Below are 288,358 nucleotides of genomic sequence, written 5' to 3'. Positions count from 1 at the left end.
ATACCTGTCTCTATATCCTCTACCAGTTCACTGATGTCTTCCCTAATTAGTACTATCATTCCTCCTGGTGCGCGTCCCTTAGTCCTCCCCTTTCTTCTACATTTATATTTAATCACAAACCCCTTCCATGAGCTGTCTCTCCCTGTTTCTAGCCAGGTCTCCAAGAGTGCCACTACATCGAAACTTTCTATTTCCCGAACTTTCTTATTTCGTAATTTGTTCATTAGTCCCCTCAATATTCACACATCCTATTTTCCAATATAGTTATAACTTTCCCCCCTCCCTTCTAAGTTTCCTCCTCTAATCTTAGTCCTTGTAGTTCTCGCCCCCTCATCCCCTGTCTCCATTCCTCCTTTTTTACCAACCTATTCCGTTCCATGCCCTCCGTATCCTCCATCCCTTTACATACTTTACCCCAGAGGTCTTTAAACTCCTACTTCTTCCTTTGCTCATAACTGCTTTACCTTCCTGTCGAATCAGTCTTCTCATGTCCTTTCTTGCTTACTAAACCACTGCACTCTGATCTCACCGTTTCTTGCTGCTCACCCTCACTCAACCCTTCACTGTTCTGATCTTCTGTATCCACACTGCACTGTCCGTTCTCACCTGAGTTGATCTCCTCTCCTTTCTCGTCTCAACTCCTCGTTGTTACTTCTTTCTTCCTTCCATCTTGCCTTGTCATCTCTCCTCCCTCGGAACTAACGCATTCGTCCATCTCCTTTAGCTTCGCCACTGAGTGCTCCCTAATCCATCTTCCGTTTGTCACCACCAACTTCTGACTTCTTATTCGGGCCTTTAACCAATGATTTCTCGCTCTCCATAGGTGTCTGTTCAAATCTTCATATTTTCACTTCCTTCCTTTCCCATGTCTCTTTTCGCCCCTACTTTCTGGCCCTGTAAATTATTACTGTTTCTTATCACAATTTCTGCCATTAGGGTGAGAAAAAATTTACCCTAATTGGCCTCCGTCCTTTAGTTTTCCCACTCTATCCACATCGTCTATGTCCACTTCACTGAAATTTATCTTCATCCTATCCCGTATGACCTCTACCACCTTGGATATCAGGCCAATCTTGCCTTCCCTCCCACCTTCCTCCACACCATATATAAATATGGCTTTCTTCATTCTCTCCTGCCTGTACCCTTCCGCTTATCTCTTCATCCTCATCACCTCCTCTTCCAGATGTTTAACTTTCCCTCTTAATAACTCTATTTCCTTCTCATTGTTGTCCACTCTCCTGTTCGATTCCTCAGTCTTCGTTTCCAGCCATTTCTTCATGTTCCCTATCTCTTTTCTCTGCTCTTCCACCATGTCCTTTATTTCCTGTACCTTATTCCATTGACACTTTTCCTGTATTACCTCACTCACTACCACCTTGAGTGCTGCCAAGTCCCCCATGCTGAATTTTCCGCTGGTATTTGGGCCTGGGTTTACTTTCCCCCCCCCCCAATAACAAGTAGCACCGCTATCACTGACACTACCAGCACCGTTTCACCCATTTTTACTCCTTCATTTCTTAACACCCGTCCATTCTTGGTCTCCTTTCTCAGCTTCACCTGCCATTTCCCAATCGCGCCCCGGTACTGCTCAATACCGACCATGTTCTCGGCACGCACTGCACCACGCGACTTCACTCCACGGTTGCCCAAGCCAGACTGATGTTTTCTTATATATATATCAACGATATGTGTAAAGAAGTGGAATCAGGGACATGTCTTTTCGCAGATGATGTTATTCTGTACAGAGTAATAAATAAGTTACAAGATTGTGAGCAACTGCAAAATGACCTCGATAATGTTGTGAGATGGATAGTAGGCAATGGTATGATGATAAATGGGGATAAAAGTCAGGTTGTGAGTTTCACAAATAGGAAAAGTCCTCTGAGTTTTAATTACTGCGTTGATGGGGTGAAAGTTCCCTTTGGGGATCGTTGTAAATACCTAGGTATTAATATAAGGAAAGATCTTCATTGGCGTAATCACATAAATATGATTGTAAATAAAGGGTACAGATCTCTGCAAATGGTTATGAGGGTATTTAGGGGTTGTAGTAAGGATGTAAAGGAGAGAGCATATTTGTCTCTGGTGAGACCCCACCTAGGGTATGGTTCCAGTGTATGGGACCATCACCAGGAGTACTTGATTCAGGAACTGGAAAAATCCAAGGAAAAGCAGCTCGATTTGTTCTGAGCGATTTCCGACAAAAGAGTAGCGTTACAAAAATGTTGCAGAGTTTGGGCTGGGAAGACTTGGGATAAAGGAGACGAGCTGATCGACTAATTGGTATGTTCCGAGCTGTCAGTGGAGTGATGGCGGGGGAGTACATCAGTATACACATACGTTTGGGTGTTGTCTTTAAAAGTAGGAAAGATCACGATATGAAGATAAAGTTGGAATTCAAGAGGACAAATTGGGGCAAATATTCGTTTATAGGAAGAGGCGTTAGGGATTGGAATAACTTACCAAGAGAGATGTTCAATAAATTTCCAATTTCTAAGCAATCATTTAAGAAAAGGCTAGGATAACAACAGATAGGGAATCTGCCACCTGGGCGACTGCCCTAAATGCAGATCGGGTGATTGTTTGCATTACACGGGTCGGACGGAGGAAACAGTTCCCCTCTTTTAGTGACGTCATCGGAGCTACAGTACGACCTCTATGTCAGGAAGGTAGTGGCACTGTTAACCACAGAGTCCGTAATGTTGCCTAAATCCCAGAGTTGTCTTTTTTCCTTCACCATTTGGTTGATACACGCCAGCGCCTTCTTTACTGTTACATGAGAAAATCCTTCGTTCACTACGGCACTGAGTAGTGTTTAAGATGCTTGACTACGGCATACAAGTCCTTTAACTTATAGGTTGTGTTGTTACACTCTGGTAAAGTTTGCCGTAACGATCTATTTCTTTCAGTGCTTATGTCAGATTTTTTTTTTGAAAATTTGTGTATACAACGCGTTTAAAACCAGCTGTTTTTCACCACCTTTCAGAGACTTGTAAGACCAATGCTCCCTCCCTCTCTCTCTCTCTCTCTCTCTCTCTCTTTGCTCATTCTCTTTGGACTAATGTTTCACAACTTCTGCCATCGTTATACAACGAACTATTCTTATTTAAATGTAAGTGTAGGCGAAATTGGACATAGTGTTGTATTTGCCATACGAAATAATACCTCCCCTCAAAATTTACTAATTAGTGTTACAATACAAATATAATACACTGGAATGAATTTAATTTAGTAACAATATGCCATAAATTGTCTAAAAATACGATATATTAGTTTTAAAACATTGCAGAGCCGGCTGCCAATCGGAATAGATCTTCCCACGTCTATTTATTTACACCGGGAAGCAGTTTACACCAAACAGTTTATAGTACGCTTACAAGATTTGTATAGGTCAGTTTACTTAATTTATTTTTCAGGTCAGTAGCGTAGCCAGGATCGGCTTGGGTAGGAGTGGGTGTTTATAGTTACAAAATTATGATGTAACACAATGAAGGTGAATGTGTTGTGCGCGCATGCATGACTTGTCGTTATAAGTATAAGTTTACTTAATTTATTTTTCAGGTCAGTAGCGTAGCCAGGATCGGCTTGGGTAGGAGTGGGTGTTTATAGTTACAAAATTATGATGTAACACAATGAAGGTGATTGTGTTGTGCGCGCATGCATGACTTGTCGTTATAAGTATGCTGATATAAGTGAATTTTATTGATGTTGCAAGCGCACTACAAAATCATACTTTAAAAGTTAAAATACAGACAAGAATAATACGGTCAAGGACAACAGTTTTACAGCGAATGGTATTTTCAGTTTGCAATCTAACATCCAACGTTTGAGGGTTCTTAGAAAATAGATTCAGTAGATCTGTTGATTCTACAAGTATGTCTCTGAATGTTTACTCAGTTTATTGTTTATTGCTAGTTTCTTTTTTGTAAAATTGCCATGGGGGCGTTTCTATCCCTGTACGCCCTGTCTACGCCCCTGCTTCAGATTATAATTTACGTCAGTACTGATTTGTGTACATGTATAAATCACTGGGCTTAATATTGGGTAGAAAAAGTCTTCCCACGTACCTCAGCGTTATCTTGTATTTAGTGAGCGGTATCATGATATGAAAAATCCCTAAGATGAGTGAGATTGGGAGGATTAGTAGTCCTACACCAAGCAGGACATTACTCTTTTGAAAAAAGTCCAACAAGCCATGAACTCACAATGACAGGTCCGGACATAAAACCTTAAACAGGGCGGGAAAATATACTCTTCACTTCTTGGGCGACTGGGTAGAACGAGAACGATAATACCGGTACTGGATTACATACAATTCTGTACCTACTTTCTTTTGCTAGACAAAGAGAAAAATTTCATACTTAGAGTATTGGTTATGGGTTCACGTGACTGCTGCACCAAACGTCTCAGGAATATAAAACTCAAAATCTGATAAATACTTCCATCTCATTATAGACTGCCTTACATGTGAACATTTCACTCTTATGGCTGTGTGAAAGAAACCGGCCCTCACACGAAGCGGTGTGACCAGGACGGCTGCGATCGACGCGAGATCTTGCGGTGAACTTTTCTTGTCTTCTGCTGCATAATGGTAGAAAGGGTCCGGCCAAATACTTTAAAATGATAATACCGGACAGCTTGCTGTTTTCAGCGAGAAAGCCGATAGTGCTGCTACCTACATGGCTTGGTGTGACCAACTCTTCAAAAACATATTGCCATCTGCATGATTCTTGGCGCACTGCCGTGTTGTTTATAATGTATCAGTGTTATAATCTTACATTGCAGTTATATTCCAAGAAAAGTGTTATGCGCTGAAAAAATTACCCAGCAAGATAATGGGCGTGAGAAATGATAAGGACCGCAAGTATTACAAGAAGTAACGACCTCGCATCTGTGTTGAGGTTACATTCTATGCCCCTTATATTAAGAAATTCAATCAAATACCCTACTGAAATGTTAGTAAGACGTAAAACCAATAATATTAACAAATATGCAAATCTAGTATACTCAAGCTTGAGGGTCCATATTGTTAAACAGTGGCATAAATTTCACAATCGAAAACTTGTGGATCTGTAGCGTAATGGTTATCGTGGTAGTCTTGAAATTGAAAATTCAAAGCCATGAGTTTCGAATCCAGTCACCTTTTCTTTTACTGTAAGAAAATAATAATAATTTTCTTTACGTCCCACTATGTACTTTTACGGTTTTCGGAGACCCCGAGGTGCCGGAATATAATCCCGCAGTAAATCTACCTACACGAGGCTGACGTATTTGAGCACCTTCAAATACCACCGGACTGAGCCAGGATCGAACCTGCCAAATTGGATCAGAAGGCCATCGCATCAACCGTCTGAGCCACTCAGCCCGGCGTAAGAAAATTATTTCAGTGCATTATTGGCATAGGCTTGAGCACCAGTCCAATTAATTTAATACATGTGTATGGTAATTCTTCATGCATTAATTTGTGAAAGAGACTTTAGGAAATTCTGGACCCTTCATCTTTGTCAGGAACATCGTAGTTCACTCACGTAACCCCAATATGTGTTATATATTATGTATCTTTGTCTTCAGAGGTAAAACAGAAAATTCAAAGAACGGCAAAAGCGAGATAGCAGCGTGAGGTTGAGTTGCTCTGTAGAGTTCGGGAAGATCGGCCGTACCGAAGAAGGAGAAGAAGAAGAAGAAGAAAGAAGTCAACATAATGGACCAAACTACTGTTTCTTAATTACAGCTTCTTCTCTTTCCCAAAATCATAATAAATCATGGATGTTGTTAGGTTATCTGTCCCCGTTGGCTCTTTGGCTGATTGCTTAGCTCTTCGTGCCCCCCCCCCATTTATGATACCTTCATTTTTTGGAGTGTTGGACTTCTTCGTGTGGTCAGCACGACGAATCCTCTCGGCCGTTATTCTTGGCTTTCTAGACCGGGGCCGCTATCTCACCGTCTGATAGCTCCTCAGTTCTAATCACGTAGGCTGAGTGGACTTCGAACCAGCCCTCAGGTCCAGGCAAAAATCCCTGACCTGGTCGGGAATCGAACTCGGGGCTTCCGGGTAAGAGGCAGGCACGCTACCCCTACACCACGGGGCCGGCCCATTTCCCTTCTGATTAGTGTTAATAGAGGATGGCTGGCCAGTTGTACTTCCTTTTAAAATAATCACCACCACGGAGTGGTCAGCGTAATGACCTTCGGTTCAGAGAGCCCTGGTACGATTCCCGGCTAAGTCGGAGATTTTAATCGCGTCTGTTAATTCCTGTAGATCGAGGGCTACGGGTTTGTGTTCGTATTCATACGCATCTTCAAGTATATACAACACATCATGCAAAAAACAACCACAAAAACACTAGTGAGTACGGTATATATCCCTCCAAATATGATTGCTGTTATGAAAGGCATCCGGCCGGAAAACTAGGCTAAGTCCATACAAAATCCTGCGCTAGGTAATTGAGAAAAGGTTAGAAAGAAGAGGAGAGTGCAGTTATTAAATATTTCCCCACAGGATGGGTGGATCCTCAAACAGATTCTGCTTTATAATTTTTAAGACATAGCGAAAGGCACGGCTAACATAATGCTCGTTTGGAGGTTTATGAAGGAGGAACTTCATATTTTAAAATTTCATTCTTAATTATTGTGATTATTCAATTATTTTAACAAAAATATTTCCAATGAGTGTGGTGCATTCCTCTCAGCTGTAGCACAGACAAGTATGCAGTTCACACCAACACGCTAGATGTCACCACCGTCGCTGTTCGCACTCCACTCAATGCTGTTGAAATACAGCTGTCCGGTATTGGTGTATTAAAGTATTTGGTCCGGCTCCATGGCTAAATGGTTAGCGTGAACGCCTTTGGTCAGAGGGGTCCCGGGCTCGATTACTGGCAGGGTCGGCAATTTTAACCATAAGTCGTTGATTTATCTGGCACGGGGACTGGGTGTATGTGTAGTCTTCATCATCATTTCATCCTCATCAAGTCGCGCAGGTTGCGTACGGGAATCAATTCAAAAGGCCTGCATCTGGCAGGCCGAACTTGTCCTCGGACATACCCGGCACTAAAAGCCATACGCCATTTCATTTTTTCACGGTGGTAAGGGGCGTGTCTTTGAACATCTCTTTTCCGGCAGCGTAATTATAGGGTATACGGTAATAAAATTGTATAAAAATCGTGTACGGAACACTTGATAGTACAAAATATATAGTTTAAACATTCGTTTTAATTAGTGCAGGTATTTTGTGTGAGGGAAGGAGATTAGGTAAATGGGATACAACTAATGTTACTTTCTTTGTACCAACAGAGCATGTAGAGTACCGTATTTAATAACACAGTTAATTGAAATAAATAAATAAATAAATAAATAAATAAATAAATAAATAAATAAATAAATAAATAAATAAATAAATAAATAAATAAATACAGTTCGGTCCAAAATAATATCCCCGTCTACAAATTTCATTTAATGCATGTCAAAACAACAACAAGGGGGCTATATTTAATTGGTTTACTAAACTTTTTTGCTTAAAGGTTAAATTAAGTTGTATAGAACAATCAAAATCAGCTTGCATTAATATGTTGTGTTGATGGGTCATTTTTTGACATGAAATATACATCAGTTAGTTACAAAAATTGATACTAGATAGCACTTACATACTTAGAAGTTTCATTTCACTCCACCAGTTGTCTTTAGTTTGTCTTCCCTCCAATTTTCTGTTAGCTGTTGCTTGTTAAGCTGAACTGTGTGCATTTTATGAAGAAGTGTGTGAAAACCTAATTCTGTTAGTGTCCATGCAGTTTTTATATTTATCTATCGTGCTATTTAAAACATAAATAATAATGCCTTTGTGTTTCCGTGGTTATTCATATAAATATTTGGTTTCACAGGTTATGGGAAACAGAAAATTCCTTTCTCCAAGGAAGCAAGGGATGGTTTTGGGACACAGTGCAAAAGGATTAACGAATAGGAAAGTTGCTAGAAAAATATCAATTGACATCAAGCCGAGGAGGCCTTCTTTTGAGGCAGTTTTGGAGTCGATATTTCAACATTCACTGTCGGAAGTAATTGTGTCAAATCATCTTGTGTGACAGTTTGACCGGGTTCAACACGAATTCTTCGTTTGCATCCCTGAACAAGGGAAGACTGTCCAAATCTGGCATCCTTCAACACACTCACAAAAGTGTCAGACCATGAGTCAGAAGCATCGTTTTTACAATCTTCTGAGTCGTCAGGGATTTTCGTAAGCTTCTGATCAGGACTAAATGGATAAATACCTGTTGGTCGAAACCCCAAACGCAAGTTTTCCGTAATCTTCTCCATATTGTTTATGGCTTTTTTCAGGAGACCTGGAAATATGGCCTTTTGAATGGTGCCTGAAACTTGCTTTGTACTGCATAAGGACTTCTCTCCATTTGATTTCTAGAGTACGAAAAAATGCAACGTCTAGGGGATGGCAAAGGTGTGTGCTGTTTTTCGGCAGAAAAACAAACCGGATGTTGTGCTTTTGACATGCTTCAATCACTGCAGCAGACAGGTGACTTGTCAGGTTGTCCCCAAGTAGGATCTTTGGAGGTATTTCATCTCCAGTATCAGCATCTGAGAAAAATGTCAGAGCAACATTGAAGAACCACTGCTCGAATAATTTACTGTCAAACCACCCACTTTTTAAGCAGCCATAAACGGGCCCTCTTGGTCCCACACTTGTCCATGTGTCATATAAAAACTGACTCTTGTAAACCACAAAGGGAGGCAACATAATTCCGGACGCTGTGCCCGAAAACACGACTGTAGTGCTTATCTTTGAATCCATGATGCGTTCGGCATGTTTTGCACCTCATCGAACGACCACTTAGTTGCCTCGGGGATCATCCGTCAAGTTTGTTTCATCGAAGTTTACGATCAGGTCTGGTGTGATATCTTTCAGTGATATTTCGACATTGTCAAATATTTCTTTACTGTTTCTTTGGAAACACTTGCTCTTGCCCTCTTTATATTCTCAGAAAAGCGGACTGTCAGCTCCCTGTGACTGCTAAGAAATGAGGTGCACCAGTCATCCTCTGGGTAATTTTCCCTGAAACGACTTTCCTTTATCCCTTGTCGATCTAGAAAGCCTTTGACTAAATACTTAATGTCCCTGCGGTCATATGGCATGCCCCATTCAGCGGCAAACAGAATCCCATGCACTTGGTTTTCTTCTTCGTCCTTAGAAAGTACAGGTTGTCTTTCATAGGTCGGCTCCATGTAGCTTTCTCTTTTAACATTGCAGCTGATTGTTGAAGTACAAAGGCTGTATTTCTTGGCGGATTCTCTTATTGACAGCTTCTTATTTTGTACCTCGTCAATTGCCATTTTCATTGTTTCGCGTGAAAAATCAGCATATTGACGACTGCCAACTTTTCTAACATACGTTCGCGGCATGGTAGTTGATTGCCAGCAGATCTGCAAATGAATGCAGCTGATTAGTGTAAGATACTGTACTAATTGGATAAAAACAGAGCCGAATGCAAAGCTCCTAAATTAAGGACATCTATGTTGCAAGTTACCCCATAAGGGCACTGCCAAACAATAAAAAGATATTTCAGTATGAAGTTTCAAAAATGTTTACATTTTTAACGTCATTTTGTCAACAACTAAATGGTATAGGACACTACCCAGAAAAGTTTGATAAGCAACCGATTGACTACGATAGATGACGATAATCAGCTTAGTTTTATCACTAAAACTAAAGAACAACTTACCAGTAGTAGAAAGACAAAGAAGAACAACGTAAGACATCCATTAATAGCACCAACACATGGTGTAACAGGCCAACAACAATGTTTTCAACACTTCTTAATGAAGTGTAAACACACAGCCTTGCCAATTTAAAAAACTAAAATGGCGCGCAAATGTTGCAACTAATACCGCTCAAGATCAACTCCAATACTCAGACCTCAAGGCAGGTTTCGATTGTTGGCAAGATGGCGGCGAGCGCGAGCCATAAATGAATTCATTGTGATCTTGAATGCCAGTTTAAAGTAATCGTTGCGACTGAAGTATTTCGTGTCTGTTTTTGTGGCTGCGTTTAATAGCTTTCAATAGTGACAAGAAAGTATAGGAGTCGTCCTGTTATTTTTTTCTGGAAGTTTCTGATACTAAGTATTGTTTATCTCCTGTTTACACATGGTCACGTATAGGTTATGTGTTGGTTTATCTTTGTGTTCGTGTGTTATTGTTAATATTATTAGTGTCGTTTTAGAATGTAATGTACATATTTTAGATTAACATAGGTTATTGAGAAGCTTAAGAAGTATAACAACTGTGCTGATTGTGTTGAGATGCTACAGTCCGAAGAAGAAAAGGTGATACACTGTGATGTTGACAAAATGCTCTCATATTTTAGGCAGTTAAACAGATGTGGCTTGAAGTGTTCATCACCGATCATGGTTTCTATGTGTTGTAAAATATTCATGCTCTTTCAGGTCCTCATAAGTAGTGGTTATGAAGCAGAATTTTCAAAATTAGAAAACCAAAGGGATGCAATAGTTGCTTTAGGAGTTGAAGCCTTTGAAAGTAGTGTTGATAATGCGAGTGATGTATGCAAGTGTGGTCTTCTTTTGACCAAATTATGAAGAAGTGTGTGAAAACACTGACCAATATTTTTATTAACAATTACACAAAAGTCTTAAATGAAAATAAGATCTCCGAAGAAATTGCCAAGAAGCTTGAAAAGCAGCGTGCCAAGAGAAAGCTGATGAAACAATCCTCAGGCAGAAACAGCACATTAGGAAATAATTGGAACTCAGCGGCAAGTAACTTAAAAGTAGGCCCCTAATAAATTAATTAATTTTGAGTAATTAACTAATGTTTATTTTTTGTGTAGAAACATTCTTTAAAATTGTATGCTAGTGCTAGTTTTGTTCGACTGCAATATTTTGGTAAAGGGTGTACAATGAGCTAATGGATATGTTGTGTCAGTGTTATTAAGTTAGAAAATTAGGAGGAAAACTGATTTTTTTCTTTGCTTGGTGTTATGTTGCTTAGTCTGTAGGACTAATTTGTATGTTGGATGTGTGCACTACTAGTTTTGTTCGACTGCTGGAACTCATAAGCATATGGGCAGTGGAATGTTCGTAAGAAAAAATAGGCACTACATAAAATATAACGAAAGTAGGGTTCTCTATAATGTGAGAGGAATGCACTAATATAATTAAATCAGAAGAACCTTTGTTGAAAATATTTGCTAAATATTTTATTATACTGATAAAATCACTCGGTATGTACACGAGATGATACCATATTACAACACATATTACAAAGAAATAATCAAGATTGAAGCAATAATTATATATCGTATGCCTTAACGTCCTTTTAATTTATTCACAGTTGTAGTTGTTGCATGGCATACCTTAAATCATTTGATTAATACGCACTGACACGTGGATTTATTTATCTATGTGATAATAAATGGCATCTATTACTTTAATAGGCTGATCAAAAGTGGCACCATCTTGTTGAATCATATCGTTTAATAACTATCATGGTTGTGGAGTGTATGCATTCCACTAGTACATTGTCTTTCACACACGAGATTGCACCACCGTATATCAAACACATGGTCTATTTGACCACGACAATTACATATTACACTGAACACATACGCGTATCCTGGGTTTACCTAACAAATTATATTCAAAGTAAAATCAAGCATCGCTGGTATCGAATCCATCACCATAAAGCACTTTGGGAGTAATAAAACACGTAAACACATTACATAGGAAAATATCAAACATATAGCACACAATACATCTTGAAGATATGGCTTAATTAAGCCATAGTATCAGGTGAAATCCATGGTACCAACCTGAGTCGAACCCAAGTACTTCAGCTTCCGAGGTAAAAATCTGAAACTCCTATCACGAGCTAATTTAATGCATAAAAATGTGGAGGAATCTATCCTTCGCAAAATCATAAAATTATCCACGTTACTCATAACGTATCATTAGCATGGAATCGATACTGCACTGGCAAATGAAAGAAGGCTTGCAGGTAGACGTTAAGAATCTTGGAAACAACACAATCTCCCTTCAGACCGTGCAAATCCTTACATCGTAAATCCGTCATTCTATGACAATAGCTGTGTGCCCTGCTCTGCGGTTACAATGATATCTTGTATTCCTTCTTTCTTTCTTTCTTTCTGTCACCTTGGCTCGTTCTCAAGTACGCATTCATTTGAGAGCCACCACTTCTTATTATTTATTTTCTGGCCATATATTCAGCCTAATTCAATATAACATGACAGACATAATTATTATAATCGTTTATCATTCCAACATCTCAGACATCTTACAATCTTCACCTTCATACATCATACCACTGCATCTCAAATCCGTTCTATTAATTTACAGAGAAGACTCCATTCTCACAGGTTATTTAACTAATTCAATTTTACACGCTTCTCTATATAATTCACATATTACCTCGGTTTGAACATCTTCAATGACCATTTATTATTATATGGGATTTATAAATACCTGAATCGCCTTGAAGAAAACATGCAGTCTATATTCAAATTACTACGAAAATCTTTACCAGATAGTAACATTACGAAGAAATTATAAATTTAGCTAAAGCGCTATTCTTCTCAAAATATGTGCTTCATATGCATTAAGAATTTATGGGATCCATATAGTTATTCATGCTAATAAGCCCACTAAATATCAATGATTATTCTTAAATCATCAAGAAAGCCTAATATAAAAAAAAATAATCTTTTCCCAGTCACACGCGTACAGTGTTTCCTACATTTAATATTATTAATTATAACATTTTAATATTTACAAAATAAACATTGCTACTGGCGTGCAAATCACGTGGTTTTATATATTCATATTAAATGTACTCATCGAATGCTGTGTATGGTTTGCTGTCATCGCGAGCATTAAGCATTTAACCAAACGCAGTGTAGTGTAGTGTAGTGTAGATACATTGTAGTATAGATACAGTACATTTAGATACACAGTACATTTAGATAGTGCCGATCTTGCCTGCTATATTCGTGTGTATCTATTAGACCGTAATACTAATAATAATTTGTCTAAGCATTTAGCTTCGTTGGTAATCTTTGAGTACAGTAGTTCTTGCAAATTTCATTTTTGTTGTGCTTAGTTTAGTGACATACGGTACGGTACCGGTATCGTAATTAGGATACGTCTGAAAGTAGTTTAAAATTACTGTAGTGTACTGTACAGTAGTATACGAGTAATATCCTATTAGAATTTAGTGTGATTATTTTATTATTGTAAAATATTTGTGTAGTACTGGTGTAGTAGAGGTATCCGTAGAAACTCTTACTAAAATACTGTTGTTGTAATTAGAATAGGCTTAATTGCAGTTTGGAATTGTGTAGTTCTTGTGAAGGCTACTACTTTCGATATTCAGTAATTAACAGCAGTTTTTTTCCTGTCAGGGGTTGTAGGAAAAAAAATAGAGCACGACTAAGTAGTATTGTAGTGTAGTCGTATATTAATTACCTTACTGTTGTGTACTATCCCAGACAATATATCCCTCCGTTCATTTATTTTTTGCAAATAAGTTATTTTATTTTTAATTTCATTTTTTACCCATAAAGAATGGCTAAGGAGCGCGAGTGTACTTACTGTGGATGTGGCGAGGCATTGAGGAGTATGAGGGAGGAGTTGGAAAGTTTGAGGGAGATAATTAGGATTCTCACAGGAGACAGGAAGGAAGATAGAACTCCCTCAAACAATGTACAGGTTACAGTAGGTGTACAAGAGGGAGGGGAAGGAAAGGGAGGAGTTGTAGAAGACAGGTGGTCTAATGTTCTAAGGGGAAGGAGATTGCAGGCTAAGGGCTCTATTCAGGATCAGAATTCAGGACAGGTGTCTGTGCGAAATCGGTACGAGTCACTCCAGGTAGAACAACAGAGGGAAGATGAGGGACAGGGAACTGTTGCTGAGATGTGTGGAAGTAGGAGGAAGGGAAAAGGTAGGAAAGGAAAATGTAGAGTAGAGGATAGGAAAAGACAGGTGGAGGGTCATGGGAAGGATAAAAGGGAGGAGGAAGTAGCTTCTGCAGCTATCAGGAAAGATAGGGCTGACCAGGAGGGGAGGGGATGAAATGAGGTAGGTAGGGTTGAGGCTCTGGTCATGGGGGATTCCATCGTTAGACACGTGGGGAAAGTGTGTGGAGGAAAGGGTACCAGGGTAGAGTGTTATCCAGGAATTAGGTTGAGGCAGATGTTGAGGAAAGTAGAAGAGAGGGAGGAGGGGAAGGAGAAGGTGTTTGGAAGGGTAATAGGGAGGTACATTCAGGGAAACGGGATGGCCTAGGGAGCGGTGATAAGGGAACAGGGAACTGGAAATCAAGTAGGGATGACATAAAATTGTTAGTGTTGAACTGTAGAAGTATTGTAAGGAAAGGAATAGAATTAAGTAATTAATAGATATATATTTACCAGATATTGTAATAGGAGTTGAATCATGGCTGAGAAATGATATAATGGATGCAGAAAATTTCTCACGGCACTGGAGTGTGTATCGTAGAGATAGGATAGGAAGGGTGGGAGGGGGAGTGTTCATTCTAGTGAAAGAAGAATTTGTAAGCTACGAAAAAGTTAAAGATGAGACACATGAAATTCTAGGTGTAAGGCTCATTTCTAAAGGTAATAGGCAACTTGATATATTTGGAGTGTACCGGTACAGATCGGGAAGGGGTAGCACTGACGCGGATTCGGAATTATTTGATAGGATAGTCAGCTATGTGGGAAACGACATGGAAAGAAATGTGATTGTAGCGGGAGATCTGAATTTGCCAGATGTCAATTGGGAAGGAAATGCGAACGACAGGAAACATGACCAAGAAATAGAAAATAAGTTAATATGGGAAGGACAGCTGATTCAGAAAGTGATGGAACCAACCAGAGGGAAAAATATCCTGGATGTCGTGCTGATAAAACCAGATGAGCTCTATAGGAAAACTGAAGTAATAGATGGTATTAGTGATCATGAAGCTGTTTTTGTGGTAGTTAAAAATAAATGTGATAGAAAGGAAGGTCTTAAAAGTAGGACTGTTAGGCAGTACCATATGGCTGATAAAGTAGGCATGAGGCAGTTTCTAAAAAGTAGCTATGATCGGTGGAAAACGGTAAATAAAAATGTAAACAGACTCTGGTATGGGTTTAAAGAAATTGTTGAGGAATGCGAAAACAGGTTTGTACCATTAAGGGTGGTAAGGAATGGTAAAGACCCACCTTATTATAATAGAGAAATAGAGAGACTAAGAAGGAGATGCAGACTGGAAAGAAATAGAGTTAGAAATGGCTGTGGAAGTAAGGAGAAATTGGAGGAACTTACTAGAAAATTGAATCTAGCAAAGAAGGCAGCTAAGGATAACATGATTGCAAGCATAATTGGCAGTCATACGAATTTTATTGAAAAATGGAAGGGTATGTATAGGTATTTTAAGGCAGAAACAGGTTCCAAGAAGGACATTCCAGGAATAATTAATGAACAAGGGGAGTGTGTATGTGATGATCTTCAAAAGGCAGAAGTATTCAGTCAGCAGCATGTAAAGATTGTTGGTTACAAGGATGATGTCCAGATAGAGGAGGAGACTAAGGCCAAAGAAGTAATAAAATTTACGTATGATAACAATGACATTTACAATAAGATACAAAAGTTGAAAACTAGAAAAGCGGCTGGAATTGATCAGATTTCCGGGGATATACTAAAGACAATGGGTTGGGATATAGTACCATATCTGAAGTACTTATTTGATTATTGTTTGGTCGGAGGAGCTATACCAGATGAATGGAGAGTTGCTATTGTAGCCCCGGTGTATAAAGGAAAGGGTGATAGACATAAAGCTGAAAATTACAGGCCAGTAAGTTTGACATGCATTGTATGTAACCTTTGGGAAGGCATTCTTTCTGATTATATTAGACATGTTTGTGAAATTAATAACTGGTTCGATAGAAGGCAATTCGGTTTTAGGAAGGGTTATTCCACTGAAGCTCAACTTGTAGGATTCCAGCAAGATATAGCAGATATATTGGATTCTGGAGGTCAAATGGACTGTATCGCGATTGATCTGTCTAAAGCATTTGATAGGGTGGATCATGGGAGACTACTGGCAAAAGTGAGTGCAATTGGACTTGACAAAAGAGTGACTGAATGGGTTGCTATATTTCTAGAAAATAGATCTCAGAGAATTAGAGTAGGCAAAGCTTTATCTGACCCTGTAATAATTAAGAGGGGAATTCCTCAAGGCAGTATTATTGGACCTTTATGTTTTCTTATATATATAAATGATATGAGTAAAGAAGTGGAATCGGAGGTAAGGCTTTTTGCGGATGATGTTATTCTCTATAGAGTGATAAATAAGTTACAAGATTGTGAGCAACTGCAACGTGTTGTGAGATGGACAGCAGGCAATGGTATGTTGATAAACGGGGTTAAAAGTCAGGTTGTGAGTTTCACAAATAGGAAAAGTCCTCTCAGTTTTAATTACTGCGTTGATGGGGTGAAAGTTCCTTTTGGAGATCATTGTAAGTATCTAGGTGTTAATATAAGGAAAGATCTTCATTGGGTTAATCATATAAATGAGATTGTAAATAAAGGGTACAGATCTCTGCACATGGTTATGAGGGTGTTTAGGGGTTGTAGTAAGGATGTAAAGGAGAGTGCATATAATTCTCTGGTAAGACCCCAACTAGAGTATGGTTCCAGTGTATGGGACCCTCACCAGGATTACCTGATTCAAGAACGGGAAAAAATTCAAAGAAAAGCAACTCGATTTGTTCTGGGTGATTTCCGTCAAAAGAGTAGCGTTACAAAAATGTTGCAATGTTTGGGTTGGGAAGAATTGAGAGAAAGAAGAAGAGCTGCTCGACTAAGTGGTATGTTCCGAGCTGTCAGCGGAGAGATGGCGTGGAATGACATTAGTAGACGAATAAGTTTGAATGGCGTTTATAAAAGTAGGAAAGATCACAATATGAAGATAAAGTTGGAATTCAAGAGGACAAACTGGGGCAAATATTCATTGATAGGAAGGGGAGTTAGGTATTGGAATAACTTACCAAGGGAGATGTTCAATAAATTTCCAATTTCTTTGAAATCATTTAGGAAAAGGCTAGGAAAGCAACAGATAGGGAATCTGCCACCTGGGCGACTGCCCTAAATGCAGATCAGTATTGATTGATTGATAGGTACACTTGAGATTTTACACCATCATGATGACTGCTCCTCTCTTTGTTAGCCCTTGGTTCCTCTTCATCCTAACACGATCCATGTCTCGAAATGTGGTCTTCTTAGTGGAGACTCTAGACGTTCCCTGTAGGAATGACTGCAGGCACTTAGGCGCAATTCTCGTAGGCCCCAGTTCTCGGGGTTCGATCATCACTCACAAACATACAGGCAAAAATGGGAAAATCAGTTTCTAAACACTGTTTATGTGCTTTCAAAGAATCTACTGGTGATTAGATCCACTAATAACTTTAAGTGGACCGAGCACGATAGCTGCAGTCGCTTAAGTGCGGCCAGTATCCAGTTTTCGGGAGATTCGTCGCCATGTCAGCTTTGCCCCGGTACGACCTATGCAAACTTTTGCCGCTAGGTGGCATGAGTGTACTACTCGGAATAGAACGAGTTCGTTTTCAATACAGGTAGTACGTGACTGTGACTAGGCCTACGTTATGCATAGTAAAATTATGAATGAGAATATAGATGATGCCAATAGTGCCGTATTTAATATTTATCCGAACATAGATATAATTAATATGATCACTTTAAAAGAAGAGTTGAGGAAGCTAGGTGGGAGAGTTCGTGGTAATAAACAAGTGATTTGTCAAAGGTACGATAGAGATGTTTTACGCGCTGGCACCGCGAAAGTAGACCTATTTTAAATAATAAATACAGGGATATAATCAATGCCGTACTTACTGGTACTATAATTATCTATGAATGTTTGTTCTTTTTAGATTGCGGGCTTATATGAAAATGGGAATTCATATGACAACGGAGACACCGACAGAAAGTAGGGTTACCAGTATATTTCCAAGTGACATGGACTTTGAAGATTTATCAATCTCCTTTCTGCCTCATGTGAAATTATCACATATTCACTTGATGGACTACTTCGTTTTCAGAAAATCGATGGAACTCCAGTGAAGAACATATTTGATTTGAAGTACTTATTTGATTATTGTTTGGTCGGAGGAGCGATACCAGACGAATGGAGAGTTGCTATAGTAGCCCCTGAGTATAAAGGAAAGGGTGATGGACATAAAGCTGAAAATTACAGACCAGTAAGTTTGACATGCATTGTATGTAAGCTTTGGGAAGGCATTTTTTCTGATTATATTAGACATGTTTGTGAAATTAATAACTGGTTCGATAGAAGGCAATTCGGTTTTAGGAAATGTTATTCCACTGAAGCTCAACTTGTAGGATTCCAGCAAGATATAGCAGATATATTGGATTCTGGAGGTCAAATGGACTGTATCACGATTGACCTGTCTAAAGCATTTGATAGGGTGGATCATGGGAAACCACTGGAAAAAATGAGTGCAATTGGACTAGACAAAAGAGTGACTGAATGGGTTGCTATATTTCTAGAAAATAGATCTCAGAGAATTAGAGTAGGTGAAGCTTTATCTGACCCTGTAATAATTAAGAGGGGAATTCCTCAAGGCAGTATTATCGGACCTCTATGTTTTCTTATATATATAAATGTTATGAGTAAAGCAGTGGAATCAGGGATAAGGCTTTTTGCGGATGATGCTATTCTCTATAGAGTGATAAATAAGTTACAAGATTGTGAGCAACTGCAACGTGACCTCGAAAATATTATGAGATGGACAGCAGGCAATGGTATGTTGATAAACGGGGTTAAAAGTCAGGTTGTGAGTTTCACAAATAGGAAAAGTCCTCTCAGTTTTAATTACTGCGTTGATGGGGTGAATGTCCCTTTTGAGGATCATTGTAAGTATCTAGGTGTTAATATAAGGAAAGATCTTCATTGGGGTAATCACATAAATATGGTTGTAAATAAAGGGTACAGATCTCTGCACATGGTTATGAGGGTGTTTAGGGGTTGTAGTAAGGATGTAAAGGAGAGGGAATATAAGTATCTGGTAAGGCCCCAACTAGAGTATGGTTCCAGTGTATGGGACCCTCACCAGGATTACCTGATTCAAGAACTGGAAAAAATCCAAAGAAAAGCAGCTCGATTCGTTTTGGGTGATTTCCGACAAAAGAGTAGCGTTACAAAAATGTTGCAATGATTGGGTTGGGAAGAATTGAGAGAAAGAAGAAGAGCTGCTCGACTAAGTGGTATGTTCCGAGCTGTCAGCGGAGAGATGGCGTCGAATGACATTAGTAGACGAATAAGTTTGAATGGCGTTTATGAAAGTAGGAAAGATCACAATATGAAGATTAAGTTGGAATTCAAGAGGACAATCTGGGGCAAATATTCATTTATAGGGAGGGGAGTTAGAGATTGGAATAACTTACCAAGGGAGACGTTCAATAAATTTCCAATTTCTTTGAAATCATTTAGGAAAAGGCTAGGAAAATAACAGATAGGGAATCTGCCACCTGGGCGACTGCCCTAAATGCAGATCAGTATTGATTGATTGATTGATTGATTGATTGATTGATTGATTGATTGATTGATTGATTGATTGATTGATTGATTGATTGATTGATTGATTGATTGATTGATTGATTGATACAAGTCATTATGTGATGCCGGATATCATTTATTTAATGAAAGGTTCATTGAAATCATTAAGTGTGTGTTTGAGAGTGATAGAGTATTTGTACTATCTTCTGTGAGATCACAATTCACCAAAAACAAACAGTGCACTGTTAAGTTGATACTAGATCGCTTTGGTTCTGGCATTCTAGCAGCAAGCTCTGAGTGTGTCGTAGGTATTGGACCCAAAGCCTGTTTTAGTATACTGCTGCACTTTGTTATGCCCTTGAATACTTCAGCAAAACGGGTTTGATAAAATGTTCAGAAACACCAACTGACGTTTCACAAACATTTCGCCAGACTGCGCGAAAAAAGAAAGTACATGGAAGTCCCGTAAGTGTGTCAAATCTGCCTATAGCAACAGGTTCACGGTTATGAATATATCGTGTTACTGTTAATAAGTTAGGAGGGAAACTGATTTTTTCTGTGCTTGGTGTTATGTTGCTTTGTCTGTAATTCGTTTGTTGGAAGTGTGCTTCTAGCTTTGTTCGAATGCAAAATGTTGATGAAGGTTGAATAATGACCTAATAGGTATGTTGTGCTAGTGTTAATAGAAGGAAAACTGATTTTTTTGTTGGTCCAAGACCAGCCTCAGTCAGAAACGAGGAAGGTTATGTGTCATATGTGACACATTTAATTGAAAATTCAGGAATAAAACTGCCTTATTTGTCATCACTTTACAAATCAAATGTTAACATATTGTCTGTTGCACATGATCACTTTTATGGAAAGGCACCAACTCAAATTATTTATCTGAGTTAGTGTCTGTTTCTTAGGATTCCATAAAAGATATAGAAAGGGAAACAAGAGGACATCAAATTATTTATCTGAGTTATTGTCTGTCTCTGAGGATTCCATAAAAGATATAGAAAGGGAAACAAGAGGACAATCCAGATGTGCACTATAGTACAAGGAAAGGAAGTACAGGCTATCTGCAAGGTATTTTGGTAGAATATGCCACACTACAGATGCCAAAACTTTGCCCCATACAATAATTGCAGGTAGCCAATACCAAAATAAATTTATGAAGTGGGGTTTGGATAAGGAATGTCTGGCAAGGAGGAGGTATGAAGAAATTACAGACCATACTGTATCCAAATGTGGGTTGATTATTCATCGCACCAAAAACTATCAAGCAGCAAGTTGTGATGGACTCATTGGGTATAACAGAGTGTTGGAACTGAAAGGTGTGGCAAGCCATGAATATGACAAAGTATCTGCCAGTATTGCAGCTTTAATTGAGGAAAAAGATGGCATACATTTAAAGCAGTCACACAACTATTAATTTCAAGTGCAAGGACACTTGTTTATCATTGATACACAGTTCTGTAGTTTTGCAGTCTACACAGTTGTTGATATGGTAATAATAAACATTGAGAGTAACGAGGAGTTTATTGAAGAAATGCTACCACAGCTTGAGAGATTTCACTATGAGTACTTTATTCCAATTTTAATGGAGAACTAACTCCATCGGTCTTTTGTGTAAATGAACAATTAAAATTGTTTTATGCCATGCTTCCAGCAACCGCTCACTTGTAACTTGATATAGTCTACCTACTATGTTTTGCTTTAGTAGGCTTAATTTAATTGTAAATACGAGGATTGGGGCAAAAGTCATGGAAATTATTTTTTCTTGTAGATATGTGAACAGATCACAAACGTATATGTGTCGTGGGGAAGTTCTGCATGCATACTGTGTATGCAGAACAACAGATGGCTCTGTGATAGCTGGTAGTAGCGCAGCGAGTGCTTGAAATCAGTCAGTTGGTGAGTGTCATGCGAGATGGACGTAACCCGTGTTGAGCAGCGCGCTTACATCAAAATAGCCGTTCTCCGAGGGATAAATGCGATGGAATGTCACAGCGAATTATTGGAAGCCCTTGGGAATAATGCCCTACCATACCGTACAGTAGCACGGTGGGTAGGAAAGTTTCAGCAAGGACGTGTGTCAACCAGTGATGAGCAGCGTTCGGGACGACCTGTCATTGTGTGGACCGACGTGGCACGTGCGGTCATCGAGCAGCTCCTGTATGAAGACACACGATGGACGCTACTGGAGTTAGAGAGGGCAAGTGGCATCGAGAAACGCACCGTCCACAGGATATTGCGTAATAAGCGGCAACTGCGGATAATCGCTTCGCGGTGGGTACCGAATGCACTGACGGAAGTTCAAAGTTAAGTGCGCTATGCAATATGCTCCGACCACCTAGCACGCTGGCAACAAGACGGTGTTCAATTCTTGTTACGAATAATCGCCATCGATGAATTTTGGGCCAGGTTATACGAACCAGAACTGAAACGTCAGTCCGCGGAGTGGCAACATGCTGGATCACCAAGGAGACAGAAGGTCCGTCAGAATCTTTACCCAGTCAAATTAATGGTGATCGTCGCGTATGACGTCAGGGGTGTCATTGTTTTCCACTTTGTTCCACATGGCAGAACAGTGACCGCACAGTACTACGGGGACTTCCTGGTGCGACAGGTACGACGTGGCGTTCGGGAGAAACGTCCGGATCTTGTGGACAGTGCAATAATCCTACACGACAATGCAAAACCACATAAAGCAGAGTGTGTAGGGCAGCTACTGCGACGTTGGGGATTGGAAGAATTGGAGCACCCACCGTACTCTCCCGATATTTCGCCCTGTGACTTTGATCTCACTACGTGGTAGGCGGTTTGAAACACGAGAGGATATTGCTAATGCTGTGCGCCAACAGGCGACCCGATTCACACATGGTGCGGCAAATGCAGATGCAGATAGTATTCAGCGCCTCCCAAACCGTTGGCAGCGTGTGGTGTCAGTAGCAGGGGACTACTTTGAGGGTCTTTAGGCCCAGGTTTGTCATTTCAACTTTAAGTGTACTGTGTTGTCATTCTTTTGCACCTCGAAGGCCATATTGCCCTGTATACTACAGTAATAAATTAGTGTGTTACGGTATTTCAGTGCTATTCATTGTCCGCACATGTAGTTAATACCTTGTCCTTTCGTCTTTATATGTCATATTTTCCAACCGGACTGGTATCTTCAAGGAAAAAATTGTTGCAATGACTTTTGCCCCAACCCTCGTATATACATACTAGCTATCACATGATCGATCTCCTGAAATTGCACCACATGTAACATACAAAAATAATCCTACCTGACAGAGGAACTTTGCTTATGAAAAGTTTTGTTTTAAGAATTTTGTATGTTTTCCCTAAACCTATAGCCGATTTAATGCGTATTCTTTTGGAAGCAATTCTCCTTGTCATGGTATTTTCCACAGTGGAGAACTGCCTTTTCCCTTTCAAGAACGGTGGAATATTTACACTTACTCCCTTTGAGCAAAGTAGGTCTTGAATTTGAAATCCTCGGTCAACCATTACTGAACCACCTTCTTCCAGCAAGTCAATAATATTAGATTTTATAAACAACTGCCTGTCTGAAACTGATCCACCATAAGCACCTGATATAAAACACACATATCCTGGTGGATTTATTCCAATCAATACCTTCACAGCGTTACGGTTTAGTATGTAGAAAATGTTTCCTGTTGAGCACTAGAACTCTTAGACTTCATGATTGGAATTTCAGTACTCTTGTGTTAGGAAATTGCTGCTTAAATTCCAGAGGGGAGTTTTCTCTCACACTCTTCTTATCAACCGAAACATTTAATTCTTTGAACTGGCAGTACATAAAACTTATCCATACAGAAAAATTAATCCTACTGTTGTTACATTTAAACCAAAATACAAGCTCTTTATCTGTTTTGGCCATTCTCAATTTCGTCATTGTTAAAAAAAACAGTATTCTGGTGAAACTGGAAACCCCAGCAGACAAAATGTACCCCTTCCAAGGGTTTGGAACACTAAATTAAAATGAGCTCAGTTGTTAAAACGTGTTAAGAGCTGCACTGCACCAGATATTGTTGGAAGTCTTTCAATGTCAAGTACACCCTCACTGTCATTGGTTTGGCATGCAACACCCCTAAATAAGTTACCAGTACAGCTTGATAATGGAAGGTTCATATTTTCCTTAACAGTAGATGACTGACACTCTTCAAATGCCGCTATAGGTGGGTCATTAGTGTCCAGAATCACAGCTGTGTCTTGACTTGTTATCAAATCATCTTTCTTCTTTCCACTGTTACGTGCCCTAACCTCTCTCATCTTTGCATCTGAGCCGGTGTCCGGAGTCCAGCGAAATACAGATTGCACTGCATGTAATTTCAACCGCGACCTTTCACCTCCAAAATCAAAATATTCATAGTCATTCGAACGATAGTATTACAATTACAAATTCAATTGCAAGTGGCATCTACCTCTCTTCTGTACCTCTACACACAGTTCAACACACTTAATATTAAATAGCCTAGAGGCGTACTAGTAATCATTTATATACTTATCTACGTACCAAATAATGTCATTATGTAATCATCGCTCCTAAAAATGTGCTGAACAGACTCTTAACATTCTTCGTATATTGCTCATTTTCAGATTCTTCCTTCTGATTGAATGTATCCACTCTTTTCTAAGTTTCACATCTTTCGGAAACTGATGGAACGAAAATGGCATGCCTCGGTTTTTGCACAATGGCACAAAACAGTAATCCGTTATTTTTACTGAATCTCAGGATACCACAATAATACTTATGGGTCATCCAATGCATTAAATGACATCGATATTCTAACTTTCAAGCCCTGAAACAAATGAAGGTGGAATGGTTTAGTCCGAGTAGTACACGCACGCTAGCTATTGGTACTAGTTCAGGATAACCCTATTGGAGTCGGTCTTGCCCTGCTATTGCAAGAAACCCCGTTCGACGATACTCAACTAACCGAATATAGAAGAAATCCAATATCCAATTCAATGGCATTTACCAGCGAAATTATACGACTTTCCAAATTTACTTACTATCACGTTAGCATATATATTTCAATCATCTTTTATGAGCACAAACATACTCCTCCGCTCCATCCTCAACATAAATGGATTAATGGGTAAAGAGTACAGGGTGCTACACTGTGGCTATCGCTTGAAGCCAACGGCAACGCCTCCCAAGGTTAGCAAAACATTTTTGGATGCGCCAGTGAGTGGTTGGCTGTTGCAACAGCTCTGTGTTATCTCAGTGATAAAGTAGCTAGTAATTTTAGAAATTTACCAAATTGTGTGTTTGATACATTTAGCTCCACAAATAATTGCGTTCAGTGTTTGTTTGTAGTAATCTGGGATTAGTGGTATTTATTTACAGTTTTCACACTGAGTAGTTCCGTAGGAGTTCGCTAGATTACAATATATATATATAATTTAGGACAGCGTGAAAGAAGAACTATCTCTTTCTTTTTAATAGTATTATTAAAATATCAATAGGTTTGTTGATAAAATACTTACAAAGACGGGATATTAAAAAGAGTCGTAACTTCGGCAGCGGTTATAGTTTATTAGTGCAGGCATTTGACAGGGTATTTCAAATAGCAATTCTACGGTCCCACCTATCGATATCACGAAGGTAATAACTTTTTTAAGTAACGCGATACTGTTGTAAATTTTGTTTAAAGGAAGGATTTCAACAGAACCGACAGTATTTCACTGGCGAAATAGTTAACAGTTGTAATTGTTACTGATTATTGTCGCTCTTCGTATTCAAATATTGGCATTGTGCGCTACAGTCGTGAACAAAGTGTGTAGTGTATCAAGAAAATATAAAAAAATCAGCTGATTCTTGAATTCCGATCATTTGTAGTTCTGAGTAAGCAGTTAAACTATCCGTAATTAATATTTCACACCCTCGACATTTCAGGATTTATGAGCAGTTAGCTAATAATCAAGTTCCTACATTCCAATAATTGCAATTTAAGTCCCTGGCGTAGTTTAGACAGAAATACTTTTGAGAAATTATTGAAAACAACCTCATATTTTTCAGCATTTTAGGACGGTTTTATTCTCCGTCCCGCGGAGTTGGGAAAATAATAGCAATCCACCATCTGTAAAGATCACATAACCACATTTCAGTTGAAAGTTGTAGTGTAGATACGGTATATAAGATAGTATCTTGCCTGTTATATTCGTGTGTATTTTTGTGCAAATGACAGGTTTCATTTCTATTAAAGCATAGTAGGACAAAGTAGTACTAATATTAATCTGTCTACGTGTTTAACTTTGTTGGTAATCTTTGAATACCTACCGGTAGTTCTTGCGAATATCTTATTTAGGCCTAATTGGAATCTTCATTTCTATTTGTGCTTAGTAATACGCTAGGATACGTCTGAACGTAGTTTAAAGGTTATTGTAGTGTAGTATAGTAACTGATTAGAAATTAGAGTGCATATTCTATAATCATGAGTAGTTTTGCGAATTTCGAACTTTAATGGTAATTTCCTTTTCCGTTTGTGCTTGGTAATAACTTGTTGTAATTAGAATACGTCTGAACGTAATTTAAAATTATTGTAGTGTATTGTAGTATCTGTACTTAATCCGAACGTAGTTTAAAATTATAGCAGTGTATTATAGAATCTTATTATAAAAGACTGTGTTTATTCTATTACTGTGAAATATTTGTGAAGTATAGTACCATTTCTTTGGTATCTGTAGTAACCCTCTTACTAGACTTCTGTTGTTGTAATTAGGGTAGACTTAACAGCGTTAAGAATTGTGAAATTCTTGTGTATTATTCTCTGTTTCCAGTAATTAACAGCAATTTTCATCCTGTTAGCGTGTTGTAGGAATAAAAAAATCGTACAATTAAGTAGTATTGTAGTGTACTAGTAGGCTGTATTAACTTACTGTCGTGTGATTTTGTGAACTAACCTAGACAATATTTTTTTCCATTAATTTTATTTTGCACAGAATAAGTTATCTTATTTTTCCTTTTCTTTTCATTATTTAGTAAAGAATGCATAAGGGGCTCGAATGTAGGAACTGTGGGTGTGGCCAGGCATTAAGGAGTATGAGGGAGAAGCTGAAGAGCTTGAGGGAGATAATTAGGAATCTCTCAGAGGACAGCAAAGAAAGTAGGCCTGCCGCAAACAATGTACATGATTCAGTAGTTGTAATAGAGGGATGGGAAGGAAAGGGGGGAATTGTAGAAGGCAGGTGGTCTAATGCTTTGAGGGGAAGGATATTGCATGCTAAGGGCTCCATTCAGGATCAGAATTCGGTACGAGTCATTGCAGGTAGAACAACCGAGGGAAGATGAGGAGCAGGGAACTTTTGCCGAGAAGTTTGGAAGTAGGAGAAAGGGAAGAGGTAGGAAAGGGAAATGTGGAGCAGTGAATAGGAAAATACAGGTGGAATAGGGTCATGGGATGGAGAAAATGGAGGAAGAAGTAGCTTCTGCAGCTGTCAGGAAAGATAGGACTGAGCAGGAGGGGAGGGGATCAAATGAGATGGGTAGGTTTGAGGCTCTGGTCATGGGGGATTCTATCGTTAGACATGTCGGGACAGTTTGTGGAGGAAAGTGAACCAGAGTAGAGTGTTATCCAGGAATTAGGTTAAGGTAGATGTTGAAGAAAGTAGAAGGGAAGGAGGAGGGAAATGAGAAGGTGGTAGTGTTTCACGTTGGTACCAACAACGTAAGACAAGCAGGTATAAGTACCAACATAGTTGGGATGTGTGGGATCTGATAAATGCAGCACGGGTGAAGTATAAGGAAGCGGACTGGAATACTGTGTAGGAGGGATACTGACTGGAAGGTGATTTGGGATTTAAATGAGACTATGGAGTGGGTAGGTGGGAAACAGGGAGTGAGATTTCTAGATCCTAATGGGTGGGTAGGAGATAGGGGTCTGCGCTCAGATGGCCTTCACTTAAACCGCAGTGGTACATATGAGTTGGGAAATTTGTTTAAATGGGTTATAGGGAGGTACATTCGGGGAAACAGGATGGCCTAGGGAGCGGTGTTAAGGAAACTGGGAACTGGAAATCAAGTAGGGATGACATAAAACTGTTAGTGCTCAACTGTAGAAGTATAAAGAAAGGAATAGAATTAAGTAATTTAATAGATATATGCTTACCAGATATTGTAATAGGAGTTGAACCATGGCTGAGAAATGATATAATTCTTCTTGATGGGGCCTTCTCCTAGCGGAGGTTGGCGGTCCACATAGCCAGCTCTGGACGTGATATTGCAGCATGGAAAGAATCTTCTGAAGTGCAGTTGTGCCATCTTCGTATGTCCTTCAGCCATGAATTCTTCCTCCTGCCAACAGACCTTTTACCCTGTATTTTACCTTCAATGATGAGTTGTAATAGCTGGTACTTCTCGCCTCTCATAATGTGACCTAGATATTTGGTTTTTCTTTTTTTAACAGTAAGTAATAGTTCTTTTTATTTCTTCATGCGATGAAGGACTTCGTCATTTGAAATTTTCAGCACCCACGGTATTCGGGATAGGCGGCGATATAGATACATTTCAAAAGCATCATTTTTTTCTAGATTTTGGTCAAGGGTCCAGCTTTCACAACCAAAGAGAAAAATGGAGAATACATAGCACCGAATCATTCGCATTTTTAATTGCACACTTAGGACCGATTTTGTAAATAGCTGTTTCATGCTAAAAAAATTGCCTCCTGGCCTGTTCTATTCTAGATTTTATCTCCCTCTTGGAATCACATTCCTCATCTAGCACACTACCCAAGTATTTGAAGGAGGATACTTGTTCAATCTTACTGCCGTTTATTGACAGGGTTGCTGGAATTTTTCTTTTAGAGAAGACTACAACTTTGGTCTTGGAAGCGTTGACAAACAGGCCAAACTCTTCACTGCGCTGGACTAATTTGTCTATCATGCGTTGGAGCACAGGTAATTCATTTGCTATGACAAGAGTATCATCTGCGTACCTGATACTGTTAATTGCCTGTCCATTTATAACTATCCCGCTGTTTTCCTCCGACAATACCTTCTTAAATATTGCCTCAGAATGAATGTTGAATAAGAGAGGTGACATCACACACCCTGACGAACACCTTTTCTGATTGTAGACGCTTCTGATTTTCTTTGGCCGATTTTGACATCTGCGGTTTGATTCCAGTACAGTGCGCTGATAATGCGTAAATCGCATTGGTCAATACCAGTCGATCTTAATATCTCTATCATATTTTCATGTTTCACAGAGTCGAAGGCCTTTCTGTAGTCAATAAAACAAGTATATACATCGACATTCGTGTCCCTAAACCTCTGTACTAGTACATCTAAGGAGAAGAGTGCTTCACGTGTGCCGACCCCATTTCGGAAGCCAAACTGGGTCTGATCCATATAAGATTCACATTTTTTGTAAATCCGTGTGTGTATGATTCGCAGAAATATTTTGAGGACATGGGACATCAAACTAATCATACGGTAATCATCACACTGGGAGGAGTTCTGCTTCTTCGGTATTGGTATGAAAGTTGATCTCAGCCAGTCAAAAGGTATCTTTCCTGTTGAACAACGATGTTAGTAGACTGAGGCCGGTTGAGTCCTGTTCAGCTATAACTTTAACAACTTCGGCATAAATTCTGTCTGAACCAGTGGCTTTACCATTCTTCTGAAGTTTAATGGCATTCAATACTTCACTCTTTGTTATTTTAGGACTGGCTTCATTGATTCTTTCGTCAGGTGGTGGAGGATCATCTCTGTCATCATTGAAGAGATATTCGACGTATTCCTTCCATCTTTTAAGTTTTTCTTCAACTCCTAAAATAATCTCATTGTTGTGTTCCTTAATATTTGTCCGCAACGCTTCTTTTGTAGACCATTCAGCTCTTTCACCTTTTTATATAGGTTAAAGTGATCATGCTTCTCCTGAAGTTCCTCGATTTCCTTGCATTTGTCAGACATCGAGGATTCCTTTGCTTCTCTGCATTTTCTACGTATCTGTTTGTGTAGATTTTTGTATTTAACGGGGTCTTTACCTTTATATTTCCTCCTTTCATTCATAAGCTCCAGGATTTCATCAGTCATGCAGAAATTTTCTCACGGAACTGGAGGGTGTATCGTAGAGATAGGATAGGAATGGTGGGAGGGGGAGTATTCATTCTGGTGAAAGAATAATTTGTAAGCTACGGAAAAGTTAAAGATGAAAAAACACGAACTTCTAGGGGTAAGGCTCATTTCTAAAGATAATAGGCAACTTGATGTCTTTGGAGTGCACAGACCAGGAAAAAGTAGCGCAGATGCTGATTCAGAATTATTTGATAAGTTAATCAGCTGTGTCGGAAATTATAAGGAAAGGTACGTGATTATAGCGGGTGATTTCAATTTACCAAATGTCAATTGCGAAGGTAATGCGAACGACAGGAAGCATGACCAAAAAATGGCAAACAAGTTAATATGGGAAGGGCACCTGATTCAGAAAGTGATGGAACCAACCAGAGGAAAGAATATTCTGGATGTGGTGCTGGTAAAACCAGATGAGCTCTATAGAGAAACCGAAGTAATAGATGGTATTGGTAATCACGAAGTGGTTTTTGTCGCAGTTAAAAATAATAAATGTGAAAGAAAGGAAGAGATTAAAATTAGGACTGTTAGGCAGTACCATATGGCTGATAAAACAGATATGAAAGAGTTTTTAATAAATAACTATGAACGGTGAAAACGGTAAATAAACATGTAAACAGACTCTGGGATGTGTTTAAAGCAGCTGATGAGGAATGTGAAAATAGGTTTGTACTTTTAAAGGTGATAAGGAATGGTAAAGTTCCACTATATTACAACAGGGCAGTAAAGAGACTAAGAAGGAGGTGCAGGTTGGAAAGAGATAGAGTTCGAAATGGCTGTGGCAGTAAGGAGAAATTGAAGGAACTTACTAGGAAATTGAATGTAGCAAAGACGTCAGCCAAGGATAACATGATAGCAAGCATAACGGGCGGCCATACAAATTTTAGTGAAAAATGGAAGGATATGTATAGGTACTTTAAGGCAGAAACGGGTTCCAAGGAGGATGTTCCAGGAATCATTAATGAACAAGGGGAGTGTGTAAGCGAGGATCTTCAAAAGGCAGAAGTATTCAGTGAGCAGTATGTAAAGATTGTTGGTTACAAGGATAATGTCCAGATAGAGGAGGTGACTATTACTAAAAAGGAATTAAAATTTACCTATGGCAACAATGACATTTACAGTAAGATACAAAAATTGAAAACTAGAAAAGCAGCTGGAATTGATAAGGTTTCGGAGGATATACTAAAGACAGTGGGTTGGGATATAGTACCATATCTAAAGTACGTGTTTGATTATAGTTTTCATGAAGTAACTTTACCAAATGAATGGAAAGTTGCTATAGTAGCCCCTGTTTATAAAGGGTGATAGACATAAAGCTCAAAATCACAGGCCAGTCAGTTTGACCTGCATTGTATGTAAGCTTTTGGAAACCATTCTTTCTGATAATATTGGACATGATTGCGAAATTGATGACTGGTTTGATAGAAGGCAGTTTGTGTTTGGGAAAGGTTATTCCACTGAAGCCCAACTTGTAGGATTCCAGCAAGGTATAGCAGATATCCTGGATTCAGGTGGTCAATTGGACTGTATCGCGATTGACCTGTCTAAGGCATTTGATAGGGTAGATCATGGGAGACTACTGGCAAAAATGAGTGCAGTTGCACTTGACAAAGGAGTGACTGAATGGGTGGCTCTGTTTCTAGGAAATGGAACACAGAGAATTAAAGTAGGTGAAGCTTTATCTCTCCCTGTAATAATTAAGAGGGGAATTCCTCAAGGCAGTATTATTGGACCTTTATGTTTTCTTATATATATATCAATGATATGTGTAAAGAAGTGGAATCAGAGATAAGGCTTTTCGCAGAAGATGTTATTCTGTACAGAATAATAAATAGGTTATAAGATTGTGAGCAACTGCAAAATGGCCTCGATAATGTTGTTTGATGGACAGTAGGCAATGGTTTGATAATAAACGGGGATAAATGTCAGGTTGTGAGTTTCACAAATAGGAAAAGTCCTCTCAGTTTTAATTACTGCGTTGATGGGATGAAAGTTCTTTTGGGGGATCATTGTAAATAGCTAGGTATTATTATAAGGAAAGATCTTCATTGGGATAATCACATAAATATGGTTGTAAATAAAGGGTACCGATCTCTGCACATGTGTATGAGTGTATTTGGGGATTGTACTAAGGATGCAAAGGAGAGAGCATATTTGTCTCTGGTGAGCCCCCAACTAGAGTATGCTTCCAGTGCATGGGACCCTCACCAGGATTACTTGATTCAAGAACTGAAAAAATCCAAAGAAAAGCAGCTCGATTTGTTCTGAGCGATTTACGGCAAAAGAGTAGCGTTACAAAAATGTTGTAAAGTTTGGGCTTGTAGAACTTGGGAGAAAAGAGACGAGCTGCTCGACTAAGTGGTATGTTCCGAGCTATTACAAGTAATGAAAATCATTTTATTTTCCGTATTGAAAGAATCTCAATAATAATATAAGAGAATTTATTGGACTCCAACCTATTCAATACATTACAGGATGATAACATTTTTAGTTAAACATCGTTAAAATGGAGACATGTTTCGCCCTCCATGTGGGGCATCATCAGTCATATCAAAGCACCTCAAAATTAAACCAGACGTCTGGTTGGAAATTATGAACATAATATGTAAGAAAGAATACATTAAAAATCACGTACAAGGTTCTATCCTAAACGAAATAACAATAGACTAGTTACACATAGTAAAATACGCTAGTGGTTTCTTAATATAAAAATGAGGCCATCATATGTACAGTATAACAATGAAAGTAATCAAAGTCTATATGATGTGTAGTTCGATGGTAGTTCTACGTAGTATATACAAATGTTGGCAAAATAAAATACAATTTATAATTACTGTACACTTATTTATAATTGTTAAAATTGATGAGGTAAAACATTCCAATTTGTCTATTTGTAATTTGGCTCCAACCAAAATAATTCGCCCTAGAATTCATGAGGTAGTCAACTCTGTTGGTCACTCTATATGAATGGAGTGCACAGTGCAAGTTAACAGCTTTTGTTGATTATAAAATGAGGCTGTGCTAAGACAGAGTTAAAAACAACACCGGCTTCAAATGAAGATAGTTAAAAACATCATTAGATTCTTCCTAGTTGACTAGAGGTTTGCGTATATTTTGTTGTTGAAGTGTGGGAAAGTCAGTTGTTGGTTAAACGGGCAACGGTCGAAAATGTTATGCAGTGCAATCGGCGTTTGAGCTGTCCTACATGTGAGGGAATCTGAAAATGGAGGATTTGTCTTAATTAGTTAAATGAAATGACGGAAAAAGAGAAAAAAGGGGGGAAATCATTGAGAAATGAAAGATGTGAAAGTTAAAACTTACCTTGAAAGCTGTTGAGCTGTTACCTAATTGCTAGGAGGTTTGTGGAGCACTTTCTGCCGCTAATGTCCTGCTCCTCGTGTTGTACGTGTGACGTCTTAGAGGAGGGGAGTGGATTTGAGAAGGCGGGGCTGTGGGTATGTGATTGGTGCTTGGGGAGGAGTTGTGTGTATTGGAGGGAGAATAGGGGCGCGACGAGTTAAGCGGCTTAGTGGGGGTGCTTGGAGAGCTTGTTTTGAGGACGTTAACAAGTCTTTTGTCTTTCAGATTTAAACTATTGAGCGAAAATATTAATTGTTCGTAAAGAGGGCTTCGGTTGTCTATTGGATCATTTAAATTTTTATTCTTATTACATTTTTGGTCCAAAAAATGTATAAATTTTCGAACTCGGCCATGAGCCTGCCTTTATCTAGTCTTTTTTTAAATTTGGAGATCCTGTTCGATTGTGGTAAAACTATGTCCGGTGTCTTTCATGTGGATGCTCATGGCTGAGTGTTTATTGTGCTTTTGGGCATGAAATGTTCTGCATATCTATTTGCAAAGCTTCTACCAGTTTGACCGTTATATGAACTGTTACATTCAGCATATTTCAGTCTATAAATGCCAGAGCCCGAAAATTTATTGTTGTCCGAGTTTACCTTATTGTGGTTGAAAAATAGCTTTTGATTAGAATCATGCGTCTTATGGGCTACCCTAATATCATGTTTTTTTAAAGGGGTAGCGATTTGATGTATAATGGGGTTAATGTAGGTGAAAGATGCATATTTAGGCTTATTAATTTTTATTGGGGAGAGGTTCGTGGCCAATTTCAATTTCACTTTACTGATTATTTTCTGTATGATTGAGGGATTGTATCCATTGAAAACAGCTATTTCTTTTATGGTACTTATTTCTTTTTTTTAAATTGACGGTTGACATGGGAATTTTTAACGCTCTGTACACTAAACTGTAAAACGAGGCTTGTTTGTGCGATTGTGGGTGAAGAGAATTTTGTTTTATGGTGGTGGGAGTGAATCAAGGTTTTCTGTGAATCTGGAAATCGAAATTGTTTAAGGTCCTGTGATTGTAATGTCTAAAAAATTGATGAAATTATTGTCCTCATCTTCTTTAGTAAACTTGATGCAATTATCAAGGCTGTTTAAGTAAGTTAGTATGTCTTCATTATTGTTGCAGCCTTTGTCTATTATTGCTAGTGTGTCATCGACATAGCGTAGCCAAAGACACAAACCATTAATGCTGTTTGTTATTTTACTATTTTCGAGGTTGTCCATATAAATTTCGGCGAGTATTCCCGAAATGGGATCACCCATGGCTAGACCTTCTTGTTTGTATATCTTATTATTGAACGTAAAATAATTGTTATGAAGGACGAAAGTTAGTAATTTTAAGCATACTTCTATTTCTAACTGACTTAAGGTGCTGTGTTTAGAAAGATTAGTTCGTATGATTTCGATAGTTTTCTTAGCGGGAATGTTCGAGAACGTATTGGTAATGTCAAATGAGCACATTATGTGGTTAGGCTGCAAATTAAATTTATTTAAAGTTTCGCATAATTCTATTGAATTTTTAATATGGTGTTTATTGTGAAATGTGAAATGTTTCTTAAGGAATTTTTGGAGGAACTGAGAAGTTTTGTACGTTGGGCTGTTTCGGCTATTTATGATGGGTCGAATGGGAACGTCATTTTTATGTATTTTTGGCAGTGATCTGACGGTGGGTAATTTGGGATTCATGTTGATGAGTTTTTGATGTTCGTGTTCATTAAATAAAAAAGGTGAATTTTTTAGGAGTGTTTTTAAATTACGCTGAGTTTTTAAGGATCTTTTGAAATTATTGAGTAAGAATTATCGGAAAAGAAATCCTCCGTTTTTTGGATGTAGTCGTGTTTATTCATTAGGACTACGGTATTGCCTTTGTCGGCTTTCGTTACTATAACATTATTGGTGTCTACCTTTTTTCTTAATTCGTGGGTTTGTTTGAGAACGGTGAAATTATTGATGTTGGAAACTTCTTTTACAAGGGTAGGTAATTTCTTTTTTATCTCATATCTCACGTCATTTTGTCTGTCGAAGGGAATTTGTTTATTTATGTTGGATTCAACTTCGGCTATTGTGGTAATTATGTCCTCGGCTTTATGTTGACTAGGCCAATTATATTTTAGGCCTTGGTCAAAGAAATTGATTTCATTATCCGAAAATGTGGTGTTAGATAAATTGATAGTGGTTGGAGTGTTTTTCCATGAGGGGGTGAAAGTTTCTCTATTTTTGTTTTGGTTTATGAATTTAGGTTCCTCTTCTAATAGACATGTCAACTTGTGGTCTAAGGTTTTTTGTTTTTTGTCTAATATGTTCTGCAATTTACGTGCAATGTGTCTTTGGTATGAGCTCCATTCGAGAGGTGATAATGATTGAGCAGTGATCAAATGTTCCCGGTAAAGCTGCAGGTTTAGTAGGGATTTTTTCTATAAATTAGTTTAATTTCATTTCTAAGCCAGATGGTGTTGACTTTATTTTGGACGTCTTTAGATTTGAGTGTTGGAATGTTTTTCCTTTGAGTTGATTTTAAGAAATTCGGCACCAGATCTAATCTTAAACAGTTCATACACCAGTCTCGAAGAGGTGAATTTCGACAAACATAGTGCTCTCTTTAAAAATGTTGCTTTTATCTTCTCCACACCTTTTAAGTTTCTTACTGACAAATGCTGCCAGATACTGGACATGCCGCAGGTTATTACAGGTGCTATTTTCACTCTGAATAACTTCAACGCTGTCTGAAAGGTTATTTCATATGAACATTTGATGTCATTAAAAGCTATAACTGCTGCTGTTAATCTTTGTTTGATATGCGCTGTGAAATTTGTTCCTGGTATATGCAGTGTTATTCCGAGGTATTTAAATGTTTTCACACTGGTTAATGTTTCTCCGGCGAAATATATCACATCATTTGCTGCATGTCTGCCTTCTTTCCTAAAGGTCATAGTCATGGTTTTACTTCTCTTTACATGAAGGTCATTTGTTTTAGCCCACTCTACGAGCCGATCAAATGCCAACTGCAGAGCAGGTATTGATCTGGACACTAAAACCATATCATCTGCATACATATAAATGTTTGTGCCTTCTGTCTTCGTAGCCTGAATCATATCATCTGTTGCAATGTTAAAATTGAGGCAGCTTAAAGGATCACCCTGTCGTCTGGTCTATTGGATCGGATATTGTGATCGAATCGTCTATTTACACCTCGTTTTTTGCCAGGATGTTTTTATTAGTTGCAGTATGGGGTAATTTTCTCCAATGAGATCCTCAATCTTTGATATGACTTGTGTTCGACTAATTGTAACAAAAGCTTTCGACTGATCCACAAATATAACATGTAGCTTCCCCTTCGTGAATCTAAAGGCTTCATGAATATTATTCTGAAGGCATTCTATGGACTGTATTGTGGACCGATTTTTCCTAAACCCAAGTTGCTCTTCTGTGAGATACTGAACTATTAAATCATTCAGCCTTTGCGTTAATAATTTAGTCAACATCTTCAATAATATGCATTCGAGTGCTATACCTCGATATGAATTAGGATCGCTTAAGTTTCCCTTCCCTTTATAAAGGGTCTTTATCGTTGAAGTCTGCCATAGATCTGGTATTCTTCCGTGTTTATCACATTCGTTGAATAAGCTGGTAAGGAGTTCAATGATAACGGGAGCCAAACTCTTCAAATGTTCATTACAGATCATGTCTGGCCCATGAGCTTTGTTATTTTTCAAATTTAAGAGTACCTCTTCTATCTCCTGTGCGCTGAACATATCTATTGGTCCGTCATTTTCGGTGCTATCGTTGATTATGCGTGGTCTCGTGTCCTTGAATGTCAAAACCTGTGTGTAATGAGCCGTCCACGAGCTCATGGGAATATTCCGAATAAATGTTTTATTTATTTATTTATTATGCCTTTGAAGGTGGTGAAGTTAGGGCTCTTGGCCCTCTCTTACACTTAACCACTGTAATGATACATCATTGAGAGCAGAGTTTGAGAACATAATATTATATAGTAAATAATAATCTACACAAAAATACATTGCACTTTTCCAACTCAGATTCATTCGATCTTCCAGTCATACAAGTTAGTCAGCTGCATTCAGCAGGTAGTCTCGGCAAGCAGTCTTAAATTTAAGTAATGAGGTGGAATTTCTCATACTGACAGGCAGGGAATTGCAAAGTCTAGAACCCGCCACAACAAAGGAATTGTTGTACATAGAGGATCGGTGAACAGGAATAGAAAGGGAGGGACCAGAGCGGGTATTACTGCTGTGAAAGGAGGACAAATACTGTCCCAGTCTTACGATCTCCCCAAATCGCCCAGACCGGTCAGCCAATAAATAAAACAAGGGTGGAAGCGCATATCACCAATACAGCACACCAAAAGGAAAAGAATATTTCAGTGAAAAGGAACGACTTTAATCATTTACCTTTATATTTTCTTCTCATAAATTGTTTTTCTTCGCAAGAAGCATTCTCGGCGGTACTCATCTGTCATGCCATTAGCGTAGTTAGTGGCAGAGGGGCGCAGAAACTTCTGCAGTATTATTTTGCTTAGTTCCTCAGGATGATCACTTTTTCCACTCTGTAGAATAGGACTTTTGGCAACATGTGGCAACAGTATTTCAGTTAATGTTTGTGCTATTTTTGGACTGCCCAGCGTTACCGATATCATTTCGTCCGTTACTTGCCCCAGTTTCATCAGCAGTGAAATAAAACTTGGCTTTGGATACCTGAGACCACTTCTGTCTTTGATTTTTATTAATGACGTTAGTGGAGATGGACTCTGGATGCTACTAATTTTATCAACACATTCTTGACATGGCATGTGGTCTTCGACAACTCTTACCAAATACCCTCCAATGTATACCATTGCAGCACTCGACATAGAAACGCCTTGTGCTCCTTCGGCTTCCTTTTCGATGCTTTCCATTTGTGTTTGAAAATTTCTTTCTAACTCAAGATTCGTTTCTGTCGGTTCATTCGCGTGTGCGATTTGTTCACTTACTAAAGGTTGCAAAAGATGGAAAACATTTTATTTATTTTGTTCCGATAAATAAGAAGAAAACCATTTAGAAGCTTATAGGAGGCCATTTATTCCTTTTCTGGTTATTTTTCACGATAGACTGAATGGAAAAACGGAACTACTTATATATTATGACACTTAACGTTCCACAACTATTCCTCCTGCATAGACGAACACATTAACTTACGCTCAATGATAAGAATGGACAGCTGCACTCTTCGAACATTCCAAGGTTCAAATCACAGTTTCGACACTGGCAATTCTCACTATGAGTTCCATGTAGAGTATACCATGGAAATAATGAAAGTATGAGAGAGCCTTCAAGTCCTGGGGTACCCACTCCAATATTTGTGCCAAATACGATTGCCATGATACCTTCCCAAATAATATGTTAATGTTGACGGATCATGTAACTACCAAATATTTTAATTCCTCCCCTGAAGAGGGAGGCGGGCTTCCTAGACGGTGACACCGTCTCTCGGGCCAGGAGATTTTTATTGAAGATAATATTACTACCAACAGAACAGGAGCAATAATAATAAGTAACCTAATTTTTGCCGTCACATGATCTGTGTATTTACTGTACCATACTTTGTCTGCTTATTGCTTTAATCCATAATTCCCTAGCTGCCTCTTGGCAAGGGAATTCAAGGAAACTACTTCCAGGAACTTTATTTCTAGAGCCTTGTTTACAAAACGGTACGCAGCAGTACACCATTGTAATATCATTGACGTATTTTAACAATACGACGTCACGAGTAAGCATACAGCGTGTAGAAATTCCGCCGACCGAGGTGTTCATGTGAGGTTGAATTGCAGCGCCTCAAGCGGCAAATATAGCATCCACAGGGCGGACAGCTATGAGCGGGTATTGGGCAGGCCTTGTATTCTTTGTAGGCTAAGGTCTGAGTTGGTCTTGCCTAAGCCCAAATACAGTAGAGACAATAAGCGTTACTTCCGGATTTAGCCTTGTTAAAATGGGAGATCAAAGTCTTTCTAGGGAGGTCTGGTCACGCTACCACAATCCTTTGCGGTGGCGGCCATACTGGTCTCAAATATCGTTATTACGTGGGCGTGCTCGATGTAATGATGTGAGTTATTACTTGTGTTTTGATGGAAAACGGGATACTGCGCCTCACCAAATTGTCAAAATAAGACAACTGACGGAATTAGAGTGTTTCGTTTCCCGAGAGATAAGCAAAGGAGAGCTCACTGGTTACAAAACTGTAGGCGTGACAAATGGCAACCTACAGATAATTGCTTCTTATGCGAGGTTAGTGAAGTTATACATTCGTATTATTCCTGAATAACAGTATGTTTATATGAACGATGATTTATATTTATAGGTGTTATTATGTTTTTTTGCTAGTGGCTTTACGTCGCACCAACACAGATAGGTCTTATGGCGACGATGGGAGAGGAAAGGCCTAGGAGTTGGAAGGAAGCGGCCGTGGCCTTTATTAAAGAACAGCCCCAGCATTTGCCTGGTGTGAAAATGGGAACCACGGGAAATCATCTTCAGGGTTGCCGACAGTGGGGTTCGAACCCACTATCTCCCGGATGCAAGCTCACAGCCGCGCGCGCGGCCAACTCGCCCGGTGTATTTTCTTCTAGCATCATTTTGAAGTATCGCAATTGAAGTAAAGAGGGCAGATGGACGGAAACTACTCAAGAGGAATTCCATCCCAACAATTTTCAAAGTCCCTAATCCACCTAAGTCTTTGACATATAACAGGAAACCTCCGAAAGAAAGAGAATTGTCTTTCAAAACAAGCAAGAAAAGTAACAGGAAATGTGTAATACTAGTATTGAAGTTTATGAAAATTTCCTTTTCATGTGTCCGGCTCCATGGCTAAATGGTTAGTGTGCTGGTCTTTGATCACAGGGGTTCCAGGTTCGATTCTCGGCAGGTTCAGGAATTTTAACCATAATTGGTCAATTTCGCTGGCACGGGAGCTGGGTGTATGTGTCGTCTTCATCCTCATTTCATCCTCATCACCACGCGCAGATCGCCTACGGGAGTCAGATCAAAAGACCTGCACCTGGCAAGCCGAACTTGATCTTAGACGCAACTGGCACTAAAAGCCAAACGCCATTTCATTCCATTCCTTTTCATGTAAACTACAGACAGTATCATTCTAACCCTACATGCAACGTAGAAATGTTTCACAGATATTTGAAATGCTTGTTCCTGTTCAGTTACCAATTATAATCACAACAAACAATAGGCCTATCACTTCAAACCAACAATTTATGTCCTGCTGGCCATCATTACAACAATTGTACTGATAATAGCACTCTTATACTGTACTGTAGTTATTAATTACAGCTAAATTTCATTCATCTTAAATGCTCTATAGAGTACATTATATGGCTGGACAAATACTTAAGGATCACAACACTCGCACTAACCAACTACTGTAATTTAATGTACCGTAGCCTAACATAATATCCTAATGTTATCCCTAAAATAGTCTAACCTAGGTTAACTCAACTTAATAGTGACTGAATGTCTATTTCTTATGAAATCGTGTCTACCAATGGCTTTAATTTTCTTTATTATTATTATTATTATTATTATTATTATTATTATTATTATTATTATTATTATTATTATTATTATTATTATTATTATGTGCGTATGGACCCAATGGATCACGCAAAGCTCTAACGATTCTGTTTTCTGAGTTGCCAAACAGCTCTCATCCTTTCTCCGTGGATCCTTTTTCGTTCTTCTGTCCACTTTGCTCCAGTCTTCTTTTTCACTTCGTTCTCTGGTTGCACTTTCCATCCATTAATTTTTTTCCTATAAAGGTTTCTGTCCGCGGTGTCATTTGGGTTTATCTGGGCTTTTTCCAGATCCTTCTTCACTTCTAATACCCATGGAATATTTTTTAGATGTTCTATGTAGGTGAGAATCTTGTGTGTCAGTCTACTTGCCGGCAATCTGTGGACGTGCCCATAGAATTTCAGACGTCTTTTACGGATGTCTGCTGCAATGTTGGAATGCTCTTCTGTCTCTCTGCGTAACCTCAGTCTATATCCATCTTCTGTTTTTCGGGGGCCGAGAATTTTCCTCAGGATTCTCCTTTCTTCTTTTAAAATATTTTCTAGGTCACCTTTCCCGTTTAGTGTAAGGGTCTCACTGGCATATAAGACTTCGGGCTTTATTACTGTATTATAGTGTCTGATCTTTGCATGGCGGGACAAGCACTTTTTATTGTATATGTTGTGAACCCTACCGTAGGCTTTCCGAAATTTTTGTAGGCGAATTTTCTGGGCAACCTTCTCGCTTCCCGTTGGTTCAAGTATTTCTCCCAAGTACTTGAAGTGTGGTACTCGGTTGATTTGCCCATGTGTCGTGTTCAAAGTTTGGATGTCAAGTTTTGAGCAGAAGAACTTGGTCTTTTCAAAGGAAATTTGTAGGCCAACCTTTCCAGCACATTCGCTAAGGGTTTCAATTTGTTTAACGGCTGTGAATACATCATCTGTAAGTATGGCCAGGTCATCTGCAAAAGCGAGGCATGATATCTCAATACCGTCTTTGGGTCGTCCTAGTCGTATGGGGCGCCAGTATCCCATGTCTTTCAATACCTTTTCCCACTCACGGATGACTTTGTCTAGGACGAGGTTGAAAAGAAGCGGAGATAAGCCGTCACCTTGTCGGACGCCAGTTTTAATCGGGAATGGTTCAGAGATCTCGCCCATGAATTTAACTTTGGAGATAGTGTCAGTGAGTGTTGCCTTGATGAGGTTGAGGGTCTTGGAATCAAGCCCCAGTTCCTCAAGAATAACGAAGAGAGACTGTCGATCAACCGAGTCGTACGCTTTCCTGAAGTCAACAAAAATGCAGATGACCGGTTTGTTCCTCAATGCTTTGTATTTAAGTGTTGCCTTCAAGTTGAATATTTGTTCTGCACACGAGCGACCAGGGCGGAAGCCTGCTTGATATTCGCCAATACTTTGTTCAAGTTGTTCTTGCGTTCTCTTCAAAAGGCAAGCTGAAAGAATTTTGTAAGTCACTTGGAGAAGAGAAATGCCCCTGTAATTGTTTACGTCGGTCTTATCTCCCTTTTTGTGTAATGGGTGGATGAGGGCACACTTCCAGTCCTGAGGTAATTCTTCCGATTGCCAGATATCTGTGATGATTTGAGTGAGCTCCTTGAGGGAGTTAGGTCCAAGATTTTTCAGAAGTTCCGCAATGATGCCATCTTCTCCGGAGGTCCTATTGTTTTTAAGTTTGAGGATGTGGCCGCGGATTTCTTCCTCTGTCGGTGGTGGAGATTCTGGGAAAGTGTACCTTGGGGGTTCTTGAGGGAATCTTGTGAGGGGCTCTGGACAGTTGAGGAGATCAGCGAAGTAAAGTGCTAATTCCTGACAATTATCCTGATTACTGAATGCAAGTTTTCCATCTGATCTTTTGAAAGCCAGGTTTTGAGGAGCATACCCACGGACTTGTCCCCCGAATTCCCTGTAGAAATCTCGTACATTGTAGTTACGAAAGTTGTCTTCAATCGAGTCCAGTTGTTGCTTCAAGTGTTTTCTCTTGACCTGCCTGATGATTTTGGCTACTCGTTTTCTAGTTTCATTGAAATATGTTTGGTTTTCTGGTGATTTCTTGCTGTTGTATTTCTGGAATGCTTCTTTTCGTTCCTTCAAGGCACGTTCACATTCAGAGTTCCACCAAGGGTGTTTAGTATTCTTTTTCAGGGGAATTTGCTCTCGAGCTTTCTGGATGATTTTGTTGCGGAATTTCTCCCAGGTGCCTGCATGTTCCCTTTCCCACACTTCTTGCAGATTAGTATTTCCAATCTGTGTCGTATCAAACTTCGGTATTTGTGACCTCTTATGATGAATTTTCTTCGGGGTGAATTTTACTTTTATTCTCACTAGGTAGTGATCGGAATCGACGTTTGCTCCTCGGCGTACCTGTATTATTATTATTATTATTATTATTATTTTTTGCTAGGGGCTTTACGTCGCACCGACACAGATAGGTCTTATGGCGACGATGGGATAGGAAAGGCCTAGGAGTTGGAAGGAAGCGGCCGTGGCCTTAATTAAGGTACAGCCCCAGCATTTGCCTGGTGTGAAAATGGGAAACCACGGATAATCATTTTCAGGGCTGCCGATAGTGGGATTCGAACCTACTATCTCCCGGATGCAAGCTCACAGCCGCGCGCCTCTACGCGCACGGCCAACTCGCCCGGTATTATTATTATTATTATTATTATTATTATTATTATTATTATTATTATTATATGCATGAATATTAGGGCTCAGCTAAGAGCCCCGTGGTCGCCAACTCACGCTCCCTGGTTAGGAGAGCCTGACGCCCCTTTCAGTCGCGTCTTATGACAGGCAGGGAATACCGTGGTTGATGTTCTATAGCCCCTACCCACGGGGAGATATCTATTTTGGGTTGTGACTACGAGGCCCTTAGCTGAGTCGTGACATTGCTCACTATTCTAGCCCATCCGACCTCCCTTGGTCAACACTTGTTCTTTTCCGACCTCGACGGCATTAGCGCATTCGAGGCCTAGGAAGTTTTTCATTTCAACGCCCTATGCGACCTTCTTTCTTCGAAGTTTTGGTCCCCTTCCATTTGTTTTCTTCTGATTAGTGTTTATAGAGGATGGTTGTCCAGTTGTACTTCCTCTTAAAACAATAATCACCACCACCACTTTGTACTATATAGCTGCATGGGTTATCAATAAACTAGTTAAGAGTAGCTAAGAACATCACTCTTGTTGTTTACGTACAGAATATTTTTGCCTTAGAACCGAAAGAAATACCGCACGAATGGATAACAACAGTTAGCATACAAATTTAATGCACTCAACTCAAGAGGCATTCATAGTTTGTCAACATACTGGGGTAACCTTTCAGAAACGCAGAATCGGAAATTACTCTCTTAATAAAGAAAACGCTGAAGGTCATTTATTACAACCGTCGTTTAGTACTTTAAATACAGTACTTCAAGTTCAGTATTTCATGTACCGGTAATCATAATATGACACAGGTGCTGTATAGATTTCTATGTTTCTGTCAATAAGATTACGTATTTGACAGATGATATTAATAAGAAACACCGTAAGACCAAGTTGTAAGGAAGTAAAACAGAAGAACATGAGCTTTTCTGTTGATTCTTGTTTCTAAAAAAAAAAAAAAAAAAAAAAAAAGGAATTTCAGGCTCTGTTAATTATCTTCCTATTTAAATAGCTGTGAATATATTCATACCATTTAAGTGTTATACAGTTATATATACATGGCCAGGAGATGCCCAATTAAATTCTTTATCAAAATTTTGTTTTTATTTCAATGTACGGTACCGAAATCCTCTAAATTCGAATACACTTGCCTTTGGTTACGCTCGCTTAAAGACCCAATTTGGCGGCTCCATAAGTAGCATTCGTGATCTGACCTCCCTAGACAGACCATGTGGGAGACAAGTCGCAAGTGGCGCTTCTAGTGGCTTGATCTGAAAATTCGCGCTAAATTCAAATATCAATGGAAATGTATATACGGATATGGATAAATAAATTACGCCTAGAAAGAAAGTGTTACTAAGATATTAACTTCAAAGTTACTAAAGCAATTCTGCATAAATGAATGAAGAATTATTTAACAGGTTATTATTCAAAGACTGAAATTAGACATATAATCAAGACATGAAATGGACTGCTGTGAAAGGGCTTTTTTAGCTTTAGAATTCCTGCCTGAACGTTCACGGCTAGCTTTTTCTTTTTTCTCATTTAAAAGCATTGCATCATCATATTAAAACACTTTTCAACAAAAACATCGGCATATTCCTTACACACATGATCCAATGAATTTACCTTTAAGAGTTGGACAATTTTCCTTTTAACTTGAAGCCTACTAACAGAAAGAAATCTATAAATTTAGCCTCAAAATCATTCAAACTTTCCCTATAAGCAATACTTGTCATAATGCCATTACAATAGGGTAAAGCAAATTTGCATTATATTATTTCAACCAAATATGTACATTTCTTAAATCACTCATATTTTCTTCAGTGCTTGACAACGCATTATGGCATTCCAACTGGGGTAACTTGGAACACAACCAGCCACACTCATATGGATTTTCTTGAATTAAGTCAAACCCACAGATCAGACCTACAACAACACATCGGTATTGAAGGTTAACTACTACGCTATACAATAAAATATGCGTATTATATTTTAAGCCAGTTAAAATATGGGTCGAGCAGATCAGAAGGTTATGAAGTACTATAAAAATCTCTTTGTCACTGGCAGAATATATATGCAAACATAATATTACCGTACTTACATTTTCTTGTCACGAGGTAACGGAAGAAAGACCGCGCATTCTTCTTTACTTTATAGTTACTGCAGCCAAACACAGCATATACCTTTCCTCTCATGTTGAGAGAAGATATCTAGGAATGGCACACGCTACTATTTAATTATGTCAGCTCACTGAAAACGCATAAATAACACCAAAAACTTCACACTCAAACACACGTGCTCTTATGACAGAATCAGTAGTTCTCAGGTCAATCCGCTAGAGTGTGCTCTAATAGCTGTCCCTCGATATATCGCTGAGTGGCGCGTATTGTCTCTACTGTATTTGCTAAGACCATTGCCAGAAGAAGAACAACTTTAAATTCCTTTCCGTACTACCGGCTGGTAATTGGAATTGTATAGCGTTGCCTACACTGACGGAGGTTGTTTTTGTTATGAGGAGCTGAAAAGCTCTGTTTTGCCATGAGCGAGAGTAGGGATTTTAAAAGGTTGTTTACAGTTGTATTACAAATGAAGTAGTGTGTTACAAGAAATAAATTGTGATTGACAAGAAAGTTTTTGTGTTTTTTGCAATGAGCCGAATGATTTAGTACTTATGTCCTGGAAATACGATAGTGATAGGAGTAATGGCCAGTGTTGGTTGTTCTTCGGACTTCAATGAACTGTGCCGTCTCTGTGCAGCAAAGACTAGTATTCTTCTAGGGCTTCATATCTTTGAACGAGAAGGAGACGTGCGGCAAATATTTAAGAAGATTACTGAATGTTTGCCTGTACAGGTAATGCGTAAAATTGTATCCCTTTGCAGAATAGGTTTTTTTCTTATTTCCTAACCTCACTTTTCTACTTTATAATAATAAATTCATACTCCAAGGTAGCCTACTTTGGCTCTATATGTTATGATTCACACTGTGTGATGTAGCTCATTTTGAAGAGGGTGAAATGTATTTGTGAGGGGTATTTCTGCACAACGGTAGGCCTATACACTTATTACATGATGTAGGAAGAGATAGACGAGAAATGGTTAGAGTACCATGCTTATCACGTTAGTACAGTAGGTACCTGTACTTGTGATGTTTAGGATTTGACAAAAGAAGAATAGGAGAGGGTAGCCTATGGAATCTTGACTCATATTAGTATTTTACTTCAGTGATCATTCCTCTGACTCTTGAATATGATGATTTTTAATTAAACCTTATGTATGACTCAAGTTCTGCTATGTTATGACTTAAAACACTTGGAGCATCTGTTCTTGTTTCCTGGTAGGATTTTTGAACAAGAACGCTATGAACTGAAAGAGTCTTTATGTATTTTTCTACTTCTTTCCATAGATCTTTCTAAAATTCAGAATTGAGCAGCATTCTAGAATGGGGGCATGTAAAATATTACTTGTCAAGATGAGTTTTGTATGTATGCATGTATGTTGGATATTCAGCCCAAAGGCTGGTTTGATCCTCCACAGCTGTGCCAACAGCTGTCATAGATGACCTGGGCGACACTGAAGAGGCATAAGAGGGAAATGAGGAGTAAGGTAGTTTCCTGTTGCTTTCCTCCCCGAGCCAGATTTTGCTCACATATCAGTCTGCCAAGCCCACTGAAATGCATGCACCAGCTGACTGTATTAGTGATATTTTCATATCATTCATACCAGGGACTGCCTGCATAAGGAGTGGTACTAGCATCGCTCATACCTCAGTCACTTTCATTTTGTCAAAGCCAAGGATGAGACTGAGACAGGTCAATGAAAGTGACAAATTTATTCTAGCCCATACAAGAAGACATAGTGCACTGTAAACACACATGTCACCAGCACGTAGAAGTACTGTCCATGTTCACCAACCTTAGTCGAGGTAGAAGTTCAGTATGACTTACATTACTTTCATAGCATGATAAGGATGTAATATGTTCAAAGATCAGTATGACTTACATTACTTTCATAGCATGATAAGGATGTAATATGTTCCAAGACCCTACCCTAACGTATCAAAGCCAATGGAGGTGACACACGTGATACTAGAAGCCTAGGGCCACTTCGCGGCTTCTAACCTGGTGGCTTACGCCCCCAGACCCCCTTTGCTTGATCCAGACCAATGGCTTTGTCACTAACCTACCCTAACGAATCCAGACCTATTGTTTTGTCACTAACCTACCCTAATGTACCCAGACCAATGGAAGTGTCACGCAGGATACTAGAGGCCTAGGGCTGCTTTGCGGCTTCTAACGTGGGGGCTTACGCCCGCAGACCCCCTTTGCTTAATCCAGACCAATGAGTTTGTCATTATCCTACCTTAACCAATCCAGACCAATGGCTTTGTCAGTAACCTATCCTAACCAATGCAGACAAATGGCTTTGTCACTAACCTACCCTAACGTATCCAGACCAGTTGTTTTGTCACTAACCTACCCTAACGTATCCAGACCAATGGCTTTGTCACCGTACAAGATTCGTAAATTCAAAGGTAGCGCCGCTGCACTAGGACTAGTTGTTTAGATGAACAGTTGGCAGCCCTGTCCACCGCAAATCACGACCATCGCGGGAAGTGAGCGAGAGAGAAACAAGTGACAGTGCAATTGTGCCTAGATGCGTAGAATTTAAGGAAGTAGAATTTAAGTAAATCTTTCTTGGAATTCCTTTCAGAGGAGAGATGTGTTCATTGCAATGTCCTGGAACCCACCATCCCGCGCCAAAAACTACATTTACTTTTATAACCTAAGGAAGAGTAGCATTTGCCATTGTCCATTGCTAAACTATAAATGTGCATTCCTATTGGCCAATGTAAAGTTGCATGTGACGTTATTCACGTCAATCATAATAACTAGATTGTATTACCAACCCTGGCAGAATGAAAACACAAAGAAACAGGACATATAAAGGAAACAGTGCTGAATACAGGATAGGAAAGATTTTATATCAAACCTTAATGCAGGGGAGAGTACAGTGCCACAGTGGCAGCAAGGAATTCGTTCACTCTCTTTTCTAGGGGGAAGGAGCTTTTGAACAAGGAAAGAGGCCTAATGTTGCTTTGTAGCGGCTCTAAACTGGAGGCTTACACCCCCAGACCCCATTTGCTTGTCCCCAAATTACTGGTCTTGTCCACCCACTACCCCAACCTATCCAGAGCAGTGGTCTTGTCCATCCCTACCCTAACCTCTCCAGACCAATGGTTTTGTACACCCCTACCCCGACCAATCCAGACAAGTGATCTTGTCCGGGGCAATGGTGTTTACACAGGAAAGTAGAGGCCTAATGCTGCTTTGCGGCAGCTCTAGCCTGGGGGCTTACACCCCCAAACCCCCTGTATTGTAGTTCTTAACTAGAGAGGTTGACAGCCTTGTCGACTGCCCCGACCATGTCCTCCGCAGGAAAGCAGTGAGAAGTAAACAAAAGACAGTCTCTTCGCGTGGAGCCGAGGCACTAATATTGGTGAGCACGAAGAGTGGTATTGATGATGTATGTACAGTAGATTACCTGAAAATGCTTGTAGAGTAAGGATGTGTTCTTTACCAATGCTAGAATCCCATCCCCAGAAGGAACTTACTTTTATAACCAAACACAGAAAAATGTTCCAGCATTACCCATAAAGGTCTGTTGTACATTCAGTACTACTGGATGATTTCTGTAAACATCATGACGCTTTCATAATTAAATTGAATTAGACGTAATAGCCAACTTCGTGTCGCTAATGAATCATAAGAAAACATTTTGTAACCTCAAATGCATTGCAGGCACCAACAGTGTGGTCCAGTGGCTAACACAAAACAGAGAACCCGCTTAACACCCCTGACCTGTTAGTCCAATGGGCTTTTCTCAGTAGCCAGGACATGTGCAAACCAATGAAGGAAACTACAAATGTATTTCCTTTAGCAGTTGATAGCATATAACGGCACTCCCTATCAGCACTCTGCAGTTGGTAGCATCTAATGACACTCCCTTTGAGCTCTCTGGTAACTAACAACACTCCTATGGGCACTCTTGTGAACTAACAACAAAAGAGCATTACCCTGCGCAGAGCCTCCATCTTTACTCTTCTGTGTTCCTGTGCTAGAATTATTGTACCCAGAATTGTTCTTTGGTCGTGTTTACCATCAAGTTCTACTAGTAAAATGGAAAATGTAATGACTGGAAAACGGATTTTTCCATTAAGTTATCGTGCGAGTTAACAGTAAGATTTTGGTTATGCTGTAGGCCTACTCCAAATGAGAAAAAAATCGGGAGCCAGAAAATTTGTTAGGAAACATGCATAAAAATGTTGTATGAAGTATTAGACCTAACTGGTTTAATTTCTTCACCTTCAGCCATCACCATTGTTTCCTTGTTATTCGTGCCTCCTAACAAGTATATCTCCTTCTATGAGAAATACCAGTGCTCTGCTGGTTTTGTGATTTAAGTATCACAAGTACTGCGTTTCATTGTAATTACTCTTAAATCGCATTCACTGTTATAGGCACTGTGCTTAATGGGCGTAAATCTGGTCTTGGCACCAACAAATGTATTAAATCTCAAACAATGCTTACTACGTACTAGTACTGCACAGAAATAATGTAATAGAGAAAAGTCTGGCTTATTAGTGCAGGAGTGGGAAAACTTCTCAAATAACTGAGTTGCCTTCAAATTTGGATTTATAAATTACAATTAGAATATCCTTCCCTGTGAACCGTGTGACTTCGCTGTGGTGGGGAGGCTTGGGCCATAGCTGAGCTGTAGGTACAGACATATTGTATGAGTATCTGTTGAGAGACCAGACTAACAAATGGTTCATCAAAAGGAGGGTAGCAGCCTTTTGGAAGTTACAAAGTCGACAGTCTGAATGACTGATATGGCCATGTAATAATATTTAAGTTAACATGGTTTAGCTATGGTGATACTGCTACATGCCTGAAAGAAACGGGAAACTACAGCTGTAACTGACTCCCGAGGACATGCAGCTCTCTCTGTATGAATGAATGATGTACTGATATTGGCTTTCTTTCCCAGGTAAAATATATCGGAGGTAAAATAGTCCCCCATTCGGATCTCCAGTTGGGGGACTTCACGAGAGGGGGCAATCATCAGGAAGATTTAATACTGATGTTCTGCAAGTTGGAGTGTGGAATGTTAGAAGTTTGAATCATTGAGGTGTCGTAGAAAATCATAAAAGAGAAATGGATAGACTAAAGTTAGATGTAGTTGTTAGAAGTGACGTACGTTGGCAGGTAGAGAAGCATTTTTGGTCAGGCGACTACAGAATTGTCACCACAAAATCAAAGAGGAGAAATGCAAGATTTGGTTTAATAATGAATAAGAAAATAGGGTGGAGGGTAAGCTACTACTACCAGCATAGTGAACGGATTATTATTGTCAAGATAGACACCAAGCCAGTGCCCATTACAATAGTACAGGTCTAAGAAATCAAAAGAATACCCCCTCTAAGGACACCCTGACCTTGACGTCGGTGTGGGGGCTTGTGTACTTGTTGATCCTGAGGGCTGTGCCAGCTCAGGGTTACCCATGCTGGATTGGCCTCATTGTAGGGCCAGACTAACAAGGTGTCCCCCGAGTTGCCTGAGAGGTGTCTTTGCTCTTTATTCTTCATCACTATTCTACCCTTCTATTCTCATCTTCTTAAATTTCATTCCTCTTCCTGTCTGGCCACCCTCTCTGCCTTGGGTAGAATAGGTTAGTACGGAAGTTTTATCCTCCCCTAGTCACAAGTTTCGGGTCGTGGCGAGGTGATGCATGGCTACTGGGTGAGTAGTTCCTAGTGACCCCCTCCAGATACCGGGCGCCCTCTGGAGTATATAGCCTTGCCTTCGGTACATCTCCTTGGCTCTGCCGAAGGTCGACTTCATGTTTCTGGAGTATTCGTGAGACCAAAAAATGGAACCTCTCTCTTCTCTTTCAACTAATCCAAAGGGTGGCACCCTTCAAAAAACGGCATCAAAAATAGGTAAGAAACGTAAGCGGTATACTCCAGTTCCAGTGGATTATGTAAGTATCTGTATAGTATGTAAGTGACGTCTTCCTCGATTCCTGGTTGCTTACAGGGTCGATGGTAAGAGTTTTGTTGATGAATGTCCTTTCATGATCAGCAATTCCATCGAAGAAATTGTTGCTGGTGAAGTTGACGAGATGCGCAAGCTCCGTGATGGATCCGTACTTATCAAGACATCTACGGCTGAATAGTCCAGATGGCTACTTAAAGCCAAGTTATTCGGAAAGGTAGAGGTGAAAATCAAGAAGCACCAAACCCTTAACTCTTGCAAGAGAGTTATATTCCACAGGGATTTGGTTAAGTCTTCCGATGATACAATGATCCGGTACCTAGCATGTCAGGGTGTAACCGACTTGAAGAGGTGTGTGCGTGATAAGCTACTCGATACGGGTGCTTTCATCCTTACCTTCGACGCCGAGACCATACCTGAACAGATAAAAGTGGCAGTGTATCGTCTGACCGTTTGTCCGTATATTTCGGCACCTATGAGGTGCTATAACTGTCAAAAGTTTGGCCGCACCTCATTGCAATGTACAGGTTCGACGAGCTGAAAAGTGTGTGGGGAGTGTGAGCATGCTGGGGTTGACTGCACACCATCACCGGTGTGCGTCAACTGCCCAGGTGCGCATGCTCCAATCTCCAAGGAGTGCCCCAAATTCAAGCGGAAGAAGAAGATCCAGGAGATAAAAACGCTGGACAGGCTATCTTATCCAGACGCCCGGAGGAAGTTCAAATCCATGGCTGCTCTGGAGTTCTACATCTCCTTCGCTGAAAAGGTCGCAAATGTGCGTATCACTCCACAGAGTTTTGTACAGAACACCAGTACTGAAAATTCATTGAAAAGTCAAAGCCAGCAACAAAATGCAATAACTAAAGAAACTGGAGAATCAATACGTGAAGCATCGAAAAGTGCGTTACTGTCGACGTTGCCTGGGAAGGGTCCTTCCCAGGAACGTTCGGCTGGGAAGTCCTCCCCCAACTGAGCGGGGGGGAAAGACTTCCCCAAATAGGGCTGGAAAGTTCAGCCCTCCTTCCAATGTCCAGACTAAAAAGGAGGAGAAGGTGTAGCCACAAAGCTCCCTTAAGAAATTGGAGAAGAAGCCTTCTCCAACTCAATCGGGGTTCACAGGATCCCCGAAGAAATCCGGCAAGCCATCTGCCGGCTCTCCTCTGAAAAAGACAGAACCGGTGGGCAAGAGCGAGAGGGCCCGATGCCCTCTTGTTCGATCACTTTCTGGAGAACCTAGTTCTCCCAGGAAGAAAGCCCACTGTTCCCGATCAATGAGATCACTGTCCGCTGAGTGTCCAGTCACTGCGCCTCCTCCTTCTGAGGAGACAATGGAGACTGAACCACTCATTGTCGTGGATGGTGATTGTGACAAAAACGATACCGACAAAGACGGCAGAACCTGGCAGGTAGTGGACCGAACGAAGGGCAAGAAATTGCTCTGAATTCGAAGCTTTACCTATCCACACAATGGCACTATTGCAGTGGAACTGCAGTAGTTACCACTGTCGCCTAGCTGAGTTACGTCAGTTGATATCCGTCTATGCGGCCTCCATAGTCTGTCTACAGGAATCTCATTTGATACCTGGACACGACACGACTATGAGAGAGTATCGTTTTTATTCCAAAGACAGAGTAGCTGTGAATGACCCTGTACCCTAGTTCGCTCCGACGTCTTCAGTGAAGAAGTACCGCTCCGTACTCGGCTAGATGCAGTTGCAGTTCGCACTCCATTGCCAGTAATGACAACGGTTTGCAATGTGTACATTCCACCAGATTATAACCTTGAAATGGATGCACTACAAAATTTGATCATTCAGTTGCCTCTTCCTTTCCTTATGCTGGGGGACGTGAACGCCCATAACATACTATGGGGTTCTCCGTCTTCCTGTTCTGGAGGGAGGATGCTCGAGCGAATGATCAACCTGTTTGATCTTTGCGTACTTAATACAGGGGAACCGACACATTTCAGCAGCGCACATGGCACATTCTCACACCTGGATGTCACTTTGTGCAGCCGTGCGCTAGTTTCCCTGCTACTGTGGCAAGTACACGACGACCTGTGTGATAGTGACCACTTCTCGATAATTCTATCTCTCTTGAATCAAAGACAGTCCGAAGTACCCAAGTGCTGGTTATTTCGGCGGGCAAATTGGCCAGAATTTACGAAACATGCAGTGATGGCTGATGATATGCTAGAGGTCTGTTGACGACCACATTTTTTCCATTACTACTGGAATTTTGGCTGATACAGAGGAAACAATTCCTTCCTCGTCCGGTAATCGTCGCTGGAAACAGGTCCCATGGTGGACGGACGAAATTGCAGCAGCCATTCATGATCGCCGACAGGCTTTTAAGCATTATCGTTGGAATCCTACGATGGCCAATCATATCACATTTACTGATAATTCTATCTCTCTTGAATCAAAGACAGTCCAAAGTACCCAAGCGCTGGTTAGTTCGGTGGGCAAATTGGCCAGAATTTACAAAACGCACAGTGATGGCTGATGATATGCTAGAGTATGTTGACGACCACATTTTTTCCATTACTACTGGAATTTTGGCTGCTGCAGAGGAAACAATTCCTTCCTCGTCCGGTAATCGTCGCCGGAAACAGGTCCCATGGTGGGCGGACGAAATTGCAGCAGCCGTACGTGATCGCCGACGGGCTTTTAGGCATTATCAGTGGAATCCTACGATGGCCAATCATATCACATTTAAGCGTCTGCACGCGAAGGCCCGTTTTTTGATTCGAGAAAGTAAGAAAGCTACGTGGGAAAAGTATGTCATCCATCACGGCACATACTCTGTCATCACAAGTGTGGACAAAACTCCGCTGTATTGTCGGAGTTGGATATTATAAATTTTCCAGCTAACTCGGAATGTGCCCTCAGTACCCGGAATCTCCATTAATTGAGATATAGTTACGATTCCTTCAGTCATTGCCGACCACATCGCGTCACAGTTTGCAGATACGTCCAGCTCTAGGAGATACGATTCTGCATTTCTTCCAATTATGCGCGAAACAGATGCGCACCATCTCTCTTTTGCCTCTAGTGCTTAGCATCCCCACAACGTGCCCTTCATGGAGTGGGAGTTGCAGAGTGCACTCGCGCTATGCAGAGATACGGCTCCTGGACCGGACAAAATCCAAAATCAAATGATTAAGCATTTGAGTGACAGGTCTCAACGATATCCTCACCCTATTCAACAGAATATGGTGTGTGTTTTTCCATCTCAATGGCGTGAGGGAATTGTGATACAAATTCCCAATCCAGATAAAGATCCAAAACTTCGGGATAGTTATAGGCCAATATGCCTTACAAATGGCCTCTGTAAGCTATTTGAAAGGATGGTTAACCGGCGTCTTGTGTGGGCCATGGAAAAGGAGGGTCTCTTGTCTAACTACCAGTGTGGTTTCCGCTCTCATCGGTCTGCCACTGATCATCTGGTCAGACTGGAGAGCGCCATTCAGGAGGCCTTTTTCCGGAAGGAACACCTAGTCGCCGGGTTTTTTGACCTGGAGAAAGCTTATGACACTACCTGGCGATATGGGATTCTCTCCACACTACACCAGTGGGGATTTCAGGGAAATTTGCCAACGTTTATTGAGAACTTCATGTCCCTCCGTCTCTTTCGAGTCCGAGTAGGGAATGCATTTTCTCAATATTACGTTCATGAAAATGGAGTACCTCAGGGATCGGTACTGTCACGCTGTTCGCTATCGCCATCAACGGCATAGTTGCCGCTGCTGGGCTCACAGTCATTCCATCACTGTATGTAGACGACTTAGCTCTACATTACAGCTCTGGAAGGCTGGTGTTTGCTGAGAGACAGCTACAGCAAGCTATTAACCGAGTCGACAGATGGGCCCTGCAACATGGCTTTTCATTTTCAGCAACGAAAACCTCAGTTGTACACTTCTGTCGACGTCGGCCTGTGCATCCCGAACCAGAGCTCTGCTTGCGAAACAGTGTCTTACCAGTGGTTGACACCTGCAGATTCCTGGGTCTCCATTTTGATAAGAGACTTGCGTGGCAGCCCCACATCCGTCAGTTGAAGGTTGCCTGCATGAAGAGACTTAACATCTTAAGTTTCTCAGCGGCACTTCATGGGGGGCTGACCGTGGGGTACGATTTTACACAGCGACCGTTCTCTCCTGAATTGACTATGGAAGTGCAGCTTATGGCTCAGCATCAAAATCTACGCTGAGCCTTTTACACAGTATTCACCATAGTGGAGTAAGGCTAGCAACGGGAGCTTTCCGTACTAGCCCCATTCCCAGCCTACCTGCAGAAGCGGGAGTTCCACCTTTACGGATAAGGAGGCAACAGTTACTCCTCACTTACGCTGCCAAAATTCGTGAAATGCCGCTACATCCAAGCTATCAATGCATCTATCGTACCCAATACCACCTGAGGTGCCAAGACTGACCGAGTAGGTAGAGATTCAGAAACGTGTTGGATTGTAAGATCTTTCCGGGATCAGATGTGAACTCTATGACAACAACTTGCCAGGCTGAGTGGCTCAGACAGTTGAAGCGCTGGTTTTCTGACCCCAGCTTGGCAGGTTCGATCGATTAAAAAAACTCCAGCGGGACTAAATTCTGGCACCTTGGTGTCTCTGAAAACCGTAAAAGTAGTTAGTGGGATGTAAAGCAAATATTATTATTATTATTATTATTATTATTATTATTATTATTATTATTATTATTATTATTATTATTATTATTATTATTATTGATTGCAACTTGTTGGTCATTAAATCCCATCTGAAGTTGAAGAATTTGAAGAAGGGAAGGAATGCAAGAAGATAAGATCTAGATAAATTGAAAGAAAAGAGTGTGAGGGAGTGTTTCAAGGAACATGTTAAGCTAGAGCTAAATCAAAAGGCTAAAGGAAACTCAATAGAGGAAGAGTGGAGAATGTTGGGAAGAAAGGCAAGATCAAGAAACAATCAGTGGGTAACTCAGGAGATACTAGACCTGATTGATGAATGGCAAATCTACAAGAATGCAAAAATTGAGGAGGGCAGAAAAAAATACAGGTGATTAAAGAATGAAGTAGATAGAAAATGCAGGACAGTTAAGAAAAAATGGCTGAAAGAGAAATGCAAGGATGTTGAAGGTTGTATGGTTGTACGAAAGATAGCGGGTAGGGACCCTTTTCGAAGACAGCCTTATCCAGGGAGCGGTGCCACTGCCTATGTGAGTCTCGGAGCACACTGACATGGTGTGTAACATTTGGTAAGAGTCCCAGCTCAGGGATACGAGTGAAGACCTCAGTGGCATCTGTGGCAGAGAAAGTGGACTTGAGTATGGTGGAGATGCCGGAAGAGCCAGCACTGGACTCAGGGATAAGTACAATTTAAAGAGGCCAGTGGCTTCGGGCAGATGATTCTCTGTAGGAGGGCTGATGGTCCTTTGGTAGAGTTAATACAACAAAAATTCATCTAGCAGCATCTGCACTCCATATTAGGGGTGTCTGCAAAAGGTGTCCGTTTCTTCATGTTAGGGGCAGCCTGAAATAATTCTGGCAGTTGGTATAAAATGCATTGGGTGTGGTGAGCCCATTATAAATATAGCCTATAAAATGATAGTGAGTCAAGGCCTTAGGGCGTCCTGCAAATGCGACGTGCAGTTCCTGGTGTTCTCGTTCTGGGGGAACTGTGAAAAATAGAAAACTCTGTAGGTCCTTGATTCACAACCCTATCCAGAAGACTGGAAATGGGAAATGAAGAAGAGGAGGAAGGAGGAAAGGTAGATTGTGCATATGGGAAAATTAAGGAAATATTTGGTGTATAAATATTGGGAGCTCACTTGGAAGACCACTTCTAGGAAAAGAAGACAAGGCAGAAAGATGGCAGGAACAATTGTATCTTATTTTTTTGCTAGTGGTTTTACGTCACACCGACACAAATAGGTCTTATGGCGACGATGGGATAGGAAAGGCCTGGGAGTTGGAAGGAAGTGGCCTTAATTAAGGTACAGCTCCAGCATTTGCCTGGTGTGAAAATGGGAAACCACGGAAAACCATCTTCAGGGCTGCCGACAGTGGGATTCGAACCCACTATCTCCCGGATGCAAGCTTACAGCTGCACGCCTCTAACCACATGGCCAACTTGCCCGGTAAACTATTGTATCAAGAGGAGGAAGTAGATGATAAGGTTCTGGAACAAGAAGGGGCTGTTGATGCTTATGAAATGGGAGACCTACTTTTGAGGTCAGAATTCGACAGAGCTTTGAGAGGACAATTGAATTATTTATTTGGTATTAAACAACAAGTGCAATAGCCTTTTAAACCCATTAATATATGTAGGTATTCTCCTTATAAACTAAACGAGCTTACTCTAGTAAATACACCTCAAAATATTTTATATGCCCATGGATACACTTCTGTATCAGTATAAATTTATGCTCTGTAAAAAGTACACAGTTACAGTATACTCAAGTAAATTGACAGATATGCGAGTAACAAGAAATTAATTATAATATTGTAGGAAAAAAAGAGTCCATCAGCGGTGCAGTGGTGCTGTTGTCTATCCATGCTCAATCCTGGTAACATCTGGCAGAAGATGCTCATCCAGCTCAATGCGTAATGGTCATTCAAATGAAATCAGAACAAACAAAAACAAATATTGTTTAAGATATTGTCGATGAACCCAGTTATACATAGTGCATTTAATTAAATAGATATACATTATACCTCAGCGAGTATGATGGCAGACCATACCCCTTCTGAAGATATAGAAACCTAACACCATATGACATTTTTGAGTGTTCTTTAACGTACAGTACACCATGGAATATGGAGATGATGAGATGACCTGGTACCATAGATGTATAGTGTTCTGACATCCTGGCAGATCATTACTGGGCCTACCCTTCATATACATTAGAAAATTATCTATCTATATAAAAGCAAGTTGGTCTGGAGTGATCAATATATATGTATATACAAGTATAAAAATAGACATGAATTAATGAGGCACTTCCAGGCATCTCAAAAACTTCCACTTGGTATCAGAGAAGCTGATGACCTCAGGATCCCTAGAAAAATAGAAAATTCTCAAAAATGCCTGAGGGGGGCACGCTGGGGGCTTCAAATTTTGGGCTCAGCATAAAAATGCAGTCATATATATATTTATCCAAAGTGATAACCTATAGGTTTCGCGGGCTTAAATATTTCCAGAAATTCCTAATTTTTACTCCCTCCCCCCTCCCAAATCAAGATTGTGGCACAATCTGCCAGACGAGCTAGAAAATTGAAATTTGGCGACTTTATAGTTTTTAGCCTGTAACGGATGAAAAAATTCCAAGATGTTAAATTTTAACCCCTGAAAAATATCGAAACATGGAGGCAATTTTAATGACGGTAGCAGGTAGCGACCCTCTTCAAAGACAGTCCTACCCAGGGAGCGGTGCAGTCCTTTGTTTTGATGTATTTGGTGGCTAAACGGTAAGTCGTATCACAAAACGGGTGGCACAATCTCCATTCAATTTGGAGTGACCTACAACATTGGTCCTATGACCTTTTGTCGTCGTATCACTTTCCCTTATACTTTATATTTGGTTGTATTTCTCAATTGTACACAAATTTTATGCTTTTTACACATATATCTCATAGTTTGACACTCTTATAGGAAAGAAAGAGACATCAAATTTGGCTTGCACAAACACGACCGATGGTCATATGCGAGCCAAATTTCATAATTCTAGCTTCCACATAAGTTTGAGGAAAATAATGTAGTGTTAAAAATGTACCCAAATATCACAGTCTGCAACGTTTCAATTTAACCCATGGATATGGCAGATAGGTGAAAATGTTCAGTCAATCAAAAAATCAATTAGTCACTACTGATGTGCATTTAGGGCAGTCGCCCAGCTGGCAGATTCCCTATCTGTTGTTTTCCCAGCTTTCTTAAATTATTTCAAAGAAATTGGAAATTTATTGAACATCTCCCTTGGCAAGTTATTTCAATCCTTAACTCCCCTCCCTATAAACGAATATTTGCCCCTTGTCCTCTTGAATTCCAACTTTATTTTCATATTGTGATCTTTCCTACTTTTAAAAAACACCACTCAAATTTTGTTGCCAAAGCTTTCACTCAAATTTATTTGACTACTAATGTCATTCCACGCCATCTGTCCACTGACAGCTTGGAACATATGACCTGTAACATATCACTTAGTTGAACAGCTCGTCTCCTTTCTCCCAAGTCTTTCCAGCCCAAACTTTGCAACATTTTTGTAACACTACTCTTTTGTCAGGAATCACCCATAAAAAATTGAGCTCCTTTTCTTTGGATTTTTGCCAGTTCTTGAATCAAGTAATCCTAGTGAGGTTGCCATACTCTGGAACCATACTCTATTTGGGGTCTTATCAGAGACTTGTATGCCCTCTCCTTTACATAGTAATTAAAACTGAGAGGACTTTTCGTATTATTTTGTGAAACTCACAATCTGACTTTTACTATTGCCTGCTGTCCATCTCACAACATTGTCAAGGTCATTTTGCAGTTGCTCACAAACTTGTCACTTATTTATTACTCCATACAGAATATCATCATCCGCAAAAAGCCTTATCTCTGATTCCACTTCTTTACTTATATCATTTATATGTATTATCACCGTCCATAATCCGTGGATGTTGAAGGTTCGTAGGTTTTGTGAATAAGCCTTGGCCGGAGTCAATGGTGATACATAAGTTTCCACTCAGGGCATGGACATTTGATGAGTATCGATGCAGTTCTACTGACATTTAACGCAAGGCCCTTATTATCGTAACAAATAATTGTTCAGCTGACTATGCAAGGCTAAAATATATCTCATTTGAATAAAGAAGATATCAAAATGTTAGTTCCTTGGAAAGATTTTCCCAATTTAATGAAATCATAATAAGTAACTAACAAAAATAATATTTACATCGCAGTGTGATTGGAGAATAATATGATAAAATGAAATCAAACTCTTTGTTAGCTAATATCATTATAATTCACCATCATTAAAATTTTAATTTAAATTGAAAATTCTACCTTGATGAAATCAAACATGGAACTTGCTGAAGGCTTAGTGTCATTCATAAAATTTTTTTTTTTGCTAGGGGCTTTACGTCGCACCGACACAGATAGGTCTTATGGCGACGATGGGATAGGAAAGGCTTAGGAGTTGGAAGGAATCGGCCGTGGCCTTAATTAAGGTACAGCCCCAGCATTTGCCTGGTGTGAAAATGGGAAACCACGGAAAACCATTTTCAGGGCTGCCGATAGTGGGATTCGAACCTACTATCTCCCGGATGCAAGCTCACAGCCGCACGCCTCTACGCGCACGGCCAACTCGCCCGGTATTCATAAAATTATTTCATTATTATTAATTGTCCGCCCGTTATGAATAATAAAATGAAAATCTCAAATGTCTCACTTATTTTTATCGTTCATTTATCCAAGATTTCATCTTTCAATGCCCTATCATTCTATCATTCTCATAAATTGCCTAAGTGCTATTCAACTTGAGTTTCCTAATAATGACCCGTCATCAACATGGCCATCCTTAAATGAGCGATCGTACAGTATTTAAAGACATTATAATTGGATTTAGCAATAACTCAATCTAATAAGAACAAGATGTGCCAGGAACTCACGTCCGCCACCTAAAAAAAAAAAAAAAGTATGTACAATATCTAGCTGATACTATCATAATCAACAAGATCTAGAAATGATTAACAGCATCTGGTCTCGCCGGAACTATCCTCCTGAAAGAAAGTCGTGAAGGTCTACTATCTACAAAGATTCATGCTACAAGCAACTACACAAAGAACACAACTTACACTACATGAGGTGATAATAATTTGCTTAATATGACATTCCACTACATCCATATTATGTTTATTTAATGTTGAAGACCTCTTGTCAATGATCATTCATTCAAAATATTTGGTATGCGTACCGCATCCTGCCGCAAAATAATGTCTCGATGATCATACACCAATCTCCACTTTTGACCTTCGGACATTTTACACAACAAAATTAATGACAACCTTACTGCTTGCCTATCTTTGTATTCTCTTAATTTGTATGATGAACGCTTAAATCCACTTCTCAATCCTAAGTTCATTGAAAATCTCGAAAATTACTTATTATGCTTCCATAATACCTGTTCTCAACGAACCATTTATTATAATAACTTCATTTCACCATTTAAACACTTTATCGACGACCCTATCCATATATTATTCACCATACTTCAAGTGCACTGTACTTATTTGCAGTTACTTACCCTAAGAAATTCACAAGCATTTATCCAAAGAACTATTACCATCATTACAAGACATGTCACAATCATCACGGCACCAATCTCACGAAATATTCGCAACTGTACAATGTACGCACATGATATTATCACACAAGAAGGCCTTTTTAAAATAGATATTAAATCACATCACCTCATGAAAATATTTATGCAGTGCTAGTATGATTCAAATTATAAAGACAACGCCTCTTTACATTCATAGTAATCATAAAGAAATTCTGGGTAATTCATGACAAAATGCGTATCCCACGAACCTACTACACTGGCATAGCAGAGGAAGAGGTGATACTCCCACATGGCGCGTCCCAGGTGGTGGATAGGGAGGTCCTAACCGGCTTGCCGGTGGACTTGAGGGAAATAAAATACCTCTCGCGGACCAAACACACTACCCCCTGCGGGTGGGGGACTCACATGTAGAAAACACCTGCGGTATGCCCTGCCTGTCGTATGAGGCGACAAAAAGGGCCGACCTAGGCGCGGGCATGGATTGCGGTTTGGTAACATGTGTTGGACCTCCTGTGGATGGGAGGGGTTGAATACATTCATAGGTAATCCCTGCCTGTCATAGAAGGCGACTTAAAGGGTCATGTGGCCATGGTCCCCTCTTTATTTTTTATTGTTTTTTTGAGGGTTAGATGTAGACCACCGTATTTTTGATGTGCGTGCTGCTCAGCGATGGAGCTCCTACGTGTGTGACTACGCTTGAAAGCCCATGCCAACAACCACCCAGGAAGCGGCGGGTGGGAGTGTCGTACCCGGGCAGTAGTATCCGCCTGACAACGCAGGTCCCCGCACAGCCGAATGCCAGTAGGACATATTCTTATTAATTATTTTTATTTATTTTTTCCTATAGTTAGTGCTCTGTATACGCTATGAGGTACATGCTATTGCGGGTGACTAGAGGAAGGGAGTCCTAGTGCTCATTGCCTCAGTCATCCCGTGTTAGGCATCGTCCAACATCGGACCCCGGGCAGTACCTGCTACGACCAGGTGGGTATTGCCTTGGCTGCTTGGTTTGGCTACAGAGACCCCTGATCGGAGTGGGTGGCATTCGGAGAGGATGATTTCGCGCATGGCGCTGAAACAACTTCCGCCTGCACCTCGGGTAGTTCGCTACCCAAGTCTTTAACTTTTGATTCCCTAAGGGGGGCAACCCCTTGGGAACAAGCGCAGCGAATTAGTCTGGGTTCCAGCTTCCCTAGGTTCCTGGTTGCACCAGAACCGATGGGCAGGATTTCAAGCTAGTTAAATCGATCCTTTTCTGTCGATACATCGAAGATGTATATGGTGAACTTGAGGACCTGAAAAAAATGCGCAATGGTGGTTTGCTTCTGTAGACGAGCACTGCGCTTCAAGCCGATCAATTGCTTAAGTGCGACCACTTTGCCGACATCCCCATCAAAGTGGAAGAGCGCAAAACCTTGAATCTGGTTCGTGGAGTTATTTTCCACCGTGATCTCATTCTGAACACTGATGATGAATTAATGGAAGACATGAAGCACCGTGGCGTGACCCACGTCCGGCGTATCACATGCAAAGTCAACGGTTAAGACGTCGCCACGGGTGCGTTCATAGTCTCCTTCAAATTGTCAGTGTTGCCTGAGAAAGTCAAGGTAACAACCTATCGTTGCGATGTGAGGCCGTACATCCCGCCTCCTGTGCGATGCTATCGATGCCAGAGATTTGGACACATGGTATCTCGTTGTTCGAATCAGTCTGTGTGTGGTACATATGGGAAAGTAGCTCATGGCGCGGAGGAGTGCACACCTCCGTACAAGTGCACTAACTGCTCTGGTCTTCATTCTCCTCGGGATCGGAACTGTCTGACCTATCTGAGTGAGAAGAAGATCCAGGAAATCAAGACCCTGGATAGTCTTTCGTACCAGGAAGTGCGCCGTAAGTTTAATTCTCTAAATGCACCGGCCAAGACACTAGACTTCAGCTTGATAGCACAGTCGCTGCCAGGTTCCTCATTTTCACCTGGAACACCTTTCCAGAAGATCGCGAGCAATGCCGCAAAGAGAACAGCTCGAAGGCGGGTCTATCCCGGCCTTCGACCACCAATAAGTCTGTGCCGGCAATAAAACCTATGCCGGCACAGAAGGGGAAGAAGACAACGTCTCCTTCCCCTACGAGGTCGGCGAAAGCCGCGTCTAAGCCGGCTGAGGTGGCATCGTCGTTCACGGCTGGGAAATCCCCTCCCAGCCCGTCTAAACAAGAATCGATGGCGGGGAAGAAGAGCGCCCTTACCAGGCGTTCTTCCACATCTCCTACAAATGGGGCCTCACTCCCTCCACCTGGAGGGCCTGATTCTGCTCCAGCAGGTCTTCCTTCTGGGAAACCTGCGCGCTCCCCTCGTAGGCAGAAACCCCGCCCCCAGACTACGTCGAAGATATTGAAGGCCTGCATCACCTCGGCTAGTGACGAGGCGCTGCACATGGAGCATGGATCTTCATCTTTGGATGGGGATGTGAGTGTAGGTTAGGTTAGATAGCATTATGCTGCTCCTATCCTAAACCTCAGAAGTCCACACTTATAATATGGCACTGTTATAATGGAATTGTAATGGTTATGATAGGCATCTTGCTGAGCTGCACCAGCTCGTTAGCGAGTATTCGGCAAGTATAGTCTGTATTCAGGAAACAAATTTCCAACCAGGTCATCATACGGTATTGAGAAATTTTCGACTATACTCGACAGAATGACATTAGGCTCACCGGGCTTCCGGTGGCGTTGGCATTTTTGTCCGTTCGGATACCTACAGCGAGGAGGTTCCAATAAGAACCCCGCTGGAGGCCGTAAATGTTCACGTTCCGTTGCCTGTCATAACAACAGTGTGTAATGTTTATTTTCCACCAGGCCAGGCTCTTAACATCAATGATGTCACTGATCTTCTAGATCAGCTTCCACCTCCCTTCCTCTTGCTGGGTGACTTCAACGCCCATCACCCCATCTGGGGCTCTGAGACACCTTGCCCCCGGGGAAGAGAGCTGGAAACATTTGTAACAGAGCTTGATTTATGTATTTTGAACACAGGGGGACCAACACACTTCAGTGTGCGTTATGGCCCATATTCTCGCATAGACGTAAGTCTATGCAGCCGAACGTTGGTTCCGCTCTTTCAGTGGAACACACACGACGATCTTTGTGACAGTGACCATTTTTCCATCATTCTTACTTTAAGGAAGCCTCGATGGATTTTTAAACATGCAGATTGGCCAAAGTACACATCACTAGCTGTCCTTAACGACGATATCAGGCGGACCGTTGGCGAGGAAATAACTTACATCACCCAAGTTATTCTTGCTGCTGCTGAGGAGTCTATTCCGTTCTTCTTGGGGACTCCTCGCCAAAACCTCGTTCCTTGGTGGAACAAAGAAATACCAGCAGCTATCAAAGAACGCCGTCACACTCACAAACGTTACCGCAGGCAGCCTACTGCGGCCAATTTGGTAACATTTAAGAAACTCCGTGCTAAGGCGTGAGTTCTTATTCGCCAAAGTAAGAAGGCTTCCTGGGAGAGATATATGTCGTCTATGACGTCACATACTCCATCATCTCAAGTGTGGACTAAGCTTCGACGGATTTCAGGTATCCAAGGATCATCTCCTGTACCGGGAATTTCCATTGCAGGCAGTGTCGCCACTGACCCTCTCACGATTGCTAACCATCTAGCTAGTCATTTCGCGGATGTATCTGGCTCCGGGAATTACCATCCTGATTTCCTTGCTCTGAAGCGGGAGGTAGAAAGTCATCACCTTAGTTTTGCCACCCAAGCTTCAGAGGACTACAACGTGCCCTTTTCAGAGTGGGAACTCCGCAGCGCCGTAGCGCTTTGCAAGGACATGGCTCCCGGACCGGACAACATCCATAACCAGATGTTGAAACACCTTAGTGATGATAATATATAAGTAATAATAACAACGTAAACGTTTCCACCTTTTCAATACTAAAATATATTCACAAAATTGTAAATTACATGGTAGTAGTTTCAACCCATCTAGGGGTCATCATCAGCCGTATTGGAGCAAAGATCACTTTTGGCGAAATCCTAAGAAAATGTTATTTTAAAGAATAACAAGTGAAATGAGATGTTATTATGGTAATAGTTAATAATACAAGGAATATACATACTAAGAGGTTTTTAACAAAGAATAAAGTATAAATGGGGTGTTGTAAAAATTATAATCATGGAAATCAGTAAGTTCTTGTATTGAAATGACATATATAAAATTATATATGGCTTAGGAAGAGGGCTTAAGGTGGGGCTGAATGGTGCGGGAGAAAGTGTAATTGTCTTGGAAAAGTACCTTTGATTAAATTTAGGATTGTGTTTAGGTTGGCTGCATTATTGTTTCTGAGGAAAGTGATAAATAGATCAAAGAGTATGTTGGGTTTCTCTGAGATTTCATTGAGATTGTGACTGGCATTAAAGTATTGGTCTAGGTGTATGTAGTAATTTTCCATTATGTTGAGTAAAGGGCCCTTGTTTGCTAATACGAGGATGTCCATGTCTTGTTCAATATTGGTGAAATTATGGTTATAATCTTGCATGTGTTGGCCGATGGCTGAAAACCTGTTGTATTTTATTGCGTTAGTGTGCTCGTGGTATCTTATAATGAAGTTTCTCCCGGTTTGCCGATGTAGGTTTTTTTTTACAGGTGGTACATTTAAAAAAAAATGTTATTATGTTATTATGGTAAAAAAAAAAACTGCTGGTCTTGTTGATGTGTGAAGTATTGTATAAAACGTTCATGTTCTTATTGTTGGTTTTGAAGGCTATTTTAACGCCTTGTTTCTTAAAGATGTTGGTTAACTTGTAGATATCATTGTTGAACGTGAAGGTGGAAAATGTTAGAGGTTTGGTTATTTCTTTTTTGAGGGTAGTTTTTGGGCGATGTTTGTGTTTATTGATTATCCTTTCTATAAAATGATTGCTGAAGCCGTTGAATTTTGCGATTCCGCGGATTGTGTTGAGTTCGTTTTTTAGATCTTTATTGGACATAGGTATGCTGAAGGCTCGGTGAACTAGGCTGTTGTATGTGGCTCGTTTGTGGGACAGCCTCCACCATTCGCCAAGATTCAGTGCACCCCCTACGATTCTATAGGGCACATATTTTATCCCAGTTAGACTACGGCAGTGCAGCATATGGCTCAGCAAGACCAAATGTCCTGTCAAAGCTGAACAGCATCCACCACAGCGGGGTTTGGTTAGCGACGGGAGTCTTTCGAACAAGCCTTACAGCTAGCCTGCTCGCTGAGTCTGGTGTGCCGCCTTTACATCTGAGGTGCCAGCAAATGATTCTTTCCTATGCTGCAAATTTGCAACAGATGCCACTTCATCCAAGCTATCCTTGCATGTTCAACAATGGCAACCGTTTGCTGTACGCTGCTTGTCCTCGAGCAACGCGGCCTGTTGGAATACGCTTGGAAAGCAGTTACAGATTGTTTGACGTACCTTCGGTTCCTTGCCTCGTCAGACAACCAAGTGGGGTACCTCTGTGGGTCGTTCGACGACCTGAAATAATCCTGGATCTGCACACTGGCCCGAAGGAAAACACGGACCCTTCGATTTATCGGAGGCTCTTCCTGTCCGTTGTTGGCCGCTATCCAGGTTCAGTCGTCGTCTACACGGATGGTTCAAGGACAGATACGAAGGTGGGCTGAGCGTTCGTTGTCGACAATGATAGGTTTCTTTTTGCTCTCCCGGAAACCTGTAGTGTGTACACAGCAGAGGTCTATGCTATCTGTGGAGCTCTGCGGTACACACTGTACAATGAGCGCCAACACTTTCTTGTGTGTACTGACTCCTTGAGTTCACTCCAGTCTATTGATACCTGTTTCCCTCGGCACCCTCTGGTGCAGCGGATCCAGGACCTTCTGGCCGGGTATTCGGATGCCGGCACCAGAATCACGTTTCTGTGGCTCCCAAGAAACATGGGCATATAGGGAAATGAGTTAGCAGATCAGGCTGCCAAGGAGGCAGTTACACTGCCCCCGTTGCCTTTCAAGGTTCCAGGAAGTGATATTCGCTCTCAGCTGAGACATCTGGATATGTCCCATTGGGAGACAGAGTGGCAGGCCATTCCACTTCCCAAAAAGCTGAGAGCAATAAAAGGAGGACTTCCCTTCGGGCTTCGCGGAGGGAATCCGTGGTATTATGTCGTCTTCGGATCGGCCACGGTATCGTGACTCGCTTGCATTTTTTGAAAGGAGAACCCCCTTCGGTGTGTACCTGAGGCGACCATCTTACCGTGGTACACATCCTTACGGAGTGTATGGACCTGGTCGATCTTCGCCGTAGTCTTAACCTCCCAGGTACCATCTCCCTTATCTTGCGAGATGACGAGCAGTCAGCAGACCTCGTCATCCGCTTTATGAGGGATAGTGGTCTGTTTTATCGTGTCTAATGATGTCCTTTGTCTTCGTGCATTTGTGTCAATTGCGTTTTTATCCCATTGACTTCATTTTAGTTTGTGTTGCGTATTTTAATGTGTTATTTTAACGTCTAATGTAAATTATGTATATATATCTACACTACCAGGCAATGCCTTATTCCTTTTTTCCCTGTATTTTCTCTGATTTTATTAGAAAATAAGGCATTGCGAATTAGATCCACGGCTGTTTTAATCTCATACTCATTTTCTCATCGCCATTTTTTTAAACTCTTGTCAGTGGATACATTTTAAAATTTTAAATATCATGTATCCTGTCGTCCATCTCATTCAATTAGGTTAGTACAGCACTTAAAAGCATAAAAGCTGGGAAAGCCTGTGGGTTTGATGGTATACATAATAAATTCCTACTAAATACTGGTCCATATGCCAAACTATGGTTAGCAAGGTTCTGTAGTGATATCTTGAAGATTGGTCGCATTCCTAAAGAGCTAAAGGGAACAAAAATAGTAGCAATCCCTAAACCAGGAAAGGAAACAAATAAAGCAGGAAACTATCGCCCTATAGCTCTCCTCAGTGCTTGCTATAAACTATTGGAAAGATTGATTCTAAACTGAATTAACAGCAAAATTATGGATCATATCCCACATGAACAAGCTGGTTTCCGAACAGGGAGGAGCTGTACAGATCAAGTTCTTAGTCTTACGAATTATATCGAGGCAGGCTTTCAAGATGGTATGAAGACGTCTGTAGTATTTATTGATTTGACAGCAGCCTATGACACAGTATGGAGAGTGGGCCTCCTTTTAAAATTCTTAAGAGTGATCCCCTGCAGAACTCTAGCCCAATTAATAAATAACGTGCTATGTGAAAGATATTTCCAAGTTATCCTGGGCAAGGAAATCAGTAAGCAAAGAACTTTAAAAAATGGTCTTCCACAGGGCTCTGTATTCGCACCAATCCTTTTCAATCTATATATTGCAGACATCCCTCATACTGTAAGCAGGAAATTTGCTTATGCAGATGATCTAGCCATTGCCATCAGTATTTATTTATTTATTTATTTATTTATTTATTTATTATTTCTCCAGATCTACAGTAAGAATACCTATTTGATCCGTTAAAGAGAAAATAACAATGTCCAGCCTAATCCAAAATTCACACTCTATTAAAAAAAAAAATTACATATCACACTCAATGTGCTGTACAGAAAAAGAAAAGAAAATAATATACGGAATGAACAAAAATGAGTAGAACAATATTTCTATTGTTTTCCCAGAATCACACTCTATGAACTGTAAAAAAAAAAAAAAAAAAAAAAAAAACATATCACTCTCTGTGTGCTGTACAGAAAAAGAAAAGAAAATAATGTACGGAATGAACAAAAATGAATAGAACAATATTTCTATTGTTTTCCAGAATATGCAATTTAAGCTGTATTATGTATGTCACAGACCTTCGTGCCCCTGCTGAGTAAACACGCGAACCTTTGCACATTCCATTCCTCCTACATTTCCTCTACTTGACTCCCTCTGAGTTGCTGAATCCATACTTCCGTTGCACACACATTCTGCTACAACGTACTCTGCACACGTTGCAAATTTATCACTGCACTACTTATCTGTTCCTGCTCGTCTTATACAACCATTCTTAATCTAATTTAAATAATCATATACAACCAACTTTGCTTACCGATCTACCATTAATTAATGAATCACTTATCAATACCATTTGAACTGTGCTGTCTCTCTTATCATCCCTCCATCATCACTTTTCATACTTAACACTTCAATTAGAGTCCTCCATCTAAACTTTACTACCTTTCTTATCATCCATCTATCGAACTCCACAAACCATACACTTACAGACACCATCACTTGAATAAATACCATCTAAACTTCGTTCCCTCTCCTCATTTCCATCCATCATCTAAACTTCACTACCTCTCTTATCATTCATCTATCGAACTCTACAATTCATCCATCTTATACCTAAAAACACTTGAATAAATACCATACCATTAGAATACACTTAAAAACACCTTATCACCTCCTTACCTCTCTTATCCTTCGTCCATATATACAGACACCATCACTTGGATAAATACCATCTAAACTTCACTACCTCTCTTATCATCGATACCATTTAAACTTCGCTACCTCTCTTATCATCATCCCTCTTAACACTTCCAGTCCAGTCGTCATATCATCACTTGAATAAATACCGTACAATTAATCCATCCATCTTTTATCTAAAAACACCATCACTTCAATAACAATTATACTACACATCATCCATCTATCAAACTCCACAACCATCCATCATTTTCCAGGCCACATTTACTTCAACAATTAGAATACACATACTGACACCATCACTTGAATAATACCATCTAAACTTCTTTACCTCTCCTCATTTCCATCCCTCATCTAAACTTCGCTACCTCTCTTATCATCCATCTATCAAACTCCACAATTCATCCATCTTGTACCTAAAGACACTTGAATAAGTACCATACAATTACAATACACTTAAAAACACCTATATCACCTCGTTACCTCTCTTATCTTTCATCCATATATACAGACACCATAATTTGAATAAATACCATCTAAACTACGCTACCTCTCTTATCATCAATACCATTAAGCTTCGCTACCTCTCTTATCATCCATCCCTCATCATCACCTTCCATTCTTAACACTTCAAATCCAGTCGTCATATCATCACTTGAATGAATACCATACAATTAATCCATCCATCTTTTACCTAAAGGCACCATCACTTCAATTACAATTATACTACACATACAGGCACCATTACTTGGGTAAGTACACATATACAGACACCACCATAAACTACACTTCCTCTCTTATCATCCATCCATAGGCAAACTATGTTACTTACTACTGTTACTTGACTTTTTACTTCTCGTAATTATTCCTTCCATTTTTCCCTTTTTGTCCCATAGCTCCTTCAAACTCAAGCTTCTCCCTTTAATCACGGCACTTCTTACTTCTGCTTCCTCCCTCAATCCATTATTCTCGCTCCGATTCTGTCCACTTGTCTTCCCCTGTGATTCTTTTTCTTCCCTCGCGCAGACCTCCGACACTAGTTCGTCCATTAATTTCCTGGCTACTTCCATCCTCCTTGCATTTCCTTTTTCTTCAGCTCTTTTCATGATCTCTTCCCAGGAACCCCATCTACTCAGTGTTCCTTCCTTTACAGTATGTACATCAGCCCTGCTTTTTTCTTCTTGCCTCACATCATTCCTGGTAGTTTCTTCTTGCCTCAATCTCTCAGCCCTGCTTATTTCTTCTTGCCTCAAACTCTTTTGCCTCGAACTCTCAGCCCTGCTAGTTTCTTCTTGCCTCAAACTCTCATCCATTAATTTCAGTTTCGATATTGTCCACTTACGGGTCCAATTCCTGTCGCTCACCACAAGTATCTGACCACTAATATACGCTTTCAATCCCTGAATTTTTGCTTTCACAAAATGTTTCTTGAGAATTTTAAAATTCCTGCTCTCTTCTCTTCCGAAATCTCTCTTAATTCTAATGTTCTCACACTGAAGATTACCAGCGTTCCTTATCACTATATCTGCCATCAATGAAGATAGCAGCGACACTTTTATGGGCCTGTGCCCTCCCACCTTGCCAACTCTCTCCGCATTGTCTATATCTACCTCACTGAAATTTATTTTAATTTTTTTTTTTTTTTGTATAACATCTACCACTTTGTAAATAATGTCCACTTTAGATTCTGCCTTTTCTTCCTCCACCCCATAAATAAATATGGATTTCTTCTTACGCTCCTGTCTGCAGACTTCAATTTCTTTCTTCAGGTTTACCATCTCTTCTTCCATATTTTTTATTTTCTCTCTTAGTGACACCAGTTCTTTCTCACTGCCTTCTATCATCGCCTTCGTATTTTTCATATAATCCTGGATCCACTGTCTCGTCTTTTCTTGCTCCTGGACTTGTTCTTGAAGCATCTTCTTTAATTGCTCAAACGGACATACCTCCTGTATTACTTCTTTTACTACTTTCCTCATAGCCTCTACGTCTACCCAATTCATCGTATCTATCTCCTTGCCGACCGCTTGACCCTACCGCTTCCACACTCCTACTCCACTCCACTCAGCAGGCGCACGCCACACGAGACGTCCGTCCTCCTTACTGGCTTAAGCTAGACTGCGATTGCCATCAGTAGAAAATGCATAGAGGAAACTGAAAGGATATTGACAGGCGATCTTTCAGTCCTATGGCAGTATTACCACAAGTGGCGACTCACACCAAGCCCAAGTAAAACAGAATCTTCATGTTTTCATCTTCATAACAAACAGGCAAATCGACAACTGAAGACCTATTTTAATGAAAATCTAGTTAAATATAATCCTACTCCAAAGTATTTGGGTGTCACACTTGACAGATCACTAACTTATCGACAAAACCTGAATAATACAACAGCCAAAATCCGTTCCAGGAACAACATCCTTCAAAAGCTGTGTGGTACTACTTGGGGATCAACAGCTGCAACACTTCGTTGCTCTGCACTGGGACTAGTCTGTAGTACAGCAGAATATTGTGCTCCAGTCTGGCTGAACAGCAACCATACCAGTAAACTCGACATCCAGCTCAATACTACAATGCGTACAATTACAGGTTGTCTAAAAACTACACCAACATTTTGGCTCCCAACTTTAAGTCACATTCATCCACCTGCACTGAGAAGACAGGATACTTTGTTACGTGAATATAAGAAAATATTGGATCACCCAGACCTTCCAATTCATGACTACATTCCAAGTGCAATATCTGGCAGGTTAAAATCCAGACATCCAGCAATTAAATCTGCTGTTGAACTTTTCAATACAGGCTTCAATATAAACGATCATTGGGGAAAAAAAAAAGAAAAAAAAATTGGATTCAACATGCACCACCAGACATTATAACTGTTTTAAATACCCAAACTAAACCAGCTGGTTTTGATCTGCCTCGACGTACGTGGAAAACTACCAACAGGATTCATACAAACCATGGAGTATGTAATGACTTCCTCTACAAATGGAACAAAATTCCTGATCCATATTGTGTTTGTGGAGTGACTCCCCAGACCATCCAACACATTGTGCAGCAGTGTAGTATTATGTCGTACTTGGGAGATCTGAAGGACTTTCTATCGTTGACTCCAGATGCTGTTAACTGGATGGACAAATTGACTCTCACAATATAAGTGCATACACTGTCATTGTAAACTCTGTTTCCTGTCTAATAGTAATAAGACCATAGTTTTTTAGTATATGATTTATATATTATTGTATATTCCAATGTATTGCCATATGCTAAATAAATAAATAAATAAATAAATAAATAGGAGCCGGTGACCTTCGATGTTAGGCTCCTTATAACAACAAGCATCATCATCATCATCATAAAAATGCGTATCCTACGAGCTGAATCTCGCATAGGACAAATTATCTTAATACCTTCACATCAAACTTAATTGTAATCACGAGTATCACTGGGCACTTGTGACGATCGCATTAGGTCACTCAAGCTGTTTCAGTTAATATCATTTCATTATGAAATGAAATAAAATCTACTCTACTACTATTCGTCTACAAGATAGAATAAAGAAGATGAAATCTTGCGTACTTATCAGTGAAGATCACGTAACACTGCTATCATTTCTCCATTCCATCAGTCTCAGTTTGGCATTCATCTTAGCATCATTCTGGGCCTATTAGGACACTAATTTTTTATGCCCACATGTCAGCTCTCATCATTATATCACATGAATAATCTTCATTCATTATGAGCCCAAGGACCTGAAACTTATATAAATAGAATTAGTATAGTGATATAGGCGTTATACAATATTCCACTGTTATTCCAGAACACGTGCCTTAGTTTAACAACAAATATTGGATCATTATTTAATACAATATTATTATCTCCCTAATATGTTTCTCAATATTTCCTTTAAATTCTACTACTCCAAATGCTCCTTCTTAAGACGTGTAAATCGCTATTATGTCAACCTTCAGTCTTAGTTTTTCTCATTTTTACAATACAATTGTTCATAAAAGCAAAAGTTCATTTAAAATTGTTACATTAATAATATTGATCCGCGTTTCATGTCTTCTGCTAAGTTCGTTAATTTGTAACTTCTCTTCCATATGTTTTTGACATTTGAGGAATGAACTTTGGGATAACGTCATCTCTTCTGGTTAGGAAGATGTACAAAGGAACACTTCACCATTTATTTGTCTTCATGACGTATACAATTAGTTTATTTTCTTCAGCGCCTTCTTGATCATTTAACCTATAACGTTAAGTCATGACCTCCGCCGCGTTATTGCTGGATCTGAATAGCATAAGGTAGACTTGCTTCTTCTTGCTGTTGAAAATGTAAACTTAACTTGCTAGCCTCTGCTCATATATTAAATAACATTTCATGACTGTAAGCATCCGATGACCACAGGGTTCTGAGCTTATGAATCTCCGTCCTCTTTTTATATCCATCCAATTTCTTATTTGACTGAGCGAGTTATTCCGGCTATTAGACACAATTAGACGTATGACAGCTTGATCTGTGGCTGCTGGACATATTTTCCGAGTAATTCCCGTTGATCTTTTCTTTAGCATAACCTTCAATGGCTCAACGACTGACTCACATGCCATTGAACGGTTATAGTATATATATATATAAGAAAACATAAAGGTCCAATAATACTGCCTTGAGGAATTCACCTCTTATTTATTACAGGTCCAAGTAAAGCTTCTCCTACTCTAATTCTCTGTGTTCTGTTTTCTAGAAATATAGCCACCCATTCAGTCACTCTTATGTCTAGTCCAGTTGCACTCATTTTTGCCAGGTGTCTCCCATGATCCACCCTATCACATGCCTTAGACAGGTCAATTGCGATACAGTCCATTTGACCTTCTGAATCCGAGATATTTGCTGTATCTTGCTTGAATCCTACAAGTTGAGCTTCAGTAAAATAACCTTTCCTAAACCCAAACTGCCTTCTATCGAACCAGTTATTAATTTTGCAAACATGTCTGACATAAAAAGAAGGAATGCTAACCCAAAGCTTACATGCAATGCATGTCATTGACTGGTAATTTTCAGCTTTATGTCTATCACCCATTCACAAGTGTATCAAGAGAAGAGTTGCTATAGTAGCCCCTGTGTATAAAGGAATGGATGATAGATATAAAGCTGAAAATTACAGGCTAGTCAGTTTGACATGCATTGCATGTGGTAAGGGCTTTTCCACGTTCTCTGGAGCTTGAGAGACAATCCTCTCTTCCTTACGATGTTATACAGCCACCTTAGGTCATTCTCATAATTTCCGTTGGTGTCCACTCATTGGTTGTACCGTGCCTTTCTACCCTCGGACTCTTCCAGACAATGGCATGTACATCCTCTTATCATTTGTCAGATCCAGGAAATATCAGTTAGTTGGGACAGGATGGTCCTCAGGTATGCCTAATGCTAAACCCACCGGAATGCGCAGCTCGCTTTCACATGGCTTTCTCGCTGGTGCAGATTCCATGGCCTCATGTCATGCAAACAATAATCAAGTAAGTACTTCAGGTGTGGTAGATTATCCCAACCCATTGTCTTTAGTATAGCCCCAGAAATCCTTTCAGTTCCAGCTGCTTTTATAGTTTTCAACTTTTCTGTCTTATTGTAAATGTTGTTGTTATTGGTAAATTTTAATACTTCTTTAGTATTAGTCACCTCCTCTGTCTGGACTTTATCCTTGTAACCAACAATATTTACATACTGCTGACTGAATACTCTGTCTTTTGAAGATCCTCACATACACACTCTGCTTGTTCATTAGTGATTCCTTGAATGTCCTTCTTGGAACCTGTTTCTACCTTAAAGTACCTATACATACCCTTTCATTTATCCCTAAAATTTGAATGACTGCCAATTATGCTTGCCATCATGTTATTCTTAGCTGACTTCTTTGCTAGATTCAATTTCCTAGTAAGTTCTTTTAATTTCTCCTTACTTCCATAGCCATTTCTAACTCTATTTCTTTCCAATCTGTACCTCCTTAGTCTCTTTACTTCTCTGTTATAACATAGTGGGTCTTTACCATTCCTTTCTACCTTTAAGGGTACAAACCTATTTTCACATTCCTCAACAACTGCTTTAAACCCATCCAAGAGTCTGTTTACATTTTATTTACCGTTTTCTTCCAATCAGAGTTATTTTTAAAAACTTCGTCATGCCTGTTTTATCAGCGATATGGTACTGCCTAATAGTTCTACTTTTAAGACCTTCCTTCTATCACATTTATTTTTAACTACAACATAAACAGCTTTGTGATCACTAATACCATCTATTACTTTGGTTTCTCTATAGAGCTCATTTGGTTTTACTAGCACCACATTCAGAATATTCTTCCTTCTAGTTGGTTCATCACTTTCTGAATCAGCTGTCCTTCCCATATTAACTAATTTGCCATTTGTTGGTCATGCTTCCTGTCATTTGCATTATCTTCCCAACTGACGTTTGGTAAATTGAGATGTTCCGCTACAATGACATTCCTTTCCATATCGTTTCCCACATAACTTCCTGGATTACATCATGACACAAAGGTGACATGTGAATACCACATTAGCCATATTTGTGTCAGACTACCCCGAGTAGTATACGTATTCCGTCATCTGAAGCATGTTGTAACTAAAGCATATGTCCATTCTGCATTTTTCAGAGTATTTTTGGGTGTGGTATAATATTTTTTGGCAACAGTGCATAGATAGGTGATAACTTATTTTAAAGTTGCAAAAGATAGCCATTCACACCTTTGCCATCGTTCCCCCTTATTGTCACTGTAAACCACTATGAAAACTCAAAAATATCATATGGTGTTAGGTATAACTCTGCAAATTACATCAAGAATTCTGTCAGCTCCCATTGAACATTCTCAGACAACATCTTTATATATGGCTGTAGGCAAAGCCATGATACTCCATTGCCAAGTGCATCCGAGAGGGATGGAGCTGTCTACACTAATTTTGAGTGTTAATTCCTACATTTATATATCTTCAGAAGGGGTATGGTCTTCTACCATATTTGCTTAAATATATTGTATATCTAGTTATTTAAATGTGCTATGTATAACTGAATTCATTGACGATATCTTAAACAATTTTTTCTTTCTTATTTCATTTGAATGGCCACTATGCATCGAAGTGGATGAGAGTCCTCTACCAGATGTTGCGAGGATTCAAAAGCGAGATGGACTGACTGAGAGTGTGGGTGGTCAACAGATCACTACTCTGCTGATGGACCTTTTTTTAAATTTTTATGATATTATATTTAATTTGTTGTTACTTGCATATCTGATGTCAATTTGAATATAATTGTGTAGTTTTCACAGAACATAAATTTATATTGATACAGAAGTATTGGCATGCGAGATATTTTGAGGTGTATATAGTTTTCTTATTGAGTAAGCTTGTTTAGTTTACATGGAGAATATTTGTATATATTAATGTATTATGACAAAGGCTATTGCACTTTTTGTTCGTCACCAGGTGGCTCTCTGTACGTTGGCATAACGCTCCAAGCGGGAGTTGACGACAATATTAAGCTCCAGTTAAGGTGTTCTATCACACCGTGTGTGCGTGAAGAATATCAGAGAGAACATCAGACAAACCAGGGACAAATGTGGTAGATGAAATTAATTGAAACTAATAAAATAAAATAAAATGCAATGAAAGACACTAGAATAGAATAGAACAGAGCTGAAGAATGGAAAGAAAGTATGTGGAGGAAACCAGAGGATGATAATGATGTGAGACGGTGTGGTGGTGGTGGGGGCATAACAGGTGTACACACGTTATGGTAGTATAACATTAACATATAGCTTGGAATGAATCGACTGGTGATGACGAACGTTCTACGAATTTGGAAAACACCAAAACCAAAACAATATAGAAAGGACAGCGAGGAGACCTACCTACTGTCCCCGTTTCTACCGTCAACTAGTCAGCCACTCCCAGGGGAGCTCAGTTTGAATTATGATAAAAAGCATGCGGCATTCATGCAACTCTCATTCACTCAAAGCCTCGATGGAAAATATAAGGAAACAAATTACACTTTAAGCAACACTTCCTATTCAATGCAGGTTCCTGAAATAAATTACATGACTCAAATTCAGAAAAATAACAGAGTAGGATTTAACTTTCAACACATAATTCAACGTTGTATCCTGAAAAAGATTATATGACACAAAATATTCCTCAATGCGGTTATATCCTGAAAGAAAATCTGAACCAAACATCACAATAAAAAAAAAAATCATCTACGGCAATACATAATGACATGGACAAAACCCAATAAAATCATCACGAAGTATAGGCTGCTGAAATAAAACTCTCCTCGGTAGACATACATATTACCCTCACCAACACACGGCGGAATGATTCAAACCGGAGATTCACGCCTCCCAAAATAATGCAGCAAACACCAAAACCGCACGGTCCAACCCTTTACGCATGCTGCTCAACAGTCTACCTGAGGCAAGTCACACAATCAAGAAAAATGCAGGCCTTTCAGATGAGGAACGTGTCCTCTTACTCAAAATCACACTAAATAATATCTTATGTCCTAATGTTGCCGAATCTGGAAAAGTATATGAAATGATGTCGTCTAACATAGGCTCGCATGATAAGAAACAAGACAGCGCTGGTCACAAATCAAAGCACTCGCGCTCAAAGATAAACATAAATAATAAAGTGGCTGACTCTGTAATACATATGATAAACTGAAACTAAGAGATTGCCACATTGACAATCGATCAACCGAGCTCGATAGCTGCAGTCACTTAAGTACGGCCAGTATCCAGTACAGCTTATAAATCTCATATTTATTCCGTATTGGCTCAGCACAACTAAGGTTAAGTTATGAGTAGGTTCCCACCTTCCAATACTTATCAATTTCTATATAATAGGCTTATTAATTACATTGATAATTGATAAGTATTGGAAGGTGGGAACCTACTCATAACTTAACCTTAGCAGTATCCAGTAATCGGGAGATAGTGGGTTTGAACCCCACTGTCGGCAGCCCTGAAGATGGTTTTCCGTGGTTTCCCATTTTCACACCAGGCAAATGCCGGGGCTGTATCTTAATTAAGGCCACCTTCGCTTCCTTCCAATTCCTAGGCCTTTCCTATTCCATCGTCGCCATAAGACATATCTGTCGGTGCGACGTAAAGCAAAAAAAAAAAAGACAATCGATAATGTCTGAACATCGGAAAGTTACTGAAATATCTCAATCTTACAACTTGAGAAACTCACATTGATAATAATAATAAAATAATAAAAATAATAATAATAAATTTTACGAAAAATTTATTCTAAGAAATATTCGGAACTCAAAATATGAAACTGCGTTTGCAGAACTTGCAAATCAATTACTAATTTACAATCTTGATATACAAAATAGTCGTGAAGATGACGCTATCAAAATTTGTGGATCCAAACTCCACCGTCTCACACACTCTCATTCACACATCATGCAATAACTCCCAGAAAACGTGACGGCATGTTTCCGTATACTTTGAGCTCCCATTAATAATACTTTAATCTAGTCCTTCCTGACTTTAATTTAAATCCTTAGTTACATTTACATTTAAGCCCCAAGACGTACACTGCGTCTCAAACATCAAAGCAAAACAAATCAAAAATATATATGAGGCTAAAATAAGAAACTGACTCGTACAAGAAATTACGCCAACCACTCAGTTAAATAAATCATAATAAAAATGTAAGAAAGCAAGCAGCGATTTAATGCAAACGGTCCACATTTACGTTAGAATTATATTTACATTAACAAGTTTCCTAATATTTACTTTTTTACCAGGGGAGTTGGCCATGCGGTTAGGGGTGCGCGGTTGTGAACTTGCATCTGGGAGATAATGGGTTCGAATCCCACTGTCGGCAGCCCTGAAGATGTTTTTCCATGGTTTCCCATTTTCACACCAGGAAAATGCTGGGGCTGTACCTTAATTAAGGCCACGGCTGCTTCTTTCCAACTCCTAGTAGGCCTTTCCTATCCCATCGTTGCCATAAGACCTATCTGTGTCGGTGCGATGTAAAGCCACTATAAAAAAAAATAATATTTAATTTAAATAGGACACTGTCCTTCCAAACAAAGCAAAATTTACTGTAATTATGGTAAATATTAAAACTAACCTATCCCCTTTTGCAACATTAACACATGTTCACACTCACACAGATACATTGAAAATTCTGTACTCATCTATTTCGTTGACTTATTGCCGCCAGCCTTTCAGGACAGCTGGCCCCCATGGTGTTTTAGCCAGCCATATCAATGATGATGCCTTCAGAAAAGACTTGGATCAGTCCTTTGATCTCCATTCTGGCGTCGAAAAGTGATGTAATATTTTCCGTCACTGCTTCTGCTTCTGGATGTCGTCTAAAACATTCCCTTCTTCACGATGTAGAAACTAGGTCAAGATTAAACCAGCCAGATACTAGAATTCTACAGCCGGGGTAATTTCCACTGACCGTGAAACCAGTTCCCATTCAGTTGCGGAACAACTTCTGTTATCTAATCCCGTAACTAGGTCAAATATTTCCCATTTAAAAGCTGGACTGGAAATTGTAAAATTTATGCCCTCAGGAAACTATTCACACAGGCAGGTTACTATGCATTTGAAATGATTAAATGAAACTGTTGTCTCCCTCTGGAAATCGAAAGTTAAATGCCATTCTCCCAGTATTAGAAAACTTGAATAGATTAAATGCAGACTGAGCGTCTTCCAACAAAATTTACAAGTCCCCACATGATCGCTCACATAAATGAAAACTTCTTCTCACGATGTTACCTGCACAGAATCTCGCCGAATAATAAGGTTGCTAGCCCCACGCGGTCATCGTTTTTATTAATTCGTCCTCTAAGCCGCCGTTGTATCCTTGATCATGCCATCGCTTCCATTGACCACCTAGCCGTATTAACTGTGGCTGTATCATTTCATTGGCTCAATATATCGCGTACTTGACGCTTAACTTCAAACGTGTATTTGCAGCTCGTGTAGCCTCTCGCCGGGCCTCCGAAATGTTGTCCATTGGAGTTCTATTGTTCCCTTGTTCTGCTTTGTGTACGTCGTGTCGAAATTCCTCCTTCTAAACTTAGCTGGTGAGCAAACAAATCCGAGCTTCAAGCTCCCTGCAGAAATTGCAACATGTGCTGTTGAATGTAGGTGTTCCCTGCCAGTTACTAGTACTTAATAAAAAAGAAATATTCTCAAATAAAGGACTGATTAATTAAATGAGCACTTCAGTAAGGGCTCACTACGTAAATCCTTAATGGCTGGCAGCAACGTATTACTTTAATGATAGCCAGTGTCCCTGTTGAAATTTTTTGGATTTTTACATATTTCAGCAGCTTCCCTTACAATCCTAGACCTGTAGTGTTTAGTGTGGTTAGGAGCTCGAACATCTTGGAACATGACATCATGATCCGACGATACGGCGTGCTCAGCTATTGCTGACTTGTTTGGGTGGTTAAGATGGATATTTCTTTGGTGTTCCTTGATGCAAGTCCCAATGGACCGTCATGTTTGGCCAATGGAGGTATACCCACACTAAACACTACAGGTTTAGGATTATATGGTAAGCTGTGGAAATACATAAAAATCCTATTAATTTTAACAGGGACAATGGCTATCAGTTAAGTAATACATGGTTGCCAGCCGTTAAGGATTTACGTAGGTAGTTCTGTTCCCTGTCCTTTGTATATTGTTTTCGTTTCAGTGTTTTCAAATTCGTACGTCTGTCGTCACCAGTTGATTCATTCCAAGCTATGTGTTATCTGTGTTAATGTCATACTTTCGTAATGTATGTACACCATTTATGCTGGGAGGGCACATTATTATCATCATCCTCTGGTTTTCTGCACATACTTTCTCTCCATTCTTCAGCTCTGTTCTAGTCTGTCTTGGTGTCTTTCATTGCATTTTATTTTATTAGTTTCTGTTTATATCTTCTACCATATTCGTCCCCGATTCGTGTGATGTCCTCTCTGATACTCCTCATGACACACAGTGTGATAGAACAACTTAATTGGAGCTTAATGTTGTCATCAGCTCCCGCTTGGAGTGTTGTGCCAGCATACAGCGAGCCACCTGGTAACGAACGAGCATACCACTACAGGTCCAACGGTAAAGCATTCTTAAATTCAAAAACCTCATTAATGTAGAAGACTTCCTAGTGAACAGTCGAGATTTTCTTCTGAAGATGCGGAGCAAAGTTGTCTGGGAAACATAGAGAGTTTCACCTTGTTTTCTTGACATGGCATTAGCCCAAAAGCCCATATCATGTCTACCAGTACGGGCCGTGAAAGTATCAATATTAACAGCATCAAGAGTGCCACAGTTCATCTCGGTGACCCCAAAAATGATGGATTCGACACTAATATTGGTCGTTTTCGATGATTTTTACATGTCACTCCCTCTCAATTCCCAACCGTAGGGGTGCGAGAGGTTTCTTACCCCGCAGTATTATTCTCCAGATATTGAGTCATGTGTATGAAGTTTGGTTGAGAGCTATGCTGGAACGTACACGCATATATTTTGGTAATTTTGGACGTTTTCTATTTTTACCCCTTTTCACCTCCCAGGCCAGTGGAGACTTAAATGGCATCTGGAGGTGCCACAGTTCATCTCTGCAACCGTGGAAAGTATGGATTCAACACTAATATTGGTTGTTTTCGATTATTTTTTCATGTCACTCCCTCCCAATCTCCAACCGTAGGGTTGCTAAGGGTGTCTTATCCTCACAATATTTTTCTCCAGATAGTAAGTCATATCTGTACCATGTTTGGTTGAGAGATGCTGGTACATACACACCTAATTTCGGACATTTTGGACATTTTCTTTTTCACCTCTTTTCAACCTCCATGACGATGGTGGCTGAACATGAACATAACACATTGAAGACTGAGCATGTAAGTTAGATCTTACACTGTAGACTGAGTATTATAATGCGTTTTTACATTTTTATACAAAAATAACTGATAACTTTACTTACAGCCACAAACCTATTTTGGATTCAGTAATTTTGAGGTATGCGTACGAAGGTAATCCCAAAAATAAGGTCTCCTATTTTTTTATAAATACAGAACTTTGTTCGTGTGGCTGTTGGTCACAATATTGTGAAGAGTGTTTCCCGCGCTCACATATAAACATGCGCATGCCACACTGAGGCACTCAGTCTTGAGAATGGAGCTCCCATTGGATGTTACTGCCAAGTGCAAACTGCGCGCAGTTATTCGGTTTTTGAACGCAAAAGGTACTGAAATGATTGAAATCCATCGCCAATTGACGGAAATGTATGGTGAGTCATGTTTGGATGTCAAAAATGTTCGTAATTGGTGTAGAGAGTTTGCAGCCGGTCGGACTGAAATTCACAACGAACAAAGGAGCGGGAGACCGTCAATTTCCATCGAGACAGTCATGAAGTTGAAAAATGAGAGTATCCTCCTAATTCAGTACAATAAATATTCCGTCATTAGACGGAGTAAACAAATTCAAACATGTTTCGGCTCGTTTGAGCCATCTTCAGTGAAAAATGAGGGGAGTTTGAAATAATTTACATAATATAAGTTGAAAAAATGCTAAAAAACATAATGAAGGAGCAAATGGAAAAACAAACAAAAGAGAGCCTAGACGGAAACAAAATTGGCACAAATATACAATATTTACATCAATATGCGGAGCAAAAAACAACTCACTGCGACAAAATTCAGTGAAAAGGTGTTAATTTAAAATAATAATTGAAACTAAAAACTGTGTTAACCTAAGAAAACAAAGGAATGAAAAAACAAATGATGCAGATGGAAATTTGTTTACTCCGTCTAATGACGGAATATTTTTCCATTACTAGGTTGCTTCGTATGCAGGTCAAGGAGACATTCACCCTCATGGTTCCTATTTCCATATCCATAAAGACTGAATTAGGAGGATACTCTCATTTTTCACCTTTGTAAAGTGAAAACCGTCAATACGGAATGATTCTAATATCTTGTAACAGTCGTGAAGGTCGAGCAAATCATGCGTGAAGATCGGCAGATCACCCTGGATGATCTCTGCACTTTGGTTCCGAGGTTTCCCAAAGCGCCGCTCACAGAAGTTTAACGGAAAAGTTGAAATACCTGAAGGTGTGCGCATGCTGACTGAAGACCACATGCGGCAACGAGTTGATTCTTCCCGCGCATTTCTTCAGTGCTTTGCAGCCGAACAGGACAACTTTTTGGATTCAATTGTCACGGGTGACAAAACCTGGGCATTCCACTTTACACCTGAGACCAAGCAACAATCACGCCAGTGGCGGCATCCCTCTTTGCCAAAGCCGCAGTAATTCAAGCAAACGCAGTCTGGCGGTAAAGTCATGACAACTGTGTTGTGGGATCGAAAAGGGGTATTGTTGGTCGACTTTATGCCACTGGGACCACAATTAATGCTGACAGGTACTGTGAGACCCTGAAGAAACTCAGACGGGCAATTCAGAACTGGAGAAGAGGAATGTTGAGCAAGGGCGTAAACATTCTCCATGACAACGCTCGCCCGCACGTCACCCGGCAAACCGTTGCCCTCCTGCAACAGTTTCAGTGGAACATCAACACCCACCCACCCACCCACCCTATAGTCCCGACTTGGCACCCAGTGACTATCACTTGTTCCCTAAGTTGAAGGAATATTTGGCTGGAAAGTGATTCAGCGCCAACGATGCGGTGAAAGATGAGATTTTCAACTTCCTGAACAGCATGGCGGTGAGCTGGTATCACATGGGCATACAAAAACGGTCACAGCGTCTACAAAAATGTATCGACCGTAATGGTGTTTATGTAGAAAAATAGAAATTTTCAAGCTGTAAAATGATGTAAACCATTTTAGAAATAAACAGGTCTATGTATTTATAAAAAAATAGGAGACCTTATTTTTGGGATTACCCTCGTACATACTTTGTTTTCTAAATTGGAGCAAAACCGCTAACTTTGATAAATAAATTAAAAAGTACCCCAATTTCTATTTTTTAAATTTTCACAATGCATATTAAAAACATGAAAAGTTATGTAGTCACACACACCATGATACATTTATGAAACACAACATACATACTCTACCAGGAAATTATTTAATAATAAGGCACGAGTAGATATTTCGGAGAGTAATGATATCTTAATCACAGGGCACACTAGGTGTAGACCTGGAGCTGGGTACAGAGAGGTCCTAATTACAATGAGTTCCAAATTCTTTAAACTGAATTTATTCACATAAGGTTCACCTTACAGTTGTGGTGGTTACCGGTGAAGTTGTTTCCACAGATCCTCCTTGATGGACAGCAGCCCAGCCATGGAAACATGATCCCTCGTGTGCAGCAATCAAACCATGGAACCATGATCCCTTATAGGCAGCAACCAAACCATGGAACCACAATCCCTTTTAGACAGCAATGTGTTGTCGTCGATTCTTGAAGGTCCCAGCGCGGGGTAACCACTTGTTTTTCCAATTCCCAAACTTTTATCTTCGGTTTACGCCTGGTATTTGTCTTTTCTACCATGATGTTTCCTAAGAGGGTCACTAGCGATCTGTGGTCACTACCTAAGCTTTCTTCTGGCAGCACTTTCACATCTCTAATAAATGTTCCAGCCTCTTAGTCCTCAATGACAGAGAGATTTCTGCTCTCCATTCCAGCTGTACTTTGTGATCTAATGGCTCAGCTGCTTTTTGGACCAAGTGTTTTTCCATTACTAGGTTGCTTCGTATGCAGAAGTCAAGGAGACATTCACCCTCGTGGTTCCTATTTCCATATCCATAAGGACTGATCAATGCCTCGTACCCTGTCCCTACAGTTCCCACCTGACCATTTAGATCTCCCATAATAAGAGCCTGCCACAATCTTCTATTTCTAACTAGCTCTGTGGCCTCGTTTAGTTCTATAGCTATTACCTTTAAATCATTAGAAACTGAGCCTAACTATCTTCGTCTTGGTCTCCCTTTGCTTCTCTTAACCTCCATAACTGACTCCATTATTTTCCTAGGTAACCTGTCCTCCTCCAGTCCCCTCACATGACCTCACTACCAAGTGTACAGCTTCATCAGTCAAGTTCATTCCTAACTTAGTCTTTATCTCCTCATTCCAAGTACCCTCTTTCCATTGTTCCCATCTGTTTGTACCAGCAATCATTCTTGCTACTTTCATGCTTGTTGCTTCTAACTTATGAATAATATATCATAACTCCTCCTAGCTTTCACTCCCATAAAGCAAAATTTGGTCTGAAAACACCGATGTAAAGATAGTTCTGTCTGGGAGCTGACTTGTTTCTTAGAGAATACTGTTGATCACAACTGTGAACTCAATGCATTAGCTTTGCTGTAACTTGATTTAATCTCACTTGCTATGCTACCATCCTGGAAGAATCATCATCATCATCATCAGTTTTCCACTCCAGTTGCCCGGGTGTGGTTTACGAGCACTCTCCACTTCTGTCTGTCCATGTACCACTCTTCTCTCAAGACGACATCCCAGCTGACTCCTCTTGTTCCTATGTCCTCTTTCACTTGGTCCAGCCATCTCTTCCTAGGTCTTCCTACCGGTCGTTTTCCGGCCACGACTGTGTGTAGCCATTGTTTTGCTGTCCTTCCATCGTCCAGTCGTTTGACATGGCCAAACCATTTCAAATGGGCCCTTGTCACTTTTTCATTCAGGGATGGGTACACACCAGCTTCCTCCCTTATTCTTTCATTCCTTACCCTGTCCCTTTTTGTCTTCTGTACCATAGTACGTAGGAACTTCATTTCTGCGGCTTGTAGTTTGCTATCCACTTGTTGGGTTGTTGTGCAGGTTTCTAGGCCATATGTTAGTATGGGGGTGAAGTATGACTGGAATAGAATCTGCTTTGATCTTAAGGGAACTTGTTTGTTCCAGAGGAGGTTCCGAACTTGATGGTAAAACTGAGCTGATTTTTGAATGCGGTTGTTAATCTCCTGCTGTATTCTCGTTATCACTTGAAATGATGTACCCAAGATATTTATATTGGTCTACTGTTACCAGCTGTGTACCTTCCAGCGTTATTTTTCCTTTCTTCTTCTGCCTGTTGACAGACATAGTAACAGTTTTCAATTTATTTATTGTTAATCCGTGTGCTTTCAAATGTTCATTCCAGGTGTTCAGCCTCTCTTGGACTTCCTTCTCTGTATTTCCCCAAATTACTACATCATCTGCAAATGCAAATGCATTGATGTCCATATTGTTCTTCTGCTTAATTTCTTTCATGACTTCATCCATGACAGTGATAAAAAGTAAGGGTGAAAGGGTACTGCCTTGTTGCACTCCTTTAGTGGTTTGGAACCAATCAGATTTACCGTTTCCTATCTGTACGCAACTGCAGCAGTCTTCGTAAAGCATTTTAACTTTCTGGATAAGACCTTTGGGTACATTTTTCTTTCTTAACCATTCCCATATAGTCTTCCTTGGAACATTATCAAATGCTTTTCGAGATCCAAAAACACTAGTGTTAAGTCTTTGCCCTTCTCCCAATGCTTTTCTAATAGTATTTTAAGTGCAAATATGAGATCGGTAGTTGATCGGTGTTCTCTGAATCCATATTGTTCTTCCTGTAGTTGTGGTTCTATTGTTTTCCTTAGCCTTTTTTCAAGTATTTTCTCAAATATTTTTAAACCATGAGACAATAAAGTGATCCCTCTATAATTGCTACATTTCTTCTTTGCTTTTTGTCACATCATGAAAATCTGATTTTAATAGTCCCTCTGTGGTCTGAAACCACACTTGTTTTCTTCCAACTTACTCTCAACCACTAATTGCTCCCTTCCTTCCAATCCACGAACCTGGAAGAATATACATCCTAAATACTTCAAATAATCTACCTGTTCCAACTTTGTATTCCCAACCTGACATTCAGTTCTCTTCTGTTTCTTACCTAGGGTTAGTCTTGGAAAGGCTACTTTTCATATCGTACTAACTGCACCTATTTTCATGCTCCATGATATTAGACTGCAGGCTTTCAGAACTATCTGCCCTTAAGACCAAGTTATCGGCATTGGCCAAATTGCTTCCTACATTTCCACCTACCTAAATCCCTCCCTACCACTTTATATCTTTCAGTAGATGATCCACGTAAACCATGAACAGCAAAGGTGAAAAATTACAGCTTTGTGTAACTTCTGTAAGTACCGTGAACCAGGAGCTTATTCTACCATCAATTCCACTGCAACTCAATTGTTAACATAAATGCCTTTGATTGCTTTTAATAATCTATGCGTAATCCATGGACCCCCAGTACGGCGAACATCTATTCTCTTGGTACTCTGTCATATGCCTTCTCTAGATCTACAAAACATAACTGTCTATTCCTGTCGTTGCATTTTTCAGTTACCTGTCACATAATGAAATGCTCGGTTTGCCCAGAAGGACGTGGGTTCGAATCCCCGTCAGGAATTACATAAAATCAGCTTCATGGTCCGTATCGCACTTCAATAGATTCACAATTAAGTATTTAATTTATTTTCCACCTAGTCGATACAATGATTGCTTAAGGCAATTTTTAATGGTCAAAAGTGGTACATGTTTCGTATATTATCAACATCTTCAGCCACATAACACTGTTTAGATGAAAAATATATAAAATTGACAAAGTAATGCTTTAGAGGAAGTGTCCTTAAAATTAACATAAGATTGACAAGATTAAAACAAACAAATAACTTTGTCAATTTTATATATTTTTCATCTAAACAGTGTTATGTGGCTGAAGATGTTGATAATATACGAAACATGTACCACTTTTGACCATTAAAAATTGCCTTAAGCAATCATTGTATCGACTAGGTGGAAAATAAATTAAATACTTAATTGTGAATCCCCGTCAGGAAGTCGTAAAATTTAAGAAACGAGATTTCCACTTCCGGAGGTCCATATGGCCGTGAGGTTCACTCAGCCTACACCAAAAATGAGTACCAGGTTAATTCCTGGGGGCAAAGGCGGCCGGGCTTAGAGCTAACCACTCTACCCCATCACGTGCCTAGGTTAACAATGGTGGAAGCCTTTACCTTCCACTCCTCCAAGGGCCTTCATGACCTGTACGGAGGTGACTTTGCTTTGCTTTGCTTTGCTTTTTGTCACATAATAAAAATCTGATTTTAATAGTCCCTCTGTGGTCTGAAACCACACTTGTTTTCTTCCAACTTACTCTCAACCACTAATTGCTCCCTTCCTTCCAATCCACGAACCTACTACCAATATAAATGGTCCGTTATTGGACATTATAATTTTTCCAGCTAACTCATTCTTGTTGCCAGCGTTTCGCCCCCATGCGCTAGGCTGGGCTCATCAGTTGGTACCTAGCACACCTACCAAGACGCTGGATAGTGCATACCATGGAGGCCACTGCGTAGGCTAATTGTAGCTACCGGCAGTGCCAATGCACTATGAGAGACTTTGTCTCATTATCAAAAATTGATGCCTGCTTGGCCATCAGATGATATAGATGTTGATTCCCATAGGGAATCTGAAATATTTGTTCCGAGTGAGTAAATTTATAATACCAATATAAATGGTCCGTTATTGGACATTATAAATTTTCCAGCTAACTCATTCTTGTTGCCAGCGTTTCGCCCCCATGTGCTAGGCTGGGCTCATCAGTTGGTACCTAGCACACCTACCAAGACGCTGGATAGTGCATACCATGGAGGCCACTGCGTAGGCTAATTGTAGCTACCGGCAGTGCCAATGCACTATGAGAGACTTTGTCTCATTATCAAAAATTGATGCCTGCTTGGCCATCAGATGATATAGATGCTGATTCCCATAGGGAATCTGAAATATTTGTTCTGAATGAGTAAATTTATAATACCAATATAAATGGTCCGTTATTGGACATTATAAATTTTCCAGCTAACTCATTCTTGTTGCCAGCGTTTCGCCCCCATGTGCTAGGCTGGGCTCATCAGTTGGTACCTAGCACACCTACCAAGACGCTGGATAGTGCATACCATGGAGGCCACTGCGTAGGCTAATTGTAGCTACCGGCAGTGCCAATGCACTATGAGAGACTTTGTCTCATTATCAAAAATTGATGCCTGCTTGGCCATCAGATGATATAGATGTTGATTCCCATAGGGAATCTGAAATATTTGTTCCGAATGAGTAAATTTATAATACCAATATAAATGGTCCGTTATTGGACATTATACATTTTCCAGCTAACTCATAGTCTCTCATAGTGCATTGGCACTGCCGGTAGCTACAATTAGCCTATGCAGTGGCCTCTATGGTGTGCACTATCCAGCGTCTTGGTAGGTGTGCTAGGTATCAACTGATGAGCCCAGCCTAGCACATGTAGGCGAAACGCTGGCAACAAGAATGAGTTAGCTGGAAAATTTATAATGTCCAATAACGGACCATTTATATTGGTATTATAAATTTACTCATTCGGAACAAATATTTCAGATTCCCTATGGGAATCAACATCTATATCATCTGATGGCCAAGCAGGCATCAATTTTTGATAATGAGACAAAGTCTCTCATAGTGCATTGGCACTGCCGGTAGCTACAGTTAGCCTACGCAGTGGCCTCCATGGTATGCACTATCCAGCGTCTTGGTAGGTGTGCTAGGTACCAACTGATGAGCCCAGCCTAGCACATGAGGGCGAAACGCTGGCAACAAGAATGAGTTAGCTGGAAAATTTATAATGTCCAATAACGGACCATTTATATTGGTATTATAAATTTACTCATTCGGAACAAATATTTCAGATTCCCTATGGGAATCAACATCTATATCAACGAACGTACTACACTGGCGTAGCAGGGGGAGAGGTGATACTCCTACGTGGCGCGTCCCAGGTGGCCGATAGGGGCGTCCTAACCGGCTTGCCGGCGGACTTAAGGGAATTAAAATACCTCTCGCGGACCAAACACACTACCCCCTGTGGGTGGAGGCCGCAGACAAAAAATACACCCATGGTGTCCCCTGCCTGTCGTGAGAGGCGACTAATAGGGGCGACCAAGGGATGATTGAATTAGAACCATGAAACTACTTTTGATTCGTACCATCACGCGGGGAACACTATGGGTGCCTGTACTTGTGAGTAGTACCACTATATTAGGTACAAAATAGGTTTGTGATTATTAGCAGCAAAGAGTGGGTTCTCCTGTGGGTTTCCAGTACCGTGCGTCATACCCAAGTGAGCAACACCGCGGGTCTGGGCGTTGCCTGTGAGTTGTACCACTATATGAGCGACACCGTGGGTCTGCGTTGCCTGTGATTAGTACCTACTATGTGAGGAACACCACGGGAATACCAATACCCATGACTAGTACACCTATTTGAGGGACCTCATCGGTTTGCGTTGGCTATGAGTGGCGCCATTGTGTGAGAAACACCATCGGTCTGCGTTACCTGTACGAAGTACAATACTTGTGAGTAGTACCATCTTGTGTGGAACACCGTGAGTCTTCGCTACTTTTGATTAGTACCCCAACATGACAAATACCATGATTCTACTTTACTCGTGACATGTACCATTCTGAGGGACCTTAGACCTGGATTTTGGACCCTTTTAGACATCAAGCATCTTCGATTCAGGATTGTGCTTTATAAGTGGTCCCTTGGTCAGTAATACTATTATTTATGACCTTTTTTTGAGTTGGATCCACTGTTTTTTTTTTTTTTTTTTTTTTTTTGGTTCATGTCCATCCATTCATTCTTCATGACATATTTTATTTTGATCAGTGGATGATTTTGAACTTTTTGTTGTCATTTCATTTTGTACCATTAGGGGCCTATGACGTCGATGTTAGGCCCCTTTAAACAACAAGCATCATCATCATCATCATCATCCTTCCAATATGTCAGTGAACACCTAGTCTGGTGTACTGCAGTGAAATACCTTGATAATTGTTGCAATCCTTCCTGTTCCCTTGCTCATAGATAGCTGCAGTTACTGCTTTTGTCAACTCAGAATGTACCTTACTAACATTCTATGCTAATCTGCAACTTTACGACACTGGAGTTTATTTACCGCCCTTTCCAATTACTCGAGTGTTATTTCACCAATGTCATTGTACTCCTCCCCATGAGTTTGGTTGTTCGTGACGTCACCAGAATGATTTCCAGAACAACAGCAGTGTGAAACGGCAGGCATCAATAATGCTGAATAAGATATTATGCTCTGGAGAATTGTTAGCTTTGGTTATTTTGCAGGAGCTTCATTAACTATATCTTCTTCAAAATACAATTACTTCGAACTTTCCTTTAAATAAACTCAATAGTTCCAGTTTGAGATCCTTCTTAGAAAGGTATATCCTCCAATTTCTGATATCAATTTATTAACTCAGATAAATAGAAAAAAATACCTTCACGTTATTTCACAATCAATATACATGCGTCTGTGGCCAGTTTCAGTTTTGCAGTTGGTTAGTTATAATTCTTCTGTTTCCAATGTAGCATGTTTGATCTTTGCTAAGATCAGTGGCATTTGAAGGTCCCACAGTCAGCAGCCCTGAAGATGGTTTTCCGTGGTTTCCCATTTTCACACCAGGCAAATGCCGCGGCTGTACCTTAATTAAGGCCACGGCCGCTTCCTTCCCATTTCTAGGCCTTTTCTATCCCATCGTCGCCATAAGACATATCTGTGTGGGCGCGACGTAAAAAAAAAAAAAAAAGAAAAGAAAAGAGCATTTGAAGGTGTTTAGAAGCAACATCTCTGCTTCCAGCATTGCAATGAACTCTGTCAGACAAAGTTCCAACACTCAAACATGTTTTAAAGAGTGCCGTAAAACTTAGGCCACTATCTCGTATATTTTTAAAATTAAAATGTGAAATATTCCCTCCAATTTTCTGAAATCTTTTAAAATATGAACATAATTCTAATTGTTATTCAGTAATGAATTATGTTTATGGGGTAACTCCGGCTGCCATAAAAATAACTCAAGAAACAAAGTTTTCTTCGATGTAGTGTTACTTCGGTCACCGTGAATGTTTTTTTTAAACCTGCAGAATGCTCAGTATCAACAATCACAAACAAATGAAAACGATTTGTGGTGAAAGAGATGTATAGTCATCAAATTCACATCTTCCCCAAAGAAGAAACTATTTTATTTAGCCTGAGCATACAAGCATTGTATGATATTACAAATTACATGTTGCATTGCATAAATATTTGTAATGGTACAAAAGATAATAAATAAAAGGTATGAAAATCATAAAGCCCAATTGTATGGAGAGAAAAAGAGGGCGGAAGAGAAGCAATCTTATAGACTGTCCTCATAGTACACTGTCTTCTAAATTAGAAAATATCGGGGCTGTCAATCAAGTTCTTAAATGTGTATCATCCATGTCAACTAATATCCATTCTATTTATCATTGAAAATGGGAACCGTCTTTCCCCTCCCTGTTGGGATAAACTTCCGCGTTTATTGTTATTGTGCCTTTATTATTTTCTTCTAAAGCGTTCTTGATGTAAACAGGATTGTAATTACAATACCCGCAGCCACGTAATGTTTCCCTATATGTTCTTGGCATGGCCGAAATTACCCCGGAAGAGGACAACTTTTATCCCTGATAAACCTATTTGAATAAAATGCATCCACTTGTGTTGATCAGTTACCAGACACACTTACATTTTGACCCCATAAACCACTGGAATGGAGAATCAAATGCTGGGGCTAGAGAACAGTTTGTTTTATGCTGTTACCAGACAAGACAATAGTCGGAGCTGTGAAAAAAATTGATTGACTCAACAATGAGCCCGCCAATGTTCTTTTGACTACCAAGTGTTGATAGGGCATTCTATTGTATGTGCATTTTAGTTGTTGCAAATGGTTCATCTTTTTCAGTATAGGAGGCAGGAGAAAATAAGTGTTGCTATTTGTCAGGAAGTTACTCCACTTTACGGTATATCAATCAAAAGGATGTTAAACAAGTAACATTATTTTGTGATCTTTATCTGTGACATCAGTCCCGTGGTTTTTATGATCTGTACTCTTCCTGCTAAAAATTGAAGTTACCAGTGTATGTTTAAATAAAGAATGTGTTATTAAGCGTTCAATTAATTTATCTGCTTTTAGGTGACAAATACGGATAAACTTCCAAAAATGGTGTGCGAGGAATGTGTATACAAGTTGGACTTATTATATGAATTTCGAGAAAAGAGTGTAAAGACTGAGAGCTTCCTTGCAGAGCTTTTGAAATCTGTTGAAGCTGCTGCACAACAGGTAAGTTCTTATTTAATGTACCTGTTGATAGAGATTCAGTGAATTTTAGACTTAACAAGTTATCAAGATGATATTGATTTATATCTAGGTGTAATGTGATTTTTAAGAAATGGTAAATAAATCATTCATGTAGTAATTCCTGAAGTGATGGAAGAGTATCATGTCTAAAAAGTAAAGATGAAGTAACTCCAAATCAATGCTGTATACCACCTATCTGATTGTGTTTGAAAGTATCTTTTGGAAAGCTGTGAATTAGTGCTCTACTGTAAGTAGGAAGTATTTTATGAATAATTAAAACAAAATAAAATTTTAGTTAACATTCAGCTGTAACTGATAATATTTGATGGTAAAATTGTGAAAAATTGTTACTTAGCTCCCTCTGTGGATCTCCAGTAGTGTTGGCCTCCGGATCCCAAGATAGTGGGTTCAAACCTGGCAGAGGTAGTCGGATGTTTGCAGGGAGGGAAAAAAATCATTTGACTCGCCATGTCGTACGATATTGGCATGTAAAAGATCCCTCGTGACACATTTGGGGTTACCTGACAAAATTAATCAAAAACTGAGCCGTAGGTCCAAGAGAGATTTGGTTTAGTCTGCCATCTAGTAGGTCTAGAGTATAGTGGAACATCGAAATTGACGAGCAAGCAGCTAGATGGCGTCAAATTAAATTAAAATGCTTGCACACAGTAGCTGAGGCCATACAATAATAATAATAATAATAATAATGGATGAAATGGTTCATGTTTGTGGGTTACTGTAGTCACATCCTAGTTCGTGAACCATGGGCAACGGCTGAGTGGCGTAGTAAGTGGACCTGAGAGTCCGGATACCAGTTGCTATGGAATGGGAGTGGGCATCTCGGACATATTCCGAGTCGTGGCCCTCCTTGTGCTCAGGCGGCTAGGACTATACAATTCACCGGTGGTCCATGACCCGTTAGAGGAGAGATCCTCACTTAGACTATGTGCAAGTAGGGTAGCATCCTGCTTCATGAATTTACCGAGCTCAGAACATTTTAAGCAAGCCTTGGACCTATGGGAGTAAGGGAGTCCCACTCCCATTTGACAGGCGAGGGACTCCTTGGAAACAACTTGGTGAATGAAATGGAATTCGATGGGGAGCTATCAATATTAATGGGGTTTATGGAAGAAAGAAAGTAGAACTGACTGAGTCAGCAAAGGGGATGCATCTGGATGTGCTAGGAGTAAGTGATATTCGGGTAAGGGGAGATAACAAGGAAGAGGTAGGAGACTATAAAGTGTACTTGACGGGTGTTAGAAAGGGAAGGGCAGAGTCTGGGGTAGGGTTCTTTATCAGGAATACCATTGCACGCAACATAGTTTCTGTTAGGCTCGTAAATGAGCGAATGATGTGGGTAAATTTGTCAGTTTGAGGAATTAGGACTAGAATTGTGTCCGTGTATTCACCATGTGAGGGTGCAGATGAGGATGAAGTTGACAAGTTTTATGAAGCATTGAGTGACATCGTGGTCAGGATCAACAGCAAGGATAGAATAGTGCTAATGGGCGATTTCAATGTGAGAGTTGGGAATAGAACTGAAGGATATGAAAGGGTGATTGGTAAATGTGGGGAAGATATGGAAGCTAATGGGAATGGGAAGCATTTGCTGGACTCCTGTGCTAGTATGGGTTTAGCTGTTACGAATACATTCTTCAAGCATAAGGCTATTCACCGCTACACATGGGTGGCTAGGGGTACCAGATCCATAATAGACTATATCTTAACCGACTTCGAATTCAGGAAATCTGTTGGGAGTGTACAAGTTTTCCGTGGATTTTTCGATGATACAGACCACTATCTGATCTGTAGTGAACTAAGTATCTCTAGGCCTAGGGTAGAGAAAGTGAAATCTGTCTGCAAACGAATAAGGGTAGAAAATCTCCAGGACGAAAAAATTAGACAGAAGTACATGGATATGATTAGTGAGAAGTTTCGAACAGTAGACAGTAAGCAGGTTCAGGATATAGAAAGTGAATGGGTGGCATACAGGGATGCTGTAGTAGAAACAGCAAGGGAATGCCTGGGAACAACTGTGTGTAAAGATGGGAAAAGGCGAACATCTTGGTGGAATGATCAAGTGAGAGAAGCTTGTAAACGTAAAAAGAAGGCTTATCAGAAATGGCTCCAAACAAGGGCTGAGGCAGACAGGGAGTTGTATGTAGATGAAAGAAACAGAGCGAAACAAATAGTTGTTGAATCCAAAGAGAAGTCATGGGAAGGTTTTGGTAACAACCTGGAAAGGCTAGGTCAAGCAGCAGGGAAACCTTTCTGGACAGTAATAAAGAATCTTAGGAAGGGAGGGAAAAAGGAAATTAACAGTGTTTTGAGTAATTCAGGTGAACTCATAATAGATCCCAGGGAATCACTGGAGAGTTGAGGGAATATTTTGAACATCTTCTCAATGTAAAAGGAAATCATCCTGGAGGTGTTGTGAACAGCCAAGCTCATGGGGAGGAGGAAAATGATGTTGGTGAAATTATGCTTGAGGAAGTGGAAAGGATAGTAAATAAACTCCATTGTCATAAGGCAGCAGGAATAGATGAAATTAGACCTGAAATGGTGAAGTATAGTGGGAAGGCAGGGATGAAATGGCTTCATAGAGTAGTAAAATTAGCATGGAGTGTTGGTAAGGTACCTTCAGATTGGACAAAAGCAGTAATTGCACCTATCTATAAGCAAGGGAACAGGAAGGATTGCAGCAACTATCGAGGTATCTCATTGATTAGTATACCAGGCAAAGTATTCACTGGCATCTTGGAAGGGAGGGTGCGATCAGTGGTTGAGAGGAAGTTGGATGAAAACCAGTGTGGTTTCAGACCACAGAGAGGCTGTCAGGATCAGATTTTCAGTATGCGCCAGGTAATTGAAAAATGCTACAAGAGGAATAGGCAGTTGTGTTTATGTTTCGTAGATCTAGAGAAAGCATATGACAGGGTACCGAGGGAAAAGATGTTCGCCATACTGGGGGACTATGGAATTAAAGGTAGATTATTAAAAGCAATCAAAGGCATTTATGTTGACAATTGGGCTTCAGTGAGAATTGATGGTAGAATGAGTTCTTGGTTCAGGGTACTTACAGGGGTTAGACAAGGCTCTAATCTTTCACCTTTGCTGTTTGTAGTTTACATGGATCATCTGCTGAAAGGTATAAAATGGCAGGGAGGGATTCAGTTAGGTGGAAATGTAGTAAGCAGTCTGGCCTATGCTGACGACTTGGTCTTAATGGCAGATTGTGCCGAAAACCTGCAGTCTAATATCTTGGAACTTGAAAATAGGTGCAATGAGTATGGTATGAAAATTAGCCTCTCGAAGACTAAATTGATGTCAGTAGGTAAGAAATTCAACAGAATTGAATGTCAGATTAGTGATACAAAGCTAGAACAGGTCGATAATTTCAAGTATTTAGGTTGTGTGTTCTCCCAGGATGGTAATATAGTAAGTGAGATTGAATCAAGGTGTCGTAAAGCTAATGCAGTGAGCTCGCAGTTGCGATCAACAGTATTCTGTAAGAAGGAAGTGAGCTCCCAGACGAAATTTTCTTTACTTCGGTCTGTTTTCAGACCAACTTTGCTTTACGGGAGCGAAAGCTGGGTGGACTCAGGATATCTTATTCATAAGTTAGAAGTAACAGACATGAAAGTAGCAAGAATGATTGCTGGTGCAAACAGGTGGGAACAATGGCAGGATGGTACTCGAAATGAGGAGATAAAGGCTAATTTAGGAATGAACTCGATGGATGAAGCTGTACGCATAAACCGGCTTCGGTGGTGGGGTCATGTGTGGCGAATGGAGGAGGTTAGGTTATCTAGGAGAATAATGGACTCTGCTATGGAGGGTAAGAGAAGTAGAGGTAGACCAAGATGACGGTGGTTAGACTCGGTTTCTAACGATTTAAAGATAAGAGGTATAGAACTAAATGAGGCCACAACACTAGTTGCAAGTCGAGGATTGTGGCGACGTTTAGTAAATTCACAGAGGGTTGCAGACTGAACGCTGAAAGGCATAACAGTCTATAATGATAATGTATGTATGTATGTATGTATAATGGATGAATTGAGCTTGCCTTTACCTCCTTGCCTCAACAGCATCATCTGCCTGACAGTAGAAGAAGTTAGTAACTTGTATCTGACTATGCAACATGATCTTGATGAAAACAGATGACCTCTGTTCCGTGAAAACGGATTATAGTTTCTCTGTCTGCCTGTAAAACTCCCCTTTGTCAATGCTGTGTACAGTAGTAGTTAATTCAACTCAGAGAATGTATTTGCCAGGAGAAACATTGTGGATGTTCTGAAGTGGGGTTATTCACGTAGTTTACAGAAGACTATGAATGATAACTTCAAAAATGAAAAAGTCCAAGAAGAGGTGGGAATAGGAGACTCCCTACTACAGAGGATCCAGAAAGCAAGACTGAAGGGTTTGGCCCTGTAAGAAGGATGAATGCAAGCAGAACTGCGGATGAGAGAGCGGAAGGGCGATGAGTGATTCTTATGATAGATGAGTTGTACTTTAAAGTAATTAGTGTTGTGAAGGGGTACCTTAAACATATTGGGAACTAGTGATTTTTGGTGTAAATGCAATATGAAAGAGAAGTAAAAGGAAGAAGACCAGTGGGCAGACCCGGATGAAAATGGACTGATCTGGTGAAGGAAGATGTTGAGGAGAGAGGACAAGATTGGGAGAAGATTATGAGAGAATAATGGTTCATGGACAGACAAAGATGGACGGGGCTCGTATAACCACACCCGGGGAACTGAAGATGGTGATGACGACATACTAGTTTTGATGTTTCAAGTGCATTGTCATTTAACAAAAAAGTAGAACTCCACTGATGATTTCTAGGACATAGTAATAACTGTGAATGTAGTAATTTTTCGGGTGGACACTATGTGCATTACTGGAGATTAAACGGTTACAAGAAAACCAGATTACTTTGGTGGTTTGGTACGTAATAGTATTAGAAAAGTAACTCTTGTTTATTTCACTGTTTCTGCCAATGCATGACTATGAACAGCTCCTGCAGCAGTCTAGTCATTACAACAACTGTAATTCATTGCTTGACCATGCGGATGAGAGAGCGGAAGGGCGATGAGTGATTCTTATGATAGATGAGTTGTACTTTAAAGTAATTAGTGTTGTGAAGGGGTACCTTAAACATATTGGGAACTAGTGATTTTTGGTGTAAATGCAAAAGGAAGATGAAAGCGAGATACATGAATGGTGTGTTTATCAGAAGAATATGGTGCGCTGGTCTTAAATGCAAATTACAAGTTAATTGTTTGTCATGTTAAACAGACTACATTACTCATTTCAAGAACTTGTTCAACTTGTTTAAGAACTTGTACTTGTAAAGGTACTGTGTTCACAATATCGAAATATGGATATGTTGAGTACAACTGGAAGGCAGTGTTGTGCTGTGTCACTGCAACAACAACAACAACAACAACAACAGTCGCCCAGGTGGCAGATTCCCTATCTTTTGTTTTCCTAGCCTTTTCTTAAATGATCGCAAAGAAATTGGAAAATTATTGGTAAGTTATTCCAATCCCTAACTCCCCTTCCTATAAATGAATATTTGCCCCAATTTGTCCTCTTGAATTCCAACTTTATCTTCATATTGTGATCTTTCCTACTTTTAAAGACACCACTCAAACTTATTCGTCTACTAATGTCCTCCCACGCCATCTCTCCACTGACAGCTTAGAACATACCACTTAATTGAGCAGCTCGACTCCTTTCTCCGAAGTCTTCCCAGCCCAAACTTTGCAACATTTTTGTAACGCTACTCTTTTGTCGGAAATCACCTAGAACAAATCGAGGTGCTTTTCTTTGGATTTTTTTCAGTTCTTAAATCAAGTAATCCTGGTGAGGGTCCCATACACTGGAACCATACTCTAGTTGGGGTCTTACCAGAGACTTGTATGCCCTCTCCTTTACATCCTTACTACAATCCCTAAATACCCTCATAAGGCGTGCAGAGATCTGTACCCTTTATTTACAATCATATTTATGTGATTACCCCAATGAAGATCTTTCCTTGTGTTAATACTTAAGTATTTACAATGATCCCCAAATGGAACTTTAACCCCATCACTGCAGTAATTAAAACTGAGAGAACTTTTCCTATTTGTGAAACTCACAACCTGACTTTTATCCCCGTTTATCATCATACCATTGCCCACTATCCATCTCACAACATTATTAAGGTTATTTTGCAGTTGCTCACTATCTTCTAACTTATTTATTACTCTGTACAGAATAACATCATCTGCAAAAAGCCTCATCTCTGATTCGACTTCTTTACACATATCATTGATACACATAAGAAAACATAAAGGTCCAGTAATACTGCCTTGAGGAATTCCCCTCTTAATTATTACAGGGACAGATAAAGCTTCACCTACTCTAATTCTCTGAGTTCTATTTTGTAGAAACAGAGCCACCCATTCAGTCACTCTTCTGTCAAGTCCAATTGCACTCATTTTTGCCAGTAGTCTTCCATGATCTACCCTATCAAATGCCTTAGACAGGTCAATTGCGATACAGTCTAATTGACCTCCTGAATCCAGGATATCTGCTATATCTTGCTTGAATCCTACAAGTTGGGCTTCAGTGGAATAACCTTTCCTAAATGCAAACTGCCTTCTATCAAACCAGTTATTAATTTTGCAAACATGTTTTATATAATCAGAAAGAATGCTTTCCAAAAGCTTACAAGCAATGCATGTCAAACTGACTGGCCTGTAATTTTTCAGCTTTATGTCTATTACCCTTTCCTTTATATACAGTGGCTGCTATAGCAACTTTCCATTCATTTGGTAAAGTTCCTTCATGGAAACAATAATCAAACAAGTACTTCAGATATGGTACTATATCCCAACCCATTGTCTTTAGTATATCCCCCAAAACCTTATCAAATCCAGCTGCTTTTCTAGTTTTCAACTTTTGTATCTTACTGTAAATGTCATTGTTATCACAGGTAAATTTTAATACTTCTTTAGTATTTCTAAGCTCTCCTATCTGGACATTATCCTTGTAACCAACAATCTTTACATACTGCTGACTTAATACTTCTGCCTTTTGAAGATCCTCGCATACATTGTTCATTAATGATTCCTGGAATGTCCTTCTTTGAACCTGTTTCTGCCTTAAAGTACCTATACATATCCTTCCATTTTTCACTCAAATTTGTATGACCACTAATTATTACCTTCGCGATAGTTTGAACGGATATCTATACGAAATACCGGAGAAGTTGCTGCAGAAGTTACGGTACTATTCCTTATGATAACCTACCTTTGTAAGTATAACCAACGAACCTACAGATTTCTGGGGATATACTAAAGACAATGGGTTGGGATATAGTACCATATCTGAAGTACTTATTTGATTATTGTTTGGTCGGAGGAGCTATACCAGATGAATGGAGAGTTGCTATAGTTGCCCCTGTGTATAAAGGAAAGGGTGATAGACATAAAGCTGAAAATTACAGGCCAGTAAGTTTGACATGCATTGTATGTAAGCTTTGGGAAGGCATTCTTTCTGATTATATTAGACATGTTTGTGAAATTAATAACTGGTTCGATAGAAGGCAATTCGGTTTTAGGAAAGGTTATTCCACTGAAGCTCAACTTGTAGGATTCCAGCAAGATATAGCAGATATCTTGGATTCAGGAGGTCAAATGGACTGTATCGCGATTGACCTGTCTAAAGCATTTGATAGGGTGGATCATGGGAGACTACTGGCAAAAATGAGTGCAATTGGACTAGACAAAAGAGTGACTGAATGGGCTGCTATATTTCTAGAAAATAGATCTCAGAGAATTAGAGTAGGTGAAGCTTTATCTGACCCTGTAATAATTAAGAGGGGAATTCCTCAAGGCAGTATTATCGGACCTTTATGTTTTCTTATATATATAAATGATATGAGTAAAGGAGTGGAATCGGAGGTAAGGCTTTTTGCGGATGATGTTATTCTCTATAGAGTGATAAATAAGTTACAAGATTGTGAGCAACTGCAACATGACCTCGAAAATGTTGTGAGATGGACAGCAGGCAATGGTATGTTGATAAACGGGGTTAAAAGTCAGATTGTGAGTTTTACAAGTAGGAAAAGTCCTCTCAGTTTTAATTACTGCGTTGATGGGGTGAAAGTTCCTTTTGGGGATCATTGTAAGTATCTAGGTGTTAATATAAGGAAAGATCTTCATTGGGGTAATCACATAAATGGGATTGTAAATAAAGGGTACAGATCTCTGCACATGGTTATGAGGGTGTTTAGGGGTTGTAGTAAGGATGTAAAGGAGAGGGCATATAAGTCTCTGGTAAGACCCCAACTAGAGTATGGTTCCAGTGTATGGGACCCTCACCAGGATTACCTGATTCAAGAAATGGAAAAAAAATCCAAAGAAAAGCAGCTCGATTTGTTCTGGGCGATTTCCGACAAAAGAGTAGCGTTACAAAAATGTTGCAATGTTTGGGTTGGGAAGAATTGAGAGAAAGAAGAAGAGCTGCTCGACTAAGTGGTATGTTGATATAGATGTTGATTCCCATAGGGAATCTGAAATATTTGTCCTGAATGAGTAAATTTATAATACCAATATAAATGGTCCGTTATTGGACATTATAAATTTTCCAGCTAACTCATTCTTGGTTGCCAGCGTTTCGCCCTCGTGTGCTAGGGTGGGCTCATCAGTTGGTACCTAGCACACCTACCAATACGCTGGCTAGTGCATACCGTGGAGGCCACTGCGTAGGCTAACTGGAGCCACCGGCAGTGCCAATGCACTAAGAGACTTTGTCTCATCAGCAAAAATTGATGCCTGCTTGGCCATCAGATGATATAGATGTTGATTCCCATAGGGAATCTGAAATATTTGTCCTGAATGAGTAAATTTATAATACCAATATAAATGGTCCGTTATTGGACATTATAAATTTTCCAGCTAACTCATTCTTGGTTGCCAGCGTTTCGCCCTCGTGTGCTAGGGTGGGCTCATCAGTTGGTACCTAGCACACCTACCAATACGCTGGCTAGTGCATACCGTGGAGGCCACTGCGTAGGCTAACTGGAGCCACCGGCAGTGCCAATGCACTAAGAGACTTTGTCTCATCAGCAAAAATTGATGCCTGCTTGGCCATCAGATGATATAGATGTATAGATGTTCAGGACAAATATTTCAGATTCCCTATGGGAATCAACATCTATATCATCTGATGGCCAAGCAGGCATCAATTTTTGCTGATGAGACAAAGTCTCTTAGTGCATTGGCACTGCCGGTGGCTCCAGTTAGCCTACGCAGTGGCCTCCACGGTATGCACTAGCCAGCGTATTGGTAGGTGTGCTAGGTACCAACTGACGAGCCCACCCTAGCACACGAGGGCGAAACGCTGGCAACCAAGAATGAGTTAGCTGGAAAATTTATAATGTCCAATAACGGACCATTTATATTGGTATTAAGTGGTATGTTCCGGGCTGTCAGCGGAGAGATGGCGTGGAATGACATTAGTAGACGAATAAGTTTGAATGGCGTTTATAAAAGTAGGAAAGATCACAATATGAAGATAAAGTTGGAATTCAAGAGGACAAACTGGGGCAAATATTCATTTATAGGAAGGGGAGTTAGGGATTGGAATAACTTACCAAGAGAGATGTTCAATAAATTTCCAATTTCTTTGAAATCATTTAGGAAAAGGCTAGGAAAACAACAAATAGGGAATCTGCCACCTGGGCGACTGCCCTAAATGCAGATCAGTATTGATTGATTGATGATTGATCCTTAGCTGACTTCTTTGCTAGATTCAATTTCTTAGTAAGTTCCCTCAATTTCTCCTTACTTCCATAGCCAGTCCTAACTCTATTTCTTTCCAACCTGCACCTCCTTCTTAGTCTCTTTATTTCTCTGTTGTAATATAGTGGATCTTTACCTTTCCTTACCACCTTACCACTACCTCACTCCTCATTCCCCTCGTATCCTTCTTCAGTGATGTCTAGGCCATCTATGACAGCTGATGGTGGAACTGTTGAGAATCCAACCAGCCTATGGGCTGAGGACTGAGCATACAACACACACTGTAATAGGAGTTGAATCACGGCTGAGGAGTGATATTATGGATGCAGACATTTTCTTGCAGAACTGAAGTGTTTATTGTAGAAACAAGATAGGAATGATAGGTGGGGAAATATTCATTGTCAAAAGAAGAATTTGTAAGCTGTGATAAAGTCAACCGTCGAGTGTTCGCGTTCTTTTTCATCACTCAAGCACTTGCGTGCCGCACTGAGTGCTCCATTAAGTATGTTAATGTTTCCATCAAAGTTAAGTAAAGCCTATATACTACGTTTTATCGTTCATCAATTAATTCTTGAAATATTTTACATAATGATCGTTTTTATTTTACCTCCCTAATTACATTACAATATAACATTGTCATATAAATTCACTAAGCCTCTACTTAAACGTTAGGTTTACTTTCTAAATTAAAATTAACAAATGTATTTTAATACAATGAGTACTTTCAAATATGACATCAGTTCAGTCTATTTTTACATGTTAACAATCAGAAATATAATTATTACAGCATATTGTAGCTTATAAATTTAAATCTGGCATCATTGTTTTGTCCTGTTTATTCTTATCACTGGCTGGTGCACTCTTGCAAATTTCGCATGTGTATGTGATGTTTACATGTTGCTTGCAGATGAAGCTGTGACATGAAGTGCATCTTATGTTAGTGTTTATACTTTTAGCATGTCCGCAAGTTACACATCTTGTTTCTTCAGAGAAGGCTCTACAACATTTGTTTCTTCAGGGCTCTTGAAATGTTGGAGAAAAACGGAAAGATTTGCAGGAAGAGTCAACTAGATTTGGTTTCATCAGAGAAAATTACAAATTTAAATAAATATTCTCCTCGGGTCTCTTGTGTTATTTTCATTTGAAAAATAGATCACTTGTGCATTTATCCCAGTTATGTCCAAGAAGGCATAGAACATTGCCAGTGGCCATCTTCTTGTGATGCGTGCGGTGGTATACGTGCCACACATTTGATCCACTGTGTCAATACCCTGTTTTGTTAAATTATAATCCAGGATCATTTCCGGTTTTTCCGTTTCTTCATCTATGACACCACTGTCATGCATGGTGGATAACAGCAGCACGGCCTTGTTTTTCTTCGGTACAAATGACACCGAAGTTACGTCCTTTTGGTATCCGAACAAAAAAGATTTCACAGGTCGATCTTTTTGAGGCAGAAATTCAACAGGACTTACCCGTTAGTTTTTCCTCAGTGTTCTAATACATGTAATTTTCTTCTTCAATAGAGACATTGCCAGGGGATAGCTAGTGTACCAGTTATCCATGGTGATGTTCCGTTTGGTGCCTTTAATTTGAGAAACTAACCTAGCAACAATTTCCAAAGTTGAGTTTGAAATGTCATAAGATCTTTGTTCCTGTTTGCCACAGTACACTTCTAAATTTCCAGTGTATAAGGTTTTCGAATCTGTAAGCAAAAACAGCTTTATTCCGTATTTGTCTGGCTTGTTTGGAATAAACTGAACAAAGTTGCATCGTCCTCGAAAAGCTTGGAGATTTTCATTAATGGTTACAAACTGACTAAGATTGTAACTGTTCTTGCAGTTTGTCACAAATGCATCAAGAACCATCCGTATTGCAGCCAGTTTATTGTGAGCTCTCCTTCTGACCCTCATGGACTTGTCATCACATCGAAGACATTTCAGTAAAAAGAGAAATCTCTTGTAACTCGTTGTTGCCCTTGTGATTTCTCCTCCCGTGCCATCTTTAGCCCAGAGTTCCCTAATGTTCGTGTGATTAGCTTTCTTTCAGTCAATAAGGTAGGAGCAAGCCTAATAAAGCCATTTTTTCAGTACGCGATGTTTCCTTGGAATCTCTCTCTCTTTTATGTCGTTCAAACTGGGTCGCATGTACAAATTCGTAAAGTTTACAATATTGTCAATCATATTTACGTCAATAATTTTGTGAAAAGCAGACAGTTCACTTGTTACACCCCGAGCTTCACCCTGTGGTCCTGGGAATATTTTAACAATATTTTTTTCTTGAGTCTTAGAGGATCCACTAGAACATTGTTTTTTCCATACACAAACTTTATCTCTTCCTATGAAACAATCATTTTTGGCTAACACAGCTTCACCAGAACTTTCGTCACTTGTCCCCAAGTCATAATTCTGTTCAAATTCTGGTTTATGCTCGCTGAAAATTATTTCCTCATTTTCAGTTTCAGAATTGTCTTCCTCCTTTTCACAGTCGTCTGCTTTGTCGAAATCAGGATCATCATTCAGTAACCAGTTCAGCTGTGGACTTGACAGATTTCTTCCAGCCCTAAATAAACGGAACAATTATTGGAGACTCGCGTAGAAAGCAACAAACAGTCCACAGAAAACTAATGCGAGATAATTCTAGTGAATACAGAAATAATTTGTAAATAAAAATATACCTGCATGATGAAGCACGTGTGACACGATGAACTTAAAACACAGTTTAATTTCTTTCTGTTGGAGAAATAGTTATTTGACTTTTCACACAGATAGCTAAAACTATACTGTAGGAATATCTAACAACACAGGTCAGCAGATTGTTGGTGCGACAATGGACACCCGTTTATTTAAACGTGGTGCACTCAGCGCGCCAGCGCGAGTACTCGAGGGTTAAGGATGAGAAACATGAAATTCTAGGTTTAAGGCCTATCTCTAAAGATAATAAGCAACTTGATATTTTTTGGGATGTACAGACCTGAGGCTTGTTTTAACTTTGAAAGCAACATTCATTTACCTCGGTCCAGTTGGCTTGCTAAATCTAACACTGCAGAGGGTTTTCTGTCTGTGTAATCTCCCTTAACCTTTAGCAGCCCCCTGCCACATCTACGAGGCAGTAGCACTTTGACAAATTTAAGTATCATTTCTTACACAAAGGCTTCATGAGGTCTCTTAAGGCCCTTCCCATAGTTTGTCAGGTTTAGTATTGGCTGCCTAACCCTCGACCAGACATTGCAGGTAGTACTGTCACATATGTAGCAGGATTGCTCCTGACCTGACTGTAACCCTGTACCACACCTGCTTTGTACCTATTCTCACATATGGTTTAACGACAACTAAATAATGACTACAGCAGAATTCAGGCAACAGAAATGAGATTCATTAGAACTATGAAACAAATTAGTCAAAAGGACAAAATATGGAATGAAGTTAACAGGAATTTAACTGGTATTGAGGTCGGTATTATCAGTGTAATAAAGAAGCATAGATTTCAGTGGTGTGGGCACATTATGAGAATTAAGAGTGAAAGAACAGCCAGACAGTACTTTGTCTTTACTGTGCAAGGAAAGAGACCAAGGGGAGGGCCAAGGAAATGCTGGATAGACACATTGAAATCAGATGTGGAGGAGAGAAGTCTTGAATGGGAAGATGACCTGGAACAGAAGATATATGCAGACAGGAAGAGATTGCAAGTGCTTGTTCACCTCACCTGGAAAACTGGAATTGATAAATGTGGGGAATGACACAGAAAGGGACATCAGTGTAGCAGGTGATCTCAATTTACCAAATGTTTACCACCACCACCACCACCATCACCACCACCACAATCTAAACCAAGCAGAAAATCACAAATTCAGTGTCCGTAATTTACAACTTTTACTTTACACTAGCACTAATGGTCTTCTTAAATGACTTGATACCAGAAGGGAATCTATCAAAGACTGCTGCAGTTAATTTATTCCAATCCCTTATGGTCCTGTTTACGAAGGAAAACTTGCCCACGTCTGTATGCTGGTTTCTGGCCTTAATTTTATGCTTATGATCATTTCTCGATAAGTATGAGGGAGGTTCCAACCTATTCCTAATATTACTCCAGGCAGCCCTTCCCCTATAGCTCTTACAAAGACCACACAGGTGAGCTCTTGTTCTTCTAGATTCAAGACTTTCCCAATTAATGGTATTCCTTCTATCCCTGGTTACGAAACACATCACTCTTCTTTGAACTTTTTCTAGGGAATTTATTAAACCCACTCTGTATGGATCCCAACACTTAGTTCCATATTCGAGAATCGGTCATACCAAGCATTTATAAGCTTTACTTTTGACACCAGAATTAGCTGTCTTGAGATTCCGCATTATAAAATGTAACGCTTTCCAGGATTTCTTCACTACATTTTTCACTTTCTCTGACCAGTTTAAGTCTTTTCTAATAGTAACACCTAAGTAATTACAAGTATCAACTTCAACAACACTTTCCCCTCCAATTTTGTAATCCATCTCTCCTGTCATTTTCTTTTTATTGAAACAATTTTTTTTTTATCCGCTGTGGGTTTTCGTTTGATATTTACGCACCCATTTTTCAATCTTATCTAAATCCTGCTGAAGCAATAGTTCGTCCTCCTCTGTCTTTATCTCCTGGTATTGGCAATTAGGAGCCCTTCCGATTTTATCGAATCAGGCACATCATTCATGAAAAGTATGAAAAGAATTGGCCCAATAACGCTACCCTGAGCCACACCAGACACTTGTTGGGGAAGATAGCGTTTCTCCCGTGCGCACCTCTGAGTTCTTCCATTGAGGAGTTCTCGTATCCATTTTACAACTCTGGTGCCAATGCCCGTGCGTGCTAACTTGTTAAGAAAGATGTCATGTGGCACAAGATCAATTGCCTTAGCAAAATCAATTACTATTGTGTCAATCCTTGACCCACTGTCGAGCTTATCTGATATATCTTGACGTACGGAATAGAGCTGACTTTCGCAGGAGAAGCCTTCCCTAAAACCATATTGCCCCTTATATATCATTTCAGAAGAGTTGCATTTTAACCTCATAATCTACTATTAATTGCTCCATTTATTTTGCATATGTTTGGCGTCAAACTTACCGCTCTGTGGTTATTCAAGTTGCTCTTGAATAGGAACTACAATGGCCAATTTTCAATCTTCTGGAGCCTTCGTATTGTTCAGTAATATATTAAAGTTTCTTATAAAATATTGTAGGATTGCTTCCCCCCCCCGGAATTTAAGTGCCTCTCCGGAAATAGAATCTGGCCCACAAGATTTACTTCTCCTGACTTTAGAAAGACCTTTATGAAATAATGCTTTAATTTGGATATCGTTATTAGTTTTCGGAAAAGTGTCCCTGAATAACTGTGCCGCTGGATTAAAAACCTTTCTGTAGTGCTTATTTAATGCTTTGGCTTTATTTATATCTGTTGTCGTCAATAAATCCCCTCCTATACAAAGAGAAGGAACTGACTTGTTCTCTCCCTTCAATCTGCGTATATATATATTTTTTAAAGGGTTCCAAGAATTTTGATTTTCATTTAGGATATTGTCAAGATATTTCTCTTCAGCCACTTTCATTTCTGCTAGCAAAAGCTTCACCAAACTTCTATACTCCGCTTTGCATGCATCATTATTATTTCTTCTGTTGAACACTGTCCTAGTCTTACGTTTAAGCTTCCTAATAATCGCGGTGTAGTACAGTGGATCTGAATTTTCCCTAATTATCCTTTTGGGAACAAATTTGTTCAGTCCAGTATTTAAAATGGTTTTGAAGTTCTCCCAAATGTCGTCCATCCACTTGCCCTCCTTTAACCAGTTAGTATAGCACAACCTCAAATAGTTTTGAAAACCTATGGAGTCTCGCCTCGCATAGCATCAAATAGTCTTAGAAATTTCCACATGCCTCGTATTTCCAGAGATCAAGTACCACTGCACTGTCTTCACTAATCCCCTGAATTACGCCACAAGGTATAACTATGTCATCCGGTCTGACTAGAAAAGCATCTAAAAGTGCTTGTTTACGTGTGTTCTTCGTTACGACTTGGGAAAAGCCATTATTCCATACTAATAAGTTAACTGCTTCCTGCGATATTCCCCCTGTAGTTGACCCAGCCCAATTTACTGACGGTAGGTTTAGATCCCCTGCAGTTATAGTTCTTTTCCCGTAGCTTATATTTGCACGTCAATTCTGAAAGACGAGTGATCGTGTTTAAACCTGATTTCAGCAGGCGATAAGCTCCAATAATGACTATATTTTGTTTATTGGTTGCATTATTTACCTTCACACCAATTATTTCGCAGCCATCAAGACCTTTCTGTAGTGCTTATTTAATGCTTTCGCTTTATCTACAGTATATCTAACGTACTGCTCAGTTCTAAACTATCACAAATGAAAATTCCACCTCCTTTCGACCCTCTATCCCGTCTAAACATTAGAAATTTTGACCTGAATATTTATGAATTATATATATTATCCGATTACCAACTTTCCGTTCCCACAATTATATCAGGGTCACTCGCATCAACCAAGTTTTTGAATTCTGCGATTTTATTACCGGTACTTCTGCAGTTTACCTGCAACAGTCTAAGAAGCTTACCCGATCCAGTATCACTGCCTCTCACAATATCCTGTTGGTGGCCCCGTTGTCGTCGTAGCTGCATCGAATCTGCTCCCATCATGGATCGTCATTCGGCTTCCCATTCTGTGCCATCATCCGTGTGGGTGGAAGAGGACTCGGTAACCCTCGAAATGAGTTCACCTAGTCTTGCCATTCCTTGCTGGTTCAGATGAAGTCCATCCCTGCTGAAGTCCCTGTCATCGATCCAACTGTTGCAGTCTACAAAGAGTGATCGGAACTGTTTGGCCACCTACTGAAGCTCTTCATTCAATCGGCCAGTCTTCTTTCATGATACATCTGGTCTCCTCAGTAGACCACTAATTACAACTGTTTCTTAGTCGAGTTCACTAGATCATAAATGTCCTCCATTATATATTCAGTCTGTTGCCTTTTTAAATCATTAGTTCCTATGTTGAGAATTACTGCTTCCTCATTCTCACTGCATTCGTCCTCTATTTTCCTGTTCAACTGTTCCGCTCAAATTCCCGGCATGCACATCACTTTCACTGACCTATTTTCCTGTCCTATATGCCATACGATAGAATCGCCTATCACTACACAATTTACAGGTTTTATATTCTCCACAGATGAATTGAGTGCCTACATTTCTCTTATACACTTCCTGTAACTTCTTTTGTAGCTCCGCAATCATGAGATTCGCTTAATTTAATTCCTGTTGTAGTTCGTCAATTTTTGCTTTGTCGCTAGTCACATTCCCATTCATGAAACACTTGCTACATGCCTTCCTTTCCTTATCACTGTCCAGGTTCTGTAGCTTACCACACTTGAAATGAAACCACATTCCACACATATCACACTTAGCACCAGATCTTAAGTTCCTCTTACACCCTATACACTTCATGTTCACTACCTCTTTTGGAGCTGGTTGAACAGGACCCGGGTTTAACTCCAAGCCTCCTATAACAAGTAATGTGGTAATGAGTGCCATCGATACAACACTTCCCGGGTAACTGCTTGCTGCAGGTCCGCATTCCAGCACACACTTCGCAGCTGCTCGCCAAGCTGATAAGGAAATACCCATCGCTGCACAAACACGTCTGCTTCCTTCAACAGTCAACTAGCAATGTAATGTCAATGACTGGAAGCGTTACCAAGAAATGGTGAATAAGTTAATATGGGGAGGACAGCTAAATCAGAAAGTGATGGAACAAACTAGAGGGAATAATATTCTAGATGTACTGCTAATAAGACCAGAAGACCGGGCGAATTGGCCGTGCGCGTAGAGGCGCGCGGCTGTGAGCTTGCATCCGGGAGATAGGGGGTTCGAATCCCACTGTCGGCAGCCCTGAAGATGGTTTTCCGTGGTTTCCCATTTTCACACCAGGCAAATGCTGGGGCTGTACCTTAATTGAGGCTATGGCCGCTTCCTTCCAACTCCTAGGCCATTCCTATCCCATTGTCGCCATAAGACCTATCTGTGTCGGTGCGACGTAAAGCCCCTAGCAAAAAAAAAAAAAAAAAAAACCAGAAGAGCTCTGTAGAGAAACTGAAGTGATAGATTGCATGAAGGTGTTTTTGTTGTAGTTAAAAATATATGCGATAGAAAGGAAGGTCGCTTACAGACTAAACAATCACACTACTTTTCCACAACCTTCAGTTATGGTCTGAGTTAGTTCACAATTACACTTGTTGTACACGATCACAGCCACTTGGTTCACAGCCCGCAGACAACAGTTTCAAAACCCTATATGTCATACAATGTCCGTACACTCACAGCAGACTTCGTTCACTGTCCCTTGCCGGTACCCAGTCAAACTCTCACGCTGCTCCAGACACACAATGCTCACTCAAGCAACCAGACACGAGAGGCTATTCCATGGTGACAGACACACAAAATGAACACTCAGTTCCACGGACAGAACTTCCTTCGTTACACTGTGCTGCTAACTTTCACTGAACCATTGACTGACTGACTGTGAACTCCATGGGAGTACACAACAATACTCCACTCATTGCTTGCACACAGTACTAACTCTGACTGAACTACATAGAACCACTAACAGAACTGGACTGTCTGTCCACTGACTGACCCGGCACTCCTCCACAGCACTCACTCACCCAGAGACTGACACAAACTGAACCACTGAAGCTCTTTCAGCATGTCTTAAATAGGGACGCTGGTCCTTCCTGATACTTTGTGAGAGGAGAAGCCCCTGGAGTTTTCTCGAATCCAAAAACTCTGGTTCACTTCTTCAAATGCATCACTTGAGTTCATATATTCTGAAGTTTGTAGTCCTGGTCTACAAAGTGAACGGTGTTACCTGGTTGCTGTTGATGTCCACAAATCCTTCGTAACAGCTATGCTTTCTGCATTTCAATACTCATTTTTTATTCTTGTTTCTATTTCTTAAGATAGTTCTAGGAAAATGTCATTTGATATGTGCTTATGAGTAGGCGCACTATATCTAGGATCAAGGTGCTGAATAATCTGCTTAAATCCTTTCTCTTCCACAATGCTAAATGACTGGTTGTCTTTGATATCATCTAAGTTGTTTTCCTGGTAATTAACTTTGATCAATCATCTCCTGGTGTATATTTGGATTTTCTGCCCAGGAAAGATATGAGTATTTGAGTATTGTGATGTTGCTGACGATGATAAGGAGGTCAGTGACTTCAAAATGACATGAACAGGCATAGGCTCACAGGATCCAGTTGGAAATAGTTTCATACTTCACTCATAAATAGTTTCATACTTCACTCATATTATCCATAAGTGGTAGATTATGAGATGCTTTGAAATTTTCAGATTGTAATCTAAAATCAAAAACAGGTTTTATGCTAAAGGTGCTGACATTTTTACAATAAATTGCTTCCTTGCCTGTGATTTGATAGTTTAAGTAGACCAGATTTGTTTACTGAAAGTCTGTTATTGGTTACACTCTGAATTATTAGGCTATTATGTAGGCAGAATGTTGTTTCTCCATAGCCATTCAAATTTAAAGTAAATAATGCTACAAATTAGTGCAATATCTCATTCCAAAATATCTTCCTCAAGCTGCAATTCGGCATGTTTTATTGCTCTGGTTCATGTTTTTTAAAGAAATTTGTACTTCACACATACTGGCACCAGAACATCTGCAGAAATTTGGAGGAAGGTCTTTTTTGTTATGGGATTATTAGAGTTATAAACAAGCCCCTTTACCAAGAGAGTTGACCATGCGGTTAGGGTTGCATAGCTATAGGCTTTCATTTGAGAGGTAGTGAATTCGAACACCACTGTCGGCAGCCCTGAAGATGGTTTTCCGTGGTTTCCCATTTTTACACAAGGCAAATGCTGGGGCTGTACCTTAATTAAGGCCATTGGGCCACTTCCTTCCCATTCCTTGCCCTTTCCTACCCCATTGTCACCATAAGATCTATCTGTGTCAGTGTGATGTAAAGCAAATTGAAAAAAAAAATAATAAAAGCCCAATTTCTTGCTATACCTGCTCTTTTGAAACTTACGAGTAGAACCATATGCTCCTTGTGACCACTTCAAAATCTGCTACTTTTGGTAAGTTCACAATATTAATGAAAAAGTTTAGTGTTTTGTTAGCATAGTATTGAAAAGTTATCAAGCTCATCTGTAGTAATACTTTTCGATATACATACCTCTTGAGTATCGAGGTATGAAAAGTACCATGAACCCATTTCTAGTTTTCAGCTATATGACTTCATACAAAACATGGGGCCTAAATGTATATTTATCAAAGGTATTCGGAACTTTCTGGACAGCCTGATATAAGGCAAGAGATGTTATGACTTTTACTGTTATCCGTAATATTGAGTAATATTTTTCCCTTAAGTCGTATTTCTACTGAAAAAGCATTTGAATCACCTTAAAGTTTAGAATTTTTTACACCTTTGTAAGTTCCGTTTCATACTGCAATGGAACATCACATCTCCTTTTTCTTTTTCTTTCTTGTCATTTCCTTATTCACTCTGTTATTCCACCATGAGTTGTCTTTCTCTCTTTTTGTGGACTTACAAGAAATATACTCATAAAATTATTTCATTTCTCTTTAATACTCCCAGTCTCTGGTCTTTAGTATTAGTTGCTAGGGTTCCTTCCTAAACTCTCCCTGTAATTGCTTATCCATAATCTTCTGCAATATTGTGCTCTATGATTACTGCTAGATGCTTTTGATTTTCATAAAATATAAGACTGAAGGTGTCAATTGGAAATTTAATGTTTATTTCTTGTGAATATGTTTAATTGAAACTGGCTCAGTTTAAGAGAAAATGTACTTGTTGTTATGTTTCTATCTTGTTTATATGTCATATTTTATTTTCAGGTTACTAGACCTGCAGAACCTATTGAGTTTGTAGAACCTCCTGAGTTTGTAGAACCTCCTGAGTTTGTGGAACCTGTAGCTCATGATGCTGTACCTGTACAGCAAATGCAAGTTGCCCGCCAAGAGATTATGAAATGTGAGCCTGATGTATTTATTAAAGAGGAGGCAGGACATGTCAATGATCATGGCAGTGATAGTGATAGTGAATCTGAGACAGAGAGTGACTCGGATAGTGACAGTGATCATAATGTTGAAGATAGTGTTGTCAATGACAAAAATGATGCTGGTAATCAAGAAGGTAGACTAGAGGCCGAGTCAAAAGCAGGATTGTTAGCGTCGTCAGTTGTGGAACCATCATCCAGCCAGACTAATGAGAGGTAAGTTGTAAATAAAGTCAATGATGATGCATCAGATGACTAAATTTATGTATATTCTGCAAAGTTATAATTATTTATTTAGCATTGTTTGTGAATCCTTTTATTCTATATTGGAAGAAAATCTACATTAGGTGCCTAAAAAAGGATCTAATTTATATCTTGGGTGACCTCAATGTGAAAATAGGGGCACAAAAAGATCTCAGCATCACTGGTGGCTTTGGTCTAGGGGAGCGTAATGATGCTGGTCACCGACTGTTCCAGTTCTGCATGGAAAATCAGTTTAGAATCATGAACACCTGATTCAAACAACCTAAACATGGGCTGTATACCTGGACATCCCCTGATGGTGTACATCGTAACCAGATTGATTACATTTTATGTAGCCAATACTGGAGTAGCTCCATCTGTTCTAAAAAAACCTTTCCTGGTGCAGACTGTAGCTCAGATCATCAACTATTTGAAGCCAAAATTAGAGTTACCGTATTTCACGGCATAATCGTCGCACTTTTTATACCAAAATTTTCGAAAAAAATTGTAGGGTGCGACCATTATACGATGAATATTTAATCAAAAAATGTATTTATAACTAAATTGTATTTGATACAAATTTAAGATGCAACGTAATACTCGCGTTTATACATCAAAATAATTCAAATAGTCTAAAACAAAATTCATAATTTTTCGCAACAATTCGGCGAACGTTTTTCCAACCTGAAAATAAAAATGAACGTATTAAGTTAATTTGTCATTAATTTGAGTATTAAAGTTAAAATATTACACTTGCAAAAAATTATCGCTTTGTTGTGAAATGCGGACTTACCGGTACGCAATTTATTCCACATCTTCGGTGTCGCTATTGCAGGTTTCGCTATCTGATGCGCCGTCCTCACCTCTGTTAATACCAGTATCAGATTCTTCGTCTCCCTGCCACACTGCGTCATCTTCGGAACCGTCTAGTGCATTCGAAATCCCAGTCCTTTTGAAGCTCTTGGAGACTAGTTCAGGTGGTATAAGATCCCAACTCTTCTTCACCCACGAGCATAACAAGTCCAAGGGTGGACGCCTGATATTTCCGGCGGGCGTCAATTGCTGATCGCCGCTCATCATCCACTCGTTGTAAAATCGACGTAAGTGGTCTTTAAAGGGTTTATTAACACATACGTCTAGTGGCTGCAAAGCAGATGTTAGGCCACAAGGAATGACTATCTGTCGTGTCTTATTTGTAGTGAGAATTTGCTTCACTTCGTTCCCAAGGTGACCTCGGAAACTATCTAAAACAAGCAGAGCTGGTTGTTTTAGTAGTGCACCAGGTCTTCTATTCCACCCAGTTTTAACCCAGTCCTGCATGAGTTCTACGTCCATCCAACCCTTTTTTTGCACTCGCACATGAATTCTACGGGGAAACTGTATATTCTTAGGCATCGTTTTCCTCTTGAAAATGATGTAAGGCGGCAACTTTCTCCCGTCAGCTGTAATGGCTAGCATTGCCGTGCATCGCAACTTCTCACTACCGCTGGTTTTCATTAATACACTCCGTGATCCTTTTAGCGCAATAGTGCTGTTGCGAGGCATATCAAAAAAAGATTGGATCCAGCATGCAACAATTTATCAGTTTAGCTCGTTGGTTGCGACACACTACTGCGCTTGCGCAAAGCTCGCAAACCGGAGCTCTAGCTAGCGCGGTGTAAATCTACTGTATAGTTGACTGTATTCCGAGACGTCAGTAACAAACATTCATTTTTTCAATTTCTTTTAAACATACGGTAATTAGGTTAATATTTCTTCCCAGTTATTGATGATTTTACATTACATTACTGACGAGTTTATAAAATAAAACTTTAATAGCATTGGATAATAATTATCTTGACTGCTTGGATAAAAGTTTTCATCCCATGCCCGGACACTTATGACGTAGTAGTAAGATAAGAGTCTAGCGATGACAACTGAGACATCGTAAATAATTCGGCTGAATAATTCCGTGGAAATCTGCGTTATCGTCTTGGATTTCACTTCGTGCGCAATAACACAGGAGCCGGCCCCATGGTGTAGGGATAGCGTGCTTGCCTCTTACACGGAGGCCTCGGGTTCAATTCACGGCCGGGTCAGGGAATTTTACCTGTATCTGAGGGCTGGTTCGAGGTCCATTCAACCTACCTAGCCGGTATTTCCTGGCGACGTTGCCGATAAGCGATAACTTACAGCCTTACGTATTTCAAATGGGAACTCATAATATGTAGGTGGTGAATAAATAGTACACTGTCTCGCGACCACGTTGTCAAACTGCCGATAGTCTACCCGTAAGCCATGCGTCGTACATATACCGGTATTATTTATTTATACGTTGTGCAACATGTCGCAAACGTGACTGTGTTGCCAAATTGCCCATAAACCATACACGTATTTAAATTGCGCATTCATGTGCAACTTACGTTGCAGTTCCATTTACCTTTTAACCAGATTAGTGAACAAAATTTGGACGTGCGACGATTATGTAATTAAAGGTTTAAAGTCCGATTTTTGTATTGAAAATAAAGGATGCGACGATTACGCGGTGGCGACGATTATGCCGTGAAATACGGTAAATTTTGCAAAATTAAGAAGCTTGCTCCTCAAAAAGGTATGACGTCTCTATGGTCCAAACTTCGTACTCCATTGAGCTTAAGAACAGATTTGATTTGCTTGATACTGATGAAAAGCATCCTGATGAACCGTGGCAAGAAATAGTCCATCATTACTTCAACAGCACAAGAACACGTACCTTACAAGAAACCAGAGAAGTGTCACAAATGGCTCTCTGCACATATCAAACAGATCACAGATCAAAGGAGATCAGCCGAGGCTAATGGTAGAAAGCTGAATGCGGATTTTCAACGAGCTGCAAGGAAAGACAAGGGAATACACTGGAGGCAGCAGTGCCACCAGTTAGAAGAGGACTCCATGAACGGTCACATCCGGAACCTTTTCATGCAGGTAAAGAAAGTTCGAACTCCTTTTAGTGCTCGTAAAGGAACAATAAGATGCAAGGATGGGAAGATTTTGATTGCACAATAAAGTATTAAGAACAGATGGCGTGAGTATACTGAACAGCTATACAGTAGAACCTCGATAATTCGAAATCGGTTAATTCAAAATCCCACGTAATTCGAAGAAGCTCTCGTTCCCGGAAACATGAGATACAGTTTTGCATGTTATTTAAATTGTTTAATTCGAAATACGGATAATTCGTAATTCGAAGTACAATGTCGGCCCCATTACCGAAATTCAGACTTTTAATTCGAAACTGCCTTTACATTTTAAAACAATAGAATGTTACAGAGTAATTTCAACTCGAAATTTATCTGCGTCATAATAGAACGCGTGTTCCGGAACGTGGAGGGGTACGGTAGCTTTCCGCACTTACTCACTTTGGTGGGTCTACAGGGCGCTTCATGATTGCCAAGTTGAATGAAATCGGAATTCTTTTGTATTCAAACTTTTCAGGAACGCCGTAATATCACGCAACAGGCAGTGTGCAGGAAAACAGAATGCGCGAACACTGGCGATACCGAGAGTTGACGAAAAAGCGTGGCTCATATAATAAATTCGTAGGCACCGAACAATACTCTCATTGCCGATGAAACTGCATTGCTTTATTTTAATGCGAGCCCAAACGGTCTTATGGTTTTAAAGGAGAAAGTGCCAGCCGGAGAATCGTACAAGGGTCGGGGATGGGGGTCATTGTAGTGCGTTGCAATTGCAATGCACATGGAAGCGAGAAACTTTATCCCCTCGTCATAGAAAAGTTTGATAAGCTACGTTTTAAGGGCGTCGGGCACTTTCCATCCCAGTACAAAGCATCTAAAAATGCAAACAGTACAGATATCCAAAAAATAATGCATTTGCACAGGGGAACCAGCATAATTTATCCTCGTCTTTGAATTGTGTGATTTTTTTTTCTTTCGTTGCGTGAGGTTATATTCGTCAGTGATTTATCCAAGTGCATTATTTGAACATTGTAAATGCACCTTGTTGGATACATTTCGGAAATAGTTTTTCTATGGCATTGGAAAGGTTTAAACTGTGAATCAAGGTGATTGCATGTATTAATGGGTCTTAGAGGGCATCGGGTACTTTCTGTGTAAATACAAGGCATCTGAAATGCATACACTATAGTACTCCAATGAATAAAGCACTTGCACGTGGGAGCCAGCATAGATTTCTCCTCGTCTTTGAATCGTGCTTTTTTGTTTTTTTCTTTCGTTGCGTGAGGTTTATATTTGCCAGTGAGATATGCAAGTGCATTATTTGAATACTGGAAATGCACCTTTTTGGATACATTTTGGAAATAGTTCTTTTTTCATGGCATTTGAAAGGTATAAACTGTGAATCTAGGTTAACTACATGCAGTAACGGGCTTAGAATATTTTGTAACGCGGCAAAGGTTGGTACTTCTGAATTGCGAATTGGCGGTTAATTCGAAATCACGTAATTCGAAGTCCGATTTATGAGTCCCAACGACTTCAGATTAACGAGGTTTTACTGTATTCCCACAATGGTAAAACTGTTCCACCATGTAGTCTTGAACCATATGAATTAGAACCAGATATCCTGCAGGAAGAAGTGGAATGGGCACTGAAACAGTTGCCAGATAATAAAGCTCCTGGTTTCGATTGTATCCCAGCTGAAGTGGTAAAGCCTATCCCTTTGGCAGCTATCACTTCTTTGTGCCAGAAGATATGGCAAACTACCACCTGGTCAAGGGGATGGAAAAGATCCGTCTTTATCCCATTGCCTAAGAAAGGAGATGTCAGTGACTGCTCTAATTATCATACTGTAGCTTTGATTCCACACACTATTCAAGTTCTTTTAAAAATCATACAGAAACATCTTGCACCCATCCTTGAAGCTCAGTTACCTGATGTTCAAGGTGGTTTCCATCGAGGTCGTGGCACCCATGATCATATTGCTAATCTGCGGTGGATCATGGAGAAAGCATGTGAATACCAGGAAACAGTCTACATGTGTTTTATTGACTACAGAAATGCCTTTGACTGTGTCGAGCATGACAGACTATGGGAAGCCATGCTGGACTTGGTGCTACCCTTACATCTGACTCGGTTGATACGTTCACTTTATGCAGAACAAGAGGCAGCAGTTCGCACTCCATATGGCGACACTGAATGGTTTAAAATTGAAAAGGGTGTCCATCAAGGCTGCATTCTTTCACCATTCCTTTTCAGTCTGTATGCAGAAATAATTATGCGGAAGTTAAATTTAGAGGAACTTGACATTGGTGTGAAGATTGTAGGAAGAACTATAAACAATTTGAGATATGCTGATGATACAACCTGCTGGCAGAAACAAAAGAAGATCTAAAGCTTTTAATTTCCTGCCTCAATGATGAAAGTGAAAAAATGGGTCTCTATCTCAATATTAAAAAGACCAAAGTTATGACTACGGATGAGTGGTACAGTTTGTCTAAAGCTAAATGGGGAAGAGATAGAGATTGTGGGGGATTTTGTCGTCTTTGAAGTCAAAATCGGTCAAAGTGGAAATTGCGGTCCTGATATCAAAAGACTAATTTCACTTGGACGTATTGCTATGATGACTATGTCCCTGATCTGGAAGATTAGAGATATCAGTTTGGCTACCAAGTACAGATTAGTCATTGCAATTATATTCCCACTGTTCATGTATGGACGTGAGAACAGGACGCTGAAACAGGCAGACAAAAGGAAGATTGATGCTTTTGAGCTCTGGTGTTGGCGAAGAATCTTACAAATACCATGGACTACAAAAATCACCAATAAGGCAGTTTTAGAGATCATCAAGCCCCGTATGTCATTGGTTGGTAGATTATGAAGCTGAGACTAGCATACTTTGGCCACGTTATGCGATCAGATGCATTGCAAAAAGCAATCATGCTAGGAATGATCAGCGGTACAAGAAGACCAGGCCACAGGGAGGACTCATTGGTTAGACACCATTAAAACAGACACAATCCTCACCCCTGGAACAACTAAAGGAGTCAGTGTGGAACAGAACCATTTGAAGTGCGCTAATTCATAGAATCGCCGAGGGTCGGATCCGACTAAATGGATGACATCATCTGATAAAAACTAGCTGCTACTTGTATGCATAACAAAACATACAGGTAAGGAATGAATCAAATGTCCATTTTGCTGAAAACACAAAAAATTATAGCCAAACACTTGTTTTACCATAACTGTAAGCATCATGTAGCATGAAAAATAGCTGCCATCTCCCAGGACAATTATTAAAGATTCTGTCAACATGAAGAAACAGAATATACCTTTACCCTTTAACTTGAAATTTTTCAAATTGAAAGATCAATAATGATCACTCTTATTCTCCAAGATCAGTCTCACCCAATTCCACTGGATTTCATCAAACTTATTCCCCATCATTGATTGCACCCTCCTTTCTAAAATATCTTGCCTGGTGTACTAATCAAAGACATACTTCAGTAGTTGTTGAAGTCCTTCCTGTTTTCTTGCTTATGAATAGGTGTAGTGCATTTGTCTAATCAGGAAGTACTTCATTCGAATTCTATCTTAATATTGTTATTGCCGTCATCATCATCGTTTTACAACTCCAATTTCCCAGGTGTGGTATACTAGCACTTGCCATCTCCAGTTTTCATATATCTTCTTTTCCAGGACATCCATAAAACCATTTTGTCCCTGCCTTCCCACTGTATTTCACCATTTCAGGTCTCATTTAATCTACTGTATTTCAGCTGCTTTAAGACACTGTAGTTTATTTACCATCCCCTCCATTTCCTTGAGCATAATTTTGTTGCCATCATTGTTCTCATCCCCATGAACTCAATTATTGAGGATTTCATGAAAACGATCTCCTTTTTACATCTAGAAGATATTCAAAATACTCCTTCCATCTGTCCAGTGATTTCTTAGTGTTCTTGTTTACCCAGTTTTTTCTTAAAAGATTTCAAAGAACTTGGGAAATTTATTGAACTGCTCCCCTCATAAATTGTTCCAATTCTAATTCCTCTTCCTATAAACAAATATATGTCCCAATTTGTCCTCCTAAATTTCAACTTTATCTTCATATTATGATCTTTCTTACTTTTATAATAATCTTTATTGCAGCCAGTGGCATTACATACAAAGATTAATAATATCTCATTGATATAGTTGTGTCAACGTTTCTCATCATATACAGTTCATAACATGATATCTGTCACTTGCGCCGGGCTGAGTAGCTCAGCCGGTTGAGGAGCTGGCCTTCTGACCCCAACTTGGCAGGTTCAATCCTGACTCAGTCCGGTGGTGTTTGAACGTGCTCAGACACGTCAGCCTCGTGTCGGTAGATTAACTGGCACATGAAAGAACTGCAGGACTAAATTCTGGCACCTGGATGTCTCCGAAAACCTTAAAAGTAATTAGTGAAACATAAAGCCAATAACATTATTATTACTATCGCATGCTTTACTCACTTTGTTCGAACATGCAGTCAGGACCTGGATTTTACCATTTTACACACTTTATAGTGATATCTATGTGCAATGAACCTGGTTGAACCTGGTGACCATATCCCATAAGTCATATCTTGCCCTTATTCAGTCTCGATTTATTATTACATCTGTTGTGTAGAAATTGTCCCATATTGTAGCTCTCTTTGTATGAAACTCATAGTAGTTCCTTATAGCTTTCTGTAGATGGCAGGAGAAAGTGGAGTCTTACATCTCCCACTAGGAATGCCTCCTTTGCAAGAGCACCAGTCAGGATAGCATATTATATTTTGACACGTTCAAAACTTGTCTAAGGAACCTTGCTTTCAGGTTTTCAAGTTCCTAGAGTTGCCTTTTCGAGAGGTGCTCCCATATTAATTCTATGTCATGTGGCTGTCAGCAACACTTTCACTTCAAACTGTCTCAATGCTGTCTCTAATGACTGGTGTAAAAGATGTTTAATGTCACTAATGAATCTCATGGCCACTAATATTCTCTCTGTGAGATGGATGGAGAAAGTTGATCCTGTTATCTAGATAATGATCCCTAGGTACAGTATGTGCCAAAATATACAGTACTGGAAATGTTAGTCTTATTGTCATTACCTTACTTATCGAAATGATAGTGTAAATGTTCAAAATGTGCTCCATTGCGCTGTAGGCAGTGTTCATAACGATCACACAGATTTTCCAACATATTCTGGAACATAGGTTGCTGCATAGTCCCAAAGAATGAGACGATCTTGTGACGTAATGCAGGCACAGTTTTGGGTGGATCTCGACAATTGAAAATTTGCTCCTTTAACATTCCCCACACATAAGCATCAGGTGGTGTGAGATCGGGGGAATGTGATGGATAGGGGAACTCGGCCCCGCGGGAAATTACTCGTCCTGGAAAGGTTTCTTGCAGCATAGCTATAGTCTGTCGAGCAGTGTGGCAGGTCGCCCCATCTTGTTGGAACCTCTGTCTATTCATCTGCATGTTCCTGGCATGACAAAATCTTCTTAGATCCTGAATAAATGGCCTGATCACCATGTTCCTATAGCATTCCTGGTTAACAGTAAGAGGTGCACCATCATCATTCTCTATGAAATATGGACCTAGCTCACCGTTTCCTGACACTGCACACCAAATCGTCACCCGCACACTATGTAGCGGTTTCTGGACTATAGTGTCTGGCCTCTTGAAACTAAGAAAGCGAGTTGTTTGGCGATTGATGAAACCATCCAAGTGAAGTGGACAAGAAATCTGGATCCTTTTACACCATGGCCAAAAATTGTGCACAATATTCCAATGGGTCAATGTTATCTAGCCATTTTTAATGTTTTTCATATAGAATAGGACTTGCTGTTAAAAGTATGCCAAGCATACATTCTGTACTGATTCTATAGCATATTTTTACTTTTTTGAACATTCCTTGCTATTAAACTTTCAATGGCTGATGATGGCATAATGGATTGCTGAAACCGGTCCCAAAGATGTATTTTACAATAAGTTAAATAAATATGTGATGTTCTAAACAGATCATTATGATAATGTATTGAATAGGTGGAACCTTTAGCTTTATCAAGCATTGTATAACTCCACAATCTGTCGATCATCCACTTTCCATGAACATAACAAGACTACGCTCCACGAACGTTTGAAGTCCAGTCCATTGCAGCCGTGTCACTCCAGTACCTTGTATCAGCACCACTTCCTTCCCGTACAGTGTGTCAGTTGTGGTTCTCTCATACAGTGATGTCGAAGTTTATATAAACATCCGCTTCTCCCTTCCTCTCAGATGATACGTCTGGATTGGTCCTTGCCAGCCAATCATGAGTGATCCTGAAGTCAAGACCATGCCCTGAACTCATACTTGGTTCCAAGACATAAACAAACGCTCGGGTGTTTCACATGAGTCATAGAACTTTCCTACTACCACAACAAGCTCGTCTCATCAGACACTGGGATGCCCACATGAGTCATACGAATTACCAGAGTCCAAGATAGCAATGTTTTCCCACTCTTGCAAAACAAATTACTCATACTATATATGATTACCTTCCAGCTTACAAAGATTAATGACAAAATATACAAATGAAATACTGATAATAATAATAATAATAATAATAATAATAATAATAATAATAATAATAATAAATCAAATGCTGACAATAATATCTCTAACTTCTACATACAATTCGAGGGTGTGATATATGTACTATCACAAACTTTATTTCATTTTTTAGCCATATTTTGTTTACTCTGTTTTGGGTGTCAAGAGATTTTGAACTTGATATGTTCTTTCTTTGGGTAGACCTTAGAAACTTAGGTATTTTACTGCACTTTAAACATTCTTTCAAAAACCATATATCTTTAGTAATCTTACTTACTTTAACCTTGAGGTTAATATACCTGTTTGTCTTGGTTTTTGCCTGGTTGGCTATCACATTACATGTAACTAATCTCATGATTAGACCTATATAGTATTTGCTATAATATGCTTTTTTGTATTCATTGTCGCGGGGGTGTTTTTCATTAAAGAAATCGGGTCTTTTTCTCTATTTACGTGTGTTGACTGTTTTTGAGCATGAATTGAACATACTTAATAAAGGAGCTAAATTCAATTGGTCCAATCTGCAAAAAACGGAAGATCTAACAACCACAATAGCGGAATCAGAAGTAAATATAGGGAAATTGCCGGCAGAAATACAAAATGATATTAAATTTGATGTAAGAAACTCCCAAGTTTAGTAAACGAAACCAACTCGAACCAGAACCTCCTAAAACAAATAAAGGAATTAAAAACAAAATAAGGGATAACAACGTTATCGTAACCAAGTCCTAGTAAATAAAAGCGACTACATTAAAAAAACCGAAGAGTTCTTTTCTAATGAATCTTACACTATAGTAAATAAAGACCCGGTTTCTAGAATTCAACGAAATCTAAAAACAATCCTTAAAAATTCAACTTGTTTATTTACTGAGCAAGAACAACAAAAAATGGTTAACATGAACCCAACAGTACCTAAGGCAAAGGCACTACCCAAGATACACTAAAACAACACACCCATTCGACCAATCATAAACAGCAGAGATAGCCCAACATATAAAATGTCAAAATTTATACATCAGTTTCTTAAAAAACATTAGAAGTTCTATAATACTGCCTCAATTAAAAATTCAATTGAATTTTGCAAAAAACTAAAGAACTTCAACTTACAACCCCACCATAGAATGATAATAATAATGCTATTTGCTTTACGTCCCACTAACTACTCTTTAACGGAATTTAGTCCCTCAGGAGTTCTTTTACGTAAATCTACCAACACGAGGCTGACGTATTTGAGCACCTTTAAATACCACCGGACTGAGCCAGGATCGAACCTGCCAAGTTGGGGTCAGAAGGCCAGCGTCTCAACCGTCTGAACCATAGAATGAGCTCGTTTGACATTACGAATATGTATTCAAACATCCATATTAAAGAAACTGTGGAAATTATTAATTCAAACCTCTCCAAACATAGTAACCTAAGTAAGCTTGAAATAGATGAATTTATTAAACTACTTAAATTCGTATTAAATAATAACTATTTCACTTTTAACAACAAAATTTACCACCAGTTGAGTTTAGCTATGGGTGACTGCAGGGATATTAGCAGATATTTATATGGACAACATGGAACATAGAATAATTAAACCGAATATGGAAGGACTCAGCCTTTGGCTAAGATTTGTAATAATAGATAACCGGAAAAATAATAGCGAAAAAATCTTAGATTTCTTAAATAATATTGACAGTTACATAAAATTTACTAAAGAAGATGAAAAAGACAATTCATTAAATTTCCTGGACGTTACCGTAACCTGCTTAAATTCTAAATTCGATTTTCAAATATTCAGAAAGCCGACACATACTTCAGTAACAATAAGAAATGATTCACTCCACCCGAAATCCCACAAACAGGCGATCGTTTTTAGTATGGTATACAGAGCTCACAAAATACCCTTATCACCCGTGAATTTCACGAAGGAACTAAATTTTATAAAAGAACTAGCACTAGTCAATGGATACAAAATAGAAATGGTAAATCGAATCATCAATAAAGTAAAACTCAAGTTAGCAACAAATCTCACACCGGAAAAGACTAAAAAATCAAAATACGCAACTTTTACTTACACCAGTCCAACGATTCATCAAATAGCAAACCCATTGAAAAAACGGGATATGCAAATAGCCTTCAAAACACACAACACCAATAAAAACTTATTCTTTAATCATAACATAGTAAACTACAACAATAACAAATTTCAAGGCTCCAGAATATACAGACTATCATGCACACAGTGTAAATTTTCATATGATGGCCAAACTGGCCGCAGCTTCTTTACTAGATACATGGAACACTTTAACGCCTTAAAACATAATAAATATTCCGCAATGAGTAACCATATGAAAGAAACCAGCCATCAATATACCTCAATAGACAAAGACCTAACAATAATCAAAAGGATTGAAAAGGGGAAGCTAATGACGGAGTTTGAAAATATATATATTTATTTGGACCAATATTTTAATAAGGAAAAAACCTGAATGACGCGGTCGATATAAAAAGTCCGTTAATAGAGCAATTGCCAATATTATTACAAACTTTCAAATTAGATAATAGTAAATTCTTTAAGATATTTAATCTGAAAACTCCCACCGCAGAAGCTAGTTTGACAACACATAAAAATTCCCCTCCATACAACATGCCAAGGCCCAACGTCCCGCCTACAGTCTCCTCCCCTACCCCCACCTCGACAACAGAACTCCTCACCACATGGTACGCCAATGTCTAACGCCCCGCCTAATATCTCTTCCCCTAAATCCCCTACCCGTCCTCCACAACAGCTTTTCCATACGTATAATACAAGGAATAGAACCACAACAGATAACAGTCACCGTAATGTAGCAAAGTCCACAAGGTTTCGTAGTAGCAGTCAAAGGGGTAAGTGAATACATACCATCAGATCACTGTAAAAGCACAATAACACACAACATTATTCACGTAAATTTCCTTTGTTACAGACGCACCATCATTCAAATATTATGAAAGAAACAAATCAACTCCTCAAGATTTTCGATTGACGTCCCTTTTGACTAAAAACCTCATAAATACAAACTACTACCAACGGAAAATCTCATCGTCAAAACAAGACTAGTTCGATGAAACTAACTAATTCAACATTTTACTGTCCAAACCTATTAAATTACAGTAGCAAGCCTCAAAATTAAAACATGAAGTTGAATTCCAAACAGATCCAAGATTTTAATCTTAAGACACCAATAAGTTTTAACTATAATTATGACTCAAGTTTTAACATAGAAGTCAAATTACAATTGTTTTTAATAAACTAGAACTTTGAGAAAACAATTTTAGCCAAATTTTCCACATTTGAAGACGCTGTGTTTTGGATGTCAATATCTTTAGAATTTACGGTTATTCCAATTTTAGTATAGTCATTCATATTGTTAAACTATTAATGTGTTCATAAATTCCTACGTTTATATATTTTATTACTTTATTGTTAGAATTATAATTAAGCAGAAATTTGTCAAAACAAATCAATTACAACAGGTCTTAACCTTGAGATGATTATATAGGCTGAGGATGCTTGAAATTCAAGCGAAACATGTCCCTATAAAACAGTGTCGTAGCATTATGATCTAACAACATAAAACCAATTGTATTGAAAAGGTTGGGGGGGGGGAATCACAATATTGTAAGCATATTATAGCAAATTCGATACGGGTCTAATCATGAGATTAGTTACATGTAAAGTTGAAATGGTACAAAAAATTAAAATCAGTATGAAACGGCAATCCGTTAGTTCAAAACTTACCTTTTCATAAATGATTCCATACTGCGGCTTATTCATGAGCTCTTTAATCCTGATCTATAGTAATTGCCACATAAGGCAATACCCCAGAAAGTAAATATCGCCGCCCAATGCTCTTCTTTTCTCTTTTGTGTAATGGCTGATCACTGCTGCCAATCTACCTGGTTACATATTAAAATCACCAGACCTAACCATAACAAACTAACCTCAATGTAAACACAGATAATGAATGTTTCCCTACCCTAGTAAATGATAAAAGTTAAGGTGAAATAAATCAAGATATTCATAATTAAGTCGATTTCCACGCTCAATGAGGAATTAAGGCAATAAACACACTTTCTCACTCAAATTAATGTTACATACACTGACTGACAGAGCAAATTGCAACACCAAGAAGGAGTGGTCAGAACTTTATGCCAGTTGCAGGGTAGACTGACGTCACTGAGGTATCCTCATGATGTGAAATGCGCCGCTGTGCTGCGCACGTAGCGAACGATAAATGGGACACAGCGTTGGCGAATGGCCCACTTCGTACCGTGATTTCTCAGCCGACAGTCATTGTAGAACGTGTTGTCGTGTGCCAGAGGACACTTGTATAGCTAAGAATGCCAGGCCGCCGTCAACGGAGGCATTTCCAGCAGACAGACGACTTTACGAGGGGTATGGTGATCGGGCTGAGAAGGGCAGGTTGGTTGCTTCGTCAAATCGCAGCCGATACCCATAGGGATGTGTCCACGGTGCAGCGCCTGTGGCGAAGATGGTTGGCGCAGGGACATGTGGGACATGCGAGGGGTCCAGGCGCAGCCCGAGTGACGTCAGCACGCGAGGATCGGCGCATCCGCCGCCAAGCGGTGGCAGCCCCGCATGCCACGTCAACCGCCATTCTTCAGCATGTGCAAGACACCCTGGCTGTTCCAATATCGACCAGAACAATTTCCCGTCGATTGGTTGAAGGAGGCCTGCACTCCCGGCGTCCGCTCAGAAGACTACCATTGACTCCACAGCATAGACGTGCACGCCTGGCATGGTGCCGGGCTAGAGCGACTTGGATGAGGGAATGGCGGAACGTCGTGTTCTCCGATGAGTCACGCTTCTGTTCTGTCAGTGATAGTCACCGCAGACGAGTGTGGCGTCGGCGTGGAGAAAGGTCAAATCCGGCAGTAACTGTGGAGCACCCTACCGCTAGACAACGCGGAATCATGGTTTGGGGCGCTATTGCGTATGATTCCACGTCACCTCTAGTGCGTATTCAAGGCACGTTAAATGCCCACCGCTACGTGCAGCATGTGCTGCGGCCGGTGGCACTCCCGTACCTTCAGGGGCTGCCCAATGCTCTGTTTCAGCAGGATAATGCCCGCCCACACACTGCTCGCATCTCCCAACAGGCTCTATGAGGTGTACAGATGCTTCCGTGGCCAGCGTACTCTCCGGATCTCTCACCAATCGAACACGTGTGGGATCTCATTGGAAGCCGTTTGCAAACTCTGCCCCAGCCTTGTACGGACGACCAACTGTGGCAAATGGTTGACAGAGAATGGAGAACCATCCCTCAGGACACCATCCGCACTCTTATTGACTCTGTACCTCGACGTGTTTCTGCGTGCATCGCCGCTCGCGGTGGTCCTACATCCTACTGAGTCGATGCCGTGCGCATTGTGTAACCTGCATATCGGTTTGAAATAAACATCAATTATTCGTCCGTGCCGTCTCTGTTTTTTCCCCAAATTTCATCCCTTTCGAACCACTCCTTCTTGGTGTTGCATTTGCTCTGTCAGTCAGTGTATATCTGTCTTTATTTTGATATACAGTAGGCTTACTATAACCATATTCTTGAAAAGAGGGACGTGTTCAACGATGCAATTTATTTAATAAGTCTTTGCAGTGTGATTTTCGAAAGTTCCAGACATCCAATGACTTCCCTTTCTTTTGTGCGAACATTTCCTTCTCTCTTCAATACCGGTAACCAGTAAGGAGAGAGATTATTGGGCATATTTTCAGCCTGCAGGCTGGTTATATCTTCAAGCTTATCAGCAAACATATGGGAATACTAATGTGCCAAGCTCCGTGAACAGAAATTAGGTCAGTTTTCAAGTTCACTGCGGATTTGAAAATAATAATGTTATAAGATCTACTGCCAAAATTTTGTCCTGCAAGAGTTATTTCATGTACCGGTAGATCTAGACATGAGACTGGCGTGTTTGAGCACTTTCATCATTTCACACAAAACTATGTTATTAAATGCATTATCCGAACATGCCACAATTCTACTTATCTGGTATTAGCCAAATAGATTTACAATCCCACAGAAAAAGAAAATATGCTTTAAACATTCTCGCAAATGTATCACTAGTGACTTTAACGGCAAAGCGGTGGCAACACGCAATTCACGCTAGAACAGTGATTGAACGTTGCCAACGTGCCAGATTAATGGTAAATATAAGACGTCGTATCGGCAAGTAGGGTCCCTAAACTATATTGTTACCGACACTGAAAGAGACCCAACAGCAAGAAAAGTAACTATAATTCAATACCTTAATATTACAGGGGAGAAAGGGTAAGGTTGCACCCTTAGGGTACGTCCTTACACGGAGAGGACTATATGTGAATGCACATGTTCAATTTCATTCTTAAAAATTATAATGCTACCACTCCAGAGGCTTCTGTGACAAATATTTCATTTTTCTTACTCAAACAGCATACATACATACATACATACATACATACATACATAATCATTATAGACTGTTATGCCTTTCAGCGTTCAGTCTGCAAGCCTCTGAGAATTTACTAAACGTTGCCACAATCCTCGATTTGCAACTAGTGTTGTGGCCTCATTTAGTTCCAAACCTCTTATCTTTAAATCGTTAGAAACCGAGTCTAACCATCGTCGTCTTGGCCCTTTACTTCTCTTATCCTCAATAGCAGAGTCCATTATTCTCCTAGGGAACCTATCCTCCTCCATTTGCCTCACATGACCCCACCACCGAAGCCGGTTTATGCGTACAGCTTCATCCATCGAGTTCATTCCTAAATTAGCCTTTATCTCCTCATTCCGAGTACCCTCCTGCCATTGTTCCCACCTGTTTGTACCAGCAATCATTCTTGCTACTTTCATGTCTGTTACTTCTAACTTATAAATAAGATATCCTGAGTCCACCCAGCTTTCACTCCTGTAAAGCAATGTTGGTCTGAAAACAGACCGATGTAAAGATAGTTTCGTCTGGGAGCTGACTTCCTTATTACAGAACACTGTTGATCGCAACTGCAAGCTCACTGCATTAGCTTTATTATACCTTGATTCAATCTCACTTACTATATTACCATCCTGGGAGAACACACAACCTAAATACTTGAAATTATTGACCTGTTCTAGCTTTGTATCACCAATCTGACATTCATTTCTGTTGAATTTCTTACCTACTGACATCAATTTAGTCTTCGAGAGGCCAATTTTCATACCATACTCATTGCACCTATTTTCAAGTTCCAAGATATTAGACTGTAGGCTTTTGGCACAGTCTGCCATTAAGACCAAGTCGTCAGCATAGGCCAAACTGCTTACTACATTTCCACCTAACTAAATCCCTCCCTGCCATTTTATACCTTTCAGCAGATGATCCATGTAAACTACAAACAGCAAAGGTGAAAGATTAGAGCCTTGTCTAACCCCTGTAAGTACCCTGAACCAAGAACTCATTCTACCATCAATTCTCACTGAAGCCCAATTGTCAACATAAATGCCTTTGATTGATTTTAATAATCTACCTTTAATTCCATAGTCCCCCAGTATAGTGAACATCTTTTCCCTCGGTACCCTGCCATATGCTTTCTCTAGATCTACGAAACATAAACACAACTGCCTATTCCTCTCGTAGCATTTTTCAATTACCTGGTGCATACTGAAAATCTGATCCTGACAGCCTCTCTGTGGTCTGAAACCACACTGGTTTTCATCCAACTTCATCTCGACAATTGATCGCACCCTCCCTTCCAAGATGCCAGTGAATACTTTGCCTGGTATACTAATCAATGGGATACCTCGATAATTGTTGCAATCCTTCCTGTTCCCTTGCTTATAGATAGGTGCAATTACTGCTTTCGTCCAATCTGAAGGTACCTTACCAACACACCATGCTAATTTTACTACTCTATAAAGCCATTTCATCCCTGCCTTCCCACTATACTTCACCATTTCAGGTCTAATTTCATCTATTCCTGCTGCCGCATGTATAATGAAAATATATTTCAAGCTCCAGTAGAGTAACGACAACCTTTTCCCTATAAATTTATGTGAGAACAGTCTTTCTGAAATTTAACCTGGTGTGAGAATATATAAGCTAACCTCTGAAGTCAGTGATACACGCTCCCATATCTTGAGAATTATCACATTCTTATTTCATTTCAGTAAGTTGTATTTGAATTAAGCAATTGTTTTCTTTATCCTTTATTTTTAATGAGTTAACAGCTGGTATTGTCCTCTTGCAAAAACGCAATCTCCCCTTTCATTATGAACTTGAATGTATGTTTAAACCAGTCGAGTTGTGAGTTGATGGGATTGCTAATCGACTTCAACAGTGCCTTCAAATATCAGAGCAGAATGCACATAGCAAGAAATCAATATGGAAGGTGAATCAGTCGTATTCACTATAAAAGCTGCAGTGTATATCAGTGCTGGAGGAAATGACACGCACTACATCACTTATAGTAACAGATGAATCAGTGAAAGGTTTCTTATTGTAACTGAAGTATTTTACACAGTTTAATGAAAGAACTTTCGAATGGCATAAGAAAACTGATGTTTCCACGGGGTTCTTGCTATAGCAGAACAACAACAATATCTACTACTACTGCTGCTGCTGAATATATACATCTGATTTGCATTACCAATTTGCAAATTAAGTAGAATTTCTCCAATGCAAATCAGTAACAGCTCTGTGAAAATTCACTATAATTTCTTCATAATTGGTTTGGTGACATTTTGCAGTCCTAGCTTTTCTATGAAAACTGCAGTAATTTTGTTCAGAAAGGCATGTAAGCTATCCACGGCTAGTCTTACAACCCATAAGTTTTAACTCTCTTGCTTTTGGTATAGCTTTCAACCGACATATTTCACTCGTGACCACATATCCAAACTGAATATAAATTCAAAGCCTTTCAGTCTGTCAAACACACAAGTTCAAAATTCAATATATAAACACTACAACATTCTTGTAAAAATACACACTATTAAACAAAGAATGGCATGTTTTGTTCTACAAGAACATCCTCATAATCAGTCAAATTACTTTAAACCATATACAATATGTACAATATTGTTTATGTTGCAAGCTCAGAATGTTTTAAGCTAGCCTTGGACCTATGGGAGTAATGGAATCCCACTGCCTTTTGACAGGCGAGGGACTCCTTGTAAACAACTTGGCGAACAATGGAATTCAATGGGGAGCAATCAATATTGATGGAAGAATATTATGGAAGAAAGTAGAACAGGTTGAGTCAGCAAAGAGGATGCATCTGGATGTGCTAGGAGTAAATGATATTCGGGTAAGGGGAGATGATGAGGAAGAGATAGGAGATTATAAAGTGTACTTGACGGGCGGTATAAAGGGAAGGGAATAGTGTGGGGTAGGGCTTTTCATCAGGAATGCTATTGCACGCAGTATTGTTTCTGTTAGACACGTAAATGAGCGAATGATGTGGGTAGATTTGGCAGTAGGAAGAATTAGGACAGGAATTGTCTCAGTGTTGTCACCATGTGAGGGTGCAGGTGAGGATGAAGTTGACAAGTTTTATGAAACATTGAGTAACTTTGTAGTCGGGGTCGACAGCTTTTTTTTTTTGCTAGTTGTTTTACGTCGCACTGACACAGATAGGTCTTACGGCGACGATGGGACAGGGAAGGGCTAGGAGTGGGAAGGAAGCGGCCGTGGCCTTAATTAAGGTGTTGCCTGGTGTGAAAATGGGAAACCACGGAAAACCATTTTCAGGGCTGCCGACAGTAGGGTTCGAACCTACTATCTCCCGAATACTGGATACTGGCCGCATTTAAGCGACTGCAGCTATCGAGCTCGGTAGGGGTCGACAGCAAGGATAGGATATTGCTAATGGGCGATTTCAATTTGAGAGTTGGAAATAGAACTGAAGGATATGAAAGGGTGATTAGTGAATGTGGGGAAGATATGGAAGCTAATAGTGTCATATCCCTGCCACAGGTGGGCCGGCGAGTGGTAGTGGACCCACTGGATGGCTAACAACAGTACTAAAAACAAGAGGGTTTTGAAGATGGTAATTTATGTGCGTTAGGTAAGGTGGTTGTTGAGAGTTGAAACTCATATGATTTCCTATATATGAGGGTAATAGCTGACCAACCCAGGCTTCGCACAGGTGGCCTTACATATTAAATATCTCGTATGTACTACGTCACGTGACTCCCCATCTGGGGCCAACACAAACACATTTTGTTTGGAAGCCATTTCAACGCTTAACAATATTGAAAGACAGTAGTCATAGCATCTGTTGAAAGAATCGGATAATTTTTGTAATCTATGGTAGAATCGTAATTTATTGCTCAGGGGCGATGACCTTAGATGTTAGGCCCCTTTAAACAACAAGCATCATCATCATTTATTGCTGAACATTTTAACCATAAATTATTAGAATTACGTATTTTAACCATATTATGATATTGTTATGCATGTCTGGTGTGACCTCTGAGCATACGCTGTTCTCTGTCGATAGACATTTCTCTATCTCTTTTGGAACAATGTCTTTCATGATCCCGTTTCGTTCCAGGGAAGTTTCCCTATCCCTCCACAAAGACTGGTTTGCCCTTTCAGTCTCTAAATGGTCTTTTCATTCATCATAACTTTCATTATTGCTTAGTACACGTAGTCTCTTAGCATTTGCCATGTTGTATCGTATATTAGCACGTTGTTGAAGCATGATAAAATTGCAAAGGAAACAAAACCAACAACTATATCACAATCTACATTATTGCTCAGCATGACCATTCACTGCAAGATACAAAATTCATATGATGCGATCTCATCTTATAGACAGTGCCAACGGTCAAATTCTAAACTATACGACTTGCTTGCTTGACATAAACTGTGACAGCTCAACTAATGTACAACATATATGTATTAATTAATTATACACATAAATGTTCCTTTATAGACACTCTATCTATTGGTGAAAAAGTTGAATACAATCTGTTCAGTACTTCTTGACATTAGCAATTTCAAACAGACTAAGAAAACAGACCTACTTCACTTTATACTATGTGTAGATTAAACAGAAGATGTACAAACAATATATAAGTAATGATGAAGTCAGTCACTTAGTGTGATGTACATGAGCCAGCCTTCCTCAGAATGGCTATTCCAACAAGTGCAGAGTGAACTCTAAGCATAGAGACCACTGAGTACTGAGGCGAGTATCGTGGAGACTCACAGAGCTCAATTGTTTAAGTTACCAACTACGACAAGCTTTGGAAGAACAAGGGCTAAGGTCGAGAACTGAAGCATGAATAATGAATACCGAATGCCAGCGGCACCTCCCAACTCGATCTACTATGACTTTTAAGTGTCGCGAGAGCCCTTCTGGAAACCAATGGCTCTCCCTGCTACGTGAGCTGAAAGCAAAGACTGCCGAAGGAACTAGCAGTTGATATGATTAATACCCCTTCTCTCAGTATCAGAGCGTGGCTTGCTTCCTATAGGATCGGGCGAGTTGGCCGTGCGGTTAGGAGCGTGCAGCTGTGAGCTCGCACCCACTGCTGGCAGCCCTGAAGATAGTTTTCCGTGGTTTCCCATTTTCACATCAGGCAAATGCTGGGGCTGTACCTTAATTAAGGCCACGGCCGCTTCCTTTCCATTCCTAGGCCTTTCCTGGCCCCTTGGTCGCCATAAGACCTATCTGTGTCGGTGCGACATAAAGTAAATAGCTTCCTATTGGTTTTCATCTTTCCCCCTGGTAGTCATCCCCACCCATGGCAGGTGAACTTCACTTCTTTGTAAATATCACTTCCCTTTTTCATAAATATAACTTCCCTCCCTCGTAAATAATTGGGTCTGCCCATTACTTCTAATTGGACCTTTCAGACTACCCATATGCTTGTTATTTCCATAATACTTGTGTCTAAATGTGAACATTTATATTACCCATATACACTATCTCTGCAGGACCTCTGCAACCCTAGATAGCTCTCTTTACATTTTATCTAACATTTTATGAACCTTCCTTTCCCAACCCATGCCTCTTTTATTTAACACAGGCCTATAGTTTGAGCTCGAAAATACCGTAATCACTCCATACTATGTAATGCTTATATTACGTAATGCTACCTTAAACATAGGTTCGTGTCCCAGACATGACAGTAGGAATGGGAAGCATTCGCTGGACTTCTGTGCTAGTATGGGTTTAGCAGTTACAAATACATTCTTCAAGCATAAGGCTATTCACTGCTACATATGGGAGGGTAAGGGCACCAGATCCATAATAGGCTATATCTTAACCGACTTTCAATTCAGGAAGTCTGTTGGGAATGTACAGGTTTTTCAGGGATTTTGCGATGATACAACCACTATCTGATCTGTAGTGAACTAAGTATCTTTAGGCCTAGGATAGAGAAAGTGATATCTGTCTGCAGACGAATAAGGGTAGAAAACTTCCAGGACGAGGAAATTAGACAGTAGTACATGGATATGATCAGTGAAAAGTTCCAAACAATAGGCAGTAAGCAGGTTCAAGGATATAGAAAGAGAGTGAGTGGCATACAGGGATGCTGTAGTAGAAACAGCTTGGGAATGCCCAGGAACAGCTGTGTGTAAAGATGGGAAAAAGCGGACATCTTGGTGGAATGATAAAGTGAGAGCAGCTTGTAAATGTAAAAAGAATGCTTATCAGAAATGGCTTCAAACAAGGACTGATGCAGACAAGAAATAGTAGGTAGATGAAAGAAATAGATCAAAACAAATAGCTGTAGAATCCAAAAAGAAGTCGTGGGAAGATTTCGGGAATAACCTGGAAAGGCTGGGTCAATCAGCAAGGAAACCTTTCTGGACAGTAATAAAGAATCTTAGAAAGGGAGGAAAAAATAAAATGAATAGTGTTTTGGGTAATTCAGGTGAACTCATAATAGATCCCAGGGTATCACTGGACAGATGGAAGGAATATTTTGAAAGTCTTCTCAACGTAAAAGGATATCTTCCTGGTGATGTCGGAAACAACTGATTTCACGGGGAGGAGGACAGTGATGTTGGTGAAATTACGCTTGATAAAGTGGAAAGGATGGTAAATGAACTCCATTGTCATAAAGCAGCAAGAATAAATGAAGTTAGACTTGAAATGGTGAAATATAGTGGGAAGGCAGGGATGAAATGGCTTGATAGAGTAATACGATTAGTATGGACTATTTGTAAGGTACCTTCTGATTGGACAAAAGCAGTAATTGCACCTATCTATAAGCAAGGGAACAGGAAGGATTGCAACAACTATCGAGGTATCTCAATGATCAGTATACCAGGCAAAGTGTTCACTGGCATCTTGGAAAGGGGGGTGCAATCAGTGGTTGAGATGAAGTTCGATGAAAACCAGTGTGATTTCAGATCACAGAGGGGCTGTCAGGATCACATTTCCAGTATGCGCCAGGTAATTGAAAAATTGTATGAGAGGAATAGACCGTTATGTTTATGCTTTGTAGATACAGAGAAAGCATACAACAAAGTACTGAGGCAAAAGATGTTCGCCATACTGGGGAACGATGGGATTAAGGGTAGATTATTAAAATCAGTCAAAGGCATATATGTTGACAATTGGGTTGCTGTGAGAATTGATGGTACATTGAGTTTTTTTGTTCAAGTTACAAGGTTGTAATATTTCACCTTTGTTGTTCATATTTACATGGATCATCTGTTAAAATGTATAAAGTGGCAGGGGAGAATTCAGTTAGGTGGAAATGTAGTAAACAGTCTGGCTTATTATAACAAGTTGTTCTTAATGGCAGATTGTGGTTTAATGTCTTGGAAGTTAAAAAATAGGTGCAATAAGGATGTAATGAAAGTGAGCCTTTTCAAGACTGAATTGATGTCAGTAAGTAAGACATCCAAGTGAATTGAATGTCAGATTGGGGATACAAACCTGGAACAGGTAGATGATTTCAAGTATTTAGGATGTGTGTTCTCTCAGGATGGTAGTATAGTAAGTGAGATTGAATCAAAGTGCAATAAAGCTAATGCAGCAAGCTTGCAGTTGCGAATAGCAGTATTCTTTATGAAGGAAGTCAGCTTCTGGACAAAACACTTTTTTTTTTTTTGCTAGTTGCTTTACGTCGCACCGACACAGATAGGTCTTATAGCGATGATGTGACAGGAAAGGGCTAGGAGTGGGAAGGAAGCGGCCATGGCCTTAATTAAGGTACAGCCCCAGCATTTGCCTGGTGTGAAAATGGGAAACCACGGAAAACCATTTTCAGGGCTGCCAACAGTGGGGTTTGAACCTACTATCTCCCGAATACTGGATACTGGCCGCACTTAGGTGACTGCAGCTATCGAGCTCGGTTAAAAAGCTATCTTTACATCGGTCTGTTTTCAGACCAACTCTGCTTTATGGGAGTGAAAGTGGGAGTGGGAGTGAAACTAGTGAGAAATTGCTGTTAAAAAGAGGGGGGACCAATGGTAGGAGGGTACTTGGAATAAGGGGATAAAAGCTGTACGCATAAACTGGCTTCGGTGATGGGGTCATGTGAAGCGAGTCAAGGAGGATGGGTTACCTAGGAGCATAATGGACTCGGTTATGGAGGGTAAGAGAAGTAAAGGGAGACCAAGACAATGGTGGTTAAACTCTGTTTTGAATGATTTAAGGGGTGTAGTGCTAATGAGGCCACAGAACTAGTTACCAACAGAAGATTGTGGCAACGTTTAGTAAATTCACAGAGGCTTCAAGACTGAACGCTGAAAAGCATAATGGTCTATAATGATTGTGTATGTATGTATGTATGTATGTATGTATGTATGTATTGGGACCTTTCCCACCATCCCCCATAGCTCATGGTACCATGTGCCAACAAAGAGGTGACCCTGTCGGGTCATGAACACATGGCACCACGCTCCACGGAAGGCGATGGTCAAGGGACCTTTTTCGGCCTGTGACGATTCCCTCTCATTGGGATTGAATAAGTAATCCACTCACATGAGAGGTCAACGCCCTGCGGCCTAGCAAGGTCACTGCTAACTCTCCCGTTCCTAAGATCTGAACCCCGGCTAATCAGAGTCGCAGACCGTCCGCGGCGATAAAAATAAACTATCTTACAACTAACTTAAAGGCATAACATGAACGGAAGAGGTTCTGGATGCTAATTATCGGCAAAAATTAGGCACGAATAAATTTTCTGATTATTTAATTCACTCCCGTTGAACATATTTACAATCTATAACCTTGAACTTCAACGTTAAATTACATCATAGAATTTTAATACCAACCACGGACAACCTTGTCCGGGCTGCCACCCAAGTGAAGTTTTTATCCCCATCATTATAAGATTCATAATGTGGTCTATTGACATACACTGTTGAAATTTATAACACAAAAAACAATCACCTATTCGGATTAAGCACATGGGTGTTCACATTTAACTTCAAACAACTCGGAGAAATTTGAGTTGCGTTTATTACGCTCTTGGTTGATCAACTTGGTTTCGAGTTTGCGGACACGATTATTTTACCTGCTGAGTACGGTAAACACTATTATAATGAACCAAACTTTTTACAAAATTTTATAAGGAAACTATGATGTTACGGATATAAATATTCCCGGGATTAATTCCCAAATTACATATTTAAAACACAGCAAGTTACACTAATTTACTCTAAGATTAGAGTGGCCACCTACATCGAACATAACACGAGAAATATAATATTTAAAGACATTTAAAAAAAATCATAAAATGATAAACGACTTCACGGCGTCGCAACCTCTCGCAAAAACATGAAATGCACATAATTCTTGTTACTGCTAATCACCTCATTTGAGGACTAACTATACACATTCTAGGGCCTGAACCCTCCACTCAAACGAACTACCAAAGGATTTTTCACGAAGCCTCAATTAAACAAATCAATTAGCATCAAAACAACATCCTATTTACACTATTATCACACCTGGAAGAGAAAACACAAATATAACATTTTCCATACATGGTAACTGCATCTGGATTACCATTAGCCGTCGTTTGTGTGACTGACTCCCTTTTGTCATGTCCGAGGTACGAACGGGAGACCAACAGGTCTCTCGAGTCGGGGAACCTGAAAAATCAAGACCCTATCTATCGTTTCTCCATGTGTATGAACTAAGTGTTACTGCATTCATTCTTTCTTAGCCGTATTAGATTGTGGTAATCGATTAACAAAAAAAAAAAAACCTTTACTAGCAGAGCGAAAAGGGATTGAGGAAATACACTTCCTTGAGACGGCCGGCCATACATTTGCCTTTTCAGCAGTTCTGGTTTGACCCGTCAAGCGAGCTCGACCCTCCCGGGGATGGCTGCCATAAATTCCCTTGTCAACCGCCCTCATGCCGGCCACATACTTCTTTCTTTAAAAACCCAACATTAGTGCGTTTACAAAAGCCTATTCAGTGGGCCAATTTATTCACGCGAACAAAATAACACATACAAACAGGTGCATAGAATTATGCTCAAACCCGCTCAGGTATTCTTCATCAGACCAATCTCTCAACTTTTGGGCCGTTACATGATTTTACTCTCTCTCTCTCTCTCTCATATGAGTCCGGAGTTCCATCTTCGTGCCTCCCATAGTAAAACTACCACAATCCACGGGCTAGCAAACTAGAGTTTAATAATCTCACAGAATTTACTAATAACCATAGTCGTAATAATCACAATAATGATACTAATAATAATAATAATAATAATAATAATAGTAATAATAATAATAATAATAATAATAATAATAATAATAATACGGACTATGTACCTGACATGAAGTTATAATTCTTTAATAGATCGGCATAAGATTATCCGACCAAACTGATTAATTTAAATGAAATCAAATGGACTACCAAAAAGGTATTTAAGCAATCACACAAAAAAAAATATTTTCTTTAACGGGGCACTAGCTATAGTTGGTAGGGTGGACATTTGTACCTCGGTGCCATGACTCTTCACACACATATTGGACAGCAACGCCTTACGTTATCATGCATAAAATCCAACTACTTTACATTAAAACGAGTACTTCATCTATCCAACTTTATCTGGTTCACAGGATATATGGCAATGATTCTTACGTCATCTTAACCTGTCTTCTTCCACATATCTCTCCCAGAATGAAGGCTCCTTTGTTACCTCAACGAAATTAATTAACCTTTTCCCCCCGTCTCCTCTGACAGTACTCATAAAACAAGGATATAATCATGCTCGTGCAATACAGACAACTAGATGGGAAATTCATACTCTATTCCTAATTTGTTTCCTTCCCAAACAACTTTAAAAGGTTAAACTAAAATAAAAATACCGACCACTCTAATCTTCCTATAATTATTCAATTTAACATCATCCCATGCTATTCCTATATTCTGACATGATTTATCTACAGGGAATATCAATATCATAAGATCATAATTTTGTACTCAACATGTTGGTCCGTTGTCCATCGTCCGTCTCTCGAGCCCCGAGGAGGGCTGCCTTGTAGGTCTTAACCCATCCTGCTGAAGTGGGAGATCGCTGGTTCAAGACGTTCCATGATGCTCCTGGAATAATCCATAGCGTTGGGGTTTGACCACTGAAATGACACTGTTTACACTTTTTTTTACAAAACTTCCTCCACTCGCGTTACAGGCAAATTTTTCCCTTTTATTGGTATGATTGCGATCTTTTGCGGAATGAAAGTTGCATATTTATTAATTTGATGCCGGACGCAGCTATACTACCTCAGTCCGACAAAGAGAGTACAGAAATCACGGTTCCGTCACTGCAATAGTTTATTAAACTGAATTAACGTGACATTGGGTTCCTATATTTATTTCAAAACCCTGTCTCGTACGTCTGTTTCTCTGTACTTCTACAATTACGCCGTCATTCAGCACGATAACTTGGTACTTGTTTTCTGTTTATATCATATTACACGGAATTTCGTGCTACCTTTTTTTATATGTCTACCTTCACAAAATTCAAATTATTCCTCACACACCACGGACTCTCTTTACCACGGGAGATGAATTGAAGAATTGTTTTCTCCGTCCGAGATTCGGCACATCACGGCGTCACAGTTTCGCGATGCGAACATACGACGTAATTCACGTAATTTTGTGGCGCGTTGCGAACAATCTGTAATTCATACAGCACTATCGCTCCGTTAAGTTCTCTACCGACAATTCGTATGAGAAATTATACATATTTGCACTCCCGTTTATATCAACATTTCTATACAAAGAAAAGGCAAGCCCGACCACAAATCGGCCGTGTGGTCACCTCGTAGACTCCTCAAAGACTGGCCTCCACCCTCATATGTGCAGGCAAATATAAAGGCTCTCTAGGGTGGGGAATGCTTCGGAGACATCTTCCTCCTACACATTTTAGTTTTCCAGATCCACAAGGCTTACGAATCCCAGCGGTGCGGCAATTTGTGTGGCCAACTACTCCGAAATACACGCTGTTATGCGGAACTCGGGATGATCGGTGGATTTGTCGTAATTAATTCCAATACCATCGGGGTGGGGGTAGTATTCGCTAAGAGTATTTGGCGACCCTGTAGGCGTGGGGACGCCGAGGAAATTACGTAACCATTTGAAGATGCATATTCGTAGGTGAGATTATTCTACCTTGATTTTTAATTTTTCCATTCATCCAATAATCCTCTTATTACTCTGCCGTATGTTTTCTGGTTAGTTTAGCCTTTATTGAGCAGAAAATACCCCTGAAATCGCCCCATCGCTTTGGCATCGCCGGACGTTGGCTTTTGTTTTCAATATGGAGTCAGCAAAATTGTATTCTTCTTCCCCTTTTTCCATGATACGCGCGCAGTTCGGGAGTTTTTCTAAGCCACCCCCTGGGAGATCTAGGCGCCTCTCTGTCGCGAAGTGTTATGCAATATGACGCTACTGCCAGCATCCAAACAAAGGAATCTACAAGCCTACTAATTCCTTAAATATATGATTCTGAATAATTATTCATGTGACTATACGGTCACATCTGCCCCTCCATTGGTTTCAAGAAATTTGGAACGGAGTTACGAATTTCTTGATTTTAAAATTTTGCTTTAAGGAACGTCTCCTCCGTGTGTACTTAATCTTTGAGTCTCTAAATTCAGCCAGGCATTTTCTCTTTTGAGAAGGAAACATATCCGTCCCAAGGCTTCACGCTTCTGATACAATCCTAGGCATTCTTCACAACACTGGTCATCTTGGTTCTCCTGCTCGACCGTTGACATCACGTGGACCATTGCATCCTCTTGAACGTCCTCTTCCTCGTCCAATGGATCCTCATCTTCTTCTCTCTCCAGATCCTCTTCCTCTTCTTCGGCGTTCTCATCCACCTGATTTGCGTCTATTCTGCCGCTTCCTGGAGGATGGTATACTTTCAAATTTGCGGCGTTGTATACTGTCTCAGTTGTGCCGTCCATACTCTGGACCTTGTACGAGTTATTATCGAGATTTTCGATGACCCTATACGGCCCAATGTATAGCTCCGCAAATTTGTGATAGATTTTATTTGCGGGATCGGAGATCGCTGGTCGTTTAACAAGGACGAGTTCACCAACTCGTAGCGGCCGATGGTACCTTTTCCCACGCAGACGTCGTAATCTCTTTTCCGCCTGTTCCTTCAAGTATTCTGCCGTCGTTTGGATGCAGAGTTCCGCGGATAAGCGGGGGTCTTGGGGACATTGGATCACGTTCACCCAGGGTCTCTTGGGCACTTCATCGAAATGAACGACGCTTGGGATCATCCCAGTTGATTCGTGGACTGTCCCATTAACACACTCCTCAATGATAGGGAGGACGTCCACCCATCGCCAATGTTGACGGGAACAGTAGATTCGGCAGAATTTGCCTATTTCCCGCATGATCCGCTCAGCTGGATTGGATTCGGGATGGCGAATCGAACTCAAATGATGCTTCACCCCTAGCCGTTCAATATCCCTTTTAAAAGCTCCGGAGGTAAATTGGGAACCGTGGTCTGTTAAAATATACTCCGGTTTACCCATCCTCGGAATGATTTTATTCTTTATCTGATTTATGACAGCTCTGGTATTTGCTTTTTGTACAGGGCAAAGTTGGATGAACTTCGAAAAAACATCGACGCACACCAAAATATGCTGCATTCCGCGTCGTGCCTTGGGCAAAGGACCATAAAAATCTAGCGCGAAAAGCTCTTTGGGCTCCTTCGGCAACAAAGGTCGTGGCAGTTGTTTCAGCAAAAAGGTGTTGTGTTTCACCCGCTGGCATATATCGCATGTCATCAATACACGGCGGACAATCTTCCTCAAATTTGGCCAAATGAAGGTTTCCTTTAACGTAGATACAACCTTGTCGATCCCGGCGTGACCAATGGCTCGGTGGGCCAACCAGATTAAGTCTTCATGTAATACGGGCGGCACTACAATCCTGTATCGAGTGTGGTTATCATCGACAAATTTGTGTAGAATCCCATTGAAGTAATTGTATCGTTCTGCCCTCTTCTCTATTTCTGAGTACTCGGCGGTACCTGGTTGTATCTTCCGCTTGAAGAACTTGATCAATTTCCCTGTTTCCGGATCTCTTTCTTGCTCCTCCCCTATAGTCCTCAACTTCTCTAGCGTGGCCTGGTCTTCATCTTCTAGTTGGATGTGGAAAATGGAAGTTTCGCTGGGGTCCGGGTTTCGACTCAATGCATCTGCGATAATGTTGTTTTTCCCAGCACAATGCTCTACTGTTAAGTCATACTGCTGGACGAAAAGACACCAACGATTGACCCTTTCGCTCGTCATTGTCGACTTGAGCATGAACGTTAACGCCTTATGGTCCGTCCGTAAGACAATGGGGAAACCGTAGATATACTTTCGCCAATGACCTAGGGCTGTGACGATGGCCAACATCTCGAGTTCAGTCACTGTGTATTTGAGCTCGTGAGTTCTCAATTTTCGGCTCATAAATGCCAGATATGTGATCTTTGGTCGTGCCTCCGGGTCTTCTTGGTACAACACGGCACCGACCCCAATTTTCGATGCGTCCGTTTGCACGATGAATTTCTTTGAGTAATCTGGGTAACCTAATTTGACGCTGTTGGCGAGGAGTTCCTTCGTCTTATCGAAAGCAGCTTCGCATTCCTCGTTCCACTTCCAACGGTTATTTTTCTTTAGCAAATTTTGTAGGGGTGCTACGACTTCGGTATACCCAGGACAATGATCAGAAAAGAAGTTACAGATCCCTAGAAATTGCCGAACATGCTTGACCCTAGTTGGTCTTGGAAAGTTTTGGATTGCTTGAATTTTTACGGGGTTTGGGATCACGCCATCGGCATCAATCACGTGTCCCAAAAATAAAATACTCCTTTGACAAAACTGTGACTTTGACAGGTTGACTTTAAAGTTGTTTCGATCCAGATCGAGCAAGAGTTTCCTGATCTTCTCGAGATGATCCTCGACTGTCTCAGACGCCACCAGAATGTCATCAATGTACCTTACAGTGAATGCTTTTACCTCGTCGCTAAGATTTCGATCGAGAGCTCGGATAAGAGCGGAACCCGCGTTCATAATGCCGAACGGAAGCCGGTTGAAGACGTACGTCGTTTGGTCAAACATAAACCCAGTCAAAATTTTGGTCTTCGGGTCTAACTCTACGTGATGAAAAGAGGAAGTTAAGTCGACCCCAGAAAACAATTTCATATGCCGAAATTTCTTCAGGATGTCCTTGATACAGGGGGCTTGATCATACTCGGGGACTAAGCGCTTATTAATGGCCCTCGCGTCAAGGCAAACGCGAAGGGACCCATTCGCTTTCTCCACGATTACGAGTGGGTTCAGAAAAGGTGTTGGTGACTTCATAATCAAACCACTAGCCTCCATCTCGCTAATTATTTGACTGACTTTGTCATGATACTTTTCTGGTACCGGATACGGGCGTTGCTTAAATGGTTCCCAACTGTTTACTACCAAGGTATACTGGAAATTTGGGATCTTCCCCGGTCGTGAACCGAAAACTTCTTTGCATTGTTCTAAAATTTTGAGTAATTGATCCTTCTCATTTTCCCCAATTTTGGCTTCATGAATTTTTCCTTGAATGGTTGAATCCAACGATGGTTCCTCTTCTGTTTCCAATGCGGCGATTGTCATTCCAGATTCCTCAAAAACTTTGTGGCACATTCCGTCCAATCCTATCCAGTTTTCCTCTCCCTCCGTGTTTCCTGAACAGAGCTGCGTCATCCAAATCCTTTCCTCGGTTTCTAAGTCTTCACAATCATTTAACTTTATCTCAGTTTGGGCCGAATCCAACTTTAAACAAATTTCGTTTGTTTCCATATTGATATGGGCTTTATATTCCCTTAGGAAATCTGAACCGATGATAACATTATATTCCATTTTGGACAAAACAATGAACGGGTGGGAAATAATATCCTTCCCAATCTCCAGATCCAAATACGCTTGACTATTGCAGATCGTGGTCCTGTCAGGGATTACCCCACGAACTTTGACATTTGATATTGGGATAACCGGGATTTCATTCTTGGATTGAAGTTCTTGTAATAGTATTCTAGAAACGACGCTCACGCTGGCTCCCGTATCCACAAGACAACGAACTCGGACCCCATGAACTCTGATATAAATCACAGGCAATTCCCTCACGACCTTGATGTCGGTTTGAAACTTATCTTCCAATAACTCATCAGATTGTACAACCCACGTGTCGATCGTGATCACTATCCATGACAATGTTTGAGGGTCGATAGCCTTCGAAAATTCGGCTATCTCCTCATCTAGTACTTCGGCTTTTTTTTTAGACGATCTCCCTCAGCTGCCTCATATTCTGGCGCACGGGGATCTAATCTACTTTGACTTGCATTGTGTTGTTGCAATGCAAGGCTTTCAGCCCCTTTACATTCGGTCGTCTGAGTTAATCGCCTAATGGGCTGCTCCCATATGTCCTTAACATTTTTTGATGCATTTAGCTCCCGGACGTACTGTTGTGACTCCCTTTTTCTGTCCTGAAGGTCGCCCTGGTAGTATTCCCTACGCTGTTGGGAATTTCCGTCATTGCGCGGTTGCCATTTTGGATATGGTCGACGCTCTCTATTATTACCATTTTGCTTATAAGCCGGTCTATCATATTTACGTCTGGACTCTTCCCATGGTCGAGACCTCCACCTCGCATCTCTTGGGTTTCGGTTCCCAACGTACAGCTCCCGTGTACTTGTTCCCTGATCTTTCTGGCTGGTTGGATTAGCACTCCCTTGGCAATCCAAAACGTTGACCATCTCTGTCTGCCTAGTTCGTATATGCTGCCCACTGGACGTTTGGTCAAGGTGCCGCAACACCTGTTCCATTTCCACCGCCGTCTTTACGTTCGCGGCTATTAACATGCGTTGAACGTCGGCGGGAAATTGCTTACTAATGGCTGCCATTAGCTCAATTTCTGCCGGGGGATTGTCTAGTTCTCTCATCTTGACTAGCTGCCCAGTGAAGTACTCACAGAAGCGCGTTGGGCCAGTCATGGAGTACCGACGAGAGTACAACTCCAATCGCAACCCCTGTTGAGTCTGCATTCCCCAATACTTATCCAGAAATGCCCTTTTAAAGCTCTCATATCCATCAAAGCAGTACCGGAACGCTTGGAACCAAACGAGGGCCTGGTCTTCCAAAAACCTTTCCACAACCCTCAATTTTCGCTCTGGCGTTATCCGATTATCGGCCATATATCCGTCCATTTCGAGCAAAAATTTCTTTGGAGTCATGTTTCCCCCAGGTTTAAACCGTTTCGGCTTATCTTCCGCCATCTTCATCATATTGTAAATGGGTATTGGTTCAATGGGAATTGACGTCGAATTGTGCATTGGCGTTCCAGATAACTGTTCCTGACTGGTATTAATCCTAGCAAAAAGACCTGTTCCTTCCGGCTCCATCTTCATTTCGAAAGGGTTAACGGGGCTCGATTTTATCGGACTGAACTCCTTTCCCTTTCCGTGAAAATCCTCCCGTACTTTCAATTTTCCTACCTCTTCTCTCAACTCTTGGATGAGGTTTTCATGGGTATCTACCCTAATTTTCGCCTTCTGGATTTTATGGGACCAATCCTCGATTCTATCTGATATTTGGTCGTCCCTCTTATGAACCTCTTCTCGGATCGAAATTATTTCTTCGGTCGTTATTTCTTTGACTTTGGATACCTGCTTCTCTATTGACTCAGCAAATTCCTTACGCACCGCCACGGCTTGATGTTGCACATCACATAGTTTGCTCTGAGCCTGACATATCTCCCCCTTAGTTGCTTCAATCTCCCTACTGGTAGTTTCCTGATATGCCACTGTCGCTCTAATGTGTTCCTCGAGTTGCTCCGCCATACTGATAGTTTGGGCCTCAATACAACCTACACGCTCAACCGCTGTGTTGATCATCTTGCCAAAAATTTCCTGTTTTTCCTCTACACCGTCTACTCGCGCTCCTAATTTCTCGGTAACCTTCTCACAACGTTCTCGATCGACTTTAAGTTGGTCAACTAGTTCGTTCTGACGTTCAGTCATTCGCTCGAACCGCTCCTCAAAGTCACCTAGCCGTTTATTGATCTCCTCTCTCCCTTCCTTGCATTCCTCCTGTACCTTATCTATCATTTCTTTAATGTTTCCCTGAATATCCTCACTCTTTTGATTCAGTTTTTCCGTAATACTTTCTCGAATGTCCTCACTAGTCTCATTTAGTTTCGCCTGCATGTCTTCGTTATTTTCACGCATCATTTCTTTCATACCCTGCATGTCTTTCTGAATGTCCTCGCTATTCTGATTAATTTTCGCCAAAATGCTTTCGCTATTAACGCGCATCATCTCCTGCATCCATTCTTTCATCTGTTCTAATTCCATTACGAACACAATTTTCATTAAATGAGCCCCCCTTTAGACTCGAACTTAGGACCTGGGTCAATTAACTCGAAACCAAGTTTTCTTCAAGGTTGTTTCCCCACTCAACTTCGAAAATTTCTACAATTTAATAGAATTAAGTCCAAAACGTAGCCACAAAAAAGGAAACGCTAACTCGAAGTTGCCTAACTTTTACACCCCTGTTGCACCGGGAGCATAATCAAAATTAAAGAATGTAGCCATAATACTTAACGATAAAATTTTGAATACATTAGCTATCCGAAATAAAATACCAACACAGGTGGTATATGCCAATAAATTAGGTCATCCTTCCAGCATTGAGGCAGATACACCTGATACAATGGGTAATATCGTCCCAAGACTTTCCGTCTGAAGCCTAATCTACTGCATCTTCAGAATCAGCTCAAAGGCCTGAGGTCACCTTGGCTACTCCACGGAGAATCTAACTCGTCACATGAATTAACACTCACTATTAGCAATGAGGCCTATTGCAAGTAGTACCTCCTGACTAATACCCATGAATATGGTTACCTGAAGGGTATCGATATTCGCTTTCCTCAGATTCGGGAAAATCATTCCATTGTTTCCCGGATTCAATAGAATCCTTTATTAATTTCTGGGTACGTCAATTGCTATGAATGACCGTCATGGTTATTGCCGTAGTAATAATAATAATAATAATAATAATAATAATAATAATAATAATAATAATAATAATGATAATAACCATGACATACGACAATCTTCGCCGTACACGTACAAATTAAATTTTACTGTCACTCGTCATTCATTTTCACCTATTGGTCCAATAATGTGCATCCAGTAATATGAACTAAATCAGTTCTTTATCATAATTGGTCATTCCTACAAATTTTAATTCTGGCATTACCATGCCATGCGCCCATTTTTCAGAAAATAAAAAAAACCGAAAATGCCTACCGAAAAAACCGAAAAATCCTACTGGAAATGCCGAAAATGCCCCACGTTGGGCGCCATATGGGACCTTTCCCACCATCTCCCATAGCTCATGGTACCATGTGCCAACAAAGAGGTGACCCTGTCGGGTCATGAACACATGGCACCACGCTCCACGGAAGGCGATGGTCAAGGGACCTTTTTCGGCCTGTGACGATTCCCTCTCATTGGGATTGAATAAGTAATCCACTCACATGAGAGGTCAACGCCCTGCGGCCTAGCAAGGTCACTGCTAACTCTCCCGTTCCTAAGATCTGAACCCCGGCTAATCAGAGTCGCAGACCGTCCGCGGCGATAAAAATAAACTATCTTACAACTAACTTAAAGGCATAACATGAACGGAAGAGGTTCTGGATGCTAATTATCGGCAAAAATTAGGCACGAATAAATTTTCTGATTATTTAATTCACTCCCGTTGAACATATTTACAATCTATAACCTTGAACTTCAACGTTAAATTACATCATAGAATTTTAATACCAACCACGGACAACCTTGTCCGGGCTGCCACCCAAGTGAAGTTTTTATCCCCATCATTATAAGATTCATAATGTGGTCTATTGACATACACTGTTGAAATTTATAACACAAAAAACAATCACCTATTCGGATTAAGCACATGGGTGTTCACATTTAACTTCAAACAACTCGGAGAAATTTGAGTTGCGTTTATTACGCTCTTGGTTGATCAACTTGGTTTCGAGTTTGCGGACACGATTATTTTACCTGCTGAGTACGGTAAACACTATTATAATGAACCAAACTTTTTACAAAATTTTATAAGGAAACTATGATGTTACGGATATAAATATTCCCGGGATTAATTCCCAAATTACATATTTAAAACACAGCAAGTTACACTAATTTACTCTAAGATTAGAGTGGCCACCTACATCGAACATAACACGAGAAATATAATATTTAAAGACATTTAAAAAAAATCATAAAATGATAAACGACTTCACGGCGTCGCAACCTCTCGCAAAAACATGAAATGCACATAATTCTTGTTACTGCTAATCACCTCATTTGAGGACTAACTATACACATTCTAGGGCCTGAACCCTCCACTCAAACGAACTACCAAAGGATTTTTCACGAAGCCTCAATTAAACAAATCAATTAGCATCAAAACAACATCCTATTTACACTATTATCACACCTGGAAGAGAAAACACAAATATAACATTTTCCATACATGGTAACTGCATCTGGATTACCATTAGCCGTCGTTTGTGTGACTGACTCCCTTTTGTCATGTCCGAGGTACGAACGGGAGACCAACAGGTCTCTCGAGTCGGGGAACCTGAAAAATCAAGACCCTATCTATCGTTTCTCCATGTGTATGAACTAAGTGTTACTGCATTCATTCTTTCTTAGCCGTATTAGATTGTGGTAATCGATTAACAAAAAAAAAAAAACCTTTACTAGCAGAGCGAAAAGGGATTGAGGAAATACACTTCCTTGAGACGGCCGGCCATACATTTGCCTTTTCAGCAGTTCTGGTTTGACCCGTCAAGCGAGCTCGACCCTCCCGGGGATGGCTGCCATAAATTCCCTTGTCAACCGCCCTCATGCCGGCCACATACTTCTTTCTTTAAAAACCCAACATTAGTGCGTTTACAAAAGCCTATTCAGTGGGCCAATTTATTCACGCGAACAAAATAACACATACAAACAGGTGCATAGAATTATGCTCAAACCCGCTCAGGTATTCTTCATCAGACCAATCTCTCAACTTTTGGGCCGTTACATGATTTTACTCTCTCTCTCTCTCTCTCATATGAGTCCGGAGTTCCATCTTCGTGCCTCCCATAGTAAAACTACCACAATCCACGGGCTAGCAAACTAGAGTTTAATAACCTCACAGAATTTACTAATAACCATAGTCGTAATAATCACAATAATGATACTAATAATAATAATAATAATAATAATAATAATAGTAATAATAATAATAATAATAATAATAATAATAATAATAATAATACGGACTATGTACCTGACATGAAGTTATAATTCTTTAATAGATCGGCATAAGATTATCCGACCAAACTGATTAATTTAAATGAAATCAAATGGACTACCAAAAAGGTATTTAAGCAATCACACAAAAAAAAATATTTTCTTTAACGGGGCACTAGCTATAGTTGGTAGGGTGGACATTTGTACCTCGGTGCCATGACTCTTCACACACATATTGGACAGCAACGCCTTACGTTATCATGCATAAAATCCAACTACTTTACATTAAAACGAGTACTTCATCTATCCAACTTTATCTGGTTCACAGGATATATGGCAATGATTCTTACGTCATCTTAACCTGTCTTCTTCCACATATCTCTCCCAGAATGAAGGCTCCTTTGTTACCTCAACGAAATTAATTAACCTTTTCCCCCCGTCTCCTCTGACAGTACTCATAAAACAAGGATATAATCATGCTCGTGCAATACAGACAACTAGATGGGAAATTCATACTCTATTCCTAATTTGTTTCCTTCCCAAACAACTTTAAAAGGTTAAACTAAAATAAAAATACCGACCACTCTAATCTTCCTATAATTATTCAATTTAACATCATCCCATGCTATTCCTATATTCTGACATGATTTATCTACAGGGAATATCAATATCATAAGATCATAATTTTGTACTCAACATGTTGGTCCGTTGTCCATCGTCCGTCTCTCGAGCCCCGAGGAGGGCTGCCTTGTAGGTCTTAACCCATCCTGCTGAAGTGGGAGATCGCTGGTTCAAGACGTTCCATGATGCTCCTGGAATAATCCATAGCGTTGGGGTTTGACCACTGAAATGACACTGTTTACACTTTTTTTTACAAAACTTCCTCCACTCGCGTTACAGGCAAATTTTTCCCTTTTATTGGTATGATTGCGATCTTTTGCGGAATGAAAGTTGCATATTTATTAATTTGATGCCGGACGCAGCTATACTACCTCAGTCCGACAAAGAGAGTACAGAAATCACGGTTCCGTCACTGCAATAGTTTATTAAACTGAATTAACGTGACATTGGGTTCCTATATTTATTTCAAAACCCTGTCTCGTACGTCTGTTTCTCTGTACTTCTACAATTACGCCGTCATTCAGCACGATAACTTGGTACTTGTTTTCTGTTTATATCATATTACACAGAATTTCGTGCTACCTTTTTTTATATGTCTACCTTCACAAAATTCAAATTATTCCTCACACACCACGGACTCTCTTTACCACGGGAGATGAATTGAAGAATTGTTTTCTCCGTCCGAGATTCGGCACATCACGGCGTCACAGTTTCGCGATGCGAACATACGACGTAATTCACGTAATTTTGTGGCGCGTTGCGAACAATCTGTAATTCATACAGCACTATCGCTCCGTTAAGTTCTCTACCGACAATTCGTATGAGAAATTATACATATTTGCACTCCCGTTTATATCAACATTTCTATACAAAGAAAAGGCAAGCCCGACCACAAATCGGCCGTGTGGTCACCTCGTAGACTCCTCAAAGACTGGCCTCCACCCTCATATGTGCAGGCAAATATAAAGGCTCTCTAGGGTGGGGAATGCTTCGGAGACATCTTCCTCCTACACATTTTAGTTTTCCAGATCCACAAGGCTTACGAATCCCAGCGGTGCGGCAATTTGTGTGGCCAACTACTCCGAAATACACGCTGTTATGCGGAACTCGGGATGATCGGTGGATTTGTCGTAATTAATTCCAATACCATCGGGGTGGGGGTAGTATTCGCTAAGAGTATTTGGCGACCCTGTAGGCGTGGGGACGCCGAGGAAATTACGTAACCATTTGAAGATGCATATTCGTAGGTGAGATTATTCTACCTTGATTTTTAATTTTTCCATTCATCCAATAATCCTCTTATTACTCTGCCGTATGTTTTCTGGTTAGTTTAGCCTTTATTGAGCAGAAAATACCCCTGAAATCGCCCCATCGCTTTGGCATCGCCGGACGTTGGCTTTTGTTTTCAATATGGAGTCAGCAAAATTGTATTCTTCTTCCCCTTTTTCCATGATACGCGCGCAGTTCGGGAGTTTTTCTAAGCCACCCCCTGGGAGATCTAGGCGCCTCTCTGTCGCGAAGTGTTATGCAATATGACGCTACTGCCAGCATCCAAACAAAGGAATCTACAAGCCTACTAATTCCTTAAATATATGATTCTGAATAATTATTCATGTGACTATACGGTCACAGTATGTATGTATGTTTGTATGAATGTATGCATAAACTAGTCATTGATAACGTATTGGTGATGTTATGAAAAAGTTTGCACAAATAATGAATGTTTTAGTCCTCTACTCCCACATTAGTAAATTAAGGAAATTTTCCAGTACTGATGTTAGCTGCTCCGTTACCTTCCGCAACTGTGTCTGGACTGAATCTTTTCATTGGCATATTTGCATATTCTGTTTTTGATTTCTGTAAACTTTGCTTTTTGTTTGCTGAATTCACATTGGTTACTGCTTGTATTTTGAAGTTAAGCCTACATTTCCTCCAGTCATATTGAACTCCACATCAGACTTTCTTTCCTATGAGTTGGCTTTGCGGTTAGGGGCGCGCAGCTGTGAGCTAGTGGGTTTGAACCCAACTGTCGGCAGCCCTGAAGAGGGTTTTCTGTGGTTTCCCATTTTCACACCTGGCAAATCCTGGGGCTGTACCTTAATTAAAGCCGCGGCTACTTCCTACTCCTAGGCCTTTTCTATTCCATCATCACCATAAGACCTATCTGTGTCGGTGCGACATAAAGCAATTTGTGAAAAAAAGAGAGTAACTTTCTTTCCGCATCGTGATTACCAGTTTCTTCTATCTCTTCAATATTATAAAGTTTTTCTTTAGCCATGAATGGTGTATAACAAGACTTGCACCGGCCATCCTAAACATGTGATATTACTTAAACTGACATGATGTAAATGACATGAGACACAATATATGCAGCACCCTTATCGGTTTCGACAGAAACAGAGTGAGGGGAAAAATACCAACTTCCAGATTTCTGTATGTCAGGAGTACGGTACTGATCTTGATGCAGATAATACCTGCATCCCAAATTTTTACTGCCAAATTTTGAAAAAAACATGTGGAGAGATTATTTGCTTATACGGGGTGGTCCACCAGCTCCTTGCAATCCAGTTTTATGCATCCCTTCACATTTTCTACAATTCTGAAAGACACCGGGTAATATAATGAGATGTGTGTTTACGGGCTAGAAGACAGCAGGAATTGTGAGCGCCACTATTAATTCATTATGATTACCTCGAATGAACCCGTAAAGTGAGTACAGATATGCAGAACTTGTACTTTAAAAACAGAAGGTTGATGCACAGACCAGGAGCACAGTACTGTATAGACTGGGAAGTGTGCGTCGTAGGTCAAGTGTCACAGTAGCTCACATCGCAAGTGGGCGGGGAGATATGTGATAGTGGATAGTGCTCAAGGTAGGAAGTTCGAATCCCACATAAGAATTTTTTTTTAACAGCCAATTGCCCGGGATGTGGTACGGTTGCATATTTGATAGCATTCAAGGACTGATTTGTTTCTCTGACTCTGTAAAAGACCGTATCTATCGTTGCATTGGGTATGGTGCTGGGTTGGACGAGGATGTGGAGATGATGGTCTGTGGCCAGTATAAGCTGGGAAGTGGATGCTGTAGGTCAAGTTTTGCAGTAGCTCACATGGTTAGCGCATGTTAGGATGTGTGATATTTGACAGTGCTTGAGGGTTAGAAGGTTCAAGTCCCATGCAAGTATCTTTTTAAAGCCAGTTGCCTGGGATGTGGCAAGGTTGTATACTTAATACCGGTATTTTTTACAGACTGATTTGTTTATTTGGCCCTGTAAAGTGCCGTTGGTATGGAACTCGGTTGATAGAGGCTAGGAAACATGTGACAGGATTTCAGTTATCCACGTCGTTTAACGCAGCACCTGTTTGAACCGATGACCTCTGTGGTCGATACAGAGCTGCGCGCGATGTTGTAATGACTGTCTAGCCCATTGCAACATCTCTGTCGAAACGGATCGACATGCCTCGGTGATGAGCTGTCTAAGGTAACAAGGACTGGCTGGTTCCTGTGCATACACCAGTTGTTTTACATGGTAGCCTCACAGAAAAATATTCAGTGTCTTAAGATCGGGCGATCTGGTGGGCCAGGGGACAGGTCTTCCCCTTCCTGTCCATTTATCAAGATATGTCGCATGGAGATGGTTCCGGACGACCACCGCTGCATGCGGTGGAGCTCCGTCATGTTGAAAGTACATCCTGCAGTGGTCAAGGAGTGGCACATGTTCCAAAAACGGTGGTAGTTCATCTTGGAAAAACCACAGATAGCGTTGGTTGGTCACATGGCCCTCAAGAAATGGGGACCTATGAGGTGATCACCCATGATTCCACACCATACATTCACGTCCCACTGTACTTGAAAAGCTGTCTGTTGCACCCAGTGGGGATTATCCACACTCCAGTAATGCATATTATGGCAATAAATGGTTCCATTGTTGTGGAATCGTGCTTCGTCCGTAAATAAGAGAGTCGCTAGAAAAGCAGGATCAGTGTCCACATGCTGTAGGATCCATTGACAGAACACCACCCGGGCATCAAATTCATGACCATGGAGCTCCTGGTGTAAGTACAGATGGTACGGGTGAAACAGGTGGGTATGCAATATCCGCATAACAGACGCTCGGCTGATGTTTGTCTCCTGTGCAATGGCCTGTGTGCTAGTCCCGCTTGCCATGTGAGCTACTGCGACACTTGACCTAAGGCGCCCACATTCCAGCCTATACAGTACCATGCTCCCAGTCTGTGCATCCACCTCCTGTTTTAAAGTACGTGTTCTGCGTATCTGTACTCGTTTTATGGGTTAATTCGAGGTACCCATAATAAATTAATAGTGGCGCTCACGATTCCTGCTGTCTTCTAGCTCATAAACACACATATCGTTATATTACCCTGGTTTAGGGAGAGGCACCGATGACTTTCAGAATTGTAGTAAATGTGAAGTGATGCATAAAACTAGATTGCAAGGGGCTGGTGGACCACCCGGTACACAGTAGCGGTATCTCTTTTTTGAAGATATTGAACAGTAGTGGACTTAATGGGTTGCCTTGCAGTACCCTGTTGGTTTGACCAACCCACTGTGATCTGCTGAGGTTATCATTATATTTGTACTTGATTTTCAGATAATAAATTTTTCTTCCTGTCTTGTCAACCATGTAGCCTATAACCAATGATTTCCTCCAATTTCCTTAGTAACTTTGATATATTTACCATGTTGAAGACCTTTGAGTAATCAGTGAAGATTATGTACAATTTACTGCATTTCTTGTCAGTTACATTTTGAATATCTTGTATGAGAATCTCGGCTGCCATCAGAGGCCATCTCCCGGCTCTGTAACCAAACTGTTTGCTTACAAACTGTCTACTAAAACATTCAATCTCTGTGTCAGCAATCTCGTAAATAATTTCAAGGCTGCTGGCTGATTCCAGCACTAGTCCTCTATATGGCTCTGGCTTACTTATATCCCCTTTTGAAGCAGGATGATACAAATCTGGTAGTTTTTGAAAACCTATGCCAGGTGTTGACACTTTGCTCTGTTTATGCCCTCGATGATAAACTGGCAGATTTTAATGAAGAGCCAATGTTACAAAGGGTTCTAAAAAGGTGTGTTTCTCCTTCATTTCCCTTGACCAAGAGGTCGTATACGACAGTTCGGTTTCATCTTGTTCTGATGTTGTTGCTCGCTTAGCACCATCTGGACAACATGTGTGGGGTAATTTAAACCTACAGGCATGAGCAACAATGAACTTGTACTGTGTGTCAAGCAATGCTCCTGTCAGGCTCTTCAACAATGATACAGAGCTTTAGTTGTGAACTTGAGAGGGTTGTTGTGCATATTGTATTCATAAGTAAACACCCCCTTTTCCTTTATAAAGCAGCCTAATAATTAACTTCCTCCACATCGTGGGAGTTATATCTGTTTCTAAGCATTTATTTAAAACCTCTTTGCATGCTGTTACTCGAAATGGGAGTGATACCTTCAAGTGTTGGCTGTAGATGCCATCTAGATTGCTGCACTATGACATTTTGCACTGATGATTGCCTTCTTTACCTCTGTCTGCATGAGTTCATAAGGTTCAATGTTTTCATCTATTCTTACGCTGTTGTTATGTTTCTATTACACAATATCTTCTCTGTGTGCTCTTCCCAGATTTCCATTTGTATATCTGCTGGGAACCATTCAAGCTTATTCATCTAATTATGCCATTCCACACCATCTATCCACTGACAATATGGAACATACTGCTTAGTTGAGTAGTTCATCTCCTTACTTCCATGTCTTCTCAGCCCAAAGTTTGTAAAACACTGTTCTTTTGTTGGAAAGCACCCAGGACAAGCAGTGCTGCTTAGGATCTTTTCCAGTTCTTGACTCAGGTAATCCTGAGGTGATCCCATACACTCTAATCATACTCTAATTGGGGTATCACCAGTGATTTATATGCCCTCTCCTTCACATCTTTTCTACAACCCCTAAATACCCTCATAACCATATGAAGAGATCTGTAACTTTTCTTTACAACCTTATTTATGTGATTATCCCAATAAGGATCTTTCCTTATATTAACACCTATGTACTTACAGTGATTCTCGTGAGGTACTATTACTATCATACCATCGTCTCACAACTTTGTCGAGGTTGCAAAATGTCTTATCTGTGATTCAAGTTCATATATAAGAAAACATAAAGGTCCAATAATACTACCTGGCAGATCCCCTCCTCCCTCTTCCCTCTTATTCATTACAGGATCAGATACGAGTAATGTTTCACCTACTCTCATTCTGTGAGTTCTGTTTTCTAGAAGTTTAACTGCCCATTCAATCATTAATCATTATTTTGTCTAGTCCAACAGCCCTCATTCTTGTCAGTAGTCTCCCATGAAGTGCTCTGTCAAAAGCCTTTGATAGTTCAATAACAATAGAGTTCTTTTGACCTCCAGAATATAAAATATCTGCTATATTTTGCTGGAATCATGCAAGTTGACCCTCACTGGAATACTGGGTTGACTATGAATTCATCTGTTTTACTGAAACTTTTTTCATTTTAATATATGTGCCATACCATTATTTACAGAAATATTAAAGAGAAATTGCTATAGCTACACACCATATTGCAGTAGATACTACTCCTGGCCCTGATCGTGTGTTTGTTAGAGTCATCAGGGATGATACAATGTGTGAAATCTTAGCAATCATTGTTTCAAGGATGCTTATGACATGTAGTACCCCACTATTTGAAATGGGCCAGAACATTGTTGATACATAAAAGAAATGTTGAATGTCTGTCAAACTGGAGACCTATTACTATTTTCTCATTATCAGAAGAGTAATTGAAAGAATACTACATGAGCATTTACGTTCCTTCATAAATTTCAGTGAACATCAGAGAGGATGAACCAGATGCGTCCTAAACTCATCTATCCTTCAGGGACTCCTCACGACGTCAAAACTGAAAAGCAAGATATGACCATTATATTTCTTGATATTACAAGAGCCTTTGATGATATTGGACATCAGCATCTCAGGCATACTCTGAACACCAAGTCCATTCCATCTAAGCTGAAAGACCTTATCATCAGTCTACAGTCAGATAACACCACAGAGATTGAAACATCCATGGGAAAAACAAACCCTGTTAAACTGAAGAGAGGGTTAATGTAAGGAGCTCCGCTATCTCAGGTACTATACAATCTAGCCACTGATTTCATTTTTGATTAACTAGCTGAAGAAAACCTTTTGCAGGAATATGGGAAACAACTGTCTCCAGATTTGTCCCTCTGAGCATAATGGGATTTGTTGATGACACAGTTATTATTGGTAAAAGCAAGGTGGCAGCCATTGAGCTAACATATATAGCCATCAGATCTTTTCAAGAAATTGGTCTACATATGAATCTGAGTAAATTCACTGGTATTTGTATCAAAGCAAGAAGGTAGTTGACCTGGTGTTTCACATTCATGACAAATTTGAAGTGAACAGCATTAAAGAAAGAGATTAAATTAAGTATTTTAGTGTCTCTGTTAATGGTACACTCACTTTTGATTCTACCTCATCTTTAAAAGGCCTACATAACAAACTAGACAAGCTAACAGTTTTACCATTACTCAAATCAGATCAGAAATTTACTGTTCAATTTTTCCTGCCCTTGTTTACACCTTTCAGACCATGGAAATACGGCAAGTTCCATTTAATTTTCTGCAGGCAGCCGATAAAATCATCAAAAGCTCCCTGAACGAAAATTTACAGCTACCCACAGACACACCTGATAGCGTGCTGTACTCTGACCTAAAATATAAAGGTCTTTTCGGGATGACTTGGCAAGTTCATCTTCAGAATATTAGTGCATGTAATGTTCTTTGCAGAGCTACAAACATATATATTTCAAAAACACCCAATCTGACAAGTGGCACTACTCACTGTTTATAGGTTTTTACCATTAACTGTAAGAATTTTTACAGTAGAGAAAACGATCTCCCTAATACAAGGAAAATCTTTCAAGAACTTAGGAATTGGGAACTGGCAGCATGGTGCTCTTTACCCCACAAAGGGATCAGTGTTAAGTGTTATAAGGAATATATCTCTGCCAACAACTAAATTCATCATCATCAGCATCAACTCTCACACATTGAATGGTGAGATGCAGTCAAGATGACATTAAATGATTCTGCTGTACGGATTATTCTAGGCAGAACCCATGACGATAACCTGTGTTTCAATTGCGTCGGGGAGAAAGAAACATTGGCACATGTTCTGGGTTCATGCTCCTGTGGTAAAGTACTGATGAATTCACTTCACTATAAAATAAGATCTTTGGTTACAGAAGAACTTTGAAAGAAAAAAAAAAAAAAAGGAAGGCTTCATTATCGATCCTACTGTGTGATTCAAGCACCATACAGGGTAGCCGGAGGAAGTACGTCTCGATGAAAAGAACGTCTACGAGCCGACAATGCCTGTCTATGAACAGAAGTACCAGCTTGATTGTATTAAAGTTGACATGATAATGTAGCTTTTGGGCTTTTGCCATGTCAAGAAAACAAGGAGAAATTCTTTACACTTTGTGGAGACTTTGCTCTGCATCCTCAAAAGAGAAAACACATCTGTCCATGAAGAGAACTTCTCTACATGGAGCAAAGTCTCAGCGAAATGTAAATTTCTCTGTTTTTTCTTGAAATGGCAAACGCCTAAAAGATGCATTATTATGTCTATTAATACAGGCTATGAAAGCATCAATCTAAACAATATTAAAGTAATGTAAAAAGAATGGGAAAGGAACGGGTAGCAAGAAGGGAATTGGAAAGAGAAGTTGAGGGAAAGAGACCAGTTGGAAGACCGAGAAGAAGGTGGATGGATCTGATTTGGAAGGACATTAGAGAAGCTGCATTGGATATGGCAGAAGTAAAGGAGCAGGAAAAGTGGAAGGACAGAAAGGAGTGGAGGAGGCTTGTTAACCACACCCGGGCGACTGGAGTGGGACATTGATGATGATGATGATGATTAAAGTTATCAGATTGATGGTTGGAGCATGTGGTACCATCCCAGACTTCTCCTCGAACACATGGCAAATCAGCATGATAACTTGCAGAAATAAAAAGGAAGGATTCATTATCGATCCCACTATGTAATTCAAGCACCATACAGGGCAGCTGGAGGAAGTACGTCTTGAGACAAAGAACATCTATGAGCGAACAGTGTGTTTCTATGAACAGAAGTACTAGCTTGGTAACATAAGATTTTTACTGGCACGTAAAAGAACTCCTGCGGGAGTAAATTCTGGCACCTCGGCGTCTCCAAAGACCTTAAAAGTAGTTAGTGGGACGTAAAGCAAATAACATTATTAACATTATTAAGGTAATATAAGTTCTGGAAAGAGTTTCAGTTGCCTGTGAAAAGTGTTGATAATATTGCCATTGCTGCGATTTGAGGATCTGGATCTCGTACAGGCCTGCTTGATATCATAAACATACAGTTTTTCCCTCCCTTAAAAAATGTAACTAAATATGTAATGTATTACTTTGTCAGTTTGGCAGTCCATTCATGTGGGAAGTTGTTGATATGGTCAATAAATTATTAAACAACATATATCACACAAATCCTCGTAATGTTAGAGGTAAGTAAATTACTTCCTTAGGAATTCTGATTGCAATTTTAAATTTTGACAAATAAGTAGAATTCATATGTAAGTTTAGCACACCGTTACATGATGATCCTCATTACACCCCACCCATCTGCTGTTATTACTTCATCCAGATACTTCAGGACAAGCACAGACTAGATAAACCAACAGACCGATGTACAGTGGGACAGATTGCAAATCTAGCAGGACAAAAAACTATACATAAATATAAACTATTAAACTATATGTATTTATAGTTTTTTGGGTTTGCTGATTTTGTATTTAATGTCAAAAATGGACAATTCAAAATGGCAGATCTACAGACGTGGCCAAATTATTAGAATAAAATTGGATTTTTAAAATTTATTAACATAAATTTTTGTTACATTGACACATTAGGAAGAGGGACTTGATTCGCCCTGGCATCCCATTAATTACTGTTTGGCATGTATTTCTGACGTCATCGGCCTCAAACTAGATTTCTTGGACCTTAGCAATGAGCTCATCCCGTGTTGTTATTTTGGTCTTTCTCAATTTTTTCGTGACAACAGCCCATAAATTTTCAATAGGGTTAATGTCTGGGCTATTTCCGGGCCAATCCAATAACTCTTGCCCTTCTGGTCAAAAAAATCCATGACTTTTTTGTTCTGTGGCATGGGGCACCATCCTGCATAAAGATGCAGTCTTCTCCCCCATACCATCAGTCCATTTACGGTATCAACTTGTTTTTCAGCACTTTTTATGTACTGATCGTGTTTTCATTGTCCCTTCAACAATGTACATTTCCCCGCAACCATGCCATGACATGACACTCCACACCATAATTGCCGTAGAATGTTTCACAGTTTGCTGTATACAGTCAACCTTGAACGCCTCTCCCTCCCTTCATCTCACATACTGGCTGGTCTCTTCTCCGATGGAGAAGATACTTTCATCGCTGAAGCATACCTGATGAAAGAAAGCTTCCGCTAATAACTGGTCCATTACAGTATTGCAAAATGTAGCAAACAATGGCAGGTATTTTTGTATTCCATATAATCAAGAAAGAAAATCAAATATATTAGCAGGTTTTAGCTCACAAAATGATTAAAACCTCTAAAATAGTACATACCTTCTTCCATTCATCCGCTGACCAGTTTTGATGCGTCTTGGCCCATTGAAGTCACCAGGAAGCCATGGAAGGTGTAATCTTAGCCTTCTTTCGTAGTCTCTTTGCTTTCAAACCGTAGTTGAACAACTCCCTTCGTACAGATCTGGAGGATATATTAACCCCACACTGCTCCATTGTCTTGCTTAGGTCAGTACTTGTAAGTTCACGATTACTAATCACAAGATTCTTAAGTTTTCTTGTGCTTCTGGGGCTCAAAATCTTGCTCCGTCCACACTTGCCTGCACAGTCCTGAGCATATATTTGTCCACCATTTTCATTTTTTTAAATTCTGTTCTCTGAAGTTTGTGAAATACCTCATTTCTGGGCTATTGCTTGTTTTGTTTAAGTCTTTTCAGCAAATAAGGTCCATACTATGCCAATTTTTCTTGGGGAAAGGTCATACTTTTTCGCCATAACCTCAAAATATTTCAGTCACACAATAATGGAACACCACTGTCTCATCAGGGTTAGAACACACTTTCAGTACTTCAAAATACCTTTAGTTGTACTGTATTACACAAAAACAATGATTAAATTGCAGTGCAAAAGAACAGAAACACAAAAGCTATGAACACTCGGCAGTAGTCACAGGGTGGGAAATCTCAGCTGAACAACACATGCACTTCATCATTTATTTGTTCTTCATTTTTGCCAACTGTTGTCGAGCAAAAGTATCTCAGAGGTACAAAATATATCAAGTACCATTATGCCTATCAGAATTAATCCTCCACTTATCTACTTATCGGCATATTCAGCCATTTTAGGCACCATTAGACTGAAATTGAACTTTATTCTAATAATTTGGGCCACATCTGTAATTTGGCAGACAAAACTGCACTAAAATGCTACCATAATGTAGAAAATGACTGTATATAAGTTTCTGGGATTCCTTATACATTTTAAGTCAGTCTAGCAGGAAAATAATCAAACTATGTAAACATACAATAATGTAACATCTATTTTATTTCTTACGTATCTGTGCACCTGCAAAGGAGTTCTTGAGCTGTCGTTGTCATCTGCATTGCTAGCTGCATGTTTATGGCTTCTGGGTACGTTTGGTTCTTCCAGTAGCTCCAGAACTTCTGTCGGTAACTTTTCTTCAAGTCTGCGGGAAAATATGTTTTTGTGAGATGTCACTGGATGGAAGACACAAGCAGCAAATGGAAAACATCCTGTAGATTACTTCTCCGTGTGAAAATTTCCTTTTATGAGCTTCTCTTTATCTTCTAAAATCTTTGTTCCTACACTCTTGTGCTTCTTCAGATTACTGTCCAATCAATACTTTATGGACAGTTACAGGTATGTAACACCAGGAGTAAAGTCTCAGATACAAGTCAGTTGTTTCTTGTGCATATTTCTCAAAACAGTTTTATTAATTGGATGTGGTGATGATATTGTACGAAAAATTTCTGAAAACCTTCTAATAAGTTTGTCGTTTATATTGGTTACAGTTGATGACAAAGCAAGGTCTAGGAAAAATTGACGTGCTGTATTGCCATCATTAGATGTGCCACTTCCTCTTGATCTTGGCTGATCCACTAGCAAGCCCATTTCAATACAAAACTTTTGAAGTATTGAATTTTTTCTGTCAGCCATCATATATTTTTTTTTTTTCAGTATGCCTAACTTGCCATTGTTCAACATTTAATATGTATGCAATATGTAGCAGGCATTCAAAAATCTAATCCAACAGTGAAGAGTAGGAAGTCCAAAAGTATAATTTTCTTCGACCAGTATAGTTTTTGAGAGACTAGTATTGATCATTTCCTTGGGGGCAGTATGACAAATATATCATTTTTGAGTCGAATTGCTGGTGAGAGAATTGCATATTTTTCCATCTACCATAGTGAACTTCATATCCTGCTTTATATGAATTTCCTTGTCATTAATTGTAAGTTTTGTTTTGTGTAAGTAATTTGATTTTGTCTTCTATTGGCTTTACCTCCCTTTTGTTAGTTCAACCTTTTCTTTCTCAAATGATAATTTTATAGGTCTGCAAAATCTTGCGGAAAATGGTCTTGGATTTAGCAAAAGAACTGTTCTGTGTTATTGACGTCATGGCATACTGAGTACATCTGAAGAGGAACAAGTGAGGTAGCAAAGTGATTAGAATCACATTGTACAGATTCTTCTGATTGTGTTAGGTCATTAAAATAAAAATGATAATGCCTCTTCATATTTAAATGGTATGGGAGCTGCAGAGGGTAATCTGATGGCTTTCTTGATTTTTGTGGCTCTTGTTGGAGACTTTTGCATTTCTTTAAGCAATTCTGCTACATCCCTCTTACCACATTTTCTTCAAGTAACTTGAGCAGCATGTACAATTTCTTGCTGTGTATAGTCACTGACAAGAGGTTTAATTGTCTTGCTTTTAGTCCTGTTACTGCTATAATCAAATAATTGTTTAGGCCTTCCAATACCCGAAGTAGTTGATCCTGACTTATCCGTCCGAAATGTATGAAGTACACTTTTCAAAAACCTAAGTTTTTGTCTAACCAGTTAGAATATTTTACAAGAAAAGTCTATTTCACTCAAGAACAATTTTTCCAATATTTGTCAAAATCACACTTAAAATGCACAATATCTTTCTTTAAACACTTGCTCAGAACACCCTTCAATCCTAATTCTGTTTGCACATAATGATACAGAGTTTCTTTGGTAGCAGCGTTAGAGTAACACATCAAATAACTGTGTATGCGTGATATGTGGTCGCATGCCTCCATCTGTAAAGCAAAATTCCTAAGCAATCAGCAATTTTCTGCAAATAATTTTATTACTTCTATAAACCATAAGCTTTATAATGCATTTTAACATAACTATGATTGCGCAGTCTAATGCCGCTTTAAAAAAATCCTATCTCAATTACAGAATGAAAAATGAAGTTCACTCAATACATCATTCCAGTAATTGTAATCTGAAAAGATAACTACTGAAATAAGTATAGTACATAATATAATATAATATAATATAATATAATATAATATAATATAATATAATATAATATAATATAATATAATATAATATAATATAATATAATATGCTATGCTATGCTATGCTATGCTATGCTATGCTATGCTATGCTGTGATATGATATGATATATGATATATGATATGATATGATATGATATATGATATATGATATGATATGATATGATATGATATGATATGAGATGAGATGAGATGAGATGAGATGAGATGAGATGAGATGAGATGAGATGAGATGAGATGAGATGAGATGAGATGAGATGAGATGAGATGAGATGAGATGAGATGAGATGAGATGAGATGAGATGAGATGAGATGAGATGAGATGAGATGAGATGAGATGAGATGAGATGAGATGAGATGAGATGAGATGAGATGAGATGAGATGAGATGAGATGAGATGAGATGAGATGAGATGAGATGAGATGAGATGAGATGAGATGAGATGAGATGAGATGAGATGAGATGAGATGAGATGAGATGAGATGAGATGAGATGAGATGAGATGAGATGAGATGAGATGAGATGAGATGAGATGAGATGAGATGAGATGAGATGAGATGAGATGAGATGAGATGAGATGAGATGAGATGAGATGAGATGAGATGAGATGAGATGAGATGAGATGAGATGAGATGAGATGAGATGAGATGAGATGAGATGAGATGAGATGAGATGAGATGAGATGAGATGAGATGAGATGAGATGAGATGAGATGAGATGAGATGAGATGAGATGAGATGAGATGAGATGAGATGAGATGAGATGAGATGAGATGAGATGAGATGAGATGAGATGAGATGAGATGAGATGAGATGAGATGAGATGAGATGAGATGAGATGAGATGAGATGAGATGAGATGAGATGAGATGAGATGAGATGAGATGAGATGAGATGAGATGAGATGAGATGAGATGAGATGAGATGAGATGAGATGAGATGAGATGAGATGAGATGAGATGAGATGAGATGAGATGAGATGAGATGAGATGAGATGAGATGAGATGAGATGAGATGAGATGAGATGAGATGAGATGAGATGAGATGAGATGAGATGAGATGAGATGAGATGAGATGAGATGAGATGAGATGAGATGAGATGAGATGAGATGAGATGAGATGAGATGAGATGAGATGAGATGAGATGAGATGAGATGAGATGAGATGAGATGAGATGAGATGAGATGAGATGAGATGAGATGAGATGAGATGAGATGAGATGAGATGAGATGAGATGAGATGAGATGAGATGAGATGAGATGAGATGAGATGAGATGAGATGAGATGAGATGAGATGAGATGAGATGAGATGAGATGAGATGAGATGAGATGAGATGAGATGAGATGAGATGAGATGAGATGAGATGAGATGAGATGAGATGAGATGAGATGAGATGAGATGAGATGAGATGAGATGAGATGAGATGAGATGAGATGAGATGAGATGAGATGAGATGAGATGAGATGAGATGAGATGAGATGAGATGAGATGAGATGAGATGAGATGAGATGAGATGAGATGAGATGAGATGAGATGAGATGAGATGAGATGAGATGAGATGAGATGAGATGAGATGAGATGAGATGAGATGAGATGAGATGAGATGAGATGAGATGAGATGAGATGAGATGAGATGAGATGAGATGAGATGAGATGAGATGAGATGAGATGAGATGAGATGAGATGAGATGAGATGAGATGAGATGAGATGAGATGAGATGAGATGAGATGAGATGAGATGAGATGAGATGAGATGAGATGAGATGAGATGAGATGAGATGAGATGAGATGAGATGAGATGAGATGAGATGAGATGAGATGAGATGAGATGAGATGAGATGAGATGAGATGAGATGAGATGAGATGAGATGAGATGAGATGAGATGAGATGAGATGAGATGAGATGAGATGAGATGAGATGAGATGAGATGAGATGAGATGAGATGAGATGAGATGAGATGAGATGAGATGAGATGAGATGAGATGAGATGAGATGAGATGAGATGAGATGAGATGAGATGAGATGAGATGAGATGAGATGAGATGAGATGAGATGAGATGAGATGAGATGAGATGAGATGAGATGAGATGAGATGAGATGAGATGAGATGAGATGAGATGAGATGAGATGAGATGAGATGAGATGAGATGAGATGAGATGAGATGAGATGAGATGAGATGAGATGAGATGAGATGAGATGAGATGAGATGAGATGAGATGAGATGAGATGAGATGAGATGAGATGAGATGAGATGAGATGAGATGAGATGAGATGAGATGAGATGAGATGAGATGAGATGAGATGAGATGAGATGAGATGAGATGAGATGAGATGAGATGAGATGAGATGAGATGAGATGAGATGAGATGAGATGAGATGAGATGAGATGAGATGAGATGAGATGAGATGAGATGAGATGAGATGAGATGAGATGAGATGAGATGAGATGAGATGAGATGAGATGAGATGAGATGAGATGAGATGAGATGAGATGAGATGAGATGAGATGAGATGAGATGAGATGAGATGAGATGAGATGAGATGAGATGAGATGAGATGAGATGAGATGAGATGAGATGAGATGAGATGAGATGAGATGAGATGAGATGAGATGAGATGAGATGAGATGAGATGAGATGAGATGAGATGAGATGAGATGAGATGAGATGAGATGAGATGAGATGAGATGAGATGAGATGAGATGAGATGAGATGAGATGAGATGAGATGAGATGAGATGAGATGAGATGAGATGAGATGAGATGAGATGAGATGAGATGAGATGAGATGAGATGAGATGAGATGAGATGAGATGAGATGAGATGAGATGAGATGAGATGAGATGAGATGAGATGAGATGAGATGAGATGAGATGAGATGAGATGAGATGAGATGAGATGAGATGAGATGAGATGAGATGAGATGAGATGAGATGAGATGAGATGAGATGAGATGAGATGAGATGAGATGAGATGAGATGAGATGAGATGAGATGAGATGAGATGAGATGAGATGAGATGAGATGAGATGAGATGAGATGAGATGAGATGAGATGAGATGAGATGAGATGAGATGAGATGAGATGAGATGAGATGAGATGAGATGAGATGAGATGAGATGAGATGAGATGAGATGAGATGAGATGAGATGAGATGAGATGAGATGAGATGAGATGAGATGAGATGAGATGAGATGAGATGAGATGAGATGAGATGAGATGAGATGAGATGAGATGAGATGAGATGAGATGAGATGAGATGAGATGAGATGAGATGAGATGAGATGAGATGAGATGAGATGAGATGAGATGAGATGAGATGAGATGAGATGAGATGAGATGAGATGAGATGAGATGAGATGAGATGAGATGAGATGAGATGAGATGAGATGAGATGAGATGAGATGAGATGAGATGAGATGAGATGAGATGAGATGAGATGAGATGAGATGAGATGAGATGAGATGAGATGAGATGAGATGAGATGAGATGAGATGAGATGAGATGAGATGAGATGAGATGAGATGAGATGAGATGAGATGAGATGAGATGAGATGAGATGAGATGAGATGAGATGAGATGAGATGAGATGAGATGAGATGAGATGAGATGAGATGAGATGAGATGAGATGAGATGAGATGAGATGAGATGAGATGAGATGAGATGAGATGAGATGAGATGAGATGAGATGAGATGAGATGAGATGAGATGAGATGAGATGAGATGAGATGAGATGAGATGAGATGAGATGAGATGAGATGAGATGAGATGAGATGAGATGAGATGAGATGAGATGAGATGAGATGAGATGAGATGAGATGAGATGAGATGAGATGAGATGAGATGAGATGAGATGAGATGAGATGAGATGAGATGAGATGAGATGAGATGAGATGAGATGAGATGAGATGAGATGAGATGAGATGAGATGAGATGAGATGAGATGAGATGAGATGAGATGAGATGAGATGAGATGAGATGAGATGAGATGAGATGAGATGAGATGAGATGAGATGAGATGAGATGAGATGAGATGAGATGAGATGAGATGAGATGAGATGAGATGAGATGAGATGAGATGAGATGAGATGAGATGAGATGAGATGAGATGAGATGAGATGAGATGAGATGAGATGAGATGAGATGAGATGAGATGAGATGAGATGAGATGAGATGAGATGAGATGAGATGAGATGAGATGAGAACACTGGCAACCAGGAATGAGTTAGCTGGAAAATTTATGATGTCCAATGATGGACCAACTATATTGGTATTATAAATTTACTCATTCGGGACACATATTACAGGTTTTCTATGGGAATCATCAGCTATATCATGAAGTAATTATGACAACAAGTGCTTAATCGATAGAGCATACCTGTAGCAATATTTTCCACCTTGAAAGACTTCAATAAACTCTCTACTCACAAGAATACATTTTCTCAAACTGAACCCTCATTTAACACTGTGCGCGGGTCCGCCTATCTTATGTAAACAAACTTCGAATGTATGTCTCACAGCTGACGCAGGCTGTATTCATATACAATGGTCAGATGTGTGTAAAATAACTATCCCTTTATAATATAAAAGTAATACGTTCCATTTCTGACGAATTGTGAAAAAATCACTATTGTCCTGCTAGATGTGCAATCTGTCCCACTGTGTGATAGTTATTAGGGACTACCCTGTCTACCCTGTTACTTAACCAGTACTGAATGTACAATTTCCGTTTTTATAAGACACAAGTTGAATTAATAAGCTGTTGTTGAATTACATTAATAACAACAGTTCCATCGTTTCTAACCTAAAACCACAATATGGTACACATTTCGTCTTACCTAAGTTTTGTGTTATCCACTCCACCAACTTAGCAAAACCTTATGATTTCTAATTTCGTGTTCAGATCTTAACACTTTCTTTTAGATGACATTCTTGTGATATCCCCAAGGCAACTGTTCACTGCTGCATGAATGGTGCAAATGACAACCACACTGGTTAAGTTAATAAACTGTGAGCAGGTCGCTCACCACCTCAAGGGAGGCAGGAATATCAATAATCTCGCTGACTTACTTTTAGTCTCACTATGGCAAAGGAAGCAATAAAAGTTCTTCTAGCTTGACTATCACTTAGTGTGCACAAGCGGTGTCTGGATTTGCATGGAATCACATGCGAGCTCGGTTCTGCACGAAGTCACAAACCCATATGGCATTTTACAACAACCGAGTGGTAAGCCCCAGTGTTACACGATTATAAACGAGCACTAGAACACTGGAAGTTCAAAATGCTCTGTTATGTCTTGTTCATGAAAACAACACTAAAAGAGTTTAAATTTGCAGTTAATGTATATCTGTCTGATATTACTGTTAATGCACTGAGGGGAATAAAATAAAATTTTATCATATTCATTTTGTACATAGTATTCCCTGCCTGGCTACTCATTCCTGCCATCTGGCTGACAAAAATTTTGAGAACACTGTATATGGCCATGTTTTGGAATGAAATCTTTGTAACATAAAAAGAGCTGGTAGAAGTGAGAATAAAGTTGAAAAGTAGTTAATAAGGTCAAATACCTTATCTACAAAGATCAAAGCTTATGTAATGTATTTCTTAATAGAAAGGATACTGGCTTGATCAATTTTACATAGCTAAGATCAAAGCTTATGTAATGTATTTCTTAATAGAAAGGATACTGGCTTGATCAATTTTACATAGCTAATCAGCTTGCATTTGGGAGATAGTGGGTTCGAACCCCACTGTCGGCAGCCCTGAAGATGGTTTTCCGCGGTTTCCCATTTTCACACCAGGCAAATGTTGGGCTGTAACTTAATTAAGGCCATGGTCGCTTACTTCCCACTCCTATCCCATCGTCGCCGTAAGACCTATCTGTGTCGGTGCGACGTAAAACAAGTTGTTAAAAAAAAAAAAATTTATTATTGTACAATCTTCCTGCAGCTGCAGGTTGCCCAAAGACAAAGAGTACATTAACAGCAATATATGGATATCGTGTGATGTTACGTGTAGGCAATCGAGTGAGGCATGTCAAACATTTGTTTGAGGTCTGCAAGCATGGTTTTTGAAGATCATGATGGACTTCTTGAGTATGGTAATCGCGATGTTATATATGAAATCTCTGTTCAGCCCACTTATCGTCCTCATTATCTCTCCCCTACCCACTGTTTGTACAAGTCCAACAGATTGATAGTTTTTAGGAAGTACCCTCTTACATAACCAGTACTGTACTTACAATTTCCATTTTTATAAGACACACAAGTTGAATTAATAAACTGTATTTGTATTACATTAGTAGCAACACTCGTATTTTTTCTAACCTAATATCATGATATGGCACACATTTTGTCCATCTACTCCACCAGCGTATGGCAAAAGCTGCTGCATGCTTAGGCCATTGGATAATTTTTTGGTGTACATATCTCATTTTGAAAGTAAGCCTTACCTCATAAGCCTTTGCTTATTCAGTTATTAAACGAAGCTTGCTGAAAAAACTTCAGTTTAGAATTGTGTAATTCTTGTGTATTCCTTTCGGTATTCAGTAATTAATGCCAGGTTTTATCCTGTAAGGGTATTGTAGGATAAAAATACAGTATGACTAAGTAGTATTGTAGTGTAGCAGTATATTAATTGCTTTATTGTTGTGTGATCCTTGTGTACTATCCTAAAAAATATTTCTTTCCTTTCATTATTTTGCACATAATAAGTTACTTTATTTTTCCATAAAGAATGACTAAGGAGTGCAAGTGTAGGAACTATGGGTGTGGCCAAGCATTAAGGAGTATGAGGGAGTACTTGGAGAGTTGAGGGAGACAGGATTCTCTCAGAAGGCAGGAAGGAAGATAGGCCTCCCTCAAACAATGTACAGAATACAGCAGGTCTAAGAGAGGGATGACCGGGCGAGTTGGCCGTGCGCGTAGAGGCGCGCGGCTGTGAGCTTGCATCCGGGAGATAGTAGGTTCAAATCCCACTATCGGCAGCCCTGAAAATGGTTTTCCGTGGTTTCCCATTTTCACTCCAGGCAAATGCTGGGGCTGTACCTTAATTAAGGCCACGGCCGCTTCCATCCAACTCCTAGGCCTTTCCTATCCCATCGTCGCCATAAGACCTATCTGTGTCGGTGCGACGTAAAGCCCCTAGCAAAAAAAAAAAAGAGGGATGGGAAGGAAAGCAGGGAATTTTAGAATGCAGGTGGTCTAATGTTTTAAGGGGAAGGAGATTGCAGGCTAAGGGCACTATTCAGGACAGGTGTCTGAGAAATTGGTACTAGTCACTGCAGGTAGAACAACAGAGGGAAGATGAGGAACATAGAACTGTTGCTGAGAAGGATGGAAGTAGGAGGAAGGTAAAATGTAGGAAAGGGAAATGTAGAGTACCAGTAGTGGATAGGAAAAGACAGGTGGAACAGGGTCATGGGAGGGAGAAAAGGGAGGAGGAAGTAACTTCTGCAGCTGTTAGAAAATATAGGGCTGACCAGGAGGGGAGGGGATCAAATGAGCTGGGTAGGGTTGAGGCTCTGGTCATGGGGGATTCCATTGTTAGACATGTGGGGAAAGTGTGTGGAAGAAAGGGAATCAGGCTAGACTGTTATCCAAGAATAAGGTTGAGGCACATGTTGAAGAAAGTAGAAGAGAAGGAGGAGAGAAAGGAGAAGGTGGTAGTGTTTCACGTAGGTACCAACAATGTTAGGCAAGCAGGTATAAGTACCAACATAGTTGGGGATATGTTGGATCTGGTAAATGCAGCATGGGTGAAGTTTAAGGAAGCAGAGATTGTTATTAGTTGAATACTGTGTAGGTGGGATAGTGACTTGAAGGTGATAGGGGATATAAATGAGACTATGGAGGGGGTATGTGGGAAAAGGGGAGTGAGATTACTAGATCCTAATGGGTGGATAGGAGATAGGGATCTGCGCTCAGATAGCTTTCACTTAAACTGCAGTGGCACGTGTAAGTTAGGAAATTTGTGTAGATGGGTTGTAGGGAGGTACATTCAGGGAAACAGGGTGATCTAGGGAGCGGTGGTAAGGGTACAGGGATCTGGAGGTCAAGTAGGGATGACATAAAAATGTTAAGTGTTGAATTGTAGAAGTATTGTAAAGAAAGGAATAGAATTAAGTAATTTAATAGATATATACTTACCAGATATTGTAATAGGAGTTGAATCATGGCTGAGAAATGATATAATGGATGGAGAAATTTTTGCATGGATCTGGAGTATCGTAGAGATAGGATAGGAATTATAGGAAGGGGGGGGAGGGGTATTCATTCTGGTGAAAAAAGAATTTGTAAGCTACGAAAAATTAAAAGATGATAAACATAAAATTCTAGGTGTAAGGCTCATTTCTAAAGATAATAAGCAACTTTATGTCTTTGGAGTGTACAGACCGGGAAAGGGTAGTGCTGACACTGATTCAGAATTATTTGATAAGATAATCAGCTGTGTGGGAAGGGAATGCGATTGTGATGGGAAATCTCAACTTGCCAAATGTCAATTGGGAAGGTAATGCAAATGACAGGAAGTATGACCAACAAAAGGCAAATAAGTTAATATGGGAAGGACAGCTAATTCAGAAAGTGATGGAACCAACTAGAGGGAAGAATATTCTAGATGTGGTGCTGGTAAAACCAGGTGAACTACATAGAGAAACTGAAGTAATGGATGGTATTAGTGATCATGAAGCTGTTTTTGTCGTAATTAAAAATAAATGTGATAGGAAGGAAAGTCTTAAAAGTAGGACTATTAGGCAGTACCATATGGCTGATAAAACGGACATGAGGGAGTTTTTAACATGTAACTGTGATCAGTGGAAAACAGTAAATAAAAATCTAAGCAGACTCTGGGATGGGTTTAAAGCAATTGTTGAGGAATGTGAAAACAGGTTTGTACCTTTGAGGGTGGTAAGGAATGGTAAAGACCCACTTTATTATAACAGATAAATAAGAGACTAAGAAGGAGGTGCAGATTGGAAAGAAATAGAGTTAGAAATGGCTGTGAAAGTAAGGAGAAATTGAAGGAACTTACTAGGAAATTGAATTTAGCAAAGAAGTCATAAGGATAACATGATGGCAAGCATAATTGACAGTCATACAAATTTTAGTGCAAAATGGAACGGTATGTATAGGTACTTCAAGGCAGAAACAGTTTCCAGGAAGGACATTCCAGGAATCATTAATTGGCAAGGATGTGAGGATCTTCAAAAGGCAGAAGTAGTCAGTCAGCAGTATGTAAAGATTGTTGGTTACAAGGATAATATCCAGATAGAGGAGGTGACTAATGCGAAAGAAGTATTAAAATTTACCTATGATAACAGTGATGGTTGAGCGGATACTAGGAGACTACCAAAGTGGCTTTCGACAGGGTAGATCAACAACAGATCACATTTTCACTGTCAGGCAAATAATGGAGAAATGCGATGAATATAATGTGGATGTGCATCAGCTGTTTGTGGATTTTCAGCAGGCTTATGATAGTGTGAAAAGGAGGAAACTGTATCAAACAGTGATGGACATGGAGTTCCCAACTAAATTGATAAGACTGGTACAAATGACCCTAACAGGCACTAAATGCATGGTTAAAATAGAAGAAAATATTACTAAAGAGTTTGAAGTAAACCAAGGTTTGCAGCAAGGGGATGTGTTATCTACCCTGCTCTTCAATGTGGTTTTGGAGCATGTGATGAGAAAGGTGGAGGTCAGTAATCCAGGTGGTATGCTGTTCAACCGTGTAACACAGAATCTGGCTTATGCTGATGATGTTGATATGCTGTGTAGAAGATTGAAAGACCTAGAGGAAGGACTGGATAGATTAGAAAAGGAAGGAGGAGAAATGGGCCTAGGAGTGAATAATGCCAAAACTCATTACCTGTTTGCATCTAGGAGGATCGTAGTTAAAAAAGGGAAGAGACAAGTGCATAAAATTAAATGGGATTAACTATGAGAGATGTGAAAAGTTTAAGTATTTAGGAGTGCTGGTGAAAAAAATTATTGACATGAAAGAGGAAATAAAAGCGAGGATTGCTGCAGGCAGTAGGGCTTATTTAGCTTTACTGAAAGTGTTTAGATCACGCAGCCTTGGTAGAAGATTAAAGTTGACAGTCTATTGAACAGTATTACGACCAGTGGTAACTTACGGCTCTGAAACATGGACAATGACCAAAGTAGATGAAGAACTGTTGAACAGATGGGAGAAAAAAATACTGAGAAAGATTTTTGGCCCAGTGAAGGAAGGGGAATTGTGGAGAATAAGGAAAAATAAGGAATTGGAAGAATTCTATGGACATCCAAGTATCGTAACCGAAATAAAAAGCAACAGATTAAGGTAGTTGGGACATGTAGAGAGAATGCCAGATAATAGGGCTGTCAAGAAGATCTATAAAGGAAATCCAGGTGGTAGAAGATGGAAAGGAAGACCCTGGAAAAGATGGCTGGATGATGTCGAGGAGGATTTAAGAAAGATGGGAATAAGAAGATGGAGGAGGCGTGCAGAAGATCGTGAAGATTGGGCTACAATTGTCAGAAAGGCCAAGGCCCTACAAGGGCTGTAGCGCCGAGGAGTAAGTAAGTATGATAACAATGACATTTACAATAAGATACAAAAGTTGAAAATAGAAAAGTGGCTGGAATTTGTAAGATTTCTGGGGATATATTAAAGATAATGGATTGAGATATAGTACCATATCTGAAGTACTTATTTGATTATTGTTTGCATGAAGGAGCTATACCAAATGAATGGAGAGTTGGTGTAGTAGCCCTTGTGTATAAAGGAAGGGGTGATAGGCATAAAGCTGAAAATTACATGCCAGTGAGTTTGACATGCATTGAATGTAAGCTTTGGGGAAGCATTTTCTGATTATATTAGACATGTTTGCAAAATAAATAACTGGTTCGATAGAAGGCAGTTTGGGTTTAGGAAAGGTTATCCCACTGAAGCTCAACATAAAATTGTTAGTGTTGAACTGTAGAAGTATTGTAAGGAAAGGAATAGAATTAAGTAATTTAATATATATATATATTTACCAGATATTGTAATAGGAGTTGAGAAAGGAATAGAATTAAGTAATTTAATATATATATATTTACCAGATATTGTAATAGGAGTTGAATCATGGCTGAGAAATGATAAAATGGATGCAGAAATTTTCTCACGGCACTGGAGTGTGTATCGTAGAGATAGGTTAGGAAGGGTGGGAGGGGGAGAGTTCATTCTGGTGAAAGAAGAATTTGTAAGCTACGAAAAAGTTAAAGATGAGACACATGAAATTCTAGGTATAAGGCTCATTTCTAAAGATAATAGGCAACTTGATATATTTGGAGTGTACAGATCGGGAAAGGGTAGCACTGACGCGGATTCGGAATTACTTGATAGGATAGTCAGCTATGTGGGAAACGACATGGAATGAAATGTGATTGTAGCGGGAGATCTGTATTTGCCAGATGTCAATTGGGAAGGAAATGCGAACGACAGGAAGCATGACCAACAAATGGAAAATAAGTTAATATGGGAAGGACAACTGATTCAGAAAGTGATGGAACCCACCAGAGGGAAAAATATCCTGGATGTCGTGCTGATAAAACCAGATGAGCTCTATAGGGAAACTGATGTAATAGATGGTATTAGTGATCATGAAGCTGTTTTTGTGGTAGTTAAAAATAAATGTGATAGAAAGGAAGGTCTTAAAAGTAGGACTGTTAGGCAGTACCATATGGCTGATAAAGCAGGCATGAGGCAGTTTCTAAAAAGTAACTATGATCGGTGGAAAACGGTAAATAAAAATGTAAACAGACTCTGGGATGGGTTTAAAGAAATTGTTGAGGAATGCGAAAACAGGTTTGTACCATTAAGGGTGGTAAGGAATGGTAAAGACCCACCTTATTATAATAGAGAAATAAAGGGACTAAGAAGGAGGTGCAGACTGGAAAGAAATAGAGTTAGAAATGGCTGTGGAAGTAAGGAGAAATTGAAGGAACTTACTAGAAAATTGAATCTAGCAAAGAAGGCAGCTAAGGATAACACGATGGCAAGCATAATTGGCAGTCATACGAATTTTAGTGAAAAATGGAAGGGTATGTATAGGTATTTTAAGGCAGAAACAGGTTCCAAGAAGGATATTCCAGGAATAATTAATGAACAAGGGGAGTGTGTATGTGAGGATCTTCAAAAGGCAGAAGTATTCAGTCAGCAGTATGTAAAGATTGTTGGTTACAAGGATAATGTCCAGATAGAGGAGGAGACTAAGGCCAAAGAAGTAATAAAATTTACGTATGATACAATGACATTTACAATAAGATACAAAAGTTGAAAACTAGAAAAGCGGCTGGAATTGATCAGATTTCTGGGGATATACCAAAGACAATGGGTTGGTATATAGTACCATATCTGAAGTACTTATTTGATTATTGTTTGGTTGGAGGAGCTATACCAGATGAATGGAGAGTTGCTATAGTAGCCCCTGTGTATGAAGGAAAGGGTGATAGACATAAAGCTGAAAATTACAGGCCAGTAAGTTTGACATGCATTGTATGTAAGCTTTGGGAAGGCATTCTTTCTGATCATATTAGACATGTTTGTGAAATTAATAACTGGTTCGATAGAAGGCAATTCGGTTTTAGGAAATGTTATTCCACTGAAGCTCAACTTGTAGGATTCCAGCAAGATATAGCAGATATCTTGGTTTCTGGAGGTCAAATGGACTGTATTGCGATTGACCTGTCTAAAGCATTTGATAGGGTGGATCATGGAAGACTACTGGCAAAAATGAGTGCAATTGGACTAGACAAAAGAGTGACTGAATGGGTTGCTATATTTCTAGAAAATAGATCACAGAGAATTAGAGTAGGAGAAGCTTTATCTGACCCTGTAATAATTAAGAGGGGAATTCCTCAAGGCAGTATTATCTGACCTTTATGTTTACTTATATGTATAAATGATATGAGTAAAGGAATGGAATCGGAGGTAAGGCTTTTTGCGGATGATGTTATTCTCTATAGAGTGATAAGTTACAAGATTGTGAGCAACTGCAACGTGACCTTGAAAATGTTGTGAGATGGACAGCTGGCAATGGTATGTTGATAAACGGGGTTAAAAGTCAGGTTGTGAGTTTCACAAATAGGAAAAGTCCTCTCAGTTTTAATTACTACGTTGATAGGGTAAAAGTTCCTTTTGGGGATCATTGTAAGTATCTAGGTGTTAATATAAGGAAAGATCTTCATTGGGGTAATCACATAAAAGGGATTGTAAATAAAGGGTACAGATCTCTGCACATGGTTAGGAGGGTGTTTAGGGGTTGTAGTAAGGATGTAAAGGAGAGTGCATATAATTCTCTGGTAAGACCCCAACTAGAGTATAGTTCCAGTGTATGGGACCCTCACCAGGATTACCTGATTCAAGAACTGGAAAAAATCCAAAGAAAAGCAGCTCGATTTGTTCTGGGTGATTTCCGACAAAAGAGTAGCGTTACAAAAATGTTGCAATGTTTGGGTTGGGAAGAATTGAGAGAAAGAAGAAGAGCTGCTTGACTAAGTGGTATGTTGATATAGATGTTGATTCCCATAGGGAATCTGAAATATTTGTCCTGAATGAGCAAATTTATAATACCAATATAAATGGTCCGTTATTGGACATTATAAATTTTCCAGCTAGCTCATTCTTGGTTGCCAGCGTTTCGCCCTCGTGTGCTAGGGTGGGCTCATCAGTTGGTACCTAGGACACCTACCAATACGCTGGCTAGTGCATACCGTGGAGGCCACTGCGTAGGCTAACTGGATCCACCGGCAGTGCCAATGCACTAAGAGACTTTGTCTCATCACTAAAAATTGATGCCTGCTTGGCCATCAGATGATATAGATGTTGATTCCCATAGGGAATCTGAAATATTTGTCCTGAATGAGCAAATTTATAATACCAATATAAATGGTCCGTTATTGGACATTATAAATTTTCCAGCTAGCTCATTCTTGGTTGCCAGTGTTTCGCCCTCATGTGGATCATGGGAAACTACGAGGGCGAAACGCTGGCAACCAAGAATGAGCTAGCTGGAAAATTTATAATGTCCAATAACGGACCATTTATATTGGTATTATAAATTTGCTCATTCAGGACAAATATTTCAGATTCCCTATGGGAATCAACATCTATATCATCTGATGGCCAAGCAGGCATCAATTTTTAGTGATGAGACAAAGTCTCTTAGTGCATTGGCACTGCCGGTGGCTCCAGTTAGCCTACGCAGTGGCCTCCACGGTATGCACTAGCCAGCGTATTGGTAGGTGTGCTAGGTACCAACTGATGAGCCCACCCTAGCACACGAGGTCGAAACGCTGGCAACCAAGAATGAGCTAGCTGGAAAATTTATAATGTCCAATAACGGACCATTTATATTGGTATTATATATTTTAAGTGGTATGTTCAGAGCTGTCAGCGGAGAGATGGCGTGGAATGACATTAGTAGACAAATAAGTTTGAATGGCATTTATAAAAGTAGGAAAGATCACAATATGAAGATAAAGTTGGAATTCAGGAGGACAAACTGGGGCAAATATTCATTTATAGGAAGGGGAGTTAGGGATTGGAATAATTTACCAAGGGAGATGTTCAATAAATTTCCAATGTCTTTGAAATCATTTAGGAAAAGGCTAGGAAAGCAACAGATAGGGAATCTGCCACCTGGGCGACTGTCCTAAATGCAGATCAGTATTGATTGATTGATTGATTGATTGATTGATTGATTGATTGATTGATTGAACTTGTAAGATTCCAGCAAGATAGAGAAGATATCTTGGATTCAGAAGGTCAAATGGACTGTATCGCGATTGACCTGTGTAAGGCATTTGATACCGTGGATCATGGGAGACTACTGGCAAAAATGAGTGCAGTTGGACTGGACAAAAGGGTGATTGAATTGGTTGCTGTATTTCTAGAAAATAGATCGCAGAGAATTAAATTGGGTGAAGCTTTGTCTGATCCTGTAATAATTAAGAGGGGAATTCCTGAAGGCAGTATTATTGGACCTCTATGTTTTCTTAGATATATAAATGACTGATGTACCCGTGTTTTGCTACGTGATTTTCAGAAAGACTGTCTTTGTGGTTTTCCTAACGGAAGTTAACTTAGGCCGTTACAAAAACGTCAGTAGGAATGTAGCGATTAAAAGCAATGGTATATAAAATACTAGATCTAATGAAAAACTCAACATTTTCTCTTTTTTAACGAACAGTACTCCGGTGCCGATCTAACAGCCCATAGTTCCAGTGCTGGAATGACCAGGCCGCAGATAGCCGTGAACCCTCCTTCCATTATTCCGTTAAATATGCACGCTGCTCATTCCAATCAGTGCCTCAGAGTAGGAATGGAATAGTTCACATGCTATGATGAACCGGTTTGTAATATACCAGTAGTATCAGAAAATTTATGAACCAAGGAATGGCATGCTAAAGAAGAAAATGATCTAATTCCCCTGCTACTTCCTGGCAATATTCAGACAGGCTGTTATACTCGGTCGACTGGGCGAGTTGGCCATGCGATTAGCGGCGCGCAGCTGTGAGCTTGCATCCAGGAGGTAGTGGGTTCGGACCCCTCTGTCGACATCCCTGAAGATGGTTTTCTGTGGTCTCCCATTTTCGCAGCAAGCAAACGTTGGGGCTGTACTGTAACTAAGGTCAGGGCTGCTTCCTTCCCACTCCTAGCCCTTTCCTATCCCATCGTCATCATAAGACCGATCTGTGTCAGTGCGACGTACAGCAAAATAAGAAAAAAACTCTGCATACAGCGGTATTATATATTTATTTAGTGTAGGCCAACACGTCACATTACATATAAATACAATAGTAATACATAATATTTACAGTTTGAAGTATTTTTTATACAGCAGTAATCGTATCTATCGGAGATGAGTGACAACAGAGACACAAAGCACATCACAACAAACAATGGTCAATGTAACATTATTGTTGATCCATGTTATGAGCTTTCTGTATTGTAGGCCTTCAGATTTAGTTTTCTTTCGAATCTGTGATATTAGGACGTCTTACAAAATTATTTATAGCGTAGACTGTAATTCCTTATTCCCCGACTTTACATGCCGATTTTCTTCTTCTTCTTTCTATTTTGGCCATCTAAGGAGCACGGAAAGTAACCCTGTGCATTCATCTTAATCCTTCTTTCCTTGACTTCCAGTAGTTCTTCATCCTTTCACTTTGCTGTTTCCTCCTCTCTTGTGTCCAGATGTTTCCTTTTCCCTCTCCTGGAAACCATTGAAATTTTGTATCAATCTTCTGAAAGTTGTTCTGTCTTGTATTATATACCGATTTTCATTAAATTCTGTTGACCCATTTTCTCGTGACTCGGTGCTGGTATGGACTCACCAACAAAAATCCAAATTCATGAATATCTCTGTTATCATAGCTGGTACGGTAAAAGTGTATAAGACATAAATGATCGGAAATTTAATGCTATATAAGTTTAGTTATGTAGTATTTGTCGATAGGACCACTAATAACACAAATATTTGAGACTTAAATTCTAGGCCTTCCTCTAAACTACCGTTTAACTCATCGTTAATAAAAAATTTACAGCCTAGATTGTAGCAACTTATTCCCCGACTTTTCATACTGATTTTCATTAATATAGGATCTCTAATAACACAAATATTTGAGAATTACGTTTTAGGCCTTCCCCTAAATTACCATTTCTCTCAGTGTGAATACGATTATTTATAGCCTATATTGTAGCTACTTATTCTTGGACTTTACACACCAATTTTCATTAAGATAGGACCACTAATAACAAAATGTGAGAATTAAATTTTAGGCTTCCCCTAAACTACCATTTCTCTCAGTGTGAACAAGATTATTTATGGCCTAAATTGTAGTGGCCTATTCCCGGACTTTACATACCGATTTTCATTGAATTCTCTTCAGCCGTTTTCTCGTGATGCTTGTACATACATACAGACAGACAGAAATTGCGGGGTGGTTTCCCATTTTCACACCAGGCAAATGCCGGGGCTGTACCTTAATTAAGGCCACGGCCGATTCCTTCCAATTCCTAGGCCTTTCCTATCCCATCGTCGCCATAAGACCTATCTGTGTCGGTGCGACGCCCCTAGCAAAAAAAAAAAATTATGGAAACTTAGCACACTGGGGCGAAACGCTGGCAACCAGGAATGAGTTATCTGAAAAATTTATAATGTCCACTAACGGACCATTTATATTGGTATTATAAGTGATATGTTCCGAGCTGTCAGTGGAGACATGGCGTAAAATGACATTAGTAGACGAATAAGTTTCAGTGGTGTCTTGAAAAGTAGGAACGAGTACAGTATGAAGATAAAGTTGGAATTCAAGAGGAAAATTTGGGGCAAATATTCGTTTATGGGAAGGGGAGTAAGGGATTAGAATAACTTACCAAGGGAGATAAATTTCCAGTTTCTTTGAAATAATTTAAGAAAAGGCTAGGCAAACAACAGATAGGGAATCTGCCACCTGGGCGACTGCCCTAATTGCAGATTGATTGATTGATTGATTGGTTGATTGAAAATAAGCTTTATAAATTTTCATGAATAGATTGCTGTTGATTCTGAGGTATATCATCATCATCATCATCATCATTATTTAACCATCTCCAGGTGACCCGGGTGCAATGTAAGAGCGCTCTACATCTCCGTCTACCAAGGTTCATTTCTTCATCCTGCACTAGGTTCCATTCCACCTCATCCATCCTGGTTCTGCTTTATTTGGGAGATTTATCTTTTCCTCAGCCTATTGATCTGTTACCTTCCAGATTAAAAAAAAAAAAATCTTTTGCAACTCTGTTGCCTCAAGTATAAAATGAAATATAAATATCAAAGGGTCAGTTAAGAGCTTGCATCTGTCAAGATAACTGCAGTCTCACCTGCAGATATTAGCGTGTTGCATGTTCATCAGTTGTATTACTTGGACTTCTTAACAGAGTATCTTACATCTCATATCAGATAGCTCTTCAGTTAACTTTATGAGGTTTAGTAAACTCCTTTCTAACTTCAGACCAGGAATCAAAATCATGAATGAAGTGAATATTAAATCTGCTGGGAAGAAGCAGAGATTCTACACTTACACCACGAGTTATAAGAAAACCCCAAAAGCAAATGTAGGCGACCAGTTGTTTTCCCTTTTTGTCATGTATATAAAACACCATTTAATGAAGTATACAGACCATTATGATTCTATTATTATTATTATTATTATTATTATTATTATTATTATTATTATTATTATTATTATTATTATTATTATTATTATTATTATTATTTTAAATTTTTTTTTCAAAGTTACAGTATGATTAAATTTAACATTGCTAGATCTAACTCTTCATTAGGATTTCTGAGAATTGGAAGATTGTAGAAGCAATCTGTGAGTCTTGGTGGACTTCAGAAAAACCCTTAAAACATTCTATTTAGAATTAATTAGTTGGTCCATAAATTACTTATCTTGTGACTAACAATTGACTAGGAAAAAATGAAATGGCATATGGCTTTTAGTGCCGGGAGTGTCCGAGGACATGTTCGGCTCGCCAGGTGCAGGTCTGTTTGATGTGACATCCATAGGCGACCTGCACGTCGGGATGAGGATGAAATGATGATGAAGACGACACATATACCCAGTCCCCGTGAAAGCGGAATTATTGCAAGTGACTAATCTCATGTTTTAATCCGTATTGAAATCTGTTTATATACAATAATAAAGTTTTATTATGAATCAACCTGTTCAATATATTATAATGTTGTCACATTTAAAATAACTTCATTAGTTAAAAAGTTATATATGGGACATGTTTCGCTCCCTTACAGAGCATCATCAGCCAAATCTGAATCTCGAATAATTGTTATTTACTTAAATAATGACTTAAGAACTATTAGAACATTTTTGACAAACTTAAAACTTATTCTATTAGAATATCATAAAATATAAAATCTTTGTATACATGGCTTAATTACATATGCTTAGTAGGAAGATACATTAAAATTATGGAAGAGAGAGTGCTAAAATATAAAATAAAATAAAAATATATATATCATGTCCAAAATCTTAGAGAGAGACCTGAAAATCAATCTTAGGAGTTAAATTTGAGGATTTTCTTGGCAATGAGATCTGGTAAAAAAGTTATTTATCCCTAGTGGATAAGAGTCTATAAAGATTCAAATTATCGTCAATTTGATGATTGAACTTGTAACAGGATAAATGTTGGTCTTCAAGAAATTTAAATGCTTGTTGTCATATGACCTCGGCGAATGCTGTTGAAAAGATATGTTCTTTTAGATGTCAATGACCGTTCGTTGAACTAATGGATTTCATAAGGATGATTGAAAGGGACGTAAATCAACGTTTGTATTGAAAGCTGCTGCTTGGTTTATCTTGTTGAATGTCTGTAACAAGAAAAGGAATCTTGTAAGTAACCGGAATTTGTGTTGCTAGTTAAAAGTGTGCTTCTAGAAACGTCACTTACCCCTCCAATTGCTGTTTGTCGGTTTGGTGTTGTCCGAGGTTATGTGGTGACTGTTCTGTGTCTACTCCTTGTGTCTACTCTACTCCCACCACTATCAATCTCTCAAACACAAACTTCACTGATAATGAAATGAACCTATTAGATAAAGGTTCAAAATTTAATTGGCCTAACTCTCAAAAAGTAGAAGACGTAATCAATGTAGTAGCAGAACTTGAATCAAACTTGAATAAATTAGCACCAGATATACAAAACGACGTCAGATTTGAAGTTAAAAAGAAGCTCCCGGCTTTCGTAAGGGAAATAAACAAAAGTTCTAATCCCACTCTCATAACAGAAATAATGACACTAAAAACAAAACTAAACAAAAATAATGTAGTTGTTACCAAAGCAGACAAAGGTGAAACCACAGTCCTCTTAAATAAAAACGACTATATTGAAAAAACAGAAGAATTCTTTTCAGACAAAACCTACACTGTTGTAAACCAGGATCCCATAAATAAGATTCAACGGAATCTAAAAATTATCCTTAAGAATTCTACTTTTTTATTTAATGAACAAGAAGACCAAAAAATGATAAATATGAATCCAAAGTTACCAACAGCTAGGGCATTGCCCAAATTACATAAACCCAACGTACCCATACGTCCTATAATAAACAGTAGAAATAATCCCACGTATAAAACATCCAAATTTATACACTATTTCCGTAAAAGACATTACAAATTTAACAACGAATCGACAATCAAAAATTCAATAGAATTTTGTAATATACTAGGAACATTCAATTTACAACCACAACATAAAATGGTTTCATTCGACGTAACCAACATGTATCCAAATATACCGGTTAAAGAAACCATCAATATCATCAAACACAATCTCCTTACATACAGTAAATTAAGTAGATGTGAAATAGATGAATTCGTAAACCTACTGAAATTTGTATTAAACAATAATTACTTCACATTTAATAAAAAGATTTACCATCAAACATGCCCAGCAATGGGAGACCCCACGTCGGGCATACTGGCAGACATATATATGGATCATTTGGAGCAAAACAAAATAAACACAAAAATAAATGGACTTTGCCTTTGGATCAGGTATGTAGACGACACCTTTGTCATAATAGATAGCCAAAAAAATGATAGTGAAAAAATCCTAAGTTTCTTAAATAATATTGACCCAAATATAAAATTCACGAAAGAAGATGAAACTAACAACTCAATAAACTTCCTGGATATTAATGTAACATGAATAAGAGATAGATTTGAATTTCAAATATTTAGAAAACCATCATACGCTCCTCTAACGATAAAAAAATGATTCTCTTCACCCAAAATCACATAAACAGGCGGCCTTTTACAGTTTAGTTTATAGAGCTTTCAAAATTCCCCTTTCAGAGAGTAACTTAAAAAAGGAACTCAATTTTATAAAAGATCTGGCCTCAATTAATGGATATAAAATAAATATAGTCAATCAGATCATCAATAAAGTAAAACAAAAGTTAGTAACTAATCTTACTCCCGAAAAAACTAGGTAGTCCAAATTAACAACATTTACATTCACCAATCCAGCCATTTTTCAAATAACTAATCCTATCAAAAAACAAGATGTGAATGTAGCATTCAAAACACAAAATACAAACAGAAACATTTTTTTCAACCACAATAGTATAAATTCCAAAAATAACCCTTATCTAAGTTCTGGCATCTATAGATTAACATGTGTAGAATGTAAATGTCCATATGTTGGCCAAACTGGCCGTAACTTCCTCACAAGATACTTAGAACACGCTAATGCTACAAAGCACAACAAACATTCTGCGATGAGTGCTCACATGAGAGAGTCAGGCCACCAATTTACAACCATAGAGAAAGACCAAAAAATTATAAAGAAGATAGAAAAAGGTAAACTAATGACAGAATTATAAAATATTTATATCCACTTAGACCAGTATTTCGATAAAGAAAAAAATTGTAAATGACTTAATTGAAATAAGAAATCCGTTACACGAACAATTACCAAAACTATTAAAGTCGCTTAATCTAGAAAAAAGTAATTTTGCCAAAGTTTTCATTCCCAAAACAACTAATAATCATCCAACATTAAAGAACTCAATCCCTCCCTGCGCTCCCACTAGACATTCCCCTTCCAATACCACACCCACAAACATTTCTCCTCCTACCCCTACTCCCTCCCCTCAACCCCCAAAACCTCACTCTCACCAATCAATCAATCAATACTGATCTGCATTTAGGGCAGTCGCCCAGGTGGCAGATTCCCCATCTGTTGCTTTCCTAGCCTTTTCCGAAATGATTTCAAAGAAATTGGAAATTTATTGAACAACTCCCTTGGTAAGTTATACCAATCCCTAACTCCCCTTCCTATAAATGAATGTTTGCCCCAGTTTGTCCTCTTGAATTCCAACTTTATCTTCATATTGTGATCTTTCCTACTTTTATAGACGCCATTCAAACCTATTCGTCTACTAATGTCATTCCACGCCATCTCTCCGCTGACAGCTCGGAACATACCACTTAGTCGAGCAGCTCTTCTTCTTTCTCTCAATTCTTCCCAACCCAAACATTGCAACATTTTTGTAACGCTACTCTTTTGTCGGAAATCACCCAGAACAAATCGAGCTGCTTTTCTTTGGATTTTTTCCAGTTCTTGAATCAGGTAATCCTGGTGAGAGTCCCATACACTGGAACCATACTCTAGTTGGGGTCTTACCAGAGACTTATATGCACTCTCCTTTACATCCTTAATACAACTCCTAAACACCCTCATAACCATGTGCAGAGATCGGTACCCTTTATTTACAATCCCATTTATGTGATTACCTCAGTGAAGATCTTTCCTTATATTAACACCTAGATACTTTCAATGATCCCCAAAAGGAACTTTCACCCCATCAACGCAGTAATTAAAACTGAGAGGACTTTTCCTATTTGTGAAACTCACAACCTGACTTTTAGCCCCGTTTATCAACATACCATTGCCTGCTGTCCATCTCACAATATTTTCGAGGTCACGTTGCAGTTGCTCACAATCTTGTAACTTATTTATCACTCTATAGAGAATAACATCATCCGCAAAAAGCCTTACCTCCGATTCCACTCCTTTACTCATATCATTTATATATATAAGAAAACATAAAGGTCAGATAACACTGCCCTGAGGAACTCCCCTCTCAACTATTACAGGGTCAGACAAAGCTTCACCTACTCTGACTCTCTGAGATCTATTTTCTAGAAATATAGCAACCCATTCAGTCACTCTTTTGTCTAGTCCAATTGCAGTCATTTTTGCCAGTAGTCTTCCATGATCCACCCTATCAAATGCTTTAGACAGGTCAATCGCGATACAGTCCATTTGACCTCCAGAATTCAAGATATCTGCTATATCTTGCTGGAATCCTACAAGTTGAGCTTCAGTGGAATAATTTTTCCTAAAACCGAATTGCCTTCTATCGAACCAGTTATTAATTTCACAAACATTTCTAATATAATCAGAAAGAATGCCTTCCCAAAGCTTACATACAATGCATGTCAAACTTACTGGCCTGTAATTTTCAGCTTTATGTCTATCACCCTTTCCTTTATACACAGGAGCTACTATAGCAACTCTCCATTCATATGGTATAGCTCCTCCAACCAAACAATAATCAAATAAGTACTTCAGATATGGTACTATATCCCAACCCATTGTCTTTAGTATATCCCCAGAAATCTGATCAATTCCAGCCGCTTTTCTAGTTTTCAACTTTTGTATCTTATTGTAAATGTCATTGTTATCATATGTAAATTTTATTACTTCTTTGGCCTTAGTCTCTTCCTCTGTCTCGACATTATCCTTGTAACCAACAATCTTTACATTCTGCTGACTGAATACTTCTGCCTTTTGAAGATCCTCACATACACACTCCCCTTGTTCATTAATTATTCCTGGAATGTCCTTCTTGGAACCTGATTCTACCTTAAAATACCTATACATACCCTTCCATTTTTCACTAAAATTTGTATGACTGCCAGTTATGCTTGCCATCATGTTATCCTTAGCTGCCTTCTTTGCTAGATTCAATTTTCTAGTAAGTTCCTTCAATTTCTCCTTACTTCCACAGCCATTTCTAACTCTATTTCTTTCCAGTCTGCACCTCCTTCTTAGTCTCTTTATTTCTCTATTATAATAAGGTGGGTCTTTACCATTCCTTACCACCCTTAAAGGTACAAACCTGTTTTTGCATTCCTCGACAATTTCTTTAAACCCATTCCAGAGTCTGTTTACATTTTTATTTACCGTTTTCCACCGATCATAGTTACTTTTTAGAAACTGCCTTATACCTGCTTTATCAGCCATATGGTACTGCCTAACAGTCCTACTTTTAAGACCTTCCTTTCTATCACATTTATTTTTAACTACCACAAAAACAGCTTCATGATCACTAATACCATCTATCACTTCAGTTTCCCTATAGAGCTCATCTGGTTTTATCAGCACCACATCCAAAATATTTTTACCTCTGGTTGGTTCCATCACTTTTTGAATCAGCTGTCCTTCCCATATTAACTTATTTTCCATTTGTTGGTCATGCTTCCTGTCGTTCGCATTTCCTTCCCAATTGACATCTGGCAAATTCAGATCTCCCGCTACAATCACATTTCTTTCCATGTCATTTCCCACATAGCTGACTATCCTATCAAATAATTCCGAATCCACATCAGTGCTACCCTTTCCCGATCTGTACACTCCAGATATATCAATTTGCCTATTATCTTTAGAAATGAGCCTTACACCTAGACTTTCATGTGTCTCATCTTTAACTTTTTCGTAGCTTACAAATTCTTCTTTCACCAGAATGAAAACTCCCCCTCCCACCTTTCCTATCCTATCTCTACGATACACACTCCAGTGCCGTGAGAAAATTTCTGCATCCATTTTATCATTTCTCAGCCATGATTCAACTCCTATTACAATATCTGGTAAATATATATCTATTAAATTACTTAATTCTATTCCTTTCTTTACAATACTTCTACAGTTCAACACTAACAATTTTATGTCATCCCTACTTGATTTCCAGTTCCCTGTTCCCTTATCACCGCTCCCTAGGCCATCCCGTTTCCCTGAATGTACCTCCCTATTACCCTTCCAAACAAATTTCCTAACTTATACGTACCACTGCGGTTTAAATGAAGGCCATCCGAGCGCAGATCCCTATCTCCTACCCACCCATTAGGATCTAGAAATTTCACTCCCAGTTTCCCACATACCCACTCCATAGTCTCATTTAAATCCCCAATCACCCTCCAGTCAGTATCCCTCCTACACAGTATTCCACTAATAACAATCTCCGCTTTCTTAAACTTCACCCGTGCTGCATTTACCAGATCCCACACATCTCCAACTATGTTGGTACTTATATCAGCTTGCCTTACGTTGTTGGTACCAACGTGAAACACTACCACCTTCTCCTTCCCCTCCTCCCTCTCTTCTACTGTCCTCAACATCTGCCTCAATCTAATTCCTGGATAACATTCTACCCTGGTTCCCTTTCCTCCACACACTTTCCCCACGTGTCTAACGATGGAATCCCCCATGACCAGAGCCTCATCCCTACCCACCTCATTTGATCCCCTCCCCTCCTGGTCAGCCCTATCTTTCCTGATAGCTGCAGAAGCTACTTCCTCCTCTCTTTTCTCCTTCCCATGACCCTGTTCCACCTGTCTTTTCCTATCCTCTACTCTACATTTCCCTTTCCTACCTTTTCCCTTCCTCCTACTTACACGCATCTCAGCAACAGTTCCCTGTCCCTCATCTTCCCTCTGTTGTTGTACCTGGAGTGACTCGTACCGATTTCGCACAAACACCTGTCCTGAATTCTGATCCTGAATAGAGCCCTTGGCCTGCAATCTCCTTCCCCTTAGAACATTAGACCACCTGTCTTCTACAACTCCTCCCTTTCCTTCCCCTCCCTCTTGTACACCTACTGTAACCTGTACATTGTTTGAGGGAGTCCTATCTTCCTTCCTGTCTTCTGTGAGAATCCTAATTATCTCCCTCAAACTTTCCAACTCCTCCCTGATACCCCTCAATGCCTCACCACACCCACAATAAGTACACTCGTGCTCCTTAGCCATTCTTTACGGGGGAAAAATTTTAAATTAAAAAATAAAATAACTTATTTTCAAAAAAAAAAATGAACAGAGGGATATATTGTCTGGGATAGTACACAACAATAAGGTAATTAATATACGACTACACTACAATACTACTTAGTTGTGCTCTATTTTTTTATCCTACAACCCCTAACAGGATAAAAGCTGCTGTTAATTACTGAATATCGAAAGTAATACACAAGAACTACACAATTCCAAACTGCAATTAAGCCTATCCTAATTTCAACAATATTTTATTAAGAGTTTCTACGGATACCTCTACTACACCAGTACTACACAAATATTTTACAATAATAAAATAAGCACACTAAATTCTAATAGGATATTACTCGTATACTACTGTACAGTACACTACAGTAATTTTTAAACTAATTTCAGACGTATCCTAATTACGATACCGGTACCGTACCGTATGTCACAACTAAGCACAACAGAAATGAAATTTGCAAGAACTACTGTACTCAAAGATTACCAACGAAGCTAAATGCTTAGACAAATTATTATTAGTATTACGGTCTAATAGATATACACGAAAGATAACACACGAATATAGCAGGCAAGATACGGCACTATCTAAATGTACTGTATCTATACTACAATGTATCTACACTACACTACACTGCGTTTGGTTAAATGCTTAAGTATCAAAAGGATTGCCGTACACGAAGAAAAACACGTATATAACTGGCAAGATACTATTTAATATATTATACCTTATCTTCACTACAATTCTACTGAAATGTGTTTATGTGATTATTACAGCTGGTGGTTTACTATTATTTTCCCTACTCCACGGGACGGAGAAAAAAAAAAAAAGTGTCCTTAATTAGGCCTACTGAAAAATACGAGGTTGTCTACAATAATTTCTCAAATATTTCTATTAAAACTACTACTACTACTACTCCAGGGACTTGAACTGCAATCACTGATATATATGAACTTTATTATTATTAGCTAACCGCTCACAAATACTGAAAGATCGAGGGAGCGAAATATAAATTACGGATACTAACTACCTACTCAGAAGTACAAATGAATGGAATACAAGGTCAGCTGATTTTTATTTATATTTACTTGACTACACTACACCCTTTGTTCACGACTGTAGCCAACAATGCAATATTTGAATATGAGGAGCGACAATAATCAATAACAATACGACTGTTAACTATTACCGTGTAATCTCTTTAACTTCTTTTTAAATGGAAGTTTACAGGCGTATCGTGTTTTTTAATGTAGTAAATTATATCCTTCGCGAATGAAATGAACCTATTAGATAAAGGTTCAAAATTTAATTGGCCTAACTCTCAAAAAGTAGAAGACGTAATCAATGTAGTAGCAGAACTTGAATCAAACTTGAATAAATTAGCACCAGATATACAAAACGACGTCAGATTTGAAGTTAAAAAGAAGCTCCCGGCTTTCGTAAGGGAAATAAACAGAAATAATGACACTAAAAACAAAACTAAACAAAAATAATGTAGTTGTTACCAAAGCAGACAAAGGTGAAACCACAGTCCTCTTAAATACAAACGACTATATTGAAAAAACAGAAGAATTCTTTTCAGACAAAACCTACACTGTTGTAAACCAGGATCCCATAAATAAGATTCAACGGAATCTAAAAATTATCCTTAAGAATTCTACTTTTTTATTTAATGAACAAGAAGACCAAAAAATGATAAATATGAATCCAAAGTTACCAACAGCTAGGGCATTGCCCAAATTACATAAACCCAACGTACCCATACGTCCTGTAATAAACAGTAGAAATAATCCCACGTATAAAACATCCAAATTTATACACTATTTCCGTAAAAGACATTACAAATTTAACAACGAATCGACAATCAAAAATTCAATAGAATTTTGTAATAAACTAGGAACATTCAATTTACAACCACAACATAAAATGGTTTCATTCGACGTAACCAACATGTATCCAAATATACTGGTTAAAGAAACCATCAATATCAACAAACACAATCTCCTTACATACAGTAAATTAAGTAGATGTGAAATAGATGAATTCGTAAACCCACTGAAATTTGTATTAAACAATAATTACTTCACATTTAATAAAAAGATTTACCATCAAACATGCCTAACAATGGGAGACCCCACGTCGGGCATACTGGCAGACATATATATGGATCATTTGGAGCAAAACAAAATAAACACAAAAATAAATGGACTTTGCCTTTGGATCAGGTATGTAGATGACACCTTTGTCATAATAGATAGCCAAAAAAATGATAGTGAAAAAATCCTAAGTTTCTTAAATAATATTGACCCAAATATAAAATTCACGAAAGAAGATGAAACTAACAACTCAATAAACTTCCTGGATATTAATGTAACACAAATAAGAGATAGATTTGAATGTCAAATATTTAGAAAACCATCATATGCTCCTCTAAGAATAAAAAATGATTCTCTTCACCCAAAATTACATAAACAGGCAGCCTTTTACAGTTTAGTTTATAGAGCTTTCAAAATCCCCCTTTCAGAGAGTAACTTAAAAAAGGAACTCAATTTTATAAAAGATCTGGCCTCAATTAATGGATATAAAATAAATATAGTCAATCAGATCATCAATAAAGTAAAACAAAAGTTAGTAACTAATCTTACTCCCGAAAAAACTAAGCAGTCCAAATCAGCAACATTTACATTCACCAATCCAGCCATTTTTCAAATAACTAATCCTATCAAAAAACGAGATGTGAATGTAGCATTCAAAACACAAAATACAAACAGAAACATTTTTTTCAACCACAATAGTATAAATTCCAAAAATAACCCTTATCTAAGTTCTGGCATCTATAGATTAACATGTGTAGAATGTAAATGTTCATATGTTGGCCAAACTCGCCGTAACTTCCTCACAAGATACTTAGAACACGTTAATGCTACAAAGCACAACAAACATTCTGCGATGAGTGCTCACATGAGAGAGTCAGGCCACCAATTTACAACCATAGAGAAAGACCTAAAAATTATAAAGAAGATAGAAAAAGGTAAACTAATGACAGAATTATAAAATATTTATATCCACTTAGACCAGTATTTCAATAAAGAAAAAAATTTAAATGACGAAATTGAAATAAGAAATCCGTTACACGAACAATTACCGAAACTATTAAAGTCGCTTAATCTAGAAAAAAGTAATTTTGCCAAAGTTTTCATTCCCAAAACAACTAATAATCATCCAACATTAAAGAACTCAACCCCTCCCTGCGCTCCTACTAGACATTCCCCTTCCAATACCACACCCACAAACATTTCTCCTCCTATCCCTACTCCCTCCCCTCAACCCCCAAAACCTCACTCTTACAACACAAGGAGTAGACACAGAACAGACAGTCACCACATAACCTCGGACAACACCAAACCGACAAACAGCAATTGGAGGGGTAAGTGACGTTTCTAGAAGCACACTCTTAACTAGCAACACAAATTCCGGTTACTTACAAGATTCCTTTTCTTGTTACAGACATTCAACAAGGTAAACCAAGCAGCAGCTTTCAATACAAACGTTGATTTACGTCCCTTTCAATCATCCTTATGAAATCCATTAGTTCAACGAACGGTCATTGACATCTATAAGAACGTATCTTTTCAACAGCATTCGCCGAGGTCATATGGCAACAAGCATTTAAATTTCTTGAAGACCAACATTTATCCTGTTACAAGTTCAATCATCAAATTGACGATAATTTGAATCTTTATAGACTCTTATCCACTAGGGATAAATAACTTTTTTACCAGATCTCATTGCCAAGAAAATCCTCAAATTTAACTCCTAAGATTGATTTTCAGGTCTCTCTCTAAGATTTTGGACATGATATATATATTTTTATTTTATTTTATATTTTAGCACTTTCTCTTCCATAATTTTAATGTATCTTCCTACTAAGCATATGTAATTAAGCCATGTATACAAAGATTTTATATTTTATGATATTCTAATAGAATAAGTTTTAAGTTTGTCAAAAATGTTCTAATAGTTCTTAAGTCATTATTTAAGTAAATAACAATTATTCGAGATTCAGATTTGGCTGATGATGCTCTGTAAGGGAGCGAAACATGTCCCATATATAACTTTTTAACTAACGAAGTTATTTTAAATGTGACAACATTATAATGTATTGAACAGGTGGATTCATAATAAAACTTTATTATTGTATATAAAGCGGAATTAACCAATGATGGTTAAAATTCCCAACCCTGCCAGGAATCTAACCTGGGACCCCTGTGACCAAAGGTCAGCACGCTATCCATTTAGCCATGGAGCCGGACAATTGACTAGGATTACAAGTGATGAAAATCATTTTTCGTCCGTATTGAAAGTTTCATAAACTGTATATAGGATAATATCTTTTGTTTATTTCCACCTATTCAATACATTACAAGAAGTTGGCATTTACTTTAAAACATTATACAGATGAGACATGTTTCGCCTCTCACTGTGAGGCATCTTCAGTCATAATCAAAAACCTTATTATTTTACCAGGCATCTGGTTAAAGATATTCAAAAATGTGTTTGATGATTATAAGAGAGGTAAGATTTACGTTAGTTATAAACATGTTCATGAAGTAACTAAAAATCAAATATATTGATAAAAACATATGTAGTTCTTTGTTGAATAGGACTTGTTTGATTCTACTATAGTAAGAGAAGGTGGCTTGAAGCCGTAGTCGTTAACAGATGTCTAATAGATAGTGGAAGGCATAAAATATCAGTTCTATAAGAATATACATTACATTCAAATGATACTAAAAACTAGTGGATTTTAAGCCTTACAATCTTACGACGTCCTAATTAACAAAGAACTACATATGTGTTTATCATTTTATTAGATCTATAGTTATTTCATTGAACATTTTATATGTACTACCTTTGAATCCACTAGTTTTTAGTATCATTTGAATGTAATGTATATTCTTATAGAACTGATATTTTATGCCTTCCACTATCTATTAGACATCTATTAACGACTACGGCTTCAAGCCACCTTCTCTTACTATAGTAGAATCAAACAAGTCCTATTCAACAAAGAACTACATATGTTTTTATCAATATATTTGATTTTTAGTTACTTCATGAACATGTTTATAACTAACGTAAATCTTACCTCTCTTATAATCATCAAACACATTTTTGAATATCTTTAACCAGATGCCTGGTAAAATAATAAGGTTTTTGATTATGACTGAAGATGCCTCACAGTGAGAGGCGAAACATGTCTCATCTGTATAATGTTTTAAAGTAAATGCCAACTTCTTGTAATATATTGAATAGGTGGAAATAAACAAAAGATATTATCCTATATACAGTTTAATTGACTAGGATGCGCCTACCACTGGAAAATTATTGCAACATTAAAATTTATAACAGACTGTGTTTTTAAGTTGAAGATAAATGGTGAGGGCTTCATAATCATTATATTTAGAGCCACTACTCTTGTACTTTTATAAATAATTTGGTAAAAAGAAGCCATTATTTTCACTGTCAACTTAGTTAACTTTGATATGTTTCCAGCCTGTCGCACACAAAAATGGGCGCACAAAATTTGTAAACATAGCACCTGTAAAATAAAATATATTATTAACAACAGAATTTCATGTTTTGTTCTACAAGAAAATCTTCAAGATTCTATCAAATTACTTTTATAACGTACTAGCAGAAGTACCCGTTCTTCGTACGGATTATCAGAAACTGGCTTTAGTTATTGGTGTGACTGACTTCATTAGATATTTATATCACTGGTGTAGAAATTATTTGTCATGTTTGGAATTATAATGTATCTTCTTCTTTTCTTCATGGGGGCCTCTAAATATTAGTTCCTAATTAGCGTCGACCTCTAAGATCTTTTGCTACCATGTTTTTCCTTCATTCCCACCTAGATATACCTGCTCCCTTCACAAAGCTGCAGGTTTATTGTAAGTATACTTTCGCCAGATAGTACCACAAATATAAATATTATTGAATGTATTTGTTTGATCCAACATTTCATAACTATTTCAAATGATAAAGGAAATACACGATGCATAAAAGAAACTACTATAATTATCGAGAATTATAATTCTCAGGGCTTGTCACTCATGTTGCACATCATATAATGAATCTGAGTATAAATGTTGAGAAATTTTTTCAATCTTGACAATTGTGTACAGTATATAGGTTTCGTAGTTACAACGATCGTAGAAGTGGACCAAAATATCGGCACTAATAACATCAGTGATCCTACTACTCCATGATATGATAGAAAATAGTTTAAACTATAGATAACAGACTCCACAAAATGCTGAAACCTAAGCCAGTACGTATAAACGGAGGCCCGTCGGCAACCGCTGGTCGCTGTATTACGGAGATATCCAGGGCTATTATTTTTATACTTCACTCCCTTTCCATCCCCGCCCAAAAGAGTGCTATGAGCGTCTTACACAACAGTTTATTTTTTCCAGATAGTAAGTCATATGTGTATCAATTTTGGTTGGCAGCTATGCCCAAACGTACATGCATGAACTCGCTGCTGTAGAATCCTGGAGCTGACGTTGCCATGGTTATGGCCGTTTGTTTCTTTATCCGATTCCTAGAGCAGGGGTAGTGTGGTTCCAATATCTCCATAACGGTTGGTTTTAGGGCCTTCAAACATGGTTTTTAAACCCGAAGGGTTTACCGAGTTTTGTTCTTTGCATCAAGGGGCTTAAAATGAGCTTTGTCTTGTCCTTGTATGACAAATTCGATTTCGCGCCTATATTAGCCTATTATTTTAAGGTTTTTATATCTCCCCTCGTCACCCCCCCTCCCCCCCTCAAATACAGCCCATATTACTCACTGGCAATGTAGCTTTCTACAGGTGAAGTCATTTTTAAAATCGGTTCAGTAGTGTTTGATTCTATCCGTTACAAACAAATATACAAATTTTTCCTCTTTATAATATTAGTATAAAAGTATAAATTACATCCCTACACATACGGTTCCCATCAGGAAGGGCATCCAGCCATAAAACAGGGTTTAATCCACATGTGCGACACAGTTCGCACCCGCAACCTCACAGGTGTGGGTAAAGCGATAGAAGAAGAAGATACTCATTTTAAAAAAATTCACCCGCTTTTTTATTCTTTTCACCCCCTTAAGTGGATTTTCCAAAAAGAGTGTGTTCATTTTTAAAGGAGATTCCAAATACAAATTTTAAATTCTGTAACATCATCTTTTTTGAGTTATAGGTTTCCTCATATAAATAATTCAACTCCTTCCTCACTTTCTTTCACCCCCCCTCCCCACCCCAGTGGATTTTCTGAAAACGAATATTTGTGTTCTTTTATTTTTAAAGAGGATTCCAAATGTCAGTTTTCATGCCTGTAACATGTTAAGTTTTTGTGATTTATTGTAGATAATTTCGCTGCTGTAGAATCCTGGAGCAGACGTTGCTATGGTTACGGCAGTTCATTAATTTATCCGATTCCTATAGCAGGGGTAGAGTGGTGCCAATATCTCCATAACAGTTGGTTTTAGGGCTTTAAAACATGGTTTTCGGGCCCGTAGGGCTTACCGAGTTTTGTTCTGTGCGTCAAGAGGATGAAATTGAACTTTATCTCGTCCTTATATGACAAATTCGATATTTTGCCTATTTCTGTCTCTCCGGTCGTTCCACTCGTGACTGAGTATCGTGACCCAAGGACTTTGTTGTTTCTTTTATAAGCTGATACCATTCTGTACGTACTTGCATTTTCCGGACAGTAACTCTCCATGGTAAGCCCAAGATCTCCTATATTAGCCTATTATTTTTATATCTCCCCCCCCCCCCCCCGTCCCCCTTGCCCCCCACTTCTAATTGTTTTGAAAATAAAATACAGCCCATGTTATTCACTCGCAATGTAGCTTTCTAGGTGAAGACTTTTTTTAAATCGGTTCAGTAGTTTTTGAGTCTATTTGTTACAAACAAACACATTTTTCCTCTTTATAATATTAGTATAGAAGTGTAGATGTGTATATGTACAAAATTATTTGTGTTGCAAAAACTCGATGATTATGAATGGGTGATATTATGAACAACTTTCAATTTTATTTATTTTTAATGTACTTGTAATGCCTCATTAGTTTGCTATAGGAGTTGAAGTCACGATTGTAATAGTCACTATATCTATCCAGTATAATGTCGTGCATTTCCATGTCATCTCCATTTAATTTCTGCATTATTATGCTATATAACACATTCATAAATTCAATATTCCAGACTCCAAAGGTACCAAATCCAAAACGTAATATTTTACAGGAGAGAGGAAAAACGCTCAGAGTGTAAAATTTCAACTGAAAATTCATTTATGCACTTTTATTGTGTTCAGAGAGAATAAATGCATTGTTTTACAAATTATTTCTGTTGAAGCTTTTGCAGTTTAGGAAATATTCAAAGAAAATTATGTATTTGGTACTTTTTGGCACTGAAACTCTAAATATCTTCACCTGAAAGACATAAATTTCACTGCAGTCATCAGAATTTTTGATAAAACTGACTGTATTTAGTTATACAATAGTCAGATTTAAGGTATTTACAGTGAAGACATAGATTATTTAAATAATATTAAATAAAATTGAACAAAACCATGAGAATAATGCATAGTACCAGTACTGAACTAAAGGGATTCTCTTTCTTCTTAGCAGTATTCTCAATTTTCCTTCGACTGACATTCAGGGGACTTAAAAATGTATCCCTACACACACTGACAACACCACTATCACTTCTAGCTTTATATTTAATCGTCATTTTCTTTGAAACACGCGTACATGGTGTCTTTTGATTAGGCCTGTGCCTTTCTGGTGATACAACATCATATACAAAGCAATAAATTTTTTTGAGAAACAGCATCTTTATTCTCCAAGAAGGCACCATGTAATGCTACTATTTCTTGTTCTGTTAAATCACGGGCTCTACAAAACTCGTCATTGTGGAAACAAGCAATTTTTGGTTTAACACTCACTTTACTCTCGTATTTTTGCACTTTAGCATGCGCCTTCTTCCATTTATCTGGAGCTAATATCCTCTTCCTTGCTTTATTTACTTCTTCAGGAGTATCACAGTATGATACTCATCTGAGATATCTGATTTCATACTTTTTAAAAACAAATAGCACACAGTAACAAAACCAACTTCGTAAGAAAACTGTCACTTCACGTCATGTAAACATAGCGCGCCCATTTTGCTGCTGTTCACGTGACCCAGAAATGGCCTCTCATTGGCTGCATGGATACGGTACGTATTGGTACATTCAGGCCACAGGATTTGGTACTTATTGGCATCAAACGAGATTTTTAATGCCCTGTTTGATATTGATTTAGGTCGTTTTGGCTATTTCTTTTTCTTTCATACGATGGAGCTACCTACCAACGTACGTTTTCCATCATAATCTCAATTTCGATTTTTTTGGAGTTGGTACCTTTTGGAAATAAGCTTCCAATTATGTTTCCATATTCAGCACGTCACAACTTTGTCTCCAATATTTTGACAACATTCATGGGATTACTTCTTCTCATGATGCCAATGTGGGCAGTTTACACTGTAACCTACAACTGAACACTCCAAGAGATGCACTTGTACTGCATTTATACTTGTCAGTGCAGATACGAAATGCTACTGTCTAATGACACTAGCAGGCAACTGCTGAGTTTTGGATGGAAAAGTCACAGACCACAATTTTTGTGATGAACGATCTATATTTTCAGCATGTTCAGAACGTTTGAGGTCAAGGTTGCCCCTTGTTAGTGCAGCCCCCTGTTGCCATACATCTACTCGTTCCAACTGGTATGCTTGGACTGAGCTAGATAGTTGGTCTTGCCAGTTGCTTGCTTCTTGCTAACATAAACCAGTTTGCTCCCTAGTAGGAATGTGGTTATGATCCAAATAATCAAGAATCACGGGAAACTCGCGAACTGTCCCTCACTATTATACCTAAATAACATATTTTTATGCACCTCTCTCGGTCAGGATTTTTTCTCTTGTTGTACATGCACTTATTATATGTGTAAATTATGCATGCATCGTCTGATTGATCCATGAGTTTCCCCAGCAAATACGATAGCCATGTTGGACATTAACTAGCAACCTCTGGACATGATTTTCCCTGCTCATTTATTATTGACCGAGCTCGATAGCTGCAGTCGCTTAAGTGCGGCCAGTATCCAGTAATCGGGAGATAGTAGGTTCGAGCCCCACTGTCGGCAGCCCTGAAGATGGTTTTCCGTGGTTTCCCATTTTCACACCAGGCAAATGCTGGGGCTGTACCTTAATTAAGGCCATGGCCGCTTCCTTCCACTTCCTAGGCCTCTCCTATCCCATCGTCGCCATAAGACATATCTGTGTCGGTGCGACGTAAAGCAAATAGCATTTATTATTGAACCAGCCACCCCTAGGGGAACTCAAATATTCTCCTATCCTTGTCTCCCTTACTTGCTAAGCTATACTACATATTACTAAGAATAACCCCTCACGATAAACTAATCATTAAGAAGAAAACACATGGGTTGTCCGGGGAGTTAGCTTCCCTTGAATTCACGTTAACATGATCAAGAACAATCAAATTTCCATATTAGGACATGCATTATTTTACAACATTTAGGTATTACAGAGGAAAACTCATCCGATCACCAGTTCTACATTAACGTGCTAAGAGATTTATATTGTGACATCACTCATCTGTTTGGTGGCCGTGGTTTTTCCTTCCACGGGAGACCCATGGCGGAGTTTACTGCTGCATAACCTCGGCGCTGGAAACGAGTGTGCTGTCCTTCAGCCCTGGTCCATACAAGTCTGACATCCTGGAGATCTCGTTCACAGCTGAAATCTCAGAGTAATCCACGTGTGTAACACTTCACCACTCGTCACACGGCCTGCTGTTTACCACGACACGAACACAGAGTTTACACCACGAACAAGCAGGTCATGCCAATCACAGCGAGCGCGTTCACAGCATGAATCGGGTAGCTCACAACACCTGAGCACCCTGACTTAGAGTAGCAATTTGGGTGATACCAATTTACTAATATCACGGACTCATTTAGGCCGGCATTGTATATAGCCACAACCCGCTACTCATTTATAAATTATCCTTGCAGCTTATTTAATGACACGCGGCACAGAGACATTCGCCTAGGCTTGCTTGGCTTCCCGTCCACACTTCACAAAGGCTTCGTATATCATGGCCACGACGGACACAATAGCACTCTCTTAGTATGCGGTCAGTAGGGTCCGGTCTGTAAAAAAAACTAGAGCACAACGGGACACACTGTCCTCTCTCAATGACCCGCTAAGAACTGTCTTCAGCGAGGGTCAGCTCAGCTTTTATGGTATACGCACCAGAAGATAACGGGCGTAAACGATTCACGGCTCATTAAGGACAGCAGCTCCTTTCATCCCAGGAATTCAGAAGATTTAAATGGTGCATATTGTAACCCTCTCTTTGCTCTCTTATTTGAACCAAGTGTGTTCTCCCGACGATCGGCAATTTCCACGTAATTCGCTTCCCGCTTTTAATTATTCCACGAGCATCATCTGGGGGGTGGAGTCAATTTTGAGCGCGACTCTTAGCTTGGGGGACGCTTTCTCGTTCACATGTGTTTGCAATCTGTTAAATCTGGACATCTGGTGACCTCCTTTCTTCCCCTGAATAAAGTATTACATATTTTTAGTCTGGGATACGCAGAAAATTCAGCACTATTCATTGGTGTGTCTCACATAATTTTCCCATGTCTGGATCAAAATATCTTATTATCTTTACGCACCAAAATTCGACGTTGGCACTCGTGAAACGTGCATAAAAAACCGGAAGTTCCTTTTGTTAGTTTGGATTCCTGGCAGAATAGGCCACACCTCAGGGCGTGTTTGACTACTCCAGCATCGCGTCATATCTCCAACTCTCTCTGCAAGTTGAGAGGGTATTTTCGCGGGGGCTTGGCTCCTGCTCAGTCTTCCCTTTGTTTTCCAGGCGCTCTTTCGCGGGTTCCGTTCTGGCCGGGCGCCGCTTGATCCCCATCGCCCATACTACAACCAATGACGCAACCTTTAGAAGTGGTTTTAATGAGGTAGAAAGGCACCTATAATTCCAATGAGCTGTACAGGACACTGTACGGTTTCAGTATGCTTGGACTGAGCTAGTTAGTTAGTCTTGCCAGTTGCTTGCTTCTTGCTAACATAAACCAGTTTGCTCCCTAGTAGGAATGTGGTTATGGTCCAAAATAATTCTCCTGTATTAATTTTTCAACTATACATAAAAGCAGATAGGCTATAATCACATTCCAACTACAGGCCAAACTGGTTTATGTTAAAGAGAAAGCAAGCTACTGGTGAGACCAACGACCTAGCTCAGTCCGAGCACACCAATTGGAGGGAGTGGACGTATGGTGGCCAGACCTGCACTAAAATAAGTTCAGAAAACATTTTTCAGTTCTTAAGGTGTTAACACCAGTTTTTTTAGCATATACATTTTTTTTTTTTTTGCACTTGGTCATAGTATCGCCCGTGCATAATCAGTGACAAGTTCACACATTGTAAACAATGTTGTACATACGAGGGCCATCGGAAAGTAGACCTGTTAGCGCCGTATGAAGCGTTGGAAAATTCTAAATTCCCATGGAGGGAATTAGATATTTTTTACCAATAGAGCATGTCAAAAATGTATCCAAAACATATCAGATGTAAGGCTTTTCAGGCATTTGCTCTATTAACCAGCGTTTCGTCCTAGGTCTGAACTAGACTCATCAGAGGGGGATGTGTCAGTTCCTACCCATGAAAAGCCTTACATCTGATATGTTTTTGTACATTTTTGACATGCTCTATTGGTGAAAAATATCTAATTCCCTCCATGGGAATTTAGATTTTTCCATTCAGAATTGCTAGGCGGGCAATAATTCCATTGTGAAGATTTATCTCCCGTTTGCAGTTATCAGACTGTGCCTCTTATAAGGGCTTCTGATAAGTTCACCTGCATACACCCCAGCGTCAGTGGGTAGGGACTGACACATCCCACTGTGATGAGTCTAGTGTCAGACCTAGGACGAAACGCTGGTTAATAGAGCAAACGCCTGAAAAGCCTTACATCTGATATGTTTTTGATACAGCATGAAGCGCTGACATCTCGGGTAGCCACTGGGCAAGGTCAGACCGTGTCAGTGGCTTGTCTGCCTGCTCTGTGTGAGGTTGCGTGACGCTACCATTGCCTGTGTTGTGTCTGTGATCGTTTAAGATGTTTAAACAAATTGAGAACCACGCCAGTTGTGAAGTGAGGGCCATGATTGAATTTCTTAATGCACGAAACATTCGACCTTGTTATATTCATCGCCAATTAACGGAGGTGTATGGAGACAATGTGATGCACAAGTCATCTGTTTGGCGCTGGTGTCGCAACTTCAACCTGGGGAGGTAGCGTTCAGGGAGACCATCTGTCATTACAGACCAACTGCTGAGCGCAGTAGACGAATGCGTGAGGAACAATCAGCGCATCACATTTGATGAACTCTGTGAACATTTTCCTAATGTGTCTCGAACAATTGTTCATGAAATTGTCAAAGACCATCTGCATTATTCAAAAATCTGTGCAAGGTGGGTCCCTTGCATGCTTACAGAGTAGCACTAAACCAAGCGTATGGCTGCAGCACTGACGTTTCTGGGACGTTACTCCGATGACGGAGACTCTTTCCTGACTCGCATCATTACTGGGGACGAAACATGGGTTTGTTATGCATCACCTGAGAGTAAACGACAGTCAGTGGAGTGGCATCATGCTCATTCACCAACCAAACCAAAAAAATTCAAGACAGTTCTGCCCACCAGGAAACTCGTGGCAACCGTTTTATGGGATCACCGAGGTGTACTGCTCATTGATTTTATGGCCCGTGGAGACACAATTAATGCTAATGCATATTGTGAAACATTAAAGAAATTACGGCGGGCAATACAAAATCGACGGCGAGGTCTATTGTCTACAGGCGTCATTCTCCTTCCTGACAATGCCAGGCTTCATGCAGCTGCGATAACGCAACAACTTTTGCAGCAATTCAAGTGGGAAACCTTCGACCATTCCCCGTATAGCCCAGACTTGGCCCCTTCGGATTTTCATCTCTTTACGATGCTAAAAGACTTTCTGGCGGGAAAAAGATTTGACAGCGATGAAGAACTTAAACGAGCCGTGACTACGTATCTCAATATGCTGGTGGCGGAGGACTATGCCACTGGAATACAAAAACTCTTCCCATGTTATGACAAATGTCTAAATTTGCTTGCTCTTGGAGATTATGTGGAAAAGTAGTGTAAAGTATGCTCTTTCCAATAAAAATGTGTATATTTGTTAATATTTACTCCTGTGTCTTTATTGCGCAAACGGGTACCACTTTCCGGATGGCCTTCGTATTTACACATGTTATAAAAGTTATTTGATAGAGTCTGAGGATGTTCTTATGGAATAAAACATGCAATTCTGTTAATAATATGTTTCGTTTTATTGGTATGTTATAGCGTTTTCAATGAATTTCGTATTTTGTGTTTGACAGACTGAAGAAATCTTGAATGTTATATTACCTTATAAATAATGTCATCATACTCAGACTGATATGGTTTGGGCATGTGAAAAGAATGGGAAAGGAACGGGTACAAGAAGGGAATTGAAAAAAAAAAAAAAAAGTTGAAGGAAAGAGACCGGTTGGAAGACCAAGAGTTAAGTGGATGGATCAGATTTGGAAACATTAGAGAAGGTGGATTGGATGTGGCAGAAGTAATGGTGCAGTTAAAGTGGAAGGACAGAGGAGTGGAGGAGGCTTGTTAACCACACCTGGGCGACTGGAGTGGGACATTGATGATGATGATGATGATACTCAGAATTGTTCTAGAGTCACTTGTTATTTATTTGTTCCTTTCCATTAACCCTTAATCGGGTGCGTAGTGGTCTAAACGACTGACCTCTAAAAGTTTTGGTCAGGGAATCCGTCTGAAGGTCAGCTATGCCCCCCCCCCTCCTCCTCCTCCAGACTATCTCCCCCAAGGGCTCATCTAGCCTCCTGATAGGGTGCCCCTCGTCAGACACCCTGTAGACAGGAAGGTAGATGTTCGAGTCAGTCTGCGGTCTTTTACACCGATGCGCCCGTTAGTGTAACTTGTGTCTCGGTCATTGTGACCAGTACGCACCCGGCTGTGTTTTACTAGATTCGTTTAGTTTCATGTGCATATACATCTGAATATGGACCCTGCTGAAGAGGAAAGGATCCGATTATTGATAGAGTGTTGAAAAGAAAGAAAGTGAAAGAATGACTGCATTTGTGAAAGACAGAGACAAAGCAGTAGGATGCCTATTGGAAGAAGTTGATGAGGCAGCAGAAGATACTTCCAGATAGCAGCCACAAAGTGATGATGAAGGTGAAACTGACAAACTTCAGGTTACTGACCATGATACAAATAGTGAGCTATCTGGTGATGATGGATGCGGTGCTGGTGTTTCTGAAGTGAATTTGACAGGCAAGGACGGTAAGACAGAATAGCGTGTGCGCACCCAACATTCGCAAGGACTGGTCGTGGACAAGGTCATAATATTGTAACACGCCTTATAGGGCCTAAAGGTTTAGCCAGGAATGTTAAAACTCCAATTGAAACCTGGGAGATATTTTTTCCAGACGATATTGTACAAAAGATTGTCGACTATACCAATATTTGGTTAAAACGATGACAATAATTCTTCAGTGTGTTCACATAAAGAAAATAGTGCAGAATTGAACTTGAATATGAACTCAAATATACGTAAAATATTGTATAATTCTCTCATATACAGTACATGTTTTTTTTCAAAGGTGGTTGTTTTGCTTTAAAATTAGAAGTTTTTATCATTTGAAATACAAATATTTCTGAAAAAACGGTGTTTTAATTTATGATTACTTATGCCAGAAATATTACAGTGACAATGGATGAAGTGGAGGATAAATATATATGTAGTTCAAACAGCTTCCATTTTACAAACCAGAAAAAATTAATAGAACGGAAAGTTATTTTTCAAAGCTTTCAAAATTTATTTGTAAATCAACTCAATTTTCAATTTTTTATTTTTCTAATGCGGTCATTGAGTGCGTAAAAATGTTTTAAATATTATCCATATAAAAGTAAACTTACTTGCAACAGTATTAAACTTCTACATTTTTATTAGATTCCAAGGCCGTAAAATAATTGAGAAAAAAATCGCTGCGGTTTAAAAGACCACGCGCGTCTGAGAGTGTTCGTCGGAAGAGCGCGCCCGATTGAGGGTTAATAAAATTGTTTTAGAGGTTGTGGTAGATTTTTATCCTTTGTAAAAACAGTTAGGAGATTATTTAAGATGATAAAATATTTCAGTACCGTACTGTACATAATATAATGTTGAAAGAGTGAGATTTAGAAAACCACATGGTCATTACATAATTTGCAGATGCAAAACTGTTATTTATGCTAGCTGAAAGGACACCATGTTCTATGTCCAATAATTGCCTGAAAATTGTCTACTATAAATGGTAGGTATTTCTATACTTAGACTGCCATAAATATTTGTACTGGCTATGTGCATCATGTAGATTCAGGCACAGTACCTATAAACTCTGATGTTTGGTTGACTGGCGATCTACTCTCTTTTGTAGAACCAAAACTCATCTGATGCAGACTCCGTGTGTTACAGGACTGTAGGTACCAGAAGACTGATTAAGGATGAAATGCTGTGGCTGAAAGCAACATCAAGGTCATAGATGGGAAATAACATGGTAAAAGAGTGGTTCTCTTTTTAACAGCAAGACGTATACCAAGTCCATATAATACAAATTTGATGGACATGCAGTGATTTTTGAAACAGTAAAAGTGTAAAGATGATGGGAAATTCTGATCTGATCTTTTTTATTTTGTAAGATGTTGAAACTATTAGTGATGATGTTGGACAAAGTTAAAAATTATTATGAGGGTAGAACTATAAGAATTTTGTATTAACAGAATTATAGCAGACAATTTGGGACCTTTCCCCCTTTCCAACCTGCTCTCGTCTCTCTATATAGCCACTGTATCAGCATTATTCATGCTGCTCTCAGCATACCCACTGTCACCTCATCAAAGCTGAAGCTTTGTCATTCTTCATCCTCCACATGTATTGTCTTAAATGAGAACTGAACTAAAAATGATCTTTTATATATGTTAGTTCAAACTCTTCTGATTACAACACTGGTTTGTGCACATTTCTAAGCAAAGCCGTTTTCTAGGAAGTGCCAAGAGAAATATTTGTGCTCAGGGTGTGATGACCCCACAGTGCTAGCGCATGAATTCCCAATCAGTAACTACTGCAGTTTGCTATAATGCTTGGCCTTGGTGAGAGTTCGGTGCCGAGTCATTTTTTGTGCCATATTTTCAACGCATTGACCCTGGGTATTCTTTGTATTATTGTAAAATGTAAATATGCCAGCATGTTCTGTTTTTGGATGTTCTAATAACAGGGGTGTTCATTCCCACGTAGGATTATATTTTCCCAAGAGAGAGAAATTCCCAAAATGCATAAAATATACGTTAATTGTACAAAAAGGAAACTATTTGTTCCAACAAAAAATGCTGTTGTTTGTGGTCAGCATTTCATTGAAAATTATTTCAAGAATAAAACATGTTAAAAGCTCTATTACTACCAAAGGAAAAATTTAAGATATCTTAGGCTCAGAGAAAACTAAATTCCTTCAAAATATTTAGGACTAGGCAGGAAACAAATCTCCTAACAAACAACAGAATCTTCATTCCAGAAAGAATTTGGTTTCTGAGTTATTAAACTGCAGTAACAATGAAAAGAAGTCCAGGAGAGGCTAGACATAGCAAATGGGACATGCCTATGTTCAGTGTGAATTAGGACCTGAAACTTACAGGCATCAAATAGTTAGCTATGCACGAAAGAAGTTGACTTAGATGTGGATATGGAATTATCATTCTTAGACGAAGACCCAGAGTAATATTTTTCAGAAGAAAATAATAATGATGTTGGTGGTGGTCGTGATGATGATGATGATGATGATGATGATGATGATGATGATGATGATGATGATGATGATGATGATGAACATAACATCCATATGAAAGGGTTAACATTTACTACACTATTTGTATCTATTAGAGCTTTGCTTTCATTTTTTAAAATTTATGTCATATCTGCAGTGCTTTGATGTGTAAGACTATCACAGGAAATAAAGGAGCCTACAATATTGTAAAAACACATTGTATGAATGGACATGTTTTTAGGGCCGATGGCCTAGCTGTTAGGCCCCTTTAAACAACAAACAACAAATTACATGTTTTTACCTGGGCATCTACAGGTCATAAATCCTGTTTTGAACCCAATATTTCTATTGTATTGGGTACACAGTTGTGCGGATTGAACTTCATCTTAATCAAAGGTTTTACGAGCTTGTTAAATGTGCTATTTTTAGAGTCATACTTTTATAAGCTTGTGAAAAATCTCCTTTACCTTACAGTATATCGTTCTTGGCTTCTGAAAAAACAATTAAATTATGAGACTGCTCTGAAAGAAGAAAATGGCTGGGCTGAGTGGCTCAGACGGTTGAGGCGCTTGCCTGCTGACCCCAACTTGGCAGATTTGATCCTGGCTCAGTCTGGTGGTATTTGAAGGTATTAAAATATGTCAGCCTCATGTCTGTAGATTTACTGGCACGTAAAAGAACTCCTGCAGGAAAAAATTTTGGCACCACAGTGTCTCCGAAAACCGGGAAAAGTAGTTAGTGGGACATAAAAACAATAACATTATTATTAAGAAGATAATTTGTGTATATCAGGTGACAGACAGTATGATTCACCCAGTTTCTCTGCAAGTTATGTAATTTAATCTATCATGAATATGAAGACAAACAAAATGTTGGATTTTATTATTGTACAAAGAGGAATAGCGAATGGTGAATTTGAAAGAGTGGCTTGTGAAAAAATCTTGAACTTGGTGGTTGAAAAATTAACCATATATTATTTTTGTCAGATCGGTTTTCAGAAACCAGATCACACATGAAAATGAAGTTAAAAAGTATTTCATGAATGTGATGATGATGATGATGTATGGCAAGCATATAACAAGTTAAAAGAAAGTATAAAATGGTTCAACCTTTCAATACTATTAAAATAAGAAATGTAAGTTTACATTCCTATTTAATTAAAATTGGTACCGGTTTTGACCAGTATTTTTGGTCATCATCAGCTGATCACAAGTAAGTGTAAAACGATGCACAGATAAATAAATTGCAAAGTATAAAGAATTCTGTAGGTTGCTGATAGTGAAGCACTAAAATCTTTAGGGAGTACTGTGTATTGAAATATAGTCAGTCACAAATAAGATGCACAGGTAAAAATATGAAGTTTAAATGATACTGTCAGATGCAGTTTATGAAGCACTATAACACAATGTTACAAAAAAGTCTAAAATCAAATACATATTTATCAGTTGCAGTTTATAAGGCACTGTATAATTTTAAGGATCAGCACTGCATGTCAATCATGAAGAAGTCATGCGTCAAGAACGTAAGACGTGTCAGAGAGCACTGTATGGGAAGAAGTCCAGAATCAAATACGTATCCAAATATAGTACTGAGCAAATTCTTGAAGAATTCAATTGCAGTTTATGAGGCACTATATAATTTTAGAGAATAGCACTGCCCGTGATAGATCCATAAATTATGAAGTCACTGATCAAATACTCAAATGTACAACGGGGCAAGTTCCTGAACACACTGTGCTTCTAAAAGTCTCTTAAGTTAGATGTGTTAGAGAGCACTGTGTGTGAAGATTCTGGACTTCTTCACACACAGTGCTCTCTAACACATCTATCTTCACATACAGTGCTCTCTAACATATCTAACTTAAGAGACTTTTAGAAGCACAGTGACTATCTACTCTTCAGGAAGTTGCCCCGTGTACATTTGCGTATCTGATCGGCGCCTTCTTCATAATTTTTGGATCTATTGATGGGCAGTGCTATTCCCTAAAATTATACAGTGCCTCATAAACTGCAATTGAATTCTTCAAGAATTTGCTCGGTGCTATATTTGGATACGTATTTGATTCTGGACTTCTTCCCATACAGTGCTCTCTAACGCTTACATCTTACTAACGTTCTTGATCCTTGACTACTTCATGATTGACATGCAGTGCTGATCCTTAAAATTATACAGTGCCTTATAAACTTTTTAAACTTTTTTCATAACATTGTGTTATAGTGCTTCATAAACTGCATCTGACAGTATCATCTAAACTTCATATTTTTACCTGTGCATCTTATTTGTGATTGACTATATTTCATTGCACAGTACTCCCTAAAAATTTTAGTGCTTCACTATCAGCAACCTACAGAAATCATTATACTTCACAATTTATTTATCTGTGCATTGTTGTACACTTACTTGTGATCAGCTGATGATGACCAAACATACTGGTCGAAACCGGTACCAATTTTAATTAAATAGGAATGTAAACTTACATTTCCTCTTTTAATAGTATTGAAAGGTTGAACCATTTTATACTTCCTTTTAATTTATTAGTGAACTCACTTCAGTACGGAACAATATGAAATTCTCATCTCTTAATGGCAGGCATATAGCAAAATCTTTTATGTAGAAGATCAGTATTAGCTCTGGTAAAAGGTCCATACTGCATGAATGGTAACGGTCATTATATAATAATCTATGATGGTCTTCTGCTACTGTGAGTGAGATAGTGAACTCCTGAAAGAAAAGCTTATTTTAGTTCTTCAGCATTTAAGCAATGTCCACTGTTGGGGAGCAGATGAAAAATGTCATTCTTGTCAGTATAAAGAACTAAGTAGTGAAAAACAAAATAAATAAATAAAATTAAACTACGGTATAGGTGGAAAAGAATTCTCAGGAACATAGAATACTGTTGGAAATCATTATGAACAAACGATTCTTTGGGTAACTTGGAATGCCTTAATCATTTTTATCACACAAACAGCCTCAAGTCATACCACAATGAAAGGTTGAAATATATTCCCTTTTCAAAGAATATCCATAAGGCAGCTATACTTGACAATAGTGTTACAACAGGGAAATTGTAAGAGGTGCCATACAATTTTCAAAGGCATTTAGTGAATTGATTTAATAAAAGAAAAGGTACACAAGGTCATCTATGTTATGGTGCCAATAATTGTTTGATAAAATCTTATCTGACATGCCTCATAATAAATCTGAAAAATTTGTGATTCCAGGAATAACAGACAGAAGTGACATTCTAAAAGCATGGAGTCTCTGATAAAATTAAAACCAAGTACAAGTGAAGTTAAAAGAAATTTCTCTCGATTAGCACTACAAGTGGAGTAACCAGTTGGCAGTTGCTTAATGGAAAGAATACTGATTAAAGTGAAGGATAACTATGATTCTTTATAAACCAAACCAAACCCCATGCCGCAACAGCCCTTGAAGGGCCTTGGCCTATCAAGCGACCGCTGCTCAGCCCGAAGGTCTGTAGATTACAAGGTGTCATGTGGTCAGCACGACGAATCCATTCAGCCGTTATTCTTGGCTCTCAAGACCGGGGCCGTCATCAGCTCCTCAATTGTAATCACATAGGCTGAGTGGACCTCAAACCAGCCCTCAGATCCAGGTAAAAATCCCTGGCTTGGCCGGGAATCGAACCTGGGGTCTCCGAGTAAGAGGCAGGCATGCTACCCTTACACCACGGGGCTTGCCACTCTTTATAAATAGTGAGGGGAAAAAAAAAAAGCTTTGTCCAGCACAGTTCTCACATGGCCGGTGTTTCAACTGCCAGAGCAGCAACGGGACCAACGTTTTGCTGCTTGCACCATGGAGGGGCCTTAATTAATACTTCTATAATAATTATTAACTATGTTGTTTAATTTTAAGAAATACAAACTAACTTAGAACAAAGATTGTTAATATTGTGATCTGATACTACCGTGTTGGTGACCTTGCAGAACAAAGATTGTTAATATTATGATCGGATACTACCGTGTTGATGACCTTGCAGTGCGTGACTCAGTCTCGTGTTTACACAGCTGCGTTACTGAGTTCTACATCTCCTAGCAATGTGACGTCACACAGAGAGCTACGCAATGCGAAAAAGTTGTATTTTGCCCTTTCTAATTATTGGAAATATTTCTGGATTTTGCCATTCATCTTTTATTTTTCTCTTCTGTTTATCATATGTTTAATGGATACTGTCATATTTTCAGTTCAGTTCTCCTTTAATCATTCCACTTAATGTCTTCCATTCTTTCATGGCTTGTGTAGTCCTCAAGATCTTCAAAATCTTCCTTATCATTTCTGGTGTCTTTTTGCGCTAGGGAGATTCTCAATATACACTTTCCTTATCTCTTATAATTTCTTTAGTCTTCAGTACTTTTCTATAACTTACAGGACTACTATTTATTTCCTCATTCTTATTTTTCCCTTTTTTGTTTGTCCTTGACAAAACATCATATTCCCTTTGCTGTCTTCTTCCAATAAACAGTATCCATATGCTTTTGCATCTATTTCTTCTTTTCCTTTCCAAATACCAGGTTAGATTTTCTTTATATTTCCTTAGCTTTTACTGTATTCACCTGAAAAATTTTGCTGAAAACATTATTCTTAGCATTTAGAATTCCAGTGTTCTGTCTTTCCCATTCTTCTTCCAGTAACATTCTTGGTATATTCCCATGATTATTCACATTCAATATAGTAATTGCTAATTGGATGACCATTGGGTGCAAGAATAAAATATTTTGCTCTGTTCATTTCTTAATGTGAATATATTTTGTTTACAGGAGAGAAAACTGTGACCTGCCTGTGATTTCAGAAGATGGCTCAGCAAGTTTTATGAATCCTGCTGCCAATGGCTTGCTGATGCTATCTTGTACACAAACGGGTCAAGTTGAAGATCAGAACTCGTGGTTCTTTTGCAATTTATGTGGAAAGACTGTCTTAAAAGGCGAGGAATTTCAAGCTCATTATGAGAGCCATTGTAGTAAATGTAATGTGTGTGGTGTTCTTTTTACCAATGAGGACACATTAAAGGCTCATCTTAAGGATGTACATCCCTGTAAGATTGTTATTAAGTCGTCACCCCCAGAGGAAGTTAGAGTAGCAAAACATCCATCATCAACTACGTCATCATCATCAGCATCACGTAGAAAGAAGTGGGAACCCAAAGTGTGTCCAGAATGTGGTAAGCAGTATAGGACAAATTACAAACTAACGGAGCATATGAGGAAGCACACAGGAGAGAAGCCGTTCAAGTGTTCGACATGCACTAAAGCATTCAGATCTAAAATTGGACTTGCCCAGCATGAGGCCAAACATACTGGACAGTATGAATATGCATGCAGTACCTGTGGAAAAGGCTTCCAGTGTAAGTCATATCTTATTGTTCACCAGCGGGTACACAGTGACCTGAAGCCGTATCCCTGTACTACATGTGGACGTAATTTCAAGACAAAGCAGTCCTTGCTGGATCACCAGAATCGTCATCTGGGAGTGAAACCATACCTATGTGAGACATGTGGACGAAGATTTATTACCAAGGGCTTGTGTAAGTCTCACCAGCGTGTTCACTCTGGGACAGATAACAAGCAGTTCCCCTGCTCGGTCTGCAACAAACTATTTGTCAGCAAGTCATACCTGACCACTCACTTGCGTATCCACACAGGGGAGAAGCCATTCATGTGTGAGGTAAAGTTGCTTGTTCTCTTATACTCATGTTTGCTAATGAACCATCCCCGTACTCTATTAATCATCTATTAAATTGGCATGAAAGGCTTTATTTAAAAGCAAGACTTGTTTAGACATGGTGCAATTTTGGGTTTATACCGTGTGGAACAAGACAAGTTCCAGGAAGATTCTTACTTTGATCCTTTTCCTCATAAGTGAACCACAACTGACCATGTTGCAGTTTATATAATTTCATATGGCATGAATCCAGAAGAATACCATGTCTAAAATTCTGGGCTGTGAAAGCATCAATTTAAAGACTTATATAATTTTACTGACTGACTGTTTAGGAAACAGAGGAAAAATGCATGATATTTCTGCTTGAGAATTTTCAGAGTTGTGAAAAATCATGGTAATACCAAAGTTTCACAATTTTACAGGCAATTACTAATAATTGAAATCATTCTTTATCCAGATATAACTGGGTTGGGGCAAGTAATATGTATGATTCTTTACCATTTTACTACCTTTCCACCACTCCTCGTCCATCACCATCCACTGTTTTTAAACAGGTCCACCCACTAAATTTACTATTGATTACTGATCTTGAGCACATGACCTAACAGCTTCACCTTGAACTACAGACTGTGCAATACTAGTGATATAAAGTTTTAAAACTTTTACTTTTATGAGAACTTGCAAGACATGGCAACACAACAGTATTATTTGTAGTTTTGAAAAGCAGAATAATACAACTGATCATATATGTTTTACTCTGGTGCACACAGTGTTTTTCGTACGAGGGGATGGCTGGTATGCCATCACAGGGGTGTGTGTGTGTGTGTGTGTGTGTGTGTGTGCGTGTGTGTTTTTTTTGTTTTTTTTTTATAGGTGAGTAAATGCAGTAATCTTTATCTGGTTCCACCTCCATGGTTATGTGTGTTCACAAAACAGTCCTTTCTGGACTGTTGTTAAACCTGACTTTGTACATGAAGTGTCTCTCTATGACACAAAAATCAGTGTGTGGTGTGCCACCCATGGTGAAAGAATTATAGGACCAAATTCTTTTGAGAATATGGTTGAGTCTGTTACTTATATTCTAACACCCTTTTCCAGAGAATTAACCATCAGGGAGCGTGATTATGCACTTTTTCAACAGGACTCTGCCACTGCTCACACTGCAAATAATTCCATGGGATTCACAAAGTATTTCCACAGAACAGAGTTATTATTAGAGATTTATGGCCTCCTCGGTCTCCTGATTTATCTGCTTGCAATTTTTATCTCTGGGATAAATTAAAAAATGCCATGTACATGATGAACCTGCACACCATACAAGAACTGAAACATAATATTCATCAGGAAATTGCTGGGGTCCCTCAACATGAACTACAACCAGTTATGAATAATTTCCTAATGAAGTGTCAAAACTGTGTGGAGAATGAAGCAGCTTCAACAGCTCTTTCATAATTAACTTCTGAAAATTATTTGTGGTACGGTTGTATGGTTTACTTTCCTGCCACTGATCTCGACTTGCACGCGACAAACGAGTACGTGCTGGCCCATAGTAAAAACACCATGCACCAGAGTAAAGCATGTTTGATCACCCTGTATCTATAATTGCAATGCATGAAAAAATTCTAAACGTAAAAACTAAGTGAACATACTTATTCATGAAAAGGAAATTTTTTATTATTGTTATTGTTATATTGTTATTATTATTATTATTATTATTATTATTATTATTATTATTATTATTATTATTATTATTGCATGTTTAAATATGCTTACACTGCTTGTTTACTGTCAGTGCTCTGTCATCCAGGTCTGTCACCAGGTACAGTAGCCTGCTAATTATATGACTGCTTAGTTAATCTTTGTTGATTCATTAGTTTTTTTATTACAGACTATGAATCTTATGTTAAATCCATATTGATGGTTGAACTTCGTACAAAATTGTACAAAACAATTTAATCCTCCTAGTCCATACTATATATTTTACATCCAGTTAAGATGAAACTTCACACATCCGCAGTAAGACATGTAAAATTAATTAAAAACATAGGAAACACACAAAATGAAATGTTAGTTAGTTCTTGTGTCTCGACTGCGGGAGCAAGTCAATCGAGAGCTGGACTCCGTAGTCAGAGAACATGGGTGATACAAGCGGGCCACATAACACAAAAAATTAGATGGTTCAACTTCAGTAATGCTTATGTATATCAGCCCATGTTGGAACACAACAACTAAGCCGACAGTATACAGATACTAGTTGAGGGACAACAAAAACATTGAAACAGAAAGACCTCCAGCTCAAGACTGTTTTAACGATCAATATTTCACAGTTTTTAACTCTCATCATGTTAAAAAAAAAACTTTTTAACTAACATTATATTTTGTGTGTTTCCTATGTTTTTAATTCATTTTACAAGTCTTACTGAGGATGACCCAATGCCAGGTCGAAACATGTCTATTTATGTGTGAAGTTTCGTCTTAATTGGACGTAAAATATATAGTATTGACTAGGAGGATTAAAATAGTTTCGTAGAATTTTGTAAGAAGTTCATTAGTTTCTTTCAATCTAACATTCCATGGATTTATATTTGTTGTGTTGTTTGTTCAGTTTTATGGATTTGTACCACTTACACATTCTTCTCTAAAATTCACCTAGTCCTGTTGGTAATGCGAGACTCATGTGATGATTGTATTTGGGTCCACTAACGTGCCCGCTGCTCAGTCTGCTGTGATAAACGTAGTGTTGCCTCTCCCAAATGCAACCATAATTTGAATAAGTAGTATCTCGTATGGTTTAATGATATACAGGTTAGTTGTCTAGAACTCTTATACTTTATGAAAATCAGTGGGAAAATATGTAGGAATATTTTTTGTCACAGAATACAGAATCTAAAATGCAACGGAGATATACTAATGAAAAGTAGAATTAAGGTACAAGGCATATTACATACCTGTTATAAAAATGCAGCTAGGACCTGGTCATTTACAAAGATGTAAGACAGCAGAATTTAAACTTCTTTGACGTAGGTAACAGAAGGTAAGAAAAGAGTGTGTGAAATAAAAACATAAAAAGAATATATTCATAGATTGATGAAATTAAAAATAGACTGAGGTGATTTGAACATATTAAATGGACCAGTTGTGTCTTCTGACAAATCCTTATAGACAAAACATATCATCTCAGAGAACATAAAGATTTGGATTGTTGTTTGAGAAAATTTGAAGTTCTATCAATAAGTTCCATCATTTATTTCATTAAACTGTGTACATAATCATCTGTTCATCTGTCCTAGGTATTTCTCTGAAGCTCCTGCGAATATACAGTACCTTATTATATGGATGGTGGCTGGTTCTGTAAACATTTTGAATGATGATTGAAACAGATGGCAAATTTTAGCTTGTAACTTTTAGATTTCGTTTTATTGATTTTAACTATGATTGATGCAGTGAGGTGAGGTACAAGAACAACTGGATGCATGTGATGAAACACTTTAATAGAAAGTTAAATTATCTCTAAAAAAGAGTCAAGTAATTGCAAGAAGAATAGGCTAGATATTGGAGTAACATATGAATGAAATAGTGAGAATAAAATGTTTCACTTATTTGTTATGTGATCAAGGAAAACAGGAAATACAGAAAGGACATTAATAAATAAACTACCAGGTGAGTTGGCCGTGCGGTTAGGAGCGTGCAGCTGTGAGCTCGCATCCGGGAGATAGTGGGTTCGAACCCCACTGTCGGCAGCCCTGAAGATGGTTTACCGTGGTTTCCCATTTTCACACCAGGCAAATACTGGGGCTGTACCTTAATTAAGACCACGGCCGCTTCCTTCCCATTCCTAGGCCTTTCCTGTCCCATCGTCGCCATAAGACCTATCTGTGTTGGTGCGACGTAAAGCAACTAACAAAAAAAAAAAAAGAAAAAAACCTAAAATACTGATATTCCTTGCGTATTTGCTTATTTTTTAACAGGTGAGTGGTATAGAAATGCCTGGGAGAGACATATTGTCTTAAGACATTCTGTATACTAATATTGACCTATACATCCAAGACCTAGGTAATGAAGAAACACAAGTAGAATGCAAACCTGTGGAATAAAATGATTGCGGAGGTTGGAGTAACAAAATTGGACAGGTAGGGGAATACTGGCCGGCCCCGCAGTGTAGGGGTAGCGTGCCTGCCTCTTACCCGGAGGCCCTGGCTTCGATTCCCGGCCAAGTCAGGGATTTTTACCTGGATCTGAAGGCTGGTTCCAGGTCCACTCAGCCTACGTGATTACAGTTGAGGAGCTAACTGATGGTGAAATGGCGGCCCGGGTCTAGAAAGCCAAGAATAACGGCCGAGAGGATTTGTCGTGTGCTGAGCACACAACACCTCATAATCCGCAGGTCTTTGGGCTGCGCATCGGTCGCTTAGTAGGCCAAGGCCCTTTGGGGCTGTTGCGCCATGGGGTTTGGTTTTAGAGGAATACTGGTAATTAAGTGATAGAAACAAGGAAGAACCCGCACATGGTATAACAGATTCAGTAGTAGTAACACGCAAGGATAAGGAGTGAGAAAAGAATACAAAGGATGATGTATTGTGAAGAGGAAAGAAAAGACCTAATGGAAGACAAAAACATGAATATGCAAGAGGAGTAAAGTACATGTAGAAGAAAGACAAGAACAAACTGTCCATACTGCCCACTTTCTCGTATCTTCTACTCGAACAGTTTTTTATTTATAGTACTGTGCGTGATGATGCGATCATGTAGCGCATCGCCTTAAATAATTTTGTTTAATTCCACTTTATGTTAGTTTGAATCTATTGCCTTTTGTATTCTTAACTTTGACTTTTGGAATTTTTCATTATGAATTAGCGTGTGTTTGTGACCATCACTAATGGCTGCATGCTGTATATAAGCAGCTAATTCATAACTTTGTTCACACTCAGTATTGGAAAGGAACAAACAGGTGTTAAATCAAGTTGTGTAGAGAAAGGAATATGAAAACGAACACATAATACAGGGTCTCAGTTATAAACCCGGACTGAGCGCACGATGTTTGTACTCTACGCTACAGCAGCTGCCTCAGCCCAACTTTTATCGTCCACGACTGCCCTGCTTTAAGCATGTATACAATCTTATATGAAATCTTACCTTATAAAAGATTCTGGAAGTGTCATCCTTCATACTGAGGGACTTCATGAACACCATTAGGATTTTCTGCACACCAAGAGCGTGAGTTATGACTGTTTACATGACCATTAAGATGAAACCAGGCCTCATCTGAAAAGAACACAAGCTGTGGGTCATCAATGATTGAAGATACCACTCACAATATCTCACTCTTGTGGCTGGATCAGTAGGTTTTAAACAGTGGGCCTGTGTAAACCTGTACGGTTTGATGTGCAACAGCTTTGTAGCTCTGTGTGCAGAAGAAACCGAAACCTGTACTTGTGCTAATTTTGTGAGTGATTTATTCGGTGACCTTTCAAGATTCTCACCAATGTCATCTAGCTTTTCCTCTGTTAAAACTGTCCGTGTGTGTGCATGGTTTTTATTGAGCACTGAGCCGCTGATTTCAAATTTATTTACAACTAGCAAATGTACCCGTGCTTCGCTACGGTATTCTACATTGTATTCGAATATCGAAGTAAATACTGTACGTACAGTTTAAAATGGCATGTCTCTTAGCGTTATCCGAGAAACAGCATAGGGAGGTTCCCAATACGGTGTTTCTAATGTAAAGTGCTTGTTATGGATTTGTGATGATAATGGCAGGCTCACTTGCCTACTGCCATTCACAATCGAGTTGGGAAGTTTTCATTATAATTGCAGGCCCCTTCGCCTACTGCGTGGTCACAATCGATTTGGGAGTTTTCGTTACAATGGCAGGCCACCTTTCCTACTTCCAGACAGATTACAGTTTTCATTAGAATGTTTGGCAACTTCCCTACTACCAGTCGAAATTGAGTTGTGCAGTTATAATTATAATGACAGGCCCCTTTTCTTACAGCCAGCCAGCTTACTACCAGTCACACCAAGTTGGTGAGTTTCCATCAAAATAGCAGGCCACTATGCCTAATACCAGTCACATTTTAGATGGATACATTTGTTTATAAGGGCAGGTACCCTTGCCTACAGCCAAACACAATCGGGTATGGGGACTTTTAAACAACAGTGCATGTTCCCTTGCCTTCTGCAAGTCAAATCGAGAAGTGAATTATTCACTACAATGGTAGGCCTTCCTTACTAATGCCAGTTACACAGGTGTTGGAGAAGGACCCCATTCCTCCTGCCAGTCAAAGTTGGTGTGGGGAGTACTGATTACAATAGCAGACCAACCTTTCTCGATCGCTACAAGACAACATCAGTGAATATATATAGATCGACATACGAAAGTATATGCATGCTTAAAATATTGTAGACCTTCATTTACAGATTTACTGCTGCTAAATGGTACGTCATATCGACAAAGGATTGTACCATAAGACATCAGATTTAGCGGCCTAAATGACTGGTCGTATGATATCTGATCTATTCATGGGTCAGATTGAGTTAGAAACGTTGAATAGGGTAAAATTTTTGTAAGATTATCTCACATTACATTACTTTTCAGATAATTATGTGACAGCTACATACATAGCATTTGGCTCACATATGGCTACTGGGTGGACCAATTTTCGTGTAGGGTTTGATGATTCTGTCTTTCTTATAAGTGATTGAAAGTATGAATTATGCATGTGAAAAATCCAAATTTACTTAACATCGAGAAATAGACAAAAATCAAACGTAAAAGGGATACAGATACAACAAAAAGTCATAAGACCAAGGTTGTAGATCACTCCAAATTGAACGGAGATTGTGCCTTCCCTTATGTGATAGGACTTCACGAAGATCTGCACCATCATTAAAATTGCCTCCATATTTCAATATCCTTCAGGGGAAAAAGTGAAAAATTTAAAAGCTCTTGAAAATGTTCTGTCCATTACAGGCTAAAACGTATAATTTTGCCAAATTTCTGTTTTCTTGTTCGTCTGGCAGATTATGCCGCAATGTGGATTTTGGGCAAGGAGGACTTTCAGGAAACTAAACCAAAAAATTATGCAGATGGTTGTTATTATTACCCCTTAAACGCATAGCTGTGCAAACATTTTGCCAAAATAGTCAATGTACAGGCACACAGTCGTTAGGATTTTACTTATATAAATAGATAAGGAATCTGCTCCACGTATAACACCTTTTGGTCTATGTCTGCAGGACTTACCCTGCAAAACCGACCATTCATGATATCTCCCTTATTAATCTTTCTGTTGAAAAAATACACATGAAAAAAAGTTTTAGAAATGGATTTCCAACAAATTTGGTCGATTTCCAGTCAGGTTGGTCATGTACTGTATATATTGTGGAAGAAAAAATTCACCATTTCGGTTCCCTATAAACCGCCAGTCCATTCCAGGAACAGGAAATGTTATTGACCTTTAAAATCTACCTTTGGAAAGGTGGATGCTAAATATAAAGTTTGGTTCAAATATCTTCAATAGTTTTCAAGTTGTAAGAAATACGCTCAACACGCGCCCGTTCTTAAGTTAAGTCCGGTTAATGATATCTCCCTTATAAATCCTCTTACCGAAATGATGCACATGAGAAAAAAGGTTTAAAAATTAATTTCCATTAAGGCAGGTAGATTTCTATTAAGTTTGGTTGTGTATATTTTGTGGGAGTGCAAAATCATGGTTTCGTTTTTGTATAAACCCCCCAGTCATTTCATGGATTTAGAAACAATATTTGCCCTGAAACCTACCCAAGGACAGGTGGATTCTAAATATGAATTTTGGTGGAAATATATCCAGTAGTTTCCAAGTTATAGACAAACAGAAAAACAGACACCAAAGCTAAAAATATGCAGATAGTCATTATTACACCTGAAACGGATAACTGTACAGAAATGTCACCAAAATAGTCAATGTACAGACACACTCTAGAAGTGCAGACCTTTATTTCGAGAGTTACTGCTTTGAAACTCTGCTACATATCTGCAAACGAACCTCACCATCAGACGCCTCTTTCAGTGTTCTACATGGTTGGTCCCATGACATCTCTCGTATCTCCTATATTTATGGGTTAGATTGAGTTAGAATCATTGGGTGTGAAATTTTGTACAGTTTTTGCATACTACTTTATCTTTGTGATACTCATGTGACAGATAGAATCATAAAATTTGGCTATCATATTGCCACTGGTCATACCAATGTGCGTGCCGAATGTCATGATTCTATCTTTCCTATTAATGTTAACATATACGTGTGAAAGTACAAAATTAACTTGAAATCGAGAAATACAGCTCTATTTAACGTATAAGGAATAGAAACACTAAAAAAAGTCGTAGGACCAAAGTTGTAGATCTCTCCAAAATGAAATGCGATTGTGCTTTCTGATTTGTGATAAGACTTACAGATTAGCCACCAATTATCCCAAAACGAAGGTGTGGACTGTCATTAAAATTGCATCCATATTTCAATATTTTCCGGGGCTGAAAGTTATACATTTGCTTAGCTTAGAATATTTCCTCAAAGGAAAGAGTGTCAAGCTTTCAGGATTAGCACTCGCATACATACGGTGTAATTAAGGAAGAAAATAATTCAATAAAGAAAGTTGAAATTAATAGAAAATGGATTAAAACTGAGGACAGCCGGATGACGACAAATATGTAAATACCAAGTGAATGTATTGGAAAATCAAATGCCTCTCAATAAATTATGCTGGTGTGAGTTATGGATATAAGAAAGAGGTAACAGAGGAGAAATTTAGGCGCAGGCATTCTTGGGTCAACAGATAAGATGACTAATGGTGTTATTACTTAAGCTATTCGAGGACGGTTATAAACTCCAACGATATTCCACCAATATTCTGCAGAATGGCCGATTGACGCCCTCTCTTGGCTTCTACCCAAGGAACAACCGTGAATTTAAAGGTATGATGAGGAAAATGGCAATACGTTACTTCCCTGCTGGCAAGCAGTCAGAGACGTTGCCATGGTAACCTGTAGGTTCGTTGTCGGTCTGTCGGTCACACACGCAGACTATGATACCCGTAGAAAATAGTAAATTTCTCCGTCATTTTAATAGTAAGGTAAATTATGAACATAACGAAAGTTGTTTATAATGAAGAGATGTTTCACATACGGTCCACAGAGTTTACAGGAAATCAATTGTAAAAGAGAAAATGGAGGAAAACCGTTCCGGTTTTTCTATTAACCCCCCCCCGTCTAATCAAAGATTTTAAAATGAAATGCATATAGAAACCTTCCTTGGAGTGAGTATGCTCCAAATATGAAGTTTGGTTGAAATCTATCCAGCCGTTTTGCCGTGATGGTGGAACGGACAAACAAACAAACAGACACGAAAAGTAAAAACCACCGATTCGGTCTTGAGTTGACCTAAAACGGATAAATATCTGAAAAATTGGCAAAACAAACAAAATTACAGACAGTGGACCCCCTACAACTTTATTTATAAGATTACTTGAATCTATGGTCATGAAGGGGGCACTTCACCACATGCATTGTATACCCGTCGAGCTGACTCGTGCTTAAAATAAGTTTTACATACGAAAACACGGTGTAGCAATAACGGTCTCATCTTGTTAACAGCTGAGATTCAGATTGGCTATTGATGCTAGGTCGAACACGTGCACGCTCTTTGCAAGGCCAATAACTATGTGCGCATCTCCCGTACAGCTGCCTAGGTCTCGGAGAGTAATAACGCCGCTGGACGGTCTGGGTTTATAAGAGAGACCCTGTAGAATGAACACAGTGAGAGGTCAGTGCAGGGAGAATTGAATTGAATTGAATTTAGTGATCATGATTTACATGCCACTGAGGCTGAAAAGCCCCTTTATGTAGCATCTTCTTATAATATAATACAGGTTTGTGAACACACTAACTACATTTTTATAATATTAAAGTATTAAACTAAACATGAAACTTTAAAAAAAATGAAAATACAGGTACCAAATCCAGTAATATTAAAACATACATTATTTAACAAGTAAGAAAGTAAATCATTAAGCCCTTCTGTTATTTTAGGCTACATGTATCTAAAGAATATAAAGCTAAAGCAAAGAAACAATTTTCTTTGAAATATACATATTTCTGATTGTTAGACACAAGAATTTCTGATCTCAGCCTCTTGCGTACTCCTCCAGAAAGATAGATGTTAAGGACTTCTTTAATTGGGTACAGTTGGTGTTATTTGCGAAACGGTGAAGATTAAAGACGTTAAAGATACGTGATGCAGTGCAAACAAAGGATTTGTTAAATTTAGTGGTACGATGATGGGGAATTTGAAGGGTGATTTTTGTAAACCTATTAGCTACTGAGATTTCCCGACATTCATGGAGTTTCAACCATTGTAGTTGTATGTAATAGGGTGTTATGTGTTTATCACGCCTGGCATTTGTAATGTAACGAACACATGCGTTTTGTAACCTCTGTAGTTTTATGTTCAAAGTTTCAGATAAGTCATTTTATATGATTGAACCATAGTCAATTATTGGAAATATAAGACTTTGAAGAAGTAGTTTTTGCGTGAAAGGTGGTGTACATGACACGTTACGTTTCAAAATATGCATAGATGACATAACTTTTCGGATTACATTTGACGTATGATCAGACCAGGATAAGGTTCTGTCAAATATTAGACCTAGATTGTTAACGGTGTCACTATAATGAATATCTGTCTCTAGAATTTTTATTGCTGGGAGGGATTTGAGGTCAACAGTTTTCAGGAGTTTTGTGTAACCTATGCAAATAAGCTGGGTCTTAGCCACATTTAATTGGAGGTTATGATTTGCGCTCCATTCGATCAATCGAGAGATGTCATGGTTAAAATGCGTTATACAAGAAAATGTGTTAGTGGGACAAAAGTGGAAGTAAGCTTGTAAGTCATCGGCATAGATGTGAAAGGTACTGCTTTTAAAGACTTCAGATATGTCATTAATATAAATGGAAAAACATAAAGGACCAAGGACTGATCCTTGTGGTACGCCACAGTTTACTGATTCCCAGCTAGAGAATCGACCATCAACGAACGTGACTCTTTTTGATCTATTTGACAGATATGATTCAAACCATGATAGAGCACTCTGGGAGAAACCAATTGACTTCAGCTTAGCAAGAAACAACTCATGATTAACAGAGTCAAATGCCTTAGAGAAATCAAAGAGACATAAGATAGTAAGCTGCCTCTTATCGGTGGCCGCGCGTATATCATCTGTAACCTTCAGAAGAGCAGTAGTAGTACTATGGCCCTTCTTGAAGCCAGATTGGTAAGGATTTAGAATTTTGTATTTAGACAAATATTCACATATCTGCTCATGAACAATTTTTTCTAGTGCCTTACTAAGTGCACAGAGGATGTTGATAGGCCTAAAATCACTACAGACTACTGGTATCTTCTTTTTGGGCACAGGATGTACATTGGCACACTTCCACTCTGAGGGATAAACTCCATTCTGTAGAGAAAAGTTAAATAAATGCGCAAGGACAGGAAGAAATATGTCCATGCAAGTAGAAATCATGGATATTGGATTATTATCTGGACCTTTAGCTTTAGTTTGAATTGATCTGACTGCTTTTTCTACCTGTGAAGGGTGTACGTACTTGAAATAGAATTTATCTCTGTTACTTGGAGTGAGATGACTATAATGTTTGGCAGTCTCTGATACTTTCGGAGAGTTGAAGTTAGAGACTGATGTCATGTAATATTCACTTAATTCAGATGGAGTAACAGGCATCTGGCTATCTAGAGAGTGACTGACTCCAATACCAAGAGATTTTTCAGCACGCCAAGAAGCTGAGGTGCTCTTAAAATTACGGAAGATGTTGTACGTATACTTCACTTTAGTGTTCCTAATTACTTGTTTTGTCTCGTTACGTAAGATCCCGAACTGCTCGTAATCATCTGGTAGTTTTGTTTTAATAAATTTATTCCTAGCTCTGTCCCGTTTACTTATCAATTCCTTAATACGCTTATTGAACCATGGTGATGACTGGTGTTTTACGAGAATTCCTTTTTGGGGCGCATGCTTGTCATAGAGTGAAAGTACAAAGAGGTTGAAGAAAGATACTTTTTGATCTACGTCATTAGACTGAAAAAACATATTTCAGGGTAGTAATTCAGCATCAGCACGAAAATTGTTCATGTCAAATTTACTGAAGTCTCGAACAAGAATAGTTTTAGGAATTTGTTTTGGCGTGGATAAAGTGAATACAGCCTGCAGCAAGTCATGACCAGAAGAACCGGCAGCTGGTTCCTGTCCATATTCTACTACCAACTCATTGCAGTTCAATGAGATTATGTCGAGAGTGCTATCGGAAGTGGCAGTATGAAAGGTTGGATTGAATGGAAGGCAGTCGAGGTTACAAGCGTTTAGCACATCACATATTTTTTTGCTTTCAAATGTCCCAGTTCTGAACCGAGCATTAACATTGCTCACAATGAATATATATTTATAATTCATCACATGAGAATACATATCACTCAGGAATGTATCCATGAACCCAACTTTTGGTGGACGATATATACAAGCGAGAAGAATTTTAGTATCTGAAAGGGCTATATCAAGGATTATGTACTCAGGTTTCTTACTGTACTCTCCAGGAGATTTACTAAGTACACTACATTTTATGCTGTTCTTCAAATAAACTGCAACACCACCAGCGGCTCTGTTTAATCTGTCGTTACGGAAAATATTATACCCATCGAGACAGATGGCAAAATCTGGTACTGAAGGTTTAAGAAATGTTTCACTGACTACGATAATATCAAACGAACTCTTGCCAAAAATGTGCCGGAACTCAGATATGTGGGAGGAGTCGACAAGAGACTGAGAATTGATATGAATGAGCTTAAGATTTCTTGTGTTTCTCGCAGTAACATCGTATAGTAAATCAGATAAGACAGAAGGGCAAGGACATTCTCCACGTTTTCATGCATTGCCATTTGTGTTTGTTTTCATGTTCCTTCCTTTGTTCATTCTGATATGATTGTGAACTCTGCTCTATTATCTTTTATACAAACTATTGTAAATACTGAATTGTTTCTCTGTTTTAGCATTTCAGAATATATGTCTAATATTTAATGAGGACCTATCTCCAAGATCATTTATGTCATGATATGAAATGCCATGGCACGGGTCGTATTCAGGGACCATTGACCTAGATATTAGGCCACTTGAAAAAAAAGTTCATTTCAGGACTTGTATTATGCAGTAACTAAAGAGAGAGGAAACTTGGTGATGTATTTGAGGATTAAGTAACTGTGGGACTAAATTCCGGCACCTTGGCGTCTCCAAAAACTGTAAGAGTAGTTAGTAGAGCGTAAAACCAATAACATTATTATTATTATTATTATTATCGTCTTGTAAACAGAAAAAACTTTTTTTTTTCCTAAATCTCTTCAGATACTTCTGGAGACTGTTGTTGATAAACTAAGCGACACAATCATTATTTGTCTTTTCAAGCTTTTTCAAGGCCGATAGGAAAGGAGCTGTTTGATCCTCTATCCAAGCAAACCCACTACCAAATGTGCAATATATTGTCCATGAGAAACTGCTTTCATCCACAGTAGCCCATGTATAGCTGTCCCCAGTGCAATTATGAACACCATAAATTATGGAAAAAATATTCCACTGATAAAAGTCTCAACCGAGGTTTTCATACATTATCAGAAGAAATAAACAAATTATATTATTATTAGTATTATTATTAATAATAACAAATACATCGCAAATGGAAAATATCCCGGTGGCAGTTATCACTTACAGTAGTGTAATAATCAAGTTAACATAACAAACAAACAAACAAACAAACAAACAAACAAACAAACAAACAAACAAAGAAAATATTACAGGAAATTCTGCTAGGTAAACATTCTAAATCCAGCATCATCATATACAATTTCACACACAACTTAAGTATTTCCAGTGCTTAACACTATGGCTTACAATACTATAGGTTGAGCTTACTGCTAGCTTAACATTATAAGTTGTAATAAAGTAAAGTTAAATCATAATTACCCTACAACAACAACAACAACAACACCAACAACAAGAGTACTATAAGCAACTCCATGGAAAGAAAATATGACAAGAAATACTACTAGTTTAACATTCTAAATCCAGCATCATCATAAACAACTTAATTATTTCCAGTACTTAACACTATGGCTTACAAAACTATATGTTGAGCTTACTACTAGCTTAACATTACAAGTTATAATAAAGGAAGGTTAGAACATAATTACACAACAAACAAACAAACAAACAAACAAACAAACAAACAAACAAACAAACAAACAAACAAACAACAAGAGTACAACAAGCAATTCCATGGAAAGAAAATGTTACAAGAAAACTACTAGTTTAACTTTCTGAATCCAGCATCATCATATTCAAATTCACACACAACTTAAGTATTTCCAGTACTTACAATACTATAGGTTGAGCTTACTACTGGCTTAACACTACAAGTGATAATAAAGTAAACTTAAAACATAACTACCCAACAACAACAACAACAACAACTGGAGTACAACAAGCAATTCCACAGGGAAAAAAGTATATTACAGGAAATTCTACTAGTTTACCATTTTAAATCCAACATCATTGTATAAAATTCCATGGACAACTTAAGTATTTCCAGTACTTAGCACTACGGCTTACAATACTATAGGCTGAACTACTAGCTTAACATTACAAGTGGTAATAAAGTAAAGTTAAAAGCATTGGTAATTACCCAACAACAACAACAACAACATGAGTACAACAAGCAATTCTCTGGAAAGAGAATACCACAAGAAAACTACTAATTTCACAATCTAAACCAAGCAGAAAATCACAAATTCAGTGTCTGTAATTTACAACTTTCACTTTTAACTTTACACTAGCACTAATCTTCTTCTTAAATGACTTGATACCGGAAAGGAATCTATCAAAGACTGCTGCAGGTAATTTATTCCAACCCCTTATGGTCCTGTTTACGAAGGAAAACTTGCCCATGTCCGTATGCTGGTTTCTGGCCCTAATTTTATGCTTATGATCATTTCTCAGTAAGTATGAGGGAGGTTCCAATATATTCTTAATACTACTCCATGCAGCCCTTCCCATATAGCTCTTATAAAGACCACACAGGTGAGCTCTAGTTCTTCTAGATTCAAGACTTTCCCAATTAATGGTATTATAGCCTAGAACTCATCAACTTCCATTTAATGACAAAAATGTATTATTTTAAACTTAGTGGAAAGAAAATATCATTTTCAACTGGCATCATTGTAGCAGATTGTTAAACATGGCTTGAGCAGACCTTTGAGATCTGCCACTTTTCTAGAAATTCCTTAAGCTGTGGATTTTCAGTTTTGTACCATGGAATTCAAATCAAAATCACTCTTTTGGCAAATGAGGTGTCCACCTCGGTGGCAAATGGTATGCAAAAATACATTATTATCAAGCACTCAATTTGAAATTAAAAAGGGAAGAAGACATTTTCCTAAAATACAGTATTATATAATTTACACTAACAATTTTTCTGTTAAACATACAGCTTGTCCTTGGTAAATTTATATTATTTACAAAATTCTACTCATAATATCTTCTGTAGTTACAAACATAATCAACTCATATCCAGAATGTAAATTACTTCAAATAATACTATACAACTGCTATAAGATTTAAATTTACATTGCTTAAAAAAAAAAATAATTTTGGTACCTAACAGCATAATGACCTGCTGCATCTTAACCAGAACTCCTTTTCCCAGGGCCCTCAAAGTCTCCACTGTACTTCACCCCTACAGGCAGTCTCTCCTACTTCCTTTGGCTGTCCAATCTCCATAGACCAGGGGATGGAATTAATTTATTCACAAAAATTCTTTATTTACAATATCCTGCACAGGTCGAAAGCTCTCTAACTTTTAATTTCTTTTCTCTGTTGCTGTTTATTCTTTTCTTGAATATTGTACAGTATTGGAAAAGGATCCAACACTTCCTCTCATAAACTGTTCCACTCCTTCATGTCCTTCGCAATTAATGAAAATTTACCCCAATTGCTTCTGCTAAAATCCCTTCTAATTTTATACTTGTGGCCAATGTAATTATTTTCCAAATGAAGCTTCTCACAGATTTTCCCTATAAGTCTAGTTTTCTCCCTTCTGTTACTTAAAGTTTCCCACCCAAGTTTCTGTAACATTTCTGATACACTACTTTTTCTCCTGAAATCCCCTGTCACAAATCTTGCTGCTTTCCTTTGCACACTATCTGTTTCTTTTATTAGGTACGGTATTCCTGGCGAGGATCCCAAACACTGTTTGCATATTCCAGTAATGGACAAACCATACTTAAGTATTTTTTTTTCATTCTTTGTTGCATTTTTTAAGTAGCCTCATTATGACATGCTTTCCCAACAATGTCACCAGTATGACCCTTCGATTGCAATACTTTCAAATCTCACCTGAGTATTTGCACTTGCCATCTTTTGGGACAGTTACATCATCCAAAGTGTATTAAAATTCAGTTTTTAAGCTCCTGTTTGTGAACGTTGTAACAGTTGATTTGCCTCCATTAACCTTCATATTATTCTCTTCAACCCATTGTTGGATACTGTCAAGGTCCCTTTGTAATTTTGAACAATCGTCAATGTTATTTATTTCCCTATAAACAAGTATGTCATCTGCATACAATTTTATTTTTGATATATTGTTCCCTAAATTGTTTGTGTATATTAAGAAAAGTAATATACCGATTATACTAACCTGTGAAATTCCCTTCCAAACTTTCTCTTCCTGTGATACATGATTTCCTACTTTGACTTTCTGAACTCCTGAATTTAGAAATGTTCTTATCCAATGTATTACCCTTATGTCCAATCCTATTCCCTTCACTTTCTTCAATAATATTCCATATTCCACTCTGTCAAATGCTTTGGAAAGGTCTATGGCTATGCAATCCAACTGGCCTCCTGAATCCAACTGATCTGGTAAGTCCTGCTGAAATCCCACTAGTTGTGCCTTACAAAAAAATGTCTTTCCAAATCCATACTGGCTCCTCATGAACCAATTTTTATCGTCACATACTCCCCTAAATGTACTTTGCTACAAAACTCTCCAGTATTTTATAAGTTTCACTGGTCAGGCTGACTGGTCTGTAGTTCTCAGGTTTCCTTTTATCACCCTTTCTTTTATAAATTGGTATTGTTATACAGTAGATTCCTTCCATTACTTTGGTATTGCACTATTATTTATGACATAGTCAAAGATAAATTTTAAATAAGGCACTATGTACCATCCCATTTTCTTTAATACCTTCCCAGTAATTTGGTCACTCCCTGCTGCTTTTCCTTGCTGAAGCAGTTGTATTTCTCTGAAAATATCCTTATTTGTGAATGATAAGCTTCTTGTTTCCTTATGTGTCTCTCCCTCTCTATCTTCTGTTTCGGCTTTCAACTCCTGACAATCTTCTACTGAATCTATGAATTCCCTACTAAATAGATTTGCTTTCTCATTATCTGTTAAAAAATGTTCACCCCTTCTCCACCATTGTGGGAATTTGGATTATTTTTCCCTTTTGATTCCTAAGATATCAATACAGATTTTCCATTTCCCTTTGTGGTCATTACCCTCATGAAATATGTCATTCATGCAATTCTCTTTTGGTTCCCTTTTCACTCTGTCAAGTTCCCTCATTAGCTGCTTTCTAGTTTCCCTATTCTTCCTTACCCTTTTTGATTTTCCTGTTTACTATTCTACATTTTCTTTTTAATTTTCTTATTTCCCTTGTATAATAAACAGGGTCTGAGATCATGTTACCCTTCTTAACAGTTACAAATCTCTCCTTCCCAAATGATTCCTTTAAAGTTTGCCCAAAGTATATCCACATTACTCCCTTCACTTATCCACCAACTGAATTGTGATTTAAGATAAGTCCAGAATTCATCAATTTCAGTTTTTCTGTACAATTTCTTGTCTTATGTGACCCTCTTATTAAGCTTTTTTTTTTTTTTTTTTTTTGGTACCAGGCCTACAGCCATTATTACAGCCTTATAGTCACCTATTCCTTCAATTACCTCAGTTTTATCAACAATTAAATGGTTTAACAAGAATACATCTAGCAAGTTATTGAGACGAGTTGGAGCGTGTACTACTTGTGTAAATCCTTCCTCCCAAGTTAACTTATTTGCCAGTTTCTGTTCATATTCTTCACTTGCTGCTCCATTCCATTCAACTTCCAGCAAATTTAGATCTCTCCCAATTATTACCATATCATTATTATTGTTTGTATGAGTATAATCTATTATTTTCTCAAATATTTCCATGTCTATTTCCTCTCTTCCAGGCCTATATGTTCCTATAATTCCCACCTCCTTCATATTATTACAAACTAATTTTATTCCTAATATTTCATCCCTTTCATCGGTAAACCATTCATGTGAGCAATAAGTTTCCTCATCAGAATAAACACCCCTCCCCCCCACCCCTCCCATTTTATCTCCTCGGTCTCTACGATAGACTGTATACCCTTCTAGAAATACTTCTCTATTACCCATCCCTTCTCTCAACTATGATTCCACTCCTATCACCACATCAGTCTCATAAGATTCCATCAATGTACCAAATTTTAATTGCTTACTTAGTACACTTTGACATTTTACCAAGAGCAATCTCTCTAAATTCCTGCAGGTAACAGAGCTATTGCACAGGAGAACTGCAAATTCTTTATTTCCATGAGCATATAAAGTACCACTCAGAAACAGTTGTTAACAAGAGGAACTTTTATAATAATTTTCTTTTCTCCTATGGAATACAGTTTCCATGTGTTGCACTACTTGGATTTTTGTCTTACATTTCACATGAGAAAAGAAACCGAAAGAAGAACAGGCTTGAGATGAAAATGATTAATGGTAAGCTCTCATTCATTCTTTTAATCTAAGGTGTTTGCTTGCTCTGGGATTTTTTACAGGTATGGTTAAGGTTTAAGAATATCACATTTATCTGCAACCAGCCAACAAGAACAAAAGTGTTGAGAAATATCAAAATATAACAATAATTATTATTAAATTAATGTCATAATGGTCCACATTTTCAATGCTATGATATGCAATATATTTGAATTACATTACTAAACTAGGGACTAGTTTCAGCCTTGGCTGGCCATCTTCAGCCTTAATGTAATACATCTAATAACTAAACAAATGTACAATCACACAATTGACATTAAAATCTGGGATGAACTATGTGTAAATTTGAAAAATAAATTAGCATCTGGAGTATGCTCATCATCAGAATCTTTCTTGCATTAATATTCATAGAATTGTTAGTTCCATCAACTGCTAATCATTACACTTTCAATTGCAAAACAGGAACTGGTAAATGTTGATTCTGTAGTCAGATCATCAATCACCAATTCTACTTGAGTGGTGTTAGCAGTATGCAAGCCACTGGACGCTACAGTAAATAACCACCAGCTGACGCAGAAATGCTAGATGGTGTTTCCACTTCGACCAATGTAAATAAAATGAAATGTTCCCGTGGTGCTTGTTAAAATCATGCTGAAATCCTGTTGGACATTGTCAGGACGGTGCATGAAGATATGGTTAAAACTGACACATTCTTAATTTTTGGCTGGTATAAATTCACAATTAATTGCGATGTCTATGAAGTTAACCTGAATAAATGATAGATAAGATTAATGAATTGAAAGAGAGAGCATGTTAGTCAAATGGCATAGGTTATATATGAGGCTTACCTTTTGTTGCGGCATGTGGTGCGTGGCCTATTGTTGTGTGCCTCATACTAACGGTTGTGAGATTCAAAGGAAAAGGAAGGGGCAGTAGAGATCGTGGAAAGGAGAGGGGGTTGGAGAGGAAGGGGGAGAATTAAGGCGGGGCCGAAAGATGTGGGAAAAGAGATAGCTGCTGAGGAAAGGTGCTGTGAATATTATGAAAAACTGAATTATGACTTGTTGGTTTGACATTTCTAAAAAAGAGAATAAGGAGGTCAAATAGGATATTTGGCTTTTCTGAAATATCATTAAGATTATGATTCGGGTTAAAATATTTATCTATATGTATGAAGCAGATTTCAGTAATGTTGTTGTTGTTGATTTTGAGAATTTCTATATCTTGTTTTATGTCTGTGAATTTGTGATTATAGTCATGCATATGCTCTCCTACAGCTGAAAATTTATTGTACTTCAGGGCATTGACGTGTTCCGAGTACCTTACATTAAAATTCCTCCTGGTCTGTCTGACGTAAGAAGAATTACAACTGTTGCAAATAATCCCGTATACTCCTGATTTTGAAAAACTATTGAAGTTGTTTATGGATGTGGCATTATATAAGACTTGTGCATTCCTATTGTTGGTATTGAAAACTACTTTTACATCGTGGTTAGATGTTGGTGACTTTTTAAATTTGTTCGTTGAACGTAAAGAAAGCAACGGAGGAGTTGTTTTGTTTATCTTTTTTCAAAGTGGTAGAGGGGCGATATTTATATTTATTGCTTTTTTTTTTTTTTTTTTTTTTTTTTTCAATAAAGAAACTGTTGTATCCATTAGATATAGCTATATTATAAATGGTGTTCAACTCAATTTTGGGGTCTCTCTTAGACATCGAAACATTGAAGGCTCGGTACACCATGCTGTTGAACTCTGCTCATTTGTGAATATGGGGGTGTGAAGAATCTTGGCGGATTGTAGTGACTGTTTGGGTGGGTTTTCTGAAAATCTTATATCTAAAGTACCTTGGGTGCCTGAAGTCTAAAAAATTAATTTTCCGTTGAGTTTCGGATTCAAGTGTGAATTTTATCTGCATATGCATGACTATAATCACAAATTCAGACATAAAACAAGATATGGAAATTCTCAAAATCATCAACAAAGGACCTCTCCTTAACATTACTGAAAGCTGCTTCATACATATAGATCAATATTTTAAGCTGAGTCATAATCTTAATGACATTTCAGGAAAACCAAATATCCTATTTGACCTTCTAATTCCCATTTTTAGAAACGTCAAACCAACAAGTCATAATTAAGTTTTTCATAATATACACAGCACCTTTCCTCAGCAGCCATCTCTTTACCCACATCCTTCGGCCCCGCTTTAATTCCCCACCTTCCCCTCCAACCCCATCCCTCTCCTTGCCCTGCCTCTCTCTCCTTGCCCCGCTTCTCTCTCCTTGCCCCACCCCATCTCCCCTTGCCCCACCTCTCTCTCCTTGCCCCGCCCCTTCATTTTCCTTTGTATCTCATAACTGTTAGTATGAAGCACACAACAATAGGCCACGCACCACATGCCGCAACAAAAGGTAAGCCTCGAATAACCTATGCCATTTGATAAACCTGCTTTCTCCTTCAATTCATTAATTTTATCTATCATTTATTCAGGTTAACTTCGTGGACGCTGCAATGATTTGTGAATTATACCAGCCACAAATTAAGAATGTGTCAGTTTTAACCATACCTTCATGTACCGTCCTGGCAATGTCCAACAGCATTTCAGCATGATTTTAACAAGCACTATGGGAACATTTTATTTACTTTAGTTGATGTGGAAACACCATCTAGCAGTTCTATGTCAGCTGGTGGTTATTTACAGTGGTGTCTAGTGGCTTGCACACTGCTAACACCCCTCAAGTAGATTTGGTGATTGATGATCTGACTATAGAATCAACATTTACCAGTTACTGTTTTGCAATTGAAAGTGTAATGATTAGCAGTGATGGAACTAACAATTCTATGAATATTAATGCAAGAAAATATTCTGGATGATGAGCATACTCCAGATGCTAAGAATTTAGACCCTAATTTATTTTTCAAATTTTACACTTAGTTCTTCCCAGATTTTAATGTCAGTTGTGTGTTTGTACATGTGTTTTTATGTCAATTGTGTGTTTGTACATTTGTTTAGTTATTAGATGTATTACATTAAGGCTGAAAATGGCCAGCCAAAACCGAATCTAGTCCCTAGTTTAGTAATGTAATTAAAATATATTGCATTATAGTATTGAAAAGGTGGACCATTACGATATTAATTTCATAATTATTAGTGTGCTCACAATTCAATATGGATCAAAACCATGAAGTTTATATCCTATGATCAAAATATTAATAAAGAATTAATTAGGCCTACATAAGTGGTTGTTACGTACTTGGCAAACACCACCACTTCCGTCATTTGTAAGGCAGGTGTATCTTGATATAAGTGTTGCTTAGCACTTTTTATTTCTCAGCATCTTCATTTCACTTCACTTCTTGACAGATGTGATGAATTTGGAAGTAGCTGGAACGACAATAACGCATACTTAACTTAGGTTTTTGCCTTGTTTGTTGGACAGTGGAAGAGAGATGGTGAGGGGTGCGTAATGAGGAAGGAACGATGATATGTCTTAATCTCTAGAAATTCTCTTCTAGATATTCCATAAATACCTCTGCCCTTCCTGTCCTTCACAAACTTGCAGGGTTGACCAAAATTGGCTTGCTTTGTGTGCACCAGAAATAAAAAGAATGCAAATAAGCCAGCATGTGCACAACTATGCACTTAGGTCCTAAATGTGCACTAACTTCCAAATATGTTCAAATATGCACTGTGAACTTGTGACCTATGCCTTTAATTGTACAAGATTCATCAAACCCCGACATTAGGTTGAGGTATGCTGGTTCAGTAAAAATGGGCATTTGCATACAATTCTCAGGTGTAATCAACATTCACTATGGGTCAATTTTGCAACAGCTGCCATGTGTTCCATTCTGCAGCTGAGATAACATCAAACCATTTCATCTCTTGTTGCCATGATGGATTAGTTTACTTTCAACTGACAGGAATGAATGAGCGACTTAAACAACTTCTTCTTCTTACTTATGCATGTCGTTCACTGAGCCTCTTTCAATCTTCTCTTTTTTCCCACAGTCTATCGTTCATCACTGTCTCCCATTATAGTCCTCTCCAATTTACATCATCCTCCCTGATCCCTCCAACTTGTTCAGGGTTTTCCAATTGGTCTTCTTCCAGATTCTATTCATCCCAGAGCCCTTGGTAATATTTCTTGTCCCATTCTTTTGACATGGCCAAACCATTTCAGCCTATTTCTCTCTATAATTTCTTATTGTTTCATTTCTTATCTCGTACCTCCTTGTTTTACCCAAGATCCCTTGCAAAAAGCCCATCTCTGTTGCTTGTAATCTACTTGGATATTTTTTCGTCCAAGTCCAACATTCTGATCCATATTGGCAAATAATATGATTTATATATCATGATTTTTGCTTTGGTAGGTAATGTCCAATTTCTAATTACGTCTGATACAAAGTAATAACATTTTGAGCAATTGTCTATCCTCTGATCTTTTCTTTATTATTTTATTATTATTGCAAGCTGCTTTGTTACACCGACACAGATAGGTCTTATGGTGACGATGGGATAGGAAAGGGGCAGGAGTGGGAAGGAAGCGTTTGTGGCCTTAATTAAGGTACAGCCCCAGCATTTGCCTGGTGTGAAAATGGGAAACCATAAAAAAACCATTTTCAGGGCTGCCGACAGTGGGGTTCGAACCCACTATCTCCTGGATGCAAGCTCACAGCTGTGCGCCCCTAACCGCTCAGCCATCTCACCCGGTGATGTTTCCTTTCCCAGTTAGTTTACTACTTCCTAGGTATTTAAAAGCTAACATCCTTCATTTTTCTGTTTTCTGTACTGATTTTCATTACCTCACTTTTCATTAAACTTATTTCCATGCCTGCTTCTTTAATTGCCCTCTGCCAGGTATTTAGTTGTTCTTCCAATTTTTGTTCATTTTCTTCCCATATCATCACATCATCTGCATATGTTATGACTTTCATGTCATTTGCTGTTGACCCTTGGTGAACTTTCCTCATAATGTTGTCTGTCGCTATATTAAAGAGCACTGGTGCAAGTACACTTCCCTGTTGAACTCCTCTGTCTGTTCTACAGTAAACCATTCTGACTTTTTGCCATCTATTCCAACACAGTTCAGACATATGTTATATAGTACATGATTCTAATTCTGAATTGCATTTCTCTAGTCATTTCCATTCTGTACAGACCTTGCCATATCTCTTCTCTTCTAACCATGTCATAAGCCTTTTATATATATATATATGTATGTATGCAACTGTGATGTCTTTCCCAAATTCCCATATCTTTTCTACTACTTCTCTAGCTGTAAATATGGCATCAGTAGTTGATCTTCCAGGTCTAAATTCATCTCTTACTTGTGAATCTATCTTGTTCTTGATTTTTTTGTAAAAATGATCTTTTCATAAAGTGCCTTATTACCCTTTAAAAAAATAGGTACAATAATTGCCCTTGTCCAATCATCCTCATTATTCTATACAGCTACTGCATTCCAATAGGTCCTGCAGCTTTAATCATTTCCACTGTGATGTCATCTATTCCAGGAGCTTCGCCATTTTTCGTTTCTAATATAGCTTTTTCTATATCCAACATTTGTAGATCTTCTCTTCCTATTTCATTTGATCGTGTATCCATCCCTTCTACTGTTAAAGGTGATATTTCTTTTATCATAATCTATTTCCTTGGGTTCATTAGTTTCATTTTGTTTTTCGTATAGATTTTGGAACTATTCTTTCCATACTTTCAAAACTTCTTTTTCTTCCCATATGGGTTTTCCATCTTTGTTGATGACTTTTGATGTATTTTGTTTTTGCTTCCTTCTGTTATCTAATATGCAGAATAATATTTTCTTGTAATTTTTATAATTCTCTTGTATCTCTTTTGTGAATTTTTCCCAGGACATCTTTTTTTAGCCAATGCTATAATTTTCCTTGCCTCTCTGCTTATTTGCTTCCATTTGTCTGAATTATGTTTCATTCTATTTCTGAACCATCCTCTCCATGCGTTATTCTTCTTCTTGACTGCTTCTGCAATTCTCTCATTCCACCATGGAGTTTCTTTGTGTCTGACTTCTGTTGGTGTCCTTCCACATGTTTCTTCCTCTGCTTTGACTAAAGCCTGTTTGAAATGTTTGAATGGGAAGGGAAGCAGCCGTGGCCTTAATTAAGGTACAGCCCCAGCATTTGCCTGGTATGAAAATGGGAAACCACGGAACACCATCTTCAGGTCTGCCGACAGTGGGGTTCAAACCCACTATCTCCCGGATGCGAGCTCACAGCTGCGCGCTCCTAACTGCATGGCCAACTTGCCCGGTGAAAGTTCCTTATGGGAATCATTGTAAGCACCTAGGTGTTAATATAGAGAAAGATTTTCATTGGGGTAATCACATAAATGGGATTGTAAATAAAGGGTACAGATCTCTGCACACGGTTATGAGGGTATTTAGGTGTTGTAGTAAGGATGTAAAGGAGAGGGCATGTAAATCTCTGGTAAGACCCCAACTAGAGTATGCTTCCACTGTATGAGACCCTCACTGGCATTACTTGATTTGAGAACAAGAAAAAATCCAAAGAAAAGCAGCTCGATTTGTTCTGGGTGATTTCCAACAAAAGAGTAGTGTTATTACAAAAATATTGCAAAGTTTGGGCTGTGAAGACTTGGGAGAAAGGAGACGAACTGGTCGACTAAGCGGTATGTTCCGAGCTGTTAGTGGAGAGATCGCATGGAACGACATTAGTAGATGAATGTTTGAGTGGTGTCTTTCAAAGGAAGGAAAGATCACAATGTGAAGATAAAGTTGGAATTCAAGAGGATAAATTGGGACAAATATTCATTTATAGGAAGGGGAGTTGGGGATTGGAATAACTTACCAAGGGAGATGTTCAATAAATTTCCAGTTTCTTTGAAGTCATTTAAGAAAAGGCTACGAAAACAACAGATAGGGAATCTACCACCTGGGCGACTGCCCTAAGTGCAGATCAGTAATGAAATGAAATGAAATGGCGTATGGCTTTTAGTGCCGGGAGTGTCCGAGGACAAGTTCGGCTCGCCAGATGCAGGTTTTTTTATTTGATCCCGTAGGCGACCTGCGCGTCGTGATGAGGATGAAATTATGATGAAGACGACACATACACCCAGCCCCCGTGTCAGCGAAATTAACCAATTATGGTTAAAATTCCCGACCCTGCCGGGAATCGAACCCAGGACCCCAGTGGCCAAAGGCCAGCACGCTAACCATTTAACCATGGAGCCGGACTGCAGATCAGTAGTGATTGATTGATAAAATTGAGTGGCTCATATCAACATGTTTTTCGTGAAGATACAAATTAGTGGCTGCTGTGGTAAATACTTATTGTGAGTGTACTTACTGCCACATGTGTTTGTTAGAATGTGATATACAGACTATGGCTAGGAAAGAAATTCTTCAACATCATAGAAAGTGAGAACTCCACTTCACTACTTTATAAAGACAAGGCCTCCAGACCAGATAACATCTGCAGTCAGATCTTGAAACTTCTCAGTGACCATAGCCTATGCCAGAGCTCCCGATGCAGTTGTGTACCAGACAGACCCCCTATTACCGGCTGTGGCAGCACCACAGCCCAGACAATGTAGAATACACAATTTATCTGGTTACAATGGAAAATAATATTCAGAAGAAGAGCTCAGAGTGAGGAGGAGGACCCATTGCATCAATATTTCAAAGTTCCTGCCCCGGACTACTATTAAGAAGATCATTTAGCAGACAGTATTCTACCTCATATTGACAGTAGTACATCAAGGAAAATTGTCAACATAACAAGAATTACTTCTAGAGCTAAAGAATTTTGAGCATATGGAGCAATACAAGCTGTATATTTTTACTACTTTCACCATATTTTAACTGTGTTTGTCTCGATATGTATTTTAAGAATGCCAACATTGAATTTATTAAGATAAATTTTATCCAATAAGTTGTAAATTATTTATGGCAAATGTACTGAGCTTAAACATGTGTACATTATCATGTGACTAAAATACATAGTATTGAACAGGTGGAAATTTTAATAGTTTTTACATTGTCAATACAGAACCAAAAGATGAATTACATTTCTTGCAGCAGATTCCTAGTAACAGCCTGTGCTGTTTCAAAATCCAGTGTCAAATTCACAGATACATATCTGCATATTCTTACAGCCAACTGTACGTTATTGATTCAGTATGTGCTGACATTTTACATTCCCAAAATGACCAACATTCAGTGGCACTTAGTATACTACAAACATTATTCGATATACTTGCAAACAATCCCTACACTATTCATACAAGAAAGCAGAAGAATTATTGGCAAACACAGAAAACATACGGCCAATAGACCTATTGATTATTCATCGTATTGGAGCTAATCAACGACAATACATTGTTTCAACTGCAGTGAAAGTTGCTGGCATTTTTGTTGCCAAAGATGGTGAAACTCCAAGACATCATTATGTTGTTTCTCATGGTAGGCAAAGAGGCTCTAAAATCTTATCATTCTAAAAAGAATGATTGCACTTCAGTTTGTGTCTTTCAGGATGGCTGTTTGTTGTCCTTTCTTTTCCTCATTAGATTAGTATTTACTGTAACCATTGACAGGTCACGTCACACTTTCCAGAAAGTTGGCATTCACTTCCAAGTTGTATGTTCATGCATGGAGAGTTATATGTTGTATTCAGTTGTACGCCTGTTCAGCAGAAGATGTGAAAGTCAAAATTGAGCCTAGCATGGGACAAGGAGGATATTAAAAGGCCAAGATGGTTTCTTTACAAAGAATAAAAAGTAAAAATACAGTGTTGTCTATGATGAGGTTCTTGTTTAACATGAATAAAGTTTCATACAATATTATAGTATTGTACTAGGTGATGTACCTGTGCTTCGCTACGGGATTCTCAGAAAGACTGACTTTGTGGTTTTCCTAACTGAAGTCAACATAGGTCATTACAAAAACGTCAGTAGGAATGTAGCGATTAAAAGCAATGTTATCACATAAAATACTCGATCAAATGAAAAACTACACATTTTCTCACTTTTAATGAACAGTACTACAGTGCCGATCTAACAGTCCAAAGTTCCAGAGCTGGAATGACCAGGCCACAGGCAGCCGTAAACACTCCTCTGCCAATATTCCGTTAAATATGCACACTTCTCATTCCATTCAGTGCCTCAGAGTAGGGAATGAATAGCTCGAATGCTATGATGAACCAGTGTGTTACCTGCCAGTAGTATCGGGAAATTTATGAAACAGAGGAATGGCATGCTAAAGAAGAAAGTTACCTAATTCCACAGCTACTTCTTGCCAATATTTAGGCAGACTGTTACACTCGTACGACTGGGCGAGTTGGCCGTGTGGTTAGGGGCGCGCAGCTGTGAGCTTGCATGTGGGAGATAGTGGATTAGAACCCCACTCTTGGCAGCCCTGAAGATGTTATTCCATGGATTCCCATTTTCACATCTGGCAAATGCTGCTAAGACTGCTTCCTTCACATTCATAGCCCTTTCCAATCCCATCATCGCCATGAGACAAGTGCGACGTAAGGCAAATTTTAAAAAAATACTCAGTACGCAGCAGTAACCCTATCTATCGGAGATGAGTGGCAACAGGAAATAAAGCACATCACAACAAACAATGCTCAATGTAATGTTATTGTTGATCAATTTTATGAGCTTTCTATATTGTAGGCCTTCACATTTAGTTTTCTTTCGACTCTGTGATATTAGGGCGTCTTATAAAATTATTTATAGCGTAGACTGTAATCCCTTATTCTCCGACTTTACATACCGATTTTCATTAAATCCTGTTTACCCATTTTCTCATGACTTGGCGCTGATAAGGACTTAGTAACTAAAATCCAAATTCATGAATATATCTGATCATAGCCGCTATGGTAACAATGTATAATACATAAATGATTGAAAATATAATACTACATAACTAAATTATTATGTAGTCTTTATCGATACAACCACTAATAACATAATTATTTGGGAATTAAATTTTAGGCCTACCCCTAAACTACCATTTCATTCATCGTGAAGAACATTATTTATGGCATAGATTATAGCAACTTATTCCTCGACTTTGCATACCGATTATCATTAAAATAGGACCACTAACATAAATATTTGAGAATTCCATTGTAGGCCTTCCCCTAAACTATCATTTTTCTCAGCGTGAATACAACTAATTATGGCCCAGATTGTAGCGACTTATTCCTCGATTTCCCCTACCGATTTTCGTTAAGATACGACTATTAATAACAAATATTTGAGAATTAAATTTTAGGCCTTCCCCTAAGCTACCATTTCAGTCAGCGTGAATAAAATTATTTATGGCTGAGATTGTAGCGACTTATTACCCGACTTTGTATACCGATTTCCATTAAATTCTCTTCAGCCGTTTCCTTGTGATGCATGTACATACAGACAGACGGAAATTACGGAAAAGTAGAAAGTGCATTACCTTTACTGTGGGCACGACTGATACAGAAATACCATCCTTTTTAAATTCTGAGCAATGTGCAGACAAAACTTAATGTATAGATTGTGGTGCTATAATTTGGAATATGCCTAAATTGTTATTCTAGACCAGACCATACTACTACTACTACTACTACTACTACTACTACTACTACTACTACTACTACTACTACTGCTACTACTGCTACTGCTACTACTAATGCTACTACTAAGTCAGCCTCTGCCTTAAGTATGCACACTGCTCATTCAAAACAGCGCGTCAGAGTAGGGATCGAATAACTGTAATACTATGAAGAACCAGTGTGTTACATACCAGCTGTATCAGAAAATGTATGGACCAGAGGAATGACATGCTAAAGAAGAAAGTCTTCTAACTCCCCGGCTGTTTCCCCCCAATATTCAGTCAGGCTGTTATACTCGGTACGCAGCAGTAATCCCATCTATCGGAGTTGAGAGGCAGCATAAGAAACAAATAACATCACAACAAACAATGGTCAATGTAATGTTACTGTTGATCAATGTTATGCGTTTTTGATATTGTAGGCCTTCACATTTAGTTTTCTTCTGAATCTGAAATACCACTCATCATAGTCGGTATGGTAAAACTGAATAAAACATAAATGATCGGAAATTGTATTCTCTGTAACTTTTGTTATGTAGTACTTTTTGATAGGACCAAAAACATAGGTATTTAAATTTTAGGCGCCTTCCCCTAAACTACAATTTTGCTAGTGGCTTTACGTCACACCGACACAGAGAGGTCTTATGGCGGCGATGGGATAGGAAAGGCCTAGGAGTTGGAAGGAAGTGGCCGTGGCCTTAATTAAGGTACAGCCCCAGCATTTGCCTGGTGTGAAAATGGGAAACCATGTAAAACCATCTTCGAACCCACTATCTCCCAGATGCAGGCTCACAGTAGTGCGCCTCTAACCGCACGGCCAACTCGCCTGGTGAACTACAATTTCATTCAGGTTGAATAAAATTGTTTATAGCTTAGACTGTAGCTTCTTATTCCCCAACTCTATATACTGATTTTCATTAAATTCTGTTACCCCATTTTCTCGTGGCTCGGCGTCGATGTGGACTTAGCAACTAAAATACAAATTCATGAGTATCTGTGTTATCATAGCCGGTACGGTAAAAATGTATAAGACATAAATGGTCGTAAATTTTATTCTGTATGACTTTGGTTATGTAGTATTTATCGATAGGACCACTAATAACACATATTTGAGAATTAAATTTTCCTTCCCCTAAACTACTATTTAATTCAGTGTGAATAAAATGATGTACAGCCTAGATTGTAGTGGCTAATTCTCCGACTTTGTATACCAGTTTTCAATGAGATATGACCACTAATGACGTAAATATTTAAGAATTACATTTCAGGCCTTCCCCTAAACTACCATTTCACTCAGCGTAAGTAAAATTATTTATAACCAAGATTATAGCAACTTATTCTCCGACTTTGCATACCGATTTTTATTAAATTCTCTGTAGCCGTTTTCTAGTGATGCGTGTACATACATACAGACAGACAGAAAGACAGACAGACATTACGGAAAAGAAAAAAGTGCATTTCCTTGTTACTGTGGACATGACCGATACAGAAGTACCATTCTTTTCAAATTCTGAGCAATGTACAGACAAAACTCTTATTTTATATATATAGATTTGAAGGAAAACATTGTTAAATGAAAAAAATAAAATAAAAAATGAAATGGCGCATGGCTTTCAGTGCCGGGAGTGTCCGAGTACATGTTCAGTGTGCCAGGTGCAGATCTTTTATTTGACGCACATAGGCAGCCAGCACGTCGTGATGAGGATGAAATGATGATGAAGACGACATGTACACCCAGCCCCCATGCCAGTGAAATTAACCAATGATGATTAAAATTCCCAACCCTGCCGGAAATCAAACCCAGAACCCCTATGACCAAAGGCCAGCACGCTAACCATTTAGCCACGGAAAATGAAAAACGCATTAATTCATGTATGTTGAAAATCTCTGCTGACATTTAATGAAAATCTTTAAAAAGTCATGTACCTGGGGGATTTTAGCGGTCTGTTTCAATCGAAGCTTATTTTGAGGTAACCATATTAAAGGAGGACAGAATTTTTTGTATTAGGTGGTGGTAGTGGTGGTGGGTATTGTTTTAAGAGGAAGTATAACTGGGCAACCATCCCCTCTTAACACTAATCAGAGGAAAAAAATGGAAGAGGTTGGACCTTTGAAAAATGAAGGTATCAACGAAGGAACGGCAAGGGCCATGAAGGGCATGAAAATGAAAGACTCCCTAGGCCTCATAAAACTGATACCATTGGGTCAGAAGAGAACATGAGTTGAGCAAGGGAGGTTAGCAAGTGAGGAAACTGGTACAAGTAACTGGAAACAATATCATACTCAGATAGGGCAGTCACAGTCGCGAAGTTCAGAGTCCCCGGCTCCCTTTCGGTTGCCCCTTACGACAGGCAGGGATACTGTGGATTTATTCTACTACTCCCACCCACAGGGAGATCACTGTATTAGGTGATCAGCCTGACCTTCCTTTCAGTGTCATATTTTGTCATCTTGGAACTGTCTGCCTCCGTAGCGTAACGTTTAGTGTTATTAGCTGCCGTCCTCGAGGGCCCAGGTTCGATTTCCGGTATGTGGTTGAAATGGTACATGCAGCTCACTTCCAATGGGGGTGTGCCTGGAAAGAGCTGCATCACCTTAGGATGAGGACACGAATTTGCATCTTGGAACCACAATTATTTTGTTTTGCTGCACCAGCTGCTAGTATTCAAATATGATGTTACATCACATAGCTACATGCACATCTTACTTGAGCTTACTGTTACTTAGAACCTCAATAGACTACTGACTCACAGTGGACTGTTTATTTATGATCTCATCACTTTCTGATGGTGGTGGTGGTGGTGGGTGATTATTGTTTTAAGAAGTACGATTAGATTATCATCCCCTCTTAACACTAATCAGGAAATGAAAGGGAAGGGGTCCAACCTTTTGAAGAACGAAGGTGCTGGCGAAGAAGAATGTAGATAACCATACTCTCCCTGAGGATATTTTAAATGTTCCTTGGCATAATATACAAGACTTTAATGACATTAACAATAAGGTAGCATCCTCTATGAACAGATTGTAGCCTTTATGAATGATGACGCTCTAAAACATACTACTGGCATAACTTGATCTAGTACTACATGAATTAACTGAGGACAGGAGAGAGAAAAGCATCTAAACAATTACAAGAACAACAACAGAAGACATTTGTAATGTGTAGAAGATACTACTGTATATAATAGAATGCCCCAAATTCTTAGAAATGCATAAGTTGTGCATTCACATAACTTTTTGAGAGTTCATCAGTAATATTGAAAACCATAGCAAGTGTGTGCTTTTTTTTCTAAAAAAATAAAAAGTAAATAGCAATGAAATTCCAGTTCCTCCATGTGTTATAAGTCAACAGTTCAACTCCAACACAATAGGACAAATAATATGCTCATTAAGTTGACATCAATAGGATGTGATGAGGTAGCCCAACGTTATTATCCCGTTTGAATGAGGTAGTAGAATACATGCTTGATATTCCATATCTGTTGCAAGTAGGGACTAAATGGGATGATTTCCCAGGAGCAGTCAACTTATTCAATCAATCAATCAATCAATCAATCAGTTGATCAATCCATCAATCAGTCAATCTATCCAATCAATCATCAGTGATCTACATTTGGGGCTGTTGCCCAGGTGGCAGATTCCCTATCAGTTGATAGATAGATAGATAGATAGATAGATAATGCCTTTATTGGTGGCGAAGTTAGGGCTCAAGGCCTTCTCTTACACTTAACCACTAGAAGAGTATACATTTACATAATTAAAAACACAAATGAAACAAATAATATTAGTAGCAATAATTATGATGATGATAATAATAATAATAATAATAATAATGATTAGAATCTTTAATTTTAAAACACACAAAATAAAGTACACTTAAATGATGTAACTACAGTAATCCATTCATTCATCTCATTCATTCATTCCTTCATTCACTGAACCATTATCCAGCAAGTCAGCGGGATCTACTCAGCAAATGCTCGCGGCAAGCCACTTTAAACTTGCGATGAGAGAGATTGTCTCTAATGTTCACAAGTAGCGAATTCCATGACCTAGACACAGAGATAATGAAGGAGCAGTTGTAAACAGCAGTGCAGTTTATAAGTATGGCCAGGGTGGAGCCAGATCTTGTACTGTGGTCATGATAGGACGAGAGGTAAGAAAAAGATGAAGACAGATAGTTGGGAGTATTAGTGGAAAGTATTTTATGCAGAAGCGATAACATGTGAAGTTCATGGCGCTGGTGCACTCGAAGCCATGACAGCTCCTTATAATAAGGTGATATATGAGCATCATATCGCAGATTAAAGATATATCTTACGCAGCTGTTCAGGCTCCGGTCCAGTTTCTTGTTACTGTCGCAGGTTATTTCAGTTAACACAGTATCACAATAGTCAAATATAGGTAGTATGAGAGAGCGAACAGAGAATACATTACAGAACCGTTTCAATGGATATAAGCATTTATGTACTTTAGCGTTTATGTACTTCATTGTCCGGCTCCATGGCTAAATGGTTAGCGGGCTGGCCATTGGTCACAGGAGTCCCGGGTTCGATTCCTGGCGGGGTTGTTTTCATGATCATTTCATCCTCATCACGATGCGCAGGTCGCCTATGGATGTCAAATCAAAAGACATGCACCTGGCGAGTCGAACTTGTCCTCGGACACTCCCGGCACTAAATGCCATACACCATTTCCATTTTGTGTGTGTGTGTGCGCGCGCGCGCGCGCGCGCGCGCGTGCTTTATTACATGTGCTCATCTCCTGTTGAGTCCAATTTAGGGTCTCAGTCATAATAATTCCTAAGTTAGTCACTGAACTAGAGTAGGGTATGATTTTATTGTTTAAAATTTTTGGGGTGATATCCTGTTGCTTGAGGGAATATAGGTTTTTACTGGTATCGATAATAATAACTTGCGTTTTATTTGGGTTTATTAATAAATTGTTTTTATTTGCATAGTCACTAAGATGTTGAAGGTCGGAATTTATTTCAGTAATTGCTTTTTCTTAAATGTTTTCAAAGAACTTTAGAGCATGAGCTGGCAACCATGGTGCCCCTGATTCTGGTATTGCTTCCTCTTAATTTGTATCAGGTTCCCTCACGTTCATCTTTTGTTTTTCACCCTCGACATACTTATTTCAGTCTTAACTCATATAATTAACACCACACTGATGACTGTATTCCTTTCCCTTTAGAAATTAGCTACTGTCTACCTGCTTCCAAGGACTGACGCTCCAAGATTTTTTGACCGACTAACTTTCATCACTTTGAAATTTCTCATGAAATGAAAATAGCACCATGGGAATTATCACTCTTACTTGGTAATGGCAAGTTAGAGCAATGTCAAATGATACATTAGTGTCAGATTCAAATAGATATATTTTTCTACATGAAACTCGCAGCTCTAGATTTAATTTTATGTTTAAAGTGCTCACAAAGGTTGTTCATTCTGTCAAAATTAATGGAGACTAAAAACCCCACACTAATAGATTAACTAAGTTGAAACTGACAGGAAATGGATTTCACTTTTTTTTTAAATAAAATAATTATACAGTGGAGCCCTGTTAATCCAAACCCTGCTAGTCCAAAAATCTGGATAAATCAAACCCAAAAATTTATGAAAGGAAAATTATCAAAGAAATTTCAGACTTGTGTAACACTTTAGAACACAAAATGTACTGTCAAATAATACAATATATAATTATGGTACAGATCAGCAGATTCAAAATGATAAAACAATGCATCACTCATTATTACAAAAAATTGTCAATTTCTGCTGATGTGAAAATAAAAATCATGAGGATAACTCAGTACTCCACCATCATTTGATAAACATTATGTCCACTGCTGTAGTGCTGTGAGGTTGCCCTGTGTTCTGCAAGTATGTCTCCAACTTTATTTGCTGCATGCAAATAAGTAGTTCCAGGTAGTGGCCTGCATCTGCTACATCTTCGACTTCATATATAGGCCTAATTATCATCATCATCATCATCATCATCATTTCCCTTTATCCAGCTGTAGCCGGGTAGGGCCAAATATGGTTCCTCTCCACTTTCTTCGGTCTTTCCACCACTCCTCCTCCAACACTGTGTCCCAGTCCAGGTTTCTTTCTATAATGCTACGTTGGATGGTATCCTTCCATCTCAATCGTGGTCTCCACGGCCTCTCCTTCCTTGGATTTGCATTTCCATCACCTTTTTTGGCATTCTTTCATCGCTCATTCGCTTTATGTGCCCAAACCATCTTAGTTGGCTCTTCTCATTAATTTTTTCCACTCCAATTTCTTCCCGGATTTTCTCATTCCTTATTTTGTCTCTTCTACTCTTCTGTATCATACTCCTCAAGAACTTTATTTCGGCTGCCTGTATTCGACTCTCATCCTTCTTTGTCATTGTCCAAGTTTCTGCTCCGTAAGTTGTTATGGGTACGTAATACATCTTGTACATAATATCCTTTGCTTCCGTTGGCACATCTTTGTCCCATAACATGTTTCTTACACTATGATAGAAACAACTTCCAGCTTGAATCCTTTTACTGATCTCAGCATCCAGTCGAGCATTCTCCATTAATTCACTCCCCAGGTATTTAAACGTTTCCACTACTTCCAGGGGCTTGTCTGCAAGTCTAATCTGACCTTTCCCTTCTTTCTCCCCTCTAGTCATAACAAGAGTTTTATTCTTTTCTACACTTATTTTCAATTCACATTCTTCGATCATCCCATTCACCACATTCAACTGTTCTTGAACCTTCCTGCCGTCTTCTCCCCAAATCACAATATCATCTGCAAATAACATCATGTTCATTTCTCTTCCTCCATATGCTGCTTTTGCTGTTCTCATGATGTCATCCATTACTATTGTAAACAGGATTAGTGATAGAACACTTCCCTGTCTCAGCCCACTAGTTATTTTGAACCAACTTGTCCTGCCAACTTGGGTTTGCACGCAACTATAACATTCCTTATACAATGCCATGCTCATTTTTATTAATCCCTGTCCAATTCCTTTTTGCACCAGACTGTCCCAAACTTTCGTCCTGGGGACACTGTCATATGCCTTTTCAATGTCAATGAATGTCATCACCATATCATTCCCGTACTCCCAATGCTTTTCCATTAGTTGTCTCATAATGAAAATGGGCTCTATTGTTGACCTTCCACTTCTGAAACCAAACTGATTTTCTTGTATCTGATTCTCAACCCTCAACCTTATTCTACTTTCCAGTATCCTTTCCATTATCTTAGCAACATGGGATATTAGAGTAATTCCCCTGTAGTTCTTCAAAACTTTCTTATCACCTTTCTTGAAAATTGGGATGATTATTCCTTTTTGGCAATCCTCAGGGACCTCCTTATTCTCCCAGACATTCCTGAGAACTCGATATGTCCACTGCAGGCCTACAGCTCCAGCTGCCTTTATCATCTCCACTGAAATTTCATCTATTCCAGCAGTTTTTCCATTCTTCATCTTTCTTACTGCCATTTCAATTTCATTCATTGTAATTTCTTTATCCATTTCTTCATCAACTAATTGCCTTTCCTGGTCGTCCATTGAATGACTGTCATCCGTTCTTATGTTCAGCAGCTTCTGAAAATACTCTCTCCATCTATTTCTTATTTCTTCTGGCTTTGTTAAAATTATGCCACCTTCATCCTTCACAAATCTGGTGTTTACTTGATCTCTCTTTTTGTTTCTTAAGATACTATACAGTAATTTCTTGCTGCCCTGCGTATCATCTCTCAATTTCTATGTGAATAAGGCCCAGCTTTTCCTCTTTTCTTCCTCCAGTACTTTCTTGGCCAAATTCTTTGCCTCCAGATATTTTCTTCTACTTTCTTCAGTCTTAGATGTTTTCCATGCTTTCCATGCCATTTTCTTTTCCTTCACTTTAATCTTTACCCTATCATTCCACCAGTGTGTTTCTTTGTCTTTCACCTTTCCTGATGTTCTACCACACACCTTTTCTGCACATCCAACCAGTGCTTCCTTAAATCTTTTCCATTCCTCTTCAACATTCCCCACCTCTGTCCTGGGTACCAAGGGTATTATTTCCCTTTGAAATTCTTCTTGTATGCTTTTCCCCTTCAACTTCCATACTTTAATTCTTTTCTCTCTTCTTAATTGGGGTTTTTCAATCTTTCCAACTTTCAATTTTCCTATCACTACTCTATGATCTCCACCAAAGGCTTCTTCAGGCATGGCTGTTACATCTACAAGGTTCTTCCGGTGTTCTTTCTCTATGATTATATAATCAATCATGGTCTTTGTTCGTCTGTCTCCCCAACCATACCTTGTAATCTTCTGACTGTTCCTTCTTCCTAAACCAGGTGTTTTCCAACAATCATTTGATTCCTCATGCAAAAATCCACCAACAACTCACCTTCTGGATTTACATTTCCATATCCAAAGGGCCCCACAACATCTTCCTTTCCTTGTCTTTCCATTCCAACTTGTGCATTTAGATCTCCCATCAATAGTACTTTCTTATCTTCTATCTGTCTCTCTACTTCCTCTAAGAAGTCCTCTAGATGTTCATCTATGCAACCAGTTTGTGGGGCATACAACTGAAAAAGATCTTTCACGCCATTTTCAAACTGGAGTCTCATCATCATCATCCTATCGCTGACGTACTTTGTATATTCCACATATTCTTGGATTTCTCTTCTAAGTATGATGGCCACTCCATTTTTTGCTTCAGGTCCTCCGCTGTAATACAGCCTGTATCCTTCTCTCAAAGGGATCTCCCCTGTACCCCTCTTCTTGGTCTCGCACAGTCCAAGTATGGCTATATCTTTTTCTATCATAAAGTCAACCAGTTCTTCTGTCTTTCCCGTCAGAGTCAGTACATTTACTGTTGCAATTTTGATGTAGTTTGGTGCTGGTTGCCCATTTTTCAATATAATTAGGTAGCAGGTAGGGACCCTTTTCCGAGGCACCATATCTGCTTTGTCCATATAGGCTATTGTTACGATGGGCTCACCACACCCAAAGGCATTTTATACCTACTGCCAGGTTCAAAATTAGGCCGCCCCTAACATGGAGACAGACGCCTTTCGTAGCCGCTCCTCTGGAGTACAGACGCTACGGGTATGCCCCTTCCGCCATCTCCGCCGTACCGAAGTCCACCTTCTCTGCCGTAGATGCCGCTGAGGTCTTCACTCGTAACCCTGAGCTGGGACCCATACCAGATGTTGCACACTGGGTCAGAGTGCTCTGCGACTCACATAGGCAGGGGCGCCACTCCCTGGGTAGGGCTGCCTCCGAAGAGGGTCCCTACCTGCTACCTAATTATATTGATTATAAATGAACCCCATTAATTCAAATTTTTGCCAATCCAAACAGACTTCAGTCCCAATTAGCATGAACTGGCAGGATTATACTGTAATATACAGTATGTATAAACAGTTGAAATAAAAATCTTCAACTCCTTGCTTTACATTAAGTATCAAAATCTCTGCAGAAGTTGCACACCCTCAGTGATTTAAATTTCCAAGAGTGGATCTGCAGTGAATAATAAAGTTACCAGCAAAATGTTTCTTTTTAATTTCAAAGCATTTAGGATGCTTTTTGAAATAAGTGATACATTAGACTGTAATTCTATTACATGGATTTGAGTAGTGTTGTGTCCAGTACCTGCTACTGATATTCCTTTTGGTAATGGTTTCCTAAAGTGAACACTAGTTATGCATTACAAATAATTTTAAGCACTGGATTACTGAGTAAATCACATTTTCCTCAGTTTACCTGTGATATACCTCTTTTTATCACTTCTTGAAAATTATAGAAGAGTTGTTCTGGATTTAAGAATGGTAGGAACACTCAAAACATATTTACACTATTTGTGTCTAAGTGGTGTGTATTATATTATGATTATAATATACCTGTTAAGACAGAGAAGCGACTTTCAGTTTTTTCCAATTGTGATATAAATTTAATCTTGAAGGTTGAGCCGTACTCATTGATAGATTTCTCAAACTGGATATTTATGAAGCAAGGTGACTATTCCTCTCTTCCCTTCCTCTTTAGTTCATATATAATATATATTTCCATACAAGAGCTGCTATCAAACGTGAAAGCTCATTGGCTTAGAAAGTGCTTTCCAAAAGAATGAAGAGACCTTATAGATGGTCATTCAATATTAAAATGTCCTTATGTTGTAACATGTTTATGTGGCAATATAAACATGCCTAGTTACATTACCAAGCAAGTTGGCTGTGTGGTTATGGGCGCACAGCTGTGAGCTTGCATTCTGAAGATAGTGAGTTCAAACCCCACTGTCAGCAGCCCTGTCAAATTGCTGATTTTAGTTTTCCCATGGTTCAGCAATACTGAATGCCATTGACTGTGAAATCTCTATTAAATATAAATATAAATAATAATGACTAATGGAATTTGGGAGCCATAAATATACAAATAAATAATTCTTAAACTTTGCCGGCTGTTGAAACTCATCTTCAGGGTCGTTGCCTTGTGACAAGGAGATCTGAATCACTTGATACCTAAAAAATTAATATTGGAAAAGGAGTCCATCTGGTAATTTCCCCCACCCATAGAAATTAAACAGAATATATATTAATCTCATACAATATACTTAGTCAATTAAACCTGTATTTACCTAGAAATCCGAGCAGAGTTCGTCGTGATACACCCTTGAACATATATAACAAAATAAAGAGAATATTGATATAAATAATAAATGTCTTAATTTATGAAATAACTCTCTCTCAATAACTGGTACTCAGTTTATTCCGCAACGCAAAATATTCACACGCAGTCATGACTCATTTTTCAAGAATGGACTCCACTTTGCTGATGGCGTTGGTATAGTTTGAAAAGGCCCAACACGTTACCTTACGTAGACTCTCCGTAGAATTATATATGGCTAACATTCATAACCATAGAATGTTGTTACACTCCAGCATCTTTCTCCCTGGTTCCTTCAACAGCAGATCTCGAACTCCCAACATGGCATGGGACATCTTCCCACAACTCGTACAAAACACCTCTCCGATTACCACCAGTATCACATCTGCACACTGCAAGCTGCAACTTCCAACTGCCGACGCGTGCTTGCACCACACTAGCCCAAGCCAACACAACAGCATCTTAAAATAGCCCAGTTCCTGGAATTTTCCACCTCAGCTCCGTCAACACGTAAACCCCCGCTCGGAGACTCGTCACGTACACAACCGGGAGATAAACTGAGTGATCGAAACACACTAGTCCCAAATAAAATATAGAGAGTATCCATAATAACGAGAGTTCCAAAAAGAGTTACTAAGCCGCGACGGCTAAATACACACATAAATGAAATATACACATGAATAAATAATAATAATAATAATAATAATAATAATAATAATAATAATAATAATAATAATAATAATGACAATAATAATAATAATAATAATATCTGACCGGGGTTTGTCAGGTTACAACTGTATTCCCTTGTTCAAGATATTCAATGAGCAGAAGCAAATGAAAATCACAGCTGTAGAGAGGATAGGGTAGCAATTTTGGCTTATGTTTGTTCAGCCAAATGCAAGCATCCCAAAATATGGAAAACAGCACCTTGCTGTATCTTTTCTTCTGGGATAAGCCGGATGTTTGTATTCATTGATGTTCTCTTAATGAGTTAATGTCATATCTCCTCTAATAATAAACATGTTGAAGGCATGTCTGTCTTTGTGGTGTTGCTTTAGATTAACTAGGCTGCAGCCCATTTTCATCTGACGATGGTTCACAAGTAAGCTGACAAAGAACTATTTCAATGGAAATGTTCAACATGATCGTCTCTTCTCAAACCTTGATTCTTCTGTTTCCTTAGATCATTTCATTCACTTTTACAATAGTTTCAGCACTGTTGGCAGTGTTGGGACAACCAGATTGGGCTTCATAAAAATAAGCTCTGCCCCTTCAGTGAAATTTTTGCACCACCTTTGCATCATTTGCACAGACATTATGAAATCACCATACACAGAAATGAATGTGTTGTGGATTTCATTAGGTATATAGCCATTTTCCCACTTTTGTTTTGGATCATGGCACTCACTTCTTCCTACACCAATGGTGCTCAGATACGTCAGCCTTGTGTCGGTAGGTTTACTGGCATATTAAAAAACTCCTGTGGGATAAAATTCCGGCACCTCGGCATCTCCGAAAACCGTAGAAGTAGTTAGTGGGACAGAAAATCAGTAACATTATTATTATTATTATTATTATTATTATTATTATTATTATTATTATTATTATTATTATTATTATTATTAGATGCGAAAAAGACCAGAAAACTGATCACGCAAAGCTCACTTAGAAGTTGTGCATTTCCTTCTTTGCCAGGCAGCCTTCAGTTTTTCTCTCATCGTGGTTCTTCGTTCTTCTGTCCACTTAGCTCCTGTCTTCTTCTTGTGGTTTCTCTCTGACTCTACTTCCCACTTGTTGATTTTCGTTCTGTAGCAGGTTCGGTTAGCGATGTCGGCCACTTTGATTCCTGATTTTTCCAGGTCTTGGCGGATTTCCGTTGTCCACCTATTTGTTTTGATGTTTTATGTTGCCTCAAGTAAGATTCTTGTCAGTCTGTTTTCTGGAAGGCGTTTGATGTGTCCGTAAAATTTCAGGCGTCTTTTTCTGATGTCGGCCGCAAGGTTTGAGAGCTCCTCGGTTTTTGTACGAGATTGCAGTCTATATCCTTCGTCAGTCAGTTTTGGGCCGAGAATTTTTCTGATGATTTTACGTTCCTCTTTCAGGATGTCTTCGAGTACTGTTTTCCTGTGGAGATCCAGTGTTTCACTCGCGTATAGTATTTCAGGTTTGATCACAGTGTTGTAATGTCAAATTTTGGTGAAGATTGAAAGGCATTTTTTGTTGTAAATGTTTTGTGTTCGGCCGAGGGCTCTCTTCATTTTTTGGATGCGGACCTCGATGGCCTTCTGTTCTTTTCCTGTTGGTACTATAATTTCTCCGAGATATCGGAACTCAGTTACTTTTTCGATTGTGCCAAATTTCATGTTCAAATTCTGGAGGCTGCAGTGGTTGCACATGACCTTGGTTTTTGAGAAGGAGATTTGTAGGCCGAATTTTTCTGAGCATTTCTCGAGAGTTTCGATTTGGCTGATTGCCTGTTGTTCGTTTGTTGCAAGGATCGCGAGATCATCTGCGAAAGTGAGACAGGAGATTTTTACATGTCTTCTTGTCATACTTAATGGTTGCCAATTTCCTTGAGCTTTTAGAGCTTGTTCCCATTCTCTCATGATTTTGTCCAGGGCTATGTTAAAGAGTAGTGGGGAAAGTCCATCTCCTTGTCGGACACCGGTTTTTATCTGAAATTTTTCAGATATATTTCCCATGAATTTTACTTGGGAGGTTGTGTTGGTGAGAGTTAGTCTGATGATTTTTTGAGTCTTGTTGTCCAGTCCGTACTCACTCAGTGTTTGGAAGAGAGATTGCCGGTCAATGGAGTCGTATGCTTTCTGGAAGTCCACGAAGGTGCAGATTGTGGGTTGTTTTCTTGTGTGTCGTAGTTTCAAGATGGTTTTCAGGTTGAGTATCTGTTCTGCACAGGATGTGTGGGGCCTGAAGCCCGCTTGGTATTCGCCTATGAGTGGTTCTAGTTGTTCCTGTGTTCTTTGGAGGAGGACTGCAGAGAGGATTTTGTATGTGACTTGCACCAGGGAAAATACCCCTGTAATTGTTCACATCTGTTCGGTCACCTTTTTTGTGAAGTGGAACGAGGAGGGCGTTTGTCCAATTTTCTGGTAGTTTTTCCGTTGTCCAAATTTCTTGTATGATTTGTGTGAGTTCTTGGAGAGAATTCTTTCCTATATGTTTAAGAAGCTCTGCTATGATGCCGTCGTCTCCGGATGCCTTGTTGTTTTTCAGTCGTTGTATGTGTCGGTGTATTTCCTCTTGTGTAGGTGGGGACGAGTCTGGGTTTGGGTTCGGGTGGGATTTAAGTGGAAACCTCTCCGTTGGTTCTGGGCAGTTGAGTAGTGACTCGAAGTATCTTGCGAGTTCCTTGGTGTTTTCGTCATCTGTGAGTGCCAATTTTTCGTTTTGTTTTCTGAAGCAGAGGTTCTTGGGCGTGTACCCGTTTAATCTGTTGCGGAAGACGCTGTAAAAATCTCTGGTGTTGTAGTTGCGGAAGTCCTGTTCGGCCGACTTCAGTTGGTCCTCCAGGTATTTCCTCTTGGTTTGTCTGATGAGTTTAGAGGTCTGTCTGCGGACTTCGCGGAATTTTTCTTCGTTTTCAGGTGTACGGTTACTAATGAACTTCTGGTATGCGTTTTTTCTATTCAATATGGCTTGGTCACATTCGGTGTTCCAAAACGGGTGTCTGCTCTTTTTCTGTAGTGGGATTTGCTCTGATGCACTCTTCATGATCTTTTCGTGGAATTCGTTCCACGTTTTGGCTGGGATTTATTCCCATGTTTCCCTGAGATTTGATGTTTTTATTTGTGCTGTGTCCAATTTTTTGTTTGCCTTCTGGTAGATTTCTGGTAGAAGCGTTTTGGGGTAAATTTCACTTTGATTCTTGTTAGATGATGGTCCGAGTCAATGTTGGCTCCTCTGCGGACTTGAACGTTGTGTACTTCTTTTTGTGCTGGGAAGGAGATGGCGACATGATCGATCTGGTGTTTGCCGCAGCAGGTGTTGGGTGATTCCCATGTGAAGAGCTTATTGGGGTTTTTCCGTAGGGATGTTGACATGGTTTTCAGGTCGTGTTGTTGACAGAGCTCAATGAGGCATTTGCCATTTTTGTTGGTCTTTGCGTGTGCTGAGAATCTTCCTGCGGTTTTTCTGTAGCACTTTTCTTTACCAATTTTACCGTTGAAATCGCCGAGGAGAATGATGGTGTCTTTTTCAGGTATTTTGATGAGTGTGGTTTCAAGTTTGTTCCAGAAGTTTTCTGTTTGTTTCTGATCTTTGCAGTCGTTAGTGGGTGCGTGGGCATTTACAAAGGTGTAATGGCGATTTGCACAGCGAAGTCGTAAGGTCATTAGTCTGTTGTTTATGGGTATGATCTCTTCTACGGAGTTCACGATCTTTTTGTGTACGAAAAAGGCCATGCCTAACATTGGTGTGGCTTTTCCTACTGTTCGTGTAGTTTTGCTCTTGAAAATGCGGTAGTTACCATATTCTGACGTCTCTGACTCAGTGAGTCTGGTCTCTTGCACGGCGAGTAGCTGGATTTTTTGCTGATCTAATTCTGATGTTAATCTGAGAAGTTTTCCTACTTGTAGGAGTGTGTTTACGTTTAGCGTGCCGACGTAGAAGGGCGTTTTAGTGGGAAGTTTGCCAGAGAGCTCCGACTCTCTCTTTCGTGTCAGCCCGGCTCCTCCAGAATCCGAGTGGCCGGTTGCCGCCTTCGTTTTCAGTTGGCGGGTGGATTGGTTACCACCTGGAGTAATGTTGTTCTTACTTGCACGAATCATGGTGTGCTTGTTCTCAAGCGATTGGGTTGATCCTGAGGGATCGGAGTACAGTCAGGTGGGTGAGTTCCTGAAGGTTTTCTGAGGCAGCCGCTCCAACTCGGAGTACAGACGTTGACCAGTTGCCTCACCAAATAGGTGAACAGACACTACTGGATTTATTATTATCCTATGCCGTTGGCCATCTAGTGGCTCTTCCGCCTTTAGGGGCAGTTTCCCACCCCAAGGGCAAGAGAGTGCCCTGAACCTCTACCCGCTCATCCGCCCTCCGAAGAGGCCGTTGGCACTTGGTAGAGGAGGACCACTTATACCGGTGGTCACTCGGTTTGTGGACGCAGTTTAACGTCATTCTCGGGACATTATTGCTACGGCAGGTACGGGCTAGGAAAAGCGGCGGCCCGAAGGGGCTGGATAAAGGTCGTATTAAGCGAAAGATACCAACATCAATTAACAACGATATCTCGCCAAGCTTCTTTAATTACAAGTTCGGAAACTTTAACTGCTTTAAAAACATCAAATAACAACAATTTACAATTAAGAGGATAATACCCGTATATACATTCAGAATTATTACAAAACACTAATGAGGGAGCCAGCCCTCTCTACCAGGTACAAGTTCACATGCATACGTGAAGGGTTTCGCTTTGCAACTTCCCGAACATAATATGAAAGACCTTCAAATATTACAATAAGGTTGAAAATAAATTAAGCATGGCCTTCCGAATTCTTAACCAACGCAACGCCCGAAGGCACATAGAAAATCCGTAGTGGATTACAATAACGTAGAAAAGCAACACCTACTTAACCCCACTATGGAATGTTTCGGCCATGAAAGTACTTTCTTTAAATTGAATCAAACACATCAACTTAAAAAAAAAAAGGATTAAATCCAAAGCACAAAGTTCCTACCATTACACAGTGACAAATCTCGTATTTACCTCAGGCACCTTCCCAAATTTCGACATCTTAAGGGGACAGTTTCAATAGCAGTTTCAATAGCAAGATCCCTCTCTCTTTCTTACCTCCGCGCTAGCGTGCCGGGTTCGACGGGCTAGAAGGCAAGCCCGGGAGATAACAGACTGCACTCAGTGCCAACAGCAGAATGCCACGGCCGGCCGAGGACAACAACCGCGAGCCGAGCAGCGGTCACGTGGACCGAAACTCCCCTCTAGATGGAGAGGGGCGCGAAGCAAGAGAGAGAGAGAGAGCTCGGAAGGGAGGGAGGACTCTTCAGGGCGAGAAAACTTCTACATTTCCCTGAAGACATGCGGAACGGGCAGAAATACATTTATTCCATAAGAGGGGCAGGGATAGGAAACAAAATACATGTAAATACATCAAATTACACAATACATAGTACAGCTTGCAAGCACATACAATGTAAAAACACTGAAGAAAGATAGTCTGGGGGGGGGGATCACAGTTTACACGGTTCAGATCCTCCCCGCCTTAAAGCCGACGCTGGAAAAGATGAAAGTAGACCTTAAAGATAAAATATAAATGCAGTTCTTCTAAAAGGAGTTCCATGCGGTTGGAAAATTCTCCTAGTTCAAGGAGCACACATTCCCAAAATCACTTCAAAACTTCAAATTCAAATTTGAATTAAAATGCACATAAGGAGGTTCTGTGCCTTAAAAATCTCCTGTTACTAGGAGCAGACCTTTGTAGAATAACAAGTGGACTCGGAAGAAGGAATTTGAGCCACACCAAAAGTTCATAAGCGGCACAGGAACTTGGCGAATAAGTTACAGCGACGAATTTCCCACTCGGTCCTTGACAAAACTAGGTCGCAGCAGGTGAGCAACCAGAAAGAGTTCTGCGCCATAAGAACAGATAGTCACGAAGATAGGGGCTCCGAAGGCGTAACATGGTCCATGAGGAGCCGAAAAACAGGTCACAGCCAGGGCAAGACGCTCCAACAGCTCCACCGAGGGGCCCTCTCAGAGAGCTCGGCAACAGGACGCACCAAATGACTGGAAAAATAACAGAGCCAACAGAAATCTGTCTCTTTGCACTTTTCAAGGAAGGACCGGGGGTAGGTCGACAACGCCAGGCCGCACAAGGACCCGGCAGCAGCGCGGAGGTAAGCCGGGAAACAAAGGAAGGGAGGGAGAGAAAGGCCGGAAGGGGCGTGAGGTAAAAGGAAATACAAAAACAATTAATCAAAAGATACCGTTTGACAATGGTAAACATTTTAAAATACAACAAGATATCATACTTAACTAAGGAAACCCTCCACAAGTAATTCGAAGCGAGGCGAACTTGGTGCAAATAGCACCAACAATTTAAGCAGGCTTGACTTGAGAGAGGTGGACTCTAAACACCCTCTCCGCCACGGGATCCCTCAGGAGCAATGTGACAGGAGTCAAAAATTTAATAACAGTACAAGGCCCCCAAAATCGGGGGGAGAGCTTACTCGAAGGTACAAAATTCTTCACAAAAACCTTATCACCGACGGCCAGGCTGACAGGTTTTCGCCCCTGATTGTAACGTTGCTACTTCCTTAAATTAAAGACCTTAAGGTTAGCCATAGCACGTTTCCACGTAGCCCTAACATTAGGAGGATCGATATTCTCCGGCAACAGATCGTTTATATTCCACAAATTTGACAAGGGTGAGTTAGGTATGAAACCAAACATGAGAGAGAACGGGGAGGACTTATGCGCCTCATGAACAGCAGTATTGAAAGCATAGGTTAACCAAGGAACAGTCGTATCCCACCTCCAAATATCTTCATGATGGAAGGCGATAAGCGCCGAGCGCAAATTACGGTTTACCCTCTCCGCGTACGACGGCTGAGGATAGTAAGCAGAGGTCGTAACGTGAGAGATAGAAAGGCCGAAACAGAATTTTTTAAAGCAATTGGACGTAAAAGCCCTCGAATTATCGGAAACTAAAACTTGACAAGGCCCAAACGTAGAAAAAATGCTTTTCAGACACCTTACCGTGGTGTCAGCAGTAGCAAGCTTGGTAGGAAACATCCAGGTAAAGCGAGTGAAAGCATCAACACAAACAAGAATGAACCTATTACCATCCCCTTTCGATTTGGGGAGGGGCCCAACGTAGTCTATAAACATACGCTGCATAGGGCGAGTAGCTTGAGAAGAAGATAGAAATCCGACCTTAGTATTCAGCGGTGGCTTGCTAATTTTACAAAGCTTGCAAGCTCTAACCAATTCGTGGACTTCACCATCCAATCCCTTCCAAATGACATTCTCACGGATTTTCTCTCTTGTTTTAAAGACCCCGAGATGGCCCGCAAGGGGAGACTCATGAAAATATTTAAAAATCATGGGCACGAGAACGGCAGGTACCACCACCTTCATCCTTTTATCATGGCGAGCCGTACAACACAGGACTCCGTTCCGTAACTCGTAGGGAGCAACCGGTTTACCTAGCTCTAAATCTTGGATGATGGGTCCCAAGTAAGGGTCTTCTCTTTGAATTTTTCCAATGTCATGATACAATATGGGGGTATCTGACAGAAACGCCGCAGAAATCGGCAGGGCAAGGGACTCAACAGCAAAGGGTTCATCATCTTGAACCACCTCGGGAAAGTACATACGGCTTAAAGAATCAGCCAAAATATTATCCGACCCTCGGATGTGGCGCACTTCGAACTGAAAGGCAGAGATCCTGATCGCCCACCGGGCCAAACGGCCAGTTCTTCGAGGACGACCCAGAACCCAGCTCAACGCCTGGTTGTCCGTTTCAAGTTGGAATTTAACGTGCTCTAAATACATCCGGAACTTCTCGAGGGCAAATAACACGGCTAAACCTTCAAGCTCGTACACCGAGTATTTCGATTCCAGGGCGGACAAGGTCCTGGATGCATAGGCAATCGGGCGTCTGCCAAATTCTGACTCCTTCAACAACACCGCGGCGACAGCGGATGCAGAAGCATCGGTTTGAACTATAAACGGTTTAGAAAAATCGGGCATGGCAAGAATAGGCGCGTTGGAGATGGCCAACTTAAGATCTTCAAAGGCGGCCTGCTGAGAGGGTCCCCAATGAAATTTAACCCCTTTCCGACGCAAGGAGTTAAGCGGGCTGGCACGCTTAGCGAAGTCCGGAATTAACTTGCGAAAAAAATTCATCATGCCGACAAACCGAGCTACGCCTTTCACATCCGTAGGGGGGGGGGGCAAATTCACGAATGGACTGGGTACGAGAGAGGTCCACGGAAACACCGTCAGGCGAAACCACATGCCCAAGAAAAGACATCTGGGGCCTCGCAAAGGAGACCTTAGAAAGCTTGACGGTAAGGCCCGCCTCCCGAAGGCGCATCAACACTTCCTTAAGGTGCAACAGGTGCTCCTCAAAAGTTTCAGAATAGACCACAAGGTCATCCAGATAGTGATATAGGTAGTTAAATTTAATGTCCGAAAACAGCTTATCCAAAAGCCTAGTAAGAACGGCGGCGCCCGTCGATATCCCAAAAGGGACGCGCAAAAATTCGTATAAATTCCAGTCTGTGGCAAATGCCGTCACATGCCGCGACTCAGGAGCCAAGGGGATCTGGTAGTAGGCTTGATTTAAATCCAAGATAGTAAAATATCGAGCCTTCCTAAACCAGGAGAAACAGGAGTGTAAATCGGGGAGTGGCACGGACTGCAACACAATTTTCTTATTGAGGACCCTATAATCCAGGACAGGCCTGAACCCGCCCTGAGGTTTAGGGACTAGGAAGATGGGCGAGGAATAAGCGGACGTAGACGGCTGAATAATCCCCTGGTCAAGCATCTTATCGATGATCTCCTTCAGCGCCTTCATCTTAGGCGGAGACAAACGGTAAGGGGGGATCCTTACTGGAGTTGAATCAGAGTGTTCAATTTTATACTCCAAAAGATTGGTCACGCCCAATTCCTCAGAAAATACGTCCGAAAAAGTGTCGCACAACTCCCTCACACTCCGCGCCTGATCCTCAGGGAGATGGCTAAGATCACATACCATCTCCTCTTGAGGGGGCGTAACCGACCGAAAAGACACAGAATTAAATGAACCAAGGGGAATCTTTACCGATTGAGAAAATCTGAACCAACAAACCCCCTTTTGTAGGTCCAGAACCAATCCGGAGTAAGAAAAGAAATTTGTCCCAAGGATTACGGGACATGACAAATCCTTGGCTACATAAAAGGAGAACCTCCAAGAAAAGTTAGACACTCTAATTTTACTAGTGAAGCTACCTATAATATCGACCATAGAAGAATTGGCTGATACACACGAAACAGAGACAGGAAGCAAGTCCGAAAACTTACATATAGCTTTATGTGCGATATACCATTTCTCGCTGACCAAGGAAACTACACTCCCCGAGTCCAGCAAGGCCGATACAGGCTCGTTCCCCATTTCAACTTTAATGAAGGGAGCACTACCTTTCAAATCCGCAGAAATCCGTAAACACTCGGGCGGAAACGTATCACATAAAGGCTGAACAGAAGCACAACGAGGGCTGTCATCAACTGGGGGACCGTGAGGGACGGAAGCCCCCTTACCTAGTCAGCTTGACGCTGAAGTTCCAGCACAGTTCTTCGCAAAATGACCCGGACGCCCACACTTAAAACAAGCCAAATTGCTACTCCTATTAGGAACACTGGCATTAGCCGACGTGCCCACTGGGCGACGACCGGGAGTCCTAGTGGGACAACGATTCCGTAAATGATCGCGTGATCCACACTCATAACACCTCAGGTCCGCAGGCTTTCTAGAAGCGGGAGCGCCGGATACATAGGGCGATAAAGGACTACTTCCCGTACGCAAGGTGTCCGCATGACGAACCCCTTCCGCAGCGACGACCATTGCCTCCAATTCCGAAAAATTGCGGGGATGGGCCGCGAAACACAAACAAGAACGATACAAGGGGTTTATGCCCTCAACAATAGTCAATACGATTTGCTCTTCTGAAAAATGGAGCGCGAAGACCCTGGCGTAATGTTTAATATCCAAAATGAAATCAGCCAACGACTCATCATTACGCTGGACTCTGAAGTAAAATTTCTGCACAAACGAATTTAACGCCCTAGCTGGAATAAAATGCGTCAATAAGTGCGAGTGGAATTGCTGAATAGTTTCCTGTTCCTTAATGGCCTTAACAATCCTATACGACAACTCACCACTCGCTAAGGGATAGATAATCTGCAATATATGACTATGAGAAATTCCAAAAACCAGGGCATGGTCCAGGAATTCGACCAAGAAACGAAGGAAGGCTACAGTGTCGCTCGCCGAATTGACAGAGTAGTATGGGGCCCCCTTCAACATTAGCGTTAATGGATGAGGAATATTGGAGAATATAGACACATTTGACGGTGGGATAGATTGCAAAGGTTGCTGTTCTTGCTGTTCTCCAACCTCTCTATTCCCTATAGGTTTATCCGAATCATCTCCACTTACCACGGAGACCAAAACAGGAGGTTTGGTTTTGCCTGCCAATTTCGTCAACCATAAGTCAGTTTTTTCCTGCAAGCTAACCGCTCTACCTTCCAAGTCCTTGATTTGGGTCCTCAGTTCATCCTTTAACTCCAATGACAAAAGGTCCCCGATACGCTGAACGTAATGCGTGAGGCGACCTTGAACTCTCCTCAACTGATGACTAGATACCACGTCGTTTTCCAAGAAATCCATAATTGAAGCAATATCAGTTAAATTAGTATCAATCAAGGACGCGGCACTGCCCACCTCGCCATCGGTATAACAGGGTACAACGACTGGCTTATCTAAGTTGGTTCGTAATAATGCTTCATCGTTCTTGACCGTACCTCGAGATTCAAGATTCCTTTTGGTCAACTCATACAGTAATTCTTCCTTTCGGAGTGAGCCCGGATAAGCTACATCTCGAGTAGACATTTTGATGACTTAAGAGACAAAATGGGGCACGACGTGGCAGAAGGACACCGAGAGACCCCCTCCCAAGCGATCAAGTACATTTACTAATACGACACCAGCCCCATACAACCCACGCTCAGCTACCAGCTGCTACGGCAGGTACGGGCTAGGAAAAGCGGCGGCCCGAAGGGGCTGGATAAAGGTCGTATTAAGCGAAAGATACCAACATCAATTAACAACAGTATCTCGCCAAGCTTCTTTAATTACAAGTTCGGAAACTTTAACTGCTTTAAAAACATCAAATAACAACAATTTACAATTAAGAGGATAATACCCGTATATACATTCAGAATTATTACAAAACACTAATGAGGGAGCCAGCCCTCTCTACCAGGTACAAGTTCACATGCATACGTGAAGGGTTTCGCTTTGCAACTTCCCGAACATAATATGAAAGACCTTCAAATATTACAATAAGGTTGAGAATAAATTAAGCATGGCCTTCCGAATTCTTAACCAACGCAACGCCCGAAGGCACATAGAAAATCCGTAGTGGATTACAATAACGTAGAAAAGCAACACCTACTTAACCCCACTATGGAATGTTTCGGCCATGAAAGTACTTTCTTTAAATTGAATCAAACACATCAACTTAAAAAAAAAGGATTAAATCCAAAGCACAAAGTTCCTACCATTACACAGTGACAAATCTCGTATTTACCTCAGGCACCTTCCCAAATTTCGACATCTTAAGGGGACAGTTTCAGTAGCAAGATCCCTCTCTCTTTCTTACCTCCTCGCTAGCGTGCCGGGTTCGACGGGCTAGAAGGCAAGCCCGGGAGATAACAGACTGCACTCAGTGCCAACAGCAGAATGCCACGGCCGGCCGAGGACAACAACCGCGAGCCGAGCAGCGGTCACGTGGACCGAAACTCCCCTCTAGAAGAGAGGGGAGTTGGAGAGGGGCGCGAAGCAAGAGAGAGAGAGAGAGAGCTCGGAAGGGAGGGAAGACTCTTCAGGGCGAGAAAACTTGTACATTTCCCTGAAGACATGCGGAACGGGCAGAAATACATTTATTCCATAAGAGGGGCAAGGATAGGAAACAAAATACATGTAAATACATCAAATTACACAATACATAGTACAGCTTGCAAGCACATACAATGTAAAAACACTGAAGAAAGGTAGTCTGGGGGGGGGATGGATCACAGTTTACACGGTTCAATTATTATTATTATTATTATTATTATTATTATTATTATTATTATTATTATTATTATTATTTATTCCAAACACATGAGCAGCTGTTGTGATGCAGTACTCCTACCAGCATTGAGTAACTGAGAACTGTTACTTGTAGTAGGCAGTAGATGATGCTAGATATAACCAAGTGCATATAAAATAAATTTGTGTGGCTATTACTAGTTTGGTGCAGACCATCCGAAGCAGGTGGGTGGCAGCTTTAATGTGTGGGAAACTATGTGTTATTGTGGTAGAAGATAATGTTGTGCGTGGTGTATGAGTTACAGGGATATAGAGGTCAGCACAGACACCCAATCCCCGAGGCAAGGGAATTACCTAATCATTTAAGATTAAAATTCCTGACCCAGTCGGGAATTAAAGCCTGGTCCCTCTGAACCAAAGGCCACTACGCTGACCATTCAGTCAAGGAGCCAGACGCCATATGCATGATTATTGATATTACTACACTGCTCTTGTAACAGCTTTTACAGAGTAGAGGAACTTACATATTGATCAACTTATTTTGTTCTTAACTTTTTATTGCTGTGTGTTCCTTGCATTTCAGAAAATTATTAGGTGGAGGATTGATCTTTAGTGAAATGTTTATTATTTTTTGTTCAAAGGTGTGTGGCAAAGGCTTCTTAACAAGAGTTGACTTGCGTATCCACTCAACAATGCATACAGGTGAGAAGAGTTTCGTCTGCGAGTGGTGCGGAAAAGCTTTTGCACGTCGCGATGCTCTACGGTGCCATCGACGCAGCCACACTGGTGAACGCCCATACCGCTGTGATGTGTGTGGTCAAAGTTTTACCCAGTTCTCACCACTAACGATACATAAACGCCTCCACACAGGGGAACGTCCGTACGCCTGTGATATGTGTGGCAAGGCCTTCGTCTCCAGGTCCACCATGATGTCCCACAGGAAGAAACATGTCAACTGAGATGATACACCTCTGAAATGAGTCAGGTTACTCTTTCATGCTCTCAATGGCATGAATTTGACTGGTTGGAGATAATATTTTACAAAACTACCTCAGCCATGATTTTCTTGCCTGGCATACTGTGCTTGGTCAGATGATGGAGTCATCTTATCCTGAATGGAGTTATGAAACAGCAAAATGAAGTAAATGGAAAGTATGTTGTCTCCTGTTAACAGAAACAGCTTTTCTGGTCTTTGTTGTTTTACCCATCTGAGAAAAGGTACTTATATTGTTTTTAATGTTCCAACTATGCTGCTGTTATTCATGATAAAGAGTTTATGTAGTCAGTATGTCATTATACTCATCATTTTCAGGTCTTCCCTGTTGCATTCCTTGTATGCAAGCACTTGGAATGTGGACTAAACTTTTATAACATCCTCATTTGGGAAGATTATCATGGCAGAATGCTATGCAAGTCATCAGATTGAATATTAATGTCATTATTCTCACCAGAAGAGCTTTCAACTGTTACCAACCTTTTTTAATGGAAAGGTTGAGTATTGAGGATGGCAGCTACTTGCTTTTTAAGGGGCTTGACATTGTGGTTATCATCCTTAAGGGTTGAAAGGAAGTGGATTTTTGATATGATATATATATTGCCCCTCTATGGTTCAGACATTGAAACACCAACCTTTCACTTTTCATCATAGGTTCAAGTCTTGATTGGTGCATGTAAAATTCTTTTTCTGTCCAAAGTATCAAAGCAGGGATGGAACAGAGTTTATCCTGGATCTCCAGTCTTCTTTATCACCTTCACTCTGGTAATATTCCATAATTTATTTCCTGTCACCTTATATACTGGTACATTTCTACATTTTGACACTAGATAGGCCTCAGTCTGATGGGTTGATTATAGATACTGTGAGACATATCCCAAAAGTTGTTTGGCTAATATACTTTTCTGCTTTGATTAATTTGTGTGAAATGTAATCTCTTTGTCATTATGGTTATTATACCAAGATCTTTCTTATTGCATTCCTTGTGTATGAGCACTTGGAATGTGGGCTGTTTTTTAATAATATTGGGATTAATGTTTCAAAACATGGTACCAAGCAAATTGGCTGCATGTTTCAGACCTGTTGCTGTCAGCTTGCATTCAGTAGAGAGTGGGTTTGAATGCCATCACTGCCAGCTCAGAAGATGGTTTTTCGTGGTTTGTCCATTTTCACTCTAGAGAAATGTACTTTAATTACCTTAATTAAGGCCATGGTTGCTTCCTCACAATCCTAGTCCTTTCATACTCCATGATTGCCAAAAAACTTTTTCTGACTTGGTCCAATATTAAACCACTAGCAAAAAAAGAAAGGAAAAGACAAAATAAAAAACCTATGATACACAGAACACATAAAAAAAAAAACTCTCTCTCTCTCTCACTCACACATACATCTTTGTCTTCTCCTTCTGGTGGTGTCTCGTCAGTGATGGTTGATGATCATCACACAGCAATATTTCCTATTTTGTGCTTCCCCAATGAGGTTTTGCTGTATTTTGGATGTCGAACCATGGTTCCATATCCTGGATAATCTTCTCTGTCCACATTTTCCTTCTATCTTGTATTGGCTGTGTTTGTTATTTCTGAAGATGTCGCCAAAATAGGCTGCTTTCCTGCATTTTGCAGAACTTATGATTTTCCTGCATGATAAGAGTACTTCCTCGTTTTTGACTTGGTCCATCCACCATTCTGCGATGCATTCATATTTCATAAGCCTGTGGTCAGTTCATTGACAAATCCTTTAGTGTCCATTTTTTGACACCCAAAAGCAGTACTGATAACACACAATGCTCCATGACACTCCAACAAGGTTTATCTTGGAGGTCATGACTGCTTGTAAGGTGTTTTAGTTTCAGAAACACTTCTTCTGAGGCTTAATGTACAGACACAATCTACATCTCTTGCTCTGTACTTTTCTAGCTACTATGTAAGAAAAGCACAAGATATCAAGTACCCCATCCCTGATATCAGTTCTGAGGATGACTGTATTATTGTGGTAAAAAAGCACACCAACAAGATAATTCATTTACTTCAAAGAAAGATGTTGTAAAGTCAGATTAATTAAATGTGTTTTTTATTATTATCAGCCTCTTCATGACTGGATACCAGATTTTGTACAAGGTTTATCCAGTAAATTTTATTCTCTTTTCATAGAATCATTCTGCCTGTGATGAATATGTAATGTTCATTGCTTCTCTGGCTTTGACATCTTCATGTAAATGCCATCAGCCTGAAACTTTTTCTGATGGAGTTCACATATAAAACTTATTTGGTGCAAAGTCTGGGTTCTAGAGAGGATGATGAATTTGTTTCCAGTCAAATTTTTATTGTAATGACAGTGCATATTAAGCATTTTTGTAACACTGTAAGAAAGTCTTTCAGACAGGATTGTACAATGCAGTTTCTTCTCTCATGGTAGTCTGCTGATGATTGAACCTGTACCAAAGAATTTGACAGGCAAAATGCTTGTTTGTCTGAAAGACTTGAGTTCGTGATTTTGCAAGGTGAAGTGATGTTTGAACTTCTTCTTTATTAGGGAAGAGAGCGTGTTGTTTGTGAACTCCATGCCTGATGTGACAGATATCTCTCCAATACACTCTCTCCTCTCTTCTGCATAAACTACTGCTTTGATCCAAGAGTCAGGTGTGGTATCTGTGTCTCATCATCTGTAATAATACAAGATCAAGAGCTCATCACAGTTCATTACCATATTCAGTGAATTATTGGAGCACTATTTCTCTTTATATTCCTTATTGAGTTTTCAGAACCTTGTAGGAGCACAACTTCCAAAAGTCCAGTAATCTACCAGTTTCATGGGCAAGCAAGCAAACTTGCAGTTTCTCATGAGTGTTGATAACGTGGGGATCTCTTGTTTTACTTGGAGGGATGTGACTTTTCACTTCAAAAATCTCACATGCATAGGCTGGAATTCAGATTGCAGTTGCAATGGTAGCAAGTCAGTGACAATGTACTTCAGCTGTTATGTTTTCAGGGATGGGACAGAAATTTGTGGGAAATGAAAGGAAAGTGTTGAAATTGTGAATTATCTTCAATTCTACAACCATGAATAGTAGACTACATTGCTGCTCATCATTTAATCCTTCTTTAGAGTTTCCAACTGAAATCGTCATTGAATTGCTTGTGGCAATCTCTCCTTACATGTCATGAAGTTAATAATTGTCTGCTCTCTATTTTGAATTTATTAAAAATCTAACTTCATCAGGTCACTTAATCGTCTTGAACTACAGCTGCATGCAGTTGTGATTACAGCTCTGCGGCATATGATACTTATTTGTGTCGTGATACTATACTTGTGAGAGAAAGTATTGTCATCATCTCTGAATAAGTTTATGGGGTTATTCCAAACTTCATTTTTAGTCTAAAAATTGTATGGTGTTTATTTTAGACTTGGAAATGATGATAACTTACCCATGTATTTTTAAAAACTTAGTTGCAGATAGATAGAGATGTTGTATGTTAACTCCATGCATGACACGACATATCTCTCCAATGTTCTAGTTCATCCCTCACATGATACAGTGTACCTGGGTTGATGTTGGTGATTGCTGCATAGATGTAATTCCACTGTTTATGCAAGGTGGCTGGTAATGGAAGTACATACACATGCAGCATCATGTATCCTTCGTAAAATAAGACACGTGGCATTTAAATGGGGCTGGGAAACCATTCTATCAGTGCATCATCACAACATGCAACACAACCTATCCAGCTTTATGGATATGCTTGATTGAGATAAGGCTGCACCTCATTGTAGAAATGAGGAGGAGCATCTGTCCTGTTGATAGATGAAGTTGTTACTTTCTTTTCTTTTTGCTATTTGCTTTACGTCGCACTGACACAGATAGGTCTTATGGCAACGATGGGATAGGAAAGGCCTAGGAGTTGGAAGGCAGCGGCCCTGGCCTTAATTATGGTACAGCCCCGGCATTTGCCTGGTGTGAAAATGGGAAACCACGGAAAACCATCTTCAAGGCTGCCGACAGTGGGACTCGAACCCACTATCTCCCGATTACTGGATACTGGCCGCACTTAAGCGACTGCAGCTATCGAGCTCGGTTGTTACTGTCAGTCTGTAGTTGCTGCTCCAGCATATTGAGATATGTGATGCCAATGACTGTGTATTCTGCATAGAAGAATGGGCTTTAGGTATTCTTGTTGGATAGAATGCAGAACATAGTAAGTTTCAGTGAATCCCATCCTAATTTGCAGGTTATGTCTGTTTGCTGTTCCCCAATTTTTCTTGAAAATTTATGCAAAATGTTTGCCCCTCTGACATGATTTCCAGGAGACAGTGTTTTCCTCAACTTTGTTCACAGATACATTTGGGTGATTTCCATGATTTTTGTTGCAGCAATTGAGCGCTTAGCTGACGTGATTTGTCAGCTTGCATGGACTTTGCTTGTAGTTTCACAAACGCTATTCATTTCCTCATTGGACACTAAGAGTTGGCCATTCCATCTCCACAGACAACTCATAGCCTTGAATTATTGTTTATATCATTTAAGAACCAATTTTTCCACATATGAGTCCATTTGAAAGGTGGTCCTGAAATGTCATTGCATAGACGGACTTTATTTTGTGGAAATACAGTACAAAGAATGCTTTCTGATGAGCAGACAGTGCCATTTTATGTTCAGCGCAACCTGGTGGTGATTGATGAATGATGTGAAATGTGTGATGCATTGCAACAAAATACAGTACACTGAAATTACAAACAAATGCACATGCATCCCCGGATGATATATTCTTCTTGCCACCTAGAATACATTTCTGAAACGTGGAACTTTTTCTTTTTTTTCTTTTTTTGCAAGTTGCTTTATGTCGCACTGACACAGACACATCACATGGAGACGATGGGACAGGAAGGAGCTAGGAGTGGGAAGGAAGCGGCTGTGGCCTTAATTAGATACAGTCCCAGCATTTGCCTGGTGTGAAAGTGAGAAACCACGGAAAACCATCTTTAGGGCTGCCGACAGTGGGGTTCGAACCCACTATCTCCCGAATACTGGATACTGGCCGCAATTAAGCGACTGCAGCTATCGAGCTCGGTGGACATCTTTTTGCATAACCCTGTATTTCTTGAACTGAAATGAAATGACGTATGGCTTTTAGTGCCGGGAGTGTCCGAACACATATTGATGATGTAAATTATTTTCTACTATTTCTACATTATGTTGGATATATCCCCATGATTGATCATGATTCACTGCTCATCCAGTTTTTATACTTTTAATCATATTTTGTTTACTGAACTGTGTGATTTTTTTATATTAACAGTTTTGTGAAAATCATTATACATTGAGTGACTTTTAATTCACAAATATTTTTAAATTTTGAGATGGTTTTACTTTTTCAAAGCAACAGTGTAATGACCAAAATACTCTTTAGGGTTTTTACTATGTGGAAGGAGATAAACTGCCAGGAAACTTCTGAGTCTGGGACATCGTTTTGCTTAACCATGTATTTCTGAAGATCATGGGTTTAAATCCAGCAGAGGTAGTTGGATTTTTGAAGGTTAAAAAGGAAGTCCATTCGGCACTCCCCCGACAAAGGACCATAGATCGTCCAACAGAGTTCTCTGGTTTCTCTGGCATCTGATAGAATAAAACGGAATGTTGAAATTGACGCAAATGTTTTATAAATGGTATAAAATAAAAATGTCTTCTCGGGCCATATTATTATTTATTAATTAATTTATTTATTTACATTGATACAACCAGCTGTGGACTATGGTTTCATAAGCTACCTGCCTCTTTTTCTTAGGCGTACACTTTTTCGTTTACATTGTAACCAAAGGTTTTGAAACCTCACGGTCATTTCAGCCGTTCTTCCGCCAAGATGTTCCGCGGTTTAGCAGGTTCTTTCTCTGGATCATCCCTCAACCTGCAACTTTCTTCCTAAAGATGGTCCTCTCCATTATGTCCTGTAGTTCTTTATCATTTACCCGCATGTCTTTGTGCACCTCCTTTGGCCAGATATGGATGAGATTTCCATTTTTTCTGGAAAGTAAGCAATTTGTCTGCCAATCTCTCTCATTCTCTTCTGGTGACCATAGAAGGTTAACCTTTGTTATTTTGTAACAGTGGTGTTCTTTTTGATTTTTGCGTACAGTTCCTTGTTTGACCTCAGTTGGGAGACAAACCTGTCGGACACTTTCTTATGAACCAAAACCTTTCTGTGGAACTTCCTTTTGTTTTTCTCAATTGACATATCTTCCGTTTTTGATTGTGTTTCTGCAGCATACAGGTGGTATTACCATCATCATCATCATCATCATCATCATCATCATCATCATCATTATTATTATTATTATTCAAACCATGGCCATCCATGTAAAGCTTGTATCTTTTTACACACACTGTAATGAACAAACACTCGATACAAGCTTGTTTGTCTCCAAAACTTAGACCTACAAATACAGTTCTTTAATTGTATGCTCTCATATGACTGAATAGTCTAATAGTTCACTGCAAGAGCCACATATTCTTCTGCAGTGCATGCAGATATTCCCAGGAAGACCTGCTTGTGAGAAATCAGATCTTTGTTGATGTCTCCTATGTCTTCAGTCTGCCTCAGTGAGTTGGCAGTTGGCGTTGAATATTTCCATTATCATAGATAATCATAATGAGGCTAAATTTTTCCAGCTGTTGATATCTGTATGGTGCTCTTTGAGGCTAGCTTTTGCAACATCTTGATTCCTTCGTCCTATATTATAGTGTCCTTCTATAAGCTCAGAAGAGAACATCTCTTTGGGAAGCCAAGAGCGTGTTATTTGATCGTATGACCTATCTAGCGCAGCCGTTTTATAATTATTATTGTTTCAGTGCTTGTTATATGAGCCCAAACACATTCTGTATTGTTGGAAATTGTCTGTCTGAAGCAGTTCTTACCAATCATCAAGTACTGTGCTTCAGTTCTCAGTAGAAATGTTGATTAAGTCTTCAGCCTGGTGGAGGCTGATTGGATCCCCAAAAAGCACCACCAAAAGTTATGCAGTTATAGGGAAACTGCATAAACCAGCGGTGAAGCCTTAATGATGATTGAGGGTAGTTTACCATTGCTCCGTGCTAAAATGTGCTTTTGCAGCATGAACTGGCCCTACGAGTAGCATAACATTTGGATGCACTAATCGTGCTCCAAATATCACTACACAGCACCACCCATACCTCAGCAGCTTCCATACTGTGTCGGCTATAAATGAAACTTCAGTTGAATATACATTGTACTCTGGCCTGTACCAGCAGACATATGTCAGAATAAATGAAGATAAATATACTAGCAGATTGTAGACAGCTGTGAACAGAGCAGTGTATTTGCTGGGTGAAATAATTTTCAGTATCTCATCAGGTAAACCAGGTTCTTCACACATTCACTGTACAATCATATTTTTCTCTTTATTATAGATTTATCTCCCATCTGTTTTTCCCATACCCCTTCATTTCCTTCAATTGATAATGGTCACAATTAATGGTTTTTAGGCTCTAATAGAGTAGAATAAGCCAGCCCCGTGGTGTAGGGGTAGCCTGCCTGCCTCTTACCCGGAGGCCCCGGGTTCGATTCCTGGCCAGGTCAGGGATTTTTACCTGGATCTGAGGGCTGGCTCAAGGTCCATTCAGCCTACGTGATTAGAATTGAAGAGCTATCTGATGGTGAGATAGCAGCCCCGGTCTAGAAGGCCAAGAATAACGGCCGAGAGGATTCATTGTGCTGACCACATGACACCTCGTAATCTGCAGGCCTTTGGGCTGAGCAGCGGTTGCTTAGTAGGTCAAGGCCCTTCAGGGCTGTAGTGCAATGGGGTTAGTTAATTAGTTAGTTAGTTGTAATAGGGTAGAATGCAAACGTATTTAAGCAAGTTGCAAGTACATTATCATGTAGTCCACATAACGGTTTTGCAGCGAGATTTGTGTAATTATTACGGATATGGGCTATCAAAATTCATAAAATTTATATAACTCGCGTGCATTACTGTAGAATGGCCTGAAAGGTACTTGTGACTTGCTTGAATACATTTGCATTCTAACCTATTAGCACCTAAAATTCCTTTCCTTACTAGTTGGACCATTCCTTGAACCTAATATTTTGTGGTCTTCCTCATTGGTGTTCGCCACACTCAGTTTTCAAATGTGCAGTAAGTGATCCTCACAGTTTTATGATTGCGAGTCACTGTATGATAGTTTAGCTGGTGAAAATAGAAGAAAGATTTGACCAGGATGTGCTTCGGAGCTATAAATTTTCTGTAGATCTAGATATAGCAGTAACTTATGGAGAGCTGAAGTTTACAAACCATGTGAATCATAGTATTACTGTAATAATTTCTAATGAAATGTAACTGAGTGAATAAGACTTTTGTGTTAATTTTTGTATGAAATGATAACTGTTGGATACAATAAATGAGATAAATACAAGTTTACCTTTATATCCTGTTTAAAGTAGCTGTGTTTTACTTTCTGTTATAGGTGTAGTTGGTCCTGAAAAGAAGGATTCCTTTCCTGTTCTCTAGCCAGGTTTTCACAATTATATTGATTCCATTTGTAAACTGTGATTGAATACTGGAGGTCTGTTTTTGTAAATGAAGCAAGTGATGGGCAAATCTTTAAGATTAAGAGCTGAATATTAAGTTTTGGATGTGGCTAAAATGAATTACAGCCAGCTTGTATATAGATAGGTGTGTGACATGTAGAATCCTCAAGCACTATTTAAAATAAAAATAGGTGAAGGGGAGAACACGAGCTTATTACAGGCTAGCTAAGACACCATCATAGTTTGGGTCTCCCCCAACTCCATTTTCCATGAGGGTTTTAAAAAGATCATTTACTGTAATGTACAATATGATAATATGCACTGGTAGTATTGAGGAGGTGGAAATATTGTAGCAGTTTGGTTTATACTGTTGACTTGACCAAGTGTGTATGGTATCAAACACCATTCAAGCTAAAATCTTAGAATTTGAAAAGATATGTGAAATAAATATGAAGTAAGAAACATAATTTCAAAGCCTAAAGTGATGTTAGCTGTGAAGCAATCTTTGATTGCCATATTGGAAATAGATTGGGTATGTGTTCTCCCAGCATGATCATATAAAGTGAGAAATCAAATCAAGATGAGCGAAGCTAAAGCGGTGAATTTTCAGTTTGTATATTTTGTAAGATGGATATGATTTCAAAAATCAAGTTATTCTTATACCACTCTGTTTTCAAGCTAACTTGGCTATTCAGAAATGAATGTTGTCCAACTTGTGTCAGAAATCATAACATCAGATTATTTGATTGAAATATGAAAGTCAGACTTTTGTTGTGGGACGGGATATTTTGTGCACAAGTTGGAGATTACAGACACCAAAACTTTATTCAGGATCAAGCAGGTTGAGCAACATCAGAGTTGAAATTTCTTTGTGGTCTTTCAGATGATCAACAACAAAATTGAAACTTTGTACAACTGTTTTCTTCACCATGAAATGCCGAGAAATCCCCCGCGCCTAAGGTAGTCTTTCAGTCGGTTCCTGTCATTCCACCAGAAAGTAGGAGTAGGATTGCTAGCACAAACATGTGGCAATATTGGTAGGAGGATAGGAGGATATTTCTCATGAAAAGAGCTGAGGCAGCTAGTGATGCTTGACAACTATTAGAAGATGGGGCCTGTGTGAAGGTGGAATTCTTATACGAACAATGATTGGAAAACATTTATATTGGGAAGTTACTGAAGATGGTAAATTGTGGACAGAAGAACCTCTTGAACATTTCTCTGAGAAACTGAAAATGATAAGTAATTGCAACATTTCTCCTATAGGATGTGAAGAGTAGGCTGTAGAATATGGAATTCTTGAATAGGAGCCAATGATGACAGTCAATTGTTATGATTCCAGATTTCCTTACAGTGCACTTCCATACTTTTTTTAACTCCCTTATTCATCGACTATGAAGAGATTCCATCAAAAGGTCACGGCTAGGGCTTCCATTAATAATAATAATTATCATACATAGAGCTAAACCCACCAATATGCCTAGAGCTGTGGTTTTCAGCCATTGTGCCAATAAATTACATTGATTTATAATAGAGGTTTTAAACATACATTATCATTATAGACTGTTATGCCTTTCAGCGTTCAGTCTGCAAGCCTCTGTGAATTTACTAAACGTCGCCACAATCCTCGATTTGCAACTAGTGTTGTGGCCTCATTTAGTTCTATACCTCTTATCTTTAAATCGTTAGAAACCGAGTCTAACCATCGTCGTCTTGGTCTACCTCTACTTCTTTTACCCTCCATAACAGAGTCCATTATTCTCCTAGGTAACCTATCCTCCTCCATTCGCCTCACATGACCCCACCACCGAAGCCGGTTTATGCGTACAGCTTCATCCATCGAGTTCATTCCTAAATTAGCCTTTATCTCCTCATTCCGAGTACCATCCTGCCATTGTTCCCACCTGTTTGTCCCAGCAATCATTCTTGCTACTTTCATGTCTGTTACTTCTAACTTATGAATAAGGTATCCTGAGTCCACCCAGCTTTTACTCCCGTAAAGCAAAGTTGGTCTGAAAACAGACCGATGTAAAGATAGTTTCGTCTGGGAGCTGACTTCCTTCTTACAGAATACTGTTGATCGCAGCTGCGAGCTCACTGCATTAGCTTTACTACACCTTGAGTCAATCTCACTTAATATATTACCATCCTGGGAGAACACATAACCTAAATACTTGAAATTATCGACCTGTTCTAGCTTTGTATCACCGATCTGACATTCAATTCTGTTGAATTTCTTACCTACTGACATCAATTTAGTCTTCGAGAGGCTAATTTTCATACCATACTCATTGCACCTATTTTCTAGTTCCAAGATATTAGACTGTAGGCTTTCGGCACAATCTGCCATTAAGACCAAATCGTCAGCATAGGCCAGACTGCTTACTACATTTCTACCTAACTGAATCCCTCTCTGCCATTTTATTCCTTTCAGCAGATGATCCATGTAAATTACAAACAGCAAAGGTGAAAGATTACAGCCTTGTCTAACCCCTGTAAGTACCCTGAACCAAGAACTCATTCTACCATCAATTCTCACTGAAGCCCAGTTGTCAATATAAATGCCTTTGATTGATTTTAATAATCTGCCTTTAATTCCATAGTCCCCCAGTATGGCGAACATCTTTTCCCTCGGTACCCTGTCATATGCTTTTTCTAGATCTACAAAACATAAACACAACTGCCTATTCCTCTCGTAGCATTTTTCAATTACCTGGCGCATACTGAAAATCTGATCCTGACAGCCTCTCTGTGGTCTAAAACCACACTGGTTTTCATCCAGCTTCCTCTCAATGACTGATCGCACCCTCCCTTCCAAGATGCCAGTGAATACTTTGCCTGGTATACTAATCAATGAGATACCTCGATAGTTGTTGCAATCCTTCCTGTTCCCTTGCTTATAGATAGGTGTAATTACTGCTTTTGCCCAATCTGAAGGTACCTTACCAACACTCCATGCTAATTTTACTACTCTATGAAGCCATTTCATCCCTGCCTTCCCACTATACTTCACCATTTCAGGTCTAATTTCATATATTCCTGCTGCCTTATCACAATGGAGTTTATTTACCATCCTTTCCACTTCCTCAAGCATAATTTCATCAACATCATTTTCCTCCTCCCCATGAGCTTGGCTGTTCACAACACCACCAGGATGATTTTCTTTTACATTGAGAAGATGTTCAAAATATTCCCTCCACCTCTCCAGTGATTCCCTGGGATCTATTATGAGTTCACCTGAATTACTCAAAACACTGTTCATTTCCTTTTTCCCTCCCTTCCTAAGATTCTTTATTATTGTCCGGAAAGGTTTCCCTGCTGCTTGACCTAGCCTTTCCAGATTGTTACCAAAATCTTCCCAGGACTTCTTTTTGGATTCAACAACTATTTGTTTTGCTCTGTTTCTTTCATCTACGTACAACTCCCTGTCTGCCTCGGCCCTTGTTTGGAGCCATTTCTGATAAGCCTTCTTTTTACGTTTACAAGCTGCTCTCACTTCATCATTCCACCAAGATGTTTGCCTTTTCCCATCTTTACACACAGTTGCTCCTAGGCATTCCCTTGCTGTTTCTACTACAGCATCCCTGTATGCCACCCATTCATCTATATCCTGAACCTGCTTACTGTCTACTGTTCGAAACTTCTCACTAATCATATCCATGTACTTCTGTCTAATGTTCTCGTCCTGGAGATTTTCTACCCTTATTCGTTTGCAGACAGATTTCACTTTCTCTACCCTAGGCCTAGAGATACTTAGTTCACTACAGATCAGATAGTGGTCTGTATCATCGAAAAATCCGCGGAAAGCTCGTACATTCCTAACAGATTTCCTGAATTCGAAGTCTGTTAAGATATAGTCTATTATGGATCTGGTACCCCTAGCCTCCCATGTGTAGCGGTGAATAGCCTTATGCTTGAAGAATGTATTCGTAACAGCTTAACCCATACTAGCACAGAAGTCCAGCAAACGCTTCCCATTCCCATTAGCTTCCATATCTTCCCCACATTTACCAATCACCCTTTCGTATCCTTCAGTTCTATTCCCAACTCTCGCATTGAAATCGCCCATTAGCACTATTCTATCCTTGCTGTTGACCCTGACCACGATGTCACTCAATGCTTCATAAAACTTGTCAACTTCATCCTTATCCACACCCTCACATGGTGAATACACGGACAAATTCTAGTCCTAATTCCTCCAAATGACAAATCTACCCACTTCATTCGCTCATTTATGTGCCTAACAGAAACTATGTTCCGTGCAATGGTATTCCTGATAAAGAGCCCTACCCCAGACTCTGCCCTTCCCTTTCTAACACCCGTCAAGTACACTTTATAATCTCCTATCTCTTCCTCCTTATCTCCCCTTACCCGAATGTCACTTACTCCTAACACATCCAGATGCATCCTCTTTGCTGACTCAGCCAGTTCTACTTTCTTTCTTCCATAAGCCCCAATTTCTATTAACTTACATAATCAGTGGCCAGTGTCAGCGAAGATCAACATGATCTAGCACAGCTTCCAGTCTCTGGCCAAGTCTTTTTACAACATAAGCCTCTCCACTGTCTTTTATCTTCCCACAGTTATAGAACACTATTTCTCTGTTGTTACTTTGGTCCAGTCCTCCCCTATTTTATTAACCCACTCCTCCACTCCTTTTAGCCATCTGTCCCTTGGTCTTTCACTTGGTCTCCTGCCTTCCACTTCCATCTCATGCACCTTCCTGGGTATCCTATGCTTCTCCGTTCTCTTCATATGTCCATAACCATCTAAACCTTGATTTCTGTATCCTCTCCTGCAATGATTCTGCTTCCACCAGTTAACATAATTTTTTATCTTTTTTAAATTTCTATTCTACTTCCCAAATATGTCATCTCGCTAGTCTGGATCCTGCTTTTCTCCCTTCCCCTATTACCTAAGTTTCTGAAGTACACAGTCCCGAGCAAATTAATCGGAACAAATTTTTTTTCATTATTTCCCCAATGGTTAGCGACAGTGTGCTACACATGACTTATTCTTAATTCCCCTTCTAGCCAGGTTAGGGGATGCTGGCACCAGAATCACTTTCGCGTGGCTTCCAAGCCATGTTGGGATTGCGGGAAACGAACTTGCGGATGAAGCTGCAAAGGAAGCTGTACTTTTACCTCCAAGACCAGTCAATGTACCTGCTAAGGATATTTGTTCTCAGCTACATTGAACCATCTTGGCGTCCTGGGAATCGGAATGGCTAGATATCCAAACTCCCAACAAGCTGAGATCAATTAAGAAGACAACTACCGTGTGGCGGTCCTCTTTCCGACCTTCACGGAGAGAGGCCATAGTACTGTGCAGGCTGAGGATAGGTCATTGCCATCCACGCACTCTTATCTCCTAAAGAAGGAAGACCCCCCAGTTTCTTGTGGTGCCGACTTCATCGTGGGCCACATCCTCACAGAGTGCGCCGATCTCTCTGGCCTAAGACGGAGCCTCGGCCTGCAGGAAACACTTGAACGCATACTAGCCGATGACGCGACTACTGCTGGTCTTGTCATCCGCTTTATGTGCGACAGTGGACTTATCAAGGGTATATAAATTACAAGTGTACTGTTACTCAGGGAACGTACGTTCCCTTTTGATACGTTGGTAATCCTTTCAGCCTAATTCTATAATTGTATTTTGTTTTATTTTGTACTGCATTTCCAAATTCCTTTGTTGAATAAATAATTTTGTTTTATATTTTAAATTTCTTTTCCACTTATTTGTTCAGAGAGGATGATTACCTCGTTGTACTTCCTCTAAAACAAAAATCATCACCACCCCCACCACCTCCCCACGCTCTCTACATGTTATTTGCTGTGTTATTCAGTGTTGTTTAATTTGTGTGTTGATTGTTGTGGATAAAAGCGGTATTTATTTCAAAGTGACTCATTTTGAAGGATTTTTGAGGTGGCAAGTTTCTTCAATGGATACGACTCTCAGGAAGCATAGTGCGATTATAGCATTATCTCAAAATACTTCTGTGACACAAAGTGAGTTAGCTACTAATTTGGTGTTGGTGTAGGTACTATGAATAGAATTATTCAGTGATATAAACACACTGGATCAATTTCACCGAAGAAAATGGGGAACTGTGGTATGAAAAAGAAAATGGTGCCAACTGATGACAGTTTTCTCCTCAGGAGAAGTAAATTATACCCTAGGCTAACTGCTGTGGACTTGGCATGTGAATTGAGGGAAAGGGGAGTGAATCTGCATGTTTCTAATGTTCGTCGTAGACGTCTGTTAGCGGGACTGCAAGCCTGCAAACCTGTAAAGAAATACCTTCTAATGGGAGTAATGTGCATGAAACTTCTTTTGTGGGCACATAGTCACTGGGACTAGACAATGGAACGCTGGAAGACGGTTCTTTTCTCTGATGAAAGTTATTTTCAGGTGCAGGGGCAGAGGGTTCAATATGTGTGCCGAGCTAATAATGAGGCAACAACTTCACATCATTTGCAGCAGACTGTAAAACACCCCATGCAGAAGATGTTTTGGAGGTGTTTCACACATGAAGGATTGGGATCCTTAGTACCAGTCAGTGCATCCAAATACTGCAAAGCAGAGCTGTTCCTGAGCTGCAGAAGAGGTTTACAGACGGTAATGGAATTTTTCAGCAAGATGCAACTCCTTGCCATACTTCAAAGAAAGTGAAAAAAATTTTCAGTGAGAACAATATTTGTGTTTTGGAGTGGCCAGAGAAGTCTTCTGACATAAATTCCATAGAAAACTTAAGGGCTATTTGCAAAAGGAGACTCACAAAACTTGACTATTCCACCCAAAATACGCATGATAGGCCCTTTGTCCCCTGGTGCAACGCAACTGCGATTGAGTTTTTTAAAAAGTAACATGAGCATTGGACGGGAGTCATTTCACAGTTGGACCCTTGTTAACTAAGCAGTTCTCGTCCACCTGCGCGATTGCAATGCATTCGTCAATCAACTCACGAACAGCCTACTCGCAAATGATTGGCCTGTCAGTTACATGGCCTAGCTTGAATCAGACGCTCCTGCTATTTTTCATAATTCGCCACTTGTGTAATTTAATTGTATTACGTCAGGTCAGAATATATTCTGCTATCGTATGCGACAGTAGACGGTACTACCTACGACTGTCTAGCCGAGGGTCTGGCGGCCGATACCAAACCAGGCAAACTAAGGGAAAACCAATAGCTGCGAGCAGAGGAGTTTTCCCTTAGAAGGTTGGATAAGATGAGACCTTTGTGTGGGAAATAACACATAAATTCATCAGTTGCTGCCTTGAAGTGAGGCAGGGGACTGCCAAAGACTCAGGGAGACCACCCTGACAGAAAATCCTCTAGTACGTTAGGCCTAGCAAGTCAGTACAGGAGTACAATGCAGTTGCTTTCAAAACGAAAACGAGCCTCGGAAAGAAACATATTCTGAATGTCGACAATACTATAAGTATGCTTGGAACTAATGACGACGTCATGTCCGATGTTCATTCAAGATGCACGAGAAGAACCGATCATAGAAACAAGCTTCGGATTGGAACCTTAAACGTTATGACTCTAACAGGAAAATGCAATGAAATCATAGATTTAATGAACCGTAGACATATTCACATCCTAGGGCTAAGTGAAACCAAATGGAAAGGTTGCAACACAAGAATGTTAAGAGGACGGATATAAATTATACTGGAGTGGTAATCCTGCAGTGGCGAGGAATGGAGTTTGTTTTATACTCCATAAAGACATGGATAGTGTAACAGATGTCTCCTTCATCAATGAGAGATTAATCAAAGATAAAATATGCCTAAATGGAGAAACTCAAACTGTAATCCAAGTTTATGCTCCCCAGCAGGGTTGTACCGACGACCAAAAAGCAAGCTTCCTAGAAAAACTAGAGGACATCATTGATGAAGAGGGCATACAGCATAACCTCGATAATTCGAAATCGACAAATTAATTTAAAAACCAACTAATCGATACTAATGACGACGTCATGTCCGATGTTCATCCAAGATGCACGAGAAGAACCGATCATACAGATTTGCATGTTATTTAAATTGTTCAATTCGAATTCGGTTTTTAAATTAATTTGTTGATTGTACTCATTGATACGGTCATGAAGTGGACGGCTTGCAATAATTCGAAATTGGTTAATTCAAAATCCCGCCTAATTCGAAGAAGCTCTCGTTCCCGGAAACATGATATAGGCCTACCGATTTGCATGTTATTTAAATTGTTCAATTCGAAATACGGATAATTCGTAATTCGAAGTACAATGTCGGCCTCATTACCGAAATTCAGACTTTTAATTGAGGAGCATCGTTTCAAAACGTATTAAATGCAGTCGAGGTCAGAATATGTTTTGATGCGGTTTCCCGCCAATTTAACGCTGTTGAGTTAGATCGGGTCATTTCGTATTCTTTCCCATAGGAATTCAGTGCTGAAAACCACGATTCGGAACAAATCGTATTATGTGCACCACGGCGAACGGTTCAAAACGTATTATGTTCACGATAATGTTTCCCAGCTTGTATTTATCCCGCTCTTTTGTTTGTTCCCGCTATTTTTATATCGTACTTTACAGTGTGGTATTGCTTGCATGCCCGTTCACTTTCGATCACCATGGAGGGCTACTTACCCGCAGGAGAGTGTGAAAAAGTGATTCTTCCAGAATATTTTCCGTACACAGTTCAACATTGGGTTTGGGACACCATCCACGGAAGGTCGTAGTTACTGTGCTCGAATGCTGTTTCAGATTAAATATAAAAAAGATAGTGATGAAAAGAACCGTTTACTAAGCTGATGTGGGAGCAGATAAAATTCGCTCTCAGGCTTTTCACAAACTTATGAGGGAACGACCTGCTGACACAATGTTCTGCTGCTTTGATGTGCAACAGGCACAACCGCTTCCTAAATTATCAATTGGCGAAGCATTTTATTCGCTCCAAATATAATTTTGCGCACTGTGTGTTAGCGATGTCAGTAATCAAAATCCGAAATTTTATGTATGGAATGAGACTGGGGCTGAAAGAGGGCAAAACGAGGTGTCATCAGCTGTTACTTCGTTTTTAGATGAGATACATTTCGATAAATCGATCACCTGTATCAGGCTGTTCGCAGACGGATATGGAGGCCAAAACAAGAACGCATACTATCCATGCTTTAGTTTATGGGTACAAACCAAAGCACCCGCTAACATTTCCTTGATTGTTGTCATCTTTCCTGTCACAGAACATTCCTTTTTACACGCAGACGAGGCTTTTGGTGTTGTAGAAAAGTTTCTTCGTAAGTGCTCTGACATCTTTACCCTCGAGGAA

The 288,358-nt window shown here is 39.3% G+C and overlaps 1 protein-coding gene across 1 annotated transcript; it reads left to right on the top strand.

The window, feature by feature from the left end:
• The first annotated feature begins 45,834 nt into the window (after positions 1 to 45,834).
• LOC136858608 (zinc finger protein 260) lies at positions 45,835 to 271,021 on the top strand. Its single transcript, XM_067138297.2, has 6 exons — positions 45,835 to 46,138; positions 94,189 to 94,335; positions 115,064 to 115,440; positions 215,628 to 216,531; positions 270,160 to 270,736; positions 270,831 to 271,021. Exons 1-5 carry the CDS (start codon positions 45,989 to 45,991, stop codon positions 270,475 to 270,477), a joined length of 1,896 nt encoding a protein of 631 aa, XP_066994398.2. The 5' UTR covers positions 45,835 to 45,988; the 3' UTR covers positions 270,478 to 270,736; positions 270,831 to 271,021.
• The last annotated feature ends 17,337 nt before the right edge of the window (positions 271,022 to 288,358 follow it).

This window comes from Anabrus simplex, chromosome 1 (genome assembly GCF_040414725.1).
Source record: "Anabrus simplex isolate iqAnaSimp1 chromosome 1, ASM4041472v1, whole genome shotgun sequence".
In the NCBI taxonomy this organism is placed as follows: Eukaryota; Metazoa; Arthropoda; class Insecta; order Orthoptera; family Tettigoniidae; genus Anabrus; species Anabrus simplex.
This window is presented reverse-complemented; position numbering and strand designations above follow the sequence as displayed.

Coding starts and splice junctions, on each gene's coding strand:
- LOC136858608 (XM_067138297.2), top strand. CDS start 45,989: ATGGCCAGTGTTGGTTGTTCTTCGGACTTCAATGAACTGTGCCGTCTC. Junction 94,336..115,063: donor TTGAAGCTGCTGCACAACAG/GTAAGTTCTTAT, acceptor TTTTATTTTCAG/GTTACTAGACCTGCAGAACC. Junction 216,532..270,159: donor AGAAGCCATTCATGTGTGAG/GTAAAGTTGCTT, acceptor TTTTGTTCAAAG/GTGTGTGGCAAAGGCTTCTT.